The sequence below is a fragment of the Gopherus evgoodei genome, chromosome 6, assembly GCF_007399415.2.
Source record: "Gopherus evgoodei ecotype Sinaloan lineage chromosome 6, rGopEvg1_v1.p, whole genome shotgun sequence".
NCBI classification, from domain to species: domain Eukaryota; kingdom Metazoa; phylum Chordata; order Testudines; family Testudinidae; genus Gopherus; species Gopherus evgoodei.
Window position 1 is genome coordinate 85,047,449 of NC_044327.1, and position 282,616 is coordinate 85,330,064.

The 282,616-nt window shown below is 41.7% G+C and overlaps 2 protein-coding genes across 5 annotated transcripts; one reads left to right on the plus strand and one right to left on the minus strand.

Annotated features, from left to right (window-relative positions):
• Positions 1–28,633: 28,633 nt before the first annotated feature.
• MSH3 (mutS homolog 3) lies at positions 28,634–215,616 on the minus strand. 2 transcript variants are annotated; one of them, XM_030566366.1, is made up of 24 exons: positions 215,404–215,616; positions 198,980–199,103; positions 194,109–194,320; positions 192,447–192,662; positions 189,888–190,004; positions 189,013–189,130; positions 186,434–186,579; positions 184,644–184,810; positions 151,114–151,226; positions 149,968–150,082; positions 142,639–142,723; positions 141,900–142,009; positions 125,689–125,821; positions 117,922–118,109; positions 106,722–106,890; positions 96,436–96,500; positions 94,560–94,676; positions 90,979–91,086; positions 87,616–87,730; positions 82,314–82,471; positions 38,919–39,105; positions 38,588–38,717; positions 35,461–35,635; positions 28,634–28,961 (listed from the first exon to the last, which is right to left on the minus strand). In XM_030566366.1, the coding sequence occupies exons 1-24, from the start codon at positions 215,548–215,550 to the stop codon at positions 28,853–28,855; spliced, it is 3,324 nt and encodes a 1,107-aa protein (XP_030422226.1). In that variant the 5' UTR covers positions 215,551–215,616; the 3' UTR covers positions 28,634–28,852. The 2 variants fall into 2 exon arrangements, with proteins under 2 accessions (XP_030422226.1, XP_030422225.1); XM_030566365.1 differs by having other exon boundaries at positions 194,097–194,320.
• Positions 215,617–215,743: 127 nt separating this feature from the next.
• On the plus strand, positions 215,744–243,350 carry DHFR (dihydrofolate reductase). Of its 3 annotated transcripts, XM_030566346.1 has the most exons (7): positions 215,904–215,945; positions 216,530–216,579; positions 217,127–217,285; positions 221,189–221,294; positions 233,762–233,888; positions 242,289–242,404; positions 243,204–243,350. In XM_030566346.1, the coding sequence occupies exons 4-7, from the start codon at positions 221,209–221,211 to the stop codon at positions 243,280–243,282; spliced, it is 408 nt and encodes a 135-aa protein (XP_030422206.1). In that variant the 5' UTR covers positions 215,904–215,945; positions 216,530–216,579; positions 217,127–217,285; positions 221,189–221,208; the 3' UTR covers positions 243,283–243,350. The 3 variants fall into 3 exon arrangements, with proteins under 3 accessions (XP_030422204.1, XP_030422206.1, XP_030422205.1); XM_030566344.1 differs by lacking the exon at positions 217,127–217,285 and having other exon boundaries at positions 215,744–215,945; XM_030566345.1 differs by lacking the exons at positions 215,904–215,945; positions 217,127–217,285 and adding an exon at positions 216,057–216,161.
• Positions 243,351–282,616: the final 39,266 nt, after the last annotated feature.

Below are 282,616 nucleotides of genomic sequence, written 5' to 3' on the forward strand. Positions count from 1 at the left end.
CTAACAAGACTAAATCTATCAGTGTTGGATCTTATTCTGGGGCAAGTAGACAATCATTTGCAAAAAGTTAAGGGGAGAACATGTGGTCATGGTCCATACTGATAAAATTACATAAGGAATTGCAGAATATAGGACAGGTCCTAGACAGCACATTAAGATTAGAGCAGTGGTCCCCAACTTTTTTCGTCTGGCAGGCGCCAGACGACGAGCCATGGAGGACCATGGTGGTGGACGAGCATCTGCTGAAATGCTGCTGAAAAGCGGCAATGACAATAGGCGTTGCCGCTGACAAGCAATGTCATCCAGAGGCGTCGCCGCCGAAATGCTGCCGAAAATCGGCGGTGACGCCTCTGGATGACGCTGCTTGTCGGTGGCATTTTGGCAGATGCTCATCTGCCAGCCAGTACACGGGCACACTTAGACACCCCAGTGGGCACCATGGCGCCTGTGGGTGCCACGTTGGGGACCCCTGGATTAGAGCATTAGGAATAAAGATTCTAGAGTCTCTCCAGCAACTTTTTCTGAAACGTTCTCAATTCGACAGATAATTCTCTCCTAGCTAATCTAAAGAGTCTCAAGTTGTGTACAGCTGACGAGTTTAAACTGATTAGGCATTAGGAAATCTTTTGTAGAAGAAATCTTTTACAGAAAGGGTGATCTCCACCTTTACCAAAAGGGAACCAAACTGCCGTCAATCAGAGATAAGGTTTTAGGGAATAAAAATTAGAAACAACTGGCAGATAAATTATGGCAGATAACAAATTCGGCCAGAGACATCACAATGACAAGTGAAACTATGCACACAGGAATAGGATATAAGGCAATTAGAGGGAAATTACTGAGGCAAAAGGTAGCTGAGGGGAGATTCAAAGGAGAATTAGATATTCCTAAATAAGAAGAGGATCTGTGGTTACACTCAGCAGGATAAAATAGTGAGAACAATCATGCCTCATGGTCCTGGCACAAACTGATCACCAGCTTGGGATTAGGTAGTAATTTCCTCCAATACTGCAAAATGAAGTATATGCAAGCATTTTTTGGTTTGCTGGCTTTGGCTACTTTTGCTGCCAGGATACTGTATCAGACCAGATGGACCATTGGCCTGGGCTGGTGTGTTCAGGCCTATAAATTGTTTCTCAAAAATGTGTAAAAGGTTTATGCTGTTTTAAAATAGCAAATGTAATGATAAACACAAGGCTTATGAGTTTTCATTCCTGTTTAAAAGCCTTCAAGAATAGAAATATGAATGTATACAGAAGTATGTCATTTAGTATAGTTATTCACTATATAAATACGGTACTTGATTAAATACAAACAAGATTTCCTTGACCCTGTATATGGAAATATTTGCACAGTGGGTTACATACAGTGAAATTAGATTCATATTAATGAAGGACATGTACAATTGTACATCTGGTGACAAAAGAGGCACCACAAATACCAACTGGAGGTAGCAATGTCAAAAGCATCAAGGCTGAGAAAAAATGCATATTAAACCTCTTGCATGTGATGGCACTTTGAAAATAGCCTGTGATATTCTCTGATGTATAAAACTAGGGAGGTTATGAGCACCCCTATAGGTAGGTCTGATGTTACTGCACTTAGATAACATTACAGTTCCATGCTTAAAACCCTTTTCTGAAGGGACAACAATTATGTATTATTTATTCAGTTGTCAGATACTGGTGCTGATGATGTGCTTGTTGGCTAAACTGATATAAAAGTCCCTCTCAGCCCCCAGCTCAAGAGGACTGCTGTCTGACCTCCTCACATGTGCCCTCTCTCATCCTAAACCTGTTGGCCTCTCTACTTTCAATTTGTTTTCCAGTTAACAGTGAGATGTTTCATACATTCAGGGCTGATCATTTCCCCATGTTAGATCTGGGGAGGAAGGAGATGCTGTTCTTTAAACAATTATAAGCAGATGGATGGATGGAATCTCCCATCACAGTGATGGGATGAGTGTTCAGGTAGTATCGACCTGAGTTTTGAGTTTATTTATTTTTATGGTTTCTCACATGGAAAACAAGTCTGATCCAGGATTTGCAAATTTGGTTGCATATCTTGCAAGTGTAGTTGGGGAAAGGATTAGAGCCACTGACCTCACAATGTGCTCTCTTCTCCTGCAGTGATCTCACATGCCACTCCTCAAAAGTGGACATGGCCTCATGGCACAGCTCTCTCCATCTGAGTCTGTCCAGTGCCACAGGTTCCCAGGTTTTAAGGTGTATCTTGCATGCTTTGAAGTTGGCCTTCAAGGTGTCCTTATATCTGAGGGTTGGTCGACCTCTAGAGCAAGTTCCTATGCTCAGCTGACTGTAGAGCACCACTTTCAGTATACAAGACCATATGTCCGACCCAGCAGAGTGGAGCCCTGAGGAGCATGCTCTCAGTGCCAGGAATTTGGTGCCTCTCAAAGAGGTCAGTGTTGGGGATCCTGTCCTGACACTTGATGTTCAAGATAGATCTGAGGCAGCGAAAGTGGAAGCTCTCTAGCTGTTTGACGTGGCATCGGTATAGCATTCATGTCTCACAGCTGCATAGATGTGAAGTGAGTACAACAGTGCGATAGATTTTTATCTTGGTTCTGAGACAGATTTCATGCTTCCTCCAGAGCCTAGGAGTGTGCCTGCCAAATGCCAAGCTGGCCTTTGCCAGGCAACATGGCGTTGCTGAAAAGTATGCTACCCAGGGAGCAGAATTTCCTGACCAAGTTGAGAGCTGTGTTGTCAGTTGTGACAATGGGATGCTATTCAAGGAAGTACTGCTAGGCAGAGATGGGAAGGGAAATACCCTATTTGCACACAGACTGGCTAACCTAGTGAGGAAGGCTTTAAACTAGGTTTGATGGGGACAGGTGAGCAAAGCCCACAGGTAAGGGGGGAACATGGAGACCTGGGAGATGGGTCAGAAACAAGAGGGAGCATGAGCTATAATGGCAGAGAGAAAGGAGGGTCAGGGCAAAACTGAGAGGCAAGATCAAACCAGTATCTCAGATGCCTATATAAAATGCAAGAAGTATGGGTAATAAGCAGGAAGAACTGGAAGTACTAATAAATAAATACAACTATGACATCGTTGGCATCACTGAAACTTACTGGAATAATACACATGATTGGAATGTTGGTGTGGATGGGTACAGCTTGCTCAGAAAGGATAGACAGGGGAAAAAGGGAGGAGGTGTTGCCTTATATATTAAAAATGTACACACTTGGACTGAGGTGGAGATGGACATAGGAGACGGAAGCGTTGAGAGTCTCTAGGTTAGGCTAAAAGGGGTAAAAAACAAGGGTGATGTCGTGCTAGGAGTCTACTACAGGCCACCTAACCAGGTGGAAGAGGTGGATGAGGCTTTTTTTAAACAACTAACAAAATCATCCAAAGCCCAAGATTTGGTGGTGATGGGGGACTTCAACTATCCAGATATAATTTTGAAAAATAACATTGCGGGGCACAGACTATCCAATAAGTTCTTTGACTGCATTGCAGACAACTTTTTATTTCAGAAGGTTGAAAAAGCTACTGGGGGAAAGCTGTTCTAGACTTGATTTTAACAAATAGGGAGGAACTCGTTGAGAATTTGAAAATAGAAAGCAGCTTGGGTGAAAGTGATCATGAAATCATAGAGTTTGCAATTCTAAGGAAGGGTAAAAGGGAGTACAGTAAAATAGAGACAATAGATTTCAGGAAGGCAGATTTTGGTAAGCTCAGAGAGCTGATAGGTAAGGTCCCATGGGAATCAAGACTGAGGGGAAAAACAACCGAGGAGAGTTGACAGTTTTTCAAAGGGACACTATTAGGTGCCCAAAAGCAAGCTATTCCGCTGGGTAGGAAAGATAGAAAATGTGGCAAAAGACCACCTTGGCTTAACCATGAGATCCTGCATGATCTAAAAAATAAAAAAAAGTCATATAAAAAATGGAAATTAGGTCAGATTACAAAGGATGAATACAGGCAAACAACACAGGAATGAATGGGCAAGATTAGAAAGGCAAAAGGCACAAAATGAGCTCAAACTAGCTATGGGAATAAAAAGAAACATGAAGACTTTTTATCAATACATTAGAAGCAAGAGGAAGACCAAGGACAGGGTAGGCCCACTGCTCAGTGAGGAGGGAGAAACAGTAACAGGAAACTTGGAAATGGCAGAGATGCTTAATGACTTCTTTGTTTCGGTCTTCACTGAGAAGTCTGAAGGAATGTTTAACATAGTGAATGCTTATGGGAAGGGGGTAGGTTTAGATAAAATAAAAACAGAACAACTAAAAAAACACTTAGAAAAGTTAGATGCCTGCAAGTCACCAGGGCCTGATGAAATGCATCCTAGAATACTCAAGGAGCTAATAAAGGAGGAATCTGAGCCTCTAGCTGTTATCTTTGGAAAATCATGGGAGACAGGAGAGATTCCAGAAGACTGGAAAAGGGCTAATATCGTGCCCATCTATAAAAAGAGAAATAAAAACAACCTAGGAAACTACAGATCAGTTAGTTTAACTTCTGTGCCAGGGAAGATAATGGAGCAAGTAATTAAGGAAATCATCTGCAAAAACTTGGAAGGTGATAAGGTGATAGGGAATAGGTAGCATGGATTTGTAAAGAATAAATCATGTCAAACTAATCTGATAGCTTTCTTTGATAGGATAACGAGTCTTGTGGATAAGGGAAAAGCGTGTATATGGTATACCTAGACTTTAGTAAGGCATTTGATATGGTCTCACATGATATTCTTATTGATAAACTAGGCAAATACAATTTAGATGGGGCTACTATAAGGTGGGTGCATAACTGGCTGGATAATCGTATTCAAAGAGTAGTTATTAATGATTCCCAATCCTGCTGGAAAGATATAACAAGTGGGGTTCTGCAGGGATCTGTTTTGGGACTGGCTCTGTTCAATATCTTCATCAATGACTTAGATGTTGGCAGAGAAAGCATGCTTAAGTTTGCAGATGATACCAAACTGGGAGGAATTGCAACTGCTTTGGAGGACAGGGTCATAATTCAAAATGATCTGGACAAATTGGAGAAATGGTCTGAGGTAAACAGGAAGTTTAATAAAGACAAATGCAAAGTGCTCCACTTAGGAAGAAACAATCAGTTTCCCACATACAGAATGGGAAGAGACTGTCTAAGAAGGAGTATGGCAGAAAGGGATCTAGGGGTTATAGCGGACCACAAGCTAAATATGAGTCAACAGTGTGATGCTGTTGCAAAAAAAGCAAACATGATTCTGGGATGCATTAGCAGGTGTGTTTTGAGCAAGACATGAGAAGTCATTCTTCCGCTCTACTCTGTGTTGGTTAGGCCTCAACTGGAGTATTGTGTCCAGTTCTGGGCACCGCATTTCAAGAAAGATGTGGAGAAATTGGAGAGGGTCCAGAGAAGAGCAACAAGAATGATTAAAGGTCTTGAGAACATGACCTACGAAGGAAGGCTGAAAGAATTGGGTTTGTTTAGTTTGGAAAAGAGAAGATTGAGAGGGGAAGATTCAGGTATCTAAAAGGGTGTCATCAGGAGGAGGGAGAAAACTTGTTCATCTTAACCTCTAATGATAGAACAAGAAGCAATGGGCTTAAACTGCAGCAAAGGAGATTTAGGTTGGACATTAGGAAAATGTTCCTAACTGACTGTCAGGGTGGTTAAACACTGGAATAAATTGCCTAGGGAGGTTGTGGAATCTCCATCTCTGGAGATATTTAAGAGTAGGTTAGATAAATGTCTATCAGGGATGGCCTAGACAGTACTTGGTCCTGCCATGATGGCAGGGGACTGGACTCAATGACCTCTCGAGGTCCCTTCCAGTCCTAGAGTCTATGAATCTATGAATGAGAATGTCATAACATATTCCCAGATTTGGACCTTAGCGTCCAAAATATGGGTGTTAGCATGAAAACCTCCAAGCTTAGTTACCAGCTTGGACCTGGTAAAGCTGCCACCACCCAAAAACTTAGAGTGTTTTGGGGCACTCTGGTCCCCCCAAAAACCTTCCCTGGGGACCCCAAGACCCAAATTCCTTGAGTCTCACAACAAAGGGGAATAAACCATTTCTCTTCCCCCTCCTCCTTTCCAGATGTTCCCTCCCTGGGTTCCTGGAGAGGTACACAGAAGCAAGCTCCGTGAATCTAAACAGAGGGACTTCACCCTCCCTATTTCCAGTCCTGGAAACACAAGTACTTCCCTCTTCACCCAGAGGGTATGCAAAGTCAGGCTTAGTAAATCTAACAAAGAGATTTCCCCCCCGACTTCTTCCTCCCACCAATTCCCTGGTGAGCTACAGACTCAATTCCCTGGAGTTCCCCACTAAAGAAAAACTCCAACAGGTCTTAAAAAGAAAGCTTTATGTAAAAAGAAAGAAAAATACATAAAAATGGTCTCTCTGTAATAAGGTGACAAATACAGGGTCAATTGCTTAAAAGAAATATGAATAAACAGCCTTATTCAAAAGAACACAATTCAAAACACTCCAGCAACTACACACATGTAAATACAAAAGAAAAAAAAACAATAACCCCTATTGTTTTATGATCTTTGTACTCACAACTTGGAAACAGAAGATTAGAAAGCAGGAGACAGAAAATTCGTTCCCATAGCCGAGAGGGACAGACACAAGACAAAGAACAAAGAACTCACACACAAACTTCCCTCCACCCAGATTTGAAAAAGTCTTGTTTCCTGATTGGTCCTCTGGTCAGGTGTTTCCGGTTACTCCTTTCCAGGTGAAAGAGACATTAACCCTTAGCTATCCGTTTATGACAGAGAACATGTTGCTTGTCATGCTGGTGATCTGGTGCTGGTTGGTACAATCTTTTTCAGGCTGATTGTGAAACCAAAGCATTTTGAGGCATAGGCAAAGCAATCCACTATAAGCTGAATGTCCTTGAGTGTGTGCACTGAGAGTACAGTCACCAGACAGAAGCTCACTTGATAGCTATTTGACTACCTTGGTGCGGGGTCTGAGTCTCTGTATATTGAATAGACACCCCCCATCCAATCTAAACTGGATGTGTATGCCTCTGTCAAAGTCCTGGAATGCAAACAAGAGCATGTCAGAAATAACAATGGCAAAGAGGGATGGAGCCATTATACATTCTTGTTTGGTGCCATTCATGACAAGGGAGGCTTCTGATGAGTCACCATATTCCATCACACTGATCATTGTGCCATCACGAAATGAGCTGAGGACAGCAAATATCTTCTCTGGGCAGCCAAATTTATGAAGAAGTTTCCATAAACTCTTGTGATTCATGATGGCAAAGGCCTTGGTCAGGTCAACAAACACCATATACAGGTCCTTGTTCTGTTCATGAGCCTTCTCTTGTATTTGTTGGGCTGCCAAAATCATGTCCATGGTGCCACAGCCAGCATGAAAGCCACACTGGTTCTCTAGATACACCAAGTCCACTAGGTGAGAGACAAGCCTGTAGAGAAAAACCCATGCCAGGATCTTCCCCTCTATAGACAGCAGTGAGATTCCATGATAATTGTCACAGCTAGATATGCGTCCCTTCCATTTGTATAGCAGGACTGTGAAAGCATCCTTATAGTCAGGGGGCATAGTATCCTGTTCCCATATAGTGTTGAAAAGGCTAGTGAGTTTCCTGACCAGGTGGGCACCTTCACATTTTTACACTTCAGGTGGAATGCTGTCGAGGTCTGAAGACTTTCCAATGGACAGCTGCTTGATGGCCTTAGATACCTTGTCTAAATAAGGGTCCATAGACACTCCTCTAGGACAGGATGCTGTAGGATTGAGTCAATGAAGTTCAGGAGACCATTAAAGTGTTCTGCTCAGTGAGAGACAATATCCCCTTTGCCTCTGAGAAGCCAGTAAACATCTGCTGTGAGGTCAGGGACCGCACTACTACTGCATTTTAAGTTTTGTGAAAGGCCTTAATGCCATTCTTGTCACTTCATGCAGTTCTGCAGCCTTCTGCTCCCACCAATGGTTCTTCATTGGCCTTAATTGGATTTGTAGTATATGTTTGGCCTTCTTCATTGCTGATTTCTTATCCAGGATATAGGACTCTTGTGTGGTGCGCATGGTCTCCAGAAGCCAGTGTATCTCAGGGTCATTCTCATTGAATCGGTCTTGGTGTTTCTGCCTTAACAAAGCCAAGAACCTTGGACGCTGTATTATATGTGACATCTCTGAGCTTCTGCTAGGTTGCCTCCAATGTCTTTGGAGTTCAGCTAACATACTCTTCAGTTTCTGTTCCACTTTGCTTATTTGCATGGCAGTCACATTGATCTTCTTTAGTGGCACTGATCTTCTTTGGTGGTCTGTGGCATCTTCTGAGACACTTTGGTGAGAATTGTAGCAACATGATGCTTCTCAGAAGCCAATGGTCCTACCCTACCCCTTACTGTCTTGGCTCATCTTTAGCCTTGTCAATCCAGTAGTAGTAGGTGGAAGCGAGGTCAGGGGCTGTACTGTTGGGCCATACACAGAATGGAGACCTTCCCACCTTCTCAAGGTGGGACTTATCAGTAAGTCTGGTTTCACTGAGGGCAGCAGTGTCTATGTTACACCTCTTCAATGTTTTGGCAATAAGGGCCATTATTCATTCCAGTCTTTGGTCATTGTCAAGAAGAGTTCTGATATGCCATAATCCAAATGTCAATCTGTGAATCTTCGATTTTTTTTTTTAACCACTGAGTTGGATGACCAGCCAGGAGAAGTAACCTGACAGGTACAGAAAGAACAAGCTGTGCTTAGGCTTCTTCTTCAGTCCCAAGAGCAGCACTGTGCCTAAAAGGGCCTGCTCTGTCACCTCAGGAGGATGCAAGCTCCATACTGCCCTGATCTGTGGAGAACCACCATCACTCTAAGGCCACATGTGCAAAGGGTTGTGACTAAAGACTGCCAGCAGCATACTTTGCCTGTCCCCATCACCACTTCCCCATCACCACAGGACTCTGGTAAGCAGATTGGGTTAAATGTTAAATGAGTTGAGGCTGAACAATCTGTACTATGAATGCATTTATGTGAGAGAGGTTTGTGCAGAGCCTCTATTGCCCAAGCAGCAGAGCATTTGGTAGACCTGAGGGGCCTGTACGGGAAGAGTGAGATGTTGCTGCCTTCCAGTAGTCTTGGGTCACAGCATGGGTAAGTGTAAGTAACTCCTAAACCAAACCGCCAGGAAGATGGTGAAGTGTTCATTGGCAGACAATGCTGCAGAACACATTAGTGGAGAGCATGGTGATGTCACATATGCTTTCTGATAGCATATGAGGGCAACTTGCATTATGTACATAGTCGTTGGCCAGTCACTTCGCCCATGGGCAGATGAAGCTCTTTAGCTCAGGTTCGCAATTCATTTAGGAGAAGGACAACTCTGAATATAAATCTTGCACCCAAGTCAGCTGCCTGCTTGTGGCATCTATTGCACCAGCGCAGCAACAGCTGATTGCATGAGAGAATGAGACAGGGTTTGCATGAACCTCGCTCATTTAAATCCATTCAGAGCACAGGTTGTTAAGCTTTAACTCATTTTAAACAGTTATAAGTGGTGTGAACAAATTCACTCTCGCTGCCAGGCCACTTAAACATGCCTATTTTTCCTTCCTATGACTTGCCCCCATTCAGTGGATCAATCCAAGCTAACTAAGGTTCTTTTTTTCCTCATCTCCACCCCACTGGGGATGACATCTGACTGACCAGGCACATCAATGTTTCTGTATGAGTGCTCCCATCCCTCTGTCTGTCAGGATCCTGCAACATCACCGTGCCCTTAGTCTAGAGAATAGTAGTGACCTTCTCTTTAAAAGGGGCACAGATCTCTATTCCCACTAGTAATACTACTTACTTACGCCATGCTGAGGAATTAGACACCTTTTCTGGGATTCAGACCCAGATTTCCTGCACTGCAGTGTAAAGGCAACCACTGGTTCATCATTCTGACAACTGTTAGAGAGAAAGGGTGTTCTAAATGATAAGTTTAGTATCTCTTGCTTCTAGTGATTTCCATCATGGCACAGTATAATTTTTTCCTGTATGGAAAGAGCTATAAATAGGCACTCATACAGAATATGAACTATTCGAAATTCTCCCCGATGATCGTTGTTTTCTAATGCTTCACATGTAGAGGAGTAAATCTACTTCAATATGTAGGCAGAAGAAAAGGCTGAGTACTTCTCTGAAACTTTATTTTGTGTTACATAAGACTGGTAGATATTTATATCTAGTTATTTCCTTGATATTCAAGATGCTATGAGTTTTAAGTGTCCCTAGATATTTGGATTATTATAAGGAAAAGCAACAATGATTTTTACTTCCTTATTAACAATTGCGCATCCAGAATTTGATAGTCATTTACTTTTTCCTTAGATTTTTCATTTCCAAAGGTTTGCACTTTTCTTGTAGAATTTTGCAAACACCCAAAATAAATTGTTTGGTTTTTAAAAGTACACCTCTACCTCGATATAACACTGTCTGCGGGAGCCAAAAAATTGTACCGCTTTATAGGTGAAACCACATTATATCAAACTTGATTTGATCTGCTGGAGTGCTGCTTTACTGCTTTATATCCGAATTCGTGTTATATTGGGTGGCATTATAACGGGATAGAGGTGTCGGTGTTTGGCCTTTATAAAACAAGATGATCTTCATTTACAGTTCTATTAGAATATAACTATATCACTGATCATGAAAAACTTGATTCTAGTTTTTAATAGCTTTCACTTATTTTAGCTATGTTTAGCCACAAACAAGCTTCTAGAAAGAGAGGTCAGAATATTAGTGGAGTTCACCAACAGACTTCTTGATACCTCATCAGAGCAACATAAGGCTATATATGTGATTTTTTAGAAGCAAATATTCCTACTAGGAATTGGTCTATATAATTTGTATTAACAAGATTGGCTAACTTCTAAGATATACATTTATGGGCTAATCCTGATTTCTACCGCACTTGTGGCGGGTGTACACGCAAAGGTGAGGGTTCACCAAATGTTTTCTCCTTAGCGATGAGTTAAGGCAAGGTATCTCTGTAGCTCACAGGGGTGGACAGGGAGTTGTGATCCAGTAACTTGCCATTCTGCACACTATATTCCCAAGCAGGTGTCGTCTGCAGGTTAGTGGGCATCTGGCCATCCATTTGGTTCTTATATTTGCTAGCAAGTACGAACAGATGGAGGACGCAAACAGTGGCTCCTATAATCAGAGGAGCAGCTCATATGTGCACCTCAGTGTGTTGCTCAGGTCATTCCTGAAAAAGACTGCCTTGCAATTACAAGATGCCTATTGCAAAGTGTGCACCAGCTAACATCTCTGCTTCCCATCACTGCACTAGACAAGCTCTTACGGATCACATTTCTTATTAAAATATCTTGTATATATTATCTGAGTGATATACCTTCAGGCTTGATGTCCAAAACCAATATATAATCTTAGCTTTAACAAATTCTTATTTCCCTGCATGTCCTCCATCTGAAGAGGAACATAAAAATTACTTATTTTTTCACTGCCTTTTGTGTGCAGGCAGGGCAGGTAGCACCACCTATAATTACAATTGCCCGACACTTCCTGTTATAAGACCCTGGTTTCAGTTGCTTATAGCTTTAAGTTGGGTTGAAATCTTTCATGTTCCCATCGGCTTATAATGATTACATTAGAGAGCTTACAGTAGTGCAGCTGTATGTATGGATACAGTTCTGCTGCTGTAAACTCTCTAGTGTAGCCATTGCCTAAGAGGAAGGGTGGTATTGAAGTTGCTACACTAACTCCATACTAACCAAGGATTTCCTTATGGATACTGATCCTAAGGGGCTGCTTAAGACAGCTTTATGGCTATTTTGTGTCCTTGGAGCAACAGAGAGCATCAAAAGCAGTGTCCAGGATCAGAATCAGCAATACTGTCCTAATGCAACAAATAAGCAACAACTCTAGTAAAACCCAAGAAACGAAGTGGTTCGTCAGAGAACAGCATCTTAGAGTCTCTAAGGTGCCACAATACTCCTGTTCTTTTTTTTAGAGTCAAACACACACAGAATGGATTGTAAATGTAAATTAAAAGGATGAAAATCATTGTAAGTCAACCAGTTTCCAGTTCTCCATCCTCAGGCAATGATTCAGAAACAGCAGCTGGGCCTCCAGTTTTTTTTTTTTTTTGTTGAACAGACACCTTCATTTCCTCCAGGTTTTAGAAAACAAACATTGACTGCTGAAATTCACCTTCAGCTTTGCTCTGTGTTACATAATACTATTCAGTCTCAGCTTTCACAGTAGTTTCTAACAGTGCAAAAAGGAGTTACCTGTTCCATAACTGGCAGTCTTGGAGATGTGTTGCTCATGTCTATTCCACAGTAGGTGTGCATGCTCACCACGTGCACCGGTGCCGGAAGTTCTTCCCTTAGCAGTACCCGTACTGGGGAAGCACCGTGGCAACCCCTGGAGTGGAGCCTGTATATCACACTATAAGGGGGACTGCGCATTCCCCCCACCTTTGGTTCCTTCTTGCCAGACAACTCCAACAGAGGGGAATGAGGGAGGGGTATGGAATAGACATGAGCGATACATCTCAAAGAACACCAGTTACGGAACAGATAACTGTCCTTTCTTCTTCGAGTGATTGCTCATGTGTATTCCACAGTAGGTGATTCCAACCCATACCTGTTGGAGGTGGATAGGAGTTCACGATAGGCCAGGACGGAGTACCGCCCTGCCACACCCAGCATCATCCCTAGACTGGGACACGATCGCACAATGTGAAGTAAATGTGTGAACAGAGGCCCAAGAGGCCTCTCTATAAATGTTTAGGATAGGGACATGACTATGCAGGCGGCTGATGAGGCCTGAGACCTTGTAGAGTGTGCCCTGATGATCGGTGGCAGGGGAACCCCTGCCAGTGAGAGTCGGGCACCGATCCGCCGACTTGTGGCCTGCCGATTTGTCTCTTAGGCAGCTAGACGAGGCTGATGGAGCCTGAGATGCTCTGGCAACCGAACGGGCCCCCGTTTGGGCAGACATCTGCGGCCACGGTGCCCACTGACACCACTGTCCCTGCCACGGGGCCCCTGGCTTCTGACCTGGATGAAAGCCTGGTGGCGGTAGCTGTCCCGGCTGAGCCGCGTGGACCAAGGATGGGTGGCTGGGTGCTGAGGCAACCGTCGAGCGCACAGTCTCAAGGGAACGTATGAGTGGCGGTCCCTGTGATGCTGGCTCCCTCGGGACCTGGACCTCAAAATCGAGGAATGGTACGGGCCCAAAGAACTGCTTTGGTACCTATGCTGGTGGTGGGAGCTCTTGTACCCTGGTACTGAGGCATTGCAAGAGGAATCTTGAGCACGACGTCTAGTTGAACAGGAACTGGAACAAGAATGACGATGCCTATCAGGTTGAGACCGGCTATGGTAGTCATGTCAGGAAGGAAAACTTTCCCGGCGCCTCTCTCGATGCCTGTGCTTGCTGGCAGGCAGTGTAGAGGGTCCCCAAGACTCCCGTCCAGGTGATGACCAGGATGGTCTGGTTAGCGTCAAGGGAGGGTGTGAGTCGCTGGATGACCGGTCGCTGTGCGCCAAATGGTGCAGGGAGTGGTCCTCTGAGTGGGAACTGTGACCTGCAGGAGAGGTTTGATGGGCACCCAAAGGTGTGCCCCGGGACCGGGGACCTATCACTGGTTGCACCTGGAACTGGGAGACTCAATGTCTTTCGCAGCCTGCATTGCCTCCAGCGTTGACGGCATCTGTACTGGTGGAGAATTGCGTGTGGATGGCACCGGGCCTGGTCCGCTCAACATGAGTCAGAGGCCTTGAGCCCAGGGGGAACCGTGGGCTTCCCGATGCGGGACCAGCCTCCCCTCTTTCCTTGTTTCGGTGCTGCTGTGAGGTAGGGCCCTTTCCCTGCTTCTTGGAGGGGGAACGGTGCTGGCTGGTAAAGGGTGCCTCACTATGTACCGACGGTGCAGCAGCAGGAGCCGAGTCCTAGAATGGTGACAGGAGTCGCACGACTTGAAGCCTGGGGCATGCCCCAAACCCATTCTAACACTGAAGTAACAATCCACGAATGGTACCACTAAGGTTGAGTAGAAAGGCTGCAGCAGAGCTGGAGCACAAAGTTCCAACTACCTTCACTGGCGGCAAGAAGGAACTGAGGGTGGGGGGAGCGCGCAGTCCCCCTTATAGCATGATATACAGGCGCCACTCCAGGGTTTGCTGCGGTGCTCCCCCAGTACAGGTACTGCTAAGGGAACAACTTCCAGCACTGGTGCACGTGGCAAGCACGCACACCTACTGTGGAATACACACGAGCAATCACTCGAAGAACAACCTTGGCATCGTTTCAGAGAAGGTGAAAATGATCTGGGCATGACTCCGCTTTAGAGATCAGTACATCTTGCAACAGTGAAAATTTTGTTTCTGACACCTAGTAATTAATGGAATATGAATATAGTTCAGAACCAATACATTTTTCCCCCATTAATGTTCTGAGAGAAATCTAACTGGTGCCTGTCATGGGGTATACAAACCCCACACAGAGCCAAAAGGGGTTAAAAGGCCAGTACTGGGCCCATGTTTCCCTGCCCCTCCAACCCTGCAGCACATGCTCCAGCTGGAGAAAGAGTTGAAACAGGAGAAACCCAGCTCAGGAGGGAAAAGGCTGGGGGGAAGGAGGACAGACCTACCCTGAAGGCTCCTGAGAAGGGTGCTGTGGAAGCCTCCCTGAGGGAAGTGAGATTATATCCTCAGCCCAGTTGAGGCTGACAGTTTGGTTACCTTTTATTTTTACCTTATCTGGGACTGAAAGCAAAGAGAGGAAAGCAGCCGTAGGAAGTGACCCAGGGAGGGTAACTCAGAGGCCATCTTCAGAGGGTAGATATTGTTGACTCTCCTAGGGCCCTGGCCACAACCCAGTGGAACGGGCAGGCCTGGGCTCCCCTAACACTGCTCCCACTACAGGAGGGACTAGAACCACTGTACTCCTCACCACACCGCAGAGTAAAGGAGGACTAGGCTGACCCACCACTAAAAGGTTGACCCACCGGGGGGTGAGGGGAGGAGAACTAGCTAAGCTAACCACTAGGCTACCTAACCCACCAAGGACTATAATATGTGGTTGTGAATGGTGGCCCTACAGTGTCCCAGGCTTGATAGTAGGTCAAGAGGAAAAAAAAAACAGGTGATGTCATAGGTGCTGGAACTAAGGGTGCTGCCACATCCCCTGGTTTGAAATGGTTTCCATAGTATACAGGGTTTACAGTTTGGTTCAATAGCTCTCAGAATCCCCACTATAAAAATTGTTGCAGCTCCCCTGCTAGATGTCAAGAAACTGTTAAATGGGTTCTCAAGAGCCAACAGCAGCAGGCTGTCCGGCAGTAGCAACAGCAGATAGCTCCAAATGTTCTAGTAGCTTGCTGCCCAACAACAGCAGCAGGCAGCACAGCAAAAGCAAGAACAGCAGCAGCAACTCATCCAGCAGACGATGATGACACTCCTACAACCACACAGGATGACCTCAAGCCTAACCCAGGAAAGGGAAATGCCAATCCATGCCCACCCATCCCGGTAAAGTTGACCAAAATGTGGCCCACCAACAATCCTGAGGTGTTCCTTGTCACATTTGAGAGGGTGGCTGTCCTGGCCTGATGGCCCAAGGAGAGCTAGGTCACCCTACTGGCCCCCTACCTGACTGGACTGGCCCAGACAACATATCAGGTCTCAGTGCAATGACTGCCCAAAACTACATGCGAAGTAACCATCCTCAATGCCTTCAGAATCTCACTGGAAACCTACCAACAACAGTTCCACTTTGAGAAATTTGCCCTGGCATGCGGCCACAGGCAGCCACCCAGAGCCTGAAGGAGCACTGCTGGTGGTGGTTCCAGTCAGAGAGATGTACTGGGGTTCAGGTGGGAGTCATAGTACAATTCATCCAAATCCTTCCAGTGGGGTTGGGGTGAGGCATGAGTGGGTGGAGAGACATCAACTGGAAAGTTTGGCAAAGGCAGTGTCATTGGCAGAGAACTATTGATGTCCCTTGGGCTGGAGGCTCTGTGATGTTATGAGTATAATATAATATCTCATTGAAAGGTGACAGGGCCAGAAAGAGTTAATTAACTCAGCAAAGAATCCTGTGGCACCTTATAGACTAACAGACGTTTTGGAGCATGAGCTTTCGTGGGTGAATACCCACTTCGTCAGATCCATGTAGTGGAAATTTCCAGGGGCAGATATATATATGCAAGCAAGCTAGAGATATTTGCTGCTTTTACAGATCCAGACTAACACGGCTACCCCTCTGATACTTAATTAACTCACCTCACCGACTGATCTGACCCATGGGTGAACCTTAAGAACTGGTTAGCAAGATATGTAAATGAATAGAGCTTTGAAATGCAAGTCTGCATTGTGAGAGGTAGAAGGGGAGGTGTTTGCTCAGGTCTTGTGATGTAAGCAAACAAGTCTTGTCTATTGCTATAGTTTTAATTCAAAGATCAAAAAAGGAATATTAGCATTTAAGATATTTGAGTGAAATAGTATTATTGTCTATGTGTCTCTTTGAAGGTTGTGGTAACCTGTATCTAAACTGTTTAATGGATAAATTACTCTGTGCTAATTGCCAGGATGTTTGGGAGAAGGAGTTAAGCCTATTGCTTTCTCAGCTCGAAAGGCTGCTGGAAATGTATAAGAAGCCTGGGACACGATCCTTCTTCATCTCAGATCTGCTTTGGGTTTCAAGAAGGGGAAACCTTAAGCCACAAGGATTGAGATCCCCAGTCACTGACTGGAGTCACCCTGAATATGGACATTGGATTATAACCTATGGACTATTTCTAAAGTGACTTTTGGCAACTACAAGCTCACCTCTACTATGTATCTGAACCTCAAGAATTGAATTCAAGTCTGTATGTGTATTGATCCTTTAACCAACACTCTCTCTCTTTTCTTTTCTAATAAATTTTAGCTTAGTTAATAACAATTGGCTATAGCGTGTATTTTGGGTAAGATCTAAGTTATAATTGAACCTGGGTACGTGGCTGATCCTTTGGAATTGGAAGAACCTTTTCTTTTATATGATGAAGTAAGATTTTCAGGAATCATCATCATATCTGACAGGTGTGTCTGGACGGAGGCCTGAGGCTAGGCACTTTAAGGGAACTGCATTGTTTAAACTTCTAAGTAACCAGTGAGGTACTATAGAAGCTGTTTTGTGCTGGCTTGGTAAATCTAACTATTGGAATAACCACCAGCGTTTGGGGTTTGTCTGCCCCGTTTTGTTTGCAGTTAACCCTAATTCAGTGACCTCAGCTGGCTCTCACGGGCATCACAGGCTCAAACACTGAAAGTCAGTCCTGTGCGCTCTTGGTCCCTGCAGAGCTTGGATATTCAAACCTAAGGGAGAGGGGGACAAAGGCTAAGAAGAGCCTAGAAATCCAATCCCACTTAATCAGAGGGCTCCTGCAAGCCTCGCCAAATCACCTTCTGCAAAGGGATTTCCCCCCTTGGGAGACTCAACCGAAAAACCCACTCCTTCCATCGGTAACTGTTTCGCACGTGGTCAACAAGGACATTTCAGAAAGAACTGCCCATTCATGGACTGTAGTTACAGGCAGGCCTTGACAGCCAATACCAGGGCTCAGAAGAGGGGTCTTGCAAAGATGTTGGTCTCAGTATAACTAGATAGAATAACAGCAGAAGTCTTTAAATAATGTTTTGAGGACTTCAGTAACTCAGCCAGATGTTATTGATCTATAACAGGAATGGGTGGGTGAGATTCTATAGCCTGCAGTGTGCAGAAGAGCAGACTAGATGATGATGATGATCCCTTCTGGCCTTAAAGTCTATGGGTCTACATAGGCTGATAGACTCAGATTGTAGCCAGATCTTGGTCCAGAAGAGGCTGGTGGGAACCAGAGGTAAAGCTGAGGATATACACTACCTCTGTAGGACACAGGCCATAAGACTTCCCTGTATTAATTCCTTCAAGACCAAGAACCATGCTTGAACAAGAGCATATCTTTTAGAGAAAAATTTCCAATCTTGATTTAAAAATTTCCAGTGATGGAGAATCAGCCACACCACTTGTCATGTTGTTCCAAAAATTAATTACCTTCGCTGTTAGAAATGTACCTTATTTCTAGTTTAAATTTATCTAGTTTCAACTTCCCACCATTGGATCTTGTTATACTTTTGTGTGCTAGACTGAAGAGCCCTCTGTCATCAAATTTCTGTACCTCATTTAGGTACTTATAGACTGTGATTAAATCACCTCTTTAACCTTCTATTTGATAAGCTAAATAGATTGGTCTCTTTAAATCTTTCACAATATGGCATGATTTCTAATTCTTTAATGGCCCTCATGGCTCTTCTCCAAACCCTCTCCAATTTTTCAGAATCCTTTTTGAAGTGTGGACACCCCAACTGGACATGTTATTCCAATAGCAGTCACATCACTGCCAAATATAGAAGTAATATAACTTCTCTGCTCCTACTCACCATTGCCCTGTTAATACATCTTCATTCAATGGAACCAAGAGCAACATGCAGAAAAGTTCCTGGATCACAACCATAGACAAGCATGTTATCCCTATTGGGAAAGGACTTAACCGGTAGAACCACACTTGTAACTCACTTGTAGAGCCACACAAGAGGAGCACTTGATAGAGTACTTGTATTGTTGAGTGAGAACTGTTCTCAAAGAGTCTGTCAACACATCATCTTTCCCTAGTAGTTGACACATTGGGTACATGCAGTCAGGTTTCTAACCTTTAAGAACAGGAAGTTTCCATGACAGAGATATATGTAAAGAAATAGATATGTGTCCAAGGCACAGAAGGTGGAGTAGCACCAGAACTTCTAGAGATTAGGAAGAGCTCTGTCTCTGGAACCCAAAGGTGTGTACAATGTACCTCATGGTGTTAGTACAGTCAGATAGTATTTGGCAGTCCGTTGTCCACACTGTATGACAGGTGGCAAACCTCCTTCACATTGTGGCAAGAAAATAAAGTTCATACAGAGTTAAGTGAAGGTGATCAATGTCTCAACCCTTAGGTGTGACTGTTCCTTCCAAGATGGGATCTCAGAATCAACAGAGCTGAGGTGAGAGTTGTAGATTCACATCCTAAGGGAGCCTCTAATCCAGGAATCAGTTCTTAGCCTGTTAGATCCTCAGCAACTCTATTCTTGTAAATTTGGTCCTGAGCAGCTGAATTTCTGCTTAACAGCTTAGCCCAAGAGAATCTCAACAGTTCCTACCGAGAACCAAGGGAATTGACAGTTCTGGAACTAAGAAAATTGGCTTCTACGACTGCTGCTAGTAAGAGAGTCTAAGAGTGGATCCATCCTTCTCTTCTTACCTACAGGGTGAGGGTCTGATAAGTGGAGCAGTGGAAGGGGACAGGCCCTCTCCCAGACAAGCAAGGTACTGAGCATGTCTGCCTGAAAATGGCCAAACAGGAAGCACAATGTGAAAATACCGTGCTGTTACTGAGAGATCCATCACGATGGATCTGATTAAAAGCTTGTAATGCATTTCCCCTTTCCTCTGTTGTGAGGATTTCACACTGGATCTGCTTGCTCACACCACTATGATGGTCAGAGAATCAGTAAGGCAAGGAGTTCAGCAAAGATCATGGTGTTGTAACTACAGTACCAGACTTCACTGACCTGGGAGGATCTGTGGTCTTGGTGATACAGAACCACTAGGCAAATGACTCTCAATAGACAAAGGTGTCAGATACTCATGCTGGCTGGATCCTTTCTTGGCAATGGTGCTTGGCAGTCCTTCACCTATGACTGTTGTATCTGGATCCAGGCTCTGGTCCTGGATCCATGTTTGACTGCTAGATCCAGATGAAGACTTGGTTTTTGGCTCTAGATCTGGATCCATACTGTCAACCACAGATCCCTACTCACCAGTCAAATCCAGATTGTTTTTTTCCAGCAATGAATCTGTGCTTGGCTGACAGTTTTCCTATTTATTTAATCCAAAGCTTACCTCAGCTATTCCAAGGTGTTATGGGATACTTAGCATAAATGAACAGGATTATAATAAAGGTACAGGCCAATCTGGACTATATAACTGCTATATTAATGCTTAATATCCATATTTAAATGCCTGGAATATACATTGCAGGTAATATTATCAGCATATATGTATGCTAGCCAGCATATATTAGTCAACAACACAGAGCTCTGACAACAGAACCTATTACTGGATCTCTAAACACAACCATATATGAAAAATTTCTGAAATCCTGCATTTTGTCTTCAAAAAAGATGCATTCTATTCAATACTTTCCCCTAAAGTGCTCACTTTTCACATCTGAGCTCTACCAGGTAGAAATTAAGAAAAATAATAAACATTCTTACTATATTGTACAAAGACTGAAAATACTTGATAAGTTACCTTACAGTAATCTTCAGCAAATAAATGTCACCTCCATTACAATGAACCGTCCTACAGCAGTAGCTAACTTTTCAACACTATATTCTCTGCAGGCACTCAAAGAACTGCAGTGACTTTCATACTCCTCCCACCATCTTGTTTCTCTACATACTTCTAGACACCTTTGCAAAATAAAAAAGCTTGAGAGTTATTCTTCTAACTAAAGAAGTTATATGCCAATAAGTAAGATAATTGGTACAGATAAAATTGAGGATTGACATTGAAGATTCTATAATAATGTTCTTATATAACAGAAAAATGCAGACATGTAAATAGCTCTCTCTCTGACTTTCCATGACAACGCTATACCAGTTTTGGATTTCTAATGCACTAAGTTGCAGACAGCAAGTACTGAGGCATTAACATCTTTGTGGTAGACAACAATATCAATAAGCGTGATTTAGGAAAGGCACAGAGAAAGCATTTATGAAGGGGATGGCAATATTTAACGAACAGACAAAAGCTGTAAAGTGTACAGGTTTTCAAGAAGATGGTATCCTTAGTATATGCACAAGGAGTATTTTCCTAATGTTTCACAACTAAATATCACATTGTATGAACTTTAATAGAATACCTTTAGCACAAGTAGGCCACCTCCCTAGACCAAGACTACCGAGGGGATAGCAAAATGTGGATACTCTCAAAAGGAAGATAAAATGCAGATTTAAACAGAGCTTTCGAACTCCCACAGGAACTAAGGACCATCACAAACCTCACCACCTTCCACTCCAAGCGCAAGATGCATTTCTTTGACCTTGCCTTCTCTAACAAACAGCAACATTTGTGGGTGTGTACTGTTGTGACAATTGGTCTATAACTTTTGCCTGGTTGGGAAATGAAGTCAAGTTACATTGCCACCCGTACCAGCTGCAGCTGAATCCCAACCACCACCTGAGATGAAACTAGATCAAACTTCAACAGCGGCAGCTCCAGCTCATCTCAATTTACTTTTTCTCTGTTCCTCAAAAGGACAGTTATTACTAGCTTTGATATCATCTAAGAGACTGTCAAACAAGAGGTTTTCCTTCTAAAACTCTCTCCTGCTAAAAGGAAAGGAAACAAGAAATGTTAAGGTAAAAGCCTTACTTAATACTTTACATTTCAAACTGTTTTTACTTCTTTTCTCTATCTTTAACAAAAGGTTGAAAAGATTTGTAATTATATGTTTGCCATGGTACTTAGCAGGCTGAGGTTTCTGTATACAAAACTCCATTAACACCATTTAATGTTGCTCCTAAGACACTGTCCAAGAATACCAACCTCAGGGCAGACTGTTAAGAAGCAGGGTACAAACCCCAAACTGGTTGTGAGTTCTATACAATAGAACCTCAGAGTTACAAACACCAGCATTATGAATTGACCAATTAACCACACACCTCATTTGGAACCAGAAGTATGCAATCAGGCAGCAGCAGAGACCCCAAAAAAGCAAATACAGTTCAGTACTGGTGTTAAACATAAAACTACTAAAAAAATTAAGGGAAAGTTTAAAAAAAGGATTTGACAAACTAAGGAAACTTTCTGTGCTAGTTTTCATTTAAATTAAGATGGCTAAAAGCAGCATTTTTCTTCCGCATAGTAAAGTTTCAAAGCTGTATTAAGTCAGTGGTAAACTTATGAAGAAATAATGTTTTGTTCAGAGTTACACCATTCCTGAGGTGTTCAAAACTGTGAGGTTCTACTGTAAATAGATTTCACCAAGTAACAAGTCTAAATGCCATAGGCACTGGACAGTCTTAACAAGGAGTTCCAGACAGGCCCCTTGGACATTCCAATCTGTTTTGCCACCGAGGCAAGCTTGACTCTGATAGATGGTCATTTTACACCAAAGACCACAAAATATTCAGATTACTTCCAGCCCCAAAGAACCAGTCACTTACCTCAGGTCAATTTGCACCTTAGATCTCACACCAAAGACAACCTTAGCAACCAGTCCTGTAACAAACTAACTAAAGGTTTCTTAAAGGTTATTTACAAAGTTAAAGCTGGTAAGCATACACACACACAAATGAGATCAATTCTTAAGTTCAAAATGTAATACAAGCTTGCTTAAGCTTTCATGTCCTTTGGGTCTAACCCATGCCAAGAAGCTTATCTATCTCTTGCTTATAAGGCAAAGGTACCTTAACATGTTTGTTTATGTTAAGGTATCTTTGGAGTTCAAACAGCATAAAAATACCCTAATTCCTTCTGGTCAGTGATTTTTATCACCACCTCCACAGAATCCAAGCAGATGGAATAAGTACTTCTGCACGTAACCTCTTCATGGGTGGGTGGAACAATCACCCACAATGGCCCATTTGGATTCACTAGACATTCCTGGTGGGCAGGAGTTAACACCTTCTGCAGGAATCCAGAATGTTGCATTAGGTGAAGTTGTTTTCCCTGTTTGTTGAGTTACAGAGTTTCAGAACAAACATTTTACAATTATAGAGCAAACACTTAAGTAGTACCTTATAGCATGGGATATAAATTTTGTAAGTGGGATTAATACATGCAGCATCCTACAAGCATTTCATAAAGTCTAAACACATTCTTGTAATACTAATATCTATTTTAAATATACTAAAACTCACAGGTAAGACAGACTGATTTCCAGCCATGCATTTGTCAATGTTCAGTGAGGCCTTAGCATGAGTTGACACCTGGTCTGCCAGCATCATAGACAGACAGTGACTGGGTAATATTAGCACCTTTGGCCAAATTATTCTATCTGAATTAATACAACAGTACACACACATTTCCAAAACAAAACACTCCACTTCACACACTTTTCCTGGAGAGAGGATGAAAGAACAAACATGTGAGAGATATTAGTTTTGTTGCTAAATGCAATACTGGAAGGCATTCAGATGCTGTGAGGATGAGTGCAGTATAAGAACCTAAAACAGACTAGGTATTCAACTCACCCTCCCCTCCACTAATCCTCAAATCAAGAACTCGAATTGTAGATCAAATTTACAGATCTTTGGGACTTAACTTCCTCTCCCAGGGAAAGAGGAAGGGCAGCTTTTCACCTTTTTGACTTAAACAGAGTACAACTTATATTGCTATGCTGTCTTTTACTGAAATTGTATTTTACATTGTATTTAAAATTAAGATTGGTGAAGTGTGCTGAGACTCAATGAATTGAAAATGTAAGTCCTTTGCATATCCCTAAAGGAGATTACCCAGCCTCTCCTCACTCAGTCACTTGTAAAGGCTCCCATCACGAAAACCACATCAGCCAAGTTTCTATGTCACCCAAACATTTTATCGAAGTAAAGCAAAAGCACTCATTCATACTAAATTAACATCTTCCTCTTTGTCTCCCAGTGTATCTGATTTCTTTGTCTATCCTTTAGATCATAAGATCTCAAAGGACAGAGAGAGGAAAATTCCTTACCCAATAATTGCCTGTGTGCTAGCAGTGTCTCCGACCTTTCTGCTACATATAGGCTATTCTCCACTGCCTATAGTTTCTGGAGGCATATCAAAGCAGTAGCACAGCTGTGCTACCCACACCCCTTCTCCCACTCACTGTCAGATGATTTATTCCAAAACTGTGTAAAAACTTGCAAAAAATAATTAGCAACCAATTCCAATGCCAATCAGTATACTGCCATATACAGTAAGTCCTTGTTTTAAACTATCTAAAAAATGTTGACCCTTGGCTGGAGAACAGTCCATGTTGGGTAGAAAGAAAATGATTGGATAAGAAATTTTCCATTCTGTGGCCCAGCAACTCCCACAATTCTGCTATGTATGGGAAGCAGCAAGGGACAAGAGTAGGGAGGGATAAGAGAACCAATGGAAAGAAAAAGGAACCACTGGACCAACAACTGAAGCCCCATCCTGCGGAAGTCAGAAAGTTCACTCCATGGTGTCTCATAAAAGGTATTAGCCAATGTCCATGTTGCTTCTCTGAAAATCTTGGCAGCAGAAGCACATGCTCTTTCGGCCCATGAGGTTGCCAAGGATCTTGTGGAATATGCCTTGATTCCTTCTGGTACAGGCACTCCAGATGCCTTTTGACCCATCTGGCCAGAGATACTAGCTTAGATACTCTACGGCCTGATATCTTGGGTGAAAGAAAATGAGCAGAGAGCCCAATCACCTTGTGGATTCTGTATGCTTGATATGAGTCTTCAGTGCTCTTCTGACATCCAAGGTGTGCCATAGACTCTCAGTCAGTTGCTGTGGGTTTGGACAGAATGAAGGGAAAACAATCTCCTGCTAGGCACAGAAAGGAGATTTCACTTTAGGCAAGAGCATTTCTGGAGTTCTAAGCACCCCCTTGTTCTCACTGAACACACAGTGACATTCCTGCATAAATAAGGCTGCCAGTTCTGAAACTTGGCTGGCTGACGTAATGGCAACCAGAAAACAGATTTTGAGGAAGAAGGTAAAATGGTGATACAGATATCAGAGGTTCGAAGGGATGGGTAGTTAGGGATTTCAACACCAGTGATCCCACTTAGGAAAGAACCATTTGACTGCTGGTCTGGACTGTCTAACTGCTCCGAAGAACCTGGATCCTGAGAGTTCTCAGCCAGAGCCCGAGGGTGCTGCAATCAGTACGCTACTGAGGGCTGACACCTGGAGTGCTATGGTGATTGGCTGAAGTCCCTTATCCATTTCTTCTTGGAAGAATTCCACAATAATTGGACTTCCAAGATCTCTTGGATTTACTCTGTGCTCTTGACACCAAACACTGAATTTGATCCAGATGGAGGAATAAGCTTTTAGTGTGGAAGTTCTCCTAGAAGAGAGCAGAGTCCCTAAACACTGTGGAAGATAGGCTAACTGCAGCTAATGCTTCCCTTTTGTTAACCCGGTAAGGTGTATTCTACAGGGAGCTACTGATTTTTAACCACCAAACCTCACCCTACAGATTTGCACTCCCTCCTGTATCTATCACCGAGTGTGATTTATACCGTAAGGACCACTTAATGATCTTTCCCATGTTGTTTGTACCGTTAGCTAACTATTGTAAAGCACTTTGGATATAAATGTTATATAAAAAAACCTTAAAAAAAGTTTCTACAAATAAAAGCCCACAACTTTTATTTTAATATCAGTAGTCTTACCTTTCTAATGTGAATGATGTGCCCTCTCCCCCACACTGCGGTAGCCCCCGAGCAGGGGCTGGTAAGGAGAGGGGCCTCTCCCTCTCTCCCCCACCACAGCAGGCACAGAGCAGAGGCTGTGAAGGAGGGCCATCTTTCCTCAGCAGCCAGAGGCCTAGAGCTGGAGAAAGTTGCCTCTCTGGCCACCGCAGCCCTGCAGTCCCAAATTCCCCCTACCCGCTCTTCTCACCTCACTGCCCCTTCCTCCAACCCCCCTGCCCCAAGGCCACCACCTCACCTTACATGTGTCTCTTCTCCATGGTCCAGACATCTAATTAGTGAAGCCATGCCTGCACGGCTCCACTAATTAGGTGGGTTGCCCTTAATTCTCGCGTGCCGCTGCCCAGGCGCGCACCTTAGAGGGAAATATCCACGGACCACTGTTCACAGTTTGACAACCTCTGATGTCAGTAATGATGAGTACAATCATATAGAGTAATCTAAATCACTTGGAAGCTGGGTCCATTCAAACAAAATGTGTTTTAATACAGCCAAATGCAAAGTTATACACCTGGAATACTGTGTACTGTTCTGGCATCCACATTTTTAAAAGGATGTTGAAAAACTAGGTTGGGTGCAAAAGAGAGCCACAAAAATGATTTGAAGGCTGGAAAAAAGATACTTTAAAGTTCAATTTGTTTAGCTTATCAAAAAGGAGATTGAGGGGTGACTTGATTACATTGTACAAGTACCTTCATAGGGAGAAAATAGTGGATACTAAAAGACTAATCTGGTTGAGAAAGGCATAAGAACCAATGGCTGGAAGCTGAAGACAGGCAAATTCAAATTAGAACTAAGGCACAAATTTAACACAAAGGGTGAATAACCACCAGAAAAAAAACTACCATGGGAAGTGGTGTCTTATTGTCTTGATGTCTTCTAAGACCTGATGTCTTTCTGGAATACATGCTTTAGCCAAATACAAGTTAGTGGGCTCAACACGGGAGTAACTGGGTAAAATTCAATGACCTGTGACATCCAAGTTAGACTAGATACCTAATGCTCCCTTCTGACCCTAAACTCTATGAACAAGCTATTGATCCAAAGCACATTCCTTTGGCAGAGAGAGAGTATGCGGACTGGTAGCAATCACTGGAGAGCTTCCATTGTGCGGTTCCTGAGCTAGTCTACTCAGAGAGCACCACAGCTTTGAGTTCTCCTGTTCCATTTGGCTTTCTCTGCCACAACGGGGACAAATGGAGAGAAGGATACCAGCAGGTGGTTCTATTTGGGGAATGGAATTTCAGTCTTCTGAAGGAGAGAGGAAATAGAAAATGCTCACTAATGCCCCCAAATGATCTCTGTTGCTAGGGTATTCCAGAGCCTTGGGCCTGCTACTCAGACGGTTGTTTTTCTGACTCCCTGAAGTTTTTACCTCAATGCTATTAGTCAGTGTGTGCCAGATGACTGTAACTGTCATGATGGGTCCTAGATGGAGAAATGATCTTTGACATTGAGTGAGCTATCCATAAAGGGCTTTGTAGATCAAGACCAGAACCCTGAAGTGGATCAAGAAGCAAAAGGGGAACCAGGTGCAGATTGTGGAACACTGGCACAAAGATACTTTCTTCATCTGATCCTGTTTCAAAGATGAGCTATTGTCCATGCTGTTATGCAACACATATAGCTTCCTTGTGAACTTCTTTATCCAGACCTAGGTAAACATTCCAATCTGGAAGTGATAAGTGCATGAACAATTGTAGCGAGTGTTTGTGAGGAAGGGATGGGATCTCCCAGTTAGCCAGAGATGCTTATGCTGACTGCTGCTATTTGATTATCGACCAAAAATGCTTCTGTAATATCTTTGGAGGATGCTTTGTAAGCTGAATGATTGCACACTGAAAAAAATCTTTCACGAATAAGGTTGACAATTACTTTAAAACATAAAAAAAATTTGTGCAGCTTGGGATTATATTAATTCTTTACACTGTAAAAGCCATAACGTTCATTGGCATGATGATACAATTTCAGTCATTTTAAGATCCATTTAAAATGCATTACTTAGGAAAAAAAACTGGATTATTTTTTATTTATGTGAATATAATCAGGCAGGCTCTCATCAGCGGTTTCCCCAATAAAATGACAAAATGCATTTTGTCCTTTCCCCTATAGCAAATGTCCAAAATAATAAGATGTTTAACAAAATGAGTGGAGATTTATAGAAATAAAATAGTTCTATACCAATGATAAACATTAATATTTTACTAAATGTTAAATGTATGAACTTTATCTGGATTATGCACTCTAAAAAAAAAAAAGTATTGCTGTTATGAAAATAGAGCGACACCAACTGAAATCATATTTCTATGTGTAAACTTATGCTTGTACTAGAAACATCTAACATCACTTCAACGAAAAAAAAACTTACCGTCAACGGGACTTTATGGATTTCTAGTATCAGAGGGTAGCCGTGTTAGTCTGGATCTGTAAAAGCAGCAAAGAATCCTGTGGCACCTTATAGACTAACAGACTTTCACAGTTTTGGTTGCTCCCTCACTGTCTTACGCATTAACATGCTGATATCACTCACAGAGACTGCCCTGGGAAAAAATTACATGTAGTCTTTTTACAGACTCTGCTAGGGAGTGTCAATAGCAGCAGTAAAGCCAAAGTTGAAACTGAAGAGGCAGCAGACCACTGTGAGCACGGAGAGGAAAAGTGAGCTTGAGCACATTTGGTGCTGTTGCTCTTCAAGCCTGCTGATAATGCCTTTATAAGCATGAGCAGTGGAACAGAAATCCCCTTATGGCCACATCCAATGCATAGTTTTGCTAAAAATTTTAATGTTTCATTTTAAACATTGTTTAAAGGGTGCTGCTTTACCAGAATCTTGAATATAAAAATAATCAAATTGACAATGTCCTTTATATATTACTGAATCAAAGGTAAACATGAAACAATGTAGTGTGCGAATGTGAAGAGCTGCATATCACTAAATCAAATACAGTGAATGAACAACTGAATTAAAATTTTCCAGTATCACACACACAAATATTATTTTTTTCAGAAATCAAAGTATAATAATCTTTAAAGCCATTATTTTATTTTTAATAAAATGATTTTCTAACAATTTACAAACATAATTATTCATATTTTCTAATCACATTGTAAACTTTATCAAATGCAACTAGTTGCTTTGCACTTTTTTTTTTTAATAAAATGAGCCTCTCTTTAAAAATTAAATAAGGAGTATATTATAATGTTCCTTATTTTCAGAGGGTAACCTCCCAAAAGACATACAGTCCACTAATGCATATGAAATTGCACATTGTTCAAATACATTATTCTGTACAGTAGTATATTTTGAATTGCTTATATTTTGTTAATTACTACAGACTTCAAATAGGTAGGATCTGAAGCATTAAAAATGGTCGATCCATTCATCTCCAGTTTCACACACACTACTCCATTCTTGTAGTTCCTGGGAATCATTTATATTCCATATTCTGGCAAAAGATTTTAGCCTTTTTCTGAAAAACAAAGCCACAAAAATCAAAATAAGGACATGTATTTAAATTTACAAATATATCAATTAGCCACTGAAAACACTGAAATTGTTCTAAAGTATTTTGCATGCTGTAAAAAAAGGAACAAGACTTATGAGCTCAAAGTAAAATCTTCCAATAAGTCAAAACACTATGTTAACAATGCCCACTGTAAATATGTGGGTAAAATTTTCTACAATATACATTTAATATTTTTGGTCACTATGATAGGCTCATGAAATGCAACAAATTATCTTCATGAGGCTGCCACGGTACAGAAAGCAACAAGCAAATGGCACAAAAGACTGAGCACAACATAAGTCAATGAAGAGAAATAGGAAAGTGATTTACATAGATAAGAATGTTAAAAACAATGCCAACATTCATTCAATAGCAGTAGTACAAGCATATATTTCAGCAATTGAAGAGACTAGAAAAACAATGTAGATATATTCTCATAATTTGTAAGTAAATGCACAAATCCAATTCCTTTTTTTAATTTTTGAGACCCAAGAAAGATAGTGAGTCAGAGAAACTAAGTAGAAGCAAGATATTTAAAATGAGTGAGAATGTATTTCTGATATTTCACATGAATATGAAAAGCTAGTGAAGTCCTCAGATATATCCAATTAATTTTCCCATATAACATGCAATGAGGTACAGAAAAAACTGACGAGTCAGCTGGCGTTGTAGGTCTAGCGGTAGCACAATATATTGCTATGTAAGGATCCAATTTTGATCCTCAAGATCATGTCCACATTTCCAGATGCGAAGCAGCTGACAGCATACTAAATTCCAGTGGGAAGGAACCACTTTTCAACTGCCCATGACCCTATCTGGCAAGAGTCATGTTAACAGAAGAAGATGCACCTACCAATAAATAATAGATGCATATTATCTAATTGACCATACTACACAATTTTAAGAAACCTTTCTATCCCAAAAATATGAGTGCTTTTTCTTTTTTGTTAAATTTCATTTTAAAATGTAAACATTCAAAATATTCAATATTACTATTAGAACCCTGTTGGGTATTTTTTGTCAGAAAATGTTGATTCATCAAAAGGTCTCAATTTTGTTCTGATGTAGACTGGAAAAATTTTGAAATCTCAAAAATTATCATAGGACAGGAAAACCATTTCCCATGACCTAATTACTATCAGCCCAATAATGCTTTTGTCTTTGACAGAGTATATCACAAAGTAATGCTGCAGATCAAAGAAATGGGGATATTTCAACAAAAAGGTTTCTCAACTCAGACCAATAATTGGAACCTGCGTCTCTCACATCCCAGATGTATGTCCTAACAATTACGATATAGAGTGAGTTGCTTTCTTTTTCTGGCCCAATTAATATTTAATTATGCAAAGGAAACAGATCCAACATGAGACACTGAGATACACCCATTCTAGGATCGCCAGCAGTCTGGTGGGGTCAGGACACCTGCCCAGGAAATCTCAAAAATGTTCATGGAATAGGAAAACAATTTCCCATACAGTACTAATTAGTATCAGTCCAACAAAGATTTTGTATCTGACAAATAGCATATTACAAATTATTGCTGCAGATTAAGGAATAGGGATATTGTAGCAAATCAGTATTTTTTTTCTTATAATTTTAAGAGTCAGAAATATAAAGCAACAAAACTAATTATTATTAAAAATGGTTAAAGTCACATTCTTTGGGTAAGAGCATCTGCAAAACATTGATATTAGTAAAATTATAAAACTGAAATTAATGGCATGTATAGATATATCTGGAAGAAAATGTTTTTATCAAAAAGTAAAAACTGGAACAAAGAATTAGGCTCCATACAGATGGAAAACTTCTTATGGTATGCAATCGAATGACATGTTTGATAATTTTGGACTAGATAACATACACATTACTTTAGGCCCCAGATTCCTGAAGGAATCATGAATTTAAGGATGTTATCTGCAAAGTATACGCAAAAGGTCTACAGCAGCATGTGCACTTCCTGGACCAGTAATACTACCAGCTATATTGAAACTGGAGTTTACACAATAAGGTACTTCCTTCTTTAAAAACAGGTGAAGTTGATGAAACATCAAAACCATAAACACAAAAACTGAAAATTTTATAAAATTATAATACTATGTACGTCTCCTAAATTATGCAAGTAGATGAAGAGTCTGAATTACACAGCAGTACAACATGTGGACTGTATGCAAGACTGAATAGTAATTTTCACTTTGAAGTTTGTTAATACTATTATTATTTATTCTATTATTTGACAAATATACAATGCTATACAATATCAAGTAAAAACATATTTTAAGGTATATGCATACCACTGCAGTGTTAAGGGTCAGCTATCAATCATAACTCTACATCTCCTGATTTGTGAATACCTGATCTCTCAACTTTTTAGCACTTCATTCCAGAAGGAACGGCCTAAAACTTTTCCTAATAAACAATGCTTGGGACATTTTCTAAAGAACTCTGATGTCCCTGTGGTTTGCAGTAGGACTTTTTACATTTAGCAGGGGAATAGTTTTGAGTCAAGGAAGTGCCTTTTGCTGTCATAGAATCGCAGGATTGGAAGTGACCTCAGAAGTTCATCTAGTCCAACCCCCTGCTCAAAGCAGGACCAATCCCCAGATAGTTTTTTACCCCAGTTTCCTAAATAGCCCCTTCAAGGATTGAACTCACAACCTGGGTTTAGCAGGCCAATGCTCAAACCACTGAGCTATCCCTCCCTGTAATCACATGGCACCATGTAATTCCATACAGATTAGGCAGAGTTGTAAACTTTTGAAAATCACTGTTGTCTATCTGTGGTTCCCACAGTTGAGCTTGTTTTTGGCAGCATACCAAAATCTCACAACACTATGGCAGTGTACACTCAGTGCCCTATTGTATTACGTCAACATTTATAGTTAGGACAAAATCCAAACAGGCAAATGGATTATCTGGATGTTGCTGCTCATTTAAATACTTTTTGCCTTAGGGAGATGGGCATTGCACTAGAAAGCAGGAGGCTCTGAGTTCAAAAATCACTTCTATTGACTACTGCTGCTAATTCTGTACCCTTCACAGTTCTTATTAAGCAAAACCTCAAACCACACTGAAATATTTCACAAGTTTGGAGCAGAACCCTGATCTCTAATATAGGAACTCAACTCCTATCTACTTAGCCACATTGCCTCTCAGAAAGAACCCACTGTGATTTTCTCCCTGTCTAGGTTGTCTGTAAAAGAGGCCACTCATATTTCAGTTTCTTGTGTTGTTGTTGTCTAGTGGCTGGTCCACATGAGATAACAGCCTTCTCCTGCTGACAGCTAGCGTAGTTAGTTCTGTAGTTCAGGTGGCAGAACGGTGTGCTGTGCTTGAGTACTGAAGGCACACAGTTCAAATCTTGGTGATGACTCCTGGTGAGGGGTTTACTACAGTTGCTGACAAATGAATTTTCTTTTGCTTTTTCTCTTTTTAAAAAACTACGTATAAAAAGCTATCTTAAAAGAATAACTATGTAAGCTTAATTATAAGAACTAGAAAAGTAAGACAAGCCAGAATTAATGTTACCTACTCAAGTAAGGTTAGATTATAAACACTGCCTTAGCTGGTTTAAATTGTTTTCTCTTTGCATAGCAGTTTTTAATGACTTTAGAAGCTCACTATAGCAGATGATAAAATTAAGACATTTATGAGCAACTTGAGGTTTTACTTTTGAATTACGGGCCATATAATATTGACAAGTGTAAATTACTGCATAATTTTTCTTCAACCTTTTATATATCCTCTATGTATATATTAAGGTGTTACTGTCCTTTTCTTAGAACATGACAGGATAAGAACTGGCTTTAAGCTCTGTAGACTGCTTAGGTTCAAAGGAATTGTTTGTACCTCAAAATAATTAGGACCTAAAAAATTTGCCCTGGAAATCCTTCTGTCTATATTATTTATTATAATCAGAAAGAGCTTGATCTATATTACATTGCTAAGAGCTGGTTTGATTTCACATTTCAGAAGAGACTCAGAAAAAATCATTAAAGTTAGTACAAGTCATCTTACAGTGCAGATCTATTATGTACAAACCAACACAAATAGAAGAATCCTTACAGACTTCAACATTTTATGAGTCTTTAAATCAGACATAGAAATAACTATTTACAGTACCTATCTGTACTTCTGACTAACCTGTTTACATACAGTTGTTAAAATGTTATAAGGTCTATAAAAAGTTATGCCAATTAATACACTAGAGAATTATCCATCACCTATTGTATAAGACAGCTCCGAATGGAGCACCCTGTAGTGGCAGACTAGGGAAGAAATAGAATACCTTCCTCAGTTTCCCTCCTTCAGAGGCCACAGTAACTCCATGCCAGATTTCTTACCTCAATCATACCCTACTTTGGGGCCAGTTTACTACCAAAAGAGTGCAAAACAGTTGATAACAAAAGACCCCAAACACAGTCTATTTATAACCCCACTATAGAGAGTCCTTAAAAAAAAAAATCACACATTCTCTTGTCCATCAACATAGCACACACCAAATTCTAGCATCTTCCAACACACCTAGGCTCCTTATCAGTCCTTTTCTGTCTCTCTCCCAGGATAGCCACCCAGCCCTTCCAACTGGAGCATAACCCCACTCTTCCCAGTGGGAACCTCCACAGACCCTCTGCTGGGAGATCATCCTCACCGTTCCCCTAGGGCCCCTCTCCAGCATGAAGACATCAATGTATAAGCCCATTTGCAGCTACTCTGCTTTCAGCCCTCTCCAGCCCCCAGCTTTGGATCTTCATTTTAGCAGTTAGACTAATTCCTCTGCTACTCAATGGCCTTCAGCCCTCTCCAACCCTGGCTCTTTGGGCTTGAGGAAGTCAGTCAGTAAACCTCTCTTGCTGTTCTCCTGCCTTCAGCCTTCCCCCAAGAACCATGTACAGCAGTAATACTCAGGCCTCAGTGGTTCAGGAGCCAAATTAGCAATCAACATTATCCAAAAGAGCCACAGTAGTATGAATTCACTGTTACATTTACTCTCTCTCAATAAAATTCTCACAGCAAAATGACTGACCAAGTATTATATTTTAATCAACTACAATTGGTTAATAACATAGTAATTGGTTGGTTAATAATTAAATCACACAGTGTTTTAATATCTATATTTAAGATATATCAAAGAGCCACAGGAGACACATTAAAGAGCCACTTCGGCTCTCAAGCCTCAGTTTGAGCATCACTGATGTACAGCTTCCTCCAGGAAGCTCCTAGTATCCTGGGCTCTGGCAGCTCTGAGCAGCCAGTATCTCACTTCCAGGCAGTTCTCACCTGCCCTTCACCTGACCAACTCCTCCACTGTCTCAGTCTCTTCCCATTTATATGGCCCAGTTGCCTTCTCTTAAGCCTAACTGGGAAACAGATGATTAATCACAGGTACATTGGCTTCTTCCTTCTTAAAGGATCAATGTCACCCTGTGACATCTACGTAATGTACAGTATATGTATAAGCACATATCTGAAATTTAATATCAGTAAAAACATTAAAATCCCTAAGTTTCTGGAAAATGTAAAGTTTTGAGGTTTATCAAAGCTAATACAAAAAGATATACTCTTAATTAAATCAGAAACAAGGCTATCCAGATCCTTCTCTATTTTTATAAATAGCTAGCAAACTCTAACTCTTAAGTAAATAAATTGAAATTATTTTTAATTTAAAAAATATCTGGGCGAAGCATGTTAAGACATCAACTAATCTTTTTAGTACCCATTAATAAATAAGAAGTTATGTGAATAGACATCACATTTATATTTATTTTCTTCCTGAAGAAAAAGTAAAAATATGTTTTAGATCAGTGGTTCTTAATCTTTACTGCAGCCTGCACCCTTTTGGTTCTCAAAATATGTTCTCGCACCCCTTATCAAAAATCATTGAAGTAGGTAAGTTCTTTAAACCTATTATTTTTTGTTTGTATATTACAGTAATCATTACAAAATTTAATAAATACTTAGGTTTGATGAAACAAAGTAGTTGTACTTACGTGCCTGTGCTTAATTTGTGTTTTCCATGTTTTACCTTCTGAAAAAATCTGGCATGTCTCACACCCCCAGGGGGTGCATTCACCTCGGGTTAAGAACCATGTTTTAGATGAATAAATCAGCTTACTAAAAGTTGCTGTTAAAGATTAAAAATTGTTTCTGTGTACACTAGTTCATATTTTAAAAAAACAAATATACTGCATATTTTAGGTAGTTTAAACCTTTGATAGGGTGACTGAATATACAATTAATTTCAATTATTTAATTAACAAAGCTTAGATTAAAAAGGATAGCATGATTTCATACACTTTCTCACACATGATTTCAAGAGCTGTTTTCATTTTATCTTAATTAAGTATTTAAGTGTGTCTGGTATAACTCTTAATGCTCTTTCTGATACCCCATTTACTGGAAAAAGCTCCCCTACTCATCTGAAGGTTTCATTACAAACTGAAGAATTCATCACAATTATTCTGACCTTTTCATATTCACTAATCCCTCAAGCTCCTTTGATTTGTGAGCTGCCTTCTTCAAGATTTCTTCAGGAACATCTGCTAGTTTAGCAACATTTAGTCCATAACTCCTTGCAGCAACTCCTCTAGTTATTTGATAAAGAAAAGTGATAAATTCAGGATTCTCTTCATCTTCAGATCCTAGACAATAAGTAAAAGAAAAATCACTATTGTATCAATAAAACTCAAAGTCCTGAAGATTGAGTTGACAGAACAACAACATATTATCTGCACAATTCACAGAATCATAGAATATCAGGGTTAGAAGGGACCCTCAGGGGGTCATGTATCTTCCTTAATAACCATACCCTACAAGGAACATTAAGCCAAAAAAAAGAAAACCAAACAAACAACAAAAAAAAACCCGATTATCTCAAGTGCCAAAATATCTCCAGCTACTAGTATACTTTGCATAGCCCCTTTCCAATAGCTTTACTCTCATTTGGGGACTGATTGAGAAGTTGTGTGTGTGGAGAAGCTACAGAATTGGGCCCTATCTCTTTGTAAGGCTGGCAAAGTTACTGACACTAATTTAGGCTATGTTTACACTGGACACTACTGATGGTAACATGCAGGATATGTGTAGGTATGCATCACAATGAAAAGTGGCTTCATCTCACTGTGGTATGTTTCTACACATATCAGTGAAAGGCTGTGGCGGCAGAATGCATATGGAAAAGGCTCCAGGGACAGGGAGCTGCCAGAGTCTCTCTGCTGCCTCCATCCTGCCAGAGCCTCTCCTCACTGCCAGAGTCCTTTTTCTGTGGCTGAGGCCATGTCTACACTAAAGAGAAAAGTCTGTCTAAGCTACGCAATTTGAGTTATGTGAATAGCATAACTCAAATCAACGTAGCTTAGATCTACTTAATGCGGAGTGATGTCGACGGGAGCCACTATCGACCGCCGATGCATCGATCGCGGCAGCGTCGATCCCCTAGTAAGCATAGACAAGCCCTGAAAAAAGGCTCTAGCAGCTCCTGTGGCAGGGAAAATTACCGGCAGTGGTGAGGCAGTGGGACTCTACACTGCTAAAAGTAGCAGTGTAGACAGGGGAGGCAATGCTTGGGCATGTAGAGAGTGGCATACAATATGTACCCTAAAGGTTCATATGCATCTTTACTCATCTAAACAGCGCCTTACTAGCTACACTGTTCTATATACCAATGTTAGTGGGGTGTGCAGTGAATGTACTCTACATGCTGCCGTAAGTAGTGATCAGAGTAGACATACCCTTAGTGTACAGTTTAAATACATAAAACTACACTAGTTCTCCAGAACATAATACCATGTCTCTCCAATATTCCTGAATAGACATGGAGGAATGTAGAAAGTGCCAGGACCCATGCATGCAGGGTCTCTGCACACCCAGCACACCAAAAGGCTCTCTGGTCAACAGTGAGTTAGGTGTCTGGTCTTGATCTGACGAAGAGTAGAGGGTGGGGATGGTGGAGCTGCAGTTACAGTTGGAAGTTATAGATAAGGGTTGTCTTCCAAAGGTTCAGGTGGGAGCACAAAAGTCATCACGGCTATTGGGACCATGATAATTCCTTTCCTCTGTCCCTGTGGAGATCCCCAGTGCATACCCCACTTATTCAGGCTTTGTGTTGAGAACAGAGAAAAGAAATTGACCCCAATCACTGCCATTCAATCATTGTTCTTTTCTTTGGAAAATAATGAGGAGCTCTCAGTGGTGAAGCTCAGGTTGACTCAGCCTTTGAGTGCTGTTTTGAACTCAATGCCATGGCTTCAAGCCAGTGGAGTTGGCCTTTGCCATCCCAAAACATGACAAAGAAGGGGAGCCGTCAACAAAGCAGGAGAGGTTTGACAGAGCATAAAATAGAGGCTGAGCCAAGCGAAAACTTTGCAAAATATACCAAAAAGTCTAACTCTGATGAAGTTATTCAAATCTGAAGATAACAAACAAAAGAAAGATGAGGGTAGTAATAGACACCGCTGAGCTCCTGCTCACAGCCTATGATGGGGTGGGGGTGAGAGAGAGATAGGACTGCACCTCTTATATGTTCTCAGGAGAGGAAACATGAAAATACAGGTGGCGTGCATGCTCAGACCAACTCACACAGCTATCTAGAAAGCTACTACAGCATGCATAATATGAAGAATGGGGTCCATGTTCAAAGAAGAGGAAAAATTTAATATTAAATTTCCTTCTCATCTCATTAACATAATGAGAATATCAAATCAGCCTGATAACCAGACCATAATATTTAAATATTGTATTTTTTTTGTGAATGAGATAGTTTGATGATCAGGCAGGTGTTTTCCTTCATTAGGAATGCCACCGTAGGTATGACATCATAAAAAACATCAGCCAATTAGAGCATGACTTTAGACAATCAGTGCTCAAAATGCATGTATCCTCATTTCTTGTCATTTAAATAAAACAACACTGAGGTCAAATTCTACCTATTATATGTTGGTTGATGGCTCACACTGAAAGAAATGAGAGTTATGTGCATATATGCCAGTGCGGGTTTTTGAAACATCGAGGTAGTGGTGTACAATGTCACCCGATATAACACAAATTTGGATATAACGCAGTAAAGCAGTGCTCGGGGGGGGAGGGGGAGGGGGAAGGCCACAGTGCTGTGCACTCTGGTGGATCAAAGCAAGTTCAATATAACACGGTTTCACCTATAACGCGGTAAGATTTTTTGGCTCCCAAGGACAGCATTATATCAAGGTAGAGGTGTAGTTACAACTATCTGAGTACACTTTTTAAACCAGTTAGCTTGAGAATATCATGTAAACAATAACAACATATAATATTTTAAAAACTGGTGTTCAAAGTGTACTAGATGCTGTGTATACAAATAAGGAGACAAAAGGTTTCTAGTTCTGATATATTTACAGTTTAAATAAACAATATATCCTAAAGCTAATTAATCATGAAACAAAAAAATAAACATGTTTCATTTTTCAAGCAAACAAGATTTAAGATATAAACTGAGATTCTTAAAGCATTCTAGTGGATTCAGACATGCATCTTCATCATATTTGTGTTTAAATACCCAAATCTCAACCTATATCTTTATATTCGTAATACTAGTTATCTCAGACAATTTCATACTGTACCTTTTTGTTGTTCACTTTCTTCTTCATTCACCAGGAAGGCCATGTGGTAGTTCCCAACCTGCTCTGGGTATATCTTTTCTAGATCACATACTGAGGGGTAGTGAGTGACAAACAGTGTCAATGATTCTACCTACAGCAAAAGATACACATGTATGAATACTTTTTTCAATAGACGTTTAGTACTGGTGTCCTCTCTTCCATAGTTCTTCACTCTGTGAAGCTGAACACATGCACATTGCTCCATAAAGGAAAAAATCATCTTGCAGACCTTCTTAGCATAGCATTCAGAGTTCCCCTATAATACAGATACAAATACATTTTAAACACTTACATCTCTGATAAAATGCTCAAGTGTAGCATAGGCAATAGCAATTCCATCATGTGTGCTAGTTCCTCTCCCCAGTTCATCCAATATTACTAGTGAACTTGAGGTTGCTTTTCTTATTATCTCTGCTGTATCTGTTAGTTCCTCCATGAAAGTACTCCGACCCTTGTATATGTTGTCTGCAGCACCCATTCTGCAACCGAAAACAAGGCAGTTTGTTTAATTTATTAAATTCAAATCACAAGACCCTGTGTTTTGGAAAACAAGCATAAAAAATTCAATACTTTTGAAAATCAAATCAGCTTCCTATAAAACTTTTCTTCTTGTTCCAAGGACATAGACATATAGCTTGAATTATTATTCAATATCTGTAAAAGAAACAACAAAGTCTATCCCATACAATTCTAAACCTCTTTTTAAAAAGTTACAATAATACACAGATGCAAAAGCAAAGTCATTCAAAACAAAAGAAATATCCTGTAGTATAATGATATGTAAGTAACAAATGTGCCCTAAAGTGATGTACTGACCTTGAAGGATTCTAGGGAAGAACCTTTCCAGGTCACCAGTAATCTGGCTTGCTCAAAGGCAAGTAAACCCATTATACCTGTATCTGCTTCAGGAGTTCTATAAAACCAGCAGAGGTTTAAACAAGTGAGTTTACTTGGCATGTGGTCCTTGTTATTTTGACAACAAATCCTGCTGGAAAAGCATAACCTGCTTAATATCTCTTGAAAAGGCCAGGGAACTCAAGAGACCTGCTATCCCACCGTAGGGACTCCAGTGAAGATAGAAGAATTATTCTTCATTACAGTCTATGCTTTGGACAGTTTGTTTCTCTTTCTTGTAAGCACTTTTATTAATGTTAAACAGAGGCAGCTGAGCTAGGACCTGAAATGGAGAGATCCTGGGGGTGCTTTTTGGGGTTTTTTTTGTTTGTTTGTTTTTTGTTCTGCTAAATGAATCAAATAAATGTCACATTCCAGGCAAGGGAGAAAACATCATTAAACAAAGTGTCTGGGTGCCTCATTTATGGTGGGGAAATCTAGGCTGTGTTACAGAACTTAATATTCAGAATAGAAGAGGAATCAAGGCAGAGCTGAAAGTAGCAGGTATTGACATTCCCAAATGTAGGTGCAGAATCAACTCATGGCTCTGGAATTTGTGCACTCAAGCAGTGTTTCACTCTGAAGAGACCTCTGGACAATTATCATAGTTTGGTCTTGCAACAGTAATATTTGGTGAATGGGAATTAATGTAGTAGTTTGTCTCAGTTAAAGAAGCAATCTTGCTGATATCCTTTAAAATCATTAGGAGAAAAAGATTTAGCAAACATTGTATGGGACTGAAGAGCGGTCTCCCATTATCTAACACAATTGTTTCAGAACTGCTCACTTGTAACCGAACATACCAGAATGGCCCCAATGAACTCATTTTTGTGTCAAGGTCAGTATTGACTTGTCTTTGTTTATTTTCACACTTAATTGGATGAACAGAAGCAGAATCTGCTGGATGAAGTCTGCTACATATTGACAAGACTTCCCATGAAGCAGATAGTCATGTCAGACTGGGAACACCTGGATTCCCAGTTTCCTGAGGTTAGCTGCCACTACTGCATGGCACTTTGTGAACACAGCTGTGGACAGGCCAAATGACAGTACTCTATAGTGGTAATGGCAGCCTCCCACTAGGAAGCTTAGATACCTTCTGTGGGCTGGGTGGACTGAGGTATGAAAAGAAGCATCACATATGCAAACTACAGGTGGAATGGCTTTTCCTGTGAAACAAGTCCAGCTTCTTGGTCTCTGTCTTTAGGTGTTGACCTTTCTTACCCCAATGAGTCTTCTCATTGGCTGCTGCCACCACCAGTGAGCCTGGTGTGGTATCAGTATAAAATTGTTCAAATCCTTGACAGAGGACTTAATAGCAGCAGTCTTCTCTCTAAGATGTTGGAGCCAATAAGGCAGGGGTTTGCCACAGTAGTTGGGAGGGTCTAATAGATCTTCATGTATTGGGAGATACGATGACCTGATATAGAGGTATGGAGAATATCAAGGAGCTTTTCAGGTTTGTCTTGGACTATTGACAGGAATCTTTAGGGTAGAGATGACTTTTAATGTCTTGAAATGTTTTACAGTCCTGCTTGCAATCCCTCATCTGATCATGTGTTGGTGATGTCTGGCTGCACACACACACCTCAACACACCAACACACATACACACACACCCCGCTCCATAAAGGAAAAAAAAAATCCTTGCAGATGTGCTTAGTGTAGCATTCAGAGTTCCCCTTTAATACAGAAACAAATACATTTAAAAGTGTATGACAGATTAAACACTTACATCTCTAATAAAATGTTCAAGTATAGCATAAACAATAGCAATTCCTTCATGTGTTCTAGTTCCTTCCTCTCCCCAGTTCATCCAATATCACTAATGAACTTGAGGTTGCTTTGAGTTGAGTGATTTGGGACTAAAGTGCAATACTGAAGTAGTTCTGAGCATAAGGAATGTCCCCTAGGAAGGTCAAAGGTGTAGAAAGCATAGTGGCTAATGGAGAGGTTACCGAGGATCTGTATCCTTTTGTAGAAGTGGGTGGCAACCTCAGCAACAGTGACCCAGAGATGGTCATGTTCAGGATCCTGACAAAAGAAGAAAGGAGAGCGGCAGAACACCGACCCTGGACTTCAGAAAAGCAGACATTGACTCCCTCAGGAAACTAATGGGCAGAATTCCCTGGGAGTCTAATATGAGGGAGAAAAGAGTCCAGGAGAGCTGGCTGTATTTTAAAGAAGCCTTATTGAGGGCACAGGAACAAACCATCCCAATGTGCAGAAAGAATAGCAAATATGGCAAGTAACCAGCTTGGCTTAACAGAGAAATCTTCGGTGAGCTTAAACACAAAAAGGAAGCTTATAAAAAGTGGAAACTTGGACAGATGACTAGAGAGGAGTATAAAAATATTGCTTAAGCATGCAGGGGTGTAATCAGGAAAACCAAAGCACAATTGGAGTTGCAGCTAGCAAGGGATGTGAAGAGTAACAAGAAGGGTTTCTGCAGGTATGTTAGCAACAAGAGGAAAGTCAGGGAAAGTGTGGGACCCTTACTGAATGAGGGAAGCAACCTAGTGACAGATGATGTGGAAAAAGCTGATGTACTCAATGCTTTTTTTTTTTTGCCTTGGTCTTCACAGACAACGTCAGCTCTCAGACTACTGCAGTGGGCAGCACAGTGTGGGGAGGAGGTAAGTAACCCTTAGTGGTTAAAGAATAGGTTAAGGACTATTTAGAAAAGCTGGACATACACAAGTCGATGGGGCTGGAGGCAATGCATCCAAGGGTGCTGAGGCAGTTAGCTGATGTAATTGCAGAGCCATTGGCCACTATCTTTGAAAACTCGTGGGGATCGAGGGAGATCCCGGACAATTGGAAAAAGACAAATATGGTGCTCATCTTTATAAAAGAGAAGAAGGAGAATCCAGGAAACTACAGTCCCTGGAAAAATCATGGCAGTACGTCCTCAAGGAATCCATTTTGAAGCACTTCGAGGAGAGGAAGGTGATCAGGAACAGTCAACATGCATTCACCAAGGGCAAGTCATGCCTGACCAACCTGATTGCCTTCTGTGATGAGATAACTGGCTCTGTGGATATGGGGAAAGTGGTGGACATGATATACCATGACTTTAGCAAAGCTTTTGATATGGTCTCCCACAGTATTCTTGCCAGCAAGTTAAAGTAGTATGGATTGGATGAATGGACTATAAGGTGGATAGAAAGCTGGCTAGATCCTCAGGCTCAACGGGTAGTGAAGAATGGCTCGATGTTTAGTTGGCAGCCGATATCAAGCGGAGTGCCCCAAAGGTTGGTCCTGGGGCCAGGTTTGTTCAACATCTTTATTAATGATCTGGATGATGGGATGGATTGCACCTTCAGCAAGTTTGCAGATCACACTAAGCTGGGGGGAGATGTAGATATGCTGGAGGGTAGAGATAGGGTCCAGAGTTACCTAGACAAATTGGAGGATTGGGCCAAAAGAGATTGATGAGGTTCAACAAGGACAAGTCCAGAGTCCTGCACTTACGGCGGAAAAATCCCATGCACTGCTGCAGGTTGGGGACCGACTGGCTAAGCGGTAATTCTGAAGAAAAGGACCTGGGGATTACAGTGGATGAGAAGCTGGATATGAGTCAACAGTGTGCCCTTGTTGCCAAGATGGCTAGCGGCATATTGGGCTGCATTAGTAGGAGTGTTGCCAGCAGATCGAGGGAAGTGATTATTCCCCTCTATTCAGCACTGGTGAGGTCACATCTGGACTACTGTGTCCAGTTTTGGGTTCCCCAATATAGAAAGGATGTGGAGAAATTGGAGAGAGTCCAGTGGAAGGCGGCAAAAATTATTTGGGGGCTGAGGCACATGACTTATGAGGAGAAGCTAAGGGAACTGGGCTTATTTAGTCTGCAGAAGAGAAGAGAAGAGTGAGAGGGGATTTAATAGCAGCCTTCAACTACCTGAAGTGGAGTTTCCAAAGAGGATGGATCTAGACTGTTCTCAATGGTAGCAGATGACAGAACAAGGAGCAATGGTCTCAAGTTGCAGTGAGGGAGGTCTAGGTTGGATATTAGGAAAAAACTATTTAACTAGGAGGGCGGTGAAGCACTGGAATGGGTTACCTAGGGAGGTGGTGGAATCGCCACTCAAAGGTTTTTAAAGCCTGGCTGTCACAAAGCCCTGGCTGGGATGATTTAGTTGGGGATTGGTCCTGCTTTGAGCAGGGGGTTGGACATCCTGAGGTCTCTTCCAACCCTAATCTTCTATGCTTCGTACGCTCTTGTATCTCTGATAACCAGAATCAACCCTAGAATCCCTGCCCAGTGTGAGAGTCTGAATATCTTGACCCAAGGTATTTTGCTGGGGAACCTTCCCTGGTATTCTCAGATTCAGAGGAGAAGAAAGATTACTCCCCATGCAGAGGAAGGGTTGTATCAGTTGGTGCCTGGACTGAGTGAGATGTAGTGGGTACCAAGGATGTACTAGGTGCTGATGTACCAGTGGAGGTACTTTTAAGGCTGCCAGTAGAGTTGAGTCTGAGGATACACAGAGGTCCTTAGCTGCTAAGTAAACCCTTGGCACTACACATGTCAAAGTCTGTGATATCTGTTGCCAGTGATGGTACCGATGGAACTGGTTGCAGACAAGATGTTCTTGAAAGAGTCAATACTTGGGCCATTGGTACTGTAGTCATTGATACCAAGAGCCTCAACGTCATAGAGCCACTACCAGGCAATCTCTGAGGCAACAGAGTATCAGTTCCTGAAGCAGAGTGTCTAGTGCCTTAATGGGCACTACAAGAAGTCTTCTTAGATCTTGAGCTACCCTTAGACTCAGTCAGTTGAGAGAATCTACAGGCCTTGGAAGTTGAAGGGCATGGAGGAGAAGAGAGATGTCTCTTCTCTCTCTCCATCTTATTCAGTTTTTTCCCCCTCTGAAAAGAATTTCCCAGAGGTAGACAACGGGTATGCTTAACTTTGAGCTGGGACATTATTCGTAGCTTGAGGAGATATAACTGTGCTAGCTCTGATCAGCAGACTGAATGGCAGGATGTGCTGCTAGCTGTCCTCAGAAGATACCCATCAGAAATGCTAGGTATGTACTTGGGGCAGGTAGTTCCTCCTGCCACTCATGTGGCCTCACACAAAAGGCAGTCCTTGAATTTTGGAGATTTATGTTCAGTCATGTCTACTAAAGTGTAGTAGACTAACGAGTATCACCCAGGTAAATAAAGAAAAAGGAAAAAAGAAACTCTATAAAAATTCCAGACAAGATTCTAAATTAGTCCAATCAAAGGAGCCTGACCATAAACTGACCAAAAGAATCCATTGCAAGGGCACTGGACAAACACACACCAAAAGTGAAAAGTATTATATATGGACAAGCATTTGAAGAAGAATCCTTTTTTCTGACTAAGCTATCTTTGTTGCCATAGTGAATTTCCTATACTTAACCTAAATGTCCAAATTTGGGATTATTTTTTATTTTTCCTTCTAATTACCTGGATTTTTCTTACTCTTGATTGGCCATCCATATGTCCTAAGTACATGATTTTTAACGATGAAGAATCAGTTCGAAACTCTCAGTTCTACTTATCATTCACTTTACCACTGTCTACATAGTTTCCATGGAGCCCTCAAATCTATCTAGCAATTTGTTAATCTAATCTACATTCACAGAAATAAAGATTTTAAGAACTTCCTGACTAAATGTTCAAGCTCCAAGCAGAAGTGAAGTGGCCATTATCTTTTCCTCATTCTTAGCAATGGCTGAAAAAATAAGTCTTAAACATTGAAATCTACCTCAATCCAATCCAACCGATGAAACAAAAACCTGATAAAGTTAAAAAATGTCATAAAAACTATTAATGTCACCAAGGAAGCAGTATGGATCTAATTTTCTGTAACTGTTCATGAACATTATACTTTTGGAATTCCTTAAGATCATTAACAATCAATAAAATCTCAAGAATGCTTAGAAATAAGGGCTACCAAAAATTTTGTGTTGGCAACAATTCACAACATTAAATGCTGACGTAAAGCAAATCAAATAAAGCATTCATTCCTTAATTTAGATTACATTATTTTTATCGTGTCACAAATGTTTTACAGTGATATTTGTGGTTTAAATTATTGATTTGAATACAAATTTAGATTAGTGAATCTTTTTTCAACTCTGAATCAACTTCTAGTAGGCTCTATGTACAATTGTTTTGACTTAATTTTTGAATGTCTGGTTTAGCCCTTGTAAATTGTTCATGAAATCATAATATTATGCCTCTTTTGCATAGATATAACTAATGTCTTTACTTAGAATCCAAATACCTCTAGCACAATCGAGAACAGTAGTAAATATTGGCTGGGTTACTATCCTTATACTGGTTATGTTCAAGAGAAATGTTACAGATATTCGTTCAGGCTCTGATCCTGAAAACACTTACACACATATTTAGTTCTGCGAGTAGCCCCATTAAAATCTAGGAGTTTCTAGGTATTTTTATCTGGGTGCCCACAGTATGGGATGGGCTAAATTTTTATATTTTATGAATAGAAAAAAAATACACCTATCTATATATTTATATATATACACGCACGCACGCACGCACACACACACACACACACACACACACACACACACACACTCTACACCCATTACTGTGGTAGAAAATACTAGATAGACAGAAAAATGTAGTATGACTGGGGAAACAACAGTGCTACCAGAAGGGAAGCATCCAGATATCCTATGAACTATCTATAGTGGCCTTTACTCGAAGCCAGAGGCAGAGAAAGATAACCATGGCTGAATGATAGAACACACAAAGGAAATGCATTGAAGAACAGGATGTAATATTCCAGATTGCAACAGGAATGTTACCAGTTCCATTTAGTAGTTGCTGGCAGGAGTAGCACATTATATTAAACTTCCAATTCTGTAGAATTTGTTATTAAAAATATTTATAATATCTAAACCCAGTAGTATTGTTATATTTTGTAAATGATACTGTGTAAACAAGTAATGTGATCATGAGCTCCTCTTAAGTGCTGGCGAGAGAGTCATCGGTGCAGAGCAAATGGAGTTTGGCTAGAAACAAATTGCTAGATAAGATCCGAGACATCCAAACAAAATAAAGCAATTTTTGTACAATTAAAAGCTCTTTATCTCACTGTATTCAATATACAACATAAGACCATTTCAGTGGTTATTACTTTTTTGTGAAAAGTTCCAAATAGTAAAGATCTTAAGATATAGACTATAACAGCATTATTGCAAGAATATTTCAGAATATATTATTTGATGTGCAACATGATGTAGTTCCATTTAAATCAGTAGCACTGAGTGTTTAACTATGTGCTCTCCACTCAGATAACAGATGCATGAAAGCCCACTGGGAGAATGGTGTCCTTAGGCGAGGTCTACACTCGAAAGTTAAATCAACCCAGCTATGACTCTCAGGGGTATGAAAATTCCACATCCCAGAGCAATGCAGTTAAACAGACCTAACCCCTGGTGTTGACAGTGCTAAGTCAACAGAAGAATTCTCCTACTGACCTATACTGCCTTTTGGGGAGGCGGATTAACTATGCTGACAGAAGAACCCCACCCATCATGGTAGCAAATGGCTATATTGAAGAGGTACAGTGGAGTAGTTGCAGCTATAACGTTTCAAGTGTAGACTAGCCCTTAATGTGTCTTCACTGCAAGGGGGGTGGGGTGCATTCTTAACTCAGGTTAGCTAAATTTACTCAGATTTTAACTCAGGGTATGGCTACACTTGCAGCTGCACAGTGCTGGGAGTTAAACCTGTCTTCGTACAGCTGAGTAGGGAAAGCACTGCAGTCTGTCCACACTGCCAGCTGCCAGCGCACTGTCGTGGCCACATTTGCAGTACCTGCAGCGGCATTGGGAGCAGTGCATTATGGGCAGCTATTCCAGCATTCAGGTGGCTGCAACGTGCTTTTCAAAAGGGGGATGGGGGTGGGGGAGAGTGTGTGGATTTTTGGAGCCGACACTGTGTCAGCTCCCTGCCTTGCAAGTTCTGACTCCCTTCCCCACCCCCTCTCACTCACTGAAAGCAAACAGCAGCTGTTTTTTTCCTCACAGACCAGATAAGCAGCCACTCCGAAACAGACCCCCTCGCCTCCCGCCTGCCATGCTGCTTCTCTCCTCAAGCAAACACTAGCTGTGGGCGTTCCAAAGGGAGCCCCCCTGCCTCTGCTCATTCACAGCAAACAGGAGCTGTGTTTGGTTTTTTGATAAGCAGCTCTGGGAGCCCAGAGTTCACAACAAAACAAAGAGCAGAACCTTCACTTAAAAGCATTATGGGAAGCTTCCGGAGGTCAGTCACAGCGTACTAAGATTATTCCCTGTTTACACTGGCACCCTGGCGCTGCAGTAGCAGCGCTATACTCTTAATTCCTCTCGTTGAGGTGGAGTACATGCAGTGCTGTAGCCAGGGAGATACAGCGCTGTATGTGCCTTGCCAGTGTGGATGGGGAGTGAGTTATGGCGCTATATAGTCACCAACAGCGCTGTAACTCTCAAGTGTAGCCAAGGCCTCAGGTTAGCAGCTGAAGTTTAACCCCATGCTTCTCTCCAGGGTTTAAACTGAACTGCTAAAGGGAGTTAAAAGCCAAGTGGCCATTTCCTCATTACTATTTTAAATCTGGATTAGCTAACACAAGTTAAGAATACTTTGCTTATCTGTGGTGAAGACATACCCTCAGGGTATGTTTACATGGCAACAAAACATTTCTGGCTGACCTGAGCCCCACGAGCCTCACTTGGGCTTGTGGGGCTCAGGCTTTCAGGCTAAAAAATTGCAGTGTACACGTTCAGGCTCAGGCGAGAGCCCAGGCTCTAGGGCCCTACCCCTTCGTAGGGTCTCAGAGCCTGGGCTCCAGCCTAGCCCAAACATTTACACAGCAATTTTAGAGCCCCGCAGCCTGAGCAAGTTGGGTGTTTTATTACAGCATAGACATACCCTTACAGACAAACAGGTGGTTGCAGCCACATCTCGTTAACATGTGTTTTCTCATTGATAACTGAAAACAAACAATATTGAATGAAACTCTGAAAAATCCGATTAGTAAGAACAAAGGCATTTGGAAAATCCTTGTTTCCAGGCAGCTCACATTTTGTATGTAATGAATGACACATTCATTTCCAGTTTAATGCTAAACCAACTGTACAGTTCAATTGAACTTTAATATTTTACACCTTTATGTTGGCAAGGCTCGATTTGCTTTAAAAGCCCATTTGTCTAAAATACAGGTTAGGAAATTGGTTCCTATTGCAGAGGAATGATCTGTCTGCATATTGTCTTTACAGTACTGACTGTATCATCAAATAAGGACATTCATGCCTCCTAGGATGGTTTGGATTCCCACACACCACAGTAAATAAACCCAGTGTGGCAAGGCACCTCCTTTGCCTTGCTTGCCAGGCTCAGTGTTTTCCCCCTCTGGCGAGAGGGTGGGGGGGAAGAGAAGAGGGGAGGGCAGGGGCCCTGATGTAAATCAGTCCTTCTGCAGAGAGATTTTATTCCTCACTCAGGTTTTATTTTCCAATATTTACAAGGTGTGCCTCAGGGTAGGCCCAAGCAGTACTCTTCAGACAAACAAAGACACACACAACAAGGTAATATCTTTCCCTGCCTCCTCCCTGGAGCACAGTCCCATTATACTGGCCTCTGGGTGCCAGTCCTTCCCCAAATAGTCCATTACCTTGGTTATTTTCTCTACAGAGAGTAGAGCTGCCTTGCACCCAGAAACCTCTTCTCCCAGCTGACACTAGCCCTGCTGCAACTCTCACCTCTCCTCCTCTTTCACCAGGAGACTTTTTTTTAAAATGACAGGCAGCCCTTAACTGGACTTAGGTGTCCCTAGTTGACCTGAAGTAATCCCTTTTCAGCTCATACAGAAAAGGGTCTTTAACATTCTAGGGCTAATATACCTGCCTTCCCCCCTACCACACTCACTGGTGGCTGTCCAGTCTGACTTTGTCAAACCACGTTTCTTCTTGCTGATTTGGTTCATCATCATTTATGTCCTTTGGGCAGTTTTAACAATGTACACTCAGCAACATTATTCATCAGGAATGACTGACATTGAAGTAAGCACTCTTCACCCTAATACATCACCAATGTGATTTACAATGTTAATACTAGCGCCAAAAGAAAGATCCTTTTCATGATCCAAAAAAGGGAAGTTCAGAAAAGTGTACATAAAATACTCTTCTAAAGTAACCTAGCAATTCCTGTCCCACAAAAAAGTATCCGTGGACTAAAATGTCATTTCAAAAATCAATTTACTAAGGTAAAAATAGGAAGTTATACTAAAAAAAATGGGAATCTGTGAAGAAGACTGCTTTGAGCAGGAGATTGGACTAGATTCATAGAATATCAGGGTTGGAAGAGACCTCAGGAGGTCATCTAGTCCAACTCCCCTGCTCAAAGCAGGACCAATTCCCAAACAGATCTTTGCCCCAGATCCCTAAATGGCTCCCTCAAGGATTGAACTCTCAATCCTGGGTTTAGCAGGCCAATGCTCAAACCACTGAGCTATCCCTCCCCACCCTTCTAAGACAAGGTGAGTGAGGTAATATCTTTCATTGGATAAACTTCTATAGGTGGAAAGGACAAGCTTTTGAACTTCACAGAGCTCTTCCTCAGGTCTGGAGAAGGTAACCAGAGTTTCCAAGCTAAATACAAGGTGGGACAGATTATTACACATAAGGGGTTCACATGTTTTTGAGATCACTGAAAATGAAATGGCCAATCAACACCTCTGAAGATGTAGAACAACGAAGGCTTGTAGAGAGTATGGTGTATTACAAATTGTTGTAATGGGTCACAAAAAACTAAAACCCACAGACTTAATGGAGGCTAAGTCTAGCCAAGTTATAAATTAAGTTCCCAGGCTTTTCTTTTGAAGATGTTGTGTAGGCTTCCTTTGAAGACAAGGACTGAGAAGTAAACTATTGAGTGATCACTTTCTGAAAAGCGTTTGTCCACAGGTGATAAGATGTTTTTATATTTTAGCATTTTTCTGTGAGAGTTCAGTTGAGAGTGTAGTGAATGTCTGGCTTCACCCATATAGTTATTAGGGCATTTGATGCACTGGATACGGTACACCATACGTAGAACCCACTAATCTCTCAGTTCCCATTATGCTATGTCAGGGGTGGCAAACTTGTGGCTCCAGAGCCACAGGCGGCTCTTCAGAAGTTAATATGAGGCTCCTTGTATAGGCACCGACTCTGGGGCTGGAGCTACAGGCACCAACTTTCCAGTGTGCTAGGGGTGCTCACTACTCAACCCCTGGCTCTGCCACAGGCCCTGCCCCCACTCCACCCCTTCCTGACCCCTCCCAAGAGCCTGCAGTGCCCTCGCTCCTCCTCTAGAGCCTCCTGCACACCACAAAACAGCTGATCAGGAGGTGCAGGGAGGGAGGGAGAGGTGCTGATCGGCGGGGCCGCCGGTGGGTGGGAGATGCTGGGAGCAGGGTGGGGGAGCTGTTAGGAGGGTTGCTGATGTATTACTGTGGCTTTTTGGCAATATACATTGGCAAATTCTGGCTCCTTCTTAGGCTCAGGTTGGCCACCCTGTGCTATGTGAATATTTAGATATGTGGTGGCCTTATACCTTCCCATCTCACCCTTTCTTAAAACAACAAAGGAAAAAATACCCTGCTCTCCATACATCAAACAATACATACTCAGACTCCCATTTCCAGTGGATGTGCGAACTGGAAGGCTGAATTATTAACCTAACTGTCAAGAAAGTGAAGCTTACCTGTCAAAGAGAAAAGGATCCGGCAGGCTAGAGAAACAAAATTAGGAACTGGGTACCTCGAACATTCCACATCCTCTCCTACTGCAGTCATAAATATCTGAGCGCTACATTTATTTAAACAGGATTAACCTTACTACTTCGTCCACAAAGGTGAGATGGAAGCTAGCATGTATTAGAACATTTAAAAATGCATGTTGACCATCGGATGTAAGAGTTTCAAATTAGGCTATCAAAATTGGGACAGTGCTCCAGGGAGGAGGCAAGGAAAGTTATTCCCTTGTTGTGTGTGTCTTTGTTTGTCTCAAGAGTACTGCTTGGGCCTACCCTGAGGCACACCTTGTAAATATTGGAAAATAAAACTCGAGTGATATATTTTTTAATATATAATGAACAATTATCAAGTTGGTAGTTGATTACAAAAGCCATGTCAATAAACTAATATGTAATACCTCTACTAAAAATAAAGCAATATTTTAAATGAAAGATAAAGAATCTACAGATCAGCAAGTACTCCACTAATTAGTCAATGGCAGAAAACAAACTTACTTGTACACTATTGATAATTCAGCTACTTTATTTTCACTAACCAATTTCTTTGCTGATTCAAATCCATGAATTCATGACAAGAAAAATGATTTACACAAAGTATAGAATTAACAAAAATAATCATTATTCTAACTATGACAGAATGCGTTACTGTATTTTGAACAACACAGTGCTAGAATGTTTATTTTTCCATTATTCATGAAGAATGTCCTAACTATAAACATTTGCAAGGTTACATGGATGATACGCACTCAAAGCAGACTTTCAATAAAACTGAAGAAATCCCATTTATGAAAAATACGCTCAGGTCATCAGAACTATTATACACTTAATATGCAAATTCTAACTGAAGAAATACACACAGTATGGTAACTATTCTAAATAAATGGAGATACAGTGCCATATAATAAGAGTTTAAACTTTCAGTCTCTCACCTGTATTTTTATTTTTTACAGTACAGTATTGTGAACCTGTGATATTACCGAGGACTGGTGGCCTGATGTTACTCCTTTTACTACCTGACACCATAAGCCACCAGCCCAGCCAGATTTTGTATGCAATGTGTCGCATGTCATTTTAACATCCACTCTCCTAATTCATCTCTCAGACAAATTGAAATGGCAAGTGGAAGTCACCCCTTAAATTTATTACTTTATAGGCATGGTCAACAGAAACATATTAAAAAAGGGCAATACATCAGATAAATTACAAGCAATGTATCTGATGAACACCTTTAACCTTCAGGATGTGAATTGCATTGATTTTTTGCTGAAAACTACTTCAAGCCACAAAGTACAGTTAAAAACTTCTCCTGTCTGTGGTCAACATTCAGTATTTAAAAACACCAACCTAAACTGATAGAACTGGATAGGATTGCGTTAAAAAACTGTAAAACCATTCTAGTCAGCAAAGTCACAATAAAAAAGAGGTTGCCAACTTCAGAATATTCCTAGTGTTTTACATGGCAGCAAGAGAGATTACAGTTCTTCCACCAATTCAGCTACCCCTTAAAACTCATAGAATTATAGAATTGTAGGACTGGAATGCACCTCAAGAGGTCATCAGTCCAGTACTCTTTGCTCCTAGCAGGACTAAGTATTATCTAGACCAGTGTTTTTTAAACTGTGGGTCAGGACCCCAAAGTGGGTTGCGAGCCCATTTTAATGGGGTTGTCAGGGCTGGCTTAGATTTGTTGGGCCTCACCACCTGGGGCCCAAGCCAAAGCCAAAGGGCACCAGCCCTGGGTGGTGGAGCTCAGGTTACAGGCCCGCTGCCTGGGGTGAAGCCCTCAAGTTTCTCTCCCCCTCTTGCCTTCCCCATCCGGGTCGGTGGGGCTCAGGTGGGCTCACGCTTCGGTCCCCCCTCCTGGGGTCATGTAGTAATTTTTGTTGTCAGAAGGGGTTGCAGTGCAATGAAGTTTGTGAACCCCTGATCTAGACCATCCCTGACAGGGATTTGTCTAACTTGCTCTTAAAAATCTCCAATGATGGCAATTCCACAATGTCCCTGAGCAATTTATTCCAGTACTTAACCAGTTAGGAAATTTTTCCTAATGTCCAACCTAAACCTCCCTTGCTGCAATTTAAGCCCATTCCTTCTTGTCCGATCCTCAGAGGTTAAGGAGAATAATTTTTCTCCTTCTTCCTTTTAATAACCTTTTATGTACTTAAAAACTTATATTCCCCCCAATTTTTTTCAGTCTTCCCTCATAGGTCATGTTTTCTAGTTCTTTAATCATTTTTGTTGCTCTTCTCTGGACTTTCTCCAATTTTTCCCACATCTTTCCTGAAATGTGGCACCCAGAACTGGACACAATACTCCAGCTGAGGTTTAATCAGCACAGAGTAGAGCGGAATAATTACTTCTCATGCCTTGCTTACAACACTCTTGCTAATACACCCAAGAATGGCATTTGCTTTTTTTTTGTAACAGTGTTACACTGTTGACTCATATTTAGCCTGTGTTCCAATGTGATCCCTGTTTGCAGTACTCCTTCCTAGACAGTCATTTCTGATTTTGTATGTGTGCAACTGACTGTTCCTTCCTAAATCGAGTACTTTGCATTTGTCCTTATTGAATTTCATTCCATTTACTTCAGACCACTTCTTCAGTTTGTCCAGATCATTTTTAATTATAATCCTATCCTCCAAAGCACTTGCAACCCCTCCCAGCTTGGTATTGTCCACAAACTTTATACATGTTCTCTCTATGCCATTATCTAAATCACTGATGAAGATATTGAACAGAACCAGACCTCAAACTGATCCTTGCGGGATACCACTCTCTATGGCCTTACAGTTTGACTGTGAACCACTGCTAACTACTCTCTAGAAATGGTTTTCCAACCAGTTATGCATCCACTTCATAGTAGCTTCATCTAGGCTGTAATTCTCTATACTTACCCTGTGCCAACTACTCAAGGAAGAATGAGCCATTAAGTGAGCTCAAGTTTCCCCATCTCAACAGAGGTAACTCAATAGCACAAATACTTGCTAAAATATTTTTTTACATCAGCTTTGTGCAAATACATCACTTGTTATTAAAACAACTCTGTTGAAGCCTCATTCCTTCCAAAATACAGTTCAAAATCATCCTGTTTTCTAAAACTTTGCATGGATTTGTTCAACCCTACATCCAAGGCCACATCTCTTGCTATTCTCTTCTGAACACTAGCTGGCCACCACCACCACTCTGGGTGCGTGAAGACCCAAAGTGTGGACGAAAGACCAAAAGGGAAAACGAAGGACCAAGAAGTAGGGAGAGAATGGAAAGACATAACCTTTTTTCCTAAACAATCATAAACCTCCCGGCCTCAAGCTAGTAATATCTCATTTCCCCACAGCCAATCAGTGAAGTGAAAGCAAATGTGGAAGGAATGAGATAAGCAAAAGGGAAGAGATGTGAGTACTTGTCTGCTAAAGCGTGTTGGCAACTCCTGTGACCCCAGGGTACTCTCCTCTTTCTTGTGGCTCTACTTGTAGGCCTGAGACCTGATCAACGCCCCCACCACACAATATTAAACCAGCCTTAGTTGAAATTCAGGGAATTCACCACTAAAATAAAAAAAGAGAGAATGTTCTGCTGCTGATAAACCACCCCCACCTCAGGAAAGGTGTAAACAAAAGTTACAACCACCAAGGTTGTAAAGACACTGGGAAATTAGGGAGAATACAGAAAGAAGCTCAACAAGGTAAAGTAAGCTCTGACCAGTGTTTTATGCTGACCATCTGGACAAATAGAGAAGGTCACAACTAAGTTACAAATTGGGCATAAAAAATAAAATGTAAAAAACTTGTGCAGGAAAGAGGACACATGGGTGCCAGTATGTAATTGGGTAAAATTTTTGTTATTCAGAAGAGTGGAATAATGTAATAGACTTAGTAAATTTGAATTTGAAGGAGGTAGCTAGTTTTACTTATATAATGTAAATGAAAAACAATGCTTTTTGGGAATAATTTATGGACTGTAGTGCAAGTGAAGCTGCTAGAACCCTGCTCCTCTGCACAACTGTGACATGCAGAAGCATCGCTGGGAACACCCAAATGGTTGGATCCTGACTGGCCATCGGGTGATATTTGTCTGTATATTGGGAATGATGAGCATAAGAGATTTGCTTGGTATATGTATTCTGTGTGTGTTACTAATAAATAGATGTTTAGAGGACAACTGTGTAGGGGTCTTTCGCTGGGAAAAAGGTTCCACAGACCCACAGAGCCCTGAGACCCAAGGGAAAGGACGGGTACTTAAACTGACCAGGTTTCTTACTGAGCCCTGTGGGTAACGATAGGTGCCTTACTCTCTATATCCTCCAAAGGGAAAGACTGGAAGTGCTTTAAATTGACTGGGTCATGCCTTGAGGCCTTGGTAGGGTATAGGCAGGGTGCCCTTAATTGAGCGGGTAACAGCCTGGTGGAGAATGCAGGCAACGTAGGTCATTTGGACCAAACTAAATGTGCCTTATGCAGCAGTTGGACAGAATATTTGTCCTTTCTGTCAAGGACGGCAGCCTGCTTGACAGAACGAATGCTCCAGGAAACAGAGGAAGTGAAAAACTTAAGTTGAAAAGGAGCGGTGGAAATTGGCAACGGAACCAACCGTCCTTATAAAGTGGGTATGAGGTCCATGCCCATGGGAACATGACTCTTTTCAAGGAAAAAATGCATTGGCACATGCATGGAAAACTTGAAGTGTGGAACTCCAACACTAACAGTTTTAGAGTTGCTCCGAGAAGAGATCAACAGTTGCAGCCCCCTTTCTTATGTAAACATATGTGACCCAAAAGATCCTTTCTGTTGACATTGTTTGAACAAAGGATCTAGCAAGCACTATTCAGTAGCACTAACTACAGTCACTAATCAAAGAAGTCACTATGTTTAGTGCTATTACACCTCTACCCCAATATAACGTTGTTCTCGCAAGCCAAAAAATTTTACCGTGTTATAGGTGAAACCATGTTATATCAAACTTGCTTTGATCCACTGGAGTGTGCAGCCCCGCCCTCCCCCGGAACACTGCTTTACCACATTATATCCGAATTCATGTTATATCGGGTCGTTATATCGAGGTTGAGGTGTATATTTCTGTCAAAATGGATAGCCCATTTCAAAGTTTTCTGGAATTAGAAAGTCTGATTGACTTCTATGAGTTTTTTAAATATTTACCAAGTTTTCAGAAATTTGACAGGACTAAATGCAATGACGTACAGACACAAAAGCAAAATTATAACTTGTGGTTTTTCTCTGTATAACACTGCTGGGACTGAGTAATATCTTCACTGCCTTTCCACGTCCTGGATGCTAGAGGAGTCAATTTGTGTGCAGCATGTATAAAAAGGCAAGTGTGAGATGCCAGCGATGTTTTATGAAGTCTACATTAATCTGTAATTTTGGAAATATGCTATTATCACCCTGATTTTCTATGTAAAAGTGAATGACTAAATAAGCCATAGAAATTGTGTAGATAGTAATGAAAAAGAACTAATCAATGTATAACTGCCTTGCTATTTTTAAAACGTGTTTTTGGTATTTGAATTTTATTGCTTAGGAAATTACAATAGTGAGAAAAAAATATTGCTTAGCTCCCAAATTAAAACCTTACTCTATTGAGTAAAACATAGTTATTCTGATTGATGTAGCGTAAAAGAAGGATGAAGCCATATTTTTGGTATCCATGTTCATTTGCCTAGAGTATAGTAACATTCCTATCCTAGACGCATGCTTAAAATAATGTTAAATTGAATGTTTTGTTAAAGGAAAAGTTAAACAAAAGGTACCAAACTAAGTCAACTGGGGGAAGCTGTTCACTATGGTTCCCATCTGGGAGACCAGCAGCACCACTCTGGGTATGTCTACACTGCAATTAAAAACTCTCAGCTTACTTGGGCTCCAGACTAACTCAGCTTACTTGGGCTCTCAGGCTCAGAAACTGTTTAATTGCCGTGTAGACGTCCAGGCTTGGGATGTAGCCCGAGGTTTAGTACACAGGTGAGCCTTAACATCTATACTGCAATTATCACAGCCCCTTAACGCAAGCCCCATAAGCCTGAGTCAGCCAGCAGGCACAGACAAGACACAGGTTTTTAATGGCTGTATAGACATACCTTCTGGGAAAGCTGACCAGGGGAAAACAAAGGGTCAGGATCCTTAAATACTTACACACATGCTCAATTTTATTACCATATGTAGTAAAATCATTGAAATCAGTGGGACTACTCATGGTAATAAAGTTAAGCACGTGTTAAGTGTTTGCAGGATCAGGACCAAAGAAAGGATTCAAACGCAGCAGCAAGGGGAGGGAGATAACTGGAGTATTCAACATGATAGATGAACCTTTCCTTTTTAGTCTGGACAAAGTCGTAGATAGTCAGGGAAGCCCAGTCTAAATGGTGGTTAGGTTAAATCAAGGATGAAAGAACTTCACAAAGACCAGGGAAGAGAAGGAGCTTCACTTTAAGTGACTATTCAAAACTTATTGCAACAAAAATTGTTAGCTCCCCAAGCAAGTGTTTCTCTGCCTTAATGACCTTTTCAATCCTCTCTTCCAGACACAGACCAACATATCGTAGAGTATTTTGTTACAAATCTCACTGTACCTAGTGATACCTGTGCACTTTTTGCATATTACTCCGATTTCTAGTAACTAGTTCTTCAAGAATTTGTAAAGGAACATTAATTACTGCTGAGCAATTCAGAATTTGTTTCTGTACTAATTGTTTTTCCTTTGAGATCTTCTATGCTAGCCCAGATGGTGGTTATGGTTTTCACATTAGTAGATGGAAACGGGACACTGAGGACTTTTGGTAAAGTCATTTCCTATTTATAGAGGGCTTGCCATTTCCCTGAACTCAGATGAATTTTCAAAAGCACTTTATATAATGGCTATGAACCTAGGAATAGTCATACCAGAACAAAACCAGTGGTTCATCTAGACCACTACCTTGTCACTAGTACCAGATGATTCAGAGAAAGGCACAGGAAAGCCTGAAATAGGCAACTATGGAATAACTCCAGAGAAAGATTCTTTCATACACCAAATCATATATAATCCAAATGCAGTGCACATTACATTTGAAATTTAGTACAAGATATTATTAATCTTGAAGGGAGGGAGTCCAGACTGGCACAGAATAGTGGTTTTTAACCTCTTCCATACCAGGATTGCCCACTTCTCTAGGTGGGACTCCCATCACACTTGGCAACAAGGGAAGGGCAGGATGCACACAACCTCAATATTTGCCCTCATGTGTCATTGTTTCAGAGTTAAAGTCCAGAAAGGCGATTAGATCATTTAGTCAAACCTCTTGTATACCACCTCTTAAATTTCATACGGTTACCTCTACACTGAGCCCAATCACTGTAGTTAGACTAAAACATTTCAATCCTCAGGAATCTAAGCTGTTGTATGCCACGGACAGAGAAGAGGAGAGACTGAGATGCCACCAATGCCAGAGGCCCCTGCAATAACACTGATTGAGTAGATAAGATATGCCAAGATGATCTGAACAGATGAACCAATCTGATCTAGGGAAAAATTCCTCCTTGATTTCAAATCTGGCAATCAGTTTGACCCTGAGCACATAAGCAAGAGAGTCTGCCCAGGCATCTAAATGATAGGATTGTCTGTACCACATCAGAGCACTGGTCAACCCCATCCAGTGTCCTATATTCAGCTATGGCCAATCTCTAATACTTCAGAGAAAGACAAAAAAATTCCCAGGATACTTCTGGACAACTGTGCAGTGGGGGAAAATAATTCCTTCTGGATGCCTGCTGAAGCCCTAAAGAATGATTTGGTTATAGTAACTGATTTAATGCAGAGCTGCAGGCATTACAAGCACGTTGAGAACAATCCTTTTCTCCTTAGGAACCATGAAGGAAGGGGATGAACAGGGGGATTCACAGATTCACAAACCCCAAAGGCTAGCCTGAACCCCTGCATACGTAGGCCACAGAACTTCTCCAAGAAGCTTGATTAACGCATGTATTTTAGAAAGATCTCTAATCTTTAAAGACACCAAGGCATGGTGAGTCCACTGTCTCACGCAATAAACTGTTCCATTCCTAGGAAATTGAGTCTTATTTCAAGGTTGAATTTGTCTAATTGCAAGTTCCAGCTGGACCTTGATATGCCTTCATCTGCAAGACTGAAAAGACCCCTGCTATTAGACATCTTTTCCATATGTAGGCACCTATACAAAGTCACCTCTCAACCTTCTCTTCAATCAGCTGAGTAAGCTGAGCTCCTCAAGCCTTGTGTCACAAGGTTTGTTTTTCAGCCCCTCCTTTGTACTCTTTCTAGTACTTCCACATCTTTCTTGAAGTACAGATAGCAGAACTGGACACACACTATTCTGGTAGCAGTTTTAACAACGCTGTGTACAAAAACAAGACTAGTTCTCTACTTCTATTTGATAGTCCCCTTTTTATACAACCAAGGAGCGTATAAACTCTTTTTGATACAGCACTGCACTGACAGCTCACACTGCAGAAATTACCTACAGTGAATTCTATGTCCTTCTCTGGATCACTGCTTTCTAAAACAGAGTCCCTCATCCTAAAGGTATAACCAGCATTCTTGGTTCCCACATCTGTCACCCTGCATGTGGCTGTAACAAAACACATTTTGTTGGACTGTGACCATTTAACCAGCTGATTTAGATCGTTCTAACAGTAACCTGTCACCCTCATTCTTTATTACCAATTCATCTTTTTGTCATCCACAAACTTTACCAGCAAGGATTTATATAATTGTCTACATCAAGGGTTCTCACAAATTTTTGGTGGCCTCAGAGTGTGACCATCAACTCTTGCTGATGACTGCTCAGAATTTTTCCTAAAATACTTATGTAATTAACTTTAGGAAAAACAAATAAATATACATTTTACATGTCCAAATAATTGTAATTGATTGATGTGGGTTTTTTCCCCACTCAATAATAAAAATAATGTAGTTATATTTTGGTGCCCCCAGCCCACCTCGCCTCCCCTGGGCCCCACTGCTTCCCCCCCATTGCCCAGGCTCCCTTCCATGGCCTCTGACTCCAAGCTCAGCCCACTTCTTGCCTCTGGACCACAGCACCCGGTAAGGCCGGCCCTGCAGAAGCCCAGAGTCCCGTGGCTGGAGCCAGGGTGGGCTGAAGCCCAGAGCCCCCAGCCAGAGCACTGCTCCCCTGGGCGGGGGGGCCTGAAACCCAGAAGTTGGGGGGGAGGAGGGGCTTGAAGCCCACCTCAGGAGTCCTGCAGCTGAAGCCAAGTAGGAGGGGACTAAAGCCTGCTGCCAGATCCTCTCACTGACCCAGGGGAGGGAGGGCTGAAGACCGCCGCTGAGGGTTGCAGGGAGGGGCCACTGCTTTGCCCCCTCCCTCATCTCTGTGCAACAGGCTGTTGTAGCCACAGGAAAAACCCCTGGTGGCTACATTTGAGAAACACTGGTCTAGGTCATTGATAAAAATATTTAAAAGGTTGAGAATCCACACCATATTCCATTCTTGGAAAGAATATTCAGAGAAAACCAAAGCTGATCTGCAAGAGCAGAGGCATAGTCAGCATGGAAAATACTTGTCTTCTCTGAGCTCAAATAAGTGATTTAAAGCTTTGACACATGAAAGCTAATGATTTTCAATGTGCAAGAGATGCTGTCAATGTGGTATCTATTTATTTACATAAAATAATGTTAATAATTTAGGTGGTCTTACCTTTCATAAAGTTTACAACTTTTACAGCCTCATCAAGTATTTGAGTTCCTATGGAATACTTTGCAGCCAAAGCTGCCCAGTAAATTCAATAACATGCCAATTGACTCGAGTGCAATAGACTGGATTCTAATTACAGTGCTGCTATATTTTCCTGTCATAACTCATCAGTGCAAACATCCAAAATTCCAACTCAGCTGCAAAAACAGATTGTTGGAAAGCTTCAAAGAATATTTCCCCCTGTAGCATGTCCTGTCTGCAGATAGCAAAACAGGAAATCCTCCGGAAGTGGATCCTTCCCATTTACACTGGACAATTGTTGAAATCTAGCAAAAGATGGCAAATCTATAGTCTCACATATTTATATTGAGAAGTACTGGTTTCACCAAAACTCTTCGAAAATTGTTTGTTAAAATATATGCAGTCATCTCCTAAGTTATCAGCTGATAGCATCATTACAGAGGCGAATTTGCTTGACTGGAAGCAGCAGATCCGAACATAACATTAACATCACCCAAGCCACAGGATGCAATCAATGTTTCCCCAATTATAGGAGGCTTGGCAGCTTTTAGTATTTTTAGTGACATCAAAGTACTCATTCTCCATATTCACTTTTCACAGTCCCTCTGCTGCTTCTCACAGTCCCTATGCCCTGTCCCAGCTCCCTGAATCATAGAGGAGTCGTTATTCTGCTTGTGGGCGTGGCTTCAATCTCACTGAAAACAGTGGGAGGTGGCAGGCAATTTTATTACGGGCAGCCCCACCTCCACATGAAGATAAATTTTAGGGAAGTGGCAGCATAATTGCTGGCTTCAGCCCTGGAATTGAGGGGAGTGTTACCCCAGAACTTGAACAAGCTAATCACAGCCATACTGTGTGCAGTCAGCCACTATTAATTAATAAAACAGAACACCACATAGTTAAGGGTTAATGTGAACAAGTCAGGCTTTTGGAGGCAAGGTCAAATACAAGCTGCAGGCTTGGTGTTTCTAATTAGAACGGAGTGAGGGGAGAAAAAAGTTGACAAATTATGAGACAAAGAAAATAAGTGGATGGAGACCTTGAGTTTGGGCACCTTTGATATAGAGGCTTATTAAGGCTAAGATTGTTAGGAATGTTTTGTTAATAAGTAGTTTATTGAAGTTAGGTGAAGTGATGACCCAGCAGGGGTCACTATGAGCAGTGTGGTTTGTAAATATTAGTTATAAAAAGACCAGATAACAGCGAGTACTTTGGAGCAGTTCTCTGCTATCTTGAGAGACTTTTTCTTGACACCATATCCCCAGCGGAGAAGTGACCGGCCATCGCTGATCTGCTGCTAATTACTCAGTATCATCTCAGATTTTAGGTTATTTTTTGGTATGTTCTAAACCTATTGCTTATATCTGTGTGTGATTAAATCTAACAAACAGCAGTTTTTGATAAGAGCATGCTTGTATCAATCTTTCATCAGCCAGAAGTGTTGTGTTCCCATTGATCTATTTTTTTTTAATTGAGAGATTCCAGAAGACTAGAAAAGGATAAATATAGTGCCAATCTATAAAAAGGGAAATAAGGACAACCTGGGGAATTACAGACCAGTCGGTTTAACTTCTGTACCTGGAAAGATAATGGAGCAAATAATTAAGCAATCAGTTTGCAGACATCTAGACGATACGGTGATAAGTAACAGTCAGCATGGATTTGTCAAGAACAAATCATGTCAAACCAATCTGATAGCTTTCTTTGACAGGGTAACAAGCCTTGTGGATAGGAGGACAGTGGTAGATGCAGTATATATCTTGACTTAAATAAAACTTTTGATACTATCTCGTATGACCTTCTCATAAACAAACTAGGGAAATACAACCTAGATGGAGCTACTATAAGGTGGGTGCAAAACTATTTGGAAAACCGTTCCCAGAGAGTAGGTATCAGTGGTTTACAGTCAAGCTAGAAGGACATAATGAGTGGGGTCCTGCAGGGAGCAGTTCTGGGTCTGGTTCTGTTCAATATCTTCATCAATGATTTAGACAATGGCATAGAGAATCCATGTATAAAGTTTGCGGACAATACTGTGACGTTATTGACATGAACTGTGACTGTATAGATAATTTTGCTGATTATGATTATGCTGTCTGTCTGCGTGTATCATTTTTGTATTTGAAGTTATGAATATTGGCTATGTACTTGTATCTCAGTGTGTTTGATTCTAAGTAGCATCAGTAAAGCATTTGGTTAGCTTCTTGAGAAAGGACTATTCTGAGAAAGTGCGCAATCAAGAAATACTTAACTGACAATGGACTTTGGGAGACACCAATCCACATCTGATCTTTCCTGCAAATGTTCAAACGAATATGTAAACAATGGCATTGGCCTGAAAAAAGCTGAATCATTCATGGACATGTGACTTTCCCAGGTGGCTACAGACTCCATCTTGTTGCTGTGATTTTGCACAGAAGAACAAAGGGGTTTCCGCCCACAAGAGTGAGAATATAAAAGGCCCTGGAAACTCTCCAATTTGTCTTCAGCTGGCTCAAGAGATGGCCTCTCTACCCCAAAGAGTTGCCTGAAAGAAACTGGGACAAAGGACCATAACTACGGGGGTGTGAGTGATTGCTGGACCCAGGCCATAAACCACAATGTTGGTCTGAAACGGATTGGGCCCAGATTAGGAAGGAGTCTAGTCTATGAAAGAAGCTTATTAGAACATCTCTATGGGTGAGATTTATCTGTATTCAGTTTCCTACTGTATTAGTCTTAGACTTGCGTGTTTTGTTTTATTCTGCTTGGTAACTTACTTTGTTCTGTCTGTTATTACTTGGAAGCACTTCAATCCTAATTTTTATATTTAATAAAATCACTTTTGCTTATTAATTAACCCAGAGTAAGTAATTAATACCTGGGGGAGGAAACAACTCTGCATCTCTCTCTATCAGTGTTATAGAGAGCAGACAATTTATGAGTAAAAGGATTTATTTGGGGTTTGGATCCCATTGGGAGCTGGGTGCTAGAGACAAGAGCACTTGCTAAACCATTTTCAGTTAAATCTGCAGCTTTGGGGATGTGGGTCAGACCCTGGGTCTGTGTTGCAGCAGATTAGTGTATCTGGCTCAACAAGGCAGGGTTCTGAAGGCCCAAATTGGCAGAGAAAACGGGTTCAGAGATAGTCTCAGCACATCAGGCAACAGTCCCAAGGGAGCTTCTGTGACTGAACCCATCACAAATACCAAGCTGGGAGGGATTGCAAGTGATTTGGAGGATAGGATTAAAATTCAAAATGATCTGGACAAACTGGAGAAATGATCTGAAGTAAATAGGATGAAATTCAATAAGAACAAATGCCAAGTACTCCACTTAGGAAGGAACAGTCAGTTGCACACATACAAAATGGGAAATGGCCGCCTAGGAAGGAGTACTGCTGAAAGGAATCTGGGGGTCATAGTGGATCACAAGCTAAATATGAGCCAACGGTGTAACGCTGTTGCAAAAAAAGCGAACATCATTCTGGGATGCATTAGAGTGTTGTAAGCAAGACACAAGAAGTAATTCTTTCCTTCTACTCTGCGCTGGTTAGACCTCAACTGGAGTATTGTGTCCAGTTCTGGGCACCGCATTTCAGGAAGGATGTGGACAAATTGGAGAGAGTGCAGAGAAGAACAAAAATGATTAAAGGTCTAGAAAATATGACCTATGAGGGAAGATTGAAAAAACTGGGTTTGTTTAGTCTGGCAAAGAGAAGACTGAGGGGGGACATGATAACAGTTTTCAAATATGTAAAAGGTTGTTACAAGGAGGAAGAAGAAAAATAATTTTTTTTCTTAACCTCTGAGGATAGGACAAGAAGCAATGAGCTTAAATTGCAGGATAGGAGGCTTAGGTTGGACATTAGGAAAAAAATTCTTAACTGTCAGGGTGGTTAAGAACTGGAATAAATTGCCTGGAGAGGTTGTGGAATCTCCATCATTGGGGATTTTTAAGAGCTTAGACAAACACCTCTAAGGAATGGCCTAGATAATACTGAGTCCTGCCATGAGTGCAGGGGACTGGACTAGATGACCTCTCAAGGTCCCTTCCTGTCCTATGAGTCTATGATTCTATTTCTGACACTGCCTGGATTACCACTGCTTTGGGTTTTAAGACCCTGGGTAACAGTCCCACTGACAGAAATGGGAGAGGGTGGCAATTTTGAATAAGAGAAATTTCATAAGCTGACAGCCTCTCATCGTGAGACAGGTAAAAACGTCCCATACTCCTAAATTGCTAGAGTTACTATACAGTTTCATGTCCCCTATGCTTCTCACTGCCAGGCGCTGGGACTGGATGACAGGGGAATGGATCACTTGATACTTGTTCTGTTCTGTTCATTCCCTCTGGGGCATCTGGCACAGGCCACTGTCACAAGACAGGATACTGCGCTAGATGGACCACTGGTCTGACTCAATATGACCACTTATGTTCTTATGAGAGCTGGCAATACTTCGAACTCAAACTCACATGACAGTAATGTACCAAGTATCACCTCTCCCCTTACATGCAGAAAATGTGGATTAAAGCCCATAACTTTACAAATAATTTTGTCACGTAACAGTAACCTGAATGTTATAACCAGTTATCCAGTAGCAATGTCTCTCTGGATTCACTTCAGTTCAATACAGACCCACCAGTCCTTTATTGGGAATGTTGTATACTAATAGCTGGTCACCAATTAGCCTTCTCCCTTTGGAGAGGATAGCCACGCCACACAGTGCAAGTAATGAAACTTTTTCCCAACAGAAAGATCACTAATGTCTACACTATCTTAGGTCTTCTTGTCCCAATTTGGTTTCCTGAGCTGATGACCTAGCATTAACTCCAGTACAGGACAAAACAAGAACAAACAGTGCACCCCAAATGGGAAACAACTCTATGCTCTCTGTACAATGTCAATAACAGGCTAAATTTTCGACACTAATGTTCATGATGGTGCTTACAGGAAAGTGAACCCCTTGACCCTCATCCAAATGACCTGCTCAGTTAGCAAAGAGGAAATTCCTGCCCAACTACAAAGATAGCAATCAGTATTTACTTAAATATTTAAATATTTAAACACATATTTTGGTGGGGGAGGGACGTGAAAATGGACCCAGTACAAATGACTTGGACTAAGTTCTATGCACCACATAAGTACTACCACCTGCAGATCATAAAAAAGGGAATATGTGATGAACAGAGGCATGCCCAGGCCCTCTGCAGCCAGATGAATTTCAGTTGAAGTAGAAGCACACTATCTGTGGATCTTACAAAAAACAGAAAGGAATTATAAAATTGTAGTTATCCAGGTAACCCACGAGAACTATGTATTGCCCAATGTTGCCTAAAGAGGATCAAGTTGGCTTTACTGAGATTGCCTGTCAAGCTTGAATTCTAACAGATAACCCATATAACCAATGACTGCTGTTTATATGGACAAGTTGAGAGTCAGCAGGAAGAAAGATAACATACTATGGAACAGGGAGAGAGGATGTACCTATGCCTCACTGATGCCCATTTTTATTCCTCCACCTCTAAAGCATTGAGCTAGTCAATCTATGATAGGTGGTCTTCAAATCCACCAATGGTAACTTGGTTCAAAGTGTATCCAATGCAATCCCATTATGTTTATGTATTTGGGAGCTGCCTTTCCCATGTTGCAATCCAGTTTGGGTGGTACCATATGTCCCCTCTGGAATGCAAAACCCTACTTATTTCAGTGATCAGATATACTTATTCACAGTATGTCTAGTCACAGAAATAAATCCAATGGAATTTATTTTAACATGGAAATAGATAGGTAAGTGACTTAGAGGGGAAAGATATTTTTATCCCTTTACCAGTCCCCATAGTCCTCCATTCCCCTTGGATTAATCCTTACGTTGATAATCTGTTTTTCCAAGAAACACATTTTTAATTTAAAATTTCCACTCCAGGGCCTTCAGTAATTGGAACTATTAATTGGATTGTTTACTTGAGCATACTCTTACCTTTAAACTATTAAACTCATTACTCTCAAATTTTGTGACTTGAATCTTGATCAGGTTGATAATAACTTATTATAAGACTATCTGACAGCTGTTCAACGGTCTATGAGAAATGGATTGGAGATCTCACTACAGGTTCTAGCAGACAAAGTCTACATCAAAATAATCATCATTCTTGACTATGGATACTGAACAAAGCTCTCACACCTATAGGATTATCTTCTTTGACAGCGTTGTGGCACATATGCTGGAACAGTGTTGGGATCCTTACACAGCTGCTGCTTTTATTATACCTCTCTCTGCAGGTAAATAGGATACTTTAGTTTTCACTGCTGAGTAGGGTATCTTTCATAAGCACGCACGCATGCACACACACACGAGCTACTCTTAAAATATCTTTCAGTTTCAGCATCTGAGTGACCAGTGCATGAAAGCATGCATTAATCTTATAAAGACTAATATGAATCAAGGGTTATTTTGAATCAAAAATTAATCAGTTTGCTATATGGAAGATTATAGGCTGAGATTTTCAAACAAACCTCAGGGATTTAACCACTCGCCTCCCATTGAAGTCAATGGAAGTTGGGCATCCCTCTGAAAATCGTACAGTCAATACAACAGGTTTAGTTTTAAAGTATGATCACTTGAAAGAATTCCCCTTTGCATTGCACAAGTGGAAAATAAAAAAGAAAGGCAATCATTAAAATATCCTCAAATTTTCATTTATTCATCCCTCCAATAATAAAGCTGTGATAACCAATTTAGTAGAAATTAAAGTTACTGACACTATATTTTAATGTATGTGTATACTTTGGCTCATGCACAATTTTTTTGGGCTTGCAAGTGAAGACTGTTTTATACATGCACTTTAATAAATATAAGAGATAAAAGCTATGTGTTCTACAAATAGTTTTAATATATAGGATATGGTATATTTTTGGTGTCTCACTTCATGCAATCACTGATGCATAACCAGTGAGGCCAGTGCACTAAAATATGGAGTACTCTTTGTATTCTGCACGTCATAAGGCAAATGCTGCATCCTCCTCTGAAAATGAGGACAACATCATACAGTGGAACTGGCACAGTTTTACTGCACAAAGGAAGGGGCAGGATTTTGAGAAACTACCCAGGACATTTGCTTAGGGTGTTCCAGAACAGCCATTTAAAATAATAGATTGTGGGTGAGATAAAGCAGGAGAATTCAGGATATGCCATTCTGGCTCTCGCTGACTCTGTGGAACAGTATTGCTCCTAATGTATTATCTGGAAGAAGGATTCTTTCCCCTCCCACTTCCAATATGGAAATTCCCAGCACCTATATGAAATACTTGGGCTGGGTACTAAGCATGGGATTTGTGTCTACATGCTTAATAATGCAGAAGAACGGCTCATATTTCCACTTTACCTAAAAGCAAAATATTTGCTTTATTGTATAATCCTCCCTCTACAGATTTACAATTTTGAATATAATGTAGTATTTAAAGCCAATTTACAGAAGCTATAATACATAACTGCTAAATATAACCAAAAGAATAACTGTAGTAGCAACCTTTCCATTTCCATGGAAACACCACTTAGAATACAAGACAGGAAATGTAGGAATATGCTAATGTAATAAACCTATATAAATTCACACACTGAAAGTGAAATCTACAAAAAAGGAATCATAATAAAAAGCACTGATTTTTAAAGATACCTAGGGGTAGCAGTGTTGGTCATCTTCTTGCATATTAATCTTCAGACAGTCATTCCAAAGACAACCCTTCCCCCAAATAGCTAATTTTTTAGTAGCATCACCTGTTAAAGGAGAATAAACTAAGGCAGTCACAAAAATAAATATGAAAGTGATACATTCCTATGCCAATAGTTTTTCTCCAAAGGATTAAAAATCTACCTAGTTTGCAAAATGACAAATTACATTCCCACTTGCAAGCTATTTTACTTTCTGTGGCTCAGTCTGTAAGAGTGCAGACATGGGTTATGGGCAGCAGTATTCTATGAGAAAACAGCCTATGGAGGAACAGCAAGAGATCTTAGGCTGAACTAAAACAGAAAGCCTGAGGGTGAGGTAGGGGAAAGAAGATGAACGGAAACCTCTGACCCTTTCAACCAACTAATCCTTGTGAAGACAGATCTTCTTGTGGAAGCCCAGTTTTAAGAAATCTGCTCTGATGGGCTGTGTCCACAATGCTTGCATATTCAGATACAATAGCGTCTAATGAAAGAATGCAGGGAATACCAGGTGGTAACTTTGCAAAGCCTGTCTGCTAATGGCTCCTCTCTCTCCACTCCAGTCCAGAAGATGGCCATGGCTGTAGTGAAACAGCCTTTTAGTCTCTTTATATAGGGAATTTCTGCAGCCTCATAAGCCTCTGATACTGCATCAGGTTAATATCGGACATACTCAGGCAGCTGGAGAACAAAAACAGGCTCTGTTTCCCCAATAGTTTCTAATCTGTGAAAGTACACTTTCAGGGCATTCCTGAAATCCAAGATATGCAACATCTTTGCTTTTCCTCATTTAGGACAGGAAAACTGGCGACCTGGTTAGGTGAAAGAGAAGTAGGATTTGAACAAAAAACAGGCCAGGTACAAAGGGCCACCTTGCGGCTATTGAAGACCAAATATGGAGGACTACAGGAAAGTACTGAGGGCTCTTCTATTCATCTCACAGAGGCGATTCCTACTTACCTTCAGGAACTGCAATTACCACATGATTAGCACAATTACCACAACTGTGCAGTTATTCAGGTAAATGGCCACATATGCACAGATATACATAATTTGTGCATACAGTTTCATAAATACAAGCTGGGTGCCAATTTGTATGTACCAATCTTTGAAATCAGGCCCTAAAGACACATTCAGAAACAAAAATTAGACAAATTCAAAATTTCAAACAAGTGTTGGGAAGCATATCAGTTTCATTACTGAATCCAACCACTGCTAATATTTCAGAAAGTGAACACTACTGTGTAATATTATAAGTAATGAGCCCAATTTTCAAACATATCCAAGGCTACCTACAGGACATATTTAGAATACAGTTAGGTCCGATCCATACTACAAATTGTAGTAGTATTGTACAAGATCGTGGGACATCCATGTTTTTATTATTTACGATTTATATATTAGCAGGTTAGACAACATGGTGACAAGCACCATACCAACACAAACTAAATGGACAGTTCCTGCCCTAGAAAGCTAAAAGTATAACTGAGGGGTTTGGTTTTGTGGAGAGGGCGAGGGGGCTGAACAGTCTGGATGGCCTCCACCTCAGTAGAAGGGGAACAGGCTGGCTAGCATAGTCAGGAGGGTGCTAACTAAAAACAAACATGGAGGATAAAAAGAGGGAAGATATGATTACTCATTTAGCACAGAATCAAAATGTTGTTAACAAAATTAATCAAGGAACCAAACAACATGAAGAGAAGAAATTCTTTAATTGTCTACACACCAATTCTAGGAGCCTGGGTAACAAACAAGAGGAATTGCTCATTTATGGGCATAAATTCAATCTAGTTGGCATTACTGAAACCTGGTAGTATGACATGCACAATTGGAATGTAAAAATCAATGGTTATAACCTGTTTAGGATGGATCGAGTAGACAGAATGGGAGGAGAGAGTAGCACTCCATGTCAAAAATGGCAATAACTGTTTCTGAGTCACTGATAACACAGAAGAAAATGGTCTTGAATGGTTACGGATCAATGTCTTAACAGATAAAGCACAAGATGGGGTATTAGTTGGCGTCTACTACAGACCACGAAATTATACTAAGAAGGTGACTTGTTCCTTATACATCTATCTATAATGTGTAGGAAAAAATGCTGTGTGATCATAAGGACTTCAAGTTTAGTGACATATGCTGGAGGGCTCATGCTGCCAGTACTAAAACATACTTGGACTTCCTAATTATTACAGATGACAATTTAACTAACTCAGAAAATACTGCATCCAACACATGGAAACTCTATATTTAGAGCCCTGCATGGATACAAAATTTGTATCTGCAACTGATCCACGATCTGCAAATACGGTCCACGGATGTGGATATCCCAGATAAAAAGGATATAGGCTGATTTGCAGGGCTCTATCTATATTAGACCTTGTTTTGACAGATAAAGACGAACGGATCACAGAACTAAAAATTAATAGTAACGAGTGATAATGACTTGATCACATTTATAATGTGCAAACAGAACAAATTCAGAAAGTAATATATATATACTTGGTGTTTTTAAAGGACTAATTTCACAAAGCTGAAAACAATTATGAGCCAAATCAGCTGGGAGAAAGAATTTAACTAGAACAATATGAATAATTATTGGGAATTGTTTGATAACATTTTATTAGATGTCCAAAAAAGCCACAATCGAGGAAGAAGGCTGTATTTGTTAACAAAAACTGACCTCATTTAGAGGGGAAGTGAAGGCATATATATATATACACACACACACACAATAAATGGAAGAAAAGTTGATAGTAATGAATATAAATCTGAAGTTAAGAAATGTAGAAAATTGATAAGGGAAGCAAAAGGACTCATGGAGAAACCTATGGCCTGTAGAATTAAGGACAATAAAAAGGATATTTTAACGTATATTAGGAACAAAAATAATCCTGACAATAGCACTGTCCACTATTACGTGGAAATGGCAGAATTAACAGTAACAATGCAGAAAAAGCATGAATGTTCAATAAAGAACAGTTTCCCTGTTCTATAACTGGCGTTCTTCGAGATGTGTTGCTCATGTCTATTCCACAGTAGGTGAGTGTGCTTGCCATGTGCACCAGTGCCAGAAGTTTTTCCCCTAGCAATACCTGTAAGGGGAGTGCTGCTGCAACCCCCGGAGTGACGCCTCTGTCATAACATTTTTCCCAGATTTGGACCTTAGCATCCAAAATATGGGTGTTAGCATGAAAACCTCTAAGCTTAGTTACCAGCTTGGACCTGGTAAAGCTGCCACCACCCAAAAAATTAGAGTGTTTTGGGGCACTCTGGTCCCCCCAAAAACCTTCCCTGGGGACCCCAAGACCCAAATCCTTGAGTCTCACAACAAAGGGGAATAAACCATTCCCCCCCCCCTTTTCCTTTCCAGGTGTTCCCTCCCTGGGTTCCTGGAGAGATACACAGAAGCAAGCTCCGTGAATCTAAACAGAGGGACTCCACCCTTCCCGTTTCCAGTCCTGGAAACACAAGAACTTCCCTCTTCACCCAGAGGGTATGCAAAGTCAGGCTTAGTAAATCTAACACAAAGATTTTCCCCCTGACTTCTTCCTCCCACCAATTCCCTGGTGAGTTGCAGACTTAATTCCCTGGAATTCCCACTAAAGAAAAACTCCAACAGGTCTAAAAAAGAAAGCTTTATAAGAAGAAAGAAACATACATAAAAATGGTCTCTCTGTATTAAGGTGACAAATACAGGGTCAATTGCTTAAAAGAAATATGAATAAACAGCCTTATCCACAAAGAATACAATTTAACACATTCCAGCAACTACACACATGTAAATACAAAAAACAAACAATATAAACCTACTGTCTTATCTCTTTGTACTTACAACTGGGAAACAGAAGATTAGAAAGGCAGGAGACAGAAAGATCACTCTCAGAGCCGAGAGGGTCAGACACATGAAAAAGAACAAAGAACTCACACACAAACTTCCCTCCACCCAGATTTGAAAAAGTCTTCTTTCCTGATTGGTCCTCTGGTCAGGTGTTTCAGGTTACCCCTTTACCGGTAAAAGAACATTAACCCTTAGCTATCTGTTTATGACACGCCCCCCAAATTGCAGACAGTGGGGAACCTCACTGTCAGCGATTTCCTCCTAGAATTTTAAAATAAACAGATTAATACAACACATGCACCTTTACATATACCACTAAGTATATAACTAACAGACTTCTACATTTTAAGAACACTTTTTAACTACTGGATTCTGGGAAACTCTCACGGGAGAGTGCATCAGCTACTTTGTTAGAAGCTCCTGAGATGTGCTGAATTTCAAAATCAAAATCTTGGAGAGCTAAACTCCAACGAAGAAGTTTCTTGTTGTTCCCCTTGGCAGTATGAAGCCACTTTAGCGCAGCATGGTCAGTTTGTAGCAGGAACCGCCGTCCCCAAACATATGGGCGTAGCTTTTCCAGGGCGTACACAATGGCATAGCATTCCTTTTCACTGACTGAGCAGTGACTTTCCGTCTCAGACAGTTTCTTGCTGAGAAACACGACAGGATGGAAGTTGTGATCCGTTGCTTCCTGCATTAGAACTGCTCCCATACCACGCTCAGATGCATCCGTGGTTACTAGGAATGGCTTGTCAAAGTCCGGGGCCCTGAGCACAGGGTTAGACATGAGCGTTGCCTGAAGTTGGGTAAAGGCCTTTTGACAGCCATCAGTCCACTTAACTGCATTTGGCTGGGTCTTTTTGGTCAGGTCGGTCAGTGGGGCAGCAATTTGGCTGTATTGTGGTACAAATCGCCTGTAGTACCCGGCCAAGCCTAAGAAGGATTGGACCTGTTTCTTTGACTTTGGGACAGGCCACTTTTGGATAGCATCCACCTTGGCCTGTAGGGGGTTTATGGTTCCTCGACCCACCTGGTGCCCCAGGTAAGTCACTCTGTTTTGGCCTGTTTGACACTTTTTGGCGTTAACAGTTAGTCCGGCCTGTCTGATGCACTCAAAGACCTTTTCCAGGTGCAGTAGGTGTTCGGGCCAGGAGTCAGAAAAAATGGCCACATCATCGAGATAGGCAACGGCATATTTTCCCAGTCCTGCTAGTAGACCATCTACCAGCCTCTGGAAGGTGGCGGGTGCATTTCGCATCCCGAAAGGAAGGACATTAAATTCATACACCCCCGCATGGGTGACGAATGCTGACCTTTCCTTGGCAGGTTCATCTAGCAGTACTTGCCAGTACCCCTTGGTTAAGTCTATTGTAGAGATTAACTGGGCACGTCCCAACTTCTCCAATAGCTCATCGGTGTGTGGCATTGGATAGTTGTCCGGACGAGTTACCGCATTTAGCTTACGGTAGTCCACGCAAAAGCGTATTTCCCCATCTGGTTTGGGTACTAGAACCACTGGAGATGCCCATGCACTGGTAGATGAGCGGATTATACCCATCTGTAGCATGTTCTGGATCTCCCATTCTATAGCAGCTTGGGCATGAGGAGACACCTGGTAGGGTGGGGTTCTAATTGGGTGAACATTACCTGTGTCAATGGAGCGGTATGCCCGTTCAGTCCGTCCTGGGGTGGCTGAGAACAATAGGGCGAAGCTAGTGCACAGCTCCTTGATTTGTCGCCACTGCAGACGTTCCAGGGTGGTTGAGAGGTTCACCTCTTCCACGCCACCGTCTTTTTTCCCTTCGTAGTAGACACCGTCAGGCCAGTCAGCATCATCTCCCTGGACTGTAAACTGACAAACCTGTAAGTCTCTGGAATAGAAAGGCTTGAGAGAATTAACATGGTACACTCTGGGCTTTAGTGAGGAATTGGGAAATGCTATGAGGTAGTTCACAGTTCCCAGGCGCTCTTGGACCTTGAATGGCCCTTCCCATGATGCTTCCATCTTATGGGCCTTTTGCGCCTTCAAGACCATAACCTGGTCTCCTACTTTGAAGGAACGTTCTCTGGTATGTTTGTCATACCAGGCCTTTTGCTCTTCCTGAGCATCCTTTAGGTTCTCTTTAGCAAGGGCTAAAGGTGTCGGAGGGTGCTTTGTAGGTTGCTTACGAAGTCCAGAATGTTAGTTCCTGGAGAAGGCATAAACCCCTCCCATTGCTGCTTCACCAACTGTAATGGCCCCTTAATCTCGTGGCCATACACAAGTTCAAACGGTGAAAACCCTAAACTGGGATGTGGTACAGCCCTGTAGGCAAACAGCAACTGCTGCAACACTAGGTCCCAATTATTGGAGTGTTCGTTGATGAATTTATGTATCATGGCCCCCAAAGTTCCATTAAACCTTTCCACCAGGCCATTGGTTTGATGGTGGTACGGGGTGGCAACCAAGTGGTTCACCCCATGAGTTTCCCACAGTTCTTTCATGGTCCCTACCAGGAAATTAGATCCTGAATCTGTACGGATGTCGGAGGGCCAACCTACCCTGGCAAAAATGTCTGTTAGGGCCTGACACACAGCGTTAGCCCTGGTGTCGCCTAGAGCTACTGCTTCTGGACATTGGGTAGCAAAGTCCATGAAAGTCAGTACGTACTGCTTTCCTCTGGGTGTCTTTTTTGGGAAAGGACCCAGAATATCTACAGCTACTCGCTGAAATGGGACCTCAATTATGGGGAGTGGCTGGAGAGGGGCCTTGACCTGGTCTTGGGGCTTTCCCACTCTTTGGCATATCTCACAAAACCAGACATACTTGGCAACGTCCTTGCCCATCCCCTCCCAGTGGAAGGACTTCCCCAACCGGTCCTTGGTTCTGTTCACCCCAGCATGGCCACTGGGATGATCATGGGCTAAGCTTAAGAGCTTCCCCCGGTACTTAGTTGGAACCACCAACTGTTTTTGTGGCTGCCATTCTTCCCGGTGTCCACCAGAAAGAATCTCCTTGTATAAAAGTCCTTGGTCTATAACAAACCGGGATTGATTAGAAGAACTGAGAGGCAGTGGGGTGCTCCGTGCCACCGCCCAAGCTTTCTGAAGGCTGTCATCTGCTTCCTGCTCAGTCTGGAACTGTTCCCTTGAGGCTGGGGTCACCAGTTCTTCCTCAGACTGCAGACTTGGGCTTGGTCCCTCTGGAAGCGATGTAGGTGATGGGGTTGTTTCCGTTGCTGGTGAACCGCTCTCCACTGGTGCACCTGAGGGTATTTCAGGCTCTGGCTGAGCCTTTTGGGTATGGCTGTCTGTTGCTTCTGCCAGTTCTGGCTCGCTGGGACCCTCTGGCGTTGAGTTTGAAGATGTGGTTGCACTTGCTGGTGTTGGTTGCTGTTCCAGTTCCGGGCCTGGGACTGGAGGCGCTGTGGCTGTTTCAGTGGTTGGCATGGAATCCGGGTCCACTACCTCTGTCTGGGTCTCTGGTAACACAGACAGGGCGTCTGTGGACGGCTCAGGAACAGGAATGGGTCTGGAAGCTTGCCTGGTTTGGCTGCGTGTAACCATTCCCACTCTCTTGGCCCGCTTCACCTGGTTGGCCAAGTCTTCCCCCAGTAGCATGGGGACATGGGGATGGAATAATTGTCATAGACTGACAGGCAGTTCAGCTGTAGGCAAGTCTATAGCTTGTGACATGAAGGGGTAAATTATCACTTGGGCCTTTGGGTTGATGAATTTGGGGTCTACGAAGGATTGGTGGATAGCTGACACTTGTGCCCCCATGTCTCTCCACGCAGTAACCTTCTTTCCGCCCACTCTCAAATTTTCCCTTCGCTCCAAGGGTATTTGAGAGGCATCTGGGCCTGGGGATCTTTGGTGTAATGGTGGGGTAACGACTTGCACTCGGTTGGCGTTCTTTGGGCAGTTGGCCTTGATATGTCCCAGTTCATTACACTTAAAGCATCTTCCATCTGACTGGTCACTGGGTTGAGGTGGGTTACTGGAGACTGGCAAGGTGCAAGAATAGTGTGTCTGTGGCTTTCCTTGGGTTGTAGGTGGGGTCTTTGGTTGTCCTCGGTTGTAGGGTTTATGGTCGGTGAGCCCCCTGGGGTGTTCGTTCCCCTTGACAGTAGCTTTCTTGCTTTCTGCCACTTCCATCCATCTGGCTCCAATCTCCCCCGCCTCGGTGAGATTTTTGGGTTTTCCATCTTGTCTATACCGTGTTATGTCCTCAGGAACACCATCCAAGAACTGCTCCATTTGTACGAGGAGGTGCAGTTCGTCTATGGATTTAACATTGTTTCCTGATATCCAGGCCTCATAATTTTTTCCAACGTAATAGGCATGCTTGGGAAATGACACATCTGGTTTCCACTTTTGGGTTCTGAAACGCCGACGGGCATGATCCGGGGTTATCTCCATTCTGTATCTGGCCTTGGTTTGAAAAAGTTTATAGTCGTTCATTTTCTCCTTAGGCATTTCAGCCGCCACCTCTGCTAAAGCTCCACTGAGCTGTGGCCTCAATTCTACCATGTACTGGTCTTCAGAGATGCTGTACCCAAGACAGGCTCTTTCAAAATTTTCCAAGAAGGCCTCCGTGTCATCACCTGCCTTGTAGGTGGGAAATTTCTTGGGATGTGGAACCATAATTGGTGAAGGGTTGTTAGGATTGGCTGGAGCATGTTGCTTAGCCTTTCCTAATTCCATGGCCTGTCGGTGGGTCTCCCTCTGGAGTTCTCTCTGTCTTCTGTAGGCTGCCTCTTCTTCTTCTTGTTTCCTGTGGTGGGCTGCATTTTTGGTGTCTTGTTCTCTTTTATGGGCTGCCTGTTTGATCTGTTCTTCTCTTTCTTTCAGCTCCATCTCTTTTTCTCTTTGTTCCAGTTGTCGCCTGTGTTCTGCTTCTTTGATTTGTTCTTCAGCCTCCATTTTTGTCTTGGAAGGCATGGTTCCTCTTTTCTTGTGTTGGGGTGCCCTCTGGTGTTTACTACCTGAACTGCAGGCTCTCTTTTGCCTCCTGGGGTCTGCCTAGCAACAGTGCCTTTTTCCCTTTCTTCCTCTAGCTAATCTTTTAAATGTAAAGTAAACCAGAAAAACCACTTTATTTGCATGTGTATTGTTCTGGTATTTGACTCACAATCGGAGTGCTATTGTCTGACAAAAGACCCTTAATAGTTCCTTAATGGTTCCTTGCTTAATATGCAAGCCAAAAACTGCAAGAGAGAGCAGAAAGAAGAAAAAAAATCCTCTCTGGTTCCTTTTAAAACCAAACTGTTTCTCTCTGCTTAAAAGCCCTAGCAGAGAAAAAGAAAATAATATTCCCACTGGCTTCTGGATTCTATCTTTCCCACAACGCTGCACACCATGTCATAACATTTTTCCCAGATTTGGACCTTAGCGTCCAAAATATGGGTGTTAGCATGAAAACCTCTAAGTTTAGTTACCGGCTTGGATCTGGTAAAGCTGCCACCACCCAAAAAATTAGAGTGTTTTGGGGCACTCTGGTCCCCCAAAAAACCTTCCCTGGGGACCCCAAGACCCAAATTCCTTGAGTCTCACAACAAAGGGGAATAAACCATTTCCCCCCCCCTTCTCCCTTCCAGGTGTTCCCTCCCTGGGTTCCTGGAGAGAGACACAGAAGCAAGCTCCATGAAACTAAACGGAGGGACTCCACCCTCCTCGTTTCCAGTCCTGGAAACACAAGTACTTCCCTCTTCACCCAGAGGGTATGCAAAGTCAGGCTTAGTAAATCTAACATAAAGAGATTTTCCCCCTGACTTCTTCCTCCCACCAATTCCCTGATGAGTTGCAGACTTAATTCCCTGGAATTCCCACTAAAGAAAAACTCCAACAGGTCTAAAAAAGAAAGCTTTATAAGAAAGAAACATACATAAAAATGGTCTCTCTGTATTAAGGTGACAAATACAGGGTCAATTGCTTAAAAGAAATATGAATAAACAGCCTTATCCACAAAGAATACAATTTAACACATTCCAGCAACTACACACATGTAAATACAAAAAACAAACAATATAAACCTACTGTCTTATCTCTTTGTACTTACAACTGGGAAACAGAAGATTAGAAAGGCAGGAGACAGAAAGATCACTCTCAGAGCCGAGAGGGTCAGACACAAAAAAAAGAAGAAAGAACTCACACACAAACTTCCCTCCACCCGGATTTGAAAAAGTCTTCTTTCCTGATTGGTCCTCTGGTCAGGTGTTTCAGGTTACCGGTGTTACCCCTTTACCGGTAAAAGAACATTAACTCTTAGCTATCCTCTATAGCGCGCTATAAGGGGAGTCACGCGCTCCCCCCACCCTCAGTTCCTTCTTGCCAGACCAACTCTGACAGAGGGGAAGGAAGGCGAGATGTGGAATAGACATAAGCAACACATCTCGAAGAACGCCAGTTACGGAACAAGTAACTGTCCTTTCTTCTTCGAGTGATTGCTCATGTGTATTCCACAGTAGGTGACTGCAAGCTATGTCTGATGGAGATGGGTAGGAGTTCACAGATTCCCTAGCTGAAGCACAGTGGAGATTGGTTAACCCTTCATGCGCTCGGCTGAAGCAACAAAGCGTTGTGAGGACCTGCGGAATGGCTTAGTCCAATCCAGATAAAAATCCAGTGCACTGCACACATTGAGCGTATGTAGGCAGTGTTCCTCATTAGAGGCATGAGGTTTGGGGCAGAGGACAGGCAGGAAGATGTCGTGGCCCATGTGAAAGGCGGAGACCACCTTAGGGAGGAATGCAGGGTCTGGGCAGAGCTGCACCTTGTCCTTGTGAAAGACTATTGTGGGGGGTCGCATGTCAGGACCCTGAGCTCCAAGATCCTCTGGGCTGTGATAGCCATGAGGAAGGCTACCTTCCATGAAAGGTGAGACCATGAGCATATGGCCAGGGGTTCCAATGGGGGCCCCGTGAGGCGGGATAACACCAAAGGAGGGATAGAGCACCACTCCCTCCTCCTGATAGCACATGCAAGGTTGCACAGGTGCTGACTTTCCAAAGTGCTGAGGGATGCGTGCATGAGTGAGAGAGAGATGTGCATTGCCCCTTGAAGTTTGCTGACCACACTTCAAGTAAGTTGCCCTTTTAAGCAGATCAGCTAGTTCAGACAGGAAGCAATAGCTTCCAGCAAGCTCCCTCCTTTCTGTCCCTCTCCTCTGCTTTGTGGAGAGGGGGTACAGAGTGGGGGGGGGTGCAGGAGCAGAGGGACATCCTAATATCAGCACCTCTCTCCTCATGGACTGAACAGACACACTGGATTTATGGCTTGCTACAACAACCTATAACCCACTAACAATCCCCCTTGCTGTCTTCTCACCTCCTCCCTGCCTTCCTTTTCTCCTTACGACTGGAGTAGTGTCAACAGGCCACTTCACCTTGAATGTTCCCTTGAAATATGTGATAACTACTTATGCTAAACAATCTGTTCCACCTTGTATTTAGCTCTAACTCTCTGAGTACATTTCCCAGACCTGAAGAAGAGCTCTATATAAGCTTGAAAGTTGTCCCACTCATCAACAGAAGTTGGTCAGAGTTACAAACACCAGAGTTAAGAATTGACCGGTCAACCATACATTTCATTTGAAACTGGAAGTATGCAATCAGGCAACAACAGAGACCAAAAAAAAAACGCAAATACAGTACATGTGTTATATGTAAACTTCTAAAAAAAAATAAAAGATAAAGTTTAAAAAAAATTGACAAGGTAAGAAAACTGTTTCTGTGCTTGTTTCATTTAAATTAAGATGGTTAAAAGCAGCAGTTTTCTTCTGCATAGTAAAGTTTCAAAGCTATATTAAATCAATGTTCAGTCGTAAACTTTTGAAAGAACCACCATGACGTTTTGTTCAGAGTTACGTACAACCTCCATTTCTCACAAGTTCGTAACTCTGAGGTTCTACAATATTTCACCCACCATGTCTCTCTAATAAAAAGGCTGGTACTGTGACAGACCCAGACAAGTGGGGTACAGGAGTCTGGTAGAAGGCAAATATACTGGTCACTGGATGAGTAGTTTTCTGTTCCCTGACTGACCAGAGAAGGGGCTAAACTACAATAATCAGGAACCTGCTAGAACCAATTAAGACAGGTAGGATAATTAAGACACCTGGAGCCAATTAAGAAACTGCTAGAATCAATTAGGACAGGCTAGCTAATCAGGGCACTTGAGTTTAAAAAGGACCTCACTTCAGTTTGTGGCATGCATGCGAGGAGCTGGGAGCAAGAGGCAAGGGGAGCTAAGAGTGAGAAGACATATTGCTGGAAGACTGAGGAGTGCAAGCATTATCAGGCACCAGGAGAAAGGTCCTCTGGTGAGGATAAAGAAGGTTTTGGGAGGAGGCCATGGGGAAGTAGTTCAGGGAGCTGTAGCTGTCGTGCAGCTGTACCAGAAGGCACTCTAGACAGCTGTAGTCCACAGAGCCCTGGGCTGGAACCCGGAGTAGATGGTGGGCCCGGGTTCCCCCCAAACCTCCCAACTCCTGATCAAACACAGGAGGAATTGACCTGGATTGTGGTTTCTACCAGAGGGGAAGGTCTCTGGGCTGTTTCCTAACCCACATGGTGAATCTGTGAGGTGAGCAAATCCGACAATAAGCGCAGGACTCACCAAGGTAGAGGAGGAACTTTGTCATAGTACGTTCAGCTACCTTTATGCAGGAAGCCAAAAATTATCTTTAAAACTTTCTCTAAATGGAATGTCGTTACCAATGCAATAAATAACATACCTTACAAATTTCCATTTCCCGTCAACAAAGGCTTATTCGGTTGATTAATAACACAGTTTGACCTTAGGTTTCTAAGTATGAGAAAACAGGTAGGAAAAAGACAGCTAATAGCTATTTTGATGTTTCAACTCCAATTAACATCTAATAAGGTAACAAATTGTTTTCTAAATTCCTTAGATTGCTAGGCATGAAAGTGTATCATGTGATATGTTGTTCCTTCCAACTATGAAAAAAATGAGATATAAAAATGCAACATTTTTGTACAATAAAATTATTACTGAGAGATTACAGAGACCCCTTTTTTCCCCTAACTTTAAAAGGTACTCAAATGCCACAGTAATAGGCACTGTAGAAGAGTTTATATAGAAGAGACCTCTCTCAAAGAAATATGTTATTTTTGAAATTTAAATTCAAATGGCTTCAGCAATCTGACCTTTTTGCAGTGTGTGAGAGAGAACCAAAAAGAGAGGACGAAATGAGGTGGTGGGGGGAAAAGGGGAAAATCACAGCAGGATGTTTTCTAGAATCTATTACAGCTACAAACTATAAAAATTTGGGGTTTGTTAATATTCTTACATCTTTATTCAGCACTGTTTTTTAAACAAATCTGACATTTTGTGCAAGCTGAACTGGAATGACTAATAAATGAGATAAGGCTCAAGGACAACACAAAATACGTGGGACAAAATTTTCAAACTTGACTGTCTACAGTTAGACACCACTGTACTTGGCATGATTTTCAGATATGCTGAGCATTTCTTGCTACCATTCACTTCAGTGCAAATAGCAACTGCCATCTTTAAAAATTAAGCCAGAAAGATTCTGTTTAAAGATTCAGACTTTAGGCATTCAGGTTTAGACATTTTGGCCGGATGTTTTATTGAGGGGTAAGAAAACACAAAGTGGACAATTCATTTAAAAACAACATAATTTTGAAAAATATAATTGCATATGTAGCCACAAGTTAAATAATGAAACTGTAATCAGCAGTGCAAAAACTGTACTACAGTAATTCCATTCCACCCCCAGAACATAAAAGAAGTTCTGATAGATTACCTGGTAAAAATACCATCCACAATTCCAACTGTGGACTCCTCTGCAGGAACATAGGAACCAATCTGTGCCATGATCGTGATCAGTGCAACTTGTTTTATATAGGAGCTCTTTCCACCCATGTTGGGCCCAGTAATTATCATTACCCTTTCTTTGTCACCCTGGAAAATGCAAAACAGCTGTTAAAAATACACTCTTGAAATGGACTGCTTATTTAACTGACAGTATGTTTTACAATGATGTATGTATGAGATGTATATACAAAGGGTATATTCAGTATTTAATATGCCTTCTACATAATAAAGTTATTTTTCTGAGGGGAAGAAGCAGCAGCTTAAAAAGAAAATTATTTACTTCTAATAACAATTCTTTGAAGAAACCATTTAATAGGATATTCACTTTTGCTGCTCCATGTACAGTGTGACACTAGTGGGAATTCCCCTAATTTCATAAGAATGTTGACTCTGTGATTGAAAAGGCTGTATTTTCTAATATGATTAGAAATTTATCCTTCCATCCCCACATTACATTACTACAGTAGTATTAGTGCAAATCATTATGTTTTACAAACCACTACTGCAGCATTAGAATGGCCATACTGGGTCAGACCAATGGTCTATCTAACTTGGTATCCTATCTTTCGACAGTGGCCAGTGCCAGATGTCTCAGAAGAAATGAAAAGAGCAATACAATTATTAAGTGGTCCAGCCCCTGCTTCTGGTGGTCATAGGCTTAGGGACATCCAGTGCAGAGGTTACATCCCTGACCATCTTGGCTAACAGCCACTGATGGATCTATCCTCCATGAACTTATCAAATTCTTTTTTGAACCCAGCTACACTTTTGGCCTTCACAACCACCTTTGGCAATGAATTCCTCAGGATGACTGTGCGTTGTGTGAAGTAATACTTCCTTTTGTTTGTTTTAAACCTGCTGCCTATTAATTTCATTGGGTGACCCATGGCTCTTGTGTTATGCCCAAGGGTAAACAACACTTCCTTGTTTACTTTCTCCATATCATTCATGATTTCATAGACATCTACCATATTCTTTCAAGATGAACAGTGCCAGTCTTTTCTATCTCTCCTCATATGGAAGCTGTTCCATACCTCTATTCATTTTTGTTGCTTTTCTCTGTATGTTTTCCAATTTTTTTTTTTTTTTTGAGATGGGTGACCAAAACTATACCCAATATTCCAGGGGTGAAAGTAGCATGGATTTATATAGTTGCATTATGATATTTTCTGACTTATTATCTATTCCTATCCTAATGGTTCCTAATATTCTATTAGTTTTTTTTGACTGCCACTGCACATTGAGTGGATGTTTTCAGAGAACTATCTACAATTACTCCAAGATCTTTCTTGAGTGGTAACAACTAATTTAGAATGCATAATATTGTATGTCTAGTTGGGATGATTTTTTCCAAATTTTGCACTTATCAACACTGAATTTCATTTGCCATTTTGTTGCCCATCACCCCGTTTTGTGAGATCCCATTGTAACTTTTCACAATCAGCTTTGGACTTAACTATCTTGAGTAATATTGTATTGTCTACAAACTTTGCCACTTCACTGTTTACCCCTTTTTCTAGATCATTTATGAATATGTTGAACAGCACTGGTCCCAGTACAAATCCTTGAGGACCACACTATTTACCTCTCTTCACTATGAAAACAGACTGTTTATTCCTACCCTTTATTTCTATCTTTTAACCCATTGCTAACCCATGAGAGGACCTTCTCTTTTTACCCGTGACTGCTTACTTTGCTTAAGAGCCTTTGGTGTGGGACCTTGTCAAAGGCTTTCTGAAAGCGCAAGTACACTATATCCACTGGTTCACCCTGTTCCACATTCTTATTGACACACTCAAAGAAATCTAACGGATGGATGAGAAATGATTTCACTTTACAAAACTGTGTTGACTCTTCCACAACATATTGTGTTCATCTATGTGTCAGATAATTCTCTTCTTTACTATAGTTTCAACCAATTTGCCTGGTACTGATGTTAGGTTTACTGATCTGTTATTGTCAGGATCAATGCTGGAGCCTATTTTAAAAATCTGCAATTTCATATTTGAGTTCCTTCAGAACTCTTGGGTGAATACCATCTGGGCCCTGTGACTTATTTCTGTTTATCAATTTGTTCCAAAATCTCCTTTACTGACACCTCAATCTGGGATAGGTCCTTAGATCTGTCACCTAAAAGAATGGCTCAGGTGTGGGAATCTCCCCCACATCCTCTGCAGTGAACACCAATGCAAAGAATTCATTCATTTCTCAGCAATGGCATTGTCTTTCTTGAATGTACCTTTAGCACCTTGATCATCCAGTGGCCCACTGACTGTTTGGCAGACTTTCTGCTTCCAATGTACTTTAAAAAAACCAACAACCTTTGCTGTTAGTCTGTGTCTTTGGCTAAACTGTTCTTCAAAGTTCTTTTTTGGACTGCCTAATTATACTTTTCCTCTTGACTTGCCAGAGTTTATGCTTCTTTCCATTTTCCTCAGTAGGATCTGACTTCCAATTTTTTACAGGATGCCTTTTTGCCTCTAACTGTCTCCATTACTCTGCTGTTTAGCCATAGTGGCATTTGTATAGTTAGGCTTTTTTTTAATTTGGGGAATACATGTGGTCTGAGCCTCTATTATCATGTTTTTCAAACAGTTTCAAATGCAGTTTGCAGGCATTTCATCCTTTGTACTGTTCCTTTTAATTTTCATTTCTATAGCTTCCTCATTTTTTTGTAGTTCCTCTTTCTGAAGTTAAATGCTACTTGGTGGGTTTCTTTGGTACTCCCCCGCCCCTCTCAAGGATGTTACATTTAATTATATCATGATTGTTATTTCTGAGTCGGTCAGCTATAGTCACCTCCTAGACCAGATATTGTACACCACTTAGGACTAATTCAAGAATTGCCACTTCCCTTGTGGGATCCAGGACTAGCTGCTTCAAGAAGCAGTCATTGATGATGTCTAGAAATTTTACCTCTGCATCCCATCCGGAGGTGACATATCCAGTCAATATGGGGATTTTATTGGGGGGGGCGGGGGTTGTGTGTGTGTGTTTGTAGCCTCTCTTATCTCCCTGAGCATTTCACAGTCACCATCCTGGTCAGGCGGTCGATAGCATATTCCTACTGCTATATTTATTATTATTCAAGCATGGAATTTCTATCCATTGAAATGTGATTCATTTAAGATTTTTACTATATTTGACTCTATGCTTTCTTTCACATAAAGTCCCATTCCCCCACCTACAAGACCTACTCTATCATTCTTATATATTGTGTACCCTGGCAGGACTGCATCCCATTATCATCATTCCACCAAGTTTCTGGGATGTCTATTATATCAATATCCTTGTTTAATACCAGGCAAGTTCACCCATCTTAGTATTTAAACTTCTAGAATGTGTATACAAGAATTTATCAAATGTATCAATATTTAGTTGTCTGCCTTCATATGATACAACTGAAGGGGACTTTTTTTTTTTTTTTAAATTTGGTAGTTTCTCTTCAGTTCCTACCTGTACTTCATCAAGTTCTATCCTTTCCTCTTTACTAGGACCTAAAGTAGCCCTTTTAATAAACCTTCCCCTAAGGAATGCCTCTGCCCAATCTATCTACTCCTCTGCATCTCTCATCTTTCCCCCAGCCCTTATTTGAAGTGACTGCTATACAACACTAATATTTTTTCTTTCATAAGGACTACCCTGACAACACTTTAAAAGCTGTTGCAATTGTACCAATATTAACTGCCAATATTTTTAAGTATTCAGTTCTATAACTTTGTCAATATTTTAAAATGTGTCCAGTGATTAACACAGACTTAATTCCTCTCCTAATAAAGAGTCTAGAATTCGCAAATAATCCAAATTAAAAATAGAAATTAAGTGATACCCCTGTTTCTGTACATGAAAAAAGAATCATGGTACTTATAGGACTCCCATCATCATCATATCTGACCACCACCCAAATATTTAAAATTGGATATCTCTATTTCTTATTTCCCAGCCTGTAGAAGAAATAGCTTGTTTACACAAATATGTTTTGAAGTAATAAAACCAACTTTTAGATTTGAAGTCCTATCATAAAGTTGATACATAGGAAGAATAGTTCATAAACATTTTTAAGAGGAGATCAAAGGAGGAGGAGACACGTTCATGATATGGTCCTGATCGAAAGGCTCTAGCAATAGTTTCAGGCAGGTAAAAAACACAGTTGAAGGCATTTCTGCAGGCATAGTCTACTGATAATTCAAACTGTTTTATTTGAAATAGAAGCATTTTGATGAACTAGGTTCCGACCCACCATCCACAGAAAAGTAGAGAGAGCTGAAAACAACACTAGAATCAACAGTGATTATGCCAATATCACCTGGATTTTATCTATTGTTTCTGTATTAGTTGTTAAATTATAACATTAGAACATGGCTAACAGAAAAATGTAAGATGATTATTGAATAAAATGCCAGATTTTTTAGAAATACCTTTTGTAATTAATTCTGAGTTGCAGAAGAATTTTTTAATGTTCATTTTGCACTGAAGCAACATACAACACTTTTATATCAACATTCTATAATAGCTTTGAAAAATAATTCATATGTAAATATATGCAATACAAAGTAGAACATATTTTACCATAGCAACAGCTCCATATCAACACCTACAATAAACATGGAAAAATAAAGTATGCAAAGGCAGCTGATGTTCAGAAGTAGGTTTAAAGTATTTATTTCTTTTTGTACAAAGCAGAAGTTTAATATTACAAAAAAAAATTGAGGTGAATACTTAGTGGCAAGGATTAAAAGATCTTGCAATTCCTGACATTTTAATGTCTCAGAACTTAACATGTCCCTTCCCCCAGCCAAAATCATAACAGATACATTTCTCAGAAATATCCATATAAAATAAAAATATGATCAATTATTTTTCTGCATTAGCTGTATGTTAATACAAATATTTTGTAGTAATGCTTATGTTCCTTAGAATGACCACTTAAAATCCAGTTTTCCCAACCCTAATCATACTGTCTTTTGAGGTTACCTCTTCAATTTGTTTGTGCCATTAGTCTGAATGATGCTGCAGAAGTATGTAATTGACTGTTCGAAATCAGAAAAATGATGATCATCAAGCAATGTTGTAAAACAGATGTGGACATGGATTCAAGAAAGGTCTTTTGAAATGCAAGCAAGCTGCCATCTGTATAATTAAATTATTTATTTAATTTCCTGGACCAGAAGCAAATTCTAGAATCCTTCCTTTGACTAATATTCAATCCCTCATTATAGGCCCATACTTACGGATAGGTTGGTGCTGTTTGGAACATACTGATCTTGTTCTCCTAGCAATACATCAATCACAGGGTGTCTGCCTTTTTTTATAATTATTTTTTTCCCTTTATCTTGCACAACTGGTCTGCACAAAGAAGTAGATGTCAGTACACTCTTCATTACATTTAATTATTTAGGAATATCATGATGAAATCTTAGGGAAGGCATTCTAAACAGCATACAGGTATCTTTTCAATAAACCATAAACAGATGAAAAATGAATTCTCGTGCAGAATTGTGCAGAATCCACGATTCTCACACAGAGAGCAGATGTGTGGGTTTGCGGGACTTTTAAAAAGAGATGTGAAACATTATGGGATGCAGATAAAATTATGGGATGGAGAAAACTGCATCCTGGGACACTGAAACCATGTTCCCAGTCACTTCTGCTCAACTCATTTGTTCCCACAAAGCACTGCAAATCATTCCCAAAACACACTGCACTAGATGGTGGCAAGTTGCACAGTGGGATAGTTACCCATGGTGCACTACCCTGTGCAATGATGCAAGAGCTTCTAGTGAGGACATTCATCACCAACACAAGGAATGTAAAGTGGACATGCAGAAGCAATTTAATTACTGAGGTGACTGTATGTTAATGTAACTTAGGCCTGGTCTAACCTACAGAATTAGGTTGACATAAGGCAGCTTACGCTGACCTAACTCTGTAAGTGTCTACACTAAGACATCCCTCCCACTACACTCACTCAATAACTCAATCTCTACGAGAGGCATAGCGCTTAAGTCGATGTAGATAGGTCGACACAGTGTCTGCGCAGACAGTGCCTTGCTTACACCACCTGTTGCCACTCAGTGCTGACAGCTGGAGCCCTGCTGCCCCGGGGCTGACAGGCGGGGCAGTGGGGCTACAGCTGTCAGCCCCGGAGCGATGAGTGGATTACAGTGGATGAGAAGCTGGATATGAGTCAGCAGTGTGCTCTTGTTGCCAAGAATGACAATGGCATAATTGGGCTGTATTAGTAGGAGCACTACCAGCAGATCAAAGGAAGTTATTATTCCCTTCTATTCAGCACTGGTGAGGCCACACGTGGAGTATTGCATCCAGTTTTGGTCCCTCCCACCACAGAAGGGATGTGGACAAATTGGAGAGAGGCCAGCGGAGAGCAACGAAAATGATTAGGGGGCTGAGGCACATGACTTATGAGGAGAGGCTGAGGGAACTGGGGTTATTTAGTCTGCAGAAGAGAAAAGTGAGGGGGGATTTGATAGCAGCCTTCAACTACCAGACGGGAGGGTCCAAAAAGGATGGAGCTTGGTTGTTTTCATTAGTGGTAGCTGACAGAACAAGAAGCAATGGTCTCAAGTTGCAGTGGGGGAGGTCTAGGTTGGATATTAGGAAACACTATTTCACTAGGAGGGTGGTGAAGCACTGGAATGGGTTACCTAGGTAGGTGGTGGAATCTCCATCCTTAGAGGTTTTTAAGGCCCGGCTTGACAAAGCCTGGGCTGGGAGGATTTCGTTGGCGTTGATTCTGCTTTGAGCAGGGGATTGGACTCATAGACTAAGGTCAGAAGGGACCATTATGATCATCTAGTCTGACCCCCTGGACTAAATGACCTCCTGAGGTCTCTTCTAACCCTAATATTCTATGATGAGGCTCCAGTTGTCAGTGCCCCACAATGCCTGACTTAAGTCAGTGCAAGCGCACCTGATAAATATCTGCACCAAGGGAAGGAGCATAGCGTGGACACGAAGAGACAATTTAATTCCTGTGGTGGCTGTAACTCGATCTAACTTAAATTGATTTAATTTTGTAGCGTAGACTTGCCCTCAGGGTGTCACAGCTAAATACAAGGTAGAACAGATTGTTTAGCACAGGGATCGGCAACATCCGGCATGCGGCCCGCCAAGGTAAGCCCCCTAGCGGGCTGGGCTAGTTTGTTTACCAGTCGCGTCCACGGGTTCACCGCTGCAGGCCAATGGGGGCTGCGGGAAGCCGCAGCCAGCACATCTCTTTTCCCGCACCGCTTCCCACAGCCTCCATTGGCCTGGAGAGACGAAGCGGCCAGTGGGAGCCGCAGTCGGCCAAACTTGTGGACATGGCAAGTAAACAAACGGTCCAAAACAAACCGCTTGCCAAAAGTTGCCAATCCCTGGTTTAGCATAAGGAGTTAATGCTATAAAAGACCACTCAAGGTGAAGTGAGCAATTAACACCTCTGTAGTCGTAGGAGAAAGGACATTCATATACATTTAACAAAATATTAACAGCCCAAAAAACACTGAATAGAAATGTTAGTGCTAGAAAGAGAGAGATCAATTTTTTTTTGTATTCTAAATATAATAAAATAGAACAATAAGAGTTATAAGAATTATAAGAACAAGTTAACAAAATTCTCTCTCTTCATATTTACTCAGCTTTACACTTAAGTTCCCTCTAAGCTGTGCAGCAGGCTATAAAGGGGCTCACAGGAGTGCAACAACATGGGCCTGGTGGGGAGGGGAGCAAGTTGGGGCATGCAGGCCAGGGCTGCTGTTGGCCTCTTCCCTGGTCCGGGAGCAACTGCCAGCGGGGAGAGGGCCCCAGCCCCAGGACTGCTGCAGGTGGGGAGAGGGCTGGGAGGACTCTTCTGGCCTCAGCCCCAGAGCTGCTGCCAGCAGGGAGAGGGCTGGGTGGAGTCCCCTGATCCTAACCCCAGGGCAGCTTGCACTCCAAATTTCTCATCCCCAGCCCCACCCCAGAGCCCACACTGCTAGCTGGAGCCCTCACCCACACCTAACCCTCTGCCCCAGCCCTGAGCCCCCTCCCAAACTCCTCGGCTACACCCCTTTCGCACACCACCTCCATATTGGTGCACAAACATAATTCATTCTGCACATGGATGTAAAAGATTTGCAGGAACACTGCTTTACACCAATTTTGAAATCTTTAGCAGAGGTGTTATTTAGTATGTCAGAAGAGGACTACTAAATTGAAAGAGACTGAAAACTGATCAGCACTGCAGAAATTCCAGGACCTACTCCCTGGAAGCATAAAGCTTTGGCCCCAATCCCTACACAGATTTAAACAAGTTTAATTTGACACACTGTGAACACTTCATTTGAAGACAACGGAACTATGCATGTATGAGTAAATTGTTGTTGATAAAACGCAAGTCTTTCTAAAAACTTTTGTCTTTGCATTATGTAATTTAGATGGTAAACTCATCAGGGTTGAGACCATGCCTTAGCCTACGTTTGTAAAACAATGCTGAAACTTATAGCCCAGCAACATATTTATCAGTACATTTTACTGTTCTAAGTACGTCAGATCAAAGCTTATTTTAACATTCTTCCTTTTAAATCAACAAACAACATTTTAAAACTGATTACCTGCAATAGGCTCCTTGTTTAGCAACCTTGGCCAATGAGAAAATGCAGTCAACAGTTGCTAGGTGATTAACCGCCTTCAACACAGAGTGATAATATTCACTAAAATGACTATATATGTATAGAAGGGAGGAATGAATTAATTAATTAATTAAATTAATTAAATAATTTCATATGAATCCACATGTATTGTCAAAATATAGCCTTTGTGTGGCTCTCACAGGGCTCTTATGGTATTAAAATTGCACTAAAATCAAATCTCTCAGCAGTATGTCAAACTTAAATTTGAGAACTTAATCTTAATCATGATGAACTTCATATTCATAGTGTAACCCGGTATTTTTTCTGCACATTAAAAGGAAGGCAAAATGAAATTAATTAGCTAGTATATAAAGGATCTGCAGCTGATCCCTGCTGCCTAATGGACTCTACAAAAACGTTCCTGTTTATCACAGTGGCTGACTGAACTCTGTCACTCACTTCAACTGTAAGTTATCGTAAGAAAAAAATAAAAAAAGTGCCCTGACACAGGAGCTCTCCAGAGTCTCTTACAAAACGAGGCTCTTCACCTTGGAAAGTTCATAATTTCTTTTCCCTTTCTGAGTACAGTTCCTTCAACACGTGTGAAGTTAACAGAGGCAAAAGACAAAGTTTTCAGTAGACTCACTCCCTTAGCCTTAATACATTTCTGCCCTTTCCTGTTACCTTTAAATTTTCCTACTGTAAATTAATTATCTACAGTTCTACTTGTAAAGTTGGAAATATAAGGGAAATACAAAACAGAGTAACTCTGATTTTCCCATCTCTATACTGCTCTAGCAACAATTAGTGGGAAATTCACCAATGTGGAACTCAAAAAATTAAAAACGGATCATAAAAGAAACTATTTAAACTCCACAGATGAAAACCAAAGCTAAGAGGCTTAAGGCAAAAAAGATGTGAATCCAATCACTGTCCAAAGAGGTTTAAGCCAAAAAGTTGGAAGAATAACTTTTAAATTAGGGCTGTCAATTAATTGCAGTTAACTCACATGATTTAAATCAAAAAAATTAATCACGATTAAAAAGTTAATCGCAATTAATCACAGCTTTAATTGCGCTGTTAAACAATAGAATACCAATTAAAATTTATTAAATATTTTGGATTTTTTTTATATTTTCATATATATTCTATTCTGTGTTGCAACTGAAATCCAAGTTTTTTATTCAAATATTTGCACTGTAAAAATGATAAACAAAAGAAATAGTAATTTTCAATTCACCTGATACAAGTACTGTAATGCAATCCCTTTGTTGTGAAACTTACAAACGTAGATTTTTTTTGTTACATAACTGCACTCAAAAAACTAAACCATGCAAAACTTCAGCGCCTGCCAGTCCACTCAGTCCTACTTCTTGTTCAGCCGATCGCTAAGACAAACAAGTTTGTTCACATTTAGAGAAGATAATACTGCCATCTTCTTATTTACATCACCAGAAAGTGAGAACAGGCATTTGCAAGACACTTTTGTATATGCTAAACATTCATGTGCCCCTTCATGCTTCAGCCACCATTCCAGTGGACATGCTTATGACGCTTGTTAAGAAAAGAATGTGTTAAATGTGTGACTGACTTCTTGCGGGATAACTGTATATCCCCTGCTCTGCTTTACCCACATTCTGCCATATATTTCATGTTATAGCAGTCTCGGATGATGACCCAGCACATGATGTACATTTTAAGAACACTTTCACTGCTGATTTGACAAAATGCAAAGAAGGTACCAATGTGAGATTTCTAAAGATAGCTATAGCACTCCACCCAAGGTTTAAGAATCTGAAGTGCCCTTCAAAATCTGAGAGGGATGAGCTATGGAGCATGCTTTCAGAAGTCTTAAAAGCGAAACACTCTGATCCAAAAACTACAGAACCCAAACCATCAAAAAAGAAAATCAACCTTCTGCTAGTGGCATCTGACTCAGATGATGAAAATAAACACTGCTTTGGATTGTTTTCGAGCAGAACCTGTCATCAGCATGGACGCATGTCCCCTGGAATGTTGGTTGAAGCATGAAGAGACATGAATCTCTAGCGAATCTGGCACATAAATATCTTGCGATGCTCGCTATAACAGTGACATGAGAACACTTGTTCTCACTTTCAGGTGACTGTAAGTAAGAAGCAGGTAGCATTATCTCTCATCAAACCTGTTTGTCTTAGCGATTGGCTGAACAAGAAGTAGAACTGAGTGGACTTGTAAGTTCTGAAGTTTTACATTGCTTTGTTTTTGAATGCAGTTATATAACAAAACAAAAAAAAGCAGGCAGCACTATCTTCTGCAAATGGAAACACACTTGTTTGTCTGAGCAATTGGCTGAACAATAAGTAGGACGGAGTGGACTTGCAGGCTCTAAAACTGTACATTGTTTTATTTTCATATGCTCTTTTGTTTGTACATAATTCTACATTTGTAAGTTCAACTTCCATGATAAGCAGATTGCACTACAGTATCTGTATTTGCTGAATTGTAAAATACTGTTCCTTTTGTTGTTTTTTTTACAGTGCAAATACTTGCCATCAAAAATAACCATAAGGAGAGCACTGTACACTTTGTATTCTGTGTTATAATTGAAAATGTAGAAAACATCCAAAAGGTATTCTGTTATTGTTCAACAGTGCGATTAATCGTGCAATTCATTTTTTTAATTGCTTGACAGCCCTATATTAAACTGCTATGAAATTCAAAGCCCATTTTTGATAAACAAAGAACAATTTGAGTAAACTCTGCCTAGATATAAAACGTCCATCATATGCAAGTAGTGAGGGGTAGTATTACTGAAATAATGTTTCTAATGAAAGAATAGTTACAGATAATAAGATGGTTAAAATCCAAGACGTATGCCTGCAGAGAATCTGAACAATTATCTGAGATACTGACTGTGGATATTCTGAACATCCTCAACACAGAAACGCATCAGTATTATTATACGTTACAGCAAATTATGCCTTAATTCTTCGATAATTAAACACAATGACGAACTCAGACAGTATTTTAATATACTATAATGTCTTAAAAGGACAGTCAGCTTAAAAATCGTACGTTACAAATGTCTTTACCTATGTCACTAAAAACATTTATGACTATTAAAAGTGAAAAAATATTAAAAATTCAATATGCTTGTTACAGTGGATGACCTTTGTTTTCTTTTTCAGTTTCTTTGAACTTGAACAATAAAATCACTAAAGTCAGTTTCACTTTCTTTTTAAAACAGTTGCCTTTCAGGTCCTTAATACTGCAATATTTAGGTTTAAACATAGCTCCCCAGTATCTGATTTGTTTAAAAACTGATTTCATTGGAACTTAATATACTGAGGAAACATTCCTGTTCGTCTTAAGTTTTACAAAATCTTATTTTAAGAGCTTTAAATTTAGGACCATCTTTTAGTTTAGTTTCTCATAAGGCAGCCTACAAGAAATCTAATCAGCAATTTCTTTTCATTTTGAGAAACATTTTCTTCTCTTGCTTTCATAGCTAGAAAAACAAAAACCCAAAACAAGCCAAAAACAAAAAACCCATCAGATTCTACTTTTCATTGTAAACTCACTCTAAAAAATTTAGCCATTCAGCATTGCAGTCAAGGACTAGCTGCTCCCGTAGCTGATTCAGATGTCTGTAATTTTCTACAATAAAAGGAGAGTGGAAACGGCTGACAGCTTTTGTGCTAGAAGAGAAAAAAAAGCCAAATAGGAAATCAAGGTTACTAAGCAATCAATTATGCCATCAATGTGGAAAATTAGACTAGTTTTCTTATTCTCAGTGATCCTTGAAAATAAATAGATATAAAAAAATGCATATTCTATTATAGTAGTGCTAAACTCTGTTGATTCCAATAATCTTTATTGTAAGTAAAGTACTTGGTTACTATGGTGCAATCAGTGCAGAAAGCTTTTGAAATACATTTCAGAATGTAATATAAATGGTCAAAGAGCATGGCATACAATATTTTGCTTAGCAACAGAGGTTTACCTTCTTTAAAAAAGCACAAATGGGTGACTTGTTGTGACTAATAGTAATTGTACTTATAACAAACAAAGAATTTCACAATGATGACCTCACTGAGGAAGACTTATTGGTAGTTAGTAAACACAGGCTGTGCGTTGCATGAATGCTGGCTTGATTTGGGATACTTCTTAAAAAAATTAAAATCTCTTTTTTGACATTAGCGCACATTATCTTGCAAGTTACTAAGTAATTATAATGTATTGTTTAAGACCTGAGTTATGGGCTATTGTATACACCAGAGGTAGGCAACCTATGGCACACGTGCCAAAGGCGGCATACGAGCTGATTTTCAGAGGCACTCACACTGCCCAGGTCCTGGCCACCGGTCCAGGGGGCTCTGTATTTTAATTTAATTTTAAAAGAAGCTTCTTAAACATTTAAAAAATTGTATTTACTTTACATACAACAATAATTTAGTTACATATTAGAGACTTATAGAAAGAGACATTCTAAAAACGTTAAAATGTATTACTGGCACGTGAAAACTTAAATTAGAATGAATAAATGAAGACTCGGCACACTACTTCTGAAAGGCTGCCAACTTCTGGTATATACTTTTCTTATTGTTGCTCTTCCATAAACCAATATCCAAACAGCACATAGCGGGAGCATGCCTTATTATGCCTATTACTGGGTTAGAAAATATTAAAGATTATTATCCCTCTCTTGATTACCTTGACCATTCAAGTGCTAAGTGACCTTGCTAATCATCTGTGTAATTGTGATCACATATTACATTTTTCATTTTTAAGGTGCTCAACACACTATCTAAATAATATATCAGAAGTCAGAGAAGGAAAAAGCCAATTAGATCATCCAGTCCATCCTCGGCTCATCAACCAGAAACCCCACACCCCACCCAAATAGCTAAAGCAATTCTTATGTAACAATCAACAAAGCAAGCAAGGAGAGTAAAATGACAATTTAATGATAATAACTTCATTCAGATACACAAATTTCATATCTTTAGATGCCTGCGGTTATAGCTCTGAATAAATAAATATAAAACCCACCATGATTATGTGAATAGGGTACTGTGTGCGCATGTATGTGTATACACACACATATGCATAGCATATATATTATGGAAAACAAACAAATTGAGAAAAATAATTTGCACACAAATTTCTATTGAGGTGGGTTTTTCGGTTTTTTTTTCAGGGTCAAATATAATATTATTGCTAAGGCTCTATCCTGCTAAACATTTCTTCCAGGAACTCAACTTCCCAGTATTTTATAGACTTTACTATAACAGTATAAATTAAAGGGTTTTTTTGTTTAATTGCTTTTTAAAACTGTTTAAGATTGGGCAAATAGAAAAATATATACTATCTACATTTTAATAATAAAAGAAGAATTATATTATAGTTCCGTCTATGTGCTGGAAGAAAACAAAAATTAAAGACATTTTTACATACCTACCAACCTTAACCCAATCCGAGGGTACGGAGGACAAGAGCGAATTCTTGACTTCTATCAGAAACTAAAATAAATAAAAAATGTTTACATTTTAAAGATGTCATTATTAGACTATACAACCAAGTTCTTCATATACAAAAATGTGTGTGCAAGGATTATTATTTGACTCCTGGTAGAGTTCACAATTATGATAAACTATGTCCACATGCTTAAGACGACACAGCCCAGCCCCAAATATATTCAAACTGGGGAAATTTTGAAGAAAACATCCTGTATGCCCGGGGTCTCCACAAACAAGTTATTTTTTTTCATTCTCCCCTCACTCCATTCTCCCACACAGAAAACAAATCCCTTTTCTCTGAATATCTGATGGCCATTAACTAGCCAGAGGCTAAGTTCCTGCATAATCCATGCACAGTTATTTCTCTCAATACAGTGGATTTATGCAAGCCCTTTACTCTGACTGATTACTACAAATGACCCTATTCTGATTGGATACTGTGTTTAGAAACCCTCAGTAATAGGTCTACAACTAACAGGGATTCATAAACTCCTGACCATCTTCCCACTCACACGAAACTGATATATCAAACAGAATCCAATTTAAAGAGATTACTTTCTAAGTAGGAGTCTTCCACCAGGGTAAATGAGGAGTTGGGGAAGCAATGCATTCAAAAGACAGGGTTTAGTGTGAGTAATGGGATAAGGAAAGTGTCAGAAACTGAGGCAGCTATATTTGCTGTGGGCATGGTAACTGAGAATTAAAGGGCGTAGTCAGGGAGTGTGCAGAAATTCATAGGAGACAAGTACAGCATGGGAGTAAAAGGAAGAAGAGAACATTTCAGTATAACAACTTGAAGCTGTGTCCTCTTAACTCAATGACAACTAGAGCTGGTTGGAAATTTTTCAAAGGAATGTTTTTCCACTACAGAATGCCAATTCATTGAAATCAAAAAGTTGCTGATTTCTTTCATGACAAAAATAGACAATATATGAAGTGACCTTCTCCCACACTTGGGTTTCCTCCCTTCTCCCCCCTACATTCTCCTCCTCCTCTCCAGTCACAGCTGTAGAAGATTCTCATCTGTACTTCTCTAGTCTCCCCACTAGCACCAGGGACCCCAACCCATCCCATTCTCATCTTCTTCCATACTCTTCTCTTAACCTATAGCCCTTTCCCCTAACAATACAGACACGCTTTAGTCTCTTCCATCTTAAAATCCTTTCATTAATTCCACTTGCCTCTCCAATCACCCCAATTCTCCCTTCTTTTCACTCCTAAACTCACCAAGAACACAAAGTGTAGACTGTTCCCTTTATATTATTTTTATTACAAATATTTGCTCTGTAAAAAAAGATGAACAACCTAGAAGTCGAAGCATGAAGAGGCATATGAATGTTTAGCATATCTGGCACTTAAATACCTTGCAACACCAGCTACAACAGTGCCATTTGAATGTCTGTTCTCACTTTCAGGTGACGAAGAAAGAAGAGGCAGCATTATCTCCCATCAAACCTGTTTGTCTTAGCGATTGGCTGAACAAGAAGTACAACTGAGTAGACTTGTAGGCTCTAAAGTTTTACATTGTTTTGGTTTGGAGTGCAGTTATGTAAAATTCTACATTTGTAAGTTGCACTTTCATGATAAAGAGATTGCACTACAGTACTTGTACGAGGTGAATTGAAAAATACTATTTATTTTATCTTTTTTACAGTGCAAATATTTGTAATCAAAAATAATAAAGTGAGCACTGTATACTTTGTATTCCGTAGCCTGGTCTACACTACGTGTTTATATCGAATTTAGCAGAGTTAAATCGATTTAACCCTGCACCCATCCACACAACGAAGCCCTTTATATCGATATACAGGGTTCATAAAACCGATTTCTGCAGTGCTTCCCGACGAGGGGAGTAGCGCTGAAATCGGTATTGCCATGTCGGATTAGGGTTAGCGTGGCCGCAATTCGACGGTATTGGTCTCCGGGCAGTATCCCACAGTGCACCATTGTGACCACTCTGGAAAGCCATCTGAACTTGGATGCACTGGTCAGGTAGACAGGAAAAGCTCCGCGAACTTTTGAATTTCATTTCCTGTTTGGCCAGCATGGAGAGCTCACCAGCACAGGTGACCACGCAGAGCTCATCAGCACAGGTAACAATGCAGTCTCCTGAGAATCGAAAAAGAGCTCCAGCATGGACCGCATAGGAGGTACTAGATCTGATCGCTGTATGGGGAGAGAATTCTGTGCTAACAGAACTCCGTTCCAAAAGACGAAATGAAAAAACATTTGAAAAAATTTCTAAGGCCATGATGCAGAGAGGCCACACCAGGGACTCAGTACAGTGCCGTGTGAAAGTTAAGGAGCTCAGACAACCCTACCAGAAAACCAAAGAAGCAAACGGAAGGTCCAGGGCAGGGCTGAAAACATGCCGCTTCTACGCTGAGCTGCATGCAATTCTAGGGGGATCCGCCACCACTACCCCACTCCTGTCCGTGGATTCCGAGGTGGGGGTGGTAATCTCAGCCATGGCTGAGGATTCTGCGGACGGGGAAGATGAAGAGGAGGAGGAGGAAGAGGACAACGAGCTTGCAGAGAGCACACAGCACTCCGTTCTCCCCAACAGCCAGGAGCTTTTTCTCACCCTGACGGAACTACCCTCCCAGCCCTCCCAAGCCACTATCCCACACAATGAAGCCATGGAAGTGACCTCTGGTGAGCGTACCTTTGTAAATACAAAACATGGTTTAAAAGCAAGCATTTTTTAATGATTAATTTGCCCTGAGGACTTGGGATGCGCATTCGTGGCCAGTACAGTTACTAGAAAAGTCTCTTAACATGCCTGGGGATGGAGCGGAAATCCTCCAGGGACATCTCCATGAAGCTCTCCTGGAGGTACTCCAAAAGCCTTTGCAGAAGATTTCTGGGCAGGACAACCTTATTCTATCCTCCATGGTAGGACACTTGACCACGCCATGCATGTAGCAAGTAATCTAGTATCATTGCACGACAAAGCCTAGCTGCATATGGTCCAAGGTTTGCTGGCATTCAAGCAACATGCGTTCTTTCTCTCGCTGTGTTATTCTCAGGAGAGTGATATCATTCATGGTAACCTGGTTGAAACTCAGGTATTTAATTAAGGGGACAGAGATGGCCATTCCTACTGGGCTGTTTGCCTGTTGCTTAAAAGAAATCCTTCCTTGCAGGTAGCCAAGCAGGGGGAAGCGGGGCGGGGGGGGTGATTGGCGCTGAGCTTTTTCGCGTTTGGCTAGCAGGGATCTTCCCTGCTACCAGCCACGCGGTGGGGGGGGGGGTGTTTAGCAGGGATGTTCCATGATACCAGCCATGCGGTGGGGGGAGGGGTAAAGCGATCATCCCAGAGAATTGGATGAGGGGGTGGTTTCTGCTGCTGCATGTTAACACGAAAGAAGCAGCACTGAACGGGCTTTGCTTGCTATTTGGCAAAGGAGGGTGCTGGATATATGAAGGCTGCAGAAGCCGAAAGACAATGGCTTACCACGGACGCATGCAAGCTGAATTCTAATGCCCAGACCTGCATCTGTGAGATCTCTAACACCAGAGCTGCAGGCATGCAATATTAAGATGCAAAATGCGATCTTGTAGTGAAATCACACGTGCTATGTAAGGTGAATAGTGTTGTTCACCATGAAAGAGTATAAGCATTGTCCTGTAAAATTTATCTTTTTAAATATTTCTCTCCCTTTTTTCCCCTCTCTTATGCAGCTGCAAATTTTTCAAGCCTCCCTACTCCATCCCGAAGGCTATCTCAGATAAGACGGCGGAAAAAAAAAAAGACGCGAGACGAAATGTTCTCGGAAATCATGGAAGTGACCCGCAATGAAAGAGGTCATCTGAAAGAGTGGAAGGACGTGGTATCAAATTACAGGAAAGATGCCAGTGAACATGAGGACAGGAGGTTACGCTCGAGATGAGAGGTGGCGCCAGGAAGATCAGAGATGTAGGCAGGAAGATCAGCGATGGTGGGATGCAACTCTGGGGCTGCTGCGTGATCAAACTGACATCCTCTGACATCTGGTGAAGCTTCAGGAACAACAGCAGGATCACAGAGTGCTGCTGCAGCCCCTGTATAACCACCCTCACCATGTTCCACATTCCTCCTCACCCAAACGTGTAAGAATGCATGGGGGGAGGCTCCGTGCACCTGCCCACTCCACCCCCATGCACAGCCCAACCAAAAGGCTGTCATTATTTTGAAATTTTTTTAGTGGCCTTTTCCTTCCCTCCTATCCTCCTCCCAAATCACACCTGGGCTACTTTGTCAGTTCTCTCCCTCTTTTTATAAAGAATACATGATTTTTAAACTATAGTGACTGTATTTCCTTAAGCAAGCTGTAATCAAACGGGGAGGGTGGGTTGCTTACAGGGAATGAGTCCATCAAGGGGGGTGGGGGGTTATCAAGGGGAAACAAACACAGCAGTCACACCATACCCAGGCCCGTGATGAAACTCATTTTCAAAGCTTCTCTGATGTGCACCACTTCCTGATGTGCTCTTCTAATCGCCCTGGTGTCTGACTGCGTGTAATCAGCAGCCAAGTGATTTGCCTCAGCCTCCCACCCCGCCATAAATGTCTCCCCGTTACTCTCACAGAGATTGTGGAGCACACAGCAAGCAGCAATAACAAAGGAGACATTGGTTTGGCTGAGGTCTGAGCGAGTCAGTAATGTGCACTAGCGAGCCTTTAAATGACCAATTGCACATTCTACCACCATTCTGCACTTGCTCAGCCTGCAGTTGAACAGCTCCTGACCACTGTCCAAGCTGCCTGTGTATGGCTTCATGAGCCATGGCATCAGGGGGTAGGCTGGGACCCCAAGATAACTACAGGCATTTCAACATCCCCAGCTGTTATTTTCCAGTCTGGGAAGTAATTTCCTTGCTGCAGGCATTTAAACAGAGTAGTGTTCCTGATGACGTGAGCGTCATGAACCCTTCCTGGCCATCCCACGTGGATGTTGGTGAAACATCCTTTGTGATCCACCAGTGCTTGCAGCACCATTGAAAAGTACCCCTTGCGCTTTATGTACTGGGTGCCCTGGTGCTCTGGTGCCAAGATAGAGATATGGGTTCCATCTATCGCCCCACCACATTTAGGGAATCCCATTGCAGCAAAGCAATCCACTATGACCTGCATGTTTCCCAGAGCCACAACCTTTCGTAGCACCAGCTTAATGATTGCTTTGGCTACTTGCATCACAGCAGCCCCCACGGTAGATTTTCCCACTCCAAATTGATTCCCGACTGACTGGTGGCTGTCTGGCGTTGCAAGCTTCCAGAGGGCTATTGCCACTCGCTTCTCAGCTGTGAGGGCTGCTCTCATCTTGGTATTATGGTATTTCAGGGCAGGGGAAAGCAAGTCACAAAGTTCCATGAAAGTGCCCTTACGCATGTGAAAGTTTTGCAGCCACTGTGAATCGTCCCAAACCTGCAAAACTATGCGGTCCCACCAGTCTGTGCTTGTTTCTCAGGCCCAAAATAGGCGTTCAATGGCTGGAACATGCCCCATTAGCAGCAGGATCTCCGAAGCACAGGTGCCCACGGTTTGAGAGAATTCTGCGTCCATGTCCTCATCACTCTCGCTGCCTACTCCTCGGCTGGTTTTGCAGGTCCTGGTTCAGCATAGACTGCACGATAATGCGCGAGGTGTTTACAACATCCATGATTGCTGTCTTCAGCTCAGCAGGGTCCATGCTTGCTGTGCTATGGCATTTGCACAGTTCACCCAGGAAAAAAGGCACGAAACAGTTGTCTGCTGCTTTCACCGAGGGAGGGGTGAGGCTGTACTCAGAACCACCAGCGACAATGTTTTTTGCCCCCGCAGGCATTGGGATCTCAACCCAGAATTCCAAGGGGCGGGGGAGACTGCAGGAACTATGGGATAGCTACCCACAGTGCAACGCTCCGGAAACAGACACCAGCCTTGGTACATGGACACACACCAACGAATTAATGTGCTTAGTGTGGCCGCGTGCACTCGACTTTATACAATCTGTTTTTAAAAACCGGTTTCTGTAAAATTGGTATAATACCGTAGTATAGACATACCCTGAATTACAATTGAAATTAATATATTTGAAAATGTAGAAATACATCAAAAAATATTTATAATAAATTTAGATTGGTAATTTATTATCAGTGCAATTAAAACCATGATTAATTGCAATTAATTTAATTGTTAATTTGTTTTGAGTGAGTCGCTTGAGTTAACTGTGATTGACAGCCCTACAAACAACGTATGCTATACAATTAGATACCAGAACATACTACTATGGTATTTTTAGTCAATTGTTACCTAAATGAAATACTACCAGATTGTCAGGGCTTTCTTGAAAAGAGACAGACTTTTACACTTCATAGTAGTATATTATTATTTATGCTATGCCAGGGATGGTATTTTCTAAATAATAACACAAGGTCACTAATTCCAAAACTTTACAATTGAAACTAAATTATCACACCCAGAAAAAATAAGTAATGGGTCAAGGAAAAGATATGGGAAAGAGCAGGTTAGAACAGTGAAGATTATGTGGAATATTTATTGTTACATATTGTGTGACCCATGTTAATTATTTTTTTAAAAGTCAGTAAGTGAGATAGACTTGAGAAAGAAGGGAGGAGTTTTTACAGCTGAATCCTTTCATCTAAGAAGAATTTTCAGCAGAGATTAGATTAATACACAGTCCGACCACCTTTAGGACATGCTGCAAGACTCCCCTATTTGATAAAGCTTTTCCACTATAACCACTATGATTTAGATAACCAACCTTCCCCACCTCACAAACATAACCCAGCAATCAGTCCAAACACAGCTTCCTGTAACCAGGGAAAGAAGAACAAGAACAGAATACTCCATGAAGTCTACTATGGACACACTATTTAGCTCTGTTTATGTGGGAAGAATTTAGATTACTACAGTTGTCACTATAAAATCCCTAAAATAGATTAATTAGATAATGAGATAGCTGCAGGTAGGAGCAACGCTGTGTAGGGGCTTGAAAGTGAAGAGAGTAAACTGTTTCTAACAGCAATAGGGTTGCTGGTATGGTAATTTTACGGCTTTTTTAAACAGCTTGCCTCCTGATTAACTTCAATATATTGATATGTTGGAGCACTGCAAAAGTCCCATACTCTGTCCATATTTATTACCTAATGAACTCAAACAGCCTACAATCACCAAATTAGTCAGTTTGTGTTCCTAACACTTGTAGCAAGAAGTGAATGTAGAGATTTCAAGATCTCCTAGCAAATACTGAATGCTAATGCTTTTTCATCCTTTAATTCTTAGCTCAACCAGATAAACACTTACAGTATTGTATTAAAAAGTAGCTGAAGCACTGCTTATGCCATACAGGAAGCAAACAGTTGCCAGATGCAGTAAATACTTTCTAATCCTTGCATGAAACAAACATTGCTGCTATCACTAACTGGACAGCCCTCTCTTCTGTTTTGTGCCTAAAATGATTTGCATTAGAGGTCTGGAAACAAAAGATTAGATAGATATGGGTGTAACTTCATGTGTTGTGGAAAAATACATCTGCCAAATGGAGCTTATCTAAATTCCAAGAGGAAGTTACCACAAAATTTACGTCAATAGGAGTTGTGGACACCTACTGGCTCTGAAAATCATGTCTCATGCTTAGGTTCTCAAGTATGGCTTTAGAAGCCAATCTTTAAGCACCTGGTTTATAAACTTCTGGCCTGTGGTTCTCTATAGGATGATGCGTTTTCTACCCATGACTCCCTTGTGGGGTGAGGAGGGAACCAGTTTTTAAGATTTTGGCAGCTCAACACTGGCCAGGGGGGTCAGAGGGCTGAGGAGGTGAGTGGGAGGGCAATGGTGGGGTGAGTATGCGAGCCGGGAGGGGTGAGGGGGTGAGAAGGCGAGCAAGAGAGCAGGTGAGCCTGGGGAGTGGGGGTCTGACGAGGTGAGCGGGCAGGCATTGGCGGGGAGGCAGGCGAGCTGGTGGTGAGGGAGGAGGGCTGAGGGGGCGAGCAGGAGGGCAGTGGCGGGGGGCAGATGAGCTGCGGGGGAGTGGGGGACTGGTGATCCAGCAGCTGGGGAAGGGGGCTTAGGAAGCGAGCGGGGAATGGCAGGGCTGAGGAGATGAGCTACGAGTCGATAGCTGACCTGTTCTACTCATCTGGTCTGGCTCCCATCCCCTCTCCATGGGTTGCAGCTGCCTGGAGGTGCCTGCCTTCCACGGTCACGCCTCATTCATTCAACAGGGAAATTGATTACAAAGTGGGGGGGAAGATCTTATTCTACTTCCAGCAAAAAGGCATTTTCTTTTACCTTAATTATACTACCTTAGGGGCCCGCTATAACATATTACCGAGGTTCAATATCGCTGTTTCGGTGGGGCAGTGCTGGGGAAGGAGAGTCTGTTTCCACAGGGTGGGCAGCGCTTCGGGCAGGGGTGTTTCGGGAGGGGGGTGCTGGATGGGGTTGGGTTTTGGGGAGGCTAAGGAGGGGATTCAGCCTTCAGCTGTTTTCTTTGGAGTAATATGGTCCTCATTGCTTTACGAGTTGTGCAAGCCTGATACAGAAACTGGAAAGGATCCAGAGGCAAGCAACAAACATGATCAAAGGGATGGAATTCAAGCCATATGAGCAAAGGCTAAAGGAACTGGGAACGTTTCATCTGGAAAGAGGATATTAAGGGGGGGACATGATAGTGGTCTTCAGATATTTGAAAGGCTGCCATTAAAAAGATGGGGAAAAGTTGTTCTCTCTTGCTACAGAGGGAAGGACAAGGGTCAATGGCTTCAAAACTACAGAGTAACAGCATTTTGGGCTGTGTAAGTAGGAGCACTGTCAGCAGATCGAGGGATGTGATCATTCCCCTCTATTTGGCATTGGTGAGACCTCATCTGGAGTACTGTGTCCAGTTTTGGGCCCCACCCTACAAGAAGGGTGTGAAAAAAATGGAAAGAGTCCAGCAGTGGGCAACAAAAGTGAGTGGGGGGCTGGAGCACATGACTTATGAGGAGAGGCTGAGGGAACTGGGATTATTTAGTCTGCAGAAGAGAAGAATGAGGAGGGATTTGATAGCTGCTTTCAACTACCTGAAAGGGGGTTCCAAAAAGAGGATGGATGTAGACTGTTCTCAGTGGTACCAGATGACAGAACAAGGAGTAATGGTCTCAAATGGCAGTGGAGGAGGTTTAGGTTGGATATTAGGAAAAACTTTTTCACTAGGAGGGTGGTGAAGCACTGGAATGGGTTACCTAGGGAGGTGGTGGAATCTCTTTCCTTAGAGGTTTTTAAGGTCAGGCTTGACAAAGTCCTGGTGGGCTGATTTAGTTGGGGATTGGTCCTGCTTTGAGCGGGGGGGCGGGGGGGGGGGGTTTGGACTAGATGACCTCCTGAGGTCCTTCCAACCCTGATATTCTGTGATTCTACAAGATAGCAGATTTAGATTAAATATCAGGAAAAACTTCCTAAGTGTAAGAACAGTGTACCTAGGGAGGTTGTGGAGGCTCCTTCATTGGATATTTCTATCTGTCTTGGATGGTTTAGACACAAAACATCTTGCACCTTGGAAGGGGATTAGACTAGATGACCTTTTCTGTCTCTTCTAACCCTATGACTCTACTCCTCCACTGGTCTGTGTATACCCATCTCTTGTCTTATACTTCTACTGCAGTCTTTCTGGGACACAGATCATATTTTTGTTCTGTGTTTGTACAGCATCTAATACAATGGGTCCTGGTCCATAGCTAAGACTCCTAAGTACCACAGTAATAGAAATAATAAATAAAAGAGAATGAGAGAAGAGGGACAAATTACAAATTTACATATATTTTTTACCAGTTCTTTAAAGATTATTTTTCTTTTCTGTGCTTCCTAGTTCAATAAAAATATCCCAGAATATAACATTAGAAATATTTTACAAAAAGTCTCATGTTAAAAGTCTCTGGAGGCAGAGCACTCAGGGAAGCAAACTATTCATGAACCAAACTGAACTGCACTAAAAAGAATTCCATCCTCCACAAAATCCTAGAGACACTGCAAAGACAAAATATCCATGGTGAATTAAATAAAAAAGCAGTAAGGTAAGGACAATATTACTAAAAATAATAAGACAAGACAACAATGCATCCCAACGACTTCTTCTCACAGCCGGAATTGTTTTTATCTAGTGACATGGTTTAATTAATCTTTCAGGTAAATGTAAGTTATTTTGTTCACATGCACTGGTAGGCACATAAAAATATCACTTAGGTCATTTTGTGTATTACCTCTTGTCCTGATACTGTAACATACTCTGCAGAAGGGTTCTTTATCATTTGTCGTATTTCTTGCAGATGAAGTTGGATCTGGGAAATCACCTTCTGAATGTCATCCTTCTGCTTTCTGATGGTAGGGAAGTCTGTAAGATCCTTGAACAATTGGGTTTTATCTCCAGTTCTAATTATGGGAAACAGAAAAACGATGTATTCCATAATTCTACTGTTTTGGCATAATGGTTTATTTCCATCAATAAACACAACTTATCCGGTACCCATATTGTTTTGAGTGCACCATATTATGTATTTGCCCCTTCTCTTCTTTCAAAATGCATAAAACGTAACTTCACAAGGAGAAAAACATGCATTCCAGAGATATGGTCTCAGTGAAAGAGTATACTACACTTATAAATTACACACAGAATAAAGCCACCCATGTTAGTGTTTGTAAATCAAGCACTCAAAAGTTAGAAAATGACAGAATGAAGGAAGCTGCCTGTGAAACTTTATTTTGGCCCCCTTGTGCGTATGCATTATAAGATTGACTTTGATTACATGATCATATACCATTTTTCCACCTTAATAATAAGTCACTACCATCCCCACCTATAATAGAAATATTTCTAATTTTACAACAAATACAAAAATATAACCTTTTGATTATGTCATAGCATAGATGCCACGTTTGTAATCTGATAAGAGATAGAAAAGCTGCTAGCACACCAATAGCATAGCTTCTGGGTTTTTACAGACCTAGAAAAGGCATATAATAAAGTGGACAGAAGGATGCTCACACCAGTTCTGAGGAAATATGGAGTGTCTGAGGATTTAGTAACTACGGTGAATGCCCCATATAGATCACCTACAACAGTAATCAGGACATGTTTTGGGACAACACACCCCTTTGAAGTGAAAGCGTATAGTGTATAGAGTGGTATAAACAAGTCATTGCCTGCATGAAATTTTAGTTTGCACGGACTCTGCAAGTGCTTTTTATGTAGCCTGTTGTAAAACTAGGCAAATATCTAGGTGCAATCACTCGTGGTGAGAAGAGAAGGTCCTGCTGAGATGATCCACCAAGACTTTCCTGGTGCTGGGTCAGCGATGGGGACAGGGTCATGAAGGGAACTCCCTCCAACACCAACCTGGGGTCCAACCACCAATCCAGAGATGATCTGATGTGGTTTGGCACCCTCACTATCCAGTCCAGGTCATGCCTGTTGGGGATGTAGCCGGAGAAGGAGCCAAGCATGACTGACCGCATATGTAAACATGGCCATGTGGCCCAACAGCTGCAGGCAGATATGAGCTGTGGTGAGCAGGTGGTTCTCCACATAGGAGATCAGGTCCAACATGGCCTGAAAACACGCTTCCGGAAGGAAGGCTCTAGCTCATGTGGAATTGAGAACCAGCCCAATGAACTCTATTTGCTGGATAGGCAATAAGGTGGATTTTTTCTTGTTTATTAATAGGCCCAAGTCACAGAAAGTGGAATGCACCAGATCGAGGGTCCTCTGCACTTGCTCCCAAGACCTGCCCTTGACGAGCCAGTTGTCAAGATATGGGAAGACCTGGACTCTTAGACATCTCAGAAAAGCAGCCACTGACACCATACATTTTGTGAACACCCTGGAGGCCAATGAGAAACCAAAGGGCAATGCCGTGAATTGAAAATGACGCCCATCCACTATGAAACGGAGGAACGTCTGTGACCTGGGAATATGGGAATAAGCGTCTGTCAAGTTGAGGGCGGCATACCAGTCTTCCGGATCCAGGGAGACCATGCAAAATTTCAACTTTTTAAGAGGCTTGTTGAGGCGGCGACACAGGTCCAGAATGAGTCTGAGGTCCCCTTTTGGGATTAGGAAATAGCATGGTGACATCTGGTTAGAAAAGATTAAACATCCTGCAAAATAAATAACTCTCAAAAGACATGTGGGGAGATAATGTTTGTGTTTTTGTGTATTTACATATGTATAAGTAGGGTGGACAATGTAATCAACAGTCTCTGTCTACGCTGTATTCTATTATCAATTAAATCAATTGTAAACACAGGATATCTCAGTATTCATCTCTCTTTGAAATGTACTATGAATGGTGGAGGAACAAGTAAATGGCCTTATGTTAATTTGTATAGCTAAGTACCAGTGATGGACCCCCTTCAAAGTCATCCTAATTACTTTTTGTTCACCGAGGAAATCACAACTTGTCAAAGATGACATGAAATTATAAAAAAGATCCTTGGCTCACAATTCTGTCATCTCAGATCTGCTTAGACTTCATCAGGGAAGTTTGAGTCACAAGAATGAGATCCAAGTGATGCTGGTATGCGCTGAATATGAGATTAGGACATTGGACTATGACCTATGAATTGAATTGTAAAGGAACTCTTTGAAACTATGAAGCTCACCATCTCTGCTATCAATCTGCACTTCAATATACTCATGTCTGTATGTATATTGATCTTTTAACCATTCTCTCTCTCTCGTTTTTTAATACATTTTAGTTTAGTTAATAAGAATTGGCTGTAGCATGTAAGATCTGAAACATTCATTAACCTGGAAGGTAATGTGTCCAATCCTTTGCGATTGGTAGAACCTTTTCTTTTACATGATGAAATAAGATTTACAGAAATTTTCATCCTATTTAATGCGGGTATGTCATAAACAGATGGTTACGGGTTAATGTCTCTTTTACCTGTAAAGTGTTAAGAAGCTCAGTAAACCTGGCTAACACCTGACCTGAGGACCAATAGGGGGACAAGATACTTTCAAATCTTGGTGGAGGGAAGTCTTTGTTTGTGCTTTTTCTTTTGTTCGTTGTTCGCTCTTGGGGCTAAGAGGGACGAGATATACACCCAGGCTTTCCCAATCTTTCTGAATCAGTCTTCCATGTCTCAAAATAGTAAGTAATAGCTAGGCAAGGTGGATTAGTCTTATGTTTGTTTTCTTAACTTGTAAATATGTCTTTTTGCTGGAAGGATTTTTACCTCTGTTTGCTGTAACTTTGAATCTCAGGTGGGGTCGGGGGGTGTCCCTCTAGTCTATATGAATCTGAGTACCCTGTAAAGCATTTTCCATCCTGATTTTACAGAGATAATTTTTACCTTTTCTTTCTTTAATTAAAAGCTTTATTTTTAAGAACCTGATTGATTTTTTCCTTGTTTTAGAATCCAAGGGATTGAGTCTAAATTCACCAGGGATTGGTGGGGGGAAAGGCAGGAGGATGGTTAATTCCTCCTTGTTTTAAGATCCAAGGAGTCTGGATTGGTGTGAAGCTTCACAAGGCAACCCAGGGAGGGGAAAGTCTGGGGGGAAGAGGAGGGGAATGGTTAATTTCTCCTTGTTTTAAGACCAAAGGGGTTTGGGTCTTGGGTTCCCCAGGGAAGGTTTTGGGGGAACAAAAAGTGTGCCAGACACAGACTTCTGGCTGGTGGCAGCGTACCAGACCTAAGCTAATAATTAAGCTTAGGAGTGTTCATGCAGGTCCCCACATATTGAACTCTAAAGTTCAAAGTGGGGAAAATACCTTGACAGGGTACTTGGATGGAGGCCTGAGGCTGGACCATTTTAAAGGACCTGTGTTATCTGGACTTCTGAGTAAACAGTAAAGTAATAAAAAAGCTGTTTTATGCTGGCTTGGTGAATCTAAGTATTGGAATATCCACCAGCTTTTGGGGGTTTGGCTGCCCCATTCTTTGCAGTTCACCCTTACTGAGTGACCACAGCTGGCTCCCCACTAGGACCCTCGTCACAGGCCCCCTTTTGCTTTCAGGATTAGAAAGTAGCAGGAATAGAACCCTTTCCCTTTCACGTCCCGAGGAACCTCCTCCACTGCCCACAGGCGCAGGAGGTCTTGCCCTCTTGGATGAGGCAATGCTCGTGACAAGAGTCCCTGAAGAAGGATGGGTAGGAAGGGGCGCCCAAAAATTGCAGGGGATAGCCCTGAGATATTATGTCCAGCACCCAGTGGTCCAAGGTGACCTGCGTCCGTGCCTAACGGTAGGGATGAAGATGGCTGAGGAAAGAATAAGGTGGATCTGGGGAATTGACTGGGGTGTCACTCTCAAGCTCACCTTCAAAATGAGCGCTTCTGGTCCCTGGGCTGCTTTGCCGGGTTGGACTGCATGGGTGAGTGGGAGGAGGAAGGGCAGCGATGACTAAAGCTCATGTCTCTATCCTTTCTCCTTGCAGGCCCTTATAGGCCACCACGGCCTTCGTGGCGTGGGCAGCCGGAAAAGCTTCTGTGCAGACTGTGGCATACGCATGCCCAGCAAGTGAAGGGTGGCCCGAGTGTCCTTCAACCCATGCAGCCTCGCATCCGTTTGTTTGGAGAAGAGACCATTTCCAAGGAATGGAAGGTCCTGGATCAAGGTCTGCATTTCTTGCGAAACGCTGGCGGTCTGAAGCCAGGAGCTGTGCCTCATGACCACTGCTGCCGCAACCACCCTAGCCTTCAAGTCCACTGCATCCCACACCATTTGGAGGGAGCACCTAGCTGCCATGTTGCTTTCCTCCACTATGGTGCCGAATTCTTGGGCCAGACTTTGTGGGAAGGACTCCTTAAACTTATGGAGGGAGTCCCATAAATTAAACTTGTACCTGCCCAAGAGGGCCTGATGGTTCACCACCCGGAATTGGCAGTGGAATAAATTTTTCTCCCAGAAAAGTTAAGTCTTTTGGCCTCTTTATTTTTGGGAGTTGAACTAGTGTGCTTGTCTTTTTCGTTGGCCGCAGAGACAACTTGCGAGCCTGGAGGTAGATGGGTACAAAGGTACTTGAACCCTTTGGCCGGGATGAAGTACTTCCTTTTGGCTCTTTTGGAGATGAAAGGGATGGAAGATGGGGTTTTCCAGAGGACTTTGGCAATTTTCAGGACCACATCATGCACTGCCAGGGTAGTGGCTGAGAGGACATTGAACAAGGTGTCCACTTGGTTGGCCATCTCCTCCACCTGTAGGCCTAAGTTCTCAGTCACCCGTCGAAGCAGGACCTGGTGTTCCTTAAAATTGTCCAGTGGGCTGGCCCTTGAGGGTCCCCCAACTACCTTGTCTGGGGATGAGGATGATGACTGAACCACCAGGGGAGGATCAGTGGCATCATCCTCCATGGGGGAGAGGAGGTTCAGTCTCTACCCCAACCTCTGAGTGAGTCTGTCAGAGCTCCCTCCCCACTTTGAACTCTGGGGTACAGTTGTGGAGACCCGCATGAAAGACCTCCTAAGCTTATATTCCATCAGCTTAGGTTAAAACTTTCCCAACACACAAATTCCTTTCCTTATCCTTGGATGGTACTGCCACCATCACTAGGTGATTTAAGCAAACATTCAGGGAGGGGCCACTTGGAGCCCTATTCCCCCCTCAAAAAAAAAAAAACCCCGCAAACCACTTCACCATCTTTCCTGGGGAAGCTTGAGAATAATATACCAACCAATAGGTTAAAGTGAGTACAGACCAATCCCTGTTTTTTAGGGCACTGAAAATCAATCAGGTTCTTAAAAGAAGAATTTTATTAAAAAGAAACAAGTAAAAGAATCACACCTGCAAAATTAGGATGGAAGGTAACTTTACAGCGTAATAAAAGATTTAAAACACAGCGGACTCCCCTCTGGACTCAACTTTACAGTTATAAAAAACAGGAACAAACCTACCTCTCAGGATAGAGAAAACTCACAAGCTAGAACAGATAATCTAACACATTTCCTTGCTTTACTTACAATTTTTGTAATCTTAGATGCTCATTTCAGGTATATTTTCAGGAGATTTTTTTCCTGCCCTGGTCCCGCTCTCTGTCCAAGAGGGCACAAACGAAGAGAGCACAAACAATCCTCCCCCCACCCCCTTCAGATTTGAAAGTATCTTCTTTTCCCATTGGTCCTTCTGCTCAAGTGCCAACTAGCTTAATTGAACTGATTAACCTCTTACAGGTAAGGGGATTCCGGACCTCTGGCCAGGAGGGATTTTACATAAGGGTTGTTACCCTTCCCTTTATATTTATGACAGGGTCTCATGCACCGAGCCCAGTGCCGTGAGCTGTTGCTCTGAGGCAGCAGCAGATGAGCAGTGAGAAGGAGGCATCGTCATGACTGGCGCTCCCTGTGTACTCCAATAAGGCCACTGCATTGGTCACTGCCCGTGCTGCCAAGGCAGCACCGTTGACATGGTCTCGGGTGCCCAATGGTGCCTTCAGGGTCTGAGCGAGGGGTTGAACCTCCCTTCCGTGCCAGAGGAATCCCCTTCCAGAGACCACAATGGAGCCGTTGACACCTGAGTCTGCCTGCTGACTGTTGCCACCAAAGACCGCTGCCTGGAGCGAATCGGTGCCTATATCAAGGGGACTAGTGTTGAAGCCGGGGTTACTGGAGACATGACAGCGAGTCTCCCACTGGGCAGGCAACCGAGATCTGTGCTGAGAGGACAACAGGCAGGAAGGCGAACGGTGCCGGTGGTACAGAGATCAGCACCTCCCTTTATGCAATCCACTATGAAATGGCAGGGACCACGATTGCGGTGCCGAGAGCAAGCTCCAGAGGCTCTGGACTGCAACTCCAGCAATCTTCAGCGAGTCAGTGGAGAGCACTGTCTCGTCTCAGGAGATCAGCGGTGCTCCACTGCCCTCTGAGAGGTCAATGTCTGGTTTACCCTTGTGGGGAGCCTTTGCCATTTCCTGCAGCATGTTCTGTGTCAATGGCACAGGCGGAGGCCTCTGATCTCTCAGTACCGGGGAGCTTGGGAAGGCATTGGTGCCGTCAGGGATTTGGGTCCCATACTGCTCCCGGTAGTCAGTGGTGGAGCTTCTAAGGGGCCCGACTGAGGAGACATGGACAGGTGGCTCCGGAGTGGCTGGGCAGCCCCAGCTGTGTCCCTTCCCATGGCCCTTCTTGCCTGGTGCCAGGGAGCTGTGCCTCCTTGCTTTCTTCTTGGATGCCGAGGTACTCGGCGAGTCTTGGCAAGGTGGCTTGGAAGCCAGATGAAGGGCAGACTCCATGAGGAGAGCTTGCAAATGAATATCCCACTCCCTCTGAGTCCTAGGCTGAAAGTTCTTACAAATATGGCACTTGTCCTTCACGTGTGAGTCCCCCAAGCACTTGAGGAAACTGCTATGGGGGGTCTCTTACAGGCATAGGCCTGTTACAGTGCGTGCTGGGTTTAACACTGGAGACCAGGGCATGCCCTGCATGGAGCAAAGTTCCCGCTGGGACTCTAACTTCTAACTATATTTAGCAACTACTTAACACTAACTACTATAAACAAACTATTTACAGGGCTGTAAACTATTTACCTAAGGTTCGAGTCAGTAGAGACAAAACCAATAGCCCTTGCTATGGAAGGAAAGGCGCTCCAACTAACCACCACGGGTAGTAACAAGGAACTGAGAGGGCGCAAGGTTGGCAGTGCCTGGTATACCGATGCACAGGCACAGCATTCAAGGGGGCGCCACTGCTGGCCTTATGGATATTGCTAAGGCAAAAATCTCCGACGATACACAGGGGGTGCGTGCACACCGAGAATGGAATCAACATGAGCAAGCACTTGAAGAACCATCAATAAGGAGCTGACACCCAATACAAGGAGTTGGGAATAAGAAACAAACTTCAGCCTCATGGTCAGCCGTCAGTACAATCCTCTTTATCACATTGATGGTCTACGTCAACAGGAATAACTCAAATGGAAAAGCCAAGACGTTTGTATCTGCAGATGACATAGAAATATAGGCATCCTCAAAAGAAAACACAAGAGGAAATTGCAAATCAGTGGTATGACCAGCTAGAAGGCATGGGATAAAAATAAGCACAACTAAGTTACAGGTCACATAGGTCAGTAGAGGTGCCGCAGGGAATCTGGACATAGAGATTAAAGTAGCAGGAATAATCAGACTGGCAAGCTCATGTACCTTGGTGGCTGCGTTATGGATGACGGCAAGCTTGAACATGAGATACAGTCTATACTATGGAGTGCTGGGAGAGCGTGGAGGTGTTCTTCATGACAAGTATACGCCACTGAGACTGAAAGACCAACTATACAGAACAATGGTGTTTCCTGCAGTGCTGCATGGTGCACGAGCATGGGAAATTAGGAGACAGCAGATTCAACTTCTACAGATGTTTGAGATGATATGTCTGTGTGTCATGAAAGGAATTACATGAAGAGACAGATTTTGAAATGAAAGTATTAGGATGGAAGTCAAAGTCCCTGATGTAGCTGATAAAATCCAAGAAGCATGACTTTGCTGGTTTGTATATATAGAGAAGATGAACGAAGGGGACCTGGTGAAGACAGCATAGTAGGAGAGGTTAGTAGAAAAGAGAGCCCAAGGAAAGCCAAAAAAGTGATGGATGGATTGCATCAAAGAAGATGGGAAGCAGGTGGATCTAAGTGACCTTGTGCACTAACAAAGATGGCTGATGCTCGCATGACAACCTGATTCCAGCCAGTACGATAAGGGGAAGAAGATTATTATGTCATAACTGTGAAATCTGATATCTGAAGGGAAAATAAATCCAGGCATATTACAAATAGTAAAAATAACTAAAAAACCCTACTTTACTGTACCCAATCCAACCTCCCTTTTCACAAAAACAACTTGAACTAGAGCCAATAGCCAAGAGGATAAAAATGAGATGAGCTCTGACTCAGAGAGCCTAATATAGATTTTATACAGGAGAAAGTAATGCCCGCATTTTATAATACTGTATTTTTCAGAAACTCTTTTACTGCTGATTAGACCTATTTTCAGAGGAATTGTAGGAGAAAGACGGCTGCTAGCCAGCTGCTGTCATTGCCTTGCACCGTCGTCTACTGAAAACAAAAAGGGCAAATTTCCAAAAATGGCAACTGCAGATATTTAGGCACTTTTATGGTTTTAGAGTCAGTAATACTTTTCAAAAGAATTTTTAAGAATACAATATAAAATATAACAACAAAAACAACACACACACACACACACACACAGTGTCTATATATATACAAAATACATGATGAACTGTGGTAAAATACAGGTTTTACTGGCACAAGTATGAAACTCCTGCATAAGTTTGAAATGCATAACAAAGCCATGAGTGAGTTATCCTGGTTAACAAAAACGAATTCAAATAAACCATTTGCATTATGGTATGTGGTGATATTTTCTGTCTATACTCTTTTAGAGGAAACTTTGGATTTAGAAAAAAATTAGATTAACATTTTCATTGGTACTATTTTTTGTATTACTCCATCTACAACATCAAGCTGTCTTAGTTACCATGTACATAGTGACAGAAAAATAAGAACTAATATTTTTAAAACTTCTAAAAAGTAGCTATAGTAGAGCTTTTCCATAAATCAGGTATCATGATGATAAGGTCTTCTATCTCACACCCTGTCCTACCTATAAATGAATGCTATATATCAATAGAAAACCTATAATCCCAGCTATCCAATAGGACACAGCAAGTGTTTAACCTTTTAATTCTCTAATTGCCCTTAAATCTGTCACGGGTCCAAGAGCAAATATTGGCAGTCCTAGATTTTGGCTCAGTTAATTTTTCAATCCCTGCTGCGGAGAAAGATGAAAACATTTTTCTGTCAATTATTTTAAAATTATAATCAGAGTACTCAGAGATTTGGAATATGAAATGTAATCCTGTTAAAGATAGATTAACAGGCAAATTGTGAAGAGCAGGTCAAGAGACAGAAGGTGCAAAATAAATAAAATTAATTTCAGGGCAGCTTATTTTGAAGCAAGGGATTTATTGTATTTCTGTGCTGCTCAAATATGGTATAAATAATTATATAGCATCTTTAACCAGAGGATCTCAAAGCATTTCACAAACCAAGTCTCGTAACACCCCTATGAGGTAAGTAGTATGTCCATTTTACAGATATGGAACCTTCACAGAAAGGTTGAGTGAAATTTGCCCAAGGACACACAGGAAGTTGGGGCGGAGCTGGACACAAAGCTTAGAGGACTCACAATTCCAGGCTCATAATGTCCATTCTATAAACATATTATGCACAAAAAGCTACACTGAAAGAATATTCAAGTTTTAAAGTCAAGCTCTCAAAACTGGCAAGCAGAGCAAAGGGAAAGAATTGAGAACACAGGAGAGATGGTCTCCCTTCTCTGAGTTCCTGTGCCTGGCATCAGAATGCCATCTAGAACTCAGGAGAAGCAACTGCAGGGACAGTCCTGCTTAGCCCCTGCAGCCCTAAGTTGGAACACGCTCAGTTGTTTTGTAGGGCTAGTGTATGAACAGTCCAGTCAGCACACAGGTGTGTGAGGGGATGGAGCATGCTTAGCACAGGCAGTATTTTCAGAAAATTTAACTGCTGCCATACTCAAAAAAGTCCCTATTATGCACTTGTGAACTGAAAAAAGGCTCGTAACCTGACCTTATTTGGACAAATTTTCACAGTGATGGGGAAAAGGCACGTCCCTCACCCCACAGCAATCCTCTCTGCCAAATTTAAAGTCTCTGCTCCAACATATGAAGCTTCTCAGCAAAATGGTTATAAGAATTTCTTTTCACATGGACAAACAATGTATTTTTCCCCAAACCATATTCTCAGAAACAGTTGAACCATTCTGGGTGAAACTTTCCAAAAATACTACACCTGAAACGTTCACCCAGCATGGAAAATTTCAGCCTGAATGGTGAGTGAGATAATATCTTTTAGTGGACCAATTTCCGTGGGTGAAAGAGACAAGCTTTTGAGCTCACACAGAGCTCTTCCTCAGGTCTGGGAAATGTACTAAGAGTGTCACAGCTCAATATAAGACGGAAAAGATTGTTTAGCATAAGTAGTTAACACCTGTGTCAATCTGTTCCATCTTGTATTCAGCTGTGTCACTCTTAGTACATTTCCCTGACCTGAGGAAGAGCTCTGTGTGAGCTCAAAAGCTTGTCTTTCTCACCAATGGAAGTTGGTCTAATAAAAGATATTATCTTACCCTCCTTATCTCTAATATCCTGGGACCGACATGGCTACACCACTGCATAGGTACCCTGAATGGCATAAGTTTGGCAAAATTATAAGTAACCAAAAACAGGTCTTTAAATGGAAAGTGTCAGGCAACCTTACATATATGTGATTCTACCTATGCTAGCTATAATGTACATTTTGTATTTATATATTACATAAATAAGGCAGATTAACCAACATATACAATTCACATATCAAGTAAGTTCAGTAAGAAAGACTATACGGCATGAAAGAACTGTTTTCTTTACTTACTTGGCCGCTTCTTCATTAAGTATCTTTAAGTAATGTTTCACGGGGCAGAGGAGCTCAGGAATTTCCAAGAGGGCCATCTGCAGTAAAGGAGCTTTCACTTGGGAATGTATAGCTGGAAACAGTGCTTGGAGTTCTGTCTCCAGGCAAGACAAAGTGCTGACTATCAAGAAGAACTCTTGAGTTGAACACTGAAAGTGGAAAAAGTTTTAGTTTAAATTGTTACAACATTGTATGTTCCAGGATACCCACATTACATCTTGTTTAAATTAAACAACGTTCACAGTTCATTTTTACATATTGAAATATTACTTGATGATCTTATGTTCAAACGATAAATATGATGGATTAGTGACATGTTTATTATTTGTTACTTATTATAGAAGCACCAAAACGGGGCCCTATCGTGCTAAGCACTGTATAAACATGGAGTAAGAGAGAGTCCCTCCCTCAAAAATCATATCATCTAAATAGACAAGAAAGACAAAGGGTGAGGAAAAGGGATAACAACATACAAGCAGAATGAGCAGTGATGAGGGTGCGAAAGGGGTTTGCAGCAAACAATCAATGAGAATAATGAAGAGAACATCCAGAGCAAAAACTGAAGAAATCAATCTGATGCCATCATCAATATCCAACAGTCCCTGCTTAAATTGCTCCTGGAGCAACTCTTACCAGATTTAGTCTCAAGGTGGCTCCCCCCTGCAGTTTCTAAAATCGTTTATGAAAGCATTAAAGGGTGTGAAGATATGCTGCATAATGATCAGAAAACTTTCTGTTAGACTTTGTTAAGAAGTATGTAAAAGAGTGTATAGTATCTGAAGGAACATGGAGTAGGCAAAGTCAGCAAAGGTATTTACACCATTGAGAAGGGAAGCTTTGCAAAGAGCTGCAAAGCTACAAATATAAATACTGGAGATATTAGAAGATAATGCTCAGAAACCATCGATCAGTTTCTCAAACAGATAAAATATCCCAAGATATTTGCATGTAAACATTTATGGACTCTGATTTTATACAGACAATTAATTATACATATAAAACCACAAAAGAGATGCTTTATTTTCATATTGGTTTATGAAAAGATTATATATGAGACAACTCATTCTCATTGGATCACTTATAGCTCTCTGTATGAAGCCAAGATTATATTCTGGTTGGTCAATATCAGCTTTTCAAAAAGGGAAAACATCAACAGCCCTCCCTTAAAAACCGAATAAAACAATTCCTAGTGCTTTCAACAAATTGCTCCCTACAAGCTAAACACAGAGAGGGTAATTGATTTTTTCAGATAACTTCTGAGGAGCATTCCTACCGGAAATAAAGATTTATCACTGAGAACTCTCTTACTCACTCTTTCTTTTATGTGTTACTGAAATCAGAATAAGATTACAGCTATATCACCATCAGCATGATCTAAAGTTATGTAGAAACTTGCTTTTAAAAGGTATCTCGAGAGACTAGTCATTACCTCAAATTCTACAGCTCAGTTTATCTATATACTGTTTTCAGTTAATATGAAATTAAGACGTTTATATTTTTATTTCATTTCTGCAAGGTGAGTATTACGTTATCCTAAATTAATATTTCTCTGAGTATATATCCAAGTCATAAAACTCTGTAAATTAATTACATGCATATTTGTATATGTATTTCATTAACAAGTTTCAACTTAATTGTCAACAATTTGGTATTAATTAATGAGTCAATGTGCTGAGACTGGAAAATTCACTATGCTCATTTATCATAAAAATGTAACAGGAATCTTTACAACTCACATGAGAGTGATAGTGTCTTAGACAATTAATACAAGATTGAATTAATAAACTATTAGGTTTTTATTTTTGCTCTAATATTTGGTCTATTAGATAGATTTTTAAATGATCTTTTTTATTTGATACATTTTCTGAATGTATAGTTTTAATACCCCTTGCTATATGATATATTGTATATAATTTACACAAGTCATCTTCTTTGGGTTTTATTTAAACCAAACGTATAACTTTCCAAATTCCCTCACTTCATTTCTTTTTCTTTAACCTTCCTATATATTCGCATAGCCCAGAAAGTCAAAAGCAAAAAAAAAATTTTTTTTTATTTATTTATTCATTTGAAATTTGTTCTATCATGTGAATCAGAAAATACAGATTTTCTGTACAGGATACCCTGAAGAGAGGCAGAGATCTGTTAGATGCTCTCCTTTGGTACATCTATACAGCAGTTAAACACCTGCAGCTGGCCTGGGTCAGAATCCTCAGGCTGAGGGGCTGTGAAATAGATTTGTAGATTTTCGGGCTCAGGCTGGATCCCGAGCTGTGGGACCCCGCAAGTAAGTAGGGTCCCAGAACCTGGGCTCCAGCCCAAGCTCAAATGTCTACACAGCAATTTTTAGTTCCACAGCCTGAACCTCGTGAGCTCAAGGCAGCTGACCCAGGCCAGCCACAGGTCTATTATTCTAGTGTAGACATACGCCTTGTGACTTCATGATATGGTACAAGTTAGAGATGGAAAACACCTATTAGTTTATCTCCATGCAACTGCCAGATTGTTCTCTATGGTTCTCTATTGTTCTCTATTTCATAATGGTTTTGTGTAGTCTAATTTTTTGTTCAGTCTTGCAACACTAAAAAACCCAAGAAATAGTGTTTTTGCCAATTTTCTTAGAAGCCTAATTCACAGCCTACTAAATCTCACTGAGTGGAAGTTTTGTGCGATATTCAACCTAAATATTCCTTTTCTTAAATAAATCCCAGTACTTCTAGTCATGTTCCTTTGCATTCACACTAAATAGCTCCTCTGCCTCCTTGCTGTTAAGAATGTTCAAATTCATGTAGCCTTATGTATTCCTCCAGTCATCATTTAACCAAGCTAATAATCCTTTGTCAAAGCAATCCACCCTGCCTCCTGAAGATATCTGTTAATCTTTGCACTCACTGCAACTTATCAACATCTTTCTGATAATGTGGTATTGTCTTACCCCATCATGTAAACACAGTGAAAACAAAACAAAACAAATAATGAAATGACCCTTGAAGTCAACATTCACAGAAAATCTCTGATATACAGACTAAATAAATACCAAATTTATGCATGGAATCAAAATTTAAGGTAAAACATGGGTGGAGAAAAAACAAGCTGAAGTCATCATCTCTACAAACTAAAATGCAGACAATGGATAAGATACTGAAGGATGCCTAATGATTAATTAATACATTCACAGGTAGAGCAAAAACTGACGTCCAACCATGCAGATACTGCAGTAGATTCTTGATGAATGCTGCAAAGGGAGTAACAACAGTAGAACAAAGCATGGAAGGCATAGACAACCAAGCTAATATTAATCACAAGAGTAACTTCTTGGTCCTATGTCATTTAACATTTTTATCAATGACCTGGAAGAAAACATAAAATCATCAATGATAAAGTTGGTATATGACACAAAAATTTGGGGAGTGGTAAATAATTAAGAGGACAGGTCACTGACAGAGCAATCTGAATCACTTGATATGAGGATCACACACAATATGCATTTTAATACAGCTAATTGTAAATGTCTACAACTAGGAAAATGTCCACATCTAATCCATACTTATAGGATGGGAGACAAAGTGAACGGGGGGGGGGGGGGGGGGGAAATACTTTTTTTTAAATAAAAGAATCAGATTTTTAAAAATAATTTAAATCTGATTTTTTAATTTAAATTCTAATACATTTTTATTTTTTAAAATAAACCTGTTTAAAATTAAATCTGAAATTAATTAAAAATATATCAAGGCCTAAACTACTTATAATTTTGTTGTCAATATGAATATATGAACATGTTTTATATCCAAAATATTTAAGGTTGTTTTGTTTAATAAAAATAAATGTTATATGCTGTTGTGTGTGTTTAATTAATTTCCAGTTACCATCCTAATGCAGCTTGACACAAAACATGAGCAAAAAGTTAATTATGTAGTAAATAAAGCAATATCATTCACCATTTTCTAACATACTAAAAATGTACAAATAAGAATATGAAAATAATAAGCTATACAACTGCTTAAATAAAAATATATAGTTACAGTGTACCCTCCTAGGTAGCAGAAGTATATGTAAATCTAGTGTAAAGGCTCTATTTAGTTGTAAATCAACATGTTTTCATGGTTATGTCAAGCAATGAGAATAGACCTTTCTTTAGAAAATATCTGAAATAAAATGGAAAAGGTGATTAAAACCCATTATTAAACTGAGGCTTTCCAGTTGGTGATTTAAATCAATCCACCCTGATCTGAGACTCTATTCCAGGAAGCAGTGAAAAAGATTTGGGGGTTGGGGCAAATAATTAGCAGACCATGAGCTTCCAGTGTGGCATTATGGCCAAAAGAGCTAATGCAATCTTGGGATGTATAAATAGGAGGCTCTTGAGTAAGAATAAAGAGGTTATTGTACCTCTTTTTCGCACTGGTGCCACCACTGCTGGAATACTGTTGTCCAGTTCTGGTGCACCTAATTCAAGAAGGATAAATTGGAGAAGGTTCAGAGAAGAGCCATGAGAATGATAAAAGGATTAGTAAAACATACCTTATAGTCAAAGACTCAAAGAGTTCTATCTATTTAATTTAACAAAGAGAAGTGGGACTTGATTACAGTCTATAAGTATCTACACGGAGGGAACAAATATTTAATAATAGGCTCTTCAATATAGAAGAGAAAGCTATAACATGATCTGGTGGCTGAAAGATGAAGCTAGACAAATTCAGACTGAAAATAAGGTGTAAATTGTTGACAGTGAGATTTATTAACTATTGGAACAATTTACCAAGGGTCATGGTAGATTCTCTAGCACTGACAATTTTTAAATCAAGATTGGATGTTTTTCCTAAAAGGTATGCTTTAGGAATTATTTTGGGGAGTTTTAAGGCTTATGTTATACGGGAGGTCAGACTAAATGGTCACAGTGGTCCCTTCTGGCCTTGGAATCTATGAATCTAGATTCCTGCCTGATCACATACTGTCCAAGAGTGTGAATCCACTGGGATTGGTATCTTTGCAGAACTGAGTTTTTCAATACTAATGTATTGCTAGCAAACTTATAGGTAAATAGTTTCTGGGAGATAATGAAAATACCCCTTATTTACCTACTCACGTTGTTACTGCATAGTACTCTGGTTTGATTTTAGCAACAATGCTGAAAACTGAGTTAAATATACCTTTGAAAAACTGGTTCATTTAGAATATAACTTGGAACAGAAATGTAAACGTAGTACCGAAAAAATTGGGCTCCATGTAAGTGGGATTCAATCTTCAAGTTTTTTTTTTCCAATGAAAGATAACACTCATCTTTATTATAAATCAGAAGCTTTGAAAAACAGTAAGAAAAATAAATAATGTATATGAACTAGGTTTGGTGGAGGTCAGCGTCTGTTAAAGATCCTCCCAAGATTACATAATGATAATTTTAAACTAAATTTGAACCACCTTCAGTATTAACTAGAAATCCATTAAACACTAGAACAGTAACTCATAGCTAAGGTTACATTTTAGTTATGGGTATTTTTTTTTGAAAAAGTCATGGACAGGTCACAGGCAGTAAACAAAAATTCATGACCTATGACCTGTCCATGACTCGTACTATATACCCCTAACTAAAACTTGGGCCAGGGGGCCATGAGTGCTCTCGGGGGTGGTCCAAGACCACCGCTGGTGCTGGGGGGAGTGGCAGGTGGCAGCATGTGGCCCGGGACCCCCACTGATGCTGGGGGAGAGCTGGAGAGGCTGGCAAGGCTCCCTACCCGGCTCTGTGCAGCTCCCTGGAAGCCGCTGGCATGTCCCTGCAGCTCCCATGGGGAGGGAAGGCCAAGGGGCTCCGCTAACTGCCCCCACCATGAGCTTTGGCTCTGCAGCTCCCATTGGCCGGGAACTGCAGCCAATGGAAGCTGCAGAGACGGTGCCTCCAGGCAGGGGCAGCACGTAGAGCCCTCTGGCCCATCTGCCTTGGAGTTGCAGGGACATGCCGGCCGCTTCTGGAGACAACCTTCTCCCCTCCAAACACACAGGTAAGCGCCGCCCTGCACCCCAACCCCCTCTCCAATCAAACTGACCCAACAGTGGCTGGCACAACTGGCCCAGGAGCGGCCTGATCTGCTCGAGCAGCCCTGGAGCCAGCCATACTAGCTGCTGCAGAAGTCACAGAGGTCACGTAAAGTCACAGAATCCATGACTTCCGTGACCTCCATGACAGACACAGCAGACAATGGCTGTGAACAACGACAACCTCTCAACCAATGCTGAAAATGGTTTGGCTGCTGTCGTGCAGAAAGTATGCAAGACACCACATCGATGTGCAATGTCTAGTGCTCTTTCTTGAATACTGTTAAAAACAGTACACTAGTAGCAAAACTGTTTTCAACAAACCCTGAAAGCAGGTCAGAGAGATCCATTGCTCACTGCCACTGTCAACTATAAGTTATCATCCAAGTGAAAAGCTTTTTAAATAAGAAAATGGGACCTAAAAATGCTCTTTATGTGACTGTACAATATCACCCCTCTCGAATTCTAATTGCTACCCTTGGGTCTCTTAATGATGGTATACTATTTTTGGTTTAGAAAAAGTGAAGTATTTCATTGTAGGGCCATTGTGTCCATTTTTTTCCTCTGTGACTGCTCATGTTAACCAGGCTACAAAGGAACAATTATTTACATCTGCATTTAATATTGTCGATCTAAAATTTGTGATGTTTTTGCCTTGGATAAATGCAGTTGCCACTGAAGCTTCTGCATATTTATCACAGATTGAGTTAATGTGATCCAGGAATAGCTGGATTTGAACCAGTTTTTTCTAGTGGATTAGTATTTTTTTCCTGCAATATATTCAACTAATTTAGAAATAAGAGAAGAGCCCTGCACTCTTGTGATTTAGACCCAACCAGGCAGAGGACTGCATATGGGTAGTCCTCTGCAGTCACCCACAGAAGTCCATTTGTCTCTGCATGGGCATAACACATTGTAGGATTGGGGCACTAAATAGTTATTGAAGTGCTGACTTTCAAATTTTGAAAAAAAAACTTCTCTTTTTCACATCATCTATTGAAATTATAACTTAGCTATCCCTCTGCCCACTTACTGCTATCCAAAATGAATTGCCAACCTCTCTAAATATAATGGGGAAATAAAAGCACATGAAGTGTAGCACACATGCTATTAATACATTAATTTGCTTCAATTAAGAATCAGCAGTGTCTCACTACAAGTAATTTTTATTAAAATGTTCAAGGAAGATCTAAATTAAATAATTTATAAACATATCAACATTCAACTGAAAATAATAACAGTTAACTACAGCAAAGTGGTTTTCACTTTTGATGTGATTTTAGATAAACATACATCATTTAAGATATGTTGTTTTAGGGAACAACGGAATACATAGGATTCCTCGCCTGCTAATGTATCCAACAGATATCAGATGACCAGAGAAATCTATATATTTTGCATCAGATATATGACCAAAATTTGTAATTGTTATCTAATACTGCTATGGCATTTCTGCTTAAAACAATATATTATCGATCCAAGTGGTGTAAAACTAGACTCTACTGAAAGGAAAAAATGTTTGTTATTTGTCTCCTACCCCATTACTGTGTGACACTTAGCCTTAAAGTAAAGAAAAAGTAATTTGAAGTGGATATGTTTAAACATTTCCTGTAAAACTTATGAAAGCACATTTAAGCACACTGACGAATATTTAGAAAACAGAGTTGGTGATAATGCATTTGATAGATAACTATTTACCTTTTTGTGATAAATACTACAGAGTCCTCTTTCTATGTCTGGCATCTTACACAGATGATTTTGAATATGATCAAACACACTGGATTCTGACAGGAGAATTTCAGACACAGCATCAAGTCGGGCATTTATTTCACTGCAAAACAACAAAAATCATGAGATCGGTAATGAAAATTCCAACTTCTTTAAGGGAGGGAACATGGTTGTCCAACATTTTGGACTATGGCTAAGCCCATGCTATCATATTTAAAGTTACATAAAATGTTTAAGACATTACTTATATTTGAGCATGATTAAAATGATCAAAAATCTCAAACACATTCTGGGAATAATTTCCCCAGAGCTCCATGGGGTAGGGTTGTCAAGGTTGCTTACACACTCCTAGGGCCTTCACTGTTCTGATTACACTGAATAGTGCAGAACAAGGAGCAGCATGTACAGTGATTCCCACTGAACTCTGTGTTCTGACGAATTGTGCCAGGCTCACTTACAACTATGGCAAGCCCTATAGGCTATGGTGGTAAAGTTTATAACTTTAGCGAGACCTACAATCTGGAGTTTACAGTACCTGAAAACCACACAGACTTTACCAGTATATCTTATTACTTTAATGAAGCCTCAAATATGATACTGCTCAGACTGAATAAAAGCTTGTTATTCTCCCCCACCACTCAAGAACCACATTTGAGGCTTTCCACGGAAGTTCTAGGTTCTTTCGACACAACCTTTAGAAGTTGTGACTTTGGAGTAGGAGTGAAGAAATACAGGTCTGATAGAAGTTATATACAAACTCCGTTCATACTCTTGGGTTTTAAGAGCATGAAACCAGTGCACACACTTCAACTACTAAGGAAATTCTCAGGAAAAATAAACTCAGGGAATACTGACCATTGAGATTATAATTCCCTTTAAAATAATGTTTTTAGATTTTTTTTTTAAAGAAATGCTAGAAACAAAAGAAAATTGCTTTCAAGTTTCCAGCTCTACTTCTGTTCCTATATCCCCAACTACTCTCCACGTTTGTGTTACACATCTCATTACCATACCCCATCCACATTTCCAAAACAGATCAGAGTGCACCACAATCTACACATCTATATCAGTGGCGCATATCCTCTGCGGCACGGTGGACATATTGACAACTTGCCAGGATCCTAAACGGTCCACCTAATTTGCATACAAGCCCCTGTCCAGATTAGGATAAAGGTGTTTAAAACAAAACAAAGACATGTTAGCTAACATATTTTAATTTATTGGCATTTAAACATTTATTAGCATCTTATCTCTAGGGGTGACCACAACCAGTCTTCCACAATTATACTGGGCAGAATAATATTGAGGGATTTTTTTTTAAGTATATTTAAGCAGGATATAAAAGAGAAAAAGCGGGTGAGGTAGTATCTTGTACTGGACCTGAAGAAGAACTCTGTATAAGCTCCAAAGCTTGTCTCTCACCAACACAGTTTGGTTCAGCAAAAAATATTGTTCACTGAGATTATAACTTTTGGGGAAAGGGACCTATGTTTTGGTTTTTGGGGTTTTTTTTAAATTTGATTTATTTATTTATAAATAAAATTATTTATATTTAAAATGTTATAAATTATATTATAAAATTATTTATAAAAATATTATTTATATTTCTAATTATTTAAATTATTTATAAATAACCAATATGAAGGTTGGTTTGTATATACCCAGCTATCTCAAGGTATCCTTGAGTCTTTCAGGAAATGGAACACTTTTTTCAGTATTTTCCACTTGAACAAGAGGTCTTGTATGGTGTCCTGGATCTCTCCCAATACCTCAGATGCTAACAACCAGACGGTTCAGCTCATAGTCAGAGTGCTGACTATAAGTCTTACTGGAGACACCCCTAGCTTGACTGTAGGGTAGCCCAGCAATCATTTTATCCTTCTCTGATAATCTCCTTTTAACTCCTCCCTGGCATTTTTCATAAGCATGAAATTATGTTTGGCGAACAAAGCCTGATAGATCTCCACCTCACAGCAAATCTGTGTGGCAAAGTAGGTCTAGCTTTTTGCAGTTCTTGAGCATTAATTTAGATTTTTTTTTGCTCTGCTGTAACTACCAATAACTCTGGATTTGGATGGAAATAAAAGCACGCAAAGTTTTTCAGGGGCATCTGTTAGCATTTTTCTGTGCATTTGAATGTGTGCTGGATGGTGGCTGGAGTTCACAAGAGCTCTCTGTTCAGCTCTAATATGCCCTCATTTAAAGAAAGAACAATCTTGGCTGGGGTTGATGCAGTCAAGATGTCAAAGAGTTTTTGTTACTTCTCTTGTATAACCATTATTTTCATACTAAAGGTCTTCACAGTGCAAACTAGGAGATCCTGAAATGTCTTAAAGTCATTGACCACTAGAGTGGGGACTTGTGTGACCTGCTGGGTGACAATGGTGACTCCTTCAGTGGAGACCGGGTATGCTGTTATTCCTCCACTGCTCCTAGCTCTTGAGTGCCGTCTGGCTCTAGTGTCAGTGGCCTAGATAGTGACGTCATGAGGGAGTCTGATCTCCTCCCCTTCCTGGACCTACAGGATGGGAACCCACCACAGGACACTTGAGATAATGGTCCCCAGCAGAGTCCGTGTGGCCTGGTGTATGGGTAGTGGCCTTGTTGCAGCTAGTGAACCCAATGCCACTTGTCTCTTTTGTGGTGGTGCCCTGTGAGAAACATCTCAGATCCTGACTTTAGATTCATTAGAAATATAAATAGTCGGCTTTATGATGATCAGGAGAACCGCATGGTTAACTGCCTGCCAGTGCCCAGGTTATGAATCTCTCGAGACATGTAGGATCTCCATAGTAGCATTCTCTGAAATGCTTCCAGTTTCATGTGCATGGTACGCTAGGCAGGCAGAACTGCAGGGCCTCAATACATGGATGAGACAATGGTGTAGGGAGGAGGGGTTTAGGTTTATTAGGAAATGGGGAATCTTTTGAGAAAGGAGGAACCTATACAGGAAAGATGGCTCCATCTGAACCAAAACGGAACCAGGTTTCTGGCATATAAAATTTAAAAACTCATAGAGGACTTTTTAAAGCAGTGGGGGAAAGCCAACAGGGGGAGTTTTAAAGGGCTGGGGGAAAGCCAACAGCTGCAAAGCAGGACTCAGTTTGGACAAAGACATCCCATAAGGGAGGATCTGTTAAAGGGTATTCTCTAGATCCCACTAAAGAGGAAAGAAAATAAGTTGATAAAGAAGTCAGGAATTGGAACCAAGGGTCAGGACCAGGTTATCCGGAGTTAAGCAAGCCAGGGGCAAGGCTGGGCCCACGGGTGAAATAAGGAAGGAGCAAGGCTCAGAACAAGCTGGTGCAGGAGCTATCACAGTCGTAGGCCAATGTTTTGAGCAGCGGCTGACCTGCTGCTTCTGGGTTTAAGGGCCAGTCTGCTGACTCCTCCAACCAATCAGGAAGTCTACTATAGGCCAGCTTTGTTTGTTAGGTTGCCCAGAGACTGGCTCTGCTGCAGGCCTGATTTGACACATCCTGTATAAACTGGAAGCTAGACTACAATTGCTCTGTTCATTCTGCCAGTGGTGACTGGAGATTGCATTGTCCCTTTACAGTCCAGAAATACATCTTATCCCATTCATTACACATATGATGGCCACCCCCCCCAAAATATTCCATAATCACAAAAGGGAGCTGTACTACTTCTCTCTCTCCACAGAGGAATAAAGAGCGCCAAACTATGCAGGCCCACCCTAGCAACCCTGTTTACACTTGAAGCAACATGAGAGTGCCAGTTTCAACTATTTACCTTCCACTTCCATCAGTTCATTTACCGTATTACAAGAGGGTTTTTCCCTAATCTACAAGGTGCTGGCCATTCTGGTAGATTGAAATAAATTTATATTAAATTTATTTGAAAGGTTTTGAAACAAAACCAGTCTAAATGGAGTGCTATAACTTGATGTTTAATGTTTTAAGCATTGCAAGACTTGCTTATTAACACTGTTAGAATTATAGGCATAAGAAAAATTCAACCACATTTTGCTCATGGATTAATATGGTAGCTGGAAAAAATGCTTATCTAGAAGAATACTTTTATACAAGGTTTGCACCTAGTGATTATTTCATGTATACATTTAAAGAAAAGAAACAGTTAGGCCAACTTTCAAAAACAAAAAGGAAAGTAAAACTCAAACGTAATAGGGTGGCATCCACTTCTTGCAAGCATCCCTTCTGGTCGGGTGTGTCTGCACTCTTTAAACAGTCCCAGCCCTGGTATTGGGCTATACCCCCAAGGCTTCCTCTCTAGAGGCGATGGTTTTGCTCTCTTGGTCTGTTCTGGTTCCAGCTGGGCCTCTCAGCAGTTCAGTTCCCCCTCCATGGGTGCATCCTAGTTCAATTGTAGGCCACTTCCCCAGTGGTCCATGGGAAGGACCCAGGCCTGCCCACTACTTTGGGTCCCAGCCCAAGGACTCTAAGGGCTTGTCTACATCAGAAAGTTGCAGCGCTGGTGAGGGAGTTACAGCGCTGCAACTTAGGAGGTGTACACATCTGCAGGGCACCACCAGCGCTGCAACTCCCTGTTTGCAGCGCTGGCCGTACTCCCGTTTTGTCTCGGGTGTAGAGGATCCAGTGCTGGTGATCCAGCGCTGGTAATCAAGTATAGACACTTACCAGCGCTTTTCTTGACCTCCGTGGAATAAGCAGGTATCCCAGCATACCTGAGGAAGCCTCTGGTAATCAAACTGGTCTCCTTCCCCAGCTTGCTCTCGCGTTCCCCGAACCCCGAGCAAGCAGGTCTCCTTCCCTGAGGTTTGCTGGGTGCTTCCGGGAACGCGAGAGCAAACCACGGCGAAGCTGGTCTCCTTTCCCGGTTTGCTATCGCGTTCCCCGAACAAGCAGGTCTCCTTCCCTGCGGTTTGCAGGGTGGTTCGGGGAACGCGAGAGCAAACCGCGGCGAAGCTGGTCTCCTTTCCCGGTTTGCTCTCGCGTTCCCCGAACAAGCAGGTCTCCTTCCCTATGGTTTGCAGGGTGGTTCGGGGAACGCGAGAGCAAACCGCGGCGAAGCTGGTCTCCTTTGCCGGTTTGCTCTCGCGTTCCCGAACAAGCAGGTCTCCTTCCATACGGTTTGCAGGGTGGTTCGGGGAATGCGAGAGCAAACCGCGGCGAAGCTGGTCTCCTTTCCCGGTTTGCTCTCTCGTTCCCCGAACCCCCGAGCAAGCAGGTCTCCTTCCCTGCGGTTTGCAGGGTGGTTCGGGGAACGCGAGAGCAAACCGCGGCGAAGCTGGTCTCCTTTCCCGGTTTGCTCTCGCGTTCCCCGAACAAGCAGGTCTCCTTCCCTACGGTTTGCAGGGTGGTTCGGGGAACGCGAGAGCAAACCGCGGCGAAGCTGGTCTCCTTTCCCGGTTTGCTCTCGCGTTCCCCGAACAAGCAGGTCTCCTTCCCTGCGGTTTGCAGGGTGGTTCGGGGAACGCGAGAGCAAACCGCAGCGAAGCTGGTCTCCTTTCCCGGTTTGCTCTCACGTTCCCCGAACAAGCAGGTCTCCTTCCCTACGGTTTGCAGGGTGGTTCGGGGAACACGATAGCAAACCGCGGCGAAGCTGGTCTCCTTTCCCGGTTCGCTCTCGCGTTCCCCGAACCCCCCTTGAAGCCGCCCAACAGCGCTGCAGTGTGGCCACATCTAACACCACTTGCAACGCTGGTTGCTGTAAGTGTGGCCACTCTGCAGCGCTGGCCCTATACAGCTGTACTAATACAGCTGTAACAACCAGCGCTGCAAAATTTTAGATGTAGACATGGCCTAAGAATAGCAGTCACATGCCATTATGTCCCTTTAACAAAAATGCCTTCAATTCCCAGGGCCACTTCCCCATGACCCCAGCCTTCACCAATGTTTAACCCTTACCTCAGGACTCTTATGGTTAGGTCCAGTAGCCAGCTAGAAGCTCTTCCTCATTCCCAAAGCCACTGCCAGCACTGAGTTTTCCATGGTGCTGCAGTTCCCTCTGGCCAGCCAGGAGCACCAGCTGCACTCCTCTGGTTCCAGCAAGGAATTGACTGTCTGGCTCTGCAGCTCCTTTTTATATAGCCCTCCTGAGCCCTAACTGGCTGCTCCCTGAAGCCTCTCTAATTGGCTGCTTCCCCTGAAGCCACTGTACTGCTTGGAGGACTCCTCCTTTCCTAGGATGGGTGTGGCAGGACAGAGAGGCATCCAGCAAGGGGCCTTCGGGCCTAGTCCACCCTGTCATGCCAAGTTATATCTTTTTGTGCAGCAGTCAGGTTAAAACAGTTTATCACCTAAATTACCAAGGGAAGTGGTGGATTCTCTCTCACCTGATGACTTCAAATAAAACTGATTGTCTTTACAGAAGATGTACTTCAACCAAACAAGTTTTGGGGCTTAATATAGGGATAATTGTGTGGAATTTAATGGTTTCTGGTACACAGGAGGTAAGACTACATGATCTAATGGTCTCCTGTGGCCTTAAATTCTATGAACTTATGCTCCTCCTGTTATTCTGGACATTCAGTGTAAACTCTGCATGTAACACCGGCATCAACAATCAACAATGCAGCAACTGCTCACAAATTTAGGGGCCATTTTCAGCAGAACTCAAATCTCAAGGATATAACTGACGTGCAACAGACAAAGCCATGTACCTAATGGAGACCGGATTGGTTGATAAAGGTTATGCAGCAATAAAAACCAAATAGCACACAGTTAGAATGTACACAGTAGACTCAAGAGAACAAGTTTAACTTCTGCACAGCAACTGGTGACAGTCTATACACTACAACTATTAGATGGGAAGGACATTGGACTATGTTAATGAGGGTGATGAAATAACTGAATATTTTGAGTTTTTAGTTTTGGAGATTTATAAACTTTAATACGCAATAATATCTGCCTCAATTCCATTTTAAACAAGAATAAAGAAAAGCAAAGAACAACATAAAACTACTACTGTGACTCCTTTCTGAATTAAAGATTGTTGGATTGCAAAAAATACATTGTTAATTTATAAACATACACTACTCCAAAACAAAAGTCAACAATTTTATTACATGAATGTATTTTAGAGGTAGATTTAAGCAAAAGAATTACATTTTAAAACACATCATCACTTTATTTAAATAATGTATTATAACCTGTTCTGGTAATTGTATGGTTTAAATATGTAAACTAGATGCAGATATTCAAAAACAACCCTCCCTTCAGAGGTTAATCATCCTCACTTATGGTTATGTGACTGTAGCTCCAGTAATCTATCACAAAATAAGCATCCATACAGTTTGTTTAGGGTAATCCTCCAAATAAGAAAGGGCCAGGAGATCATCATCAAATATCAAATTATCTATTTACCTGTAAACAAAACACGTTTTGCTAGATTTCTATTTCAAGAATCATAGATCTGGCAGGGACCTTGAGAGGTCTTCTAGTCCAGTCCCCTAAACTCAAGGCAGGACTAAGTATTATCTAGGCCATCCCTGACAGCAGGGATGTTTGTCTAATCTGCTCTTAAAAACCTCTGACAGAGATTCCACAACCTCCCTAGGCAATTTGTTTCAGTGCTTAACTACCCTGACAGTTAGGAAGTTTTTCCTAATGTCCAACCTAAACTGCCCTTGCTGCAATTGAAGCCCATTGCTTCTTGTCCTATCCTCAGAAGTTAACAAGAACAATTTTTCTCCTCCTCCTTGTAACAACCTTTTACGCACTTGCAAACTATCATGTGTGCCTCCTCAGTCTTCTCTTCTCCAGACTAAACAAACCCATTTTTTCCAATCTTCTATGTTTTCTAGACCTTTAATTATTTTTGTTGCTCTTCTCTGAATTTTCTTCAATTTGTCCACGTTTCCTGCAATGTGGCACCAAGAACTGAACACAGGCCTTATCAGTGCTGAGTAGAGTAGAAAAATTACTACTTCTGTCTTTTTTACAGCACTCCTGCTAATACATCCCAGAATGATGTTTGGTGTTGTTTTTTGTGTGTGTGTGTTTATTTTGCAACAGTGTTGCACTGTTGACTTATATTTAGCTTGTTTTCCACTATAACCCCAGATCCCTTTCTGCAGTACTCCTTCCTAGGCATCAGAGTAGCAGCCGTGTTAGTCTGTATCCGCAAAAAGAACAGGAGTACTTGTGGCACCTTAGAGACTAACAAATTTATTTCAACATGAGCTTTCGTGAGCTGTAGCTCACTTCTTCCGATGCATAGAATAGAACATACAGACAGGAGATATTTATACATACAGAGAACATGAAAAGGTGGAAGTATGCATACCAACAGGAAGAGTCTAATCAATTGAAATGAGCTATCATCAGCAGGAGAAAAAAAAACAAAAACTTTTGAATGTGATAATTAAGATGACCCATAGAAGGTGTGAGGAGAACATAACATAGGGAAATAGATTCAATTAGTGTAATGACCCAACCTTCCTAGGCAGTCATTTCCCATTTTGTATGCGTAATTGATTGTTTCTTCCTAAGTGAAGTACTTTGCATTTGTCTTTCTTGAATCATAAAATATAACTCCATAAAGAATTTTCTTCCATTCATGTATGAAATAAAGGTTGAAAAAAATCTACGTTATCAATATTATAAAAATGTGCTCTCAAATGTACTGTTCAATAAAAATTCTAAACATTTTTGCCTCTTTTAAAGTCAAGAAACAGTAGAATTATCAAATATTAAGCCATGTTGGAAGAATTTTGTTCCAAGATAAATATTAATAGTCAACACTATGCCTTGGTTCTTAATCTGCTTTTAGATTTGTACAACCACTTGCATAAGCTTTCTATCACTGGAAAACCTAAATCTAAAGTTTGTAGATGATAATCTGCAAAGAAGGTAGTCATTACTGAATGATGTAAAATTATCCTACATGTTAGAAAATACTTATTTACGTCTTTTATTCAATTGCACACTCCTCTGTCCTTTTCACAAAGTCTCAAGTAGGTCAGCAATTTGAATTCCAATCTGATTTTTAAAAGGGATTTTTCCAAAATAAAAGATAGAATAATTTAGCCGATTAAATTGGATGAATAACTTATGATAAATCTCTTCATTCAAGTGCAGTACAATACAGCATATACAATGCTGAAACTGTTCTGTAAACTATATTAACATGAGAAAATCTCTAATCAATTGATTTTTAGAAAGAGTTCAGTATTTTAAAGGGACTGGTTAAAATCAAATCCTGAAATATATTCTTATTTTATACTACCACAAGGTACGTAACTGGTCCAGTAAACTAAAGAATAACTAAATAAGTATTTGTGAATTTGGTTCCCAAAAGTCCACATTGTCTAATACTGCATTTAAAGGCATCACACAGGAATGTACTACACTGAGTTACTTACTAAATTTTTTAAATTATGTCCTACTTATCAGTGATATATGTCAGCTTAGTTCTAACTTTTACATTATATAAAGCAAAATTAAAATATTACATTTTGTATGTGACCAGCAATTTTTATATATAGGTTGCAATAAATTATGTTTAAAACATGGTTTGATTGAACATTAAAATATAACTAATCTAGGCAACTTTCTTTCATATAAGGTTTTATCTTATATATATGTAGAAGTTAAATAATTTCAAATAAAGAATTTATCAGAAGACTCTTTTTACTTACACTATATTGCCCAAAATAACTTGGGCTCTTTCAGCATAGAAATGATCGCAAACTATGTACAGTGGATGGATTAAATTAGGATCTGCCATATAACAGCCAACTCGAAAAAAATTAAATCAACCAATCAGTACAATTCAATGTACAAGAAGTTCAATACACATTAACCTATAAAACATCACATGCTGCTTTCTGCAGATTGTGTCATATAGGTAAAATACTGGCAATTTTCAACAACAATTCAAACAAAAAAAATCAAATCTTCCATTTAGGTGAAGAAAATATCTGAATTTTAAATTCACATAACTGAACAGTTAGATGTGAACAGCAAAACAGAAGAAAATATTTGTGAGTGCACATTATGATGTATAGCATTAAGATTCTCTGGACTAAAGGTCTGCAGCTGGGCCTGGGATCGGCTAACTAGCTGCAGCTGAAACCCCTAATTGACCAGATTGCCTGATCGGCAGAGGGGTATTGCCATGACTCCTTTTAAGCACAGCTGTAGCAGCTGGCCAGCAGGTACTTGGCCACAGCTTTGATCTCTCCTGTGTCTGCCTTGTCCCCAGTTGTACCCCTACTTTGCCTCTACCCTGTTCCAGCCCCTCCTCCTGGTTCTGATTCCAGCTCTGACTGCCTTTGCTCTGACCACTAGGCATGGCTCTATCAGCCCCCATTGTTTCAAACATTAGGCCTGGCTGCCGATATCCCAGTCCATGACAAAGATAGCCTAAAGGTTTCTGTTTTTTACATAAGTAACAGGTCTTACCTTCCCTCTTCCTGGTGAAATAATCAAAAAATCTAATATTCAATATCCCTTTTCCTTAAAATGGGGTATTGGGAGAGGTACAATTTAAGTTTTGATCTTGATCTGTAACTGGCAAAAGTCCTCCAGCAAAAAGAGCGAAGTCAGGACCTGGTAATTTTAATTCCCTTTTGGGGAAAGCTAGTAAAGAATGGGGTCTTTAAAGCCTTTTTAAATACATCATAAAGGAGCACCAAATAGGACAAACAATGTATTTTTGATTTGACTGTCCTCAGACTTAGTTTGATTGTAGGAGAAATTGTTTCCTCACTTTGAATCTCTAGTTTTACATACACAAAGACTTTCCATATCTTAATTTGTTAGTGGCTTCTCTTTACAATTTCTTTGACTAGTTAATTCACACCTTTTTCAGCTTACCCTCTTTCTGACTTTTTCTTGATAGTTTCTTCAGAACATAGCTTACTGAATAAGACTACATAATAGTTTGTGGGGTTAAAAATGGTGGGATGTTACTCTTTCTGTTTCAGAAGGAAATAAGGAACAAAATGTTTCCCAGAAACACACATTGTCTTAGTGGAAGAAAACTAGTTCAATTGTCCTGTGTTTTTTTCTGTTTGTGGTTTGCGCAAAATTGGTTTGCTTTAATCTTTTCTTATTCTTGTATGAAGTTACATTTCTTTTTCACAAAAGGAGTTTTTGGTTCATTTAAGACATAATTTGAAGTCAAACATCTAAAGCATTTTTCGATGTTAAGTGCATAGCAAATAATAATAGATTAATAATACAATGACTACTAACACTTTAGCTACACAGCAATTCCAGTGTAATTACAATGTGGTTATGATTTTTGATACCTGTAATTATCACTAATTCAAACAGCTAGGTATTTAACTATGTAAGGGAATTACTATTACCTTTCTCTGGTTTTGTACTTAATACAAGTGTCTTTCGAACCCAGGAATTACATAGCATTTATGCTGTAATTACTTTATGTTATTAGTGAACATTTAGATTATATGCATTAGTGACAATGTCAGGTATCAAGTAGTATAACAAAGGTGGGGTCATACCTTAATTACTATGGAACTTCAGTGAAATTACAGTGTAATCTAATAACAAATTAATCTAGTCCTTTCTAGTTCTGTTCACTTGTTCTTTCTACACAGAAAGACAATCTAATACATCTCTCAATTTTACAATTACACTTTTTTAAAACATACTTTTACCCTAAAAAACTAAAACTTGCTGCCATTTGAAAACACAGTATTCTTGAATAGATCTAAAATGATTACTAGTAATATGCAAGTTTTATGAATTTCTATGGCCACATCTGTTAAAAGAATGTGCAAAACATCCAAAGGATGATCAAGCACATTTGGTTATATTCAAAAACAAATAAAATGTATTTCTGCCACTTGTGCCAAACAAGGGAATCGTTAGCTACGTTAGCTTACATGAATGAATCAATGAATGAATGATTACTGCATTTACATAAAGCTAGAAACAGCGTACAATGATACCAAAAACACAGCTAGCAAACTGAATAAATTCATGTTAGTAGAGAAAACGGTTGCATCATAACAACAGATTAAGATCTCAGAAATATGTTATAATCTTCACTTACGTACTTAATATTGATAGTGATGCCACAGAATCTTTTTGATTAGGAGGAAAATTCAGTCCATTAAATCTTATGGCAGGATTGATAGTATTATTCCTAAAGTATTCCTGTAAAATGAGACTCTAGTATTGAAATGGGTATCTAATGAGCTATGAACAAAGTCCCTCAAATAATTTGTTCTGCTGCCCAGCTGTCTTTACTGTGGAGTCAAGGGAGCAATGATGCAGTTAAGCTTGAAAAAATATTTCCATTCTAACTCTAAATTTGGATTCCCACTTTATCCGCTTCCTCTCTACTCACTCAATACGTTTAGTTTGAAACTTCTCAGTTTTAGTATATTAGGCCACGCTATAATTTTTGGGTGAGAAGAATCTAAATTTAATCGATCAGTTTTTGAGTTAGGTAACTTTGAAAACTACAAGGTTTTTCTTCCAGGGAAAATTGTTCTTTCCATTTCTATAGTATGTCTCTTCAAATAAAAGCAATCTTGCTTTACCAGCTTCAAATTTGTTCTATGCATCAGTGTTTGACGAAGACTTGTGTATACTGCTGATTTTGCTATTCTTCAAAAGTCAGGGCATTAGTGCTATCAGGACACTAGTATTTCTCCCTCCAGTCTGGTCAGTAGTTCCAACAGTATTCAGGCATAGATCTCATTAATTCCAAAATATCCAGGCAGTATTTTCAATTGAGACTGTAATGACAAAACCCTTGTGAATGCCACATTCAGACATCACAGTAATTTATACTCTACAATTTTCATCCACTTATGCCAACATACCCTATGAAACTTGTAAACCTTACAACTAACCACAGGAAAAAATAAACTAAATATAAAAGAAAAAATATAGTGGCTTGGGCCACTATGAAAACTCCCTGTGCGGTTGGTTCCTGTCCTAGCTCACAGTCCACTTCTGCTTCCAGTTTGAGGACTTGATTCTTATATTAATTCTGGCTACGTTAAAGATTGCATCTCCGTCTATTTGCAAATCTCAAAACCCAGAATGCAGTACATTACAGCCAAACATAGTGCATTCTCAATCAGATCCAGCCATGGAACAAACTTACTAGACTAACCCAGAGAGCCTGGACATCCTGGGGTCATGCTACACAACGATCCTCTTTGATGGATCTTTCCTACCATAAGCAGAATGGTATTTACAACAAACACCAGCACTTCCTCAGGAAAACCCTACCCAAGCTTCCTACAACTTAGGCAGATAGAAGAGCCAAAGACTCCACAAAGCTCACTAGGGACTCACCTATGCCAATCTATTAACTCAGGTGCTATGGTAATGAGCACTAGCACAAAACCCTTAGATAAATAAGAAGAATATATTTTAGTTATGTTTCCAACATCAATCATGCCTATAACTTGCCCACTCTTCATTTACACACCATGCCAGATCTATTCATTAATCCATCATCCTCTTTCACTTTTGCCTAAGAATTCTGTTTCTATACTTTCCTAACCATCACTCACATTTATGGTATGGGCCTGAAACAAGCATCTTTCAATTCACCCTCCATTTTCATACCAAAGACATTATCTTTCTTCTTACCATATTTCTGGATCACTTTAACATGTACATACTCTTGGAAAACTAGAACCCCTTCAATTCTTCCAGAATCAAACAACCACTGAATGCAATGCTACTCACACGTATGGGCCAGAGATTCTACAGTATCCCATAAAATAATCATATTGAACTAAAAATCACTTGGTATGGTATATTTATCTTAATTTCTAGTTTAAGCACCTATTCACAGCTCTAAGTGCTTTTATACACTTAAATTATACAACCACTATAATAATATATTCACCATATACAATATAATAGATCTCTGCACAAAATATGCCAACCACATTTCAAAATGACCTTACATTTGACTTCTCACTAGAGCTATTGGGAGGATGACAATTCCATTTTGTGGAAACTTTTGAGTTTTTAAAGTTTGTTTTTGTTCCACTGTATTACAACATATATTCCAAACAAGAGAGTTCCAGTTATAATTTCTTTGCATGCACCTGTGTGCATGTCACTGTAAATAATAGTACAAAATGGAATGGAATTAAAAAACACAGTCAGAAATGGAGAAACAAAAAAAAAAAAATTCTTCTGTGACTCCGCTTGAAAAGAGAAATGTGATCTACTGGTTTGACCACAGGACTTCCCTCCACACTGAGAGACATGGGCTGGGGAGGGAAAGACTCTCAGTGCCAATTCTTTTCCCATGTCAAATCAAAGAGCACCAGGGAGGAGTGTGGAGACTAGGACTGCAGTCTACTAAAATTGGTTTTGCTGGAGTGCAGGAGAGAATTTAGGTTGTTTCAGGTCTTTAAATTTCCAAGCAGCTGCATACCCCTGATTTTCGTACTAGGCCCACCACTATAAAACCATCGTGAAGAAGAACAGACAGATGTGTTTCTTCCTTTTCCCTCTTTAATTCTTAGGGCTGCAGTGGTTGTGGAGCCAGTGCCTTTGCTCTGGCACCCTCTGCTGACAACCACCCAAGCAATTTCCAACAGGATGTGGGGCTCCTGAAGTGCCACAAAAGAAATTAAGTAACTATTTTAAAACTAATTTAATAAAATATACTTTGACCGATATATAATATTAATATGGTCTTATGCCATGATTCATTTTTACACCAGGTGAGGTCCAGAAGTTCCATCCACCCTTTCTAATCAGAAAAGATCAGGCATATAATATATAGCTTATTAAAATCAGATGCTACATTGGACCTCTGCGGCATACTAAATATTATATCTACTTGTAAAAAAGCGTTCAAGGTGACCTTGGGAATTATAGGCCAGTGAGAGCCTTACGTTAGTATCAGAAAAACTGGTTGAACTAAAAAAAAGTTATACAATACCTATAAGGAATATATGATAACCAGCACGGCTTCTGTAAAGGAAAAAAGCAGCTCACTAGTATATTATGTTTTTTGAGTATGCCAACAAAATAGTGGAGAACTGGATGAGGTAATTTTTTTTTTATTTTTAAAAGCCCCTGACAAAAATCACATACTACAGACTAACAAGGAAACTAAGCAGTCGTGGTTTAAGAGGTGAAATACTATAATGGACTAGAAATTGGCTGAGACAGAAAACAAAGAATACCGTAGGAGTAATGGTCAATTAGCAAAAAGATAACAATGGGATACCTCAAGCTTCCATTCTAAAACCTGTAAAGGGAGACAAACGGAGGGTAATCTTCCAGATAAAATAAAATTATTTAGGTTAGCCCAGTCAAAACAGATCAGTGAAGACTACTCTTCAATTTTCAGCTGCAGTCAGAAAAGCAGGCAAAATGTTAGGTTGTATAAAGAATGCGACAGAAAAGAATGACGCTATATCAATGGTAGGTCCTCAGCTGGAATACCAGGTTCAATTCCAAACCTCCTAGTGTCAACAGATATAAAAGAAATGGGGAAGTTCAAAGACATGCAATGAAAACAGATGAAGGCATGGAAATACTTCATTATTAGCATTTATTTGTATTCCAGCATTGCTACCGAGGCCCCACACAAGATCTGTGAAGGGATATTAGAAAGACCAAGACAGTTCAGTTCAAAGAGGAGAGAAACAACAGGGAATACGCTAAAGATATTACAAAAAATGTATTTTCAGAGAAGTTAAATCAGGTGTTCCTATTTACTCGGTCAAATACTACAAGAACAAGGAAATGTTCAATTAAATTAAAGGAAACAAATTTAAAACTGATAAAAGGAAATACTTTTCTATACAACACATGATTTAGAAACATGACATAAAAATATCCACAGTTATATTAAATAGAATAAAATAAATTAGGGATATAAACCTTCATATTTCAAGGCACAGGCCAAGCACAGAGTGGCAGGCTTAGGAAGAAACTTTCCCTATGAGCAGTTTATTCTTTGAAGCGTCTGGTATTGGCCACTGTCAGAGAAAAAGATAGCGGTCTAGATGGACCACTAATCTGATTCTGTATGACAATTTCTAAATGTCTATTGTTATTAGAACCTTCTTATGTGTGCTGTGGCAAATAGAAATTGACAGATTTACAATGTTCACAATTTAACATAACATGAAGAACACACTTTTACCACTTAATTACCTACCCTTCATTTTTTATGGACCTCAGATCTTATGAAAAAATAAAGCTGTGCTCAGCAAGCATTATGATTCATAAAGCACAGGCTAATTCTAAGATAAAGAGTTCCTTTACCTGGATTTCATAAGAGGTTGTGTCACCCATTTCTTTAGTTTCCGACGTCCAAAGGAAGTTTTGGTATGATCCAAGACCCACAATAGGCTGCCTTTTATTTTCAAATCAGTCTACGGTAAAAGTAGCAAGATTGTTTTTTATTAATTGAATAATTGCACTAATCCAAGTATTAAATAAAATGCATTTTGTTTAGTTTTACAAATACTAGAATTAAACAAGAGCCTCTATTTTTACTTGTATGCAAAAGCGTTATGTAAAATATCTTCAACAGTGAGTTAGAAGATATTTAAGATGATTTTTCCCTCTTTCAGCAAGCATGCTTTCTCACAAGACAGCCTCATAAAATTATAGAGATGAATTCTACAAATTAAATGATGTTTGTAAGCATGAGCCAGTGATATGGAAGCAGTGCAAAAAAAAAAAAACACCTTAAAATGACTGGACTGAAGTTGCTCAAGAGCTTCCAGACTCAGGAGGAGGTTTTCAACAGCACCTGTGGCAGTGGGATCCTTAACTCCCATTGAAAATCAACAGAAGTTGAGGCCTGCCATTTGTGGCTCTGAAAATTTTCTCCCTTTACACTCTGTTTCTATTTAAAGGCATTTAAAGTTTCTGGGTGAGATTTTCAAATGGCCATAAGGGATTTAGATGCACAACTTCCATTAAGAGTAGTGTATTTAAATTCTATAGACAGCTTTGAAAATGTCAAACTATCAATAAAGTATTACATTTTCCTCACCTGATTCTGTAAGATTTCCAGATTTTTCAGTGTTGTCCCATTAATTGTCATGTATTCAGCTTCACTTGATAACTGCTTAAAGTTACTGGGAAAAAAAACATTTCAGACGTCATATTGCAAGTGCAGAAAGAGACATCAGTGAAACACAAACATGTTAAATCAAACATTGGCTGTGTGGTGCAAAATCAAGTAAAAATGGAAAGCATATCAAATAAACCATACTAATAACATAACTGCACATAAATATCGTCGACAGGTCTCTCAACAAGTAAACAATTACAGCAAGAATTGATACTTGTTACAAACAATAATAAGCAACAGCTGCATTTTGTTTATACATAGGTCATCCTAATATTTTGTTTTTCTCACTTAAAAGACTCCAGCCTACATTTCGTATTATCTACACATTATCTACACAAGGTAAAAACTTTTTACACAGTTTTTTTCCACTTGCCTCACACAATCCTTGCTTCTACAAATTTTGCGTTATTAGGGTTATAGTTAACCTAACTTTTGCTAACAAAAACTATTATGCATTAAAATCCCCTATAAATCCCTATCAGTTCTTTCTCTACTTCCATACAGTTTTAATCACACTGTTAAACAACAAAAGAATACCAATAATAAATTTTTGAATGTTTTTCTACATTTTCAAATATATTGATTTCTATTACAACACAGAATACAAAGTGTACAGTGCTCACTTTATATTATTTTTTGTTACAAATATTTGCACTGTAAAAAAGAAAAACAAAAGAAATAGTATTTTTCTTAAAGGTTATGAAGCCTGTTGTCCCTTTTCTCTGAAAACAATTAGGGACCTCTGAAAGCAAAGTCCTGGATAGTCTGTTGGACTCAAGGGATTGCACAGATGATAACAACCACGAACACCTTCTCATAGTAACAGCTGATGCCATGGTTCAAGCAGCTGAATCTGCATTGTCCAAACTGTTCTGGAGAGCGGTCCTACTGACCAACTTACTATCTACCACCATGACTGTGAACTCCTATCTACATCTCTCTGGTAACTGGTCTTGAAATTTTAGAACACTCCCCCAAGAGAGTGAAGTCACGACGACTCAGGAGTTCCTCCTGTTGGTTTGCATTTCTGAGTTGCAGACTTTCTGAGGAATAACATTTGTGCCTCTTTGTCCGGCATGTTGTCCTTTGTCCCACTCAGTGGCAGCTGCCATCACAAGAGAACTCGAGTGGGTGGAAGTGGGAGCAGAAATGTTCAAACCCCTGCAAGGGGATGAAGTATCTCCTCTCGGTTCATTTTGCGATGGAAGGTAAGAAGGTGGGTGTCTACCAAAGAGCCTTAACTGGCTCCATAAAATCAGAAGAGCTACACTGACTGGGGTTGCCAATACCAGAATATCTACCAACTTGTGAGCACTTTCATTCACCTATTCAGTCTCAGTGTCAAGTACAGAAGCCACCCTTCTCTTAAGACCCTGTGGTCCTCTGGTGGCGAGTCAGTTGTTGGCTCAATAGCCTCATCTGGTGATGAGGTATAGGAAACAGCACGCATCCAGGGTGGTGGCTGATATTTGACTTGCAGTGAAGAAGCTGCCTGGGTGACTTCTAGCTGCTCAGTACCAGTCAATGATGCACTAAGTGCCAATGTTTTTGGTGTGCTCTCCATGACAGTAAGCAATACAGCTGGGGGGAGGGGGTGAAGGAGGGAGGGGGGACGGGTCCTAGCTGGAGGGAGAATGCCCCTATGGCATCCAGAACAGCCAGTGATATGCACCTGGAACCCATCTTTGCTTGGACCATTGATCTTTAGAGGGAGGTTGCTGCATGGCGCATGGTCCCAAAGTCTCTGAGAGGTTACGTTCCCATCCTGGATGGGATACAGATGACCTCACCTCCAACACCAAAGAAGAGTGGGATACTTCTGACAATGGAGTGGCAAATCCCGATGGGTCTGGTGAGAGGTAGCCTGAGCCCATGGATAGTAGTACCAGAAAAATCACTGGAGGTTTTCCTCTCGAGAGTGCAGGCTTTTGCATAAGCTTGGGTAGCAGTACCACAGGATCTTGACATAGTGAGGCATGAGCAGGAGGCACTGGTACCATCCATGGGCCTTCTACTGCTGGTGATACCGGTATGGAGAGACTAAGCAGGTCCTTTGTGGCTACATAGCATAGCACAGCAAATTAAGGGGATATAGCTATCCAACAATCCAGATTATATCCCAGAAAATGTCACATAGGCGTTCACTGAATGTTGCCTGCAAGACAAGGTTAAGACTCACAGTGTCTCGAGGAGTTTGCTGGTGAGGTGGATAGACTGGTGTGGCAGGAAGCAAGCTCTCTCTTCCTGAGACAGAGATAACAGTGTCCTATAGTTCTGCACTCCCTGAGAGAGCATCACATAAGCCCCATGCCATGCTTACTTCTCAAAAACATCACATTACAGGTATGATAAGGACATGTACTGATCTAAGCTTGAGTAATGTGGGACCCAAATTCCAGGGGCAGTTCTGTGTTTAATCAACCTGACTCTTGAGCTCACCAGTGAAGAGTGGCATAAGGCTAGCAACTCTGATGTGGATGGGGACTAGGTACAGGAGTCCAGGGATTCCCAGAATATAAGGGTAAGTCCGACAGCCAGGCCCTGAAGCTTTGAGAATCAGGGCTGTGTAGAATTGAAGGGAACAGGATAACAGCGCTCTGACTTATCCTGAATTAGTACAGGGTTCTCGAAGTGAAAGAGGGTGGATGATCCAATTGCCTTTACTGCTATAAGACAGCAACAAAGAGTCCTGTGGCACCTTCTAGACTAACAGATGTATTGGAGCATGAGCTTTCGTGGGTGAATACCCACTCTGAGGAAGTGGGTATTCACTCACGAAGTGGGTATTCATGTTCCAATACATCTGTTAGTCTAGAAGGAGCCACAGGACTCTTTGTTGCTTTTTACAGATCCAGACTAACACAGCTACTCCTCTGATATTTGCTATAAGACAGTAACTCTGTAGTTAAATCAGGAAAGCAAAGAGGGAAGGCTCCTAAGTACAGCCAGAACATGGGGAAGTGGGGGAAATGGAGCTCAGAGATAGGCGCAGATCACACTAGGGCAGATGTTGTAATAGCACCCTAGGAATAAAAGACACAACTGAAGGAGAACATCCCACCATCAGTCTTGGCTATTGACTGGTTTCTCCTTCAGGGATTCTATCTACTTGTGAGCACTACCAACATGGTATCTAACCCACCCCGTCACTCTAGTAATATGGTAATATCCAAACAGGCTAAATGATTACGCTGCCTAGACAACTTCTCCCATATAAGGGCAAGCACTTTCTGTCCCTCATCTTCACTCCACTAATCTCTTATTCTCTTTCATTTACTTTCTTCATTCTTCTGTTTGCCCGAACACACCACTTCAGACAGGCAGACTGGATAGAACAGATGAACAAAGGTTCTAGGCTGAGAATTATAAGAAAAAGGAGAAGGGACGACAAAGTTAGTCCTAAAAGGGGCTAAAAAAATGACTACTTTGTGTATTGCTTTCTGGCAGCTACAGTCATTTAGCATAAGTGTAATACTCTCTACAAAATGGAAAAGAGGAAAGATATAAGAGGAAAGGGAGCACAATGCAGATCTTGCTGAGTAACTAACAATGAAATTCACCCTCTCTGTACGTACAGAAGGTGTGCAGCATACAGTGCATACCCCATGTAAACCCTATTCTAAGAGCTTAAGTGGTACTTTAAGGCATGCATACACTTTGTACTGGCCTTCTGCAGAAGGGGTGAATTTCACCATATGTGCATAAAATTCTTCTTCAGTTATTCTGAAGTTTTCCTCCTTAAAACTCTTCTTTAGTTTATGAAAGTAAACTATTTTGAGATAGTATCCACAATGCATACACATGAAATATTTCTGACTGCAGATCCTAAAGTTGCATCATTTACTGCCCGCTGGTCCCCACTGTACTCTCTAAATTACTCGAATTGGACATTTTTCTGGAAGTTGATGAATTCCTTTCGAATAACTAACACCAAACTCTATGATACAGTGCTCTAAAAGCTAACCAATACAAAGATTACAACCAGCATGATCTTTGACTGTTGAAAGTACTAAAGAGGTTTTTCAAATGCGCCAATGGGAATTAGGCACCCAACTCCCACTGATTTTCAATTAAAATTCTGTGCCTAACTGCCCTTTGTGCCTCAGAAAATCTCCTGTTAGATGTTATTCACCCTTTTGATAGAAATCACAGAGAAATAAAGGGTCATCTAGTCTTACAATATTATAATTAGAATATGCCTCAGTAATAGAGATGTTTCCTTATTCACTGTTGTATTTAAAAGCCTCTCCTGAAGAGTAATAAAAAATCTGGAGTACTTCACACAAGAGAATCACCTCATTACTTATGTGGGAAAAAACTATCCTGAAAACTAATTCCATGATTCTCTAAGCAGTCAAAACTGATATTTAGCAGTTTGCAGACACTCTTCATAACTCAAGGGAATGTTTCCTTTGTCTAAGCCTGCTCTTATTAGATCTATAAACTTCTCAGACAGAAAGTTGTATCTCACAGCATACATCATGCTTACTGATTCATCAGTACATGCTCATTGACCTGAATTCTCTCATCAATTTTAAGTTGCCTGTCAGTGTGGCAGAAGCATTTATTTTATGTGCTTCCTGTAGAATTGCAGAAAATAACTTAATCTGATATCTGCTGCATAAAATGCATTCCCCTTCCTGAAATTAACCTTATGGATTATTTTACTGACTTCTTTAATGTTTATTTTTAATATGACTGAAGTTGTAGTTGGCCCAATATTTCTATATGTAACATGTTACTAACAATGATCAGAGCCCTGGGAAACAAGTAGCTACTGAAAGGGAGTCCCTGTATCTGATAATCAAGGGAGTACAGGTTACTGACATCACTTCTTTCAACAAAGTACAACAGAAGACAAGTTTCTTAGCTCAATATCACCAGTTACCTCAACATTACGCATTTTCTTTGTATTGTAACTCTAGGATATCAGGAAATCTTTAAACTTTCCATTCAGGTGCTTTCTTTGTTCATACATTCAGGTCAGGCCTGTTATTTCAAGAATCACCTATTACATTAATCCTTTTCCTTCCCATTCTGTAATTATACTCAATTTGGAACTTGCAGCTAGTGCAGAATGTGGCAGTCCACTTATTAAGCAAGGTCTAACACTGAGAGAACATTGCACCTGTACTACTGAATGATTTCCAGGTGAAATTTAAGGTGTTTCAAGTCCTAGTAGGTTTGGGTCCACACTACCTGAGAGAACATCTGCCTTTTTGTGTGTTATTGCAGCCGTGGAAATCATCCAAGGCACTTGAGCCAACACCATCCATGGCAATACAACACTTTCAAGAATGACAGGTCCTTGACTTTAGAACTCACTCTGCTCCTTTGTTTATGAGAACTCATATTTGGTGATCTTCTGCACACAACAAGATGGACCTACCTGTTCAACAGGCTTTTTTCAGGTAAGTCTGATTTGTGGGATAGACTGGAGTGCTCTGACTAAGATGCTGCTTGAGGGATATGGCATGTTGGTATGGGAGATGATATTTAGAGTTGGGGAGATACAAGACTTTTTTTTTCTTATCAGATCTATAAGGCTTGCTGAGTGTTCTGTTATTAATATTTTGTATATTTTTTGGATGGAAGAAAATGGGGGGCTTGGTAGGAGCAAACCAAATCCAAATATGTTATTCCACACTACGTATATTTTATAAGCATAAGCAGTTTAGAATCAACCCAATATTAGAAAAATGTTAGAGACTGACAAGCCCAAATATCATCTCTTCTAAAATTCAGATTTTAAAAATTCTCTGTAATGCATAAAAATTCTAAGTTTTCCAAAACAAGGTCTGCAATAGTGAAAAGGACATTTGTCAGCTGTGAAATCTACCAACTAAACCTAAAGTATTGCGTGTGTTTTGGTTTATTCTCACGCCCACTATTGCTGTCCACCCGCCCATATTACTTTTACAAGACAGTGAGGTAGTGAAACTAGATTTCTGTAAGAGAACAAAGCTATTTTGTGGCGTGTAGGAAGCTCCAGGAGGAAGGGAGAGGAGCGGGGACGGGGCACACTCCGGGGAAGGGCAGGGCAGGGGTGGGGACTTGGGGGAAAAAGGTGAAATGAGGGTGGAACCTGGGGCGGAGGTTGAACATCCCCCAACTAGAGGGGAAGTCGGTCCCTATGCATTTAATATCATTCCCATAAACTTATTACATGGTAGTTTACTCACCAATACGGTATCACCCACTAAACTCCCTGGATTTGTCAATGTGTTTTAAATTTTTAAGTAAGTGACCAGATTCACAGACTCAAAAAGCTCATAAACATTTGGATACATTAAATACACATGAGAAAGCTAAAGAGAAAGTGCGTGAAATATTTTCACAGGAAAATAAAATATCGGTGAGGCTCATCGTCATAAAAAAAAAATCTGTAAAATGCAGCAGCAGACTTTTGTCCACAAAACAAAACAGAAGTAAAAGTTGAGATAAGATGTCTGGGCTTTATTAACAAACTTTTTCATTTCCCCTGACAGTATCAGTTTCTGCAGCTTGTTTGTTTTTAATTACATTTGGCTGTAGTACAAGCCAATTTAAATATTACTACTGACTACAAGCATATTCTTTCCTATTTCTAATGATTTTTATTGAATATCACTTGACGTTTTGTTAGTGTTAATTAGGAATTCAACTGTAGAACATGATGTTTACAAAGATCAGGTGCATTAATTTTGTGGAAGAGAAGCTGCCAGCTAGAATTTACAAAATGGCAGATGGTTAAGGCCCTACTTCATTCATTCATTGTAGATCCTACAATATTAGGCTTCATCCACAATTCTGATTTTAATTAGCTTACTTGGCACAATTCAGAATTTTGTATACAGTTTGAGTATGCAATTAGTACTGCACTAACATTCAATGCCTGTAAAATGTAAAAGGCTAAAGTGACTGGACTTGATTTCTACAGTAATTGTGTTAAGACTTTTAGTCTTCTGAATTTTAACATTGTACTTTTTTTTAATTAACATCATATAGTTGCAGCAAAATGTCTATCAAAAAAATTAGCAAGCACAACATAATACTTGAGTGTTTTTCTTAAACTAATAGGTCTACTCTGGCTTTTCCAAATTACTGCTATTAATAAAGGTCCATCATTACTTTTCCGCAATTTTCCATGTCTTGTCTGCAACTCAGCCACAATAATTTGAAGATCATCCCGCGATTCAAGTGTGGCCTTATAGAGGGCACATTTTTATCATTATTTTGACTCTCTGAGATTTATATAAAATAACTTACCTCGGGTTGTAAAGTATCTTTTCCAAATTAAATTCTTTGAGGTACATAATTACTGCTGCCAAAGAGCAAATCACAGGCTTATCCAAGTTTAGGATTATAGACAGTTGTTGAGAACCTGCAAAAATATGATTTCCTTTGTTAAATGATTGTCACTAAAAATTGAGACACGCTTATCTATTTTTCAATTCAGTCAAGTAGAAATAGAAGATTTTATTGTGGAAGTGTTAAAAATATTGTTTATAAAACAACAAAAATCAACTTTCAAAATAACATCTACAAACTGGGACAGCACAGTGAATTTCTGTGTTGTTCTAATGCAAATAGGGGTATAAAATACTGGACTTTGCACTCAGTTCCCCCCAGTCTCCCTTAAAAATTGCTGATTATCAGTCCAGATGATTAATAAATTTACAGACTAAGGCCTTGATCCTGCAAACTGATAAATGAAGGTGGCACTGGTTCTGCATGGGTGCACATGATTGCCCATGCAGACGAGGACCTGTTTTGTAAAGTTGCTTTATGAAAGTAGAATTTTGCTTTTAGCTATTACTTTCTATTCTAACTTCACCCAATACCAACAGTATCAAATTTTGCAATAAAATACACCTCAACATAAAAAGGAACTTTTACCAGACTTTACTGCAGTGAAACTGAAACAAGCATAAGTGTGCTTTTTAAACTGTTTCTTATTAGCAGAGTGTTAATTAAGAAACATTTTCATAGGTTTTTGCCAAATTTTCTTCACTTTTTACACAATGTGCGAAATTAAGTTTTCAAGTAAGTATCTTCAGATGGGGAAAAATATTAAGAATTCTTCATTACTAGCCTACTGCTCACTTCTCCAGATCACATCATCATTCTTGAAATTTGTGAAATTCCACATCTACTCTCATTCTTCTCCAATTTGGTCAGAGATATAATAGAGGTAACTTCTCAGAAATATCTACAGTACTACATAGTCTTTACATTTCTGCCTTTTTCCAGCTACTTTACTTGTTTTGCAACTATGTACCAGTTCAGAGGGTAGTTATTAAATATTTGTATTAGTCAGACCTAGCGGTCCACTGTACTTGCCACCAGTCTTGTATTTGTCTATATAGCAACTAATCAGCACTATAAATTTCAAAGATTTACTGAATGAAGTACCTGTGGTATCAAGCACTCCTCTTGCATAAAAATCAGTAATCAGCTGGAAAGCATGGCTGTATTCAAAATGAATGCTTTCTATCCTTTCTATTCGAATTCCGTCATCTCGTAAACTGGAATGAAAAAAATAATGCTCATTAGTTTCCAATTCTTAATCTCCTTTTATGAACTAAAGAAGGCTCAGACTTCAACTCACTGGTTTTTTCCTCTTTCCTCTCTTTTTATTGCTAAGAAGCCAGGAGGATAGTAAATGAAGGCATCAGTTACAGCATCTAACCTAAGAAGGATTCTAAAACAATTTAACTTTTTCTTTTTAATTAAAAACTTGCCTTCTCTCCAGAAAACTCTGTATGACTAAAGTTATACTCCCAAAAGTGATTACCAAAAAAATGGCACCTTCCTACTCACCAGATCAGTTTCCTGAATGTTTTCAGAACTATATCTTCTGATTTTAGTGATGAAACCAATTTTTACAACTCAGAATTGTACAAACTCTCACAGTCAACACAGTTAAGAGGGAAGGATCTGATACTTTCCTGGCTAAGGGCTTCTCTACACATGAAACTTAATGTGGAATAAGGTAGGGTGTGAATTTCAAGCAGATTACTATTCCTGACTAACTACATTTGTCAGCGCTCTTATTTCAGAATAAGAATCCCTTATTCTGAATTAGCTTAATCCACAATTAAACTACCAGTAATTTGGAATAAACAACCCTTATTCTGGAATAAGAGCATCCACACAAAATCAGGATTAATTCATCAGGAATGGCTGTTGTGTCACAACGAGTTATTCCACTGTGTACAAATCCTACACCAGGCAAGATGGGGTTAAAGAGAAGTTTTAGGTTTAGGCAGCCCTGCCACACCTGCAAGGCATACCAGTCTTGGAGAAGGAGCCTTAAAAAGGGAGAAGCCCACTTCAGTGGAACCCATCCCTGGGAGATGGACAGATCTCACCCCATAGTTCCCAGGAAGGAGCACCGTGGAGAATGAAGCTGGCAGAGAGTTCCTACATGATAGACCTGAGGACACTGAGCTAGCCTACAGCTCATTAGATATCTCCCAAAAGGAGGGAGGCCACTCTCCCACAACATATTTCTGTTTTCTGTCCACCTGTTCACTTCTGCCTGACACCTATCTGGGGGAAGGGAGCATCATCTTTATTCGTCTGCACCACACCCAACACAATAGGATCTTGATACTTCAGTGGAGTTCCCAGATGTTACAGTACTATATAATATATGCAATAGGAATGGAATGTTTTTCAGACTGATAGGAGGGCCCTTTTTTTCTGTATGGGTCCCATATATTAAAAGATGGAGAGAGGTTACTCATCTTGTCCAGGAACTGGAGTTCTCCAAAATGTGTCTCTCTGTGGGGGCTCCACTTCAGGCATACCTGCACCCTGCACCACTGATGAGAGATTTTTGGTGTTGGTGCCCATTCAGCCCCACGCATGGGCCCCACACATCCTCATGCCCATGTTAAGGCTATGTTGGGCTGCATGGGCGAACCACTCTCAGTTCCTTCTCCACCACAAAATCCCACCAACAGAGACTCCAAAGCAGAAGGGGAGGAGTACAGGTAGTAGAGCACCCACAGGGACATACATCTCAAAGAACTCCATTTACTGAACAGGGTGAGTAACCTCTCCTTCTTTGAGCAGTGTCCCTGTGGGTACCCTACTTCAAGTGACTCCCAAGCAGTACCCCTTTAAAAAAAGGGGGAAGGGGTTGGAGAACAGTCCAATATAGAAGAGAGAACTGCATTGCCTACAGCAGCATCTGATTGTGCTGCAGGTGCCAAGACATAATGATTAGAAAAGGTATGAACAGAGGACCAAGCTGCCATTCTACAGGTGTCTGCAATTGAAATATGCTTAAGTAAAGCTATCGATATAAATAGGACTCTTGTTCAATCTGCTATCATTCTTAAAGGGGGTGGACATGATTTCTGATCACTTTTTTTTTTAATCACCACCGACACTAATGCAATGAGATATTATTTTCCTTCTTGTTCCTTTAGCTTGTACCAACCTACATTTATATCTACTCTAATACAGTGATGACCCTAGGTCTAAGCTACCTAATTTAATATCTATGGCCACCTGAACAATTTGCAATTCTCCAACACACACTGAATGCTAACTGGAGCATAAAAGAGTGCAGGCCTTTGAGGCAGTCTTGCAAGAGAGCAGGTCTTTAAATCCTACCCACTCAGAGGCAAAACTAAAGAAATCTTTTTTAAATGGGATTTTATTTTTAGGCTCTATTTATTGTGTCCTCACAATAGTGTCTGTTTTCAAAACAGTGAAGTTTAAGAGTACCTGGAGAAATAATTTCTTGAAATTGAATTCGAAATAGGAGGTTTTCCTCCACACACTCATAGCCCCACTCAACTACCTCTTTAATAGTTGGCTTGCTGGTTCTGCCCCCAGCACTGATTTTTTAAAGTTTGTATCTATTTTTTAATAATTATTAGTGTAGTTTGCTGCAGTGAAGTGTCATTTTCTATCATGATTCATCAAGTGAATTTCTCTGTCATTGATGCTGTAAAAAAGTTATCTCCCTCTGTATAAAATTTTGGCAAATGAAAGCAACAAGCAAATAAATTTGGGTAAAATTTGAAACTTGCAAAGTCACTGAGACTTAAGCTTCTATTTCACTCAGGCACTTTTGGAAAAGCTCCTCGTGTGTCAGAATAATGTAACAAGAAGCAAGCAAAATAATCAAAGCCTTTAGAAAATGGAGAGAAAAATTCCATTTATAACATGAGAAATCTCTCAAGGTAGAACACATTTAAAATCAGACAAAAACTATCTCAGATCTTTGTTAAGATCTTTAAGATACCTGGAATATGAATTTCTATAGTATTATCAAACACCCATTTGATACAGATGTAACTGCTATACTTACATAATATGCTAAAAATTTATTATGTTTATTAATCCAGCAGCTACCCGCCCTAAAATTCACCAAGACACTACAAAAAACAAAATTTGCTGAATAAATCATTGATGTTTTTATCCTCTATTCAGTGCAATTATTATCCTTAGGCCATTTTTCTGATTATAGCCAAATCATTTATCATGACACTACTCCAGAAATCAATCCCAATTTAAATCAGAATTTTCAACTTCCAGTCAACTTTCATAAACATCATTCTTGTCAAAACCTCTACAAATGAGTTGCTGTTAAACAGAGTTTGATATTGATAGTTTAATTTACTTCCATATTTAAAATTGAGAAGGACCATTAGAAGAAGCTGTTACCCTAAAATAGCCAAAGAAACCAAACATTTTTAAAGAGAAAGCTTTTTCCTTTTTATGCCACTGTATGTGTTTTGCTGTTATTCCACCTATAACCTGGTGTTGAACATACACCAGATAATTATAATTTGTGTGTGTATTTTAACAAAATGGAACTCTGAAATTGTCTAAAGTAAATATCCTTTCTAGGAGGCAAATGGTGGGGAAGGTAATAGAGTTCATTGAGGAAAGCAGTATATTAAATACAAGTGAACTGAAGGAAAACCTCTGATTCTTGGCGTATTTTTGTCTTTTGTACTGTGTTTAATGTTTCCTAGAAGCATATGTACATTGAAAGACATTTAAGAAAAGTGCATGTAGTTTTATCTGTCACTCTATTAGAAAAAGCTGTGTTTCATGTTATAATGGATATCTTAATTTCATAGTCCCTTCAACTATAACAGTGGCTGATGAACATATCTAAAAGTTGGCCCAGTAAAAGATACTACCTCATCCACCTTGTCTCTAGTATCTAAAAATCAACATTTAACTCTTTACAAGAAATAAAAACGGAGACTACTGTTTTGCTTTCTATGTCCAAGTGCAGCATAGCACACAGGAAAATCAGTAAAGGGCCCTATTGGTTCATTCTGATCATCAGCTCTTCTGAAAAAGGTACCAATTTTCTGGTGTGAGGGTTTTTGGTTTTTTTAACCAACTAAAATGCCTGCAGAGAAGTTCCCTATGTGATACACACATTGCAGATTTAGAAAGCAGAATTGGTTTCGCATAGTGGGCTTAGTGATAGACAAGGCACTAGGACACAAAGTCCCTGTTTGAAAGAGGTTTGGTTTTCTTAATAGTTGTTAAACAGTATGTGAATAGGCCCTTCTTTACAGTATTTCCTTAAAATGCTTTACACATGAAGTGGTCAAATAAAATGAAAACCATAATTTTACATTCTACCAATTAGTAAATATCTGCTTTTGATACTTATTACTGAAAAATAGCTTTCAAGTAATGCCAAAAATTTTTTGTAAATTAGCATTCTGTTGTACAGTTTCATAGAGTTTAAAGTCAGAAGGAACCATTAAATCAAGTCTGACCTCAAATAATACTTTTAATACTATCTTCTGTGCACAAAATGCCCTCCTGGTACATGAAGCCTCTACCCCTTCAATCAGTTAAACCCCTCCTGTAAAAAAACTTATTCCATGACATCAAAAGAAAATAGCTGACTAAATCATCTACTTATCTATTATATTTGTCTTCTGAGTGAACTGTCATTTGTGTGTGTAAAGGGGTGGTCAAATATTGAGAAATGAGGTCTGAAGGACACTGGTAATAAAGCTTAGAGCTGATATGAGAAAAGATTGGATAATATCATTTCTGCTAGCAGTCTCTCTCACAGTTCTGTACATCTTGGGTACTCCCCTATCTCTCTGCAACTCAGAGAGTCAGATTAACATTTTGGCATGGTCTGCTCCTGCTTGCTACCAGATGAGTTATTCTCAAGCTGTAAAAACAATATATTAACAAATATTCCAGAGATAACTATATAACTATGTACATTAGACAAAGGAGGACAGTCTTATGGTAACAATTCCACTTAATATCTAATGCTTGGCTCATGAGCCTTCCATGGTAAGTAGGATTATGAGAGATAAGCATCACAGGTTTCCCCTTTGATGGCACCGAAAGGCAAGCCATCTGAGGTAAATGGGACCAGCACGGTACTGAGCGCTGCAGTGACCTTGCTGTTTTCCCCATGTCTGCTGGTACTGACAGTGATGACTCAAACTGCCAGCAATATTCGAAATGCCTCTGGTACTGAGATGGTATCAGTAAGATGCGATACCCTAGATGTCTAAGGTGCTCCCTCTGGCTCCAGACTCTATGGTACTTCCCTAGGTAGCCTAGTTAATGGTGCTGGGTTCTGCAGTGCCGAAGCAGTGCAGTGCTTAGACTTAGACAGCACTCTATTCTTAGCAGACTTTGGTGCAGGGGATCCTCCACTCTCAGCAGTCTGCTTAGAAGCCTTTTGCCTCTTCTTAGGCACTGAGGATGGTGAGCAATGTTGGGACTCAAGCACAGTAGGAGGCACACTCCTGACCAATGCTGAAGCACTTGGTGCAGAGTCTGACCAATCTGGCTCAGATGGGGGTTTAAAAGCTGCCTCCATGAATAGAAACATTACAGTGGCTTCACAGTCTTCCTTTGTGCAAGACTTAAAGTCCCTAGAAATTTGGCAATGTTCCCTGATACAAGCCTTCCCGAGGCACCTGAAGCAACTTGAGTGCAGGTCACTCAGAGGCATAGCCTTATTGCAGGAAAATGCAGTGCTTTAAGCCAGGTGAACAAGGCATCTTTTGGCACCAGAAATCAACCAAAACTCTCAGATGGGGTAAAACTTAACTAGCTGTACTAAAAACAGTAACAACACTAAACTATGTACAACAAAACACAAGGGTACACAGTATAAAGAATCCACTGAGAGCACTTGCAAAATCAAGCAACCGTTCCAGCAACCGTCACAGGTGGTAGGAAGGAACTGAGAGGCTTGGAGTTGTCCGAGCGAAATGGACACGTGCAATCACTCAAAGAAGAAAAGTAAAGTTGAGGAAACTTCAATCTGCTAATTCCATTTCAGATACCTAAAAATATTGGTGTGCCCTGTTCTTATTAAGATCTAGTTTTGTTGGGAAGAAACTAGCATTGAATATTGTATCCTCTTCATTAATTCCTCTTTAACCGCAATCATAGCAGTGTTAGCCCTCTGTCATAGTAATTATGATTCCTTCAATATACTTAGCAAACTTGGCTTGAAAAAATAAAACAAACAGTTTTCACAAACAGTTTAAGTTACACTAGCTTTAGATTCCATTTGCCCCTCTTTGATTTTTCTTCATTTTTAAACTTGTAAAAAGGTAGAAGTGTGACCTTTAATCCACAGAAATCTAGTACTTTTTTTTAAAAGGTTCATATCCTTTAAAACTTCAGACCAGATTAACAAATATTGGAAAAAAAATTGCCTGTCATTGACCAAAAAGAAAAAAAGTCAGAGTCTCAATCAATTCTTCTTTGTTTATAATACATTTAAACAAAATATGGATTTTTAAAGTCACTAACAACACTTGCCTGACATTTTATACCTAGATATTCAGTAGTGCACATATATTGTAGTGTATTTCCGATATTAGAATATTATTTTAAAAAGTACATACTGTAAATATAACACTGCAGGCTTTTTCCCCTGCTAAAACCAGATCATATAATGCAAATAGACACAACACAAGAAAACACCTCACTAAGTGAGGAACTATAGTCCCCTGAAAAGAAGCAGAGAGCTATCATTCATGGAAAACAGCCTTTATTCACAAAAGCAGTATAAGGGTCAAAATAAAAGCTCTCATTTACACGATTGTTCCAGAACTGTGGAATTTGTTGCCTGGGGATTTTGTGAAGGCCAAAAGAATAAACTGGGTTCAAAGAAGAATTAGGTAAGTTTGTGGAGGATAGGTCCATCAATGGCTATTAGCCAAGATGATCCAGAATGCCACCCAATGTTTTGGAAACCCTTAAGACTCTGATGTTTCCAAAGCATGGAATGGATCACTTGATGATTACCTGTTCTGTTCATTCCCCTTGATGCATCTGGCATTGGCCACTGTGGAAAGACAGAATATTGGGCTAGATGGACCAGTGGTCTGGACCAAAATGGCCATTCTTATGTTTATGTTATGTTTGGAAGAGGGAAAGAAACTGAAAGGAATTATATAATCATTGTAATCAGCTTTTTTATTTTTTTCCCCAAAAGCTAATTATAATTCACACCCATGGTTAAAAAATAGGACAATCACTGTAATAAATCTATTGCAAAACACTGTAGGATCAGATCAGTTAGAGAAATTAATAAGAAATGGTCAATATCACAGTTCCACAGCCACAAAATCTATAGTCTCAGTTTCAAACTATGTTTTGTATTCCTGGTATATTCAGCTCTAGATTGAGACAATGATGTTGCAATTTGTAAATATAATTGCTTCAATATTTTCAAAAGAAATCTTAAAACACAAAAGCAATTTTTGATAAACACAACTAAATCTGTTTACAGGGTTATTGTAGCTGCGTTGGTCCCAAGATATCAGAGAGAGGAGGCAGGGGAGTTAATACCTTCGATTGGACCAATTTCTGTTTCTGAAAGAGACAAGCTCTCAAGCTTATGCAATCTGAAGAAGAGCTCTGTGTAAACATGAAAGCTTGTCTCTTTCACCAGCAGAGGCTGGTCCACTAAATTACATAACTCATAATATATAATTGCATAACAAGTTATTACCTAATCTACCTTATTTCACAACTAAATCTGTACTAATAAGCCAAATGTTTTTCTACATTGCCTCATAATAAGTGGCATAACTGAAAATACCACAGAATTTGTTCTTATGCAGTGCTTTTCACATTAAAAAGTGTCAAACTGCTTTAGAAAGTTTAACAGCCAGACAGCACTGAAGATGCCTACAAGGACAGAGGAGAAGGAAACATACATCAGCATGGATATAAAATGAGATGTTAAACAGCAACTGGAGATGGGCACTTGGGACCTTGGGTTAACATCTCATTCAAAGCACAGCATCTCTAATGCTTCTTCGTACCCTCACTTTTTGTCCATAGCACCGCAATGCAGAATCTGCAGCTACAAGTCCAAATCTTGGTTTAAAATTTGAACCTACAACTTTTTATCCCAAAAAAGATTGCAGTATCAGAACATACATGTTTTATTAGACAGAGACCTGAAACTGGCATAGATTTCTATGAGATAGGATATCTGAATCAAAAGCCGTTTTCTTTCCCTCTGTTCTTCTATGGTATATTACCATTATAATTTTAAAAGATATGTCTATTAAAAAAAGCTTCCCTCCTGCCAGATCCTGCAGTGAAGCCATAATCATGTGTTTCTGTCACATCACAGTATGGTGCCATAGAAAGACTGCATCAACAAACTCAGTATTATGACTTAACTGTAGGGAAGAATATACTTCATTCAAATAAAAATCATTGCTACAGTAAATAAACAAGAAAAAGTATACCTGGCCAAGCCTATAAAAGATAGACATGTTCAATGTTTAAGTATTTTTCCCAGCCCATACTGAAGTCACCCTTTAAAAGCTGAGTATGAGCTGATCTCCATAGTAGGAAGTGAGCCTGAAACATAAGCCCTTGTATCAGAAGCCTGAACGAAAGCAGTGGTTAAGGCTTTTCTCCTATAAAGCAAAGTTAAGTTGCGAGCAAGAGGCAGGCCCTGCTCACAGAATCTGGCAAGAACTGGGCTGATATTGCAGAAACACACAATCCTAAATAGTGCTAGGTACAAGAATATACACGCAAACACATTCCAGAAGCGTGGTACCAGAAAACCCTAATACCAGCACATTCCCCAAAGATAAGAGAAACACACTGACCCATCCTAATGATAAGGTCAGGATGACAGCATGATGGATTGAGATGTTTTGATCAAAACAACAGGTACAAGGCAATAGGTGGCACCCAAATACGTCAGAGGGACAATACGTAACTTTTTTGCATTGGGCTATAAAGAGGTATCGCTGAGGGGATGTCGGGGTCGGGTCGAAGGGATAATGGAAAGTCCTACCACTATCTGAGCTGGTCCATTATCATGAGCATACGTGTGCTAGTGTACCTGTAACCATTAAGCCCAGGCGTTAGCATTGTGCTTCATCATCAATAAACGTGACCAAGTTCCTTTGCTGAAAACCAAGTCTGTGAATTTATTGGATAGTTCAATCAAAGTCAGTTGTCTCTGCTCTCTGTGCAGATCTGGGGAAGCATACAGATAGAACACACACGCAGCCAAACAACTAACAACCACCTCATGTGCATTTATTGTTATATAAATTATGAAAAATATCACTGACCCTCCAAACACTCAAAATTATTTGGAACCTATATACACAAATGCAAAATATTTAGTACTTTTTCACAGAAACAAACATTTTCTTATGTGAGGCTGTTGAAGTAAAATATGTACACTTAAAAATGACTATAAAATACAACATATTTCTGGAGTCACTATTTAAGGTGGGTGAACTCCTAGAATCCAGAAGTTAAAGCACTTATTGCACAATCTAGCAGCTACAAATGTTTACACTGAAGTGTGGACCCTGCATTTGTAAAGGATATAGATGAAAGGAGAGTCCTAGAAACTTACTCTCAGAGCTAGAGGGTAAAGGGGAAGCTGCCAGGAAGCTAGTGTGTACTGTTGAAATGAATGTAACAAGAGAAATACTTTTGGTGAGTAAATAACACAGGTGAAGAGGTTCCTCTACATGTCTGTTAGAACTTGCCTCTATTCTCCTTGCTTTAATTTCCTACACTTTGGCTACAATTCTACCTGTCAAGGACTAAATTCCCCATCAAAGATGTAACTGCTGCTCTTTCATTAGCCTGGTTGAATAATACCAGGAATTCCAAACTCTCGTTTAACCCCTATATAAATAAGCTGTTTCTACAAACAACAAAACAAAAACACAAACAACTCCTGCACGATGATGTAAGCCACGTTGATAGCTCCCAAACTGGAGTCTGGGATCCACAGGGCTTATGGTATGTAAAGAGATGGTGGATCACACAGTTCTTCACCTTTGTTTCCAGCCGATTCCAAAATAGCCAAGCTCTTTGTTGCAAAAAAAGGAGTCTGAAGGCCTGAATACAGATGGCAACAAGTTGGAGAAGCTAGCCTAACTGTTTCTAATAGGGGCACTGCTACTCTAGAGGAAAAAATACAGAATCCCCAAAAGAGGACAAGAATCCAGAAGAGCAGCAAATGAGGCAAGCATGGCAGCCTCCCCAGTGGATCAGAAGGCTGTTCTTTCTACAAACATGTAATGTGATGCCTAACGAGGGCAGAGGGAGTCTTGGAGGCACTTGGTCTATGCCTTGCCTACAGTAGGAAAACTGATTTCTAACCACTATTTAGAGATAGATTGTAAATTTAAGTAGTAAGAATTAAATGTTATATTAAAAAATTCTGCACACAGATCCACGAATTTGGGTTAATGAGCAGCAGCAAACAAACCTAGAAAATAGAAATGGACAAAAGGCATATTCCAGTTCTGATTTTACTACAAAAGAAATCCCATAGTTAAGAACCGAACAGCTTTCCAGGAAATTCTGCCACGTGTGCCCGGTAAAGATTCTGGAGAAGAAACTCAATCTGTTCTTCTAAGTGGCAGATACCACCTTAAACTCATCTGAAGCAAAACTTTTTGCTTTAATAATGCTGTTACAAAATGATGCACTTTGTTTAGCTCATACTGCATATGATATTCTGGGATTCCACACAAGTCTAAAACAATGATGAGCTAAACAGAAAAGTTGGAAGGTCAGAATAATTGAAGACCAAAACATCTGATTTTACTTTAGATCTGAAATGAAAGCTTCTGTATCATTGCTTTCAGATTACAGTGACAGGTCATTATTCTTAGCAGTCAGGCAGAAAATTTGCAATCATTCTTGAATTTCTTGCTTAAAACAGCCTGTTACTCTATCTAGTAAAAAAAGAAACATACTTGTCTTGAATATTGAGATAGGTTTTTTGTCGTCTAATTTGTAATATTTCTTATTTACACCATTACTTCACGTTCTTTTCTTGGCAATTGATGTCTCACGTTGTAAAAAGTTTTGGGAGTTGCTTTCTTTATAAACTGCATAGACGCTGAACTTTCATATTTTCAAAAATCTGTTCTGCGTTCAGTGTCAGGTAACAATTTAGCAGCAGTTTCTGAATGTCAGCCATGTTGAAAGCCTGAAAAGTCATCAGTAGCAAGACTAAACTTGAAAGAGCCATAATGAAATTTCAGTAAAAATACTGGGATTTCTCTAAAGAAGTTTATCAGTTCTAATTCCAGAAACATTTTATTAGCAGGTATATCTATAATTAATTACACATTTCTTGTTACGAAAATTTAGTTAGTTATTTATTTGTAAGGGAAATTATACAGAAATACCATCCCCCTCAAAGCTACTTTCTTTGAGCTCTAAACATTAACCTACTCATCAAGGAACGTACTTACTTTTCTATACGTTTTTGGTTTATATGGTTTTCTAAATATAAAATAGCACACTATTTATACCTAAATTCTTAGCTAAGAGGCCAGCGTGTAAACTCCCTGCAGAAATGTCTCACATAAATCATAAAGGACAGGTGGCAGAAACACACAGTACAGCTGTAGGGGAAAAAAATGTATTCCAGTATATTAGTGTTGGTATATAAAGGCAAAATTCTACACTCAGAGCCACATAAGTTTTTGAAACTGACACTTAGCTCTCCCTACACACGTGGGGCACCTAATGACAGCAGTGGGAATTCTGTAACGGAAAGAGCAAAATACTAGAAGAGAGGTTCACTATGGAAATCCAAAGGCAGATTGCACTATGGGCAAATCGTGCTCCACCATCTCTGTAGGCATGAAAGTCTCCTTATTCAGTATAACTTATTGTAGAGTTTGGCTGTACCGGGCTGGTGAAGGACAGGATTGGCAGAGCCAACATAGGGGCCTACCCAGATTTGGACCTTAGCGTCCAAAATATGGGGGTTAGCATGAAAACCTCCAAGCTTAGTCACCAGCTTGGACCTGGTACCTGCTGCCACCACCCAAAAAATTAGAGTGTTTTGGGGCACTCTGGTCCCACTGAAAAACCTTCCCTGGGGACCCCAAGACCCAAATCCCTTGAGTCTCACAACAAAGGGAAATAATCCTTTTTCCCTTCCCCCCTCCAGATGCTCCTGGAGAGATACACAGACACAAGCTCTGTGAAACTACGCAGAGTGATTCCCCCTCTCCGTTCCCAATCCTGGAACAAAAGCACTTTCCTCTTCACCCAGAGGAAATGCCAAATCAGGCTAGCAATCCAACACACACAGATCTCCCCTGATTTCTTCCTCCCACCAATTCCCTGGTGAGTACAGACTTAATTTCCCTGAAGTAAAGAAAAACTCCAACAGGTCTTAAAAGAAAACTTTATATAAAAAAGAAAGAAAAAATACAAATGTTCTCTCTGTATTAAGATGATACAACGCAGGGTCAATTGCTTAAAAGAATATTGAATAAACAGCCTTATTCAAAAAGAATACAAATCAAAGCACTCCAGCACTTATATTCATGCAAATACCAAAGAAAAGAAACCATAGAACTTACTATCTGATCTCTTTGTCCTTACACTTAGAAACAGAAGACTAGAAAATAGAACTACTTCTCCAAAGCTCAGAGGAAACAGGCAGACAGACAAAAGACTCAGACACACACTTCCCTCCACCCAAAGTTGAAAAAATCCGGTTTCCTGATTGGTTTTCTGGTCAGGTGTTTCAGGTGAAAGAGACATTAACCCTTAGCTATCTGTTTATGACAGGGCCATATATGCTTGTACTCCATAGAGTACAGTTCCACAGCAGCTACTTCTACGCTGTTGAAAATGGTAGGAGAAGAGATACAAAGTGGACCAACAGATCCTCTGCTGCACAGTGCGACCAGCAAAATAGGAAATAAAGGTGCTGCCAGGGAAACTGAAGTTTCCATAGTCATTGAGCTTTTGTGTAACCACTTCATAGCCTTCCCCATAATACATCTCAGCTGTGTGTATCTCCTATACTCAGGCTGTGTTCGAGGGATGAGATTTAGGCCTTAGAAACTGAATTATGGAGAGGAATTCACCATCCTAGAGTTCTACTAAGAAGTGTCTGGCTTATAAAACTTCAGCAGACTACTCAACAGGCTGGGGACTGCAGATCATTTGTCCACAGGGAACTAAGATTCAAATCTGGTTGCCCAGCAAGGAACTATGATTGTCTGAATTTCTGGACTGAGATCTCATTCTCTCAAGAAAATGAAATATAGTTGCTGCTGTGATTATCTAATAGCATTTCTCTGTTTGGCACTATCACACAAAAATTTCTCATTCTTTGGTGTGAGACACTCATCTGGTCTTTAATTCAGTTTTATCCTCACTTTAATATAAAATGCCACTAGCAGAACCAATCTGAGACTGAGTGAGAACTGAGGCTATGTAATAGTTTACCTCAAATTCAAGTAAAAATCCCAAAACCTACTTAGTATTACTGCCAACTCTGTCAACTTTTGGGGACAGGAACTGTCTTTTTTTGTGACATACAGTGCTTGTACTGGGACCTCTAGGTGCTACCATAATAAAACTATTAAGTAACAAGATGTTGTGCCTGACAACATGAGTTAAGTCTGCAATTGCAAAAGGCTGTAAAAACAAGCACTAGAGATGCTATACCATCCTAAAAATCACATCCTATTGTGTACAGCAGAGCCATCAAGTAATTAAATTGTACTTTATTTTACTACAAAGTGAAACCTAGCTTAATTAGAAATTAAAACTACTGCTTGTCTTTCTAGCAAAAATAACAGCCTTTGAACTGTGTAGCCGGTAGCTCACAAACCTTATTCACCAGTCTAAAAACCATCCAGCTGTGTGCTGCAACAGCAAGTGGTTGCCAAGTTCTAAAAATTGTTACATAGTCTTCTCTGTCTTGGCTGGAAAATTAAACTATTGCTTGTCTTTTTACAAAGGATAATTGGCTCTGAGCTATCCAACTGTAACTACAAAAGACACCCAAACTTTAACTTGTCACCACAGCCCTCTGATTAGGGCACAGACAACACATTTAAACTGAGGCTCAGCTTCAAGCCTGCTCAGAGAGAAGATTTTCCGGGTCTCATTCCCTTCTTCCAAGTTATTACTCCCTGGCTGTAAGGATTGGAAGGGACCTCAGGTGATTATCTAGTCCCACCCCCTGCTCAAAGCAGGACGAATCCCCAGCTAAATCAATCAGTGAGAGTAGAGGAGGCTCCCACTGGCTACTGCTCTGCTCCTGCTGGTCCTGGTGCAGAAGTGCTCTAAATTGCTGTTCAGGCCTATCTTACATTCTTATACATAACCCACATGTCACACTAATTTTCACAAACACATAATGAAAGTGAGGGAGAGGCTTATGTGATGGCGAAGAAGCAATAATTTATGTTAATAAGATGAACAAGAATGAAAAGTGAGCCAATAGAGAGAAAGCAGGAGCAAATTAAGGGGTAAATTAAATAACAGAGGAAATGGAAGTGAGAGACTGCTCTCGTAGCTTCTAAACTTTAACTCTGGCATCCATTTATCACCCATAAGTACATAAAACTGGTGGCATTATTGATTTTAGGCCATTTTTCATCTACAGGCACCTGCAATACTTTTTTTTTTTTATTGCTACCACCAAATAAAAATCTGACTCTCAGGAATACAAATATAAAAATGGGATAAGAACTTTCAAGGCTTCTGCAGTTAAAGCTGGGTGGTAGTCCTTCAGAGATGGCCAACATCTGCTGAGTCTCTGGCTAGAGAATACAGCCACAGAGTCTGGTCACAGTTTGTCTTGCTATGGCCCAGTCAGCGCTGCAGACTCAACAAGTTAAAGGGGTTGGTACGCCACCTCTTTCCCCTCTGTGGGTCACCAGGAAAACAGTCCTGAAGCTGCATCTAAAGTCTCTAAGACACTGACTTAGTAGTTCCTGATGGTTCCCAGCTGGGTCCTCATTCCATGCAGTCTGAAACAAGACAGTTTCTCCTTTGCACTTCAGGAAACTAATTTTCATAGATGGACAAAACATTCATCTCTCACCCTTGGAAAGAAGGCTTCAGCTCATTGAGGTGCTCAAATATGTCATTAAGACAGACTATTTGTGCTACACGAAGTAAACTACTGTCAGTATGTGGGACAGGGCTGTGAGCGAGGCATTGCTGCTTCAGTGATCATCTCTGAAGTACCTACTGAGAAAGCACTCCTGCTGCCGTAGTAAAAGGGAAAATGCAGCCATTCATCAAAACTTGAATCAAAACTGATTAGAATACTGTGTAAAACTGTCATAACCTTAGTCCCAGATTTGGACCTTAGCGTCCAAAATATGGGGGTTAGCATGAAAACCTCCAAGCTTAGTTACCAGCTTGGACCTGGTACTTGCTGCCACCACCCAAAAAATTAGAGTGTTTTGGGGCACTCTGGTCCCCCTGAAAAGCCTTCCCTGGGGACCCCAAGACCCAAATCCCTTGAGTCTCACAACAAAGGGAAATAATCCTTTTTCCCTTCCCCCCTCCAGGTGCTCCTGGAGAGATACACAGACACAAGCTCTGTGAAACTACACAGAGTGACTCCCCCTCTCCGTTCCCAGTCCTGGAAACAAAAAGGACTTTCCTATTCCCCCAGAGGGAATGCAAAATCAGGCTAGCAAATCCAACGCACACAGATTTCCCCTGATTTCTTCCTCCCACCAATTCCCTGGTGAGTACAGACTCAATTTCCCTGAAGTAAAGAAAAACTCCAACAGGTCTTAAAAGAAAGCTTTATATAAAAAGAAAGAAGAAATACATACAAATGGTCTCTCTGTATTAAGGTGACACAACACAGGGTCGATTGCTTAAAAGAATATTGAATAAACAGCCTTATTCAAAAAGAATACAAATCAAAGCACTCCAGCACTTATATTCATGCAAATACCAAAGAAAAGAAACCATATAACTTACTATCTGATCTCTTTGTCCTTACACTTAGAAACAGAAGATTAGAAAACAGAACTACTTCTCCAAAGCTCAGAGAAAGCAGGCAGACAGCAAACAAAGACCCAGACACAAACTTCCCTCCACCCAGAGTTGAAAAAATCCGGTTTCCTGATTGGTCCTCTGGTCAGGTGTTTCAGGTGAAACAGACATTAACCCTTAGCTATCTGTTTATGACAAAAACTCTTGAAAGATTTATAACTTGGGGGCTGGGGGGGAGAAGAGGAGGAAGTGAACTACTACTGTTGGATTCCCAAAAGACACACACAACTGTAGTTATGTAGCACTCCCAACTACTAAAACAGGACATTCTGTCTTATTGACTGTTGGCGTTATGTTCTAAAGAGGCCTCATTACTAGTTGATAGCTTAGCCTATCTCCATCCTACACAAACGAAGGACAAGCCCACAAGTATGGACTGCCTAGTATGCCTTGAACTGAGAATGTATAATCTAAAACAAACTGCTTGAGAAGAAGCTGGCACATGGTGTTTTTCATTTGTTGAAACAAAATTATTTTTTTTTACCTTACATTTGTTTTGCCATGTTTTTAATAGAAATGTCTGGACAGAAAACAGGGGACAGCTGGTGACTCAATTACTGTTCTAATTTATGCTTCCTTTGATAAGCTGCTAGAGATTTAAAAACCTGTTAAGTGTGATGAAAATGGACTTGTTGATTTTCCAATTAATTATTTTAGGCTTCCCTTGAAGATTTACAGAAATGCTAACATACATTGACTTTTCTAATTTATGCATTAAATATTCATAAGTTTCTCTGTAATTGTCCATATTTATACAGTCCATATTTATATTGTTCCTTTAAATAACTCCCATAATTAAAAACACTTTAAATCAAAGGTCAAACAATAATAAGCTACCCAACTTTATTTCAGACTCTATGAATAACTGACACAGGGAAAAGGGAGAGCTTTCACAGCAGGTCACTTCGCAAAGTCTAATGTAGTGTGTAACATCCAGAGGCTACAATAAATGTACTTTCCATGTTACTGCTTTGCAAGTTTGTTGCTATTTTGTGACCAAAGAGCTGATAGATTTAGCTAGCAGAGAGCATTTGAGAAATGATTTTACAAATAAAGAATAAATTTCACATAAGCAGATGAAGGCAGATTCAGCTTCACGGATTGCTTTATCATGCATGATCACGAACATGAATTAAGTTTCTGAATTGACTTGATATTTCTGTCTGGTACGTTTTGAGAATCTGAGGCCTCATTTAAATGACACACTATCTCTGGCAAGAATTCAGCTCACGTCATATTTCCAACACTACTTGATGGTGTACCAAAGCTGCAGGGCTTTACATTGCAGAAGGAAATAAAAATGGTGAAGTGTGAATGGAAAAAAAAATAGTCCTTCATTCTTCTTTTTAGCCACTTTTCTTCATAGTCATGAAAGATAGATCACTGAAAACCTACATACTGAGTCCTTGCGCTTATCTGCCCCCAAGCATGCGGAAGAGGTAGAGGAGAAACACAAATGTTAACTATCAATACAAAACATTAAATCAACATCCCTTCTTTCTCACACTCTTGCCTTTACTATGGGCTAGTCTACACCGGCAATGCTAAAGCGGCAATGCTTTAACGTGGTTTGTGTGGTCACAGCAGAGCGCACACACTAAAAAAAACCCACCTCCACGACGGGCGTAGCTCCCAGCGCTGGTGCACTGTCTACACTGGCGCTTTATAGCGCCGAAACTTGCTGCGCTCAGGGGGATGTTTTTTCACACCCCTGAGCGAGAAAGTTGTAGCGCTGAAGATTGCCAGTGTAGACAAGCCCTAAGTGACTAAGCAAGGAGCTACTATCATACAACTCTAATGCACAGAAAGTGTTTTGCTAATCTGCATTTCCCCAACATGGTTTGAATGCTCATCAAAGTTCAAGAAACCCGAGTGGGTGATGGTTCCTAGAAAGCTCCTCAGCAGATTAAAGAACACTAATTGTTTCAAAGACTATTTCCAATATTTGGAAAATTCTTTTATTCATTCTCGCTCTCCCTCCGTACCCCCTTCGCAAAAAATTAACAGTTCTAGCTGCAGGCTCAAGTTCACTTTCATTTGACCTTTTCCACATGCACATCTAAAAGAGGCTAACTAATAAAAAACAAAAACAAAAAAATTTAAAGTGGACAGGGGTCTACTTTACAACAGGGGCCACTAACAGGGAGTTCCGAGAGGGAGTTCTCCAGGTGAAGGAGGAGCAAATACAGGACCCTTGGGGTAAGCGGCTGTTTGTAGTGTGTGTTTGTGTTTGAGGGTTACTTGCTGTGTGGTCTGCCCCGGTATGGCCATTCTTATGACACCCCAAATCATCAAAAATTGACCAATACAATAAAATACCCTGTTACTAGAAGCAATTGGAATTCAGCTTCATTCATGATAGCATTTTATAAGTCTTTGCTAAAGGAAACTGTTTTGAAGAATAATCTCTCTGTTAGCCATAACTTTGAAAATCAAGGAGCCCAAAGTGAATCTGACGAATTTACACGTCAGAAAAGAAACCAAGGACTCAAACAGATGCAACTTTGAGAAAATAAGTAATGCTCTTTATTTCTATCATCATTTAACTTTCATTCAGATCCTATGCTTTTAAAATACGCTATGACTCAGGAATTGTGTAATAAAAACTACATTTAAAGATGTTCCTGACAAAACTGATCAATGCAGTAAATGGATTTAATGATAAATCTAAAAGGCACAATTCCATACTTCAATCAAAATGCACAGTAGGATAAACCACTAGAGAAACATCTTGAAAATAAGGCTATCCAACTGTTACATATCAGTTTCTTTCCATGATTTTCATTTTAAACCAGGATGGATAGAAAAAAAAAATCAATAATTTTTATTTAAATCAATTTTTTTTGATAAAATGCTTTGAGGAAAAAATTTATCTAAAACTATTTTTAGATGAGATACATTATAGCTCGAAGATATCTCATCATGGAATAGGGATTATAAATTCTAATTTTATAGCTGGAGACAATATATTTGTGTAATGTTTAAGAAAAGTTTTGTAAATGAGTTCCAACAGTTCATGGATTAGAGACCCAATCTTATGGAGTTCCAGGGGCTTCTGTACAGATTATTTAGGTTAATTTTCTATCTACCCAATGGGACTCAGTACTCAGTCTAGAAGATACCATCAGAGATGCTTAGTTTTGCAATTCTCAAACTGTGGATTTGTGTCTCCTGAGGTTGTTAACAGCAAAAATGTTTTTAAACAAATAATATATAGAGAATAGAAATAACAGACCTCAACTCTATTGTCCCGCTGCAAATTTGTGTACACAGAGTCAATCTCTTACCTCTCTCTAAAAGTGCAAAGTTTCAAAAAGTTCAATGAAGAGAAGATTGTTGGGGGCACAATAAATCCAGACTAGGAAAAGAAGCCTGGAGATGAATGTGAGAAGCAAGAGACATACGCTTGTTTTGTTAAAATATTATATGTTTGCTGTGGAAGAACAAAATCTAGAACACTTAACATCGTTGTTTTAGTTAAATAAAACCATTTAAATATCTGTCTGGTGATGTTCTCCTCCTAATACAGCATGTCAAGAAAATCCTCCAAATATTAATGATTAACTTGTTGAATTGGAGACAGTTCACCTCCCAATGACTTCATAAATATCTTCAATTACTTTTAACCAATCATTCATTTTCTGATATAGCTATAAAATTAATCTGAAAAGTTTTCAAAATAAATCACTGTTTAAAAATGTATAATCTGTACCTTCTAAAACTGAAACCTACGTCTATCTCTGAGTTGTGAAGAATACGTATTAAGGTTTTAACAACCAGCAAGAATGTAGAAAACCATGATTAAACTGAGTCTTCCTGACTAGTGATTTAAATCGTGATTTAAATCACTAATTTGATTGAAATCAAATCCACCCTGTTTTAAACTAATGTAGCAATGGATTTATGGTTAAAATAGTAATGAGAATCTCTTCTACAATGTGTTAAGCAACTAAAATATCATTTTAATTAACCAATCATAACTTTTTCACGTTAATTACACAGCAGTTAGTACAAATTGCCAGATTAAATCCAGCTCAGCTTCATAGCAGCAGAAAACTACAATCTGATGGTTATTTGTGGGTTAGTCCAATACCCTCTCTTTTAAATCCTCCTGAAGATTCATTTCTACTGTGCATACAAGAAACAGGTCAAAAATCAAACTTTTGTAATCACTTCAGTTTTATTTATATTTTGAAAACTCCTAACTAGTGTGTCCATGCATTCACTGTATAGCCATTCCTGATTTTCCTCTCATTCCCCTTCTCATTGTTCCCACTTGTGTTATGTCTAAATTGAACTGTTAATCCTTCAGGACAGGTACTTTGTCTTTTTATCTGTACTATGAGATGTCTAGCAAATCTCTGGACATTGTAGTACAATAGTATTGTAAAATACAGTAATATTAATAAGCTAATCAAAATGTGTTACTCACCTTCATCTACTTCCCAGTAAACAAGTGACTGCATCAAATACCACCACCATATTTAACATCCTTGCTGCAACCTCAGCAAACAAAGGATTGAACTGACATGGAAATTTAATTATCCTTCCAAATAACAGTTGAGAAACTGGCACTACTGTTGTCATTTCACACCTGTTCAGAAGAAAACTTCAGCTTCCAAGGGCTCCCTCCAATACTTTTTATAGGCACTACATTTACACTTCCTTAAAGTTAAAGAGCTCTATTCCGCATTCCTTGCGCACACAAGCTACCCACTAATGTCAAGGTTGCTACTGAAACCAAGCCCAGTTCAATGGTGAAAAACATAGCAGCTGGTGACTATAAGGAATCCAAGACCTCACTGGTAATTAATATAGATTGTGATCCTACAGTAAGTGCAAGTTTAGTGAACAGCCAAGCACAGTAAGTGAGGAGCATTTATTTCCCAACTCTGGAAACCTAGATTGGAGTCAAAACAGAATAAAGTCTGATGATCTTAGCCAACTGCAGTCTCCGTCTATCTGAACACAAAAACACCACATTGTTTGGTATAGTTGGCAATTTGTATTCTGCCTGGCTCAAACCAAGCTATTTGTCATAAGAATTAAATCCACTCACAATTTAATTTAAAATCAATAGCTCTCTCTCTCGCTCCCCCTCCTCCTCTCCCTCCACACACACACACACACACACACACACACCCCATATATATTCATTCATTCCAAATGATATTTTAACAATTAAATGATAATTGCATTTCAATATACAGTTACAAATTCTTTCTGTAATTAGGCAAGCTCAAAGCACCAGCATTCACTCTGATGCCAGCTGTAGCCTCAGGATTGATTCTGGCTATGTCTGAAATCTGTTGGGCCACATTTAATTCCATAACCAGATTAGACCGCTCAAAATTTAAAATGCAGCGTGTACACTATTTTTCAGTCCTTTACAGCTCAGGCCTGAAGTCTCACTGTCCACATGTTAACTCTAGAACTTTGCACCAGTAACACGATGCCAAAATTTTACCAAGGAGTAGTTGCCTCAAAAATTTTCTGCACCTGTGAGCAACACATGACCTTATACTGGTAGTCAGAGAATGTGTCCCTTATAGCTCAAGATGTACAGGGCTCCACTAACTGCTAGCAATCTCTCCAAGCTGGTATGAGGGACTCAGTGTGGGAGAGAACAAGGCCCCTTGATGGAAGGGGAGGGGGTTTTGGCCACAGGATAGAACCCCATACCCCTCTAAGTATCAGCTCTTCAAACTCAATGCTAGGCTCAGGCAGGCAGTCACAGGGGGAAGCTGACTGCTTTACACCTATTTGGTGCATGAGCAGATGGTCTATAATGTTTTCAGGTTGCACTGCCATGTCTGTTGCCACTCCAAACACAACTGTTTCCTCCCTACTACAAACATCACTGTGCACAAGTCTCAATTTTTGGTGATTCTTTGGGACACCCCTTAAGCTTAACTGACTTACTGTACATTAAAGAACTGAGTGTGGGGAAGCAGGGGTTTCTTCAGATTCACCAGCCTTCTGAAGAAGTGGAACCCAGCTATATGTTCTTATTAACATTGATTTACATCTTCCAGGCTCTCTCTGCAAGTCAAGGAGCTAGTAGCTCAGGTTTGTTTGTTTGTTTTACATGAAAGCTAAGATTTTCCTTCATGGAACCTAAAGGCCATCGCTAACAAGAAACTTACTAAATTTCACTGAAGCCCATCAGAATATTCCTTACAGTATACCACAAAGTTAAAAAAACTGTGATATTACCCTGTATATACACATAGGTGCAAATACCAATCTTACTCATGTCTTTAAAAACAAACCAACTATTCTTTCATTTGGGGAATGAGGAAAAATAATTAAGTTGTATATGCATGTTTTACAAAGTGTCTTAACTTCTTCAGTTTTGTAAATAATTCCATTTGGTATCTATCCAAACTGTTCTGACCTTCCCAGAAAATTACAACAGCTTAACAGATCAATTTGCACTGCAAATCTGTGTTTTAGGTATTTACACAATTGATTAAATTCTTCTGTTACTCTTAAATTAAAAGCTTCATTTCTATCAGCTTCCTCTTAACCCATATTCTTTTTTCCCTTCTTAGACACAACTTGAGTTTATTTTAAAATTAACAATTCAACATACACCAATTTGCTCTTTATGGTGTTTTCTTGCTCTGCCCCAAGGCTTAGCAAGAGGGTGTTTAGCAGCAAGTGAATCACAAGGCTCAGGAGAAGCAGGATCTGGCATGTGAACCCTAGTACCTTGCAAATGTGGGCTGAGGGGATTCCCTATTCACTTCTCAAAACTCTGCATGGAACCAAAGCATTGGGAGCCTGGAGAGGGGCAAATGGAGTCCCCTTCACTCCCCCAAAACCCCTGCAGAAGGTCAAGGTGCACTAGGAACCTAAGCTGGAGACTGGGAGTCTGCTTCTTTCCCCAAGTTTAACAGTACCAAGAAGCATGTGGCAGCAGAGCAGAGGCGCAAGAATGCGGGGAGATACAGCTAGACCACTAAAGAGAGAATGTAGCCACAGCACCATGAACAGCGAGATGGGCTAGCTTCCCCAAGTATGTGCCTAGGGTCTTGGACAGGTACATACTCAGGCAGTTAGCCCCTTCCGCCGCTGGTGCTGCCTTGGCTACACGCTGTTGTAAGTGCACTAGTTCAATCAGAAGCAGTGTGGGTATGTTTCCTCAAGCTATTAATTACACCTCTAGCTCCAAGTGCAGACATTTAGGCTCATGCAAACTTCCCTACTGAAAGGTTCTTAAATACAATATGGAGTCAGCAAGATTTTTAAGGCCTAGCTTGACAAAGCCCTGGCTGTGATGATTGAGTTGGGGATGGGTCCTGGTTTGAGCAGGGGGTTGGACTAGATGACCTCCTGAGGTCCCTTCCAACCCTGATATTCTATGATTCTATGATTCCCATCACTTTAGAAAAAATCAGGTCCTTTTTTTAGGTGCCTAAATCTGGATTTAGAAGCCTAACTTCTGGCCTTTTTATTCTTTAATAATATTTTGACCATTAGTCTTAGCCAGTTTTACTATTCCTATCTCAAAAAATGGCCTATTGCTGTATATTAAATCTTCTCATGACTATGAGCCTCCTTCAGCAAAATGTAATAAAGTGATACTTTCTCTCTGAATAAAAGTCAATTGTGGACCTACGTATTTTTACAAATGACAGTGTCAATATAACAATTCAATTATTCCCCCAATTTATATAAACAAATTTAACAAATCATTTAATCCATCAACAATAATGTAGAAGAATTCTTGCAATTCCAAATCAGAATCACCTCACGCTACTATTCTCAAAAAGGAGGAGGGTCAACAAAAGTGGCAGGTAATCTTCAGCTAACATCAGACAAGTTCAGAAGACATATAAAATGCATTTACAGCAAACAAAACAAACATCCCAGAAATGCCAGAGCGCTTGTTTAGTGCACAAGCTGAAGAACCCTGTCTTATGTACGGTGTTTGCACTGGCTTATCAGCAAAGCAAACTTCATTAGTAAGCATTCACTTTATAGACTTATAATGACATGACAGGCACAATGGAAATTCAGTTACAGGGGTTACATCATGTAACCATGCCACTGAGATTTTTCTTTAATCCTAAAGCAGTGTCATCTCTTTGACGTTCAAACATTTCTAATATAAAACAAACTCAAGACTCCGAATTACTACTACTACTGAAGTCAGTATTTATTTCTAGTCACCATCCGCTCACATAAAGGACCTCAATTTTATTCTTTATGATTACAAAGGGAAAATTACTTACTAGTTATTCCCTTTTTCCCATTCTGATAGCTGATGGAGGAACAGAAAGCATTATGGCGCCACCTACTGGAAGCAAGGAGGCAAAAAAATTCCTAAATCCCACCCTCAAGTACTGTACATAAACCTCAACCTAAACATCCTACCTTGGATTAGAGAAACTTCTAGAGCTACAGGAAACAATACACAAGCCAGGAAAAATAGTACCAAACAAGCAAGACCACATTAGCTAGAAGGGAGCAGGGGATGTAAGATGGGAGAAGAGCAGATTACAGCAAAGAACTACTGGTAAAATATCTTCCTTTGTTGCATCTCTCTCACTTTTCTCCCCTTTGACAATGGATTAACGGACAGACAGCAGGTGTAGCAAGCAGTAACACTAGGAGATATATTAACCTTCTTGTACTGCTAGCAGTCTTTAGACAGCAAAAGGAGATAATCTGAGAAGCAGAGAGGTTAACTGATACATGTAAAGCAGCAGAGACATGCCCATATTGCCATCTTGTATACCTTGGAAATCAATGCTTCAATGCACACTGTCCATGAAGCAGAGCCTTCTCCAGCCAAATATCATCTCTCAAACTCAGAACAAGACATCCTGGTGATCTTGATCACAGACTACAAGAACATGGCCTTCAACGCTTCTAGCAATAATGATTTTGGATGCTACATCACCAGAAAGATAAAACTGAGTAGAAGTTTAACATCCAACAAGTGCAGCTCATCACATAGTGGGAGGAATACCCAGGTTTGGACTGAAAGAACAAATTCCAGACAAAGCTGAAAACCTACCTTTCTAGCAAGAACTAAAGGTATGTAAGAGAATATGATACTTAAAGTCACTCACTGTCACTGCAATAAGAAAGGCCATCGAAATCTGCCCTAAGCATGGAAAAAAGGTTGTGTCAGAATCTGCAAGAGGAAGTACAGTTCCACTGAGGGACTCTCAGATCTGTCATTGGTCTTTCAGACCCTTCTTGAACACTGGCAGAAGGAAATTCAGAGCCCCTTGGATGTGCTGCAATAGGGAGGCTACAAAAACAAAACCTAAGAGGTGAGTGCTATGGCAGAAAGGCCACTGACCACACTGCAGAGATCCCTCTGCTGTGAGAGGGACAGTGCAACACAAAGCACTTGAGAGAAATGGGAAGGGACAAATGAGCCCCACAAGAAAATAAAAATTCCACTGAACCTATGATTGCCTTGGCTCCCTAACCAATGCAGAAAAATTGAGGAAAAAGGTGCCACTGAAGAGTGGCAGGGAAAATTAACCTTGCCCAGTGACATGGAAATAGAAGTGTTGGCTTCTGCACTCCCAGCGTGGAGAGGAAGGTAGAGACTGCGGAGCTAGGAAAGGACTTAGAAATGGGTTCCTAGCTGTTGAGTGCTTAAGAGATTTTATACAAGCAGCCAGAGCCTTGGTTTTAACATCTCAAGAAGGAGCAGAGGCAAGAGAAATATTTGCTAAAACAGGACTTACTAGCAGAGAGATCAACTGAGACACCTCAGATCTCCAGAACAATGTGGAGGAAGCAAAGCTGGACTGACTATGGAGCAGAGCTGCAAGTCCAGGTCTAGTTTAATTATATTTTCTCTGTTTATTCAAAGTTAAAACCTGTTTTCTAAGCAGGTTTTGACTTTTTTTTTTTTAAAAAGTGAAAGGATGTGATTTCACAGACAAGTATTTTTTAAAGATTTAACCTTTACTGGCATTAAACATGCCATCACTTGCTGCCACTACTAGTTCATGTTGACATAAGTCATCATCAAAGTTCTCCCAGACTATATTGGACACTCTCAGAAGTCACAGATCTACTGTAGTAAACACCAGCTTATCAGTTACACCTTGGGATCACCGCAAAATGCTGAGGAAAAAAAGAGAAGTTTGTAAACAAAACATCTAAATTGTTTGAACAACAGCACAAATCTGTTTTCTCCTGCCAATCGCTAGTGCAGGCATGTATAGATCACTAAGGATGAGAAGTGTGCTACCCCAAACTTGCCAACTGAAAGATTTTTTTTTTTAAATCAACATACTACCCTTATGCAATGTCTCCAGCTCCTTCCTTAAATTTCCTTTGCTCATGCCAACTTATACCAGCTGGTTGAGAGACAGTGTTTGTCATCTACTCCCACAACAGCACTGGGCACCAGATATTTGTCTCCACTTATCAAGAATAAATTAAAATATATCTTCCATTTCTTAAACAAAGTACTTATGCAATCACATATTTAACAGCGCTGATATTCAATCAATCAATCAGTGCTCCTATTCATGCAACCTCAAGACCTTTAGAGTCACATGGTCGGTACACAAACCAATACCTTATTTTTAGTAGCAACTAGAGACCCCAAGCAGAACCCTATTGTACTACAAATATGAAATAAAAAGCTAGCACAGTAACACCTCACTTAAAGTCGTCCTGGTTAATGCTGTTTCCTTGCTGATCAGTTAGGGAAAATGCTTGTTTAAAGTTGTGTAATGCTCCCTTCTAACGTTGTTTGGCAGCCGCCTGCTTTGTCTACTGCTTGCAGGAAGAGCAGCCAGTTGCAGCTTGCTGGTGGGGGCTTGGAACCCAGGTGGACCGGCAGCCCGGCATCAGCTCCCCACTTCCCTAAGTTCCCTATGCAGCAGCTGCCTGCAGTTCAGCTGTCCCTTCCCCCCGCCCCGCCATGTGCTGCTCCTGCCCTCTGCCTTGGAGCTGCTCTCCGATACTTCTGCTTGCTAGGTGGAGGGGGGCTAATGTCAGGGTGTCCTCCTCCCCCTTGCCCCTGCACCCCGCTTACCCTATCTTCCACAGAGCATGGGGGACACACCAGGGCTCAGGACGGAGTGAGCTTGCAGCAGCTGTGGTCTCAGCAAGCTGACCTAATTAACACAGCAGTGTATTTAAAGGGGAAATGCACATCTCTCCCTCCATTCCTGTTGCCTTGTAGAGTGAGAGAGTTAACCTTTGCTAGTTCATCATCATTTAGCAGTAAGGGAAATATCCCACCCTCTGACTTCTCCACCTCAACCATCATCACTGTGTACCAGTATTAAATTGTTTGTTTAAAACTTATAGCATGTGCATGTGTGTATATATAGTTCAAAAGACAAAATTTTAAAAACAAAAACTTAAACAAATATAGTATTTTGTCTGGTGAAAAAAATTTTCCCTGGAACCTAACCTCCCTCATTTACATTCATTCTTATGGGGAAATTGGATTCGCTTAACATCGTTTTGCTTAAAATTGTATTTTTCAGGAAGATAACTACAATGTTAAGTGCGGAGTTAATATTCTACCCCAATGAGTTTACAACCTTGGTGTTTGGTAAGACACAAAAGGTGGGAGAAAAACAGATGGAAGGGTAGGATACTGGTCAAACATGCATATTTTGTACCATAAGCAGTACTCACTGACCACCCCCTACTCATCACCATTACAAAGGGTTTAACAGCATCAGGATAGAACAATCTGAAAGAGAGATTTGGGAGAAGATAAGGTAATTGCTTTACTGATTTTTTTCTGCAATTTTTTCCCATGCTTCAGAGACAGCACATGCAGAATAATGAAGATGTCTGAGAGACTGCCATTGGTGGGTGGGAAGAGCTAAGAAGGTTGTTGAGGTAAAGAGGGCATTTAGTGCTAGAATGAGTTATGGGCAGCTAGATAAGGAGGGACTAAACTGTAACACATCTTAACAAATAAAGATGGCAAGCTTGTGTTTGATGCAATGGAGGAGCAGCTAACATAAGGTGATTTGGTCAGAACTATAAGCCATAAAGATCTTAGCAGCTGCATTTTGAATGAATATGAGGGGATCATCATCACAGTAGTCCAGGCCAGAGAAGATAATGATGCAATCATCAACACGACAACAGCCTCAATAATAGTTTGGGGGATGTGACCAGAGAAAAGGCCTCACAGCCAATATGGGTATAGAAAGAAGGCTGAATCAAAGATGACTCCCAGATTACAGACTCAAATAGCTGAGAGAATGGTGGTGGTGTCCACAATGATGGAAAAAGAGTGGAAATCCCAGGACTCTGAGGCAAAGATCAGGAACTTTGCTTTGACTATGCTAAATTTAAGTTCATAGCTGGATATCCACGAGGTGATGTCAAAGAAACAGGCCAAGATATGGTTTTGAGCAAAATTAGACAGCTTGAAGTGGAGAAGTAGACTTGTGAGTCATCATATTAAGATGGCTGTTATCCTCTCACACGGCTTTAACTCATTACCCTGTGATAACACATAGGAGGAAAGAAATGGCCCAAGGACGAAGCCCTTTGGAATCCCTATCAAGAGTTAGGGATACCCCTCTTAATGAAACACTGAAGGTACAATTAAAGGAGAATTAGGAGAGGAGGGAATTATTAAACTCAAGGAAGGACAAGATTTCAAGAGAAGCCAGCAACAAAAAAGCTAAGGAGGATGTGTACTGACCCTTAGATTTGGCCAAGAAGAGCTCACAGATTGTTCAATACATAAAACAATCCACATTCTGCAAGAAGGATTTCTGGTACAGAAAATTATTTTCTCTGGTCTACTGGATCAGAGAAATGAGTCACAGGTCTCTCTGCTCCATCTGAGCCAATTCAGTACTTGTCAGCAGGGACCACACTCTCATCTGCCCAATTGGAGCAGCAAGCTTCTGTTAAAATGGTTCTTTCTGAAAACATTTGTTTGTTTGTTTCTTTGAAGAAATGTTTTGCTTAAGTGTTTACCTGATAAAATATAAAAAAAAGCTGGAAAAAAATGAAGCCATATTAAATAAATTTTTATGTGGATTTCTATACCTTTGCTTCAAAGAGTTTTTGAGAAATACTAAGGGACATAGTTTACCAAGAAAAAACATTAACTGGGAAAGAAAATCTGAGTAGCTAGCTCAAGTGCTGCACCCAATAATTTAGCTGTAAACAGATAACCAGTTTCATTGAATTGTGGTAACTCTTATGAAGACACAAGGGTGAAAACCTGGCTGCACTGAAGTTAATGGCAAAACTTCTATTGATTTCCATAGGACCAGCATTTCACCCTAATATTCAGAAGATGACACCTTAGCTATTTTCCTGCTGTCACATCCCCATATTAGAACAAAAAAGTTAACTACAATAAACATACATGCTGAGCAACCAAATAATTTTATTTCTGTAGAACTCATCTTTCTTCACCATGTCCACTCACTGTTTGTTACTGCCACTGTTTTGTCATGCCTAAATTTACACTTGAAGCTCCTTGGGGCTGGGACCATGTCTTCCTGTTTATTCTGCAGAGTATATAGCACTCCATCACTAGTACACAGCATTCACAAGAATAGTTTACTTATCAAGCACATTCTCTTTAAGATCACCCAGGAGACAAATGTAAAGGAACACTGTTAGGTTATATACTGTATTTTATTTAAAAATTATTTTCCTTACTTGTATTATAGACAGTGCAGGTAGCAACTCTTATAGTTAAGGTTGCCCAACTCTTCTCATTATAAAACTGTTTTCAGTTGTTTATAGCTTTTGACAAACTTTAACCATTTAGGATAAAATTTTCCATGCCAGATGTGCACCTCAAGAGATATTTTTCTATTTTTTTTTTGTTTTTTTTAATTTCAGCATAGATTGTTATGCCATTTCTGAGGGCACCAACTTTTTTTGCTCATGTTAATGAAGAGTTGTAATTTTTTGTAACTTTTTTTTTTTTTAAAGAAGTTCTAGTGCCTCTGTGTTTTGGAGTAGGGACTTGAAATTTAGCAGGGACATCACCCTAGTGTCTAAGATTATGCCTTTTGCTGTTCCTGTGGAAAAATGTCAAGTTATGAGACCTCTTAAAAAATGTTAATTTGCACATTATCAGCAGAAGTTTCTTAGCTTGCCATCTAACTCTCCGAAGATTTCCGCCGCATTAAGCATGCTGTTGCCCCTCAGAGTCTGATCAGACTGCACTGTATCATAACATGTAAGTATAGTGGAGCTGAATTAAGATTGCATGCCATTTCTTAACTTTTGAGTGCTTCACTTTATAATCTTAATTAACATGCTTTTAATGTAGATTTTTAATGTAATTATTAATAATGCCTTAGAGTAAAACAAAGAATTTTTAAAATTTAATATACCGTATATACTCGATCATAAGCCGGTTCGTTTATAAGCCAACTCCCCCAAGATGGATAAGTAAAAATGGAAAATTTTTATGACCCATTCATAATCCGACCCTATAATTCAGAGGTCAGCAAACTCTGGCTCCGGGGCCATCAGGATAAGCCGCTGACGGGCAGAGATGGTTTGTTTACCTTGAGCGTCCACAGGCACAGAGGTAAACCTAAGTAAACAAAGTGTCCCGGAGCGCCAGCATCTTACCCTAATGGGCCAGAACATCAATTGGTGGGGAAATTTTTTTTGGGTGGGGAGGGTTGGAGGGGCAAAGAATCTGAGGGTTGGGGGAGTAACCCTTGTGACTACCCCCCACATGACTCCACCCCTAGCCTGGGACCCCCCCCACTCTCCCCATCCCATCCCTTCCTACCTTATCTAGGGAGGGCCAGGGAGGATGTCTCTGGCCTGGCTGGAGCTGCTCCAGCAGGCTGAGCAGCACAGCCGCAGCCTGCTCTGGTGAGCCAGACCGGGCAGCCCGGCTGCAGCATGTTCCAGCGGGCTCGGCCCGGCTGCAGCATGTTCCTGTTATGTAAATCTAACATCCATAAATCCTACCCTCTAAGAGATGTAAAGAGCTGAAGCCTTTATTTCAGTCTAAGACTTCAAAGAGCTGCTACGCTTCTCCTATGTCCTGCCCGCAATTTGGAGGTGGATTTCATCTTCCAGCTCCCATAGAGTTCTACAAACAAAGTCTGTTTATTTTGGCTTTGTGCAGGAATGGGGCATGTGAATTTCATCCTTTCTGCACTGTATTTCTGACAGAAGCCATTTCTTGGCTGAATATCATAGATTTTACACAATTTTTAAAAGAGCCAGTGATATTGTTCTGCCTACAACCTTGTCCATTATGTGCAGTATCTTTTTCCATAGTAGTATACGTGGGCAGCAGGACGCATTCAATCTCAACTGTGTATTTGACAAAGTCTCTGATTAAACAATCAAGTGCAAGTCCAGCATATTCAAGAAAAATGTAAGCACTGAATTACATGTGGTTTGGCCAGAAAATGCAACTGGAGGTTTTTTTTATTGTAAAATACATTTAAAGCTGCCTCCCACCACATTTTCTAATTAGCTAACTCTGGCATTGAACATGCCAATTGCAAGTTTGTAATACAAGACTCCAAAATCAGATGTGTAGTCACAGTGCTAGAGTAATGTTTCTCTACAGTGGTGATGCCTTTGAAGGAAATCCTGTGTGTTAATGGTAATGTGTTGGAATATCTGCAACTCCACCCATGCTGAAGAGCTATATTATACCTTTTGTCGGCATGGGCAATGAATAGGCAATCACCTTTTTTTTTTTTTTTAAATTAAAAAAAACTAAAACTGCAGACAAATTTGACTCAGTCAACAGGGCCAATATCTTTTCTAGAAAATAAATTTATATACTAGATCATTTTTTTTGCGACATAAATGTTTCCAAGCAGGAGGGAAAACAGAATTTTGTCCAATTTGTATCTGACTAGTACAAAGCACTATCAGAAGTCTCTCATATCTCTAACCAAATAATAATCAGATGCCCTTTGTAACTGTGGTAAATATAATTGGAAATGCTGGCTGCTTTAACACACAACAAGGATGAAATTTTTGCAGATAACATGAAGTATCACTTTCTCTTAGACAACTGAGACAACTCCTAAAGAGAGACAAAACTGTCCATTTTAGCTGCCTGGTAAATAACGTTTAGGACATCTTTTTTGCCATATTATGCATGTAAGTAAGATCCCAATATAACTTCTGAAATAAAAGTATAACAAAATTAAAATCCGAACACTTCAAATCTAATGTTGAAACATCTGGAAAAAACCTGAAGATCAGCAAAATGTAGAGTCTCCTCCTTAATTCTGAGGAATTCTCCTGAGCTTGCATCTTACCTCAACAATTGTGTCACCACCCAGTCAACTTAGGAATTTGCTATCTAACATATGAAAAAAAAGCTTAAAACATTACTAACAAAACTAGCAGCTGCATTATTTTAAACCAAAAGGCATTTTCTATAGAACAGGAAATCCATCTTTTTACAAACTGGCACAGTGTAAATTCCTAAAAACTCTCAATAAACCCTTTTGAAGAGAGATCTATCAATCAGGATATTGTTTTCAAGAAATAAATATATATATACATACACACGCAACTGTTTTTTCCTGTTTGTCAAAGCATCTGCTAATCTATTTTTCCATTTGGACAAAGAACAAGTCGTCTTGTTCCCAGCTGCCAGCAATTCAAACCTCTACAAGTTGCCTAATTTGTTCAAATATTAATATACATCTCTTTCTCATAATTAGGCATCTGTCATAGAATTCTTGTCTTGTGTGGAAATGCAGATTGCACACAACCAATAAATGTTTAAATCTAAAAAAGCAGACACATTTCAAATTCATATATTCCTGTTCCTCTAATTTCTATATAAATACAGGAAAGCTGCTGCTATAAACCAATCAATTGAAAAGCGTGGCAGTCCTGCAGGATGAAGTTCAGGAACCCATGGAACCTGCCATGTTCCAGCATCATCTTTGACTCCCTCTGTAAAAGGGGAAAATCTCTATGGCTTCTTTAAAAGTTAAGAAAACAGTTCCTTGAACATTTGTATACTTTTTTTAAACCATTAAAAAAACAAACACTACATTCTCAGGAAAAAAAAATGGCAACTATAAGGAGTGTCAGCAGGACTTTGCAAACTCACAAGCCACATTTAGAAAGATGACATGCTCTGGTCCTATGGTCCCATGGCTATATTATCCAGCTACAGCTTTACAGTGTATTTTTATCCCAGACTGAATACCACAATAAATTTTCCACTGAAAAAGAGCCTCCAGCCTTCTTTTGAAGCATCTGTCATTAAAAATCTAAGGAAATGTTGAAATGTAAATGATGGAATGGCCAAAATACTTCTGACCCACCAGTTTTAAGAGAGTCTAATAGGAAGTACAAAAACTTCACAACAGGTATTTAATTCTCCATGTCTAATTAACAAAGAGTGCTGGGGGGGGGGGGGGAGCCTCAAATCATTCAGAGAATTTAAAGGTATAAGATACACATGTAGCTCAACATCACATTCAGATACCACAGTGATGGGCACAATAGAATTACTTATATTAGATAGATAGATCATGTCAGTTAAGGGGATATTTATGCAAACAGTGAACTGTGAAGTTTCAAAGAAGGTCTTACTTTAGAAAACTATGTATCATTGCTGGCTTCCAGATCCAGAGTTGATATATAATGTAACAACATACCTTACAGAGGTTATGCTGCCGATGAGCCTCTCAGATTGAGCTGACAAGTCTGATGGAAGCAGTAGTTCAACTGGTTGCAGGCGCAAGACTCGACTCTCTAATTCTAAGCGAGACGCAGAGTCCTGAAAACTGTCAAAAACTACTTCCCCTGTTGTGGGTTGGACTGCCTGTCAGATACAAAAATATATAAACAAAGTGTTCACCCTGTCATTAACAAACATCGTATTTTGCTACGGCAGCAGAAGCCAAACTGAGTCCCTTTTGCTTGCTTCTGAGCGTGCACAACAATTTTTGAGTATCTGCCAGCAGGCACATATAAAGCTCAGAGACAAGTTTTGGTTAGTCAACCATTTAGGTTTTAACAAATTAGCAAGGAAATTTCGCACACACTTAATGGTGTGCTACACAAAAACGATGACTCCACCAGTCCCACAATTTCTTGGAGACATTGGAAAATTAAAAATAAGTACATATTTCAAATGTAGAGAACATAGATCCTATCCTAACAATTTTGAAAGCCCAAATGCTAGACTAAACAGGATGATAATGATGTCTTAAAATATGTTAAGTTTTAATAGCATTGGTTCATTTTATGTCATTGCCACTAATAAGGGGCAATGCAAATCCACCTAATTGAAAACCTATGGAATTTAACAGGATTCTCCCTAAAAATAAGATGTCTTTCTAAAATGTGCTTTTACAACTGAGGAGGGACAAGGTGGTTGAAGTAATATCTTTTATCGGTCCAACTTCTGTTGGGGAGAGAAACAAGCTTTTGAGCGAATCTCTCTCTAATATCTTCAGACTGACACGGTATGCCACCACTTATAACAGGGACAGATAAACAGTGGGGTGGTCAGATATCACAATGACAAGTACAATAAAAAGAACATGTAAATAAAATGAATGAATGAATGAACCATCAGTAGAGAGAGAATCAGTTCTCATTTAAGTCATTATTTTCCCAGTTATATAGTTCTCATTTCAGAATCTCCAAAGAAAATCAGAAGTTAAAGTTTAAGAAGACTGTGAATCTCTCATTACTAAACTTCTGTGAAGGAAGAGCAATTTACTGAGGAAACAGATGCAGTCAGCAACAAGTGTAAGCATTTTGAACACTTAAGAGGGATAACATTTTAAACATAATTTACAAAACATATTTTAACGCTAACATATTTTTTTTGTATTTGTATAAAACACTGTTTTCAAGCAATTATGTATGAGCAAATGTGATATGCCTTGTATACCTGATATATAAATCAGGCGATCAACTCAAGTGTTTCTGATTATTTTTTATATAAACAGGAGTCGGCAACCTTTCAGAAATGGTGTGCCGAGTTTTCATTTATTCACTCTGATTTAAAGCTTTGCGTATCAGTAATAATTCTAATGTTTTAGGTCTCTTTCTATAAATCTATTATATATAACTAAACTATTGTTGTATGTAAAGTAAATAATGTCTTTAAAATGTTTAAGAAGCTTCATTTAAAATTAAATTAAAATTCAGAGCCCCCCAGGTCCAGGCCCCAGGCAGTGCGAGTGCCACTGAAAATCAGCTCACGTGCCACCTTTGGTACGCATGCCATAGGTTGCCAACCCTGATATAAAATGTCTCATTCAATTCACAAATGAATTGAAAGATATAAATACCATTCATGAAAAACTTTGCATTATGTCTTATAAACACCATTGCTGTCAGGGGAGACAATCACAAAGCAATTTTAAAACAGAGATAAAACACAAAATAAGCCCTAATCACAAACTCAGATTCCTCAAGGAAGAAAACTTACCACTATGCCTATGACAACATCCCCTTTCTTCTTGTCTCTTAAGCTTTCTTTATTTTCACAGACACAAAGAAGATAGTTATCGGAGACATCAGCTGTTAATTCTTCAACATCTACAGGATCATCTAGCTTTAGCAAGGGGTTCACATTTGATAAATATTAAAAAAAAACAACAAATAGTTCAGAGAGATAAAACCAGCGATGGTTGCTGAAAACAATTTTCTTTCTGGAATAAACATGAGAACATTCCATATACCTAAAAAAACCACCAACTTGACAGAGGACATAAAACTCCTTCCTACATAAAACTGACTCAGGTGGTATGATACTGTCAATTTCAAATCCCTAACAGCACCAAAACCAAAAAAGTCAGTGGTGGCCTTAGGCCCATGCCCACTGACAGAGCCCCACAGCATATGCATACATATCATCATCATTTCAACAAAACACCACTCTTTATACTACGTCTGCAGTCTTCCATTCAAACAATAGCAGGCTGTTGCAGATACTAAATTCCCTACGTCTTTGTGCTATCCCTGCTCAGTAAGTAGTACTTTGACCAAGTAGCCTACTAGCCAGCTTGTAAAACTTGTGCAACTGACAATAAAAAGAGCAAAATTTGGTGATGAGCATCACAGGCCAGGAAGCTAGGACCTGATGTAGTAGCAACAGTTTGCAATGGAGACCACTAGTGTCCTAGCAGTAGCAGTGGAGAGCAAAAGATCACCTGCATTTATTTATTCCATTCAAACCATGCAAGGTTTCAGTCATTCATTGTTGTTCCTCACTCCACTGGCTTTTACCTGAGCCTTCCAACACATTTCGAGAGTAACTAGAGTCACACTGGTGTCGCTGGCAAAAAAAAACAAAAAACCAACCACCAACAATAGTATTATAATGCCCTTGCTCCATTAAACAATTGCACAGCAAGTTGCTTCCCTGATTTGTGGGTTTTAACTTCTAGTACCCCTTTCCCTAACTATAGTTTTAGGATGACCAAATCAAAAGAAATAAATAGAAGATGTGTTTTCTTTTGTCTCTCGTCTCCCTCCTGGCACACAGGACCTCACAAAGAGGGCAAATGTACCAAACCTGAAGAGTGGTTTTATAAAGCTAGCAGTAAGTAGATAGGAGAATGAATGGTTTAGTCACAAGAAGAGGGAAGTGGATGAGAACACATCTTACATTGTACAGGGCTAGCTCATCCTAATTTAGTGAGCTCAAGTCAAGGCAATGTTCTTCTTTAGCATTAAGTACCTAATAACTACTTAGTGTGAAAATTTTAAAAGAACCTGTGGGTGCTGTATGGGGATGGTGACAAAAGCCAAAGAAATGGACAAAGTAAAAGGTAGAAAGAAATAGCTCTGCTAGTCAAAAGCCATTTTTAATTCATTTTGATAGCCTATTTCAGTTACAAGAATTAAGACAGGCTCCCAGATTTTTCATAGCCCATTGGCTTTAGATTCAGGCTCACCTCATTTTGTATGAAACACTGTTATCATCAGTGTCAATAGTACTTCTCCCCTCTTTCATTATTAGGCCATAGGACCCACTTGTGTTTGTTTTAACTGTATCCACCTCTAAACATAATTAAATCCAGGTGCTGACTCCAGACTCTTAATCCTTCCTCCTTTCATTAAGAATTACTAATGCTATACCTACCAACTGGTCAAAAAGCTGGTCATGACATCACCAAAGGCACAGCATAAACCCTAGCAGTCCATTTTCTCATTTGAAAAAACACAAGAATTGTGGAGACGATGTAATCTCTGCTATATTGCAACACACTTAAAAACCAGAGAGATTTCATTCTTCATGAAATCTGGATGAAGTCCACAGCCTAAAATTTGGATCTTCTTTTAAGTATCATTAGCCTTGTCTTAACAGCACAGCAAACTGTTCAGAAACCTTATTTGCTGCTGCCATAGATTTCCTTTTATATTAAGTGTTGGCCACTAAATATGCACCTGTATAAGGGATTTACAATTTGACTTTTTTATTTTTATTTTGTCATATAAGTAATTCCCCCGGGCTATGCAAACAGAAAATTTTGCTCTCGTGTTTATTGCATACCCAAAAATATTCAAGATTAAGATGAGGAAGCCCTTGATTCTTGAAGTCTCATTTCTAGCAACAAAATTCCTGATGCTGATTTCCAGAGGTGCTTTTTTTTTTTTTTTTAAACTAAATGGAACTGGATGCACTGCCATTTCCAAAAAGTGCTCCAATAATGCAATCTCACAACAGACTCCAATGCTATTGAAAAACATCTGAAACGCACAAATATTGACAGTTTTAACATTTCACCATCCTCTATTTCCCAGTCCTACTGAATACATTTCTGCTGTAAATACAGAAGTGACAACAGGTGCAATACAGCCAGAATATTCCCAGTGCAGAGGAAAAAAAAACAGTCAGCACTTCCCACCCACCCCTATTACTTAACAGGAACATGCTCTCTTATACCGAAGGACTATGGAAAGAAATCTCAAACACACACAACTCGTACTGAACATTGCATAACACAGAGCACAATGAAGGTTAGTATAAAAGCAAAATAATTAACACATCAAAAAGGATATCTTCTCCAATAAGTGTAGATTTGGTATAGAGAGCAGTCAGTTTTCGAGTAAATAAAGAGCTTTTATTTTCTCCAGCAGCCTTCAGTGCTGCAGTTTCCATTTGTTTTACAACTCCCACCTATAATATATACAAATAGAAAATGTTAACTGATGAACAAAAAAAAAGGATAACCAACTTTAAACAACAAAAAAACTTTAATTTAAGAAATCCAAATATTAAACCATAATGTGCTTATGAGGGGAGAAGGGCTAAAACTAGTCCTACTAATTCAGCCCATCAAGTATGACAGAACTGTAGCTTAACTGCAACTTCCTTTCTCCTCTTGCCCTTACTGTCTCACGTTCTATACTGAAACAACTTAGCTTGAGAGGCTGACCACCTGTCACCTGTTGCAACAACAATTCTTTCACTGTAGATAGTAAAGTTCACCAGAACATCAGGCGATGAGAGGTACAAAAAAGACTCACATGGGCATAAAGGGGAAAGGAAGGGAAAGAAGAGAGGAAAAAACAAGGGTTGGGAAGTTAAAAAAAGAGAGGAAAACAGAAAAGGGAGAGAGAGAGATGGAGAAAGTGCTTTCTGTCCTACTTTCTATTACTCACTGACAGGCAGAACTGCTTCCAGAAAAGTCAACTGGACCCTGAAATATTGTGAGATCAACATAACTAAAAATCATAAAAATTCCAAGACATTGCATACAGAAAGCACTGAATGAAAGGGAGTTTCATGTATTTTTCCGGTAAAATATTAAAAGGTTGCATATTTTGTATCTTTCAAAAAAGCGAGACAACATCCATATGACATCAACAAATTCTTTCGGTAAGGAATGAGACTATTTTGGTTTTAACACTATCTAATTAAATCCAGAAATGACCTTATATCCTTTTGCTACAAGTCGCCGTACATGAACAAATAGTCTGTGAGTTGGTATACTGGCTGTCATAAAATTGTGATCCTGATGACAGTAAATGTTTAGTTCCTTTGCTGCAATCTGCAAAGTATGAAAAAAATAGTCAACAATTCAGGCCACTCTTACTTCACATTCCCTGTCTAGCTTCCTTGGTAACTATGATGGAGTTGTATGAATACAAATTTGTCAAAAAGCAATACTGGAAATCAGCTATTAACCAAAGCTATGGCAGTGTGTTGTAGAATGCTAAGCAGAAGAACTGAGGTACATGAAGACTAAGCATGAAGCAAGAGTTCACAGTCTCAGCATCCTAACCAGAACAAAGGACTCCACTCCCACAGGCTTTACTTGTCAACTTATCAGGGTGGATAAAAATCAATTATTCTTTTAAAAAATCAAATTATTTTGATTTAAAACTGGGGTTTTTATTTAAATTAAATACATTTTCTGTTTTAAAATAAACCTATTTAAAATTAAAATTTAAAATACAACAGGCTACATTAAAGACCTAAAATAATTATAATCTATTAAAATAATTTAAATTAAATACAAAAAATAAGAAGCAGTACCTATTTGCTGCTGAAGTTTAAAAGATCATCAAACCACTGAACTGATGAAAGTCACTGGCTAAGCACCTGGAACTAGAGTTAGCTGAAGTGCTAAATAAGTCCAGCAGCATCTTCTGCAGGTGCAGAAGGAATACTTTCTTCATTTTTATTTAACTAGTTCAGTTAAATGATCAGTTCATTTGAAGTCAAAAAACCAATCAGAAGTTGAAAAATGCAGAAAAGCTTGTTTTCTTCTTACAATCATTGAATAAAAAAAGCTAGGTCTGAAAGGATGAGATCTACTAGTCTTGAAAGACATAATCCCCAGAACTCATCAGTTCAATTTACTGAATACAGATAATACTCCCTTTGTTTAATAAATCAGTTAGCTTTAAATGCAAAACATGTTTTGATAAACTCCACTAAACCCTTTTTTAATGTATCCAGTACATTAAGGGAGTTTTATTGAACTAATAAAAAATAATTTTAAAATACTAGTGCACTTTAATTTAATTTTATTTTCTACACAGAGAGCGCTTGACTCAAAACACAACCAAAAAATTAATATAGTAAAGAAATGCATCATTCACAATTTTTTTACATAAAAAAAAATAAAAAAATAGAATCTGAATAAATGTAAGTTAAGTTATATAACTGCTTAAATAAGTATGTGCTGATATAGTGAATCCATTCTGGTTAACAAAAAGGAAGTACCAAATGTAGTTGGCTATAATTAGTTGCAAATCAACCTGTTTAAATGGTTACCAGTCAATGAGAATGAACCTTCTTTACAAAGGTAACTAAAAAGTACAGATGCAAAACAAAGATTAAAGTTGTTAATTTAAATCAAGGTTTCCTGCTTAAAAACATGATTTAAATCAGTGATTGAAACCACTGATTTAAATCAATCCACCCTGCAAGTGATATCTTGAATGAATACCAAGGGCCAAAGAGTTCCCATTGAAGTCCAGTGAAAGAAGGCAGTGTAAGTTATGTTACCTTGATAAGCCTCAATAACTATCTAGCCCTTGAAACTGCACTTACCACAGTAGCATCCAAGCACCCTCACAAGAATAAAATCACAGCAGCTGCTAGAAATATGACATTACACAATGACTCAGACATTCTTCTTTCCAGATGTCAGCCTTGTGTTCTGGACAAGCAGATGGGTGTTAACCAACCTGAATGGGCTTCAGGACAGTAAATTTGCTAGCAAATCGATACACCCAATACCCAGAACAAAGACAACTGGAAAAATGAAGCCTCCAATGGCTAAGCAAAAGTAATTTTCCTTTTGCTCCTAATTATATATGGAGGTAGCTCAGAACAAAGGCTAAATCAGTATTAATGATTTAGAGAGATGACAGAAAGGATGTTTATTGGCCATTTTGTAGTTTGCAGACATGTAAGCCATGTTCCCTTTGAAATTTTTGCCTGTTCATATAGATTACAGTTGGACAGATAAAGCATCAGATACAATTTCATACCCAATTGTGTCAAACATCCCCTATTAATTTCTATATAGCCGTCTATTAATGAGGGTAGTCACTATTTGCACAAATAAATGCAGTTGGGCACTTGGATATTGCATTTTTCAGAAGAAATCATCAGGTTAATGTCAAGCTAAATATTTTTATTCTGATCACTTAGTTCTATGCCATAATACAGTGCACCCTTAATTTCTTCAGTTTAACTTTGATAAACAAGGTAATGTTATTGTAGTATTTAATATTTGCTAATCTGTCAATACTTCAAACAGGGAATACCGTAAATATTGATGTACCTTTTATATGGTACAAAGACAATTTGTAATGGACACCTTTAGATTTAAGGAGGTTAGATCTTTTGTATCTTGATTACAAGTGTTAGAAAACGTTTTTTAAACTGAGGTTATCAATGAGAGTGGCCCTCCACACAATGTAAACAAGTAATATAAGATAAGCAGCAGTAAGTGCTCGTGGTAAAAGTTACTTACCTCTGCATCTTCTCCAAAGAATCTATACTTATATCCACATTCCACGCACAAAATAGCATCTTTATACTGTTCTTTCATTTCTATGAACTGGAGTTCTAGTGGAGTGTATACGCTTTTGGTTTTTTTACTAAGGGGGTTTGTATTAGAAATATTTTGAGAGCCTTCAAAACTCTTACATGATGCTGAAAATTGATTAAGACTAAAGGATGACTGTTCCTGTGAACAAAAAAGAGGTATTATAATAATTATGGAGGAACATTTAATTACTGAATACTTAGATTACACTTTTAAAAACATACAGTTCCAGCATCCAGAACTGGCTGTCATACAACTGTGCTGAATATATTGAAGCATTATTTCAGGTTAGAATAACAATTCTGTACCTACTGTCAGCTAGTGCAATACATATGCATAAACAGTAGCCCAATAAACTGAGAATGGAGATCATGAAAGGAAAACAAGCGATAGAAAGGGAATAAAGAAAAGTTCTGTGACTGATCATATGACTGCACACACTCAATCCCACTCCAAACAATCACCTTCCAAGAGGTCTTCAATTGGCCTCTCCTTCCATCAGTTGTCCATGTAATCAAAATATAAGGGTGAAATCTTATCAAATTTGGTATCTTTCCTTCAACCAAAAATGCAAGTTAACTGATCTAACTGGGAAAAATATGTATGGAAGATAATATAGAAGTGCTGAGAGTAAAGCTCTCCTCTGCTGAACAATAACCAGCCAATCCATGAAAGTAGCACATCAAACAAGCCATTATGTGCCTTGGCCTCTAAGTCACCAATCCCACTATCTGATCCAGGCGAGAGATTCTTGTGCCCACATGGAAATCAACGAGGCACCAGGCTGATACAAGATTCTCCTACTTCAATCAGATTGCAGGATCAGGGTACAAATACTTAGCAAGTACTCCTATTACAGCCTGTTTTGAGAACATAGGGACACTATATTCAACTATTTGGTTACTGCACAGATATCATTCTGAAGTTTTTTCAATATAAGCCTATCTTCCCCACTGAGGAACGTTATAGAATATTATAACAACCTTGAATCCCGCTGGAATACATTACATTCCAGTAATAACTTTGTACTAGTTTCTATGTGAGAAAATTATGAGAATCCTTATTATAACACCTGAACTGAACAAGAACTCAGTTGGAAGTCACATTGGAAAGCATGTGTATGTGAATGCGAATAATCTCACTAACATCCAAAGTACAGGCTGTTACCACCATTTTCTATATTCTAATCTTTAAACATTTCTTATTTAAAACAAATTTCATTAAAACTTCAGAGTGGTAACCATGTTAGTCTGTATCAGCAAAAAGAACTAAATTTGAAAGTCTCTAAGGTGCCACAAGTCCTCCTCATTCTGTTTATTAAAACTTCAGTTGCACTGTTTAAGAATGTCACTGAAGACTATCAAGAGCTGTTTTGCTTACTGTGTTAAGAGTTCAGTAAAATGCTAGAATATGAATGTCAGATTCTATCATTGGTACGGTACTGCATAATTTCATGTTGCATTCTGCCTCACTGAACTTAAGAAAAACACAATAACAAAGCCTGTATTTTAAACATAAAAAGGATTCCAAACTGCACTATAATTCAATGATCCCTGGAACAGAAGCACTGCATACCTTCTCACTGACCTGAGAACCTGTGTCCTGAGAATGAAGAGCACTATTCATTTCCAGGGTTGTTTCCACAAAAGTCGGACATTTTTCCAAGTGCACAGATTGACTCCCTTGTAAAGTATCCACCTGGACTCTGTTACATGGGTGCTTTGAATCACTGCAGAATTCTCTCAGTTTGTTTAATGTTTTCACACATACGCAGGGCCTGGCACATTTCTTAGGCTCTTCTTCATTAGTAAAAATACACAAGAAAAATGTATTAGCAAATTACCTTGCAATTACGATTTCAATGAGAATGACATCAAAGATGAGAAAGACAAAATAGATAATATCTTTTATGGGACCAACTTCTGTTGGTGGAAGATACAAGCTTTTGACCTACACAGAGCTCTACTGCAGGTCTGGGGAAGGATGCGTAGTGTCTGTGCTAAATATAAATTGGGACAGGTGGTTAAGCAAAAGGAGTAACTCATGTTGGAGGAAGTCACTTCAAATGAAGTGGACAACTGGGAGTAGATTGTTCTGTGTAAAGGGTCTGGAGCGAGCAACTAAAGGGTACCAGGCAGAGTGCTGCATTACAAAAGAAGGCACTCAGTACAGTAACTCCTCACTTAACGTTGTAGTTATGTTCCTGAAAAATGCGAATGTAAGCGAAATGATGTTAAGCAAATCCAATTTCCCCACAAGAATGAATGTAAATCAGGGGGTTAGGTTCCAGGGAAATTTTTTTCACCAAACAAAAGACTATATTATATATACACTCACACACAGTATAAGTTTTAAATAAACAATTTAATACTGATACACAGTCGTGATGATTGTGAAACTTGGTTGAGGTGGGAGTCAGAGAGTGGGATATTTCCCTTACTGTTAAATGATGAACTAGCAATTGGCTGAGCCCTCAAAGGTTAACTCTCTCTCTACACAAGGCAGCAGGAATCAAGGGAGATATGCGCATTTCCCTTAAGTACAGGGCTTGAGACCACAGCTGCTGCAAACTCCCTCTGGCCATGTCTACATCTAAGGCCATGTCTACATCTAAAATTTTGCAGCGCTGGTTGTTACAGCTGTATTAGTACAGCTGTATAGGGCCAGCGCTGCAGAGTGGCCACACTTACAGCAACCAGCGCTGCAAGTGGTGTTAGATGTGGCCACACTGCAGCGCTGTTGGGCGGCTTCAAGGGGGGTTCCGGGAACGCGAGAGCAAACCGGGAAAGGAGACCAGCTTCGCCGCGGTTTGCTCTCGCGTTCCCGGAGCCACCCAGCAAACCGCAGGGAAGGAGACCTGCTTGCTCGGGGTTCCGGCAACGAGAGAGCAAACCGGGAAAGGAGACCAGCTTCGCCGCGGTTTGCTCTCGCGTTCCCCGAACCACCCTGCAAACCGCAGGGAAGGAGACCTGCTTGCTCGGGGTACCTGGAACGAGAGAGCAAACCGGGAAAGGAGACCAGCTTGATTACCAGAGGCTTCCTCCTTCCACGGAGGTCAAGAAAAGCGCTGGTAAGTGTCTACATTGGATTACCAGCGCTGGATCACCAGCGCTGGATCCTCTACACCCGAGACAAAACGGGAGTACGGCCAGCGCTGCAAACAGGGAGTTGCAGCGCTGGTGGTGCCCTGCAGATGTGTACACCTTCAAAGTTGCAGCGCTGTAACTCCCTCACCAGCGCTGCAACTTTCTGATGTAGACAAGCCCTCTGTCTTGAGCCCTGGTGTGTTTCCCCTGCTCTATGGAAGATGGGGTAAGCAGGGTGCAGGAGCAGGAGGGAGGGGGGACACCCTGACATTAGCCCCCCCCTTCACTCCCCCCCCCCGCACAGCAAGAAGGAGTATAAGGGAGCAGGTCCAAGGCAGAAGGCAGGAGCAGCACATGGCAGTTGGGGGAGGTACACAGCTGAACTGCAGGCAGCTGCTGCACAGGGAACTTTGGGGAATGGTGAGCTGAGAGAGGGGGCTGCGGGTTCACCCGGGTTCCAAGCCCCCACCAGCTAGCTGCAACTGGCTGCTCTTCCTGCAAGCAGTAGACAAAGCAGGAGGCTGCCAAACGTTAGAAGGGAGCATTACACAACTTTAAACAAGCATGTTTCCTAACTGATCAGCAATGTAACAACGAAACAACGTTAACCGGGACAACTTTAAGTGAGGAGTTACCGTATCTTACCCAACCTCATGAATATTTATGCTAGATTAATCTAAATAACTAGAATAATAAAATAGAGTAACTATTTGTGTAATTGTAGTAAAGATTACATTCACATTAACACTAAATCATAATCAGTCTAAAACAACTAGTATTTACACAGCTACATAAAGAACCAGGGTCAACTTAAAAATCTCACTTTGACTATTTTTAATCTACTCTTGCTACAATTAACACCTACCTGAGGGCTGGACTACACTAAAAGCTTACATAGATATAGTTACGTCTTTCAGGGGTGTAAAAATAATCAATACTCGTGAGAGATGTAGCTATGCCAAACTACCCCCAGTGTGGACAGCTGTAGGTCAGTGGAAGAAGTCTTCCATCAACGTAGTTATTTGCCTCTCTGGAAGGTGGATTAACTACAGTGACAGGAGAATCCCTCCTGCAGCTATAGTGAGTATCTACAATGAAGTGCTACAGTGGCACAGCTACATTTGTGCCACTGTAGCATTTTAAGTGCAGAAATAGCCTTAGTGCTGCTGTAGCACATCAGCGCAGGTAATCCACCTCCCTGAGAGGCTGTAGCTAGGTCAACAGAAGAATTTTTCCACTGACCTAGCGCTGTCTATGACAGAGATTGGGCTGGCTTAACTACATCACACAGGAATGTGGCTTTTTCACACCCCTGAATGATGTAGCTGGGTCAATTTAACTTTTTAGTGTCAACCACGCCTTAGATAATGTCTTGAAAGACATTAGAGGTGAAACAATGTCCAGTCTGTTTACTTTGTGAATGCAACAGAACTTTGTGTATAATCAGCTTCACTATTTCCCCTGTACAATCCGTGAGGTCCAGGTCCACAAAGAGACTAACATTGAGGCATCTAGAAAATCTGTGGAACAACAAAGAGATCACAAGGTGCCTAGCCTTCCTATACAATGAATAGGGAGAGATAGGCATCTAAGAAAGAGATCCACAAAAGCCAACATTCTAGGTGGGGAGCCACTAAGGGAGATGTCATAGAAAGGGGGGTGTCCAGGCTGCCAGGAGACAACAGTCTTTGGAGCCGAGGGACCGGATCTCCCACCTCTCACATGAATGTCCTAACCACAAGGCTACAGAACCATTCTCAGTCACACACTCTGGCCTAATGACTAATCATTTATCGAAAGAGAAACAGATGCAACAGGAAAGACTGAAGAATACTCTGATGGGAGTCTCCTATAGCACAGCAGTTAGGGAATCCACCTGAGAGGTAGGAGATGCCTGTTCAAATCCTTTCTCCCCATCAGGCAGAGGAAGGAACTGTATCTGAACGCTTTAACCACTGGGCTAAGTTATATGCAGAGATGAAAGTAAGCCAGTACGGTGTACCGTCAAGAGCCAGTACACTGTGCTGGACCACGGCTTCCCCAGGCTGGTGATTTAAAGGGCCAGGGGCTCTGGCTGCTGTGGGGAGCCCCGCAGCCTTTAAAACGCTGCTTGAGACTCGCTGCTGGAGCCCCAGGGTAGTGGCGGCAGGGCTCCATCGGTGATATAAAGGGCCCAGAGCACTGCTGCAGTTGCAGTGGCTGGAGCCCTTGGGCCAACAGAATTAAAGGTCCCACCTCTTCCAGTTGAGGCCACACCCCCTGCTCAGGACTCCAGCGTACTAGTAAGTCCTTTAAGTTACTTTCACCCTTGGTTATATGGGACGCTCCTCTTCCATCTGGATTTTTGAATGGGGCCCACTCCAGTACACATACTCAGAGCACACCTGCTGGACCATGCTCTGCAGGAATATCTAGCTTCCCCTGGTATGAGAATCACATTGTCTAGAGGGGGAAGCAGTGCACAAGCCCACAAGCAGAAATGTAGGCATCTAGGGAACGTTTACAGCAAAAATGTAGGCACCGATTGGGTTTAAGCAGCTACAGGATTAGGTGGCAGCTGAGTGGGGGTTCTCTGGATTGTAAAAGTGCCTAAATCTAGGGTTTAGGTGCCTAAATACCTTTTTGGATCTGGGCCTTAGCTTTCCCTGTTTGTGTCTCTCTCACACAGAAGGCAAAAAAAAATGCTTTTATTTTATTTTTAATAGAGCAAAGTAATTGCAAAGCTACAAAATCAGTAGGTAATCAAACAGCTGATTGGCGCAGCAAGCCTGGGAGGGAGAAGCAGGGCTCTGGCACAATCCTGGGAGGAGGAGGAGTGGAGGTGAGCTGGGGCAGGAGGGGCCCTGGGGAGGGCCGCAGCAAGTAACGGGCGGGCGCAGAGGAACCGTTTGCCGTAAACAAATTCGGATATAACAAGGTAAAGCAGCCCCATCCCCAGGAGCACTGCTTTACTGCATTGTAGCTGAAATCGCGTTATATTGGACCGCATTATGTCGGGGCAGAGGTATACTTTCAAGCACTATAGAAGTGCTGATTCACATCAAAACAATCCCTTTCTATTCTGAAAATGATTCTTTCCTCAAAATCTTTAATGGCGTTAATGAACCTTTTTATTCACTGCCTTGTTTTTCTACCAACATTAATTTGTTAAGTTAAATGCTTGGTGTAGAAACAGAGCACAACTTTTTTCTTAAATTAGTTTCAACATAATTAGCAGCTATGATTTCTCAACAACTAATGGCACTTTAAAATATATACATAGAATTCAAAAGCCAGTTCCTAAACTATATGACAATGTAATTTTAACTTTTGACAATTAGTAACTTTTATTCAGTTTCAGTGCCTGCAAGTTTTTGTTTACAATGAACTCACCAACATCAAGAATCTTCACTGCATCATGGCCTTCCTTTCTATTAGTTTGTACTGGTTTTATCCTCTTTTTACTAGGTTCATTGTTTTCAACAGCTCTTCTCTTATTTCTGCCAGACTTAGAAGTCTAAAACATTAATTTTTTAAAAGTTAGTTTATTTTCTTTTCTCGTCACATGCTGGAAGAGTGAAAAATAGACAAAGAACAAACTTTATCTCTGCACAATAAAGTATAAGCACCACTTTAATTTTCTATATAACACTTAAAATTCTTTGCTATTTTAAGTAACTGTATATTTATCTATACAATGGTTTTTATAATTGGCTAGATTTCTTCAAAACAGATACAAAAATTAGTTATTCTTGGGGGAATTCTGTGCCACTGCACGTGCACATAATTAATGAGCTGCACATAATTTTAATATTTTGCACAGAAAAAAGCTTGCCAGAAAGTTGCTGCAGTTCTGTTTTTTGCCCACCAGAGGGTACTGTGGTGCTAGAACAGAGCAGCAGCTCCTGGCCAGCTATGGAAGAGAAAAAACCTGCCTTCTCCACAGTGCCTGTCGCGTCGGGTCAGGTCAGGTGACAGGAGCTAGGGGGTCACAGAGGGGTTCATACAGGCTTGTGGGGAAAGACAGATTGGGGCAGGGGATGAATGGGAGTAGAGGTACAGAGCCACAGGGAGGAGGGAGGTGCAGGGCCACATGGGAGAAGGGGGATGGCTGAGTGAGATCACAGAGACACACAGGAACAGGGGAGGGAGTGCAGGCCCACATGGGGATAGGGGAGTGGGTGTCTGAATGGGACACATGTGAACAGGGGGTACAAGGACACATGGGGTGGGAGGGGCATAGGTGTCTGAGTAGGGGTGGAAGGGCACATGAGAACAGGAGCAGATGTACCTGACTGAACAGGAAAGGCTAAGGGTCAGCTAGGGTCTACAGGGGGGAAACTCCCTAACAATCCCTTCCTGCCCCCTCTCCCAAAAAAACCTGTTCCAGTTTTCCTACCCACACCCAACAACCCTCCAAGTTCACTCCAAGGCTCCTTCCCAGCAATTACTTCCCTTTCCCTCAGCTCCTCCGAGGCTCCTGACTCCCCCAAGCTTTTGCACTGCTTCTGCACAGTGCCGGAAATACGGTTCTGTATTGTAGTTTAAATGAATTATTACTCAGAATTCTGTATTAATGTGCGTAGTAAGGAATCTATTTGTTAAAAAATATTTCCTGAATCTTGTTTGTTGTCTTTATTGTTACACACATACTTGCTGACAGGTATGAAATAATGACCAAAAGTAATTGAAACTGGTGTGATTATACTGTGTTATTTCAACAAATAAAATACGAAGAATTTGGAAGTATTGGGAACATGATTTTTAAATTTTGTTGCAGAAATTTTAATTTTTTGGCACAGAATTCCTCAAGGAGTAACTAGCGTACTCTACAGACAGTAGACAGAAGAAGGAATTATTGCAACATAGGTCCAGTCTCCAGGTCACTGGCTTGACTACATCTATATGCTGGACAAAATCCTTATCCCAACAGAATAACTGGTGCAACATCCTTTGACTTTAATGGGACTAGGTTCTGACCCTTTGTGACCAACATTACCATTAGATAACTTTTCACTGCCCTACCTGAAATGACTTGGGCCTTTACCCTGCAATAGCTCTGCACAGACATGCTCAGGCTTACAGGGAGCTCACTGGAGACTGAGGCCTTGGTGGCCTAAATTATAGTGCCATAGGTGATCTTTACCTTTTTATCTGCTTGTGAAGTGTTAAGTCCTTGATCCCCTCAAAGCTCACAGTAAATAGACATCCACATTATGAACCTCTGCACAAGTGGTATGTTTATTTGCTCTTTGGCAGAAAGGACAAGAATTAATAGTGCATGTAAATTGAACAGGATTGAAGGATATTGGTTGGGTAATGTTGCATCTGCCGTCAGGAAAGAGAAGATTTCAGTTACCAGGATTATCCATCCAGCATCTTCCATCCATAACTAATCCACTTACAAAATTATCTTTTCTGTATCCATAGCACTTTGTACGTACAAAGAGTGATGAATACATTTCTATGTTAATTTATCAAAAAGGATTTTAACTATTTGTTGCTACTTATACCAATGAGATTTTTCCTATGTGCTCATACTAATATGTGTTTCAAATATGAGTAATTTTTTTTTTTTGTTGGTGGAGACTTGACTTTGAGAACTTGCCTAATATAGGAAGACAGATCTGAAACTTTTAAAAGGCTTACTATCATGGTCTATTTTAGTATGATTTTCTGGGGTTTTTTCCTTTAAAAAGTATTTTTGACTGCTGATTCTTAAATGATGTAATTAGACAAAATGATTATCTTTAACTTTCTATGGTCAGTAAATTGATCAGAATATAACATTTTCATCCATAAAATATTCTGACTGAAAGATTTCAAGTGTATTTCGGTTTCAGTTATTTCTTCATATTTGACTATTTCTTGTAATATACATGACGCATACTGTCATTCTACAGTTCCAGATATGTATAAAAGCATGTATGAGGGTCTCTTCTGCCACTTCTAACAGTAGTAACATTTTACATGACAGTCTAAAACAGATGTTTTTGTATGTCACTGAGGCCTGGTCTACACTACGCATTTAAACCGATTTTAGCAGCGTTAAACCAATTTAACGCCGCACCCGTCCACACTACGAGGCCCTTTACATCGATATAAAGGGCTCTTTACATCGGTTTCTGTACTCCTCCCCGATGAGAGGAGTAGCGCTAAAATCGGTATTACCATATCGGATTAGGGTTAGTGTGGCCGCAAATCGATGGTATTGGCCTCCAGGCGGTATCCCACAGTGCACCACCGTGACCGCTCTGGACAGCAATCTGAACTCAGATGCACTGGCCAGGTATATAGGAAAAGCCAGGGGAACTTTTGAATTTCATTTCCTGTTTGGCCAGCGTGGAGCTCTGATTAGCACAGGTGACCACACAGAGCTCATCAGCACAGGTAGCAATGCAGTCTTCTGAGAACAGAAAAAGAGCTCCAGCATGGACTTCACGGGAGGTACTGGATCTGATCGCTGTATGGGGAGAGGATTCAGTGCTAACAGAACTCCGTTCCAAAAGACGAAATGAAAAAATATTTGAAAAAATTTCCAAGGCTATGATGGGAAAAGGCCACACCAGGAACTCAGTGCAGTGCAGAGTGAAAGTGAAGGAGCTCAGACAAGCCTACCAGAAACCCAAAGAAGCAAACGGAAGGTCCGGGTCAGGGCCGAAAACATGCCGCTTCTACGCTGAGCTGCATGCAATTTTAGGGGGCTGCGCCACCACTACCCCACCCCGTCCGTGGATTCCAAGGTGGGGGTTGTAATCTCAACCATGGCTGAGGATTCTGCAGACGGGGAAGATGAGAAGGAGGAGGAAGAGGACGACGACCTTGCAACGAGCACACAGCACTCCGTTAGCCCCAACAGCCAGGAGCTTTTTGAGACCCAGACGGAATAACCCTCCCAGCCATCCCAAGCCACTAGCCCAGACAGTGAAGCCATGGAAGTGACCTCTGGTGAGCGTACCTTTGTAAATATAAAACATGGTTTAAAAGCAAGCGTTTTTTAATGATTGATTTGCCATGAGGGCTTGGGATGTATTCGCGGCCAGTAAAGTTACTGGAAAAGTCTGTTAACATGCCTGGGGATGAAGCGGAAATCCTCCACGGACATCTCCATGAAGCGCTCCTGGAGGTACTCCAAAAGCCTTTGCAGAAGGTTTCTGGGCAAGGAAGACTTGTTCCATCCACGATGGTAGGACACTTTACCACGCCATGCATGTAGCAAGTAATCGGGCATCACTGCATGACAAAGCATAGCTGCGTATGGTCCCGGTGATTGCTGGCATTCAAGAAACATCCATTCTTTATCTCGCTCTGTTATCCTCAGCATACTGATATCGTTCATGGTAACCTGGTTGAAATTCAGGAATTTAATTAAGGGGACAGAGATGGCCATTTTCCTACTGGGCTGTTGCTTAAAAGAAATCCTTCCTTGCACGGAACCAAGCGGGGGGAGGGGAGGAAGGATAGCGCTGAGCTTTTTTTCCTTTGGCTAGCAGGAATGTTCCCAGCTACCGGCCACGCGGAGGGGGGGATGATTAGCAGTGATCTTCCATGATACCAGCCACGCGGTGGGGGGAGGGGTAAAGCAATCATCCTAGAGAATTGGAAGCAGGGTTGGCTTCTGCTGCTGCATGTTAACAGGAAAGAAGCATCAGAGGGCACTGTGTATATGAAGGCTGGAGAAACCGAAAGACAATGGCTTACCACGGCCGCATGCAAGCTGAATTCTGATGCCCGGACCTGCGTCTGTGAGATCTGTAACACCAGAGCCGCAGGCACTCAATATTAAATTGAAAAATGCAACCTTGTAGTGAAATCACATGTGCTATGTAAGGTGAATAGTGTTGTTCATTGTGAAAGAGTATAACCACTGTTCTGTAAAATGTATCTTTTTAAATACTTCTCTCCCTTTTTTCCCTCCCTCATGCAGCTGCACATTTTTCAAGTCTCCCTACTCCATCCCAAAGGCTATCTCAGATAAGGCGGAGGAAAAAGAAGACGCGAGACGAAATGTTCTCGGAAATCATGGAAGTAACCCGCAATGAAAGAGCTCATCTGAATGAGTGGAGGGACGTGGTAGCAAAGTACAGGAAAGATGCCAGTGAACGTGAGGATAGGAGGGACGAACGTGAGGATAGGAGGCGGCAGGAAGATCAGAGGTGTAGGCAGGAAGATCAGCGGTGGCGGGATGCAATGCTGGAGCTGCTGCATGATCAAACTGATATCCTCCGACGTCTGGTGGAGCTTCAGGAAGAGCAGCGGGGTCACAGAGTGCCGCTGCAGCCCCTGTGTAACCACCCTCACCACTCACCATGTTCCATATCTTCCTCACCCAGACATGTAAGAACGCGTGGGGGAAGGCTTCGTGCACCCGCCCACTCCACCCCCGTGGATAGTCCAACCAAAAGGCTGTCATTACTTTGAAATGTGTTTAATGGCCTTTTCCTTCCCTTCTATCCTCCTCCCAAACCACACCTGGGATACCTTGTCAGTTCTCTGCCTCTTTTTATAATTACTTTTTAATAATGAATACATGATTTTTAAACGATAGTGACTTTATTCCTTAGGAAAGCTGTAATCGAAGGGGGAGGGTGGGTTGCTTACAGGGAAGGAGTCAATAAAGGGGGGGTTTCATGAAGGGGAAACAAACACAGCAGTCACACTGTACCCTGACCCGTGATGAAACTCATTTTCAAAGCTTCTCTGATGCGCACCACTTCCTGATGTGCTCTTCTAATCGCCCTGGTGTCTGGCTGCGCGTAATCAGCAGCCAGCTGATTTGCCTCAGCCTCCCACCCCGCCATAAAGGTCTCCCCCTTACTCTCACAGAGATTGTGGAGCACACAGCAAGCAGCAATAACAAAGGGGACATTGGTTTGGGTGAGGTCTGAGCGAGTCAGTAATGTGCACCACCGTGCCTTTAAACGGCCAAATGCACATTCTACCACCATCCTGTACTTGCTCAGCCTGTAGTTGAACAGGTCCTGACCACTGTCCAGGCTGCCTGTGTATGGCTTCATGAGCCATGGCATCAAGGGGTAGACTGAGTCACCCAGGATAACTATAGGCATTTCAATATCCGCAACTGTTATTTTCTGCTCTGGGAAGTAATTCCCTTGCTGCAGCAGTTTAAACAGAGCAGTGCTTCTGAAGATGCGAGCATCATGAACCCTTCCTGGCCATCCCACGTGGATGTTGGTGAAACGTCCCTTGTGATCCACCAGTGCTTGCAGCACCATTGAAAAGTATCCCTTGCGGTTTATGTACTGGGTGCCCTGGTGCTCCGGTGCCAAGATAGGGATATGGGTTCCATCTATCACCCCACCACATGTAGGGAATCCCATTGCAGCAAAGCCATCCACTATGACCTGCACGTTTCCCAGAGCCACAACCTTTTGTAGCAGCAGCTTAATGATTGCTTTGGCTGCTTGCATCACAGCAGCCCCCACAGTAGATTTGCCCACTCCAAATTGATTCCCGACTGACCGGTAGCTGTTTGGCGTTGCAAGCATCCAGAGGGATATTGCCACTCACTTCTCCACTGTGAGGGCTGCTCTCATCTTGGTATTATGGCGTTTCAAGGCAGGGGAAAGCAAGTCACAAAGTTCCATGAAAGTGCCCTTACGCATGCAAAAGTTTCGCAGCCACTGGGAATAGTCCCAAACCCGCAAAACTATGCTGTCCCACCAGTCTGTGCTTGTTTCCCGGGCCCAAAATCAATGTTCAATGGCCAGAACCTGCCCCATTACCAGCAGGATCTCCAAAGTGCAGGGGCCCGCGGTTTGAGATAATTCTATGTCCATGTCCTCATCACTCTCGTCTCCGCGCTGCCATAGCCGCCGCCTCCTCCTTGCCTGGCTTTGCAGGTCCTGGTTCAGCATAGACTGCACGAGAATGCGTGAGGTGTTTACAACGTCCACGATTGCGGTAATGATCTGAGCAGGGTCCATGCTTGCTGTGCTACGGTGTTTGCACAGTTCACCCAGGAAAAAACGCGCGAAATGGTTGTCTGCTGCTTTCAGGAAGGGAGGGGTGAGGCTGTACCCAGAACCACCCGCGACATTGATTTTTGCCCTATCAGGCACTGGGCTCTCAACCCAGAATTCCAAGGGGTGGGGGAGACTGTGGGAACTATGGGATAGCTACGGGATAGCTACCCACAGTGCAACGCTCCAGAAATCGACGCTAGCCGCGGAACATGGACACACACCATCGAATTAATGTGCTTAGTGTGGCAGCGTGCACTCTACTTCATACAATCTGTTTTACAAAACCAGTTTATGTAAAATCGGAATAATCCCGTAGTGCAGACATACCCTGAGGAAATAAAAACGTAATCTAATCCTGCATCCAGTTCAAGGTCTAATATAAAAAAGTCACTTGCCATGATATCAATGGCTCTCTGAGAGCATTGTCTGTATGGGATGTGCCCTTCACCTCCCTACAGAGCTGAGCTTCTAGAATTTTTCTAAAAAGTATTGCCCAGTGAGGCTGCATGAGCACCATCTTTGGAATTGTTCTAGGCATAAGTTATATCATGGCCATGTGGCCTCAGTTGCCTTACTTCTTCTTGCTACCTTTCAGTCCTACAAGCAAGGAAATCCAAGGAAAGGGGACAGTGGGCTGATAGACAGAATAACACTGTTTCTTCACTGATTAGTTCCACTAGTGGGAATCTAGCAAACAACACAGCTCTAAAATGGGTTGAGGAGATCTAATTAAAAATATTGTAAAACTGCCCTCCCAAAGTAAACATCAGTTCTAGATGTCATATAAAGAGAGTATAGCAATGTAAATGTGTATATAACACAAGATAGCAACCCTGCACTTTTTTATGGTGGAAACATTATGGAGGCATAAATGTTGTCTTAGCCTCAGAGACTGTCAAGGCTATCTGAACTCACTTGGACACCTTAGCTAATGCATGTCTAAATGGGACAGCCTAATCCACTTAAACAGAAGTAGAAATAGCGTTCCCTTTACACAGCCTCCTAAATCCCTTAGAATTCTCTAAATAAAAAGACCTCTACATCAAGAGTAGGGAGATTAGATTTCCCAAGGAGGCATTAACCATAAGGGTAGTGGTCTGAACTTGGATATTATTTTTTATTTAAATTTGGGATGAGAACACAAGACAATTTTGTCTCTTCAAAACAAAGTTAAAGAAGGACCACCTATTAAAACATGCAACTCACTCGCTCTTCTCAGAGATGTAACTCTGATTTTAAAAAATCCTATTTTTAGTGACAAAAAGGCTCAAAAGATGAGTACATCACCATGGCAGCAGCAGATTGACGTTCACTGTAGAATAAGATGTCTGATTGCTAGGAAGCTGATAACCACACCTTTCAAGAATCTTTTGACAGTGTGAGGACTAAAAAGAGTAGAAAAGCTGACTGGCAGATATGTTGAGATAACATTGAAAACACTGACAGATAAGGAAGCTTCAAGACTAAAAAACAATGAAGACTCTAAAATACATTATATGGGCATGGAACACCAACTGCCCACAGAGAAAACTTTTGCCCCAATGAGTAGTGTAAATGTCTTTTCTAAACTGGAGCAGAAATCTCCTAGACTTCTGTGGAGCATGCCACATCATACTCCATGCTGCAAGATAAAGTGTTTCTAGATTAGAAGAGAAGACTTGAGAGAGAAGGTCTGATGATATTGGAAGAAATGAAGGCTCCTGAGAGAGAGACAAATCTGCATACAAATACTGTCAGGCCCATGCTTTATTCCTGCGGGAGCTCTGCATCACTGTGCACATGCAGAAATCATGTCTGCAGCAGATTGTTTTTTTCTCTGCAGAAGATATATTCTGCTGAAGAAGTGCTGCAGTTATGCCTTTTACCCACCAGGAGCTGCTGTCACACCAGAAGAGAGGGCAGTCATAGCAGTCAGCAACCAATAGGGAAGGGGATGTTGCATTCCTCACAGTGCCACATTAGGAGGCACGGGCGGGGGGGGGGGGAGGAATAGAGCAGGGCACACAGGGCTACTGGGGAGTCAGACTGGGGTTCAGAAGGGCTAACGTGAGGGAAAAACTGGGGCAGGGGTACAGGGACACATAGGGATGGGGGGTGGAGGGGCTGAGTGTCTGTATTGTACTTTAAATAAATTATTACTCAAAGTAATGTATTACTATGCCCAATAAGGAATCTATTTGTCAGAAAACATTTTCTGAATCTTCTTTTGCTGTCTGTATTGTTACAGACATCCCTGTGGACAGGTATTTTGAAATAAATGACCAAAACAATTGAAACTGGCATGATTATATTGTGTTATTTTGAAAAATAAAATATGCAGAATTTTGCAGTAATGTGTGCAGAATTTTTAGGCTCAGAAGTCTCCCAAGAGTAATGCTTGAACAACATCAATTTACACTAACTTTCTTTCCAACAACGATAAAGGATCTGCTCTGGTGGTTTCTTAAAATCCTAAACCTCCCTCGCTATTAGTAAAGTTTCACCACCGCAAGTCTCAATTCTCAAGTCTCAATTGTCATTGCCAGTAAGCCACTGACCCCACTCTATCTGGCACTCAGGGCATGGCTACACTGGAGAGTTGCAGCGCTGGTGATGGGATTACAGCGCTGCAACACACTCTGTGTCCACACTTGCAAAGCACGGCCAGCGCTGCAACTCCCTGGTTGCAGCACTGGCTGTACATCTGGTCTGCTTGGGGTGTAGCGATTCTAGCACTGGTGATGCAGCGCTGGTCATCAAGTGTAGCCAGCAAAAGCACTGTTATTGGCCTCCAGGGTATTAGGAGGTATCCCAGAATTCCTGTCCACAACAAACCAGAAGAATGGCTGAACTCTGATCTCCCCGTAGCTGAATGGCTGAACTCCATCTCCCTGTAGCTACTTAGCTAAAAAACAAACACAGCTGCTCTTTGCTCCAGCGAGCAAGCAGAGGCAGGGGAATTGCTTTGGAATGTTCACAGCTGTTGCTTGAGGAGAGAGGGGAGGGGTAGTGTTGAGCAACTGCTTATGTGGTCTAAAGACTATTTAGGAGTGCATAATTTGCATTTAGTGAATAAGAGACAGGTGGGGGAAAGGTCAAAACTTTTAAAATGATTGAAGGTAGGCACTGTGTATCTTCCAGTCCTTAGAACTTGCAAGGCAGGGAGCTGAAAACAGTGTCAGCTCCAAAAATCCACTCTCTCTGTCTCCCCCATGCTCCCTGTCACACACCACCCCACCCCCCTGTTTTGAAAAGCACATTGCAGCCACTTGAACGCTGGGATAGCTGCTCACAATGCACCACTCCCAACAGCGCTGGAAATGCTGCAAATGTGGCCACACTGCAGCGCTGGTAGCTGTCAGTGTGGCCACACTGCAGCGCTTTCCCTACACAGCTGTACAAACACAGCTGTAACTCCCAGCGCTGCACATCTCCAAGTGTAGCCATACACTTGTATGTAGTTGGGTGTCAGGGTCATTCCTGATTTGCCTTCAAGCTGAAAGCAGCCTGCTCTGTCCCTTCACAAGTATAGACAGCTCTGCAGATGTTATTTACAGATACTGAGGCCATGGCTACACTAGAGAATTGCAGCGCTGGTGAGGGGGTTACAGCGCTGCAACTTAGGATGTGGCCACACATGCAAAGCACGGCCAGCGCTGCAACTCCCTGGTTGCAGCGCTGGCTGTACACCCGGTCGAGCCTCGGGTGTAGGGATTCCAGCGCTGGTGATCCAGCGCTGGTCAGCAAGTGTGGACACCCACCAGCGCTTTTATTGACCTCCGGGGTATAAGAAGGTATCCCAGCATACCTTAGAAGCCTCTCTGGTAATCATGCACACTCCACTGCCCTGCGCTCAGCTGACCCCACCTTTAAATGCCCCGGGAATTTTAAAAATCCCCTTCCTGTTTGCTCAGCCAGGTGTGGAGTGCAATCAATCATTCAATCAATCAGCAACCATGCCTCCACGCCCCAGACGAGCCCCAGCATGGAACAGTTCCGAGCTGCAGGACCTCATCAGTGTTTGGGGTGAGGAAGCTATGCAAGGACAGCTGCACTCCAGAAGGAGAAATTAAGATACCTATGGGCAGATATCACAGTCCTTGCTGAGAAGGGGCCGTGAACGGGACGCATTGCAGTACAAGGTCAAAATAAAAGAGCTGAGGAGTGCTTACTGCAAAGCCCGTGAGGGAAATCGCCGCTCAGGAGCTGCCCCCACAACCTGCCGTTTTTACAAGGAGCTGGATGCCATACTTGGGTGTGACCCCACTGCCAATCCGAGGACCACAATGGAGAGTTCAGAGCAGGGAGAAGTGGGGGAGGGTGTAGAGGAAGCCGACAGTGAGGCTACTGGCGTGGAGGGAGACACCCCGGAGTCCCAGGAGGCATGCAGCCAGGAGCTCTTCTCAAGCCAGGAGGAGGCTAGCCAGTCGCAGCAGCTGGAAGTTGCTGGTGAGGAAGAAGCTGAGGAGCGTGCTCAGGGTAAGCAGATTTTTATGTTTTGGGAGAGGAGGGTTTGGGTTATGGCTGCCTGCATGCATGCCTAAACGTGGAATAGCCCATTGATTTGCTCTATCACGTCTCTGTAATCTGCCTCGGTAATCTCTTGAAAAGTTGCAGCCAGAGCGTGGGCAATGTGCTTTCGCAAGTTTATAGGGAGAGCCACCATGGTCCTTGTCCCAGTCAGGCTAACTCGTCCGATCCACTGTGCAGCGAGGGGTGGGGGGACCATGGCTGCACACAGGCAAGCTGCACAGGGGCCAGGGCGGAATCCACATTGCTGTAGAAGACCCTCCCTCTCTTCCCAGGTAACACGCAGCAGTGATATATCTGACAGTAGGAAACCCTGTTGAGAATTTAGGGATACTTGAGTGCAGGGCGCCAGGTTCGCGGTCCCCCCCAGCCCCGCGGTGCGTTCCGGTCTCCACACCCCCTTCCAGCACGTAGCCAGTCCCGTGGTGCGGTCCGGTTTCCCCCCCCTCCTTTCCAGCAGACAGCCAGCCCCGCGGCGCGCTCCGGTCTCCACCCCCTCCTTTCCAGCAGGCAGCCAGTCCCGCGGCGCGCTCCGGTTTCCACCCCCCCTTTCCAGCAGGCAGCCAGCCCCGCGGCGCGCTCCGGTCTCCACCCCCCCCTTTCCAGCAGGCAGCCAGCCCCGCGGCGCGCTCCGGTCTCCACCCCCCCTTTCCAGCAGGCAGCCAGCCCCGCGGCGCGCTCCGGTCTCCACCCCCCCTTTCCAGCAGGCAGCCAGCCCCACGGTGCGCTCCAGTTCCCCCCCCCGCTCCTTTCCAGCAGGCAGCCAGCCCCGCGGGGCGTTTCCCCCACCCTCACTAGCAGGCCGGCATTTACGCAGACCACCCCCCCTGCCAGCAGCTCACCACCTTCCTGTTCACTACTGTCCCCTGTGCAGGACCCCAGCTACCTCCTGTACCCAGTGCAGATAAACCCCAGTGACCCATCGGTCAGTTCCCCCTCCCAGGTGCAGTCGGGGCAGAAACACTCACCCCATTGCTCGCCATGCCTTCGCTTCCCTGGCCTCTCTGTGTTATGTTAGGTATGTTGGAAGGATGCTACAAAAAGTCTAAAAACTCCTTCATTGTGTGATAATAAACAATGTAGCCTCTGTGTATTACATGTTTCTATCTAAGTTTTTTTTAGTGACCTTGACTAATGCAGCCGGATCACCGGCCTCACGTCACTTGCAGAACTTGAGAAAAAATCCGCGAAAATCAAAAGAATTGATCAAAGCAGTTATGATTCACTACAACAGAGAAAGTAGGAAGACGCAGGAATGGAGAGAGAAAATGTATGAGTGGAGGCAAACGGAAAGCAGGAGAAAGGAATGGGCTACCAAAAAAACCTCAAAGCAGATGATAAGCCTCCTGGCTGGCCAAACTGAGTCTTTTGAGTCTCTCGTAGCCATGCAGGCAGATCTGTACCGTGGTAACCCACACCCCTTCCAAAGCTCTCTTTCTTGTTCCCCAGTATTTGCACAAAACACCTTTCTCCAGCAGCCAGTTTCTTATTACCCCCAACTGCTCCCAACACCTCTACGATCACCTACCAGCCCTGATAACTACAATTCTTACCCTGTGCACTCCACCCCCATTACCCTGCAGCATTGTAATCCTGAAGTGCAGCAGACATTGAACAGTAATCCAAACAGGACATATTCAAACCTCTGAATGTACAGTCCACCACCCTAACCCCCCTGGCCTTTTATGTACTGTACTTTGAATAAAGGCTTTTATGGCTTTTACAATACGTTTTATTATTGCAGGAAGTGGTAAATATTGTACCCCAAGGTAAAAAGGAGCACAGCAAAGGCACCAAACATTACTGTTGGCTCTCAGCATCAAATTGCTCCCTTAAGGCATCCCTAACCCTTGAAGCCCTTTCCTGGGCCTCTCTAGTAGCCCTGCTCTCTGGCTGTGCAAATTCATCCTCTAGGCGTCGAACCTCGGAGGTCCATTCCTCACTGAATCTTTCACCCTTCCCTTCACAAATATTATGGAGGGTACAGCACGCGGATATAATAGCAGAGATGCTGCTTTCCCCCAAATCTAGCTTCCCATAAAGACACCTCCAGCGCCCTTTCAAACGGCCAAAAGCACACTCCACAGTCATTCTGCACCGGCTCAGCCTGTAGTTGAACCGGTCCTTGCTCCAGTCAAGCTTCCCTGTATACGGTTTCATGAGCCATGGCATTAAGCGGTAAGCGAGGTGTCCAAGGATCACAGTGGGCATTTCGACGTCCCCTACTGTGATCTTGCGGTCTGGGAAAAAAGTCCCGGCCCTCAGCCTCCTGAACAGGGCACTGTTCTGAAAGATGTGTGCATCGTGCACCTTTCCAGGCCATCCTGAGTAAATGTCAGTGAAACGCCCACGGTGATCCACAAGCGCTTGCAGAACCACGGAGAAATACCCCTTGCGATTAACGTACTCTGATGCCAGGTGGGGTGGGGACAGAATAGGAATATGCGTCCCATCTATTGCCCCTCCACAATTAGGGAAACCCATTTCTGCAAAGCCATCCACAATGTCCTGCACGTTCCCCAGAGTCACAGTTTTTCTTAGCAGGGTGCGATTAATGGCTGTGCAAACTTGCATCAACACTATTCCAACGGTGGACTTTCCCACTCCAAACTGGTTCGCCACCGATTGGTAGCTGTCTGGAATTGCCAGCTTCCAGATTGCAATAGCCACCCGCTTCTCCACTGGCAGGGCAGCTCTCAATCTCGTGGCCCTGCGCCGCAGGGTAGGGGCGAGCTCAGCATACAGTCCCATGAAAGTGGCTTTTCTCATCCGAAAGTTCTGCAGTCATCCCATGCTTGCAGGACGATGTGATCCCACCACTGAGTGCTGGTTTCCCGAGCCCAAAGGCGCCGTTCCACGGTGCTAAGCACGTCTGTTACTGCCACAAGCAATTGAGTGTCTTGAGCGTCAGGCGTTTCAATATCATCGTCTGACTCCTCACTGTCACTTTGCAGCTGAAGGAATAGCTCCACTGCCATGCGTGATGTGCTGGCAACATTCATCAGCAAGGTCCTCAGCAGCTCAGGCTCCATTTGTAACAGAAATCTCAGAAATCGCGCTGCAGACTCACAATGCCGCCAAACTGCTCGGAAGGTGCAGTAAAGCACCACGGGGCGTTGGAACAGGAAGCGGAAAGACCCGCACACTTCCTTCCCCTTCCCACAAGCCACAGCGCCAAATGGGACGAGGTGTTCTGTGGGATAGCTGCCCACAATGCACCACTCCCAACAGCGGTGCAAGTGCTGCAGATGTGGCCACATTGCAGCGCTGGTAGCTGTCAGTGTGGCCACACTGCAGTGCTGGCCCTACACAGCTGTAACTATCAGCGCTGCAAAACTGTAAGTGTAGACATGTACTCATTAAGGAAGACACTGAACCAGTGCTGTTTGCTTATGCAAGTTTACAATGCAAAGGTCCCCCAAAATGAGCAGCAAACAGGAACGGGAAGGGAAAAACAATAACTCCTGCCTCCAAATACATGGAAGGGCAAAATGCTCATCACTTAAATCCGCCTTTCTTACCTGGGTCTTTTGTGGACAGTGGGTCAAGAACAGAAACATAAGTAGTTGGCTCAACTGCACAACTAACTCTCACTATCTATAACACAGTTAATAAAATTAGGGAATTTTTTTTAAAAAAAGACTAAAATCACTCCAGACACAAAGGTCCTTATAAGCTCACCTGATTCTGGAAAGGAAAAAAAAATTAGGCATTTGGGGTCACACAGTTCTTTTATAAACTCAGCTGCAAATATCAGATGCTGCAAAGATAGTACTTGTGTGGGCCCAAAAAAGCATTGCTTTCCAAAAAGCTTCCAAATCTTAGAGGAACTGGAGTAGGGGGTCCAACCCACTGAGTGGGAATATGCAGTAACCACTTCCAAGAATCTTGAGTTTTACACAGGACAACTCTCAGAAAATAAACTTAAAGCAACCTTATCAAATCCTGAACACCCACTAAGCCTGGGCAAATATTTTTTCTTAATTGATTTTTTAAATTATCATCACCATGATACAGAGCTTGGTAAAAAAGATATTGTGCCTACACTGATCGATTTGCTGATAATTTGGAAACGTTGATTTTAAATTTAGTTACTTTCAGTTTTCAGCTTTATAAAAACTAAAGCTAAGCAAACAAATGACATGCAGTTTCCTAGATGCTTGAGTTCATCTTACACTTCAGTGTTATGCGTGTCTGCAATATCTCAGCACACAAGCAAATGGGGATAAAAGTAGACTTTCTGCTTAACTGCATTTCCTGGCTATTTTGAGTTCTCTCTCAAACCTTACATTATCTAGATTTGAGTTAGGGAGAAGAGAGTGAGATGCTTCTACTCTCTCTGCCCTACCTAATCATATACACAGAAGGAACAAAGTTTCACCTGCTTAGCACTTACCAAGTAAATATTTTATGTGGTGAGTTCACAATGAAGTTTAATTCAGGCTATGTCTACATTACAGATTACTTCGGTACAATTTATGTCACTCAAGGATATGAATAATCCACCCCTGGCAACATAAATTATACTGATCTAAGCACCAGTATAAACAGTGCTTGTCCAAAGGAGAGCTTCTGCCACTGACAGCTACCACCTCTCACAGAAGCAGGAGTTATTAAGCTGACAGGCAAGCACTCACCCATCAACTAAGGGCTTGGACACACTAGCGCTTACTTTGGTGTGGAAAAGCCATCCCACTGAGCAATGTAACTTACACTGGCCTAGTCATCAGTGTGGCCAGTGCTATGTTGGTGGGAGAAGCTCTCTGACTGACATGCCAACTGCCACTCAAGGAATTGGAGTAATTATACCAACAGGAGAGCTCTCTCCTACCAGCACAGAGCATCTGCACTAGCAGCACTGTTACATCAGTACAGCTGTGCTGCTTTCACTTTTCTAATTTCTAGTGCAGATTGGCCCTTAGGAGTGATGTCATCAGAAGCATTACAGCGGTGCACCGCTGCAGTGTAGACAAGACAGCAAAACACCACAATCGGTGACTCTTCAGCCACCCAGCTCTGCTAGCGGTGTTGCTGGCGGGAGGAATGAGGGCACTAGCCCAGCATTGTAACAGTAACAATTACCCGGTCACCACAGCAGTTAAGTGGAGGTGGCATGAGGGGCTCCGAGGCCCCGGGGGAAGCCCGGTAGGTCAGGGCCCGCCGTGGTGCTGGCAGGCGTTTGTTTATTGCAGTATGTGTGGCCACGCACCGACCCGGGGTCACACAGCGCGTTACGAAAAACCCGCCCCGGGGCTGCTGCCCCACACCCGCCCGGCCCAGCGGTCCCTCCCCCGACAGCTACTGCGCCCCATCCCTGCGCACCGTGGACGGAGCCGCAGCCTGGAGCCCCTCGTCGCCGCTCGCCGCGGAGCCGGCTGAGGAACCTGCTACGCGCAGGGACCCCACCGGCCGGAAGAATTCACTCAGCACCGACTGTCCGGGGCCGCGCGGCTCTCGCCCGCGCCGCATGCTCGGGAACGCAGGAACCAGCAGCCCAGACCCCGCAGCTCCCTGCGCCCGCCACCGAATACAACAGTGACGCAATCACGGCACCACGTGTATGTTAGAAAGGGGTGGAGTTAGAAGGAAAAGAGGTTACTGGAGTGGGGCTCTGGAGAGGGAGGTGATTGGTGCTGTCCAGGTCACGTGGGGTTTTGTCGCGAGCCGCGGGCTGTCTCTCCCCTGCCCCCGACGAGGCACGCAAGGCAGCCTGTGTCGCTCTGCGCCTATTCAGCGCTCTTGGCACGGAGCGGGAAGTAACAGCCGAAAGGAAGCGCCATGGTCCGGCCCTTAAACGTCATAGCCGCCGTGTGCCAGAACATGGGCATCGGGAAGAACGGAGACCTCCCTTGGCCCCCACTCAGGTACTGCGGCCCGGGCCCCTTCGGCCGAGAGCTGCGCAAATGGACTGCAAGTCCTAGCGCGTGGTGCTGCGCGTGCCCACGGGTCGGGTGCTGCTGAAGGGGGCGTGGCCAGCCGGGATGTGTCGGCTGCGGGGAGGGGGCTGTTGGCGCCGCCGCGCAGGACAGGGGAGGTTCAGCGGGACTGCGTGGGCCCTTTGGGTGTCTGAAACCAGACAGGTGAGTAGCAGCAGAACAGGGGCCATTTGCTGGGCTGCGGGTCTCCTGCAGGAAACGAGCGTGATGGGTCTCAGGCGCGTTCCTAGCAGTTCGGGGCACGGGGCTGGATTACTTACTTCCCCAGGACTTCGGGCGCAAAGGTCCCGTTTCAGGCATGGCTGTACGCAGCCTTGCACGATTGCTTTCTATGCATCTGTCATAAACCTAAATGAATCGAGGACTTCTGCGTGGTACCTCAGGGGCAATAAATGTGCTTACATTCATTTAAAATTCACTTACATTCTTTGTTTATTATCAACAAAAGAAATCCAAACACATTTTTCTGAGTAAACCTACATTGTGATTTTTTTTTCTTGTTCTACTGATAGGAATGAGTTTAAGTATTTTCAGAGAATGACCACGACAACCACTGTAGAAGGTAATATTTATGTTTTCACTTTTTATGCTTCTACTTATTAAAATTAGTTTCTGTGATGTCACTAAATTGAAAAGATTAGTAACTTTCCTGTCTATATTGCCTTTATTTTTGTTTTAGTATAAAATAAGTTAATACATGTATCTTTTCATATTACTGTTATATAGCTATTTACACTGATCATGTCTACTCTGTGTCTTGCATTGAACCAAGTATACTTAACAAATAAGTATGTCTGTCTACTCAGTGCACATGCTGGATTGAGATAAATGTTCATAATGGGTTTTTTTTGAGAATGTAATTTGACTGGAAGAGTGAAATTCTAATAATTTGCAAATTACAAAGCATAATTAAGCTATAAAAATAGGTAGTTTTTCATCTTGCTTTTACCTACCTGTTAATAAAAGTAGAAATGGAACTATTTAGTTTATTGCAGACTGTAACACTTTTTATAGTCAGAAAAAGTTTGCTTCCTTTTCTCTAAATCAAAATGGAGGACTATTGCTTTTAGGAAACTAGCACTGAGTGGTGGGATTGCATCATTATGCAGGTCTGGCATGATGAGCAGTGGCTGCAGAACTTTGGGATGCAGAAAGCCACCTTCCAGGAACTGTGTGCGGCACAAGGACATCAAAATGAGAGCCGCTTTCTTGGTGGAGAAGTTCAAGGCGATCACTGTGTGGAAGTTGGCAGCTCCAGACTGCTATTGGTCAGTTGCGAATCAGTTTGGAGTTAGAAAGTTGACCATTGGGGCTGCATTAACGCAAGTGTGCAGAGCCATTGATGGCATCCTGCTGTGAAAGACTGTGACTCTTGGCAATGTGCATGAAACAGTGAATGGCTTTGCAGCAGTGGGATTCCCTAATTGTGATGGGCCGATAGATGACACACACATTCCAGTGGACGGGCATGGATGGTGTCCCTAGCCTCTGTTTGCCAGAAACTGGGAATGAGTGACAGGGAATGGGTCGTTTGATGATTACCTGTTTTGTTCATTCCCTCTGGGGCACTTAGCATTGGCCACTGTTGGTAGACAGGATACTGGGCTAGATGAACTTTTGGTCTGACCCAGTATGGCTGTTCTTATGTAAAACTTTTTAAACTGAATATTCAAAAAAAATTCTATATAATATTGGGCTGAATATCAAAATTGCATAATTGTTATGGCACAGATTTTTTTTATACATGCCTTTTTTAGGATTTATTTAAAAAAAGAAAAAAGGTTCTTCTACTTGACCCCACTACTTTGGTGTGTCATCACATTTAGGAATCTTGGTTCAGATTGGAGTGTATGCCAGAACCATATTAAAGATGGCATGCTGTGATTTCTGAAAAGGTTGTGCAAAAATTATATTGCTCTGTGAGCAATGCCAGCTAACTCATTATTAGGAAACTTTCGACCTTCTTAACTGGATAAACCCAGGTCAGTTGTATGTTGTTGTTTTTTTATTCCCCATAGATGTTGATTGTGTAGAGTCTGTTTCTAAACTGACAATGCTAGTTACATATGTATATAAATTTCTAAAAATGTGTGATGAATTACACTTACATGGCTAACTTTTCAGAAGTCATTAAACTTTACACAGTAAACTGCTTACTGCTTTAAAGTCCTAACCATCTCATTTTGTTTAGTGGTTTGGATTGTATGAACAACTGAATGAGTTAAATTACAAAGTATTTAATCCACAGGTCCCCAAACGTTGGAATGCGCTCCTGTAGGGGGTTGCGGAGGAATGTTCGGGGGCGCAGCAGGGCACGGGCCAGCACCCAGTGGGGGAGGGGAGGGAGCGCTACCTGGTCCCAGCCACAGCTCCCTTTCCCCGTCCACGGCCCTGGGTGGGGGACACAACCATGAAAAGTTTGGGGACCACTGATCTAATCCCTTTTTTGAAAAAGCTCTTATTTCCATAGCTCATTTTCCCTCTGAGAGACTTCCTTACATCCTTGTAATACACTTCTTTTTTAAGGGCTTGTCTACACAAAAGGGGGGTTATTGTGAAGCTTTTGCTGTGCATCTGGTAAAGCACTGTATGCAAACTACACCAACAGCGTGCACATGGAAAGCCCATTCCATTTTTTCAGTTTGCATTGTGTGTTCATATGGTGGTGGCTTTCTGCAAATTGAGGGTGTTGTGCTTTCAGAGGGTATCCCATGGTCTGTTGCTTCATTACAGCATGCATCCTGGGACTGTTTTCACTGTGAGTCAGAAAGACTCCTAGCTCAAAGCTGCATAAAATGGCTGCCACCATGGGGCACCCAGAACAGAAGCTAGCAAGTTAACACAATAATAATTAGTAAATTGTAAAGATAGGTAGTTACAAGCTGAAGTTCCCCCCGGAGTATCTGCCTCTTCAGTCCTGTTTTGGGCTTCTGGCTGGGACTTGGGCTTGGCCAATGCACAGCAAGAATTGGGTTGGGTTTCAACCTGTTGTGCATCAGAGTCCTGAGTCCCAGACGATCCTGACTTTCAGGAGACAACTCCTCTCCATCCTCGTCCTGCTCATCCTCCAGTGATTATTGCCAGTCTTCTTCAAGTTGGGGCAGGGAAGAGACCTGTCAGGAGGATCCACAAACTGTCTGGGGTGGGTGGCTGTATAATTGTGTGAAATCCAGTCCAGTTATTCATAAAATGGACAGGTCACATATCCCCTGCCTAATATTTTCCTTGCATCCCTGATTTTAATGTAGATCCTCTTGAACTGCTTGCTCTTTGTTCAGCACTGATAGGTGCCCCAGCCATGACCCCTCACAGACATCTGCTTTGCAATATCCACAAACAGGCTTTATTACAGTAGGTGGCCACAAGATCTTCTTGCACTGATGCTTCTCCCCAGATGGTTGTGAGATCCATGGTCTCAGCACAGCTACAAGCAGCAGCATCTTGTTGTGTTTGTGGCTTAAAATTGCTGTAGTATCACAAGAATGCTGAAATACTCAAACCCAGGACCAAATGGGCCAAATCTGGCCCCATGTGTCAGCTTTTAAATGAGGTCGTGGATTTCCCTGGGAACTTGACACCAGAGCAGGCGAAGGCATACGTGTCAGCAGATAGGTCAGTAACAGTCAACCTCAAAGCAGTGTGGAATAGTCATTGGAGGCATGTAAATAGTGATGTGCAGTTGTTGCCTGCACACAAACAACAGGCCAAACTAATTCAATTTGCAGCAAACTTAGTCCACTTTGCAAGAGGATTCCAGAATGCAGTAAGTGCAGAGTCGATGCACTATGATACATTGTGTCACATATATGCTAGTGTTTTAGATGCAGATTAACTCCACTTGGAACTAGTGCAAAACTTCCATGTAGTCAAGCCCTGTTGTACTCCTTTAGAAACATCCTAATATCTAATGTTAATTGAGAGAGGTTTCCTTGCTGTAAATCTAATTTAAAGATATTGCAACAAATTTTACTTGATGTTTTCATTCTTGTAAATTTGCCCAACTATGATGGAATGTTCTTGAACAGTGTTCCTTTTAAAGTTATAAATGCATGACCATAAGCCTAAATCCACCCCCTTTCATCTCATAGTGCAATAGTTGCACATCTTGGCATGACGTAATTAAGATACATATTGATATGTATCTTTCTATTTTGTTTTCATTGTTGTAAAGAGAAACCTCAAAGTAAAATGCATGGCTTATTAGATTTCAAAATGAAAGTATTAATTGGCAGGAGGGAGGGGGAGATGCATACTGGTTCAAGAGTTTATACAAAATAGCATTATCACTTGTAGCTGGGGTCCCAGATCTTAAAAAAAGAGAGTTTCCAAACAAGTAAGAAGCTTTATCTTTACCAGCATTATTGTGCTTGTGTGTAGCTTCAGTTTACACCTAATTTTATGCATGACTGCCAGTACTTTCATATGTACACTTTAGTTTTACACAGTGAATCATGGAGTGGTGGTGGTCTACCAAGCTAGTACACTAAATGCTGGTGTGAATGGTCTCATTTTTGCCACTAACATTTTTAAATGGTGTTGTTAAGTTTGACACAAAGTCCAGCTTTCTAAACAGTCCGATTTAGTTTCAGGTTGTAGGTGAGTTTGTCTCCTAGGTTGCACTAGCTCTGAAATGTTTGTAGTGGCAAAATCGTTTTTCTATAATTTAGTGGGATGTGTAGATCCTACATTTTTAGGGAAAGAAATATTTCACATGCTTTTAAGTTTAAATATCACATACTGAACATGTTAAAATTTGTTTCTAGTGAAAAGAACCAGCGTTCCAGGAAGTTAGGGCCAGATCAAAGCAGCCACGAAGCTGTTCTCTTTTATATAGTATGGATATTCTGTTAATTATAAGTCATACAGTTATATTTAAAACTTACATTTTTTGTTCGGCTTTTTAAAAGAGTGCATACCAAGGCCTTGATCCTCCAAACACTTATGTATGTTACTTTATTCACATGAACAATCACAGGATCCACGCCTAAGTTTGATCTTTTACTTACATTTAGTCTTGCCAATGTTTAAAATTTGCACTTAAACATATTAACTGTTTAAATAAACTTCAAAGGAGATTGAGGAGATAAATCCACTAGATGTCACTAAACTACCACCTCTGATTCTGTACTAAGTTGAAACAGTTTTTAAAAAAAGTTTTGTATATTACACAGGTAAACAGAATGTGGTGATAATGGGTAAGAGGACCTGGTTCTCAATTCCTGAGGAGAATCGTCCCTTAAAAGACAGAATTAATATAGTGCTTAGCAGAGAGCTCAGGTAAGTACAGATCCTGATGATCTCTTAAGTAAATGATAATCAGGTTAACTTTGATTACTATTTGTGTAGTGTTTCATAACTTAATGTTGGAGTAATACAACTATGAAGTGTCTGTCTTAAATTACCTGGAGTCATTTGTAAAATAACATTTTTTGGAGTGGGTGAGATAAACAGAACATGCAGCCTGTCTCTCATGTTCCTCATATAAAACAACTTCTGCTAAGTTACCTATAGTCAATCTTGTTGATTTGTGTAGAAAATCCTTTTTTGTGTTTGCCTGTCTATCTGGCCATCCTAAGATTCTGAGCTTCTTGAGGCAGGGACCACCCCTTTTTGTATGTCTGAAAAGAACTTAATGTGGACATTACTTCTTCTGTTGTATATAGACTTTCATACCACATATCACCATGGTACCACAAATCATAGAAGATTAGGGTTGGAAGAGACCTCAGGAGACCATGTAGGGAAATAAAGATAACTCTGCCTGATAAAGTAATTTTAAGAGTGATAATTTTGATATTCAGTTATGTATATTAAGGAAGTTTCTCTGTAACTATTGGTGGTCCCGAGTGCTAACTTTGTGTACCTGTTCCAAAAGGTGCTAGCAAAAGTTGAAAGATTCCCCCAATTTTCTTGTGTCTAATGACTAAAATGTATGAAGTGCAAGATATGATCAAACTTCAGACTTACCTCATTGTACAAGAACCGAGTAGCATGTCAGTAGCAAAAGTTTCAAAATTACTTGGCCCTTAAAGTTCAAGAATTTTCCTCCACCTGATCCTCACTTGTTTGATAAATGTGACTTATTATAGGTGCCGACTTCCTCAGTTCCCGGGTGGTGCTTGACCCCCATTCCTCCCCTTCTCTCAAACCCTATTCCTGCCCCTGTCCTCCTCCTCGCGCCTCCTGCACGCCACTGAACAGCTGATGAAGGGACGTGCTGGGAAGGAGGGGAAGGCGCTGACCCACTGGGCTGCTGGTGGGTGTTGAGCACATACAGTTTTGTTTTTTTTTCCTGTCAGTGCTCCAGCCCCAGTGCACCCACAGGGTCAGCACCTATGACTCTCATACTTTTCCTTCAGTCAGCTTTCTGATACTTGTATTAAGATTAGTTCTTCTTCAAGTAATTGCACATGTCCATTCCACCATAGATCTTTAGTCTGATCAGTTTTAAATTTCAGTAGTGGAGCTACACTTCCATCTCCGGGGTTTAAATCATGTTATTCATGTAGCAAATTGATGCCAGTGAGTGACCCACACCCCAGCTGCCTGAAATGCTTGAGAAAATCCCATGTGAGTGATGTGTCACATTTGCAAAGGATTTAAGACTAACTCAGAGAAGGACAGAGTAGCCACCCTTAAGTGTCTTCATATAGAGTCAGCATTCCATCTATCCTTAGTGCTGTCCTTTTCAGACCAGGCATCAGATACATAAGAGTTTGTCTGACTGCTCTGCCTGAGTTGTCTGTCATTGGAGCTGAGAAAGAGGCACAAGATTTCTGGGGACTTGGTACCTAACTCAGCAATATCATCACTACTGAACCCTCCCTAAAGGCAAGAATTCCTGGAGGGACTGTAAGAGGAGGCACCCCTCAGAATATTCTTAATTTAAGAAAAGGAAGTTGTTAACCTGTGCCAGCTCCATTTAGATGGACTCCTGAAGTATTCACTGTAGCTTCTTCAGGCTATCTTCTGGAGAAACTGCAAGCCCAAGAGACTATGCTGGTACAGTTGACACTGGAATGGTACGCAGCTACTAGAGAGCTACTTAACTTCTCAATATTGGTTCTAGTGGTGCAGGAAGGCTTCCAGCTGGTTCTGGTAATTAGGCTTTCAGCCTTCAGGCTTCTGAAGCTTGCAGTGCCATTGCAATTGACTCTTTCCTTGCCTCATAAAACAGTACTGTCAGGAAGAGGGAAGCCAGCTATGATTTCCCTGGTACTACTAATCTCTAGAGTCAGGCTCACTCTCTCTGTTGTCAATGAGTTCTGCCCCTCTGTTATCAGAGGTCTGAATCTTCATTCTCTTCATACACCACAGGTTGGGTCTTATGTGTCTCAACCTAGGTACAGTGTGCATTCTCCATCTGAGACTTATGTGCCATGGGTCTTAAAGCAGCCACCTGCCAAGGAGCAATGGCCTGGTTAAGAATGGAACCCAGCACCATGTCAGAGGCCTTTTGGACCCTATGCAATTTTCCCCCCAACCTGCCAGGTCATCTCTTCATCCACCTCAGTCTATCTCCTTGGGTGCACGATGAGTGCATCAGCACCAGAAATAACATCTTCCAGTAGTTGATACCAGAACTGGTACTGAGCAAGTAGAAGACATTCCAGCAGTTCCTCCAGCACATGAAATAGAGCAATTGTAGTCTCAGCATCCATCTGCATCATCTTACTCATCACCAGATGAGGCTGTAGAGGCAATGAGTGACTCTTCCACATCAGGAGATTATAGCACTCACCGGGACTTATTAAACAGATTGGGCACTACTAATCGATGAGGCAGTTTTGGAGCCAATCAAGGTATTACAACAGACCCCATCTTCCCTCCCCACTCTGTAGCAAAAAAAAGGCAGAGAGGAGATACTCTGTCCATTCTAAGGGTTTTGAATATCTGTACAGATAGACTCTTCCAGGCTCTTTAGTAGTTGCCATAGCTAATGCATTGGAGAGGCAAGGACACCAGCATCAACTCTAAAAGGGCAAGATTCAAAGATGTTAGACCTTTTTGGTTGAAAACTTTATTCTGCAGCAGATCTGTGGGTTAGCATTGCAAATCAACAGGAATGTCTAGGTCAGTATGACTTCATCTTGTCGGATAACATGTTGAAGTCTAAAGACAGATTACCTGACAACTGCAGACAGGAATTCATTGTGATTATGGACATGGGCAAGCTAGTGGCCAGAGCAGCTCTTCAGGCCAGCTTGGCTGCAGCTGACTCTGTGACTCAAGTCATGGCATCTACCGTAACTATGAGAAGGTGTTTGCGACTGCGGTCTTCTGGTCGCCTGCCAGAAGTTCAGCAGCAGAGACACCAGAACAGGGTGGTCCATGGGGCCATGGCCCTCCCACTTTTGAAAGTGGATGGGCCTGGCCCTGCCCCCAAGCTCAGCAGGAACCTGACCCAGGTAAGAGAGACCCAGGGAGCCCAGGCAGCTATGGACCCTCCACTTGCCTGGGGTGGGGGGCGCCTGAGAGCAGCTCATGTCCCCAACCCCTACCCAGGGCAGATAGAGGGTCCATGGCTTCCCACAGCTGCCCGGAAAGTTTTTACCATGGCCCAGCTGCGCGGCTTCTGCTCCCAAGGCCAGGCCAGGTGCTAGAGCTCGGTCAGGGTAAGAGCCATGCAGGCAACTATGGGGAGTTGTGGACTCTACATCTGCCTTGGGCAGGGCACATGGGGTGGGGACTGCTCTCAGTCTCCCCTTTATCCCCCACCCCAGGCAGATTACCCAGGCTCCCTGACCCAGCTCTGGCTTCTGGCTTGGTTGGGGGAACAGGGCCTCAGGGGAAAAAGGAGGAGTAGGAGGCGGGGCCACAGAGGGAGAGGGGCCTCATTTCCCCCACACACACACACACTTACTTTTTAGGAAGAATCCATCACTCCTGTTCAGCAGACCATCCAAGACCTCCCATATGAAGGAACTTTCCTTTTTTTGGACAAAGCAGTTGATAGGCTCGATAGCCTAAAAGATTCAGAAGTGATTCAGAAGTCATTTGCAAGGCAACCACCACCACCTTCATCTCCTGCAGCAGCTTGTTAGTCCAAACAAGGGGTTTTGACATGTTGGTTAAGGACAGACTACCAGGCCCCAGAGTGCCATCTGCTCATGCCATCCTATTTGCTAATCATTTATCCTGCTTCCTAAGGGCTTGGTCCCATATCACTTTAGATCTGAGAATCTTAAGCACGGTGGATTTGATCAAAGACTCCACATACACCTGCATACTCTCTGTGCCAATCAAAGAAAGAGCCCATATGTCTGGTGACTCTGTCAGCTTGTTTTCTGTAAGAAGAAACTGTGAATATGGACTCAAGGAAAGATCCTTCATCGCTGGACTATCTGAATTCTTACAGAGTAAAGTAACTGAACAAGAAGACTGAGATCCCCAGAGTTATTCTGAGTAGCCCTGAGAGACTTTTTAGAAACTGGAACTATAGACTTTGACTCACCTATACATATATTTTACATGATTTAACCTCTCAATAACTGTTATTTCTTTTTCTTAGCTAATAAGCCTGTAGTTAGTTTACTACAGAATTGACCTACCAGTGTTATCTTTGGTGTAGATCTAGGATGCAACTTGACCTGAGTGAGTCTCTGGTCTCTTGGGACTGGGAATAACCTAGAATAATTTATTTATTTTATTTTATTTTTGTATAAGTGACCATTTTTCACATAGTCCAGCTTGCCTGGGTGCCAAGATATAGTCCCCTTAGATATTCCAGTCTGTGACTCCATCATAAGACTATTGTAGTACTTTGGGTGTTGACATTTGTTACTGGGTTTGTGAAATGTAATTACAGAACATGCCACCAGTTTGGGATGTCTGCCCTCCTTTTGACAGTCTGCCCTGCTGTAGGCATTCATACTCTGAGCCACTCCAGACATTGTGACAATGGCTATCCTAGTTTCCATTATTTCTTCACTGGAGCAAGGGGACTGATACTCTGCCCACGACTTGAAAGACACTTACTTTCATGTAGCGAACCACCAGAAGTCTTTCAGATTCATGCTAAATGGGATCCACTACCAATTTACAGTGCTTCCATTTAGTCTGTTGGTAGCTCCTTGTTTTTTTATAAAATGCATGGAAGTGATAGCAGTATTCCTTCAAAAGTCAGGGGGGCAACATGTTCCCTTACCTGGACAACTGGCTAGGGAGAGGCCAGTCCAAGTTTCAAGTAATGTCTAGAATAGCCCTTGTCCGATGCACTGGGTGTCCTAGTCAATGTGGACAAATCAATTCTGAATCCAGTACAGAGAACAGAATTTATCAGAGCAGTCCTAAGCTCTACAAAGGCCAAAGCTTTTCTACTGCAATCAAGGTTTGAAACATTGTGGAGCTTAGTTCTGGAACTAAAAACACATCCTATCACTAAAGTATGCAGCTGCCTCAGGTTCCTAGGTACATGCTGCCATGTGCCCTACGTAGTGCAGTATGCCAGACTACACTCAGAAAGCTACAAGGATGGCTAGCTTCAGTGTATTCAGCACGCAGTCATCACTTAGACATAGTGGTTCTAGTACCACTACTAATCTTGTCTTCTCGGGACTGGTGGATAGACCATCTGCAAGTATGTATGGGGGATGTTCCCTTTGCTTCCCTGCAACCAGCACTTAGCTTAGTCACAGATGCATTGTCCCTGGGTTGGGGAGCACACATGGAAGGAGGAGTCCTATTACCTGCAAAAATTTTCTGTTATGCGTACACTCTGGGGCAGTGGTCTCCAACCTTTTTCATCTGGCAGGCACCAGACAATGAGCCACGGAGGAGCATGGCAGCGGATGAGCATCCACCGAAATTCCGCCAAGCGGCAACATCAATAGGCGTCACCGCCAACAAGCAGAATCATCCACAGGGGTCGCTACCAAAATATCGCTGAAAATCAGTGGCATTTCGGCTGCGATGCTTCTGGATGATGCAGCTTGTCAGCGGCATTTCGGTGGATGTTGGTCTGCTGGCCAGTATGCGGGCACACTTAGACGCCTTGGTGGGCACCATGGCGTCTGCGGGCACCGCATTGGGGACCCCTGCTCTAGGGGCTCCCTCCTTACCCTGTTCCTAGGGTTCAGGGCATAACCTATGGGTTTGCAGGACCTTTTACCAGTGAAAAAGCCTTACACAGAAATATCCTTATCCTCTACTTATTAACAATTACCAAGTAGAATACACATGCTAAGCATACAATGCTATGCTCACCAATCCTAATCGGGCAGGCAGACTTTCCCTGTTAGCCAGTCAAGGTCAGTCTGGATTCTGTTTGCTGCATGTCATGGTTGTGCAGAGGATTCTTAGCAGCTTTGATCTTAGGCTGTGTCTTAGAGGTGAGTTCTTCTTCTTCTTCCAGGACTTTCCTTCTTCTTATTCTCTGTTCCTTCTGCTGGTCTCCTCCTTGGGACCCAGTTTTATATAGTGAAACTTGAGTCCTGCTTAGCTATACCTTAACCAGTCATTTTACTAAAATATTACTAAACAATTCTCTAACAATCCTAACATATTGTAAAACAGTTCTTTAACCATTGTACCCCACCACCTTAATTGATTTATACCTAGCAAAATTAATTATCTAACAGAAACAATCAAAAAAACAGAGATCATACAGACAAATAAATAGAGAAGTGGGGACCATAAAGACAAAACAATAAAGAAATGAGGATTTCACAACCATAACTATTGATAAGTGACTTCTTGCCAGACAGAATGCTATCAAACTAAGTTTTCTTTAACCATTTTAAGATCTGTTTCTTTATCTGGTGATGGTGGGTGCTAGTAGGATAGGATCATCTTAACAGCCCAATATTACATTGTTTTAATGTAATTTAGATGGAATGTGAAGATGAGACTTGCTGCTTCTCACCTAATGGCTGCTTCTCTCCTAATGTGGCTACAGGAAAAGGCCCTATCTGGACAGTCCCTGCAGTCTCAGGGTCTTCAGTCTTCCCAAGCCCTGAAGGCTCATATAAACATCAGAGACTTGGGAGCAGTCCATCTTGCGAGCCTGACCTTTCTTCCACATTTCAAGGAACAGAGTTACTGTGTTGTCTGTCTGTTAATACTAGCAGATTATGTGTTATGTGACTAGACAAGGAGGGTATTCCACTCAGTTGTGTGAGGAGGTTATCCTCTGGTGGGAGTTTTACATAGTTGGCTCCGTTCACCTCAGAGCTGCTTACCTTCCAGGGGTGCAGAATACGCTCGTAGACCAGATGAGCAGGTCCTTCTCCTGTCACTATGAGCAGCAATTATGGCTAGACGTGGCCAGATCCATCTTCTGGCCCTAAGTGACTCACCAAGTGGGCCTGTTTGCAACAGGGACCAGTAGAAAGTTCCAACACTTCTGTTCCGCTGGGAGGTGTCACAGCCCAGGTTTATTGACAGGTGCATTTCTGCAGCCCTGGAGGAACACCTTACTATATGCCTTCTGTCTAATTATTTTACTGCCCAAAGTCTTGTCCAAGATCAAACAGGGCCATGGTCACCTTATACTTATAGCACCAGAGTAGCCTTGGCCCTGCTAACCTTGTCAGTCAGACCTCCGCTGGCATGATTTCCCAGGACTATGGCCACCTCCTCCACCTCAACCTGCAGGCTCTCCACTTGACAGGCTGGATGTTTCATGGCTAAGCCTACGTTTTAGTCATGGGTATTTTTAGTAAAAGTCATGGATAGGTCATGGGCAGTAAACCAGAATTCACGGACCACGACCTGGGGAGGGGAGCAGCTGTGGGGGGCGTTGGCCCTGGGGATGCTGGCGCTCGGAGGGGGCGCCACAGGTGCTTGGGGGCACGGAGAGGGTTGACAGGAATGGGGCAGGTTCCCAACCCATCTCCTGGGAAGTGGCAACCTCCAGCTCTTAGCTCCATGTGCTGCCTACACTCCACCCCAAGCCCCGGTTCTGCAGCTCTCAGTGGCTGGGAACTGCAGCCAGTGCCTGCAGGCTGGGGGCAGCATGTGGAGCTAGGAACTAAGGAAGGGGAGCCCCCCCCAACACCCCAATCCCCTGCCCTGAGCCCCCCTCACACCCAAATTCCTGCTGCTGGAGGATAGGGGCAAGGGCTGAAGACTGCCCCAGCAGCAGCCAGTGCAACTGGCCCAGGGTCTGCCCAAGCTGCTCAGGCAGCTCCCAGGCCAGCCACATGGGCTGCTGCAGAAGTCAAAGGTCACGGCAAGTCATGGAATCCGTGACAAACACAGAGCCTTATTCAGGGTAACACCATTAGAAATGGCTTGCAAAAAGTACTTATAAATAGTAGAAAGCCTTCAATTAGGACAGGGGATCCCAAACTTGGTTTGCTGCTTGTTTGGAGTAAGCGTCTGGTGGGCCACAAGACGCTTTGTTTATCGGAGCGTCCACAGGTACGGCCACCTGCAGCTCCCAGTGGCTGGAGTTCTGAACCTAAAACATCATAGTCTAGCAGTTAGCACTGTCAAGGTTCATCTGGCAACTATTTCAGCTTTCTGTCTGTTGGTGAACAACAAATCCCCAACATCCCCTCACTATCAGGTTTTTGAAAGGCCTGGAAGAATATTCTTACAGGTACAAGAACATATTCTCCCATGGGAGCTGAACCTGGTGTTAGCAAACTTAATGGGACCATCATTTAAACCACTCTCGCTCATTCTCTACTTCCCCTGTCTGTGAAGGTGGCAATTTTGATCAGAATTACCTCGGCAAGAAGACAGCTCTGATTTCAGAGTGCCCCTATGCAGTCTTCTATAAGGACAGGGTTTACTTTTGCTTTCACACTAAGTTCCTGACAAAAGTGGTTTCCAACTCTCACATTAATCAGGCAATCTATTTGCCAACTTTCTTCCGAAAGCCTCATGCTCAGAGAGATGAAGAAAAGTTCCGCTCATTAGACATCAGAAGAGTTTTAGCCTTTTATCTGGACCAGACTAAATCATTTAGATCATCACCTTTGTTCATTGTGGTGGTGGACAGAAGGAAATGCCACAAGTATCTGTTCAGAGGACTTCCTCCTAGATTTCTTTGTGTATTCATTTGTGTTACCAGTTGGCTAATGTCACTCCACCAGTTGGAATGCTTGCCTATTCAACTAGGGCACATGCAGCATCTGCAGCTTTTCTGGCACAAGTTCCTATTCTGGACATTTGCAAAGTAGCAACTTGGTCATCAGTAGACATATTTGCTTTTCATTACGCTATAGCCCATCAGTCCAGGAACAGTAAGATTCAGGCCTTTTGTTCTACAGTCACTGTTCAAAAAGACTGCAGATCCACCTCCAGATCAATCTGCTTGTGAATCACCTACAGTGGAACAAATGTTTGTAATCAGTTGAAGAAGAAATGGTTAACTACCTTTTCATAACTTGTTCTGTTGAAATGTGTTGCATGTGTCCATTTCACAACCCACCTTCCTTCCCATCTCTGTTGAAGTCTGTATGGCAGGCAGAAACTGAGGGATGGGGAGGGTGTTAGGGACAGCTCCACTCTTTTTATACTTTATATCTTCATGCAGAGATGCACAGCAGCAGAGGGCACTCAAGGCACCCTGGCAGGTAACAGAGCGGGAGGGGAATCTGTCAGTCATGCACTGGGCATACACTCACCTGCAGTAGAATGAATGTGTGCAACACATCTCAAAAAACAGCTAGTAAGCATTTATTATCCCACATAACATGGTTATGCTAGTTCCAACACACAAGAGGACAGCCTAATTGTTGTCCATAATGTTACTTTATATAAGAGAGAGAGGTTAGGGTATTACCAGGAACCAGAGAAACTAATTTTATTCCCAGTCACATACAAATCTTTGTAATAAAGGGTACTGGATTGCTTAATGAGATAGAGGTGAAGTTCTTGCCTATGCCACCAGTTCCAGTCCAGGCCAACTGCAAAGGACTTCATGCTGCAGTTTGTAATATATAGGCAGATTGCTGTGCTCACGTGGAGCCCCATTGAAATCAGTGGGTATCCATATGGGTTCAGCAGTCCATCTTCATACTATACAGGGATTGCGAGATCAGTGTCAAAAGGTGTTAACCTCTGAGAATTACTTAATGTCCCACGTCATAAATTTAATTTTAACCCCATTCTCAGGGAACAGGTATTCAGTGTTTCTCAGTCTCACGTGCATACATCATTATAATTGGCATTAATTGGCCAACTTATTACCCAGGTCTGGGCCTGGAAACTATTTTACTCTCATACCCCTGGAGCTGGCCCCTCTGGAACATTGTTAGTGGGACAGTCATGGTTCTGCACCTGTTCTGTGGATGACCTCAATATCCAGAGCAGTCAATTCAGCGCTCTTCATATGTGCATTCTTGAATTCACTTTAACTTATTATATGTGTATGTCAAATCTACATGCAGACATTTTGAGCCTTCTCATACTCTCTGTAGTTCCTGCATTTAATCACATTTCTGTAGTTTGACTGCTTGGTAATTTGATTGCTTGTGTTACTTTTTCTGGGGTTTTCTTTTTCTATTTAGTTTTCTTTCTTTTGAGGTAGTAATAGCGTTTAAGGGGAAACCTATACTTCTAGTTTCTCAGAGCCTTGCTCCATGCTTCTCTTAAGCTACCACACTCCCTAGTGACAAGCAACTCCCCTTTTAACAACAGATGTTAACTTGTGAACATCCATAACCAGAAGCCAATAAATGTAAACGTCTTGCAGGTTGGATAATTCTTCACAACTTTCTCCACTCTTCCCAATTTTGAGATATTCTATTAATGTATTTCCCTACCCTGCTCAGTAGAGCCAAATAAAAGTAAACTGTAACATGTCCAAACACTCTTGAAATTATGCACTTCACATTGTAAACGCTATTCATAGTAAATTGAAGCCAAAATAAAGTAGAAAGGAATCTCACTGGGGAAATGTGTAATGTAGATTAGAGTTTCTCCTAAAGTGATGAGGATGTTTATTCATTTTGCATATAGCAGTCAGTGAAGTTAATTTTTGCAGCTGCTAGAGCCATGTTCTATTGTTATGTTTTTCTATGCAAAGATTGTTGTTGTTTGGGGGGGGCAAGAGGGTTAATTGTTTTCATAACTAAGGAGACAGGAAGTGCCTTAAACCAGAGTCAAAAACCTTTTTTTTTTTCTTTTTTTTTTTTTTAAAGACCAAAATTGTTAAAACAGTTCAAGAGACAGGACTAGTGTTTGAGAGAACATGTTAACTACAGGAAATCTGGTAGATAGGCCACCCAAACTATAAAGAGTAGAAGCAGGGAGAAAGTATGTTTTCATCTAATTATAGCTACATTACACTGTGCTGCCCGTAACTGGGTTAAGCAATGTCACACACCTGCTCCTAGACCTACAGCATTTAAAAATTTCAGAAATCATCCAAAATTTTAAACTTTCTCAAGAGGATAGCCTATTCAGTATTGCATCCCCATCAGCCATTGTACCAGTCTACAAAGGGAGGGCCCGATCATGCTCTTCAACAAAAAACAAACAAAAGCACCTGGACATACACGTACAACCCTAGTGTGTTACACAATTCTGTTTTGTTTATGGGCATTTCACTAGAACAGTGGCTCTCAACCTTTCCAGACTATTGTATCCCTTTCAGGAAGCTGATTTGTCTTGCGTATTCCCAAGTAACACCTCTCTTAAAAACAACTTGGTTACAAAAATCAGACACAAATATACAAAAGTGTCTTAAGCATTATTACTGAAAAATTGCTTACTTTTTCCTTTTTACCAAATTATAAAATCAATTGGAATAAAAATATTATACTTACATTTCAATGTATAGTATGTAGAACAGCATAAACAAGTCATTGTATGAAATTTTAGTTTGTACTGACTTCACTAGTGCTTTTTATGTAGCCTCTTGTAAAACTAGACAAGTGTCTAGATGAGTCGATGTTCCCCCTGGAAGACCTCTGCATACCCACAGGGATACACATACCCCTAGTTGAAAACCACTGGGCTAGAACAAAAACTGGTGGAAAATATTGCAAGAAAACATTTTACATTGATTTACATTATACATTTTTTCTAAAATAGCCAAATACCTGAACAGACCTGATTTATATTAATAGAGTTGTGCACATTGACAGAAGTTTGTAATACCTGAAATATTTTAAAAGCTAAATTGTTCGGGCATAGCTTCAAATCTGCAGGTAAAGACTGCAGATCCAGTTAAATAGAAGTTCAGATTAGCATTGTCATGTTTGGGAGGAAAGCAAAATTAAAGTAACTGGGTTTTTTTGACAGGGGGTAGAGAAAGGGGGCTGTTGTGTGTCTAGCTTCATTATGAAAAGCGTTCTTTTAGTAGGAGTGAGGTTGAAACAGAAGTCTGGTAGTTTAATTAGACTTATCAATCTAAGTCTCTTGTTTTTAAAAAACAAAATCAGGAGTCCTTGTGGCACCTTAGAGACTAACAGATTTATTTGGGCATAGGCTTTCATGGGCACAAGGACCCCTCATTTTTTTGCTGATACAGACTAACACAGCTACCACTGAAATAAGTCTTTTGTGTTATTTAAATATTCAATATAAAATTTAAGCCCCATAATTTACAATACAACTTAATTAGTTGTTTGTTAAAATAAAATGCTGATTGGTAATGCAGAAGATTCTATTCCACTGTATGATGGAAACTTTTAATTAGACTTTTTTTTTTTTAAATAAGTTTATCTTGTTGCTAAAGATTGTGTTACATGTGAAATGTATTTGGACATGTTTATAAACAGAAATTTAGACAAAATATAAAGTAGCTACTTAATTTACACTAACTATCACAAACTCTGTTTTTCTAGGGAACCCCCAAAAGGAGCACATTATCTTGCCAAAAGTCTGGATGATGCTTTAGTTCTTCTGGACTCACCAGAGTTAAAAAGTAAGATAGACATGGTTTGGATCATCGGAGGTAGTTCCATTTATAAGGTACAGTTGGAACACTAAATTAATACTCTTAAAATGGTATTGTGGGACCATGAGAGGCGGGAGCCAGATGACTCAGCACTTATCTCACACATATAATAACTTGTTGTATTGATCAAGTACTTATGACAGGACTAGCATTGGGGATGCTCAAACCCGTATTGGCTGGCTCCAACTGGACAGGCAGCAACTAGCAACAAACTCTCAAGTGTTGACCTTTTTATACCTTATTTATCAGACCTATGACTGTGGCCACTATTTCTCGAATCCTTTCCTTTGCTAAAACCAGTTAGAACCATCTTTGATAACTGGGGCCTCTTCTTCAAAGACTTTCCTTCTATCTTAGCAGCCATATTCCAGGTCCAGTATTTGCAATCAAACATACCATCTTTCAAGGCCTTTCCAAAACTGCTACACAGCTGCATTTTACACAAACTGCAAAGCATATATACACGTTTAGCTAAATTAATTTAACCATTTACATATACTTATCTAATCCTACAGCTGGGCTGCAGAAAATGGCCCTGCAGTTGAAGCTCATGGACACTAGAAGGTACTGTGGACCTGTATGTGAGCAAAAGGGTATCTGGGAAAGCAGTGAGGGGGCAAAAGAGATGATAATGGAGAAGAAAGTGAGGGGTGTACCTAGCGTCCTCCACCTAACAACCAGCTATGCCCCTTGCAGACACTCCCATCCCAAGCCACTCATCTTTCCCCAGTCACACCTCCTTTACCATCATCAGCTTCCTCTGGACACTCACTCTCTCCACACGTCCACCCCCATCCTCTGCTTCTCACTAAAGCTATATAACCATCTCTAGTGAACATCCCTATAAACCAAGCTACTCACAATCACTGAGCTTCCCCCATCCCCATTTTCTCTCTCCTCCCCCTTGACATTCCCTTCCACAAACTTAGCTTTTTCATACTCCCCTCTTATCCCATTTTTCATCTATTCACCTCACACATCCATTTGTGCCCTCTTCCCACCTAAGTACTCACCTACTTTCCAGACACTTTTCAGTACCCACCCACTTACTACATTTGCCAAATTTTTTGAAAGTCCATTTCTTATCCTGACAACTGTTTGGGGCAAAGTGTATTGAACTAAAGCTTAAGTTTAGGATCATATACAAATTATTTACAAATAATTCAGTGTGCTAATTGTCATATTTATAACTATTATGCACCAAGTGTTGCACATGGGGCTGCACAAAACTTGAACAGCTATAAACAGACACCAAACCCCCTTAGAGACACAAAGTAGGGACCAGCACAGCTGCAATTAAACTGCATACAACAATCCCCATTCTCAGGAGGCTGTGGAGTAGGAAAGAGAGAGAACATTTCCTTTCCCTGTCAGCAGGGAGGTGTTTGAAAGTTTTCAGACACCCTTTTAACCAGATGATGTGAAAGAGGACCCCTTTCCAGGATCCTGTTATGAATCACAACAGCCTTCTGTTTCCTAGCAGCTAGGATTAATGGGGAGCTGGGCTTCTTGCAAGGCCTTCGGCAGGATTTCTGATAACTCACAAACACACATTCACTTTTTTGTATTTTCCTCTAGCTAGTAGATTTAGTCTCATAATGGTTTTGAGCATGGAAAAAATTATCACTGATCATCAATTCTAGGTCTATGTTCTGCCAGCCTCAGTGTGTTTACAAAAAGATTTTTCTTGAACCCCTTCGCTATAACTGATTAAAGTAAATTTATATCTTTTCTCTGTAATGGAGAGAAGGTGTCATTAAGTTCTTATGCTTCAGACTGCAGATCCCTGCAGTCCCCCAGGAGCTGCCTTTAGCTCCCCAGCTCTCTGCCTGCCAGCTGCTTGCTGTCTTCTGCCTTCTGCCTGCAAGGCAGCCTGTTCTCCTCAAGCTGTAGGGAGTGACTAAAGGTGCTTTGCTCCCCAGCCCTTCTTATATGGGCAAGTCCATCCCTGACTGACTGCTCCTTGCAGCCCCTCTCTGATTGGCTGCCTCCTGCACAGCCTCCCTACGGCTCTATTAACCCCTTATAGGCCAGTTTGGGGCATCTGCCTTACTACAGAGAGAAAGACAAAGTTCTGAAATCAAAAATACTGGGCCTGCTGGATGTCCAATTGCATTCTAACAAGTATAGCCCCTATCCAGAGGGAAAAAAGAAAATACCCAACACAGTCCTCAACATCTTGGTGTCCTTGCCACAAGACACTGATGAACAGACTTCTCAATACACATTAGATAGTGTGACAGCTTATTCCAGAGAGAAAGGCTTAAAAGAGAAGGCAGTGCTCTCATTCCATCTTCTGAATACCAAGATAACAAAGGTCAGTCTGGAGACACCAGAAACATCCTCGTTCTCTCCTACACCAGCCTTTTCAGTATTCCAGGAAGAAAGGAATGGAAAGTTAGGAATCTGGCTCCCATTCAGCTTTTATAGCCCTTGGCTTGACAGGCCAGCAAGTGTTGCCAATCCTCAGGCCAGCATCAGGCCTTTTCCATCAGCCCTAATCTGCTTCCCTTGATTGTAGCTGACTGGACAGAGACTAATTAGGTGCTTTTTCACCAGCACCCTGCTACCCACTCACCCAGCAACAAAACTAAAAAACAATGACTATATGACTAACGTCCTCGCTTGTCTTGCATACAAGACTCTCTTGCCCAGTTTCAGTATTACTGTATAGGTCAAACAGCTTTAACTTGATAGAGGGAAGTTACTTTAAAGCCTCTCAAGATTAAACATTTAAAATACAAGTTGTTTAATTTTATATATGGTCTGTTCTCAGGCTATTTCTGTCAGAAAACCACAGCAGCCAAACAGTCAAGGATGTTTCCTACGTAATAACTTTCATGTATTATTTGATTACATTTTGGAAAATGTATTGTTAATATGGCAACAGAAGAAAATGGGAAGGCTTACTGTACTTGGTGGGAAGATTGTATTTTGGATTTTTGTTGTTGTTTTAATTAGGCTGTGATAATGGAAATAAAAGTTTTAATACATAACACCTTTGGCAAGAGTGGATAATTTTCTGCAATGAGCTTTGAACAGGAAAACTCTAAATGTGTACATATTTCTTGTATTTATTTTAAACTAGTAAGTGGATCAGTTTTTTGTTTGGTTTTCATTAAAGATTCTCTTTTGTAATGCTCTTAGACTTGAATCCTAGTAACACTGTGCTGTGGCTTCTAAAAAGACGTATTATCCAGTATTCACATATCCAGGTGTCAATATAAATATTTATGTAACAAGTAATTCAAAATGGCAAATATTATATTTTTGGATTAATTAATAAGCATCCATTCATACTTGCGTATTGTAGCAAGTCTCTTGCATATGATTAACTACCTTTAACTGAGCACTTGTTGACTAGCTATACAGGTTGGCTGGTTCTGAAGCCCTTGTGTGTTGTAAATGCCATATTTGCTAAGCTTCAAGTTTCAATACACAATAAGGCTCTTCTTTCCTTTGGGGGGAAGAAAAAGCTTAATAACTTGCATTACTATCTTTACAGATAGATTAGAGGTTTTTTCCTTATATTAACATTTTAAAATGAATATTTTCTTTTCTTTCTAGGGTTTTATACCACATAGCATCATAATATCTGAGCATTTTACAGATTTTAAACAGAAATACATGGCATCTGTTTCTCTCTCTCTCTCTCTCTCTCTCTCTCTCTATTTTCTCTGTGTGGAGAGAAACTTATTTAATTTCTGTGCTTATTGTGGGCAAAAAACTAGGTTATAAAAGTGCCTTTTGTTTTTGAGGTGGAGAGGTTCTTTTTGTTCTGATATATCCCAGCTGTGAGATCCACAGTTATGGGACAGCTGCAGAGAAAGCTCTGTTTCCTATGTTTATTAGCCACACTTTTGTGGTTGACAATTCTATTGTTCCAGTAGATCTTCTGTCAAAGAACATCATCCAGAAGTTGATATGGTCACCAAAGAAGGTTGGGCCATTTACAAAGAGGGCTTCAGAACTCAGGACTGAAGTCTCAGACTTTACACTGCTTAGTGGGGAGCCAATATAAAAAGCGGAGCACTTAGTTCTTGTATCCTCTATAGACTTTGTTGCTAAGCAGGTGAACTTGTATAGCTTGAACTCCTTGAAACCTTTCTAAGGCCGACAATTCCATCCTTAGGTATATTGCACTGTAGCAATCAAACCCATAGATCATGAATGTGTGTTTCACAATAGCCAGTCTGATAAGGGATTTTGCACTTCTTAGATAGGCATAGATGGAAGAGTGCCTTTTTCATAAGCACAGCTATTTGTGTATCCATTATCAGTGAGGAATGGAAATCTAATGTCCTGTGTAATACAGGAGATCTGACTGGATGATTATAATGGTTCTTTCTGCCTTAAATCTATGGAAAAACTCTGAGGCTCCAGGTGTATGCAACAATCTGAAGGTAGGCAAATTTGATGGAGGTTGGTGTTACGGTGGCAGTGTTACTTTTTTGCACCAGAATTACCTTTGTCTTACATAGGGTTAGTTTCAGACAGCTGCTGCTTATGCAGATGCTGATGAATCCTGGCACTTGGATAGCTGGAAAATATTGTTTACCTCATTTTATTTCTGGCATCTGAATTCATGTGGATGTAACTTACCCTTGTGGCTTCAAGTAGATGTAGTAGGCTGAATGAGATGATGGAAGTGGAAGAACAATTTCCCCCTCATGACCCGCTACGTGTAGTCTGAGAGAAGGGATTGAAACCATTTTAGTGCAGTCCTCCTAATACCTCTTCTATACATGATATCTTCATTCCAGTTGATGGTACTAAATGCCCAAGATCCAGTATTTTAAGAATGGATCAGAACCCCAGTCTGTACGCAACAGTAGCTCATCTATCAGCATGACAAGTGCTGCTGTGGTCTTGTCTCAGCCACAAACTAGATTGGGGGAGGGGGTTACAATATTAACGGTAGACAGATGGAGTTATTTATTACTGTTTAAAAGCTGTATTTTCTTTTGTAGGCAGGTCTGTTTAAATAGTTGAGATTTCTCCAGTATTCTTTGGTGGTAGGTTTTAGATGGCTAACAGTATCCTTTTACATACTTTAGAAAAACAGAGTGAAACCTTGCAGTATATTTTTTAAACAAAGCCTTCTAACATGGAAAGAGTCACAAAAATATAGGACTGGAAGGGACCTTGATAGGAATGTAGTTATATATTCATGTTATCCAAAACAACCTGGCAGTGCTTATTCTTATGAATGAACATATTGGCTTGACCCTCTCCTGGAAAAAATGATGAAGGCAAAGGTTAGTATGAGTCAGAGATGCAATCGCAAATCATGTAAATATAAAAGGCTTTTAAATTTCCTTTTCAAAAGGTACTTTCTGAGATGGTAGAGGAAGATTTAGAAGACTGTTCTTTGAAGAGTAGTGGGGGAACTTTGAATGAGTGTACCAATATTTCTGTTTTGGCAGAATGAGCACCTTTCTAGCAATAGATAATTGGCCAATAATTTATAGAATCTTTCTTGCTAGATAGGGCCCTCCCAAATTCATGGTCCATTTTTGTAAATTTCACAGTAATAGTATTTTTAAAATCTTAAATGTCATGGTTTCAGATATTTAAATCTTAAATTTCACTGTGTTGTAACAAAACATGCATATATATTTAAAAACAACAAAATATAAACATGTAAAGCCCTTCAGACTCAGCGTTTTACAAACTGGGAGTCCCAAACCAAAAGAGGGGTTGCAAGGCTACTGGGAGGAGGGGTCATGGTATTGCCACCCTTACTTCTTCACAACCTTAAGAGCGGAGTGGCTGGAGAGCAGCAGCTGCTGGCCAGGTGCCCAGCTTTGAAGGCAGCGTAGAAGTAAGGGTGGCAGTACCATGACCCCCTACAGTAGCCTTGTGACCTCATTGTGGGTTGAGACCCCCAGTTTGAGAAATGTTATATGCTTTTACCCTATAGTACAGGGTACTTTTATAACAGAGGGTAGAGAACCAGATTTCATGGTTTGTGATAAGTGTTTCCTGGCTGTGAATTGGGTAGAGCTCTAGTGATAGAGCAGTGGTTCTCAAACTTTTGTACTGGTGACCACTTTCACATAGCAAGTCTCTGAATGCAACCCCCCCCCTTATAAGTTAAAAACCACTTTAATATATTTAACACCATTATAAATGCTGCCTACAAATCCAGCTTTGGGGTAGAGGCTGACAGCTCACAGCTCTCCCCCCCCACCCCCGTAATAACTTCATGACCCCCTGAGGGGTCTCAACCACCAGTTTGAGAATGCCTGTGGTAGAGGATTCCAGTTGTGGATAGCATATGTAGTGGAACTCATGGAGTTTTGCTGTGCAGGGGTGGGTGGGCACACTGTGCACTGTCTTTTGTCGCTACTGGATCAAAAGCAATAGGACCTAGTGCAGATTTCCACCTCAGTCACTCACTTCAGTTACTGCAACTTGATGGGAGGATTTTTTAGTGCCAACTCACACAGTTATCACAAACGTTGTGGTATTGATAGTTACTAAAAGGTCCAACTTTTGCAGACAAATGTTTACATGAGAATCCAAGCTTTCATGTATTTTTAAAGTTATTTTCAAACCCTCATAGGTGTAGAAAACAGTTTGAAAATGTGACCCAACTACATCTTATCGTCTCAAAAATCAAAAGGCAAACGAAGAGAATTTTTTATTTTTTAAAGTCTCATGATTTTTGAATGTTTGGAGTTGGCAATAGGAAGGCTAACTCAGGAATAAATCTCTCAGATACTTGTATTTTGTTTTACATTGTCAGCAGAAGTAAGGGAAGTGAGGTAGGTGTGACTGATTCTTTCTGTCCCCACATGCCACCTGGAACTGGGTTATCACTGAGTCCTCTGTCTCATGAGCCTGGACTCCCTTTCACACTGTGCTGCTGTGACAAGCTGCGAAGCCCTCCAAGTTTGCCCTCACCCAAACATCCATAGGCAGGGGCCACACCCAGCTATGTTCATGAACACTGGGCAAGTGACTGCATGAACCAACAATAGAGAGGCTCCAGCCAAAATACTTCCAGTTCCCCAGACTAGGACCCCAGGGACATACCATCCTGCCCTGGTCAAAAACCTGGCTAGTATGAGTTCATTACCCAGTCCACCGCTTCTACAAAGGTAAGTGGCCATGCACCACCCTTGTTCCTGAGCTGAGATTTTTCCCCAAGCACTTCACCCAAACCAAACTGTTTTAGTTAAATATATATAAAACAGATGTATTAATTACAGAAAGATAGATTTCAAGTGATAAAGTAAATTACCATAAGAGATAAAAACGCAATCTAAGCCTAATATACATGATAGGATTTGAATCAAGCAGTATCTCACCCTGTTAAAAAGCAGTTTGCTGACATTTCATACACAGGCAGGGCTTTCTTCTTTCCTGCCTAGGACCAGTACTCTCCCTCTCCACACCCTCCCCCCAGTTCAGTCTTTTTTCCTGTAATATTTTCAACTGTTGTGTTGTAGGGAGAGTGAGGTCCCCTCATGTTGTCACTTCCCCCTTTTACATTTTCTTCCAACTTGCTGGAAAGCGCTTTTGCTGTGATCTGGGTCAAACAGTCTCCACTGTGTAGTGCTATCTCTGAGAGGTTTCTATTGTATCCAGTTCCTGGGGTAATCCTTGTGAATAGGTATTTCCTCAGTAGACCATCAGCAGTGTTTGGCCTTTTTATTGTGTATCTGAAAGGCTGCTTGTGGGTGTTCCCAACCTCACAACATGTTTCAGTAGCACATACATAGCAAAACTTTAACTTCATATACAATGATAGCACATACAACTTAATAGGATATTAATGTTCAACAGATCAAGACTTTTAGAATGATACCTTCTTCACAGGGCATGCTTTGTTCAAAACAAAATCATAATTATATCACCATGGTGAATATGGGGGGAAGTGTGTTTCTTTGGGGCACAGAGTGTCACAGTAGGTATTATCACCATTTAAAAATGAGACTGGGATGAAAAATTAATTACTTGCCAAAGATCACACTTTAAACTGGATGGAGCCAGAAATAGAACTAAAATTTCCTGACTGCCAGTCCCATAATCACAATACACTAAAGACTCTTAAGTTTCATCTGTATACAGTGTGAGAATTTTTCACAGTAACTGTATAGGGAACCATAAAATGTTGCCATTCTAAAACTCTGATCTCTTGGTTCTTTTTGGACATTACACTGGGGAGGTTTGGTGCAGATACTAAGGACAAGAATGTGGAAAAATGGCAAAGAAAAGTACCATTTGTAATGAGAAATCTACTGGATACTTGATTAAACTTTTATTTATATATAAGTTTAACTAAAAATAATTCTCAATCAAAATCTACATTTAAAATCTCCATGACAAAAACAATCCTCTGTATTGCCTAGTTGTGGTGTTGTAGAAAGAAACTAAAATTTTAACCCTTTGTTTTGGTTTTTCAGGCCGCAATGGAGAAGCCAGTTCACCAGCGATTGTTTGTGACAAGAATTTTGCATGAGTTTGAAAGTGACACATTTTTTCCAGAAATTGATTTGGAGAAATACAAACAGCTCCCAGAGTAAGTATCAAGATACATTAATAATCTGGTATGATTCATCTTCAAATAGCAGAAAAATGAGAGACTTCAGAATTAACTTTGAATTATTTTTTAATTTCATTTAGGGCCATGTTCTGCTCTCATTTACTGCTATGTACATTTTCAATAATTTTTTTTATTTGAATAGTATGGCCTAGAAAGAATATGCAATGTCTAAGGGAAAACAGGTTTAATTCAAAAGAATTAATTAATGGAGTCATTGTCCAATGTAGTAAAAACAAATTAAGGCTCCAATCCTATAGCCAAAAATGTAAGCCTAAGGAGACTGCTCACCTATGTAAAGTCACACATATGTGTAAATCTTTGCAGAATTAGGACCTTAATTTGTTTCACCCCATTTGACAGAAAAACACCCTCCAGTTGTCTCTAAGGGCTTGTCTTCAGTTCCATGTTAGCTTGAGCTGTAACTCAAGTTTTGCTCCTAACAACTCCTGTCCACAGAATCTCTCCTTCAAATTAAGTGGTTCTTTAAGATGGATCTATCTGGATTGTTTGGAGGAGCAGGGATGTGGTTGAAGCTCAAGTACTGCTGATGCTGGAGCTAGCAATGCAGTTGAGATGCAACACCTTGAATTTATCTGCTGCTAAATCCAATCATTCTGTTACTAATCATATCAATTGCTAAAAAAATTGATATGTAATCACCATTTCCATATTATGGGTGATGTTTTGGTTTTCAGACTTTTCCAGTTTGTTAGAAGTGTTGCAGATGATAGTCTATGAAATTATAGGGAGTTGTTTTTTTTCCTCCCCTCCCCAGATATCCAGGAGTCCCTGCTGATGTCCAGGAAGAGAATGGCATCCAGTACAAATATGAAGTGTATGAAAAAACTGTTTAGACATAGTTAATGTGAGGTTTATTGCACTAATGCATAGTGTCAACATACATTAAAAGTTTCATTATTTATACATTTTGTATAGTTACCAAAGAAACCACAGTTCTTTGAGTCTAGGCAGCTGATCAAAAGCACATTCAAGTTAATGACAAGACTCCCATTGACCTCAAGGCACTTAGAGCTGGCCCAAAGCATAGGGAAATAATTGTGGTATCTCATACCTTGTGTGGTGACTAAAAGTAAATTTTAACTTTTAATGGCAGCTACAGTGCTATATTACACACTAAACAAATATCCTTTATCTGTTTAAAAACCTTCTGGGGGAGAGGGATGCTTTGCCATAGCCATATCTTACTTGAAGTCTGCTGCAAGAGGTAGACAGTCTAACCCTTTTGGCAAACTGGTCCATTCAAAACTCCACACACAAAAAAGTCAATCTTGTGAATCATCAGCATTTGTCAGCAGAGGAGAAACTGACAAGTTATGGTAGTAGATTACATCTTATGATGGAATTTACTGTAGCTATGGGTCTGACAGAAGACAATTAGGAGTCCTGTTCAACCCTCCTTACTCTGAAGTTAGAGTTTTGCCTGAGTAAGGACTACTAACTAAAGGCGTAATCCAAAACCCACTGGAGTCTATGGAAAGACTACCATTGACTTCAGTGGACTTCGGCTCAGGTTTGTCACCCCTAGAAATAGCATTTGTGATTTAAGTACCATATGTGTTCCTTGGTAAATAGGATCTTATTATAAAGGGTAGTGAGTTCAGAAATGAATTTGAGACCTCTATTCTCCAAGGTGAATAATCTTTAATGTTGGTGAACATTCCTTAGTAGAGCAGAACTGACAAAACTTGAGTATGAAAAGAAAATTTACATACCAAAACCAGGATGGGTGACAGATCCAAAAACTAATTTGAAGTTGCCTAATATGAAAAATCATATACATTTACATATAAACTCAACATAAGCAAGGTATACACTATTCTTTTCACTCATGGCTTATGTAGTTACCAAAAACCTGAGTGGAAAAAATAGAGTCTTGGTTCAGTTATTTTTTTTTAATCTTTTAGCTGGGAATATTCTGCAGTAAAAATATGCTAAATAGAATTACATGTGCCAAGGTAGAAAAATCAGTGTTGATAAAGAAGCGTCTATAATGTCATAACAACGTTGGATAGTATTTTTCAGAACTTTAAAACATGAGCATGAAATATCAAGTTATGGTCAAAGCAGCCCCCCGTAATTCTTTTCCTGAACTATAGCTAGAATTTTTCCCCCATGCATGAGAATCAGAAAAGAACTAAGTAGGCCACATTTCCAAAAAGCAATTTCAGTTTTTTAAAAATATAAAGGCTGCTCTTATGTAGTGCTGAGAGATGCTGAGGTGTTGCAACTCACTGACTTTAACAGGGATTGAAGACAGCACTTCCGAACCTCTTAAAATTAGACCATTAGTTGTAGATCTGAATACAAGCACAGGACCTAATCCTGCCATGTACTAAATCAGAGGTGGACAGGCCACAGCCGGCCCACAGGACCCTCCTGCCCAGCACTTGAGCTCCTGTCCCGGGAGGCTGGCTCCCGGACCGTCCCCCACTGTTCCCCTCTCCTCCTCCCTGCAGTCTCAGCTCGCCACGCCACCGGTGCAGTGCTCTGAGCGGTGGGGCTCTTGCAGAGCTGCAGCCTGTCCTGGTGCTCTAGGTGGCATGGCTGTAGCGCCACCAGCCACCGGTGCTCCAGGCAGCGAGGTAAGGGGTCAGGGAGAAGGGGGGGTTGGCTAGATGGCAGGGGAGTTTGGGGTGGGGTGGTCAGAGGGTGGGGAATAGGGGGGTTGAATGGGGTCAGGGGTCCTGGGGGAGCAGTCAGGAAGTAGGGGTTAGATGAGCGGTAGGGGGGCAGTCAAGAATGAGAGAAGGGGTTGGATTGGGTGGCAGGGGGTGGGCAGGGGACAGGGAGAGGTGGATGGAACAGGGGTCCTGGCGGGGGAGGGGGGACCTTCAGGGAACAGGGGGGTTGGATGGGGCAGGAGTACGGGGGGGTGTCAGGGGGTAAGAATATGGGGGGTTCGGATAGGAGGTGGGGGCCAGGCCATGCCTGGCTCTTTAGGGAGGCACAGCCACCCTTAACTGGCCCTCCAAACAATTTTAGAAACCCAATGTAGCCCTCAGGCCAAAAAGTTTGCCCACCCCTGTATTAAGTGCGTCCTGCACAGCTTGAGTGCCCTTACGTCTGTCATAAACAGATAGCTAAGGGTTAATGTCTCTTTCACCTGAAGCACCTGACCAGAGGACCAATCAGGAAACCGGATTTTTCCAACTTTGGGTGGAGGGAAGTTTGTGTCTGAGTCTTTGTTTTCTGGCTGCCTGCTTTCTCTGAGCTTTGGAGAAGTAGTTTCTACTTTCTAGTCTTCTGTTTCTAAAGTAAGGACAAAGAGATAAGATAGTAAGTTATATGGTTTCTTTTCTTTGGTATTTGCATGAATATAAGTGCTGGAGTGCTTTGATTTGTATTCTTTTTGAATAAGGCTGTTTATTCAATATTCTTTTAAGCAATTAACCCTGTATTCGTCACCTTAATACAGAGAGACCATTTGTATGTATTTTTTCTTTCTTTTTTATATAAAGCTTTCTTTTAAGACCTGTTGGAGTTTTTCTTTACTTCAGGGAAATTGAGTCTGTACTCACCAGGGAATTGGTGGGAGGAAGAAATCAGGGGAGATCTGTATGTGTTGAATTGGCTAGCCTGATTTTGCATTCCCTCTGGGTGAAGAGGAAAGTACTTTTTGTTTCCAGGACTGGAAACGGAGAGGGGGAGTCACTCTGTTTGGATTCACAGAGCTTGTGTCTGTGTATCTCTCCAGGAGCACCTGGAGGGGGGAAGGGAAAAAGGATTATTTCCCTTTGTTGTGAGACTCAAGGGATTTGGGTCTTGGGGTCCCCAGGGAAGGTTTTTCAGGGGGACCAGAGTGCCCCAAAACACTCTAATTTTTTGGGTGGTGGCAGCAAGTACCAGGTCCAAGCTGGTAGCTAAGCTTGGAGGTTTTCATGCTAACCCCCATATTTTGGACGCTAAGGTCCAAATCTGGGACTAAGGTTATGACAACGTCCCATTTAGTGAAATTATAAGGGCATTCAGCAGCTTAGAAGACCAAGCTCTAAGCAACTGAACATCACAGATACTGTGAATTAGATCTTTAACCCATCACTTAAATAAAAAGTAGCACACCCTTCAGTTACATGGCAAACAGAATAAAGGAAGCAGGTAGATGCTAAACAGAACCCTGTTACCTCAGTTTCCCTGGAAACCAACCCAGGGTTACACTTACTGGTTTTGTTAAATGCTGTTATTGGATCCAACAGAAAAGGAATGGAGCTTATTCATGCACGTACACGTTCATCGCATTCATCCCCTCATGCACCCACACACTCAGGCAGGCGGAGAGAGTTACTGGAGACAGCAGAGGAAACTGAGGCATAGTAGATCTGGTATGTCCACCTGCAGTCACGGATCCGGGCTGGCGAGCAGGTCAAGGAGCAGGATTCTTCTGGATTGCATTCTACTGGATTGAGCGGAGGCTTTTACATAACAAACCCAACCTAGTTTAACTGGACATTTAGACTTGAATTGTGTTTAAAAAGGACAAGTATTAAAGTTCAAGGACCTATTGAATCAAAAGGATCAGCGTTATGAAGTCAAAGTTTCTGAGCTTAATTATGTCTATTACTTACAGTACATAACTTAACTTAAAGTTGTGGTGGGAAGAGGGTAATTTAAGTCTGAAAGCATAACATGCTGAGAAAACACAAGCATGCTTACTTAATAATTCATGGTGATAGGGAAGCAAGAGGCTGGAACCCTTGACTTGTTCTGAGTGACAGACCTGCCTCTCCTTCCACACTGAAAAGTTCCAGGGAAACTGCAAGTCCCTATCCTGTTGCCCACTCCTCTGCATTTATAGAATGATCTGACCCTTTGTCTTTAAAGGAAAGCATAGCAAACCTATAATCATTCATTTTACTGTACTCTATTGGCTTATTTCTCACCAAGCAGGAGCTGACGAGCTTCTTCCCTTCCTTGTCAGACACCAACTGAGCTAGGTTCTCCCCTTTTAGCTCTAATCTCCAGGCCTGACACCTTCTTCACTTGTAGCAGGGCGGGCAGGGTTGATTTGAGCCCATAGGGCTCTGGTTAACCCCTTCTTGGCCAACGTGGAGTTTGTATTTTGTTTGATTGGTTCTGATGGATTTTACAGTAAAATCATCACCTATTGATTAATAGGTATGAGGAAGTTTAAAATTGTATATTTACACATCAAGGAGCCAAAAGGAGGTATCGTTATCTTTAACTCACACTCCATTATTTTTCTTGTTAAACATCTCCATCTACCCAATGATATGTGATATAAACCATTTTAGTTTCCTTAAAAACTCATGTGCTAAAGCAAGTTGTGATGTGAAAGAAGTTACCCAGTAAGTGCATGTGAGTCTGCCACTTTTGAGGCAGCCTAAATTAATGTAATTTACATATTTTTCAAGTCCTCTAAATATTAAGTTACTCTGAGGTTCCCCATAGATCAATCTGATTTGCCATAAACTTACATTGGAAGCAGGATCAGGCCTTAAGTTCTTGAAGTCCACCACTGAAGACACAGGACCAAATTCACTGAAATTAATGGAAGTGCAAGGACCTAACTAGGACAGAATTTGGCTCCTAAATATGCAGTCAACCAGCAACTTCAGATACTGGAATTTGTGATCAAGCCACTCTTCATTTACTCAAATTCAAGTGCTGAAAAAATGGAAATGGAATGAAACTGAGTTCTGTTCTTCAACTATGGTCATTGCTTAGCAGTGAGTTGCCTGGCAAATTTACTTTTACTCAGATAGGACATGGAACATTTTAATTGCCTTTATTTAACTGCCTTAACATTTAACTTGCCTTATTCATTTCAGCTGATACTGAAGATTGCACATTTAGTCAGTTCTGTGAAAGATAAAGTAGTTATTGCACATATCTTCTAGAACAGGGGTGGGCAAACTACAGCCTGGCCCATCAGACTTTCTAATCTGGCATTCGAGCGCCTGCCGGGGAGCAGGGTTGGGCACTTGCCGCGCTCCATGCATGTTGTGGCTCCCAGAAGCAGTGGCATATCCCTCCTCCAGCTATTACATGTAGCAGCAGCCAGGGGCTCTGCACAGTGCCCCCACCCCAAGCGCCAGCTCTGCAGCTCCCATTGGCCAGGAACCACAGCCAATAGGAGCTGCAGAGGCAGTGCCTGTGGATGTGGCAGTGCACAGAGCCGCCTGGCCGTCGCTGCAACTCCACGTAGGAACTGGAGGGTGGGACATGCCACTGCTTCAAGTAGCTACTTCAGGTAAGCACTTACTGGAGCCTGCACCCCTGAACCTCTTCCTAAGCCCCCCTCTTGCCCTCCAAACCCATCAATCCCACCTGGAGCGCCCTCCCACACCCCTCAACTTCACTCCAGAGCCAGCACCGCTAGCTGGAGCCATTATCCCCTGCCCCAGCCTGGAGCCTCCTCCCACACCCTGAATGCCTCATTTCTGGCTCCACCCCAGAGCCTGCAGCTCCAGCCAGAGCCCTCACTCCCTCCCACACCCCAATCCCCAAATTTGTGAGCATTCATGGCCCGCTCTACAATTTCCATGCCCAGATGTGGCCATCCAGCCAAAAAGTTTGCCCACCCTGTACTAAAATAACATTGGCAACACCCTCAGAAGCAAATGATAAGCAGTTTTAGTCTAGTGACAGCAAGCTGAGGGAAAAAAAACATCAAACTTTGTTACAAGCAAATCAAGAGATGAAAGTTTTGTGGCCATTTTTAACTTTGCATTTTTCTTCCTGTGCTCTATTTAAGAAATTTCACCACAGATTGAATAATGCCCATAGTTTTGTACTGTTTTAAATTGTTTTTAAGATTGTTACTAAATGCATTTTAAGAAACTGGAAAATGTTCTGCCTCACTTTCCAGAGAGGCTGAGCACCACAATTTGCATTGGAGTTCAGCAGGAATTCTAAGCGTTCAGCACCTCTGAAAATCAAGCCAGCTTGGTGTATCTTACTGGACTACCGTGCATGAAACTGAAGAAATGATTGTATTCCTCAAAACTTTCTTTTCCATGTAGTTAAGTTCAGAAACTACTAAAAACTCTTATCAGATTTGCCCACAGGACAACATGTTAACCATTAAATTTTCGTATTCTTATTTAGGTTGAGGCAGTAGATCTCATGCAGATCTATGGAATGAGCTAAGAAATTAGCACTGAATGCATGACTGTGCAGAATTAACATTTTGGCAATTATTCATCTGACTTAAGCCATGTAGAAAATGCCAGTGGTCTCAAAACTAATGTGTTCATGTTTAACTTACCAAACTTTTCATATATAGTAACTGGAACCTATGACTTATGAATAGATTTAAAAAAAAAAATCTAGTTTTAGGACTAGATTGCGCCATCTCTTATTCATGCTGAATAGTACCTTAATACAGTGGTTCTCAACCAGGGTTACTCGTACCCCTGAGGGTACACACACATCTTCCAGGGGGATCATCAATTCATCTAGATATCTGCCTAGTTTTGCAACAAGCTAGATAAAAAGCATTAACTCAGTACAAACTAAAATTTCATGCTGCCAGTTACTTATTTAAACTGCTCTATATACTTACACACTGAAATATAAGTATAATATTTATATTCCAATTGATTTACAATTATATGGTAAAAATGAGAAAGTAAGCAATTTTTCAACAGTATGCTGTGCCACTTTTGTATTTTTATGCCTGATTTTGTAAGCAAGTAGTTTTTAAGCGAGCTGAAACTTGGGAGGTACTCAAGACACAAGCAGACTCCTGAAAGGGGTACAGTAGTCTGGAAAGGTTGAGCCACTGCCTTAATACACACACAAAAAAAGCAGGGGAGATTCCTTGCATAGTAAGGTACTACATAACACGAGTGTTACACAACCTGGTCCTTAATTCTTAAATACAGAATGATATTAGCTGTTTCTTCATTGTTGATGGTACTCCTAGAGAGTTTTTTCCTCAGCTGTACTACATAAGGGATTTAAGATTAATGTTGGAATGGAATATTGGATTTTTTCTGGACATCATTGCCTTTGTGTTTCGCTCCATGAGAGAATGGCAAGTGGTTATGCTTTGTTGTGTATATTGTTACATTTATGTTTGTTACAAGAGGATTGAATACCAAGAACATTTCAGGATGGTAGGTATATGAAGCTAAAGTCCAGTTCTTATGTTTGAGAATATTTTGTTAACTCTATTTTAATGAAAAATTCTACTTCAAAAGCCATTTCCACCATATTCATGCCAAAAGGAACCAGGATTTTTTTTAAATGACAGTATAAACACAGTATTTAATTTTTAAATGTTTTAATGTTCTTTCCCAGATATTTTCAGATATTCACCACATGGAAATCATTTAAGACAGGTCTTCTGAACATTTACCGTGAACAATTATTTTCTTAGCTACAAGACTGACAAAAAAAACTGAATGGCTTGTCACTGCAATCCTGATTTTTCTCAGTGTAATGGATTGCTCACAAGTAACTTGGACATCAGATTTTTTTGTCCATATGAATCAGAATAAATTAAGTGGGAAGAGTGTTTATTTGATTTTTTTCCCCAAAAAAATCAGAGGAGGACAGAAAAAAGACGAGAATAAAAAGACAGGAATAGGAAGGAAGGAAAAAGGTTGAGGGAAAAATAATTACATCTCAGTTTCCATCTGCTAGCAATTAATCAAAGGTTTCTAACAAATAAGCTCAAATCTTCTCAAATTTGTTTGAGGTCTCTTCTCCAAAACATTATCTGCTTTTCAGCTGCCAGATCACTTGTGCGCTACAAGCACTGCTGTAGAGAACCAAACTTTTCATGAGTCGGAGAGAGTTTCCAAGATGGAAGGGATATATTCCAAAACAGTTCTGGGAAGTGATTTTTAAGGCGATATCCATTACCTTCCTAGGGAGGTTGTGGAATCTCCGTTATTGGAGATTTTTAAGAGTAGGTTAGACAAACACCGGCAAATCACGGCCAATGTAAACAAATTGTGTATGGTCAATGTAAATGAAACCGTCTCATGGCCCACCACTGAATTACCCTGACAGGCCATGCACTGGCCGCATGTTGCCCACCACTGGTCTAGATAACATAGTCCTGCCATGAGTGCAGGGGACTAGACAACCTCTCAAGGTCCCTTCCAGTCCTATGATTATATTAATCTTCCAGTCTACTTCTACTCAGAAGGATCAGGGCCGGCGCTTCCATTAGGTGACTCTAGGTGGTCGCCTAGGGCGCCAGGATTCGGGGGTGGGGGGAGTGGCATTTTGTGTGCTCCCCACAGGGTGCACAGGAGCTTTCAGTTCTGCTCCTGTTGTGCTGCCGCCGAAGGACCTTCTTGCCAACGTGCTGCGAAAAACAGCAGCAGGCAATTGAGTAGCTCAATGGACTGCCGCTGTCGCCTGCAGCATTTTGGTGGAGGGTCCTTCGGTGGCATGATGGGAAGCTCCCACGCACCCTGTGAGGAGCGCACAAAGTGCCACCCCCCTGAATTCTGCCTAGGGTGCCAGAAACCCTGGTGCCGCTCCTGAGAAGGATTGTATTCTGAGAATGCCCAACACGAGAGCCAGAGTCGCTCCAGAAGACCAACATCTCCAGCAGGTTACAATGCATCAGCCTGCTGCTATGTCCAGATCAGTGAGAACAAAATATAAACTACTTCAAGTGCTTGCTCATATCAATTCCAATTAGGTGTGTGCGCGCCGCGTACACGTTCGCCAGAAGATTTTTACCCTAGCAACAGTTGGGGGGGGAGGGGCCAGCTGGGTCTCCCCCTGGAGTGGCATTGCTATGGTGGTGAATATATACTCCTGTCGACCCCACCGCCCTTCAGTTCCTTCTTACCGCCTGTGTCAGTTGGAACAGTGGAGCGTGGCTCAGCTGATCTCCACTTCCCTAGCTACTCGTAGTTCCTTATTAATAGTTGTGTATATGGTTATCTCTATAGTTGTAATTAATATTATAGAAACGACTAAAACAGTGTATATAGTAGCGAGGGGATCGGGGATTAGCCCTTTCCCCCCACCCGCTACCAGGGCTCATGCCCAGGTCACCAGGCTTCAAACCGTGCTCAGCCTGCATAAGCTGATGCTAACGGGAGATCCCCACAACTCCTGCCTTAAGTGCCTTGGGGAATCCAATCTCTCAGATCAGTGCCAGATCTGTAAGGCCTTTCAGCCGAGGATGAAGAAAGAGCAAGACTTTTGCCTCAAACAGCTCCTGATGGAGGCAGCTCTTAGTCCAACGCCCTTGGCACCGAGCGCTGAACAGTCTGTATCAGGGAGAAGCACTCTCACGGCTCCGGATCACCCTGGTACCGCTAAGGCCCCTTGGCATCGACTGTCGCCGGCACCAATGTCGGCTCGGCATCGTTCCCTGTCACCGCAGGTCAAGAAGCATCATAAGACTCCCACTGCTTCGGTGCCGCCTGCATCACAGTCAGAGCACCCGCCTAAGTCGGACTGCCCAGCACCGACACCTGCCGCAGCACCGCCAGCTTCGGCACTGTCGATTCCCGTCCCGCAAGGATCGTCGAGTTTGGTGCCTGAAAGCTCCCCAGTGCATGCTGTGGTTGAGCTCACTATCCCGTCCATGCCTGAGACCTTCTCCATGGCGAGGGACTTGATTGCAATGACGGAGTCTGCACTGCCTCAACCCCTGGCACTGCCGGTGCGGGTTATTCAGTCTATTGGCAAGCCTGCCCTGCTGAGGCCACCCTCCACTGGCACTGCTGAGAGACACCAATCAAGATCTCTGTTCCACCGGCGTTCTCAGTCCTGTCACCGTTCACAGTCCCGTCGCCGTTCTCCATCACGGTACCGGTCGCACTCGCAGCACTGCTCAGTGTCCCGTTCGCCGGCCTGGCACTCCCAGTACCGATCCAGCTCCCAGCACCGTTCCTGGCACCGCGCCTCTCGCAGCCGCTCCAGGCGACGAGCCTCGAGATCCCGGTCGACCTCCTGGCACCGTTATGGTCGCAGGTCCCTGTCTCGTTCATAGTACCGGGTACCGCTCCCTGGTGAGGCACCAAGAGAGATCATCTAGAGACATGGTCCCTTCTCAGGGTTTCTCAGCTCCTCCTTGGCCGTCTAGACACACCTCAGTGTCATCTCATGCGGACAGTGCTTCCTATGCACATGACTCAAACGTGCCCAGCCGAGTCTTCCAGGAGACCCAAGGTCAAGAACAAGGGCCTCAGTGGTCATTCTGGACACCTTGGGCATATCACCAAGCCCAAGGTGCACACCCAGAAGCCCCACACTCCGTGCCATCTGAACACCGGGTGCCAGAGGCGACTGTAAGCTGCCCCCCACCTGTGGGTACAGATAAAGCGTCCGTTCTGCCGACAGACTCTCAGGTCCCACCTGAACCTGACACACACCCAAGAACAAGAGCCCACACAAGACCCTCTTGTACCTGGCCTCTCTTCTTCCTTCTCTCCAGATGAGGCGGTGGCGGGCACATCCTCCTCTGGCCCTCCCCCAATTGACCTGAGGGCCCATTAGGATCTTCTGAGGCGGGTGGCCCAGAATATGAATCTTCAGGTGGAGGCGGTCCTGGAGATAGAAGACCTTGTGGTGGGTATTTTATCAGCTGACACCCCCATAAGAGTAGCCTTGCTCTTTATTCGTATGATTCAGGCAAGCGCCGATACCATCTGGCAATCTCCAGCCTCTATTCCACCCACGGCCAGGGGAGTTGAGCGGAAGTACATGGTACCCTCGAAAGGGTACGAGTATTTGTACATGCACCCTCCTCCCGGGTCGTGCAATCGGTTAAGGAGAGGGAGCACCATGGCCAACAAGCTCCTGCTCCAAAACCCAAGGAGACTAGGCGCATGAACCTATTGGGCCACAAGGTATACTCTGCTGGAGGCCTCCAACTCAGGATGGAAAACCAGCAAGCCCTACTTAGCCAATACAACTACAACACCTGGACGGCGGTGGGCAAATTCACGGAGCTAGTTCCCCAAGACTCCCGCCAGGAGTTTGCAGCCCTCTTGGAGGAAGGAAAGAAGGTGGCAAGAACCTCTCTCCAAGCCTCACTGGATGCGGCTGACTCAGCAGCCAGAACTCTGGCCTCAGGAGCGGCCATGAGGAGAATATCATGGCTTCAAGTGGCAACTCCCACTTGAGTTACAACAGGCTATACAAGACTTGCCCTTTGAGGGACAAGGCCTATTTTCTGAAAAGACTGACCCTAGGCTGCAGAGCCTAAAGGACAACAGGGTGATCATGTGCTCACTGGGAATGCGCACCCCGGTGACTCAGCGCAGGTCCTTCCGTCCTCAGCCTCAGCGAGCTTACCACCCGCCTAGGCTGTGACAGGACTTCGGCAGAAGTCGAGGCCAGGGGAATCGCAGAAGGCAGTCTGGGCCCCAAGGGAGTCAAAATCAGGGCCCCACCAAACCACCCGCGGGACCCAAACCAAACTTTTGAAGGGATGCCTGAGGACGGCATACCAGTTCTTTCCCAGGATCCTTTTCCGCCTTTTTACAACCGCCTCTCCCATTTCCTCCTTGCATGGGCCCGACTCACATCGGATCGTTGGGTCCTATGCACGGTAGAATTGGGATACCACTTCCAATTTATTTTGTCCCTCCCCATCCTCGTCCCTCTTCAGGAACCCCTCTCATGAGCAATTCCTCTTGCAAGAGGTAGAGACGCTCCTAACCATGGGAGCTATAGAGGAGGTACCGAAAGACTCGAGGGGCAAGGGGTTTTATTCCCGCTATTTCCTAATCCCCAAAGCAAAGGGAGGTCTGAGACCTATCCTAGACCTGCGAGGACTCAACAAATTCATGATGAAGTTGAAGTTCCGCATGGTATCCCTGGGGACCATCATCCCATCCTTGGATCCCAGAGACTGGTATGCCGCCCTTGATATGAAGGACGCGTATTTTCACATCGCTATTTACCCACCACACAGGCGGTACCTCCGTTTTGTGGTCAACCATCAACATTTTCAATTTACAGTCCTTCCGTTTGGCCTTTCTACGGCCCCACGAGTATTCACAAAATGCATGGCTGTAGTTGCCGCCTCCCTCCGTCGTCGTCAAGTACACGTCTTCCCGTATCTCGACGACTGGCTCATTCGAGGGACCTCCGAGACACAAGTCACCCATCATGTGGGCATCATCAAGGACCTATTCAGGCAATTAGGCCTGATGATCAATATAGAAAAATCCACTTGGTTCCCACTCAGAGAATAGACTTCATTGGGGCCATCCCAGACTCCACTCTAGCCAGAGCCTGCTTACCACAGCCCCGGTTTCAGGCAACAGTATCAATTATCCAAGGCCTGCAAAATTTCGTGACAACTTCGGCTCGCACTTGTCTCGGCCTCCTAGGTCACATGGCGGCCTGCATGTTCGTGAACAAACACGCCAGACTACGCCTCCGTCCCCTTCAAACTTGGCTCAACTCGGTATACCACCCGGGCAGAGACAGCATAGACATAATCCTCACGATCCCCCTGTGCATCATAAACTCCCTGAACTGGTGGCTGTCGCCCACCTGGTCTGCGCAGGGATTCCTTTCCACCCGCCTCAACCTTCAATGACCCTGACCATGGACACGTCATCTCTGGGTTGGGGAGCCCACCTCGAGGATCTCTGCACTCAAGGCCTTTGGTCAGCTCAAGAACTTACCTTGCACATCAATATACGGGAGCTGAGGGCAGTCTGCCTCGCGTGCCAGGTGTTTCAAGAGCATATACAAGGCTGTTGTGTCTCAGTGTTCACAGACAACACAATGGCCATGTTTTACATAAATAAGCAGGGAGGCACACGTTCCTCCTCCCTTTGTCAGGAAGCCATCCAGCTCTGGGACTTTTGCATAGCCCACTCGATCGACCTGGTAGTGTCTTTTCTCCCAGGGGTTCAGAACACTCTGGCGGATCACCTCAGCAGATCCTTCCTGTCTCTCGAGTGGTCGATTCGCCCGGACGTTATCCATTCTGTTTTTTGGAAGTGGGGTTCTCCCCGCATAGACTTCTTTGCCTCCCGCGAGAACAGGAAATGCCATGTGTTCTGCTCCTTCCAGGGTCACTCTCCGGGCTCCCTATCAGACACATTCCTGATACCGTGGAGGAGACATCTCCTTTATGCCTTTCCACCATTCCCGCTGGTCCACAGGGTCCTGCTCAAGCTCCGCAGAAACAGAGCCCACCTGATCTTGATCGCTCCAGCGTGGCCGAGGCAACACTGGTACACCATGTTGCTCGACCTCTCGCTGGCCAACCCAATCCCCCTACCTCTTTGGCCGGATCTCATAACTCAGGACCACGGCAGACTTCACCACCCAGACCTGCAGTCTCTTCACCTTACAGCATGGTTGCTGCATGGTTAAGCCAGTCCGAGCTACGCTGCTCTGCCTCGGTACAAGTACTCCTGAGTGGTAGGTAACCTTCCACTAGGTTAACGTATATAGCCAAGTGGAGGCGTTTCTCCTGCTGGTGTGAGCAGCGTAACGCTGTTCCTACCGAGACCCCAGTTCCTACCATCTTGGACTACCTCTGGTCCCTAAAACAACAAGGCCTAGCTGTTTCATTAATAAAGATGCACTTGGTGGCCATCTCTGCCTTCCACCCAGGGGAGAACGGCCACTCAGTCTTCTCTCACCCCATGGTTTTGAGGTTCCTCAAGGGCTTGGAATGTTTATACCCACAAGTCTGCCGCCCCGCCCCAACCTGGGACCTCAGCCTTGTTCTAGCCAAACTTATGGCTGCTCCCTTTGAGCCGCTGGCAACCTGCTTGCTGCTGTACCTGTCCTGGAAGATAGCATTCCTCATAGCCATTACATCGGCAAGATAGTCTCCAAACTTTGGGCTCTCAGGGTCAACCCCCCGTATACAGTGTTTCACAAGGACAAGGTACAGCTGCAACCACATCCGGCCTTCCTCCCTGAAGTGGTATCGGCCTTCCATATCAACCAAGATATCTTCTTTCCGGTCTTCTTCCTGAAGCCTCACTCTTCACGCTGAGAGCAGCGACTGCACTCCCTAGACGTCCATAGGGCTCTCGCTTTTTATATTGAGCAAACAAATCCCTTTCGTAAAACACCCCAACTCTTCGTCGCGGTAGCAGATTGAATGAAGGGCCTACCTGTCTCCTCCCAGAGGATTTCATCTTGGGTGACGTCGTGCATTCACACATGCTATGACTTGGCTCATGTTCCAATGAGCCACCTCACCGCACATTCTACTAGGGCTCACGCTTCATCTGCCGCCTTCCTGGCTCACGTACCCATCCAGGAGATATGTCGCGCAGCTACCTGGTCCTCGGTCTACACCTTTGCATCACATTACACATTGGTACAACAGTCCAGAGATGATGCGGCATTTGGCTCAGCAGTTCTACATTCTGTGACATCTCACTCCGATCCCACCACCTAGGTAAGGCTTGGGAGTCACCTAATTGGAATCGATATGAGCAAGCATTTGAAGAAGAAAAGATGGTTACTCACCTTTGTAACTGTTGTTCTTCGAGATGTGTTGCTCATATCCATTCCAAACCTACCCTCCTTCCCCACTGTTGGAGTAGCCGGCAAGAAGGAACTGACGGGCGGTTGGGTCGGCAGGGGTATATATTCACCGCCATAGCGGCGCCACTCCAGGGGGCAACCCAGCCGACCCACCGAGTGTTGCTAGTGTAAAAATCTTCCGGCAAACATGCACATGGCACGCACACACCTAATTGGAATGGATATGAGCAACACATCTCGAAGAACAACAGTTACAAAGGTGAGTAACCGTCTTTCTGCTGGATCAGCCTTATTCATAAAGCTGTAGTAGAGCTTTTATGATTTATAAGGCACTCCCTCATTGGCTAAGATTGAGAGATGTACATAAATCTTTGTTCCAAGCCTCACTTGAAAAATTTTGTATTTTAATTAACCACCACCTATCCCCTTAAAAAATTGTTTACGATCAGAGTACTATAAATAGAAAATATTAGTAATTTAAATTTTAATGTAATCCTCTCTGTGATGATTTAGTTTGTTTCAGGACAGCTTCCTTATGTGCCATAAGCCAAACACCCAAAGTACCTTATTGATACACAATTTAGCTTTTCCTCCATTAGTCTGGCTAATTGACTTGCATGATTTTCTAACTTCTGACTGTTATGACAGTCATTCATGCTGTTAATAGTACTGTAGCCTGGGTAAAAAGGAGTAAACTTTGAAGTTTAAGTTTTTTAAATGAATTATTATAAGATCAAACATAGGTAGTTGTCCCAGCTCTATCTAGGCTCTCAACAACTGATACATAGCCAGCTTCAGATAATGACTAATATTTCATTAAAAAACATCCATCTTAAAGAAGTCAGATTTTTGACCTAAATCATTGAATACAACAAGGTCAGTGATGTACATTTTGTCACAGCTGATTGCACTGCCTGTGCTAACGGCTGTTCTGATAAAATCACTGGACCCAATTCTATACCAACTGAAGTGAATTATATGAGCTGAGGGAGAGGTAATTGTCAGAATCATACTGCAAATTCTCCATTAATAATACATTCAGTAAAGATGATGATTTAATGAGTGTCTCTATTATGTGCCACGTTGCAAAAATATAAAACTGTCTTAATAAAAAAATGTAATACTTGGGTAGCACCTTTGATATTAGAGGACCTCTGTGTGCTCTCCAAACTCTAATTAAGACTCACAACAGCTCTGTAAGGTGTCTCCGTTTTATAGACAGATATAGAAGTTAATGCATTGCCCAGGCTCACAAGGTAAATCAGTAGCAGAGCTGAGAATAGAAACCAGGTCTCTTGGACACCTAATCTGATGTTTTAATCATTTGACTATCCTCCCTCATTGTTAGGCTGCTAATGTTTCATGTGTGCTGTACTCTAAGCAGCCTTTTCTGCTGTTTTCAAAAAAGTGTTTTTAAGTTGTTGTTTTGGTTATTTTTTTTCTTGCAGACAGAAAATTAGATGCACCAACAGATTAGATTAGTAAAATAAGGATCTTTTGATCATATATTTCTTTAATTAACCTTGTGGGAGGAGGGATATGCATTGTTTATGAAAACGTGCCCTTCCTGTGAACTGAATTTTAATAATTTTTACATTTACCTTGTTCATTTCAATTTAGTACGAGTACAACTTCTTTTTATAATGCACTTTAACTGTGAGTACTCAACAATACCTCAAATAACTGCCGCTGTTTGAACAATGTGCTGTGGGAAAAATATGACAAATTCACATCTTAAACAAATGTTCAAACTGTAGGTCACCGGGGTCCTATCCAACCATTCTCTAACATCAAAGACCACGTTATGCACTGCAAACAAAGTATAAATTTTACTTCAGATATCTTTCACTACTGCGGTCTCCTTTCTGGCATAGAAGACTCACTTTGGCACACCTGTTTAATCTACTCAAAATGCTTCTGAAAAATAATAATGTGACACACTTTTCTGACTATATCTAGCCCCTCTTTTCTTCCCCTTGTATCAAATTGAGGTTTCTTTTCTTAGCCTTCAAGGCCCCACTTAGCCTTGTTTCTGCCTCTATCTTCCCTTGTCTCCTTAACTCCCTTCGCTCTGCTTAATCAACATAACCAACTGAATCCTTCATGACTTCTCTCTCTTTTTTTTTTTTTTTAAATATATGGAGATATACATATCTCATAGAACTGGAAGAGACCTTGAAAGGTCATCGAGTCCAGCACCCTGCCTTCACTAGCAGGACCAAGTACACCTCTACCCCGTTATAACACAGTTGTGGGGAGCCAAAAATCCCTACCGCGTGATAGCTGAAACTCCATTCTATTGGGGTAGGGGCGGCCGGGTTCTGGCAGTGATTTAAAGAACTCTGGGCTCCAGCTGCTGCAGGGAGCCTGGGCCCTTTAAATCACTGGTGAGCCCCGCTGCTGCAGTGGCAGTGCTTCAGTGGGCTTTAAAGGACCCAGGGCTCCCCACAGCAGCTGGAGCCCCAGACCCTTTAAAGCATCACCCAAGCCCTGCTGTTACTGCACTATACGCAAACCCATGTTATGTCAGGTCGTGCAATAGCAGGATAGAGGTGTACTGATTTTTGCCCCAGATCCCTAAGTGGCCCCCTCAAGGACTGAACTCACAACACTGAGTTTAGCTAGCCAGTGCTCAAACCACTGAGCTATCCCTCCCCCTAATTGCCAGACCTTGTTCCATACAGCTTAGAACATCCTTCCAGACCTGGTCTGCCTTTCTCCTTTTGAGTCAGTCTTTAACACACTTCTTCCAAAAGGCCTATATTAGCCTAACTGCCATCCTGCTACACCTAGAGAGAAATATTGGCTAATCAATCTGAACAGATAAGCAAAATGTTATAGCTAACATAATTTCATATACCCAACCAAGAAACTTAACATCTCTCAAGCTATGTATGGTGGCAAACTAGTTCTAGGGCTTTTAAGATACAGGATTTTATCTTTTGTGATTGGAACACCATCTTCCTCATCCATCTCAGGTATGGCATACAATGTGGGAGAGACCCAACATGAAGGACACCAGAGTAAATGATTTGTAGTTAACAAATAGTTTTCCACAACTCTGCACTCTTCCTCCATTCGTGAATAAAAATTTTATGTAAATAACTTACAATAATGAAAGGGGCAGAACTGGTCTGTATGGAGTCCAAAGTGAATGCCTATCACAATGAAGGACAGAATAATCTACAAATGTATCCTCTTATCTGCTCAGAGAAGGCAAATGGGTAAATGTGGGTCTGTTCAGGAACCATGTTCAGAGAATAGATGGATAAGTTGCCCACTTCTTTGACAGGTTTAATTTTAGACAGTAGGTACTCAGTATTTCTAAAAATCAGGGCTTTTTAAGATGTCTAAAACTGAGCAGAAAAAAAAATAATCAAGGTATCCAAAATTCACTAGTCTCTTTTGAAAATATAGTCCATAGTTGGAATTTACACAGGACATTCTTCAAGTTTGTATCTGAGGCTATATTTTACTGCTTTCTCCAAAGAGTAACAGGATACAATTGCCACACTTGTCAGGTACGCTTAAGCAGGACCTTACTCCCATAACTCTCCCACTCCATCAAAGTGGGCAACATAGCTTTTTATTTTGTTGCTTGAAGAAAAAAAACAACTTATCCAAAATACAATTTTCCCACATTGTTTACTCTTGTATATTATTCTCCGGATTACTACATGATGCTGTAAGAAGCCATAGGATTTTAATTGTGTTCTAATACATGGGAAAATGTGATTTTTTTTTCCTCTTAGCTCTATGCAGTTAAGTGCAATGAATAGCGTAGCATGGTGAGTGACAGCATAATTACCAGTCACCAAGGAAAGTATAGTACAGATATAATTTAATCCCCCTCATTCATGCTTTCCTGAGAACAAAGTGTTCTAAACGTGTTAAAAATTAAATATCAAAGAATAATAAGTGCTAGCAAGAGACCTAAAACCAGAGGGTCTGCACTATAGGTGACTGTAACTTCCCCGTTTCTATTAAAAAATTAGAATTGAGTTGTGGGGCACTTTTCGCATCAAAAGTGGAAAGCTAGTCATTTTAAGTAACTTTTTTTGTGGGTCAGCGTTCTAATGCTCTGCCACGATCAGTCTGCCCTCATGAGCAAGATCAGGCACATTTTAACAATAGGCCTCCATAAAGTATTTATGGAAAATGAGGGAGAGATCTGTATTTTCTATCACTGTTATATATACACTCAGTTTACCTCTTGGATATTATTTGGTATGACTCCATGGAGTTAAATCAGATGAGGTTGTTAGGGGAGAACAAAATGGAACAAAATGGAAAACAAAAGAAGGACAGATAAAGACCCTTGGTGTTTTCCCTGGAGTTGTCTTAAGAGAGTATGAGTGACCTATTAACTGGATGTGCCTACTTGTCTGTCTCCAGCCAGGTTAACAGGCTGTCTTTTCAAGTCCAGAGTCTAAAGATAAAAAGAACACTAAGGCTATGGCTACACTACACAGCTTTTAGCAACACAACTGTGCCGCTAAAAGTCATGCAGTGTAGCTGCTGTTTGTTGGTAGGAGAGAGCTCTCCTGCCAACAAAAAACTTCCAGCCCCTGGAGCAGCAGCGGTTTTATCAGTAGGAAAGCACTCCTCCTGACAAAGCGCTGTTCACACTGGCACTTTTCGATGGTAAAACTTTTGTCATTCGGGAGGGGGGTTTAAACACTCCTGAATAAAAAAAGAAGTATTGCTGATGAAGTGCCAGTGTAGGCATACCCTTAGATGTTAAAAACCCTTCCCAAGAGAAGGGGTGTGAGTAGGCAATTGCTGCTCTGAGAGCTCTCTGTTTCTCCCAGCCCAGAGATAAAAAGTAGCTGGACTAAGTGGTGCTTACCAAAATTTACCAGGAAAGGATTAAGTTCAGGATTAAGTACACTGTTATTTTAACTCTTTTCTCTGCTTGTTATGAACATTTGTTTTGAAGTAGAAAGATTATAGTATTTGTTAAATTGGATTAAAAAAATCCCATAAAAATATTATCAGAAGTGCACTAGTACATTTTTTAAAAGTTAGTCTTTCACATAACAAAATAAAAAACTTTGAGTGGAAAACACAAGGTATTGCAAGCTTCAGGTAGAGTAGTAAAAACATATCAAAAAGTTATCTGATAGCATCTAGACTGAGACAAAGAATTAGCATGCCAGCTCTGGGTTCTTCTGGGGAATTCTTACTGTAACTCCAGTTTTCATTTGTATTTCTCTCTTTAACAGAATCTCTCTTTAACATATTTTTAAAAATAAATTGAATTTTGTAAAATTTTCCACTTTCAACATTTAAGGGATATGTATTTCAATAGAAAAGGATTATGGATGATCCTCAGCAAACTTGGTTGCCCACCAAAACTGGTAAAGATCATTAGTTTATTTCACCAGGGGATGGAAGGTCAGGTACTTTTTAATGGAGATCTCACTGACTCCTTTCCCATTTCAAATGGAGTCAAACAAGGCTGTGTCTTTGCCCCTGTGCTGTTTAACCTCTTCTTCACTCAAATTCTCAACCATGCTAAAAACCGGTTCAACAGAGGTTATATATATCAGATACAGACACAACGGTTCAGTCTACAATCTTATAAAACTTTTGTTTTTGCTTTGAGCAACAGAACTGATAATAGGAGAAACTCTTTGTGGATGATTGTGCCCTCCTAGCACACACGGGAAGATCTGCAGTGCATCATAGATTGCTTCACTGAAGCATCAAAATTGTTTGGTCTCACAATCAGCCTGGAGAAAATTGTGGTGTCGTATCAATCGTCTTCACCACTCTATGCCATATCTCCTAGTAGATCCATTAGTGGAATCCAACTAAAGCAAGTTGATAATTTTACCTATATTTGTAGCACCATCTCGAATGATGGATCTCTTGACAAAGAGATCACAAACAGGATTCAGAAAGCTTCTCAGTCAATAGGAAAGCTACACAGAAAAGCCCTGAAGTCCCACAACATAACCTTCTTAACAAAAATAAAACTTTATAATGCTTTTGTGCTCACATCTCTCCTCTACAACTGAGAGACCGGGACACCATATACATAGCATATCAAACAGCTTCCATATACAGTCTCTGCATGTGATTATGGGGATCTGCTCGCAAGACAATATTACCAACCTAGAGGTTCACCAAAAGTCAAATGCCACAAGCATCAAAGCCATGCTAATAAAAGCCCAACTACGCTGGGTTGGACACATCATTAGGATGCCTGAATATCAACTCCCCAGAAAAATTTTCTATGGAGAATTGGCACAAGGACATCAGAATCAAGGCCGCCCCAGAAAGCGCTACAAGCACAGCATCAAGAACAGCATACACCTTGGTGCAATAAAATCAGATGATCTCAAGAAGGCAGTGTCAAATGGATCAGCATGGCAACACACAACACTCCGAGCTTTCCAAGCCTTTGGGAACAAAAACAAAAACAGAAATAATCGATTGTTAGCTGCAAGAGAATAGTATCATACTACTGCTAAAGCTACCAAGATGCTCACCAATGACTTTGTCTGCCTGATCTGCTCACAAGCATACGCGTCATGCTTTGGACTTCAGTCACTCCACAGTCCACAAAAAGAGATAGCATAAAAATGTCATTGTTGAACCAACGGACTACATGAGAACCATTACCAGTGACAGTCACAATTTCAAATAACTAACAAGTGAATATATCTGGTGCTAGAAGAGTTAAATTCTATTTTTCAGCCAACTTGTTAGCAATTTACTTAATTCACTTAAGTATTTTCTCTCAAGAGTATTCTAGCTAAACAATAACCACCCATCTGTTACACAATGGTCTAACACGTGAGCTGTGAGCCATAATTTCAGGTACTATAAAAGTGGAAAGAGGAAGGGAAATGGACTCAGGAGCATTGCAAAAATATATATTCTTCATTTTAGGTCCCATAGAAACTGAAATAATTTGTTACAAAAGTACCCAAACAATGATAATATAACTATGACTGTTTTTGAGACCTTCTGGAGGATGGGAGACATACCGGAGAACTGGAAAAGGGCAAACATAGTACCCATCTATAAAAAAAGGTAACAACCACCCAGAGAATTACAGACCAATCAGCTTAATTTCAGTATCCAGAAAGATAACTGAGCAAATAATCAATTTGTAAGCACCAAAAAGAAAATAAGGTAAATAAATAACTGGCAACATGGATTTGTCAAGAAAAAATCATGTCAAAGCAACCTAATATCCTTTTTTGACAGAGTAAAAAGTCTTGGGCGGAGGGGAAGCAGTAGATGTTATTTTTAGAGAAAGAGACTTTAGTAAGGCTTTTCATACTATCTCACATGATCGTCTCATAAACAAACTAGAGAAATATAGCCTAGAGGAACTACTATAAGGTGGGTACACAACTGATTAATAACTATTCAAAGTATGGTTTTCCAATGATTCATAATCGAGCTTGTGACTGGTTGGATCACAGAACGCTCCTTGGGAGCTGCCACCTGGTGTGCCAAGACTACTACTGCCCCTGCTTTCCTGCCCTCGGAACGCCAGCACCCTGTCTTGCTGAGCCAGACACGCCCGTTTGCTCCAACAAAGACCCAGGGTCTGAATTACTTGCCCCAAAGCTGCAGACTTAACTGTGGCAAGACTACTTCTGCCCCTGCTTTCTTGCCCCTCCAGCTTAGGACATCAGTTCCCTGCCTGGTTTGAGTCAGACCCACTAGCATGCTGCAAACCCAGACCCAGGTCTGAATCACATCCCCTAACAGCGGTAGGCTTACCTGAAAGCAGCTAACAGAGGTTTTCTTGTCTTTAACACTCAGATGCCCAACTCCCAAAGGGATATAAACCCAAATAAATCCATGTTACCCTGTATAAAGCTTATGCAGGGGAAACTCATAAATTGTTCACCCTCTATAACACTGATAGAGAGATATGCACAGCTATTTGCCCACCCAGGTATTAACTCATACTCTGAGTTAATAAATAAGTAAAATGTGATTTTATTAAATACAGAAAGTAGGATTTAAGTGGTCCCAAGTAGTGACAGAACAAAGTAAGTCACCAAGCAAAATAAAACAAAATACACAAATCTATGTCTAATCAAACTGTACACAGATAATCTCACCCTTAGAGATGCTTCAGTAAGTTTTTTCCTCAGACTGGACACCTTCCACAATTGGGCACGATTCTTTCCCCAGTACAGCTCTTGTTCCAGCTCAGGTGGTAGCTAGGGGATTCCTCTTGATGGCTCTCCCCTTTGTTCTGTTCCACCCATTTATATATCTTTTGCATAAGGCCCTCTTTAGGTTCCCACCCCTCCTTCTCAATGGAAAAACACCAGGTTAAAGATGGATTCCAGTTCAGGTGACGTGATCACATGTCACTGTAAGACTTCAAGCCTTCATTCCAGCCAGACTCACAGGAAGACTTGCCTGCAAACAGAGCCATCCACAGTCAATTGTCCTGGTTGATGGGAGCCATCAAGATTCCAAACCACCATTAATGGCCCACACTTTGCATAATTACAATAGGCCCTCAAGAGTTATATTTCATATTTCTGGTTTCAGATACAAGAGTGATACATTTATACAAATAGGATGACCACACTCAGATTATAAGCTTTGTAATGATACCTTACAAGAGGCCTTTTGCATGAAACATATTCCAGTTACATTATATTCACTCATTAGCATACATTTATAAAATCATATAGAGTGCAACGTCACAGAGCTGGAAGGGCATATTGAGCGGTATGCCACTCAGGGATCTGTCCTGAGTCTGGTTCTATTCAATATGTTCATAAATGATTTGGCTCATAGCATAAAGAGAATGTTGGGGAATGGAGCCAATCTGGAGAGGTTGTAAGCGAGTTGGAGGGCAGGATTAAAATTCAAAATGACTTTGACAAACTGGAGACAGTCTGACAAATAGGATGAAATTCAATATGGAAAAATGCAAAGTACTACACTTGGGAAGGATTAATTAATTGCACACATACAAAATGAGAAATGACCGCTTAAGAAGGAGTACTGCAGAAAAGGACCTGGGGGTCATAGTGGATCACCAACTAAATATGGGTACACAGTATAATGCTGTTGCCCACCTCCAAAACAAAAAAGTGATGACCACTCTGGAATGTATTAGCAGGAGTGTAGTAAGCAAGACACAAGAAGTAATTCTTCCAATATACACAGCACTGATAAAGCCTCAAATGAAGTATTCCATCCAGGTCTGGGCACCACACTTCAGGAAAGATGTGGAAAAATTGGAGAAAGTCCAGAGGAGAGCAACAAAAATTAAAGTTCTAGAAAACATGACTATGAGGAAAGCTTGGGGATAGGGGGAATGGGTTTGTTTAGTTTAGGGAAGAGAAGACTGAGGGAGGACACAATAGTCCTCAAGTATGTACAAGGTTGTTATAAAGAGGAGGGTGATATATTGTTCCTCTTAGCCACTGAGGACAGGACAGGACAAGAACTAATGGTCTTAATTTGCAGCAAGGGAGATTTTAAGTTAGCAAAAACTTCCTCAGTGTAATGGTAGTCAAGCCCTGGAACAAACTACCTCAAGAGGTTGCAGAATCTCCATCACGTGAGGTTTTTAAGATCAGATTAGACAAATACCTGCAAGGTATGATATACAAGAGTGGTTCTCAAACTTGTACTCATGACCCCTTTCACACAGCAAGCCTATGAGTGCAACCCCCTTATAAATTAAAAACTTCTTTTATATTTAACACTATTATAAATGTTGGTGGCAAAGTGGGGCTTCGGGATGGAGACTGACAGCTTGCGACCCCTCATATCATAACCTCCCGACCCCCTAAGGGGTCACAACTCCTGATGTATAATACTTAGTCCTTCCTCAGTGTGGGGGACTGGACTAGATGACTTATTGAGGTCCCTTTCACCCTTACAAGTCTATGATTATGAAGTACAAATAAATATAGAAAATAAAACCACTACCACCACAAAAAGACTCAAAACTTGCTTTCATCCTGAACAAAATATTCTGAGTTTATTGCAGACCTCTGCCTAAAATCAAGCTTTTCTAGTTAGTTGGACTCTACCAATGTGGACACAAACAAATGGATATAAACTGGCAATCAGGAAGTTTAGACTTGAAATTAGATGAAGGTTTCTAACCATCAGAGGAGTGAAGTTCTGGAACAGACTTCCAAGGAGAGCAGTTAGGGGCAAAAGACATATCTGTCTTCAAAACTAAGCTTGATAAGTTTCTGGAGGGGATGGTATGATGGGATAGCCTAATTTTGGTAATTAATTGATCTTTGACTATTAGCAGTAAATATGCCCAATGGGATCTGAGTTTCAGGAAATAATTCTCTGTAGTATGTCTGGCTGATGAGTCTTCCCCACATGCTCAGAGTTTAGCTGATCGCCATATTTGGAGTCAGGAAGGAATTTTCCTCCAGGGCAGATTGGCAGAGGCCCTGGGGGATTTTCACCTTCCTCTGCAGCATGGGGCACAGGTCACTTGCTGGAGGATTCTCTGCACCTTGAAGTCTTTAAACCACAATTTGAAGACTTCAATAGCTCATAGGTTAGAGATTTGATACAGGAGTGGGGTGAGATTCTGTGGCCTGCGTTGTGCAGGAGGTCAGACTAGACCAGGGGTGGACTACCACCTCAGAACCCCTGATCCATCTGACCCCCCCTGCTCCTTGTCCCCTGACTGCCCTCCTCCCAGGACCCCCCACTCCTCTGGGACCCCACCCTCTATCCACCCCCACATTCCCTGTCCACCCTGAGCCCTATCCACACCACCACCCCCTGACAGGCTCCCTGGGACTCCCACACCTATCCAACCCTATCCCCTGACTACCCCCCTGAACCTCTGCCCCATCCAACCCCCCCTGCTCCCCATCCCCTGACTACCCCCCTGAACCTCTGCCCCATCCAACTCCCCCCCACTTCCCATCCCCTGACTGCCCCCTGGGACCACCTCCCCCTTATCCAACCCCCCGCACCCCGGACTAGACGATCATAATGGTCCCTTCTGATTTTAAAGTCTATGATTCTATGACTGAGTCATTCTCCACTACAGCAAGCCTCTGCCCATGTTAAACTCCCAGTTTAGATTGAGTCTTTCATAACTGCAACAAACCTCCACCAGGCTTCTCAAATGACCGCCTTCTTTGAATTCTGGATCAGGCCTCTTTCTAAGCCAAGCATCCAGAGGAGTATATCAGCTGAAGCAAGTGTCTGATTAAGCCAAGTCTGCAATTTAGACAGCCTTTCATGTCTGAAACAGATCTTTCTACAGGAAATCCTTCAAAGCTGGAGCAGGCCTCTAAGTTTCCAGCAATGCTGTAAGGAGGCATTTCAGGGCTGGAGGTGAGCAAGCATATTTGTGTCCCCTACTGTTGGGTTTTTTTTCACACAGCTTCATGCTCTGGGCAGCTGCCCTGCCATGGTTACAGCCCTGATTCCCAGGTTTAACTGGCTCTTTCAAAGCTAAAGCAAAACTTTATAGCTTGTTATTATGGACTCCCCACTACTTAATTGTTTTAAAGCACTTTGGTCTCTGTTAGCATGAGTGTGTTATAAATGTGAGTACTTATTATTGCTATTATGCTATAACAAATCTCCAAATTGGTTATGCATTATTGCTATTATGCAGTAACAAATCTCCAAGAACACTGCTCTACAGCCAAAATGCTTCTGAAATAAATGTAGTCCAATTTTACTAATTCTGGGTCACTGAGAACGAAAATGATGCTTAAAATTGTTGATTGGCTCTAGTTTTCAAGATATGCTATTGGTCAGTATATACAACCCTTGACTTGGGAATGGTGGAGGATAAGTGAGTTATAAAGGGAAGGGATCTCAATTTAAACCAGGAATGACTAAAATACATCTTTGACTGGATCTATGACTAAATCTATGACTGGTTTGGACAGTACTTGCTTTTTAGGCAAAACAATGAACGATGCAATCTGAAGCTGGTATTGCGTCATACATGATATGAATTGCATCATGTTATTCCTAGAAGTCATGGATGATGCAATCATAATGAAGCTTACATCATTCTGCTGAACAAATTGCCCTATATCAGCTCTAGAAATCATACAGTGTCGTGCTCTCTTATTTGTCAGTGTTTGATTTTGCAAAGGGACACATTTCTGTTTAGCCAAAGTGAGCAGAGATGCCTCGTACTTGTGTGAACAGTGCAGATAACTTCTGCTATGTTTGTGGTGAAGTGACTTTTGCATCACAAAAGTGCAGTATAACCACTATGGTTAAGAAAGCCTATCACCTTTATTTTGGCTGCAAAATTGGAGATCAGGACAAGAGGTGGGCCCCACACATATGCTGCAACACTTGTGCAACAAATCTTCGCCAGTGGTTGAACAGGAAAAGGAAATCTATGCCTTTTGCAGTGCCAATGATTTGGAGAGAGCCAACAGATCATACCAGCAATTGTTACCTCTGCATGGTGCCTCCAGTTGGGAAAGGTGTGTCAAAGAAGAAAAAGTGGACTGTGCATTATCCAAACATTCCATCAGCTATACGCCCAGTACCCCACGGAGAAGGACTGCCGGTTCCTGATGCACCAGAATCATTTTCACTTGAGTCAGATGAGGAAGAGGAAGAGGATGAAACTTCTGGTCCTGAACCATCAAGGTCACAGGACCCACATTTTCTCCCATCCTCCTCCTCTGAACCACACCTCATAACACAAGGCGAACTGAATGACCTTGTCAGGGATTTGGAACTACCCAAGAGTAAGGCAGAACTGTTGGGCTCCAGACTACAGCAGTGGAATCTCCTGGCAGGCTATCAGGGCAAATGGAGCCCATCAGTGCTTGCAGACTATTGCTGGACAGTGACAAGAGATGCTCCATTTAATGAATACAAGAGAGAAGCCAAGAAGCGCCGAGTAGACACTGAATAGGACTAAACTATGTACGTAATAGTTTTTTGCCTTTTGTTTCATAATAAATTTTATTTATATAACCCTTTTGCTGATTTTTAAAGTGTTACATAAACAGGACAGGTGAAATATTATCATGTAAAGCAACCATAAACACATGAAAAGACCTAGGTTTACAATTTATGATTAAAACTCTACTATCTACACAATATACATAGACATAAAATGTAAAAACTTGAATATCTTAGAAACAGTAGCCAATCAGTTGTTTTAATTGTCATATTTGAATTCAGCACATCAAAATACATAATAAATAGCACATTTTATCTCTGAAGCAGACGACTTCTCAAAAATTGTAGACCAGTGGAATTGAACTAGGAATCCAACCAGAATCTATTATTAGCTTCACTATTTTATCCACTTACTGATGGACCAGTTAACCTTCAGCCCTCCTTCAGGACTGAAAAGGCCTCAGTTGTAGTCAGTGGCTCCAAGAGTTGTTCATCTTCTAATACATGCCACGTATTATCAGGAACAGTAGGTGATAATAGTAATTCAAATGATCTTAGAAAAATTAAGTGGGGCATAGGCCTTGTACTTTTACTAGTTGAATTGCACATTTCACTGAGTAAAGTATGCAAAATTTCTTCCACATGATGAATATGACGTGTATCATGCAGGGATGATTTGTTTACTTTTCCTGTTTGCTGTCATCAGAGAGGGTTTTACACACATACTCCTATATAACCAATACCAACTTTTCCCTGATCAAGTAGACAATTACTTTTCTGACTGACACAATTAGGATACCTCACTAGGTAGACAACTCAATTATTTTCAGGATTTATGTTCCTTTTCTTGGGCAAAATGACCTTACTCACAGAAATCTGTAATAAGATCAACATATTACTAAATACAGATTACTTGCTCCTTATCAAAGGTAGTGGTATGTAACACAAGATCTTTGAAAATAGGGTGTTTGACATGATCACAGGACTTAAATCATCTCCTACTTCACAAGACACTTACAGATGGGGAAAGATTACATTTAATGATTCATTAGATTAAAGAGGCACAAAACCAGATGCATTGCTAACCACTTAAGAAATGAGCTAATGGCCATGGATTTATACTAGTAAACTATTTGTGTTATTAAATGTGTGGTAAGTGTGTCCAAAACCTTGGATGGATGTCCTATTATGTGAAGTCTTTAAGATCAAAATCTAAATAAATGGAAGGGAGAAGGTGAAGGCTTTCTAATTTTGAAGACTGAAGCTAAGGGAGCAAAGTCCTGATCCAAACCCATGGTTCTCATATCATCTTCACATATGACAATCCCTCTGCATACCCTGGTCTGTGATCTTTCACTTGGCAACATATCCTTGCCCCACTTCTGAAGTAGGATAAAAATCAATGGTTCAAAACTAAATACTGTTCACCAGAAACCCAGGGTCAAGTTCAGACAGAAGCATGCAATTAATCAGTTATCACAATGCTGGGCATGGTATAGGAGTCTTAATATTAGATATAGCTGTTGCTCCAACCTTAAGCCAGCCACTCCCCCTGAAATCCTGTGGAACCTCAAAAGTTATGGCTATGTGGAGGAGCTACTGGTGGATTAGAGACAGCAAGTAGCTCTGTACCCTTTCTTTTAAAATTTTCAGACCCTTTCCATACCTTGCAGTGAAAGGGAGAGGGGGGCTACAGTATTTATCTTGATCTATCACATCAGAAAAAGAGAAATGAGAGCAGTGATTCTCAACCTTTCCAGACTACTATACCCTTTTCAGGAGTCTGATTTATCTTGCATACCCCAAGTTTCACCTCACTTAAAAACTACTCGCTTACAAAATCAGACATAATACAAAAGCGTCATAGCACACTTTCTGAAAAATTTCTTAACTTCCTCATTTTTTCCATACGAAATTTCTACTGACTTTACTAGTGCTTTTATGTAGCCTGTTGTAAAACCAGGCAAATATCTAGACAAGTTGATATTCCCCCTGGAAGACCTCTGGGTACCCCTAAGAGTACTCATATCCCTGGTTCAGAACCACTGGATTAGAGCAAGAAAGTTCCGTAGAAAATAATGAAGACCTAGAACCACTCACTACAGTGGTTTATGCACAGATGACCCAGACCTTTCAGACAGGATTGTACTCAGGTGGTGAGCCTGAGCAGTCCACCCATGCTATCACTGTCACACTGCTACTTTTAGGCATTTGCTCAAGCAGAGCTAGCAGGGCCGGCTCCAGCTTTTTTGCTGCCCCAAGTGGCAAAGGGGGGGGGGGAAAAACAAACACACCCAATTGAGTTGCCGCCGAAGAGGAAGAGACAGAGTGAAGGACCTGCCACTGAAGTGCCACAAAGACCCAGACGTGCCACTCCAATATCAGATGGAGTGCCGCCCCAGGCACCTGCTTCCTTCGCTGGAGACCTAGTGTGTATACATCTGCCCAAACTGAGAATGACACTTCCCAGTTGTGTAGATATACAGTGATTAAAGAATCTTCCCCTTACTTTTAATTCCAACCTTATTAATTAAAACAATGCCTGAGACTTATGGCTATTTAGAGTAACTGCTCTGATCAAACTAACAAAATACAGGGATTTAGGCCCCCTAGTCAGGAATGTGCTTAACTCTCATTGACTAAATTGAATGCAAGAATGTGCATGAGTGCATTCCTGAATAAATATGCTTTCCTGAAATGGGACTGATTTAAGCACATGCTTAAGTACTGTGTTGAATAAGGGCTGGCTTGAAAAGGCAGATGGCATGAAAAATCTAAAATATGTAAATCAGGATGGAAGAATTTGGAAAGTACATGGCTAATTTAGCAAACCTAGTGCAAAGTATTTTCCTTTAGCAATTAAACTTAATGAGCTATTGATACCAAATGGAAATCTTTTAAAAAAACAAACAAACTATTATTTAGAAACCATTCTGCCTGTAAAGTAAGTCAGTGATTTTGTTTTCTTCTTTAGTTTTTATTACCAAAGACATTTACAAGAAAAGAGTATTTGATACTTAGAAGTTCTCTGTTCTTCCTGATTATTCTTCCACTGAACTCACAGAACCCCTTTCCCCCACAGTTAAAATGTCTAGGGGAGAAAAAAGGGTACAAGTAACATCCTTCCATGGTGTCCGCTACATTGAATTGCAGCCTCATGGAAAGGGAACTGCTGCTTAGGTGAAAGAACCACAGAAAACTGAGACCCTATCCCATAGGCCTTCAACTTTACCAGCTCCTGTGCTGTGTTGCCACTGATTCCTTAACTGTCTCTTAGCACTGGTGTTCCCTTTTCAGGGAGTAGTGTTGTGATGGGGAATTTAATGCTAGTCTGAGTAACAGAAACAGCTGTAACAATTAGTATGGATTTTCCACTTTATAAGGGATATTCCTCTTAATGGCTGCTTCTCTTTTGTTATCAACAATACTCATGGATCCCACAGGATGCTCTACTCTACTGAGAGCAGAAAGTCACTGTATCTCACTTGTGGTGGGGAAGAGCAAAATCAGAAGACTGGAGGGTGGACAGCAACATCTTGCTACCCATTATGTTCAGTCATCTAACTACAACATCAGTCTAGATATTGACTTGTAACATGTTAAAAACAAAAACAAAAAAACCACCTGCCTCTCACACAGTCCTACCATGGGGTGGCAGTGGGAAGGCCCACTATAAGGTTAGTCCCACAATCCCTTGTTTACAGTGTTGTAAGTGTTTTCATAGCTACTAATAGTGATGTCAACAAACAAAAGACTAGGCTGTGACTTCAGGGGAAGAAAAAACAGCAGGAACAGATTAACTCTTAAGAAACTAAAATACTAGCTTAATGCAAATAGTAATTAAAAAACAAAGTGAAAAATATGTACAGGGAATGGGGGGGGTGGAGTCCCAGGGGAGTACGGAGGGGTCCTGGGAGGGGGGCATATAAGGTTCTTCTTCGAGTGCTTGCTCATATCCATTCCAGTTAGGTGTGCGCGTGCCGCATGCATGTTCGTAGGAGATTTTTACCCTAGCAACACTCGGTGGGCCGGCAGGGTGCCCCCTGGAGTGGCGCCGCTATGGTGCCTGATATATACCCCTGCTGGCCCATCCGCTCCTCAGTTCCTTCTTACCGCCCGTGTCGGTCGTTGGAACAGTGGAGCGCGGCCTAGCTGATCTCCACCTCCCTAGCTATTTGCTCATTTATATAGTTATTGTGTACATAGTTCATTTTCTATAGTTCTAGTTAGCATTTATATTAGTAGTTCTTATAGTAGTTGTGTATATAGTTAAAGAAGATAGGGAGCTAGCCCTTTCTCCTCCCCCGGTACTGGGGCCCATGCCCGGTTCACCGGGCTTCAAACCCTGCGCGACCTATCATCGGCCGATGCCCACAGGAGACCCGCACGACTCCTGTTTAAAGTGCCTGGGTGAATCCCACCTTGTGGACAAGTGCCGAATCTGCAAGGCTTTCAATCCCCGGACGAAGAAAGAGTGGGACATTCATCTGAAGCAGCTTTTGATGGAGGCAGCTCTAACTCCTCCATCCTCGACACCGACTCCGGCACCGGGGACAAGTATCCCCTCCGCACCAGAGCGCACGGTTCCAGTAAAGGCTCCTTGGCACCAGCCTTCACCGGCTCAACTTTCTGGCCGGCACCGATCCCTCTCCTCGAGGAGCAAGAGGCACAAGGCTCCTGCGGCACCTGTATCTACGCCACAGTCGGAGCGTACATCCAAGGTGGACCACCTGGCGCCATCAACTGCCGCAGCACCGCTTGCCTCCGCACCGTTGATTCCGGTCTCACAGGGGCCATCGAGTCCGGTGCCTACGAGCTCCCCGGCTCACGCTGTGGTCGAGCTCGTCGTGCCCTCCACGCCGGAGACCTTCTCCACGGCTTGGAAACTAATTGCTTTGACGGAGCCTGAGCTGCCCCAACCCCTGGCACCACCGGTGCGGGTTGTTCAGTCATTGGGCTAGCCCTCCATGATGAGGCCATCTTCGCCGGGCACTATCGAATGCCGCTGGTCCCGATCCAGGTCCCGCGGACACTCTCGGTCCAGCCATCACTCCTGATCCTGGCACCGCTCGCAGTCCCGGTACCGCTCTCCATCCCGGTACCGGTCGTACTCGCGGCACCACTCGAGATCCCAGTCTCCATCGTGGTACTCTCAGCATGGTCCAGATCCCAGCACCACCATCCCTCTCGCAGCCGATCTCGGCATGGATACGTAAGGCACCGGTTGACCTCTCAGCACCACACTGGTCGCAGGTCCCAGTCCTGGTCCCGCTCCCGGCACCGCTACGACTCCTGGTACCATTCGCCGGTACCGCACAGACAAGAGTCCAATGGACGCAGAGACCTGGTCCAATCGACTTCAGCTCCTCCGTGGCCTTCGCGTCATCCATCCGTCTCCTCCCATGCGGACACTGCCTCCTACGGAGATTCAGATACGCATGCCCATGGTCCGGACCACGGACCTCATCAGTGGTTCCTTTTGGACACCTTGGGCTTATCATCAAGCCCAAGGCGAACCGACTGGCCCATCACGCTCCGGTCACTCAGAGCACCATGTGCCTGAGGCCACCGTCAGCAGACCTCCCCTGACTGGCACAGAGGAAACCAGTGCACATGCACCGGACCCGCATGATCTTCTGGAGACGGAGGTCCCCCCGGACCAGGCGTCAGTGCAGGACCCACTCGTCCCGGGGCTGTCATCTTCCTCTTCCCCAGATGAGGCAGTAGCGGGGACATCATCATCAGGGCTACCTCCGATTGACCTCCAGTCACACCAGGTCCTTCTGTGGCATGTCACCCAGAATATCAACCTTCCGGTAGAGGAGGTTCCAGAGGTGGAGGACCCAGTGATTAGCATCTTGTCCTCAGAGACACCAACCAGAGTGGCTCTCCCTTTCATCTGTTCAATCCAGGCTAGAGCAGACACTATCTGGCAATCCCCGGCTTCCATCCCACCCACAGCCAAGGGGGTCGAACGGAAGTATATGGTGCCTTCCAAGGGGTATGAGTACCTCTATATGCACCCCGCTCCCTGTTCATTGGTGGTACAGTCCGGCAACGAATGGGAGCGCCACGGCCAACAAGCCCCCACACCTAAATCTAGGGAGGCCAGGCGCATGAATCTGTTGGGACGGAAAATCTATTCCATGAGAGGCCTCCAACTCCGCGTGGCGAAACAACAAGCCCTCTTGAGCAGATACAATTACAATACCTGGGAGGCAGTCGGGTAGAGTTGGTTCCACAGTATTCCCACCAGGAATTTGCAGCACTCCTGGAGGAGGGGAAGAAGGTCGCGAGGACCTCCTTACAAGCCTCGCTAGATGCCATCAATTCGGCGGCTAGAACGGTCGCCTCTGGCATAGCCATGTGACGTATATCATGGTTGCAAGTGTCCGGCCTGCCACCTGAGCTGCAACATACCATACAAGACTTGCCGTTTGATAGACAAGCCTTGTTCTCGTAAAAGACGGACCCCAGACTGCAGAGTCTAAAGGACAACCGAGTGATTATGCGTTTGTTGGGAATGCATACGCTTCAGACTCAAAGACGGTCCTTCTGCTCCCAACCTCAGTGCCCTTACCCCCCGCCTCAGCCAAGACAAGACTTTGCCAGAAGACGAGGTCGTATCAATCGCAGACGTCAGTCTGGACCTCAAGGGGGTAACAATTCCAGTCCCACCAAACAAACACCGGGACCCAAATCAAACTTTTGAGGGTGCGCCCGAGAGCAGTGTACCAATTGCCTCCCCGGATCCCTTTCAGTTCTACAATCGCCTTTCCCCGTTCCTCCCTGCATGGTCCCAATTGACTTCAGATCGTTGGGTCCTACGTACGGTGGAGCTTGGATACCATCTTCAGTTTGTTTCACCCCCTCCCACCCACTGCCCCTCCTCGTCTCTCTTCAGGGACCCCTCTCTCGAGCAACTCCTCATCCAGGAGGTCCGCAGGCTCCTCTCAATCGGAGCTATAGAGGAGGTACCGGAGGAGTTAAGGGGCAAGGGGTTTTATTCCCGATATTTCCTAATTCCCAAGGCAAAGGGGGCCTCCGGCCTATCCTAGATCTGCGAGGGCTGAACAAATTCATCAAAAAGTTCAAGTTCCGCATGTATCCCTGGGAACCATCATTCCTTCCCGGGAACCATCATTCCTTCCCTGGATCCCGGAGATTGGTACGCCGCTCTCGACATGAAGGATGCATATTTCCACATTGCAATTTATCCCCCGCACAGGCGGTATCTGCGCTTTGTGGTAAATCATCGACACTACCAGTTTATTGTCCTCCCCTTTGGCCTCTCCTCGGCTACTCGTGTCTTCACAAAGTGTATGGCAGTCGTCACGCTTCCCTACGCCGTCGTCGAATACACGTCTTCCTTACCTCGACGACTGGCTTATCCGAGGGGCCTCCGAGGCACAAGTCGTCAGCCATGTGACCATTATCAAGGACCTGTTTATGCATCTAGGCCTGATCATCAATTTAGACAAGTCCACTCTGGTGCCTACGCAGAGGATAGAGTTTATTGGGGCAATGCTGGACTCCAACCTTGCAACGGCTAGTTTACCCCCACACCGGTTTCAGGCTATAGTCTCCCTTGTCCAAAGTCGTCAGAGTTTTCCAACAACATCTGCTCACACTTGCCTTGGTCTCTTCGGTCACATGGCTGCATGCCCAAAGCACACCAGACTCCAAATGCATCCTCTACAAATCTGGCTCGCCTCCATCTATCGGCCGGGCAGAGACGCCATAGACATCATTCTGACAGTTCCGCTGAGCGTTCTCGGCTCCCTCGACTGGTGGCGAACGTCATCCTGAGTGTGTGCAGGTCTGCCGTTTCATCCTCCCCAACCCTCCACGTCCCTAACAACGGACGCATCCTCCCTGGGCTGGGGTGCTCATCTAGGGCACCTGCGCACCCAAGGCCTTTGGTTGTCCCAGGAGTTGACACTACACATCAATGTCTGAGAGCTGAGAGCGGTCCGGCTGGCATGCCAAGCGTTCCAGCGCCATCTGCAGGGCCATTGTGTTGCAGTATTCACGGACAACACAATGGCCATGTATTACATAAACAAATAGGGAGGGACATCGTCCTCCCCCTTGTGTCAGGAAGCGATCCAACTGTGGGACTTCTGCTTAGTCCGCTCCATAAACCTAGTAGCCTCCTTCCTCCCAGGAGTCCGGAACACGCTCGCAGTGTAGAACTGATAAATGCTGTTCCATATTGTAATTCAAACCCCATTTTAAAACACTCACTCCATTTTGTAAAAGCTTCCTCCAACCTTCATTTTTGCAAACCCTGCTGTAATCTTATTAGTTTAGTTTAGATGTGTGAATGAGGTATGTATGAATGATGGAATCAACCTCCAGCCCCAGCCTGTCCTGATGACATAAAGTTCAAATACCAACGGCTGAAGACCTAGACAACAGCCTTAAACAAAGTAAGAAGCATCCACCCTAAAAAGAAAAGGACAACAGAAGGAAGATCAAAGCCAGGTTCAAGGCTGAAAGTCACGCCTGCAATTGATGGGTGATCAATCTAAACCCAGAGACAGCATGACACAGCAAGACCTATAGACTTTGAATCCAAACTAAAAGCCTATAAAAAAGAAGGGTGAGATGAGAGACTCTGGGTAACATTCTGCTGCCAACATGGAAGAACATCGGTGCCTGCCCAACAGAGATCCAGCTCAGCCTTGTGCCCAGCTTTCCTGGCCAGTTAGCTGCCACAAGCTACGAACCCAAGCTGCAAAATCAAGCCATGAACTTAAGCTATCTTCAGGACTAGTAACTATGCAGCAGGTGCAGAACACCTGATGAATATGTGTGTGTGTATAGGTATTAGGTATAATGTGAGTGTGTGTGTGTGTGCGTGTGTGTGTAGGTAATAGGTATAATGTGTGTGTATAAGAATTAAGATATTAATTATTAGTCATAAATTGTTATCATAATAAATGTGGCATCTTTGTCTTGTCCCCTTTAATAAGATCCTGCTGGTTTTTACTGGTCTAATATAATTGGTATAACAGCAGATCATCTGAGCAGGTCCTTCCTGTCGCACGAGTGGTCCATCCGTCCGGACTTTCTCCATTCGGTTTTCCAGAGGTGGGGCTTTCCCCACATAGACCTGTTTGCCTCCAGAGTGAACAGGAAATGCCAGGTGTTCTGCTCCCTACAAGGTCGCTCCCCGGGCTCCCTGTCGGACGCGTTCCTCATTACGTGGACGGGCCACCTCCATTATGCCTTCCCACCGTTTCCTCTCGTCCACCGAGTTCTACTCAAGCTCCACAGGGACAAAGCCCGCCTTACCTTGATTGCTCCGGCTTGGCCGAGGCAGCATTGGTACACCATGCTGCTCGACCTGTCTCTGTCAGACCCGATTCCTCTGCCACTCTGCCCAGATCTGATCACGCAAGACTTCAGCAGGCTGCACCACCCAGACCTGCAGTCCCTTCAGCTGATAGCATGGCTGCTGGCTGGTTGAGCCAATTGGAGTTGCGTTGTTCCGCCGCAGTGCAACAGGTGCTGCTGGGAAGCAGAAAGCCCTCCACGCGATCAACATACCTCGCTAAATGGAAGCGCTTCTGTCACTGGTGCACCCAGCAGGACCTTTCTCCGCAATCTGTATTAGTCCCCACTATCTTGGACTATTTATGGTCTCTCAAAGAGCAAGGTCTAGCGATCTCTTCTCTAAGAGTGCATCTTGCAGCTATTTCCACCTTCCATCCTCGGGAGGCTGGCAGTTCCGTTTTTCCCCCCCTATAGTTTCCAGATTCCTCAAGGGCTTGGAGCGACTCTACCCCCAGGTCAAACGCCCAACCCCTACCTGGGACCTGAACCTCGTCTTAACCAGGCTCATGAGGCCCCCCTTTGAGCCTTTAGCCACATGCTCACTGCTGTACCTGTCCTGGAAGACAGCATTCCTAGTCGCTGTCACCTCGGCTAGACGAGTCTCAGAACTTCGAGCATTGACAGTGGATCCTCCGTATACGGTGTTCCATAAGGACAAGGTACAGCTGCGACCACACCCAGTGTTCCTCCCTAAGGTCGTCTCTGCCTTTCACGTTAATCAGGACATCTTCCTGCCAGTCTTTTTTCCAAAGCCGCACTCATCGCGACGGGAATAGCAGCTGCATACTCTGGATGTCCGCAGGGCTCTCGCCTTTTACATCGAGAGGACCAAACCCTTCCGGCATTCACCTCAGCTATTTGTAGCGGTGGCAGAATGTATGAAGGGCATAGCAATCTAGACTAGACAAGATAAATTGACTCCCAAGCACTCTCCCATCGACTTCTGTAGTCCCCCGCCACAAGAAGTGCAGGCAGAGTTGACTGGAGCGGCAGCAGTTGACTCACTGCAGTGAAGACACCACGGTGAGTAGATCTAATTACATCGACTTCAGCTACGTTATTCACTTAGGCCTGGTCTACACTACGTGCCCTCTACTAACTGAGGAGAGGTCCTTTTTAAACCAGGTGTCCTGATTAGCCTGCCTGCCATAATTGATTCCAGTAAGTTCTTAACTGGCTCCAGGTGTCTTAATTAGCTTGCCTGTCTCAATTGGTTCTAGTAGGTTCCTGATTGCTCTAGGACAGCCCCTGCTCTGGTCACTCAAGGAACAGAAAACTATTTATCCAGTGGCCAGTATATTTGCCTTCGACCAGACTCCTGTATCCCATTAGTCTGGGTCTGTCACATAATATTTACAGTAACTTAACTAATACTTCCTGAGTGCTGCTATTTTCCCTTATTTGATATGTCACCCTTTCTTGCTTTTAATATAACAAACAACATACTATCATGTTTATATTTATTAAAATGTAGCTAAAAGGGAACAAAAATATGCAACATTAACTTCTAACAAATCCAACAATATTCCTAAACTTCACTTTTCTGAACTGTTGAGGTAGTTTATTCTTTCTTTTTAAAAGACTCTTACCTCTGCTATCCTAAGCATACTAATCTAATGAGCAAGACATACAAGGACAGGAACCAGAACAAGTGGGTGTGTATAAGAGCTGCAGTAGCTACAGTGGGGAAAATGCTCCCAGCAGAAGCACTGATAAACCATCCAGAAGTGTACTCCGCCCCCACGTTTTATATAATGCACCTAATAACAGGTCTGAGAAGAGCAGTAACCTTTCTAAAGAGTGAGAGCTGTGTGCCTATGCTTTCCCCAGCCTGTTCAATAAAGAGCTGGTATTAACAATGGGAGGAGAGAGAGAAAAAGTAAGCAGAGCTCATTAAAGGGCCAGCGCACAACAGCAAGCGTGTCCTTGGACAGTCTTAAAACTTGGCTTTTCAGACGTCAAGAGTACAGAGAAATGAAGCTCTTCTCGCGCAACCTTGAGCTGTTTGTTAGCACGGTGCGTTATTCACAACGATTCACGCAGTTCTGAGCCTTAGTCATAATATTGACCTGACCTCAGCACATGCAATTTAAAAGGTAACAGAGCACGATTCCTCGACACAGCCCCCCTTAAAACTCACCCCGCGATGCCTTGGCAGACACTTGACAACGGCGAGGCAGCTGCTGCGCTGTGACTGCTGCTTTGTTTCCTGCACTGGTTGTTTCGCTGTTCCCCGGTCTCTCGCCTCCCACGTGTGTGCGTTGTATTCACCCGGTGGCGTTTGCCACCTGCTGAGCATGTAAACTCCTGGGGCCGTGGCTGCCTAAAGATTCCAGCGCAAGGGGCCTTGATCCCCCATTGGCTCCCCCCGTAGAGAGACACCAGGGGAAAGAGCAGCCGCCAGCGGGGGCTGCTTCCAGCAGCTTTGCTTAAATGAAGTTCACAGGTTACCTCTTTGCACTGGCGCGAGGGGAAGCAGCCCCCGGGCGGAGGGTTGGGGCCGCCACTGCGTGGCGAGGGGAGATGGCAGAACAGCTG

Excerpts from the sequence above, each read along its gene's own strand:
- MSH3 (XM_030566365.1), bottom strand. The coding sequence starts at position 215,550 with ATGCGGCGCGGGCGAGAGCCGCGCGGCCCCGGACAGTCGGTGCTGAGT. Across the intron at positions 194,321-198,979 it reads AGTGAAGATTCTTGATGTTG|AAGAGCCTAAGAAATGTGCC; the intron begins GTGAGTTCATTG and ends TTACTAATGAAG. Across the intron at positions 142,010-142,638 it reads TGGAAATCTTACAGAATCAG|ACTGATTTGAAAATAAAAGG; the intron begins GTGAGGAAAATG and ends CTTTTACCGTAG.
- DHFR (XM_030566344.1), top strand. The coding sequence starts at position 215,860 with ATGGTCCGGCCCTTAAACGTCATAGCCGCCGTGTGCCAGAACATGGGC. Across the intron at positions 216,580-221,188 it reads CACGACAACCACTGTAGAAG|GTAAACAGAATGTGGTGATA; the intron begins GTAATATTTATG and ends TATATTACACAG. Across the intron at positions 221,295-233,761 it reads GTGCTTAGCAGAGAGCTCAG|GGAACCCCCAAAAGGAGCAC; the intron begins GTAAGTACAGAT and ends CTGTTTTTCTAG.